Source organism: Sinohyriopsis cumingii, chromosome 12 (genome assembly GCF_028554795.1).
Source record: "Sinohyriopsis cumingii isolate HCF-2022 chromosome 12, ASM2855479v2, whole genome shotgun sequence".
In the NCBI taxonomy this organism is placed as follows: domain Eukaryota; kingdom Metazoa; phylum Mollusca; class Bivalvia; order Unionida; family Unionidae; genus Sinohyriopsis; species Sinohyriopsis cumingii.
The window spans coordinates 74,199,397-74,421,379 of NC_142972.1; the positions used below are offsets into that span (position 1 = coordinate 74,199,397).

General features: G+C 37.2%; 3 protein-coding genes across 5 annotated transcripts; 2 read left to right on the plus strand and 1 right to left on the minus strand.

Moving 5' to 3' along the window:
- Positions 1-20,209: 20,209 nt before the first annotated feature.
- Positions 20,210-74,642, minus strand: LOC149786748 (leukocyte cysteine proteinase inhibitor 1-like). 2 transcript variants are annotated; one of them, XM_089977270.1, is made up of 4 exons: positions 74,497-74,642; positions 22,824-22,915; positions 21,967-22,068; positions 20,210-20,668 (listed from the first exon to the last, which is right to left on the minus strand). In XM_089977270.1, exons 2-4 carry the CDS (start codon positions 22,893-22,895, stop codon positions 20,525-20,527), a joined length of 318 nt encoding a protein of 105 aa, XP_089833396.1. In that variant the 5' UTR covers positions 22,896-22,915; positions 74,497-74,642; the 3' UTR covers positions 20,210-20,524. The 2 variants fall into 2 exon arrangements, with proteins under 2 accessions (XP_089833396.1, XP_089833395.1); XM_089977269.1 differs by lacking the exon at positions 74,497-74,642 and adding an exon at positions 26,182-26,312.
- On the plus strand, positions 73,203-104,770 carry LOC149786749 (uncharacterized). 2 transcript variants are annotated; one of them, XM_089977267.1, is made up of 5 exons: positions 75,958-76,855; positions 77,082-77,351; positions 77,537-77,813; positions 103,304-103,435; positions 103,665-104,770. In XM_089977267.1, the coding sequence occupies exons 2-5, from the start codon at positions 77,313-77,315 to the stop codon at positions 103,784-103,786; spliced, it is 570 nt and encodes a 189-aa protein (XP_089833393.1). In that variant the 5' UTR covers positions 75,958-76,855; positions 77,082-77,312; the 3' UTR covers positions 103,787-104,770. The 2 variants fall into 2 exon arrangements, with proteins under 2 accessions (XP_089833394.1, XP_089833393.1); XM_089977268.1 differs by lacking the exons at positions 75,958-76,855; positions 77,082-77,351 and adding an exon at positions 73,203-73,266.
- A 559-nt stretch (positions 104,771-105,329) lies between these two features.
- LOC149786750 (bile acid-CoA:amino acid N-acyltransferase-like) lies at positions 105,330-172,431 on the plus strand. The gene is made up of 11 exons (XM_089977266.1): positions 105,330-105,404; positions 107,034-107,466; positions 112,403-112,657; positions 117,812-117,981; positions 120,882-120,995; positions 125,698-125,777; positions 127,129-127,213; positions 128,670-128,907; positions 134,952-135,045; positions 168,326-168,483; positions 172,298-172,431. Exons 2-10 carry the CDS (start codon positions 107,076-107,078, stop codon positions 168,369-168,371), a joined length of 1,473 nt encoding a protein of 490 aa, XP_089833392.1. The 5' UTR covers positions 105,330-105,404; positions 107,034-107,075; the 3' UTR covers positions 168,372-168,483; positions 172,298-172,431.
- Positions 172,432-221,983: the final 49,552 nt, after the last annotated feature.

The following is a 221,983-nucleotide window of genomic DNA, read 5'->3' on the forward strand; positions in this document are numbered from 1 at the left end:
ATTCGGTTCGTACGTGTTCATACGAAGTACGACTGCCGTTTTGAAAGACATGCCAAAGAACATTTGTGTGGCTTTGGCCAAGGAAAAAAGAAATTCTCTAATGCAAAGCAGAACAATGAAGGTGTCAACAAAACTGGTGAATGTGAAAAGCACCAAAGGTGCAAACTAAAACGACGGTAGGAGTATAAAAGACAACTTCAAATACACTAAAATTCGTTTCCCATGATAAAGTCTTTAGATGTTATTTTTATCTATTTCATTGGGGGTGGGTCATGTAATTTACTAAGTAAAATGACATCAAGTGATCGCTTGTTATAACTTTCACAGAAAACTTGAGCAAAAAAGAATAATTAATTTAGACTGCAAAACAAATACACGACATTGGCAATGCTTTATTCAGAGGTATTGAATATGATATAGGTTTTAGAAGGAAATACAAAATAACATAGACTGTTTTAATCCTATTCGAGGTTATTAATGACAACAGCTTAAAGGAGAATGGGATTAGATTATGTGTTGCGGAAATAGTCACGGTGTAGTTAGTCTTCTGGCTGTCACTGGACTTAGTTCAACACGGATACGATTTATCGCAAACGCTTTCAAGAAATTGATATTAAAAGTTTTAAAAATGATCCACCATAACTTAGTGAATATATGCTCCGGACATGATAAGGAACGCATTCATTCATAATGGAATCAACCAATAGTCTTACGCGAATATATATATATATATATATATATATATATATATATATATATATATATATATATATATATATATATATATATATATAGATATATTGTTTTTAACTAATAGTACATGACTTTATTTATTTTTTATAATTTTTATTCATGTTTGTAAATTGTACAGAATATCTCTAGAAAGAATTTGCCCACGTGATCTGAGTCTGTTAAGAGCGTAACAATTACACAGGATATATACATAGATGATTATTTATGTGTTAACAAGTTTTAGTAATATTCTTAACGACGACTTTGGCTTAATGTTCCATTGGCTGAATGAGGTTTAGACGATTCTAGAAGATTTCATTAACTTCACATTGGTTGGGCTAGGTCGCATGAACATTCAAGTTTGAGGCAAAATGAGTAGTAAAACCCGTCACATGGGGTATATTGTGAGATATAGTCGCAGCAGAAGGTATATATAGGGAAATAACTGAGCAATCAGATTCATTCCGATTTTGGAGTCCTCTTCATTTTTTGTGTTCCTGTTGTAGGTCTGTTGACGTGTTTTATTTTGTACTTGGATATTATTCTACGAGACGCCACCATTATCTCACTGTACAATAATAAAGGCGCTAGAGCTGAATGCAACATCTAAAGAGTAATCTCTGTGTTCTCCATTGCTAGGAAGATTCTTGCCCGTTTCATCCTGAACTGACTTGTCGCAACCATCTCAGAAGAAGTACTACCTCAATCACTGTGCGAATTCCGTCCAAGCCGCAACTCAGTCGACGTGGTCCTTGCTGTGAAGCAAATACAGGAGAAAATGATAAATGCATGGAACAGCACGTGAATCTCTATACAGTGTTCATCAACCTCACCAAGTCTTTCGACTCTGTAAATAGAAAGCCTCGTGGTTCGTCCCTGGCAAACGTGGCTGACCCAGCAATTTCACCACTCTTATCCAGTTGTTCCATGACAGAAGAGGTGCACATACAGATACAACAACAAAAAAAAAAGAATAAAACAGACCTAAATCAGGTAATAACTTGAATTGATGCAATTGTAGCTTTGGATGCTGACAAAATACAAAACTGAAAACAAAAGATTCCCGTAATTCTTACTTGAAGACGCCACCCCACCCCGCCCCACTGTACCTCAACTCAAACAGACAGCTCCCACGACAGTATGGAATATAAGTACCAAGTCGAGCGAGAAAGGCAGACATACTCGAATTCGTGAGACCCATAATTACACTAAATCCACCACCTGTTGCCACTGCTACAACAGCAACACCAACAATTACTAATAAAACAATGGTACAACAACTAAAACAATTTGCATGTGAGCATAATATCCGAATAACGAGAGGTACAAGAAAAGGTGACATACTTGTGATATTAGGTGAGTATGAAGAAAAACGCAGTCGCCGTCTTGCGTCTGTTATCGATAATGAAGCGACTGAGTACGTTCGTGTAAAGACACTACAATCACGAGTACCTAAATTCAAATTTCAAAAAAACTTAGTGTTGATTCAGACAATCATGTGGCAATTATAACAACCACATACAAGCCAGGTAAAAACTTCCAACAACTATTGACAAATATGCTTACTGGAATAGTAGCGGTGTTACGAAACTTTGGTCACATTAGTGTTCAAGCAGACAATGTCCTTAGCGAGCATCTGTTTGTGCCGTTTAGTCGTGACAGGGATGGATCTAAAACTACTACACCATGGATTCACAGTGGTGTCCGCATGTTCCTGAACTGCAGCTACACCAGTGTCAGCAGCGATGAAACTGGCAGAGGCATTGAAAAGATTGTTGAAACTTTGGAGAAATACACCAATGCAAGATCGGGATGGACTCTTGAAAAATGTACACGTCGCACAGTTTCATTGATCGATTTACATGCTTACACCAGTGTGGACTCCACCAGGGTCAGTTAAAAACGTAAAGAATTTTGACAATCATTGTTCTGAATTAAAAATTGTATCGGCGTTAATCCGTCATTTCTCGCATATACCACAAACGCACACCAACCAGCTACTATTGCTGGACAATTTACTTGATACGTAAGTACCAGCATGTTAAAGCACCAAAACAGGTGTGTAGCGTTTCAAAATAAATGTACTTCGAGATAATAGTTAAACCCAGGGTAAAATGATATTTGATAACTTAGTAGTGACTGCAGTCTTTTGCGGTTAAACGACTACCAAGAACCCATTGTAGAAATTCAGCTTAACTATGAAGACGCCTCTCCTCATATTGCACGTGCATATCACAATATGTGCTCGTACATGGACCGAAATCAAAACATCGACACAGGTTGGCAAATTTCCAAACAAGATATTCGTACCTTGTACCCAATTTATTACTTTCCACTGGAACATATGGAGTTATTCAGATAGTCTTCGGTGATATGTAATTTCATGCAAGTGTAGGTCCAGTTGGTGCTAATTATAGATGTTATACTGTGATACTTTCTGATAAAACATTGATGTTGGAGGGCGCTGGTAGTCAAATGAGGGTCAATTATGCACTTGTAAAAAATTAGTATACTTTATAATTAAATCAGCTACTTATTTTAATAATACTGTCATATCATAATATGAAGGTCGGCTTTAGTGATGGCCATTTGAAACAAATCCAAAACACAAAACATATTGTGTGGTCACACTGAACCTTTCTTCGGCAAAACTAATTGGAAATGTTAACGTGTTTCTGTTATTTATTACCTATTGTATTTCACTCTTCAATGTCGATTGTATGACAAACAAAAGCAATTTCATTTTTGCGTCAAATGGTATTGGTGGGGTTTAAACTTGATTAGAAACAGTTGTAGATAATCGAACTATAATATATTAAGACAAAATGACACAAATTGACAACAAGATGCTTACGTTCATTAATGAACATACCTAAGTGTTGTAGGCAGTCTGGAGATAATATACTACGACAGTATAACGCCAAAATGATTATTGGATGTTATCAGTATATCTCAAAAGGATAATTCCAAACTCATTACTATTTGCTAAGTTAACTTGTTATGCAATTGTGAAAAATCGAGGAATACGTGAATAATTACTAAATTAAACGAGACTGGAAATATTGAAGAAGCCCTCCTCCTACTTGATCACTTATAATATTTGCCATTATGTGCATTTTGAAGGCAACTGACTAACATTTAACACTATGGCAGGATCAGGGAGTCATCTTAAAGTACGATGACCTCAACGCGTAGTTAAACGTACAACCACAAATGTGCACTCATACATTCACTTTGATACCGACTTTGACCGAAACACGATTCCATTACTATCGTGATATCTACTTGATTCCTTCTCTTCAATCGATTAACTCCAAGGATGACAACGATACCAAAAGATTTTAGTTGCTGTAACTTGTCATGTATGTATGTATGTATGTATGTATGTATGTATGTATGTATGCATGTCTGTCTGTCTGTCTGTCTGTCTGTATGTATGTATGTATGTATGTATATGTGTGTGTGTGCACGTGTGCGTGCGTGCGTGCGTGTCTGTATGTATGTATTTATGTACGTATGTCATAATAATTACTGTTTAAATGCAAATACAAACAACTATTACGAATTTAATATGTATGTAAACAAATACGAAGAGCATCCCAAGAAGGGACGGTGAACAGACCACTTACTTGAAAGTCCATTTATGAAAAATAAAACTTCGTACGAAAAAAATGAAGAAAAAAAAAATAACGTCAAACCGAAGCCTCTAACCAAAACCGAGAGTTTCTCTAATTGGGTTACTTAATTTTTTTTCACTCTATCTTTGTCGTTCGTGTTTTTCAAAATTTGTATATGTTTGGTTTACCTTTCGGACACTCATGTATGGTCGCACCCTCCCTGCTGCTGTATTGTGTGAGTAATTAAATAATTATTATATCAGTCTCTCAACCAAATATTTTATCAAGAATTATACGATATCGCGATCGAGGATCATGTAAATTTATCGTGAAAAATCCGTGCGGAGTAGATTGTGATTTTGAAAAGAAGTTTATATGCTTAATCATATCTATATCCCCTGAACACGAGGTCTCATGAATGTTTTGCAGAGTATGTGTATTGACTCCATTAAACACAACTAAAATAGTTATCTTTGATCACTTTAGGTATTTGTGTATATCGCTGAGTAACATATATAACATAGGTGTTTTTGTGTCTGCCTCGAGAAAATATCCGAACTGGATTAGATTGTTTGTCCAGCATTACATCATAGTATACTACGAGAGTATTAATAAATCCATCGAGGTCATCTACAGATGGAGCTTCATCAATATCGGTGATAATATTAATAATATCATTGCTATCCTCGTCCAACAGTTTTGCATTTCATCAAAATCTTACAGCACATCGTAGCATCAATGAGCATCTACGGATGGTGAACTAATGTAACTTACCCACACTTGAACCATCACATTATTAAATTAAGCAGTAATTTTGTTTTACCCGATCCGGATGGACCTTTTATTACCATTCTGAGGGAATCGGTAATGCTTAACTATGTTTTACTGGCTCTTGCTTTCGTGTTGCTGAGAAATCAGTGACATGCATGTTGTACAAATATAATACATAATATACATTTTTATATTGTCTTCGATGCAGAGCATACACCCCCACAAGTGGATTAACAACACTAATAACAAAAATTAAAAGCGTCCACTTACAGGTAAATGTGTAAACTGTGGTACAAAAAAATATGAATTTATCTCTGGACACAAAGTGTTTGGTAGTGATATCGCTGCTTCGTTAGGAAAATTACCAGGAGCTCCATGGGCTAAGTATCCAGGAGAAAAACATCTTCTGGAAATAAGTGTTGTAGTCGTGGAACTCGACTTGATATCCAACTCAAGCGCTCTATGATCATCAGTTATTTCTTCATATTAATGTACGACTTTTTTTAGACATTGATGTGGAGACAATCCAAAAAAAGGTGGCGGTTGAGCATGATCGCCACAAATTATTACAGAGGTATTTTGTCAACAACCAATCAAGAAATATTTTTAATATTTCTAATGAAACGGTACATATTTCATCCCAGATAATAATCCTTGGAATATATTTTTCACCCATTCGTTCAGGAGTCCATTTACCACTCTTCCACCGAAAGAAGCTTTGATAAGTATAATATTTTACCATACGTTCTTTCATTTCCCTGGTGAGTCTTTATATAGGTGTTAATACAATCATATTAACAGAGTTTGATGAACTCTGACGAAATAATTCGATTACCCGTACTGTCTTTCCTGATCCGTTTAGTCCGTTGATATAAACTGATTTATGTCTGGCAACAGTATCATATACCGATGGTGATGAAGATATTGTTTTTCAAATATTTTCACATTAAGTATTTTTACTCTCGACATCAGCTGTTTCATCATAAACGTGTAGTTGTTCTTTTTCAATATCCATCCACCCCACGATGATTCAGTGACGATACTTAGTTGTTTTAACAAATATGCATGTTTCTTATCGATATAAAATGAATCCGTTGCTACTCTAACTAATAATTTAGGGAATCTGTTCACCATTGACAATAGACGTATTGAAACATACGCGAACATCGAAGATCGTAAATGAGTATAATGTAGTGAGTCGCCATCAATGAAACTCACAATTGTGCCTAATTTAGTTCCATTTGATAGGAAAGCTGTTTATCGTCAATAACTAACCTACACCAGCTTCGTTTATGTTTACATAAACCACCTTGCCTAAACTTTTCATTTATCTTTCCATCGAGATCTTTAGAGGCCCCTAGTGGCTGAGTGGTCTAAAGCGCTCACCGTTCCGTATCACTGCCATCTCACCTCGGTCTGAGTGGGTTCGAGTCCAAAGTTCGGCTAGCGTGGGTACGTGGGACAGCCTTCCAGTAGCTTTTTATGGGTCGGTGGTTCTTCCCTGGGTTTCCCAGGGTTCTTCCTCCACCAGTTATATTGACCACCATGCATAGCCTACCTTGTGCTGAAAACTGGCGTTAAACACTAGAACAACAAAAACAACAACAACCGAGATCTTTTATTTGTTTATTGTCCTGGTCAATCATATATGGATCCTCAAGTAAATCTAAAAAGTGTCTTTCTTCTGGTTGCCAACCTTGTTTTTGTGGACGATACGACATTAATATTTCACTCACTGTTAAAAACAATACAATTCATTAATCAAGCATGTATCGTAACAATACTGTTTGTGCCCACATTTTCTCTGAAAAAATGTTTACCAAACAAGACTTAATAAATCGGATGAAGATTTTTAGCAAACTTAAATGATGTAATTAGTAACCGTGTTTGAAGTGAGGTGATGTGGTTAGAGGAGTAACGTAGTTGTGTGTGCTACGTGGTGGTACAAATAGAGATAGGTGAAATGATATTATGATAAAAATAACACCGATAATTATGATAAGGTCATAAAAAATGTTGAAGATTATCTATCGACATTTTCAAAATAATTATTTAGACAAATGATATTATTATATAAATGAGCAAAATGAACTTCTGAAACACCCTATCATCAAGGGTTATGAAGTATCTCGAGATGGTATAACCAGGCACTGTCGACAAAAAAAAAATAAACTGGTCCTATTAATAATACTGGTTATCTAAAATTCCGTGGTGTACGGATAAAGTATATCTTTGTCACATTTGCCTACGAGTGCTTTCACGGATTAATAAAAACTGGATCTGTGATTGATCATATCAACGACAGGAAACTCGATAATTCATTTGGTAATTTACGAGCTGTTACACAAAGTCAAATCAGCAAATTTGGAGATACTGGGAGGTAGACAAAATTTGCAAGAATGGCGAATAAATCTGTGAATGAAGAGACTGGTGAAAAACTAATAATTCAATCAATAAATGCAGCTGGAAAATATTATGATATTTCAATGCAATATGTACAATATGTCGCAGATAATATTACAAGATTAGTATTTTCGAAGACATATAAACAAAAATAATATTTAACTATATCACAATTGTGTTAGATGCAAAATGATCAGGGGAAATAACTCATTGTTACGCTTGAGAATATCTGCTGGTGGGACTAATTTCTCCATGATTCAACAATTTTAAGAAAGTTTTCATTGATAAGATCGTTGACTATTTTTTTAAGTTCATCAGTGTTAAATCCTGGCAATATAAAGTTTATTAAATCTGATTCAGATGTTTTATAATGATTAGCAAATATATTCTTAAAATATATTTCTTTTCCATCGCTCATTACCAGCGCATTGTTATTATTATACTTAATAACCTAATCAGATGATCTCCAGAAATCAGCGATATTCGAAAGACTTCAATCATCAACAACGAACATGCAACACTCCAGATCGACATCGCCATAATACAGGAGACATGACTTCCAGATTACGGGTCCCTAAGAGAAAAGAACTTCACGTTCTTCTGGCAATGAAAGAGCGCCGACGAAGCCAGAGAGTGTGGTGTTTGATTCGCCACCAGGAACGCTATACTGGGGATGATATAACCCTGCCAACAAAAAGATGGAAGACTTCTAACCCTTAGCTTCCACACAATAAGCGGATATGTCAACGTGATCAGCGTTTACGCTTACACACTAAGATAAAGCATGCGATGAGTTTGGGATGACCATCAGCCTAAAGAAAACAAGCGTGATGGCTCAGGATGCAGACCCCCCCCCCCACATCGTCATAAACAACTGCGAACTTGAGTCAGTCAGTCAGTTCACGTACCTCGGCTCTACCATCACCAACTACCTCTCGCTCGATGCTGACCTCAACAAGCGTGTAGGAAAGGCATCACCAACTCTCTCCAGGTTGTCAGAGAGAGTGTTGAACAACAGCATGCATACTGTGAAAACTAAGATCTACGTGTACCTTTCCTGCGTGCTAAACACTCTCCTGTACGCCAGTGAAACCTGTACACGGCATGCCTCAGAAGAAAAAAGACTGAGCGCCTTGAACGTGCAAAAAGTCGATCGGACCGCCACATCTCCGCTTCAAAGATGTCTGCAAGTGCGATGTAAAATGCTCTTGACACATGGGAAGATCATGCTTTAGACAGGTCCAGCCGGCGACATGCTCTGATCACTGGTCTGAAAGCCGGCGCGGACAAGATACGCTCGCTGATCGTAGAGGACGATGAGCCAGCTCTATCCCACACCAGACTCAACATTCAAGTGTAGAAAATTCAGCAAGCACTTTCTTTCCCGTGTTGGGCTACATAGCCACAGCAGACGCTGCACAACCACCAACCTGGATATTTCTCATGAGTGCAAATCCATCATCTCTCGAGAGTACCGTATGCAGTCTTGTGAATTAATTTATGTCTCAGCTGATAATGTTGGTTCATGAACAGTGATAACAATTTCGGATTCTTCGTTGATTTGGGAATTCTAACAACTTGCCAATCTGGATTTCCATTCTGTTCATTTTTATCTGCAAATACCAGTTAATTATTTGCTATTATCCACCGAATCATCTTGATCTGATATTTGGCCAGCTGTAATATATTCGTAATTGTGCTCGCACGATTTCTTTCACTGGAATTGCAGTTAGAAAAATAGCACTAAATTCAGGTTTAGTTGAGCTTACTTATATCATCGCTGCTTTCTCAGAGTTAGATTAATGACAATTATTATTATTATTATTATTATTATTATTATTATTATTATTATTATAAATTATTATTATATCAGACGTGGATTCAATCAAGCTCATTATATCTTTGTAAATTCCAATCATCAGTGTAAATTCAAAATCTGACATTATTCCATCGCCGAGACTCGATGATAACAACGCAGTTAATTTATACCCCAGCGTCATTGAGTGAAGTGTTACGAAATAGTCATGTAATTTCATGTTTGTACAAGTGCCTACTTTTAAAATTAACATTAAGAAAATCAGCACTTGTTCTTGCGGCTGAAGAAAAAAAAATTGTTAAAAATGACTGCGATGTCATTGTTATTGTTGATAATGGCACAGAGTTCCAGCAAAAACGGCAGATGCGAAATAAACAATTATATCAAACAACAACTACACCTCTGCGATATTGTGTTACTTATACATGTATACATACATATATACCTACCTACATACATACATACATACATACATACATACATACATACATACATACATACATACATACATACATGCATGCATGCATGCATGCATACATACATACATACATACATACATACATACAAACCGCTCCGGTGGCCTAGTGGCTAGAGCGTCCGCCTCGGATGCGGGAGGTCGTGGGTTCGATCCCTGACCGAGTCATACCAAAGACTTACAAAAACGGTACTAACAGCTGCCTCGCTTGGCGCTCAGCATTAAGAGGTTAGTGTTAGGACTTGTCGTCCCGGTGTCAGGATAATGTGACTGGGTAGGACATCATGCTACATGTCTGCGGCATGATGCCCCAGTGCTAGGCATCACTATAAACTGCCACATTGCAGACATCGTAGCGATATGACTGAAATCATTTTAAAGCTACGTTAAAAATCAAAAATCACATCACATCACATCACATACATACATACATACATACATACATACATACATACATACATACATACATACATACATACATGACAAGTTGTAACAACTAAAATCTTATGCTATCGGGGGGAAATTCCTGAAGAAAGGAAAACAAGACAGTCATGGAATCATTTATCGGTCACAGTCGATGTAAAATTTAATTTAAGGATAAACATTGACATTTAACTTTTGAAAGTATGTTCTGAAGTAGCCGTACTTTAACAGGACTGGCTTACGTGCACTGAGACAAGCATTTACTCTGCCAAACTGTGGAATGTTGACCCGTACACCAACAGTTCGCTAGAGAATCAAATGTTTGTGTACAATGATCAAGTAATATTCCTATGGAATCTCTATAATATTACCGTGTGAAATTTTACATTTTGTATTTCTATAATTAACTTTGTCGACAAAACATAGGAGTACCAAATGTTAGTGTATGTAGCACGATATTATACGAAACATTCTTTGTAGTGTCTGTCTTTACAAACTGTTCAAATATTTTTCAGTTCACTTGTAAATGCACAGGTGTTTTATGCATGGAGCAAATTATGTATCCATAGTATAAATATGTTACGTAAGTACAATGCGAGGATTGTTGAGGGTAACACTTTTGCGTTGTGCATCTCGATGCAATCAGAATGTTTATTTCTGCGTCGAGAATGATGCATCATAAAAATCTTTAATGAATTGTTCAATAATCTTTGCAACAGTAATATAGATATATTATTAAACTATACTGAAACATACTGATCGTATGACTAATATGAACTGCAATTCACAATCATAAGAATGGAAACATCTAAACAGTGCTAAAGGCACACTTTTTTTGAACGTCTAATATTATCAAGTTTTCGAAAAGCTTAAAGAAGTTTTGTTTGTATCCCATAGGTAAAATACTCTTTTAATTTCAAGTTGTAACACTTGCAAACTTAAGCATATGCTGCATAATTCAAAATGATTTTTTGATTTGGATAGAGTCCGGGGTCCTCTAAAGGCATTATCACAATACAAATGTCTTCCTTAGATTCATATTGGCTTTTCCTTTCAAACAATTTTACAATCTTAAACTCTTTAGATTTCTCTGAGATGAAGGTAAACAATCGTTAGAGCGGATTCTATACTCTGCCATAGTCATCAGGATACAAAGAAAAATACTACTTTTAAATATACTATTGCTAAATATAGGAAACGTTGTATGTAAATCATTAAGTCTGTTAAACAAATCACTGTGCATACAGCTATAATTGCGTTTAGTACACAAAATAGCGATGCATGGAAGAAGAACAGTGAAATAGAAGTAGCGGATAATTGCTTTAAAACTTCGATTTACTGCTGTTCAACATGAATTCAACAGTAAATATATCCGGTAGACCTTTCATGTTGAGAAAATAACTGTCCTTGACTATGGATGGCTCGAGTTGTCCGTAGTTGTATGAGGACCAGAAGATGTATTTGATTAACGTAGATCGTGTGGTATTGACGAAAGTTTTTCTAATATCTACTATACGGGAGCAATGGTTTAAATTCAGGAGATATTATATAGACCATGGAATGCATACAAATCGCTTAAAGAAAGAAATGTTGTGGCTAATTTTAGTTTGATAGCCACAATTTTAACTATTGATTTGCAGCGCAATAAAACCAAATTAACGAGCGGAGATTTTTCCTGCACGATTCCACTTTCACACTTATTTGTATCCTACAGAGACATTCATAAGGCTGTTTTCTCAGTCATTTTAACTTGAAATTACAAGACCAACGTACCGTGAATCTAAAATTTCATTATTATTATTTAGTAAATAAAAATTTCCTGCCCATTCGAACTTTATGTGCCATTATATCCTGCACACACTCACCCCAGTGCTAAAAGTTCAATAGACAATAATGAACAGTTAGGAACTGGCGTTTGCTGTGCAGCTAACATTACTTCTAAAAAACATTATTTACTTAACTGTATAGGGGTTCCTTGTTAGGTTCACTTAAGACATCCTTGTGCTATAGATAACTGATACACAAACAATTGCCTCAGAATGACAACACACACACACACACACACACACACACACTATTTCATATTCTTCAGAATTCATAACTCCATAACCCTTCTTGGCAATCCAACAGCATCAGGAAATAATTATGGTTATTTCATTACTCTGTGACTGCAAGGTAAAGACAAGAAGTATATGATATTTCGCTCAGTTTTAAATCTTTGAATAAATGTAGGCAGTCATAACTCAGTATGCAGGATGAAACGATTCTTGCCACAAAATGGTCACAACAGACGAGTTGCGTGGCCACAAAAATGAATGTCACAGGAAGTCCTTGAAAAAATGTTCGTGCAGCCATAAACAGATACTCGAAGGACAACGGAAAAGCTAATAACATTTTAAAGACAAAATTTAAAAATGCTAATTCAATGTTAAATGTAAAACTGAAATTGAATTTAAAATCAGGTATTTCAAGGCTAACTCAGCACTACCAAGTAATTTCAGTGGAAGAATTAAGATCAATCAATGTGTATCTTAAATATTTTGAACCTGTTGCTCTTCGATTCAAAATATGGTGTCTGCTGACTATTCGTTTTGAGACCTGAGGCATAGAATTTCACCATCAACTGACCCCAACATCCTTACAATTTGAAAATAATGACTCTGGCATGGGGTACTTTGCTCTAAATCATGAAACACTTAAATGAAACCACCAGGGTGGTGTTGATGCGAAGCTTCAAGAAACATCAGACAACATAATGTATGCAACTGGCACAAACACTTTTCCAGTGAAATCTGCCATAATGTTCCTTCCGACATGTCACAAAGCAGCAAAGGTCGTATTTACGCAACGCAGTAAAACAAATAACTAAGATCACCTGAAGTCTCTGAATCGGTTAAACCAAAGCAATTGTCCGCATTCATGCCAGACATATGCAAGAATGCGGGAGTGCTACACTATACTGGTCACTCACTTCGTACAACAGCAATTCAAGCTAAGAGTGATGCTGGGTTTGCAACCAGAAGTATTTTGTTTATGACAGGCCATACACGTGAGGAGTCTTTAAAAACTTACATTCAAAGACCTAGCACTCCAGAACAACAGCGAACTAGTTCAGTTTTGAAAAATATGGCTAATGGAGGTCAAGCTCTGTTTGCATCAAACCCCAACACAAATCCTCCTTTCACTTCAGATCACAGTCAACAGCTATTGATAAACTCTCCAATCCGAAGTTCGAACAATAATCGCTCAGTCCTTCCAGCACTCCAACACACAATTATGCAACCAAACAAAACATATGACTGGTTGTGAGAGCAACTCTACATTTAGCAACTACACATTGAATTTCACATTAGACTAAAAGTGTCTTGTTGAGTATTTAAGCTGTTGAAAATTATATAAAATGTTATTCCTGTATGAAATTTATTTAATTACCTTTATTGTGGTAAGGAATAGCATCATCTTCTTCATATTTCCATGTTGTTTATTGATAAAATCAATAATTAATTAAAGTTTTGCTTGGAAATTTCATTTATCACACTTGTTCTATCCCACTAAGTTGTTATTATGTACGGTCATTGTCATCGGAAGTAGCAGATAGGACTAAAATTAAACAAGAATGTTGTTATTTTTATATAAAAGAAATGTGCTGACACTGAGGGGACCCGCTGCCTAATATATAAAGTATGAAGTTTAGGAGTAAACGAAACTGTGGCAGTAGTAATATTTCATTTTACATTAGATCACTGAACGGGTTTTGTTAAGTATTATTTCTGTTGAGAATGACATAAAATGTTATTCCTGTAAAAAATTTATTGCATTGTTACCTTTTATTAGTAATGGGTAGCATCATCTTGCTCATATTTCCATGTTTTTCATTGATAAAATCCACAATAATTTAAGTTTTGATTGGAAATGTACTTTAGCGCACTTTTTCATTCCGTACCATATGTTATTATGTAAGGTCATGATCATCTGATGTAGCTGATGGGACTGAATAAAATTGAACAAGAATGTTGCAAATAAACGAAATGTGTTGAAACCACCGGCATCCATTGCATAAGATGTAAAGTAAGTTTCTGAGTAAACGTAAATGTGACAGTAGTCAATATGTTCGTGTGATTTTGTACAGGTTATGTATATATGGGTCGATGTGAATAGGCGAATGAAAGGAAAATACGCGAAACTTCAATTCGACACAATTAAAGATGGATCAAGTTGATTTGATAATAGAAAGGACGAAATTGAAATTATAATGATAAAATGAACATGCCTGGATATTTATCGATGTGTAAATTTTATCTAATCACTCGCAGAGGTACCATAAAAACCTTCGTACAATATTTACTTTGTGAGTGGTTAGGTAAAAGTTAACATAAAGTCCTTTGTGAATGACTAGGTAAAATTTACACATCCATAAATACCCAACCCTGATCATTTAATCCTATATTAATCCCATAATAAAGTTTTATATGGATTTTTCCTTAGTGATAATGTGATGTGCTTGTTTTGTTATAAGAATTTGTGGAAACCTACATACAACATAATTTTGTGACATATATCATACCTAACTCAGCATACTGTTTATTATTTCTTATTTAAAAAGATTGTTGTGGTTTTTTTTATCTACCATCATAGTAATCAGAGTAAATTATCAATCAGCCTTAACGAAAATATTATTTTCATTTAAACAGTTTATTATTATTTACAAATTGATTTGACAATGGTAAGAATTAAAAAAAAAACATGAAACTAAAACAGACTCTTGTAACATTGTATATTCTGTCTCTAATTGTATGCACTTTTAGAGCCATAAGATGTGATGGATGCACACCAGTTTTAGTTTTAAAGTTTAAAATATAGTACATTTAACAATTCAGGAACTTAACATTAACAATACCAATTAAATGTTGGAAAACAGTTACGCACTAAATTTACTTTCTCTTTAATCATGAGTAAACATTTTTTACCATGATACGAACATGATATTCCCCAACTGTATTATTTTAGCTTTTGCGACAAAAGCTAATATGTTTCAAATGAAGATTATGATAACATATAAGAAACATTTGAAGGAATTATAAATAATTTCTTTTAATATTATTTTTCCTATTAACTTCAGTTTTCCATATGCTACTGATGTTGCTCTGCAATCTATTTTACCTTCATTGTATGTGTATAATAGTGTCTCTGGAAAAAAATAGACTTCTGTGATGTGCATCAAAATGGGTGACGTACTACAAGATCTTTACTACAAGGGTCATGTGATGAAAACTTGTTAAGAACAACTATATAAGTCATTTCTAACCTGTTCTTTCCTACAATAATTTACAAGTATTTTTTTATTGATCGTCTAAGTCATTTTCACCCGACGATTAAATTTACTTATACTGCATCAAAACGCATGTTTCATTTTTAGATGTAAATGGAATAAAAATTATTGATAACACTATCTCTACAAATATTCATATCAAGGGAACAAATATCCATCAATATGTGGAATATTCTTCATGTCATCCCATGTCATGTAGAAACGGTATAAAATACAGCCAGGCCAAAAGATAACGACGCATTATTTCAGATGATTGTCAATTACAAAATTCTTTGAATAAATTACATACATATTTCCAAAATAGAAATTATCATACACATATAATTGATTCTGCGCTGAACAAAGCCAATATTCCTACTCAACATAAGGATTTAAGCACAGCAGAATGTAAAATAGAGAGAGTTGTAATTCCTTTCACAATAAAATATAATCCTTCATTACCTAATGTAGGTCGTGTAAATAATAAATATTTTAGTCTCCTAAATTTATCCAATAAAACCAGCATAAAATCACATTACACAGTTAAGCCAATTCTCGCTTATAGAAGATCCAAGAATTTGCAAGATTTTTAGTTAGAACTAAACAGAAAATAATTTTTAAAAATACACTTTTCGTCATCTACATGTAACAGACACCGGTGCTCTCAATGTGCAAACATAAAAGAAAGTAGTGCAGTAGTGTTAATACAAAAGAGGAGTTGCTCTACGTGATATTACTAACTGCATATCAACTGATGTGATCTATTTAATAACCTGTAAAACATGTAGCATGCAATATCTGGGACAAACACTTCAACAAGTTTCTAAGAGAATGAATAATCATCGATTTCATATAATAAATTATAGAGATCCTCAGTTTTCCTCAAATATTTAAATAGACTTTAACACCAATAATCACTCCCTACTCGATGTTTCTTTCATGCCAACATATATTGTACATGGTGACATGAATAGAGTCATAAAAGAAACTTATTGGATTCATAAGTTAGAGTTATCCTAATGGACTTAATGCCAATGCACTATATAAAAATGCATAATTTAAACTGATATATTGTATATCCTTTATAACAATATAATTATATATATGATTGTTTGTCTCTATTTTTTTAATATGTATAACTTCCAGCATACTGATATTATTAATATGTGAAGCAATCAACCCTGCTAATAATATTATTCTTACGATTTATCCAGAATTTCAAAGATTTTTTCTTCTTACAAGTGTGTTTCTTGTCAATTACCTTTGCTGATAAATATTTGATATATCCTTTAGTACACAATAATACTCTTTCTTATTCTAAATGGTCTTATGTGTGTTCTAACTGTTTTATAGACAATTATATATTATATTCATTTTCATGTATTTTTATATTTAATATATTTATTGGTTTTAAACTAATGTTTTGTATTTATCAAAGTTATATTTATTTGGTTTATACGAATTATCTTTAAGTGGGTTTGCAATTGATTACGTTCTATGAAGAAAACAATTATTCCACTATTATCAATACAAAACGAAACCAATTTATGAATTTGTTTACCGTTTTATCCGGTGCGTTTAATCTGTTAGTCTAATCTTTCGGCAAGCAAAGGTAAATAGCTAAAAACAAATTGCGTGTATGCATCTCTTTCATAATCAAATTTTGCGTTTAGTATATCAGCAGATCTTCAACTTTACTTTTTATGTCATTATAATTTTAGTTTTTGAGTTATGGTTCCAATCTACATATCGATGACGGCTAACTAAATCTTCTCTTTCCACGAGTTGTCTCAACACATCAAGAAGACATTTACAGAAGGCAAAGTTCTAATTTTCTACATATTATTCTCCATAAGTATGGTTCAATTTCGTTATAGACAAATACATAATTTCTGTAATTATTTCATTCTTTCTGAAACACTTCTTTGAACGTTTCGATGAGAATTTATTTTTAGTCTCCTCATTTGTTTCTGTTTTTGGTAAATTTATATCAAGCAAATTCTGTGCCATTGTCATAGTACTAGTATGCTTCTATCCTGTGGGAGACAAATATAATTCATAAAAGAGGACCACGGTTCCCAGGCACAGACCAGAAATATTGGGGCACATTCTCTAATTTCGTCATCAACATAATCATTTATGACAACTTCTACTACTTAAATCCACTCTACTATGTATAGACATCTAAAAGAAACAGTTTACCAAATATGAAGAGAAAACGTTTTTTTTTTATGTAGCGCATTTTTCAAGTATCCGATTTTAAATGCTGTCTTTTTGCATACGTGATATTCTCGGTAATGCTCATCTTATACGAGCAATATTCATTTATCTTTATTGTTTGGTTCCTTTCTTTAAATGCACGAGATTTTGAACCACTTGTCATAATAATAATAATAATGAGGACTTTGTATAGCGCCTACTCTTTAGAAGTTCTAAGCGCTTTACAACATTAGACAACACCTATAAGACAAGAAACATAATATTATTACAAAAACAAACAATACGAAATTTAAAAAACATTAAAAAATAAAAAACATGCTGAGAATATTTCAGATAGGAAACATTAATAGGTCTTTAAGTTTGTTCTTGCAGTCGAAATAAGTGAGTTTTGAGAGCCCTCTTGAATGTGATCACTGTTTCTTTGTGTCTTTGTTCAGTGGGCAATTCATTCCACGTTGATGGGTCCTGGTATGCAAAAGAACGCTGTCCATATGACTTTGTTTTCATAGTGGGAATAATGAGTATAGGAGTGTCAAAAGAGGAGCGTAAGTATCTTGCTGGTGTGTGCACATGGGTGAGGTCGGATAGGTATGTTGGACTAGAGTCCGACAGTGAAATGTAGCACAGAGAACAAATTTTGTGTTTGATTGTGGATTGAATGGATAACCAGTGTAGGGTACAGAGCAGCGGGGAGGTGTGCTCAGTTCGCGGTACTCTAAGTATGATCCGAGCAGCTGTGTTTTAAACTTTTTGAAGTTTCTGGAGTAGATATTGAGATGAACCAGACAGAATTGAGTTACAGTAGTCCAGTCTTGAAAGTATTAATTAACACACAAGTGTTTTAGTGGCATGAATTGAAAGATATTTGCGAATTGAGCCGATGCGTCTCAGCTCAAGATATGCAGCCTTACATATGTTTATGACATGTTGGTGCAATGTGAGTGTACTGTCCAGAGTAACACCTAGGTTTCGTACTGATTGTGTGAATTTAATTTTGGCGTTGCTGATATTTATTGTTTGAGGTAAAGGATGTGAATGAGAAAGTCTTTGTGTTGTGATCAGAATGGCCTCAGTTTTATCATCATTCATCTGCAGCTTGTTACAAGTCATCCATGATTTCACATCAGAAATGCACCTCTCTACACCTTGGCTGTAGCATCAACTTCAATTGGGTGGCTAGATTTGTATATTTGGCAGTCATCAGCGTGCAAATGGTGAGACACTGGATGATGATCTATGACATTTGAGAGCGACTGAGTGTACAGAATGAAGAGAACGGGTCCAAGAACAGACCCCTGTGGAACACGACAACAAGATCAACTGGGCTGGAGTGTATTCCATTTGCAGATATAGTTTCTGTCCTGTTGACCAAGTAGGACTTGAACCACAGTAAGGCTATATCATGAATGCCAAATACATGCTAGAGACGGTGAAGTAATATATCATGGTCATACTTAAGCAGTCTCGCTTTTTTGTTTTTCTTTTACATAAAAGAGATTTAGAATCTCGCCCATCATATTTTAAGCGATATGGCATTTTTATATAATTTTATTCCGAAACTTTCCTTTCTGCGAAAGGGTTTTGTTTGAGTTTTGTGCAGCTCACTTCAGGAAGCAAGGAAAAGTTAGTAATATATGCAAAAGCCCTTACGTTTTAGTATAAAAGTATCACGTGTAGATCGATGCTCCCAGGTTAGTCAGGTATAAATACTATAATTTCTAGCTTATATGAGGACTGAATGCGCTCTCTGTCATACGAGATAAATATCTTTCTTCTATTAATAATATCTACTGAGAAGCCGTACACACGTCTGAAAGCATCAGTCTCGTCTCTGTTCAGTCAAAGGTTATCAATGTCTGTTTCAACAGTTTTTACGTTATCACGTAGACAAAAAAACATTGTTGATTTAATACCACGCCATTCGATATATTTACTCTCTTTATAAAATGCAGCATATACATTTCTCTGTGCTCTCGATTTATGGGAAGAATGTTTCTGTAAAGATTGTACAACAAGTTATAACAATTTCAATCGTATCCAACATTAGTAGATTTAAAGTTTAATAAAGAAAGAAACCATGAGAGTTGAAGAAAAGCAATTTAGGATACCCCTCCTATCTCCTTATTACTTGGGCCACAGGGACAGAAATTACGCGACTGACTTACACACAATTTTACTTAAACAACCCTGACAAAGGCTGCGTGTATAGTGCTCACTGTGAAGAAATTGTAATACAAATATGGCGACTGCATTGCATCATGTTACTGTTGATCAAATCGAATTTCATTTCTGAATGAACGCTTGTTTATTATTAAAAATGAAAAAAAAAGATACGGAGACAATATTGGTACATATTAGACCCACGTTGTTTTATAATGATGTTGTATATATTATCCTCGAAAATGCCATGTGGACAATGTTAATAGAAAACAATATAGGACACATTTATAAGAGCTTCAAGCTTTATTTGTTTCTCTCCTAAGTACAAATATATTTCCTGTAGGCTTTAAGGTTGTTAGATCCAATGCGAATATTCCAGTAATATCGATACAGATATCTTTTATTCATGCTTTTGTGGTTACAATTCTGAGACTGATTTTTTTAATTAAATATCTTACTTCGTGTTTTTTAGCATTACGTTTGCTTGGTAATTAATGGTCATGGAAAGCAATATTTATTTTTCATTTGTGTGTCTATATTCTTAAATCGTATTATTCAGCTGGGATATAACTCCTCACAACATGCAACCTACATGAAGGTCACTCTCGTTCTATCTCGTCTAGAACGGTCTTTCCTTGTAACACGACATGTAGCACATGGTCTCTCGAGACAGCCGGTTGATGTACTTTCACATGGATGCATTCATTCAGCATTTTGCCAAATGATACATAGTCAATCAGGATCTGAATAGTAAATTAAAAAGATTTCGTTTTTCATGCATAGGTTAATGCATTACAATAAAATCTCTGATATATTCTAATTTCTAAATTTGTGCTGCCGGTGCAGAAAAGTAACAATTCAAAATATAAATCTCAAAGAATCAAAGAAATACATACCGAATGTAGAAAATTTCCAATATCTCAGATATGTGTATCTACTTGAACCACGAGTGTATAGAGGTATACGCATTATTTGTAATATATTTGAAATAGCTTAATGATATAGCAGATGAATATAAATAGATAACCTGGAGCAAAGTCATATGTACGTTAAGTACACGCTATTTACATATTATGTTAAGAACACGTACTCTTTTACGAACAAATGTAATACATACCGAATGTAGAAAATTTCCAATATCTCAAATATGTGTATCTACTTGAACCACGAGCGTATAGAGGTATACGCATTATTTGTAATATATTTGAAATAGCTTAATGATATAGCAGATGAATATAAATAGATAACCTGGAGCAAAGTCATATGTACGTTAAGTACACGCTATTTATATGTTATGTTAAGAACACGTACTCTTTTACGAACAAATGTCTTAATTTAGTACTTAACTGTATTTGTGTTTTATTTTTCTGGTGTTTTATTTTTTAAATAATTATTTAGTTTTGTCTGATTTCACAAAGGCTCCTCTGGTATATAATGACACTAGGCTATAAAGACTTTTTTTTATAAATCAACATGATACAATAAATAATACTAGGCTTTTCTGAAGCAATTGCAATCAAAGCAGTCTATCTGCATAGTAGTAGCATCGATCAGTGTTTGAGTTTACGTTCAGTTTGCCAAGGTTCACAAAGTAATTTCCTTAAGAACATTCGCTGATAGATTTAGAATTTGTTTTCGCACAGTAGGTCTTGAAATCCATACTGATTAAAAACATTTGTAAGCGTTTGCAAAGCTGCAAATTTTCCATTTATGTAATGTCGGTTATTCTCATGTACTTTATAACCATTGAGAGGTTATCGTACTTAATTATATTCCTGAAGAATCGCCATGATAAATACCAATATTTCCAACACAGTCGCAATAACGATAATAGCCATAATATCGTACTATTACCACTACTGCTGCTACTATACATACTACTACTACTACTATCTCGGTAAATGCATTTAATAGAAACACTTGATAGTACGGTTGATAATCCCGACATGAATAAAATTGTTGAAAGCAATAATAGCATAATTTCAAAGTGTAGTCAGATATTTAAATGATTTATAATATAATATTAGCTAAATTATCTCACCTTTACCCAGTAGTTATACCCGGACACGACTTGACTTCTGTAGAGAAGAGGGATAAATGTTGTACATTTCTGGCCTATTTTGTCTTCAATCTGAGGTCGTAACTGGGAAGAAATTGAGAGCAACTTTGTGATAGTAATAAAATGTTATGCAGCAAAAATAGCCCCAACAATATTTATTTTGACAGGAGCCGAACAACACGTGTGCATTAATACAATCTGATACAGAACAGTGTTATAATATTAAAATCTTTCAGTGAGAGCAGAATAAGTTTCCTTTTATGTTTTTAATAGTCACTGTTTCTTTGAACCAAATACATAACCGTCACCCTATTGCCCATGAAGACATCTTCGAGATAAAATAGAAGCAAAATGCACGTGATCCTTTCAGAACGTTCATAAGACATACAGTTCTTAACACCGAGTTAATATTTGTTCCTAATGAATTTGTAAATATTTTTAGAATGCCATCTACTAACTTCTTTATATTTCTTAACCATCAGGAGTTTAAAATTGTTAAGTAGTTAAAGATATCCGAAGCCCTTTGGTTCCATCTAAGCAAGTGTTGCACATAAATAATCTAGCTTCATGATCGGCGATGATAGATAAATAAAACTAGAATAAGTCTAAAAGAGTAATAAGATCTTTTGTAAACATGATGCACATATCGGCTTAAGACTGGGGAAAATATATATGTACTAGAATCTTTCGTTGAAATTAACTTGTAATATTACTGAATCAGATGCAATCTGTACAATCTACATGGTATCCTTTTTACCGTGATAAGTTCTAGAGAAAAATCTACACACATAAGCATCTAAGATCCTGATAAAATGTCTACAGAAATACAGAAAAACTACCTCATTGCAAATGCCTAGCACATCTGTCGTTATGTTCTTCGGATCGGTGAAACCTCCAAGACTCAATTCCATCTTTACTAGTACACTGCAGTCTATACAAATAAAAGCGATTAGCATCTTAGTGCCTTATTTTCTTTATCTCGTACTATATTAATACAAATGAAGCCATCTCGGGTGTTTTTGAACTGCTGAAGATTAATCCCTTTTACTTACCTTTCAATTGCTGCAAAAGTTTAGTTTTTGAAGAAAAAAATGTTATCAAGACTTTCTTCGTAGGTCTCTATTAACTGAGGAAATATTAACAAGACATCAGGTTATATAAGAAGAGTGTCAATGCTAGCAAAGGTATGAAGGGTGGTGAGGTGGATATGTGGTATGCTAACCATTAGGTGTAGCGGTCAATTAATGAGTAAAATTAATTCTTAAAGTAGTTCCATTATTTATTTTATCTTTAACTTATTATTATCGATGGCTATAATTATGCTTTCAAGATAGGAAATAAAATATTCGCATATTATAGAAATGGATTATTTTAAGAGTTTAAAATGAACATAATAAACTTCAATGCATTAAATATATCTTTGCGAAACTAGATTACCTTCTCATTTTTGTGTCACTACTACTACTACGTCTGCTGTTACTAACATTATTTATTCTACTACAATACCTACTACTGTGTGAAACCTGTCATCAACAACATTCATTTGTAGAAGAAGATTCAAAAATTGATTTAATCGAAGACACAAGTGAGAGGTTTGTCATTCTTTGGTACCGGTACGGTGTCTGGTATATTGAAGGTAAAATAATAAGGTTTGTATTACAGAAGTGTTATGCTTTTGCTGCTTTCCGTTCCATTCCATTACGTTACTAATATTAAGGGCTGTGTTAAGTGACATACAAGTACACGAGGATGACAGTAATGGTGCGACTCTGCTTGAGCTATCATCACGTCATTACACCCGTTGCAGAGGTTTGTGAGTAACTGTTGTGGTGCATCACATCCGTTTTGGAGCGTTAACACCTTTTCATTCGTTGTATTGAATCGCATATCAAATCAATCTCTTGATTAAACACCTCTTCTCTACATTTGAATATTTATTTTCTATGTGCACTTTAACTATGATTCTTAAATTGCACATGTAAAATCGATCACGTTTAGACTGACGTACACGGAGAAACAACTGCCGCCTTAATTTTTGATTAAAAATATGTAGAATTAAATGAAAGCTTTACAAAACGAAAACAATTTTTCTAACCCCATATGTCTTGCACTTATTTTGAATTAATCTAACATCTTCAACTTGCATGCATAGAACTAACTTATATTCAAAGGTTTGTGCTTAAATATACTATCATTTATTAGAATGAGCTATACTTCTCACACAAACACATAAACAAACACAAACACTCACACACATACGCGCGCACACATACGCAACTACCAGTATGCTTCTCTTTACTGTAGTTTTAAAAGCAATGTCATTGGTTACTTTGTGTAGTAGCTTTCCTAGATGCATATCTAATCCCTTATCAACAATCTTCACCAAAATTAAAATGCTCGAGTATTATTTCTTTCTTCCTATTGCTCTGTTTTACTGATATCATCAAGGGAAAGAAAGAAGGAAATACATCCTGCTTAGCATTGGCGAGGATAGGGGTTTTTATATACTTTCTGCCGGTAAGACTGATGTTCAAAGTACGTGAATTATGAGTCAGACTGGCAGATTAATGCACTGATTTCTAGGGTCATTCAATCTGACACCAAGTTACTTAACTATAGGTCATGGAGTTCACAATTTTTAATTCTTCTGTTATTTCGCATAGTCCTTTGTGCGTTGTTAAGCGATGAGATCGTAAAGTAAATGATTGGCAGATTCTCGATCGTTCCTTCACCGCTTCTATGCGTTTCGGTTGCTTTGATATGCGTTGCAGTTTATATTTAACCGATGAGTAACTGTAAAACTGACGGCACTTACAGTTGTTGCTTTCACTTTCTAACATTTCTTTTAAAATTAAGCAAGTTTGTTATATTTTTGTGTTTCCATGTGCGAATTTAGTTCAACGATGAAAAGGTCTTTTCGCACAGTCATTGGAGATATGAACCAGGTTATGGGCAGAGATTCGTAGCGAAACACATTGGAAGAAGACGGCCTTGAAGTTAATTGTTTGTAATAGTATATTATATATTTTATACAGTAAAGACCTTTCGTTACAGTTGCATTCACATGGATTAGATTGAACTCTTCTATTGTTTTAATTATTAACTACTTTTTGTTAACTGTAAATTCCGTTAAGTGTCATAATTAAAGGAATTTAAGAAACATCAATCCTATATGAAAGGATAAATTCAACGATAGTCCTACAAAACCACATAAAATGTCATAATATTTTATAATTTTGTTCTGAAAATATGTTTTACGATGTCGGCATGCAATATATAGTATTATTATTATTTGCAAATTTGTGAAGTCCGAAATACGCGGTGGTTGGCTTGGTGGGGATGAACTGTCTTTAGGAAATCAAGACATCGTTGTACATAATGTCTGGATTGGTAATGATTGAGTCGAACTATGGAGAAAATATTTCGCCTTAAACCTTTCGCGAATTTTAGCTGAAATATATTCGTAAGATTATATCATTACATTTTCATTATATTCTCAAATTCCGGTATTTGAAAGAGTTACTGAAAATTTCTAGATGTTAAGTGAACATTTTAAAACTAACATTTTACACTCAAATTCTGATAATAATAAGATAATTAGGTAAAGATCTTACTAAATGTTTATAAAAAGTTTACTTAAATCACCTATCACATCCAAAATGGAAAGCATTGTCATCACTAGATTCATACTAATTTCGTAGCAAGTAGTAGGAAGTTGGTAGTAAATAGTCCTGTTAATTATTTCGATCTGTAAATTCAGCAAACAAGCAATTGTAATCACAAAAGTAAAACAGATGATTGAGAAACTCACGGGTAGGTAAAATGTTGTTCTTAAGACATGCTTCTGATTGATAAGCAAAGTCTGACTGCTCTATGTTTTGCCAACAACTATTAACGATCAAATGAGTCAAATGAAAATCTCATATTGCCAGGCCATACTGAAATTCAATGTAACTATTAGATCCAAGTTTTAAATCAGTTGAACTTCAACTGAACGTTGGAAATACCAATAATTAATAGATTTAATGTGGGGTTTTTGAAGGTGGCATATATATAAATATCGCATTTAGTAGACGCGTCACAAAGGATAGAAATTAGATAACGAAAATTAAAAATATTGTAATGTCCTTTGAACATCACGAATCAATTACGTTTTATTACCAAATCTCAAAAAAATTAAAGTAATAATCTACTTACCAATTAAGTCTCGATCTTCCCAAGGACTGTCACATCAAGGATTAGAGCGGGTATTTATACTACTTGCTATTTACGCATGTTTTCAAAATGTATATTAACGTAAGATCCGGTTACCCCATTCTTGGAATCCTTGGACCTTCTCGTGGGTGTGCATAATCAATGGAGACAAATCAGGGCAAGATATGCTACCCAAAAAATTTCGTTTCGTGGGCGTTTCAAGCACTTTATGAAGTGAACTGACAATTATTGTCTCGATTTGTAATCTAGTACATTTAGTTAATCCTATGTTGCGACTCGTCGATACCCATTTATGCAGAAATGTGGTATACCTTGAATACATCAAACCTTATCTGAAGTATGGTTTTCTTACCTCATCTCAAGAAAACCTTTTCATTATTTCAATATTACATTTTTTATAAACTAATATTAACCATTATTCATTTCCATAATTTCGTAAAATGTCAAGGCGTGTTATGTAGTCTATAATTGATCCTTGCTTCAAATTTATTCTTGCCTTTCATCAAGTATGCGCAAGTTATACTGAGGCTGTGTGGAGGCTGCATGTGATGTCCTTTTTCAGAAACTATGACTTTTATCCAGAAATGTATTTGCACGCAGTTTGTATTTTAACTTGCTTAATTTACATTATTTTGTTCTTTTAATATATTCTTGGGAGTCAATAATGTTAGCTCCCACCCAGCTCGAACATGCTGTATGCACTATACTTTATACCTGTAAATTGTGTTTTTATTACAAACATTTCTCAAGAGTCACAAGGATCGTATTTTACCAGAAAGACAATGCAATCGCTCTAATCATTCCCACAGAGAACACGTTTGCAGTGTCTTGGTTTATGTTACTCAAGTGAGACAAATAATTCAAAGCTTGAATTCATTGAGATTCGTTTTTCATGGTGGTTATATCTTGTCCGAATGAATAAATAGGACAATGCCTAATTCATCATTTATTTAATTAAGAACGTTTCCGCTATATGTTTATACCAATCAGTTCCATTGCAAACTTTAATTCATCACATGAATGTTCGCAGGTCTACAGATCTAACTGACCAGGATTGCTAGTATTTCAATGCTATAATCCTAATATTCACAGACATCTTACCTAAAACCGGAAGAGGCAGTTGTAGTCTACAATTATCACAGAGTTTCACTGCAACGGATTTTACCAGAAAAAGGAAATCCGCGATTTATGGACAATATGGACTTCTTTTGTCCATTGATTAGTTTTTCATCAAGAAATGCATTCAGTGGTGTTCCGTAAACAGCTAAGTGAACTATGCTTAAATTCGCACAGATTAGTGTATAGAGGATCTCAAAGCTGGAATGATTTCATATTAAATTTATGAAACGATTTGAATAATGTTCAGCTTTTACGAGCCTTGCGTGGTCTCTATAATAGCGCCTGAGTTGCAACCATTACTCCTGGATTTAGAAAAACTTCGATTAATATCATCTTGTCTACGTTAATCAAATACATCTTCTGACCCTCTTTCGCCGCTAGATAACAACCACGGACAATTTTTCAAGATACTCATAATTATGGACGAGTAATTTATCAACATGAAAGGTTAACCTGCAATGACTCATCTTAAACAGAAGTAAAACGAAGTCTTAAAGCACCTATTAGCTACTTCTATCGCTGGGGAGTGTGCGTGCAGGGATCCTTGTCAACGTTATCGACAATGATATGCCAGTGTTTTTAAAGTACGGTTATCTGAGTACACTTTAAAGTACAAATGTTACTGTGCACCCACATAACCACTTTAATATCGATTGTGACCGATAAACGTATCCAATAACAACTTCTTTTCATACCCTGAAACGTTATACTACAGTTATTCCATGGATAGCACAAGATTTTAAGATGTAACAACTTATCATGTATGTATCTACTTTCAGGGCAAAAGCTAACATTCCACAGCGTGGAAGGTTCAAAGCATGTATGTATGTATGTATGTATGTATGTATCTTTGTATGTTTCCGTGCATTAGTAAATATATTTATGTTACTTCGCTTGAAAAATGTGACCATTTTGTGGAAAAATTATTTTCATCGTGCATGCTGAGTTATGACTGCCTACATTTAATAAAAGATTTAAAACTGAGTACAATATCATATGCTTGTTGTCTTTACCTTGCAGTCATAGAGTCACGACGTTACCGAAATTATTTTTCAATTCTGCTGGAATGCCAAGAAGAACTTCTGGAGTTACTAATTCTAAAGAATGTGAAATAGTGTGTGTGTGTTGTCATTCTGAGGCAATTATTTTTGTGTCAGTTATCTGTAGGACAAGGATATATTAAGTTTACATAACAAAGAACCAATACACAGTTAAGGACATAATGTGTTTTAGAAGTAAAGTTAGCTCCACAGAAAACGCCAGTTCCTAACTTTTCATTTTTGTTCAAGTGACCTTTTAGCACTTGGGGAGGAGGTAAATGGTGTAATGGCACATCAAGTTTGAATAGTGAGGAAATTTATATTTAGCTTCGCTGTACGTTGGTCTTGTCCTTAAGAGTTAACGTGACTGTGAAAACAGCCTTCTGAATGTCTCTGTAGGATCAAGATAGGTGTGAAAGTGGAATCGTGCAGGAAAATTCCATTTGGTTTCATTCCGCTGGAAAGCATTAGTTGAAATTGCGGATATCAAACTAAAAATAGCCACAACATTTGCTTCCGTAAGCGGTTTGTATGCGCTCCATGGTCCATATAATAGCGCCTGAATTGAAATCGTTGCTCCCTTATACAACAAAATTATGCCTTTAACACTGTTTAGATGTTTCCTTTCCTATGAAAATGAATTGCAGTTCATATTCATCATAAGATCATTGTGTTTCAGTATATTTCAATAACATGAATATCATCGTTGCAAAGGTTATTGAACAATTCATTAAAGATATTTATAATGCATCATTCTCATCGCAAAAATAAACATTATGATTACATTGAGATGCATAACGCAAAAGTGTTACCCTCAACAGTCCTCGCATTGTACTTATGTAACTTATCTATACTTTGGATACATAATTTGCCCCATGCAAAAATACCGATGTATTTACAAGTGAACCGAAAAGTATTCCAAATATTTGAACAGTTTTTAAAGACAGAGACTATAACAAATGATTCGTATAAAATCATTCTAAAGATTTGTTACAGACTCTAACTTTTTGTACTCCTATGTTTTGTCGACAAAGTTAGTTATAGGAAGACAAAACTTAACATTTCACATGGTAATCAGGTGGAGATTCCATAGCGATATTATTTGATCATAGTAAAAAAAAAAAAAACATTTCACTCTCTAGCGTACTGTAAGTGTACCGGCCAACATTCCACAGTTTGGCAGATTAAATGCTTGTCTCAGTGCAAGTCAGCAAGTCCTATTAATGTATGACTAACTCTGCGCACGCTTTCAAAAGTATAAATGTCAATGTTCTTCTTAACATCCAATTTTATATAGACTGTGACCGATAAACGACTTTTTGACTGTCTTGTCTTCTTTTCCTCAAACATTTACTTACAAGAATTCCCCCCGATAGCATAAGATTTTAGTTGTTACAACATGTCATATATGTATGCATATATGTATGTATGTATGTACGTACGTACGTATGTATGTGTTTGTGTGTGTGTGTGTGTATATATATGTGTGTGTATATGTATATATGTGTGTGTGCGTATGTGTGTTTATATATATATATATATATATATATATATATATATATATATATATATATTGTACTGTAAGTCCATTAATATCAAGCTATGTTCCTAACTTTTCTGTATTAACGAAAAATTAACTGAATGTAATCTCTTCTGAAGAGGAAATAAAGAAAGTCAGTCATTCAGTCAGTCAGTCATACATACGTACATACATACATACAGACATACAGACAGATATACATTCACATACATACATAGATGCATACATACATACATACAATGTATACATGCACACATATATACTTACGTACATACACATATATATACATACATACATACATACAGAAATGCACGCATGCATGCATGCGTACCTACGTACGTATGTACGTACGTTCGTACATACATACATACATACATACAGACATACATACCTTGTATAAATACACACATATATACATACGTACATACATATATATATGCATACATACATACATACATACATACATACATACATACATACAGTACCTGCATGCTTGCATACATACATAACATACATTTATCCATACATCCATACATACATACATACATACATACATAGATGATTATTTGTTGCATCCTAAAATCTTGTGCTATCGGGGACATTCCTGGAGTAAAACGTTCCAGGATATGAAAAGATGTTAAAGGACTTGTTTATCGGTCACATTTTATATAACAGAGTAGGCGTGGATGCATATTGATAGTTGCACTTTAAAGTGTGGGCAGGTAACCGCACTTTAAATTGACGGGCTGATGTACACTGATTCATTACAGATTTAAAAAGCATTTATCCTGCCACGCTGTAGAATATTGGCCGGTACCCTAAAAGTACACAAGAGGGTCAAACGTTTGTATATAATGAGCAGGTAATATTCATTTGGAATCTCAATTAGATTACGATGTGAAAGTTTGAGTTGTTCCTTTTTTTAGAATAATCCTCTAGTATTTGGTGAGATGATTAAAAACGTCAACAACAAAAAAATAGAGCAATGCCAAACGTTAGTCTCTATAACAAATATTGATCTTCAGGATGATTCTATACGACGCGTTTTTTATAGTCCCTGTCTTTAATAACTGTTAAAATATTTTGCAACATTTTTGTGTTAATTTGTAAATGCATCGATGTATTATGCAATGAGCAAATTATGTATCCAAAGTATGGATATGTTACGTAAGTACAATGCGAGGACTGGTGAGGGTATCACTTTTTGCGTTATGCATCTCATTGCAATCAAATCGCCTTTTTGCGACGAAAATGATGCATTATAAATATCTTTGATGTATTGTTGAATCAGCTTTGCAACGGTAATATTCATATTATTAAACTATACTGAAACATTATGATCGTATGACTTATATGAACTGCAATTCATTATCATAAGAAAGGAAACATCTAAACAGTTCTAAAAGCACAATTTTGTTGAACGTCCAAGATTCTCAAGATTTCGAAAAGCTTAGAGAATAATTTTTTTTATATCCCGTAGGTAAAATAATCTTTTCATTACAGGTTGTGATAGTTACAAACTTAAGTATATATTGCCTAATTCAAAATTTTAGATAGAATCAGAGGTAGACTTACGATGCTGTCACAATCAAAATGTCTTGATTAGATTCACATTTACTTTTTCATTAACACAATTTGACACTCATAAACTCTTTAGATTCCTCTGAGATAAAGGTAACCATTCTTAGGGGCGAATTCTATACTTTACCATATACATCATGATGCAAAGAGAAAATACTAGTTTTAAATACATTTTTGCTGAAAGTAGGGAAAGTTGTATGTAAATCATCAATTCTGTAAAACATTTCACTCTGCATACAGGTAGAAAGGCTGTTATTACACTATACAGCGATGTATGGAACACGAACAGAGAAATTGAAGTAGCGGATAATTGATTTAAGACTTCTATTTACTGCGGATGAGGACCAGAAGATGCATTTGATTAACGTAGATCGTGCGATATTTATGTAACTTTTTCTAGCATCCTGTATGAGGGAGCAATGGTTCCAATTCAGACATTATTATAGACTACGGAACGCAGAGAAACCGATTACAGAAGGAAATGTGGCTATTTTTCGTTATATAATGAAGTAACATAAATATATTTACATTCTCTTGCACGTAAACATACATTCATACATACATGATAAGTTGTCGCATCTTAAAATCTTATGCTATCGGGGTCATTCCTGGAGTAGAACGTTTCAGGATATGAAAAGAAGAATGTAATTGACTTGTTTAACGGCCACAATCGATATAACAGAGTAGGCGTGGATGCATATTGATAGCTGCACTTTAAAGTAGGAGCAGGTAACCGTACTTTAAATTGACTGGCTGACGTACACTGATTCATTGCAGATTTAAAAAGCATTTATCCTGCCACGCTGTGAAATATTGGCCGGTACCCTAAAAGTACACAAGAGGGTCAAATGTTTGTACACAATAATCAAGTAATATTCCTATGGAATCTCCATTAGATTACCATGTGAAATTTTAAGTTTTTTTTTTTAAATCGTTGTCTCAGGTATTTGGTGTGAGATGATTAAAAATGTCGACGAAACTTAGCAATACGAAAAGATAGTCTCTATAACAAATATTGATGGTTAGAATGATTTAATAAGACGCGTTTGTGTAGTCTATGTCTTTAATAACTTAAAATATTTTTCAATATTTTTGTGTTCATTTGTACATGTTTTGATGTTGTAAGCATGGAGCAAACTATGTATCCATTTTAATATGCAAGCATGTATATGTTACATAAGTACAATGCGGTTGAGTATAACACTTTTTGCGTTATGCATTTCAGTGCAATCAGAATTATTAGTTCCGTAGCGAGAATGATGGATTATAAATATCATTAATGAATTGTTCAATAAGCTTTGCAACTGTGATATTCATATTATTGAATTATACTGAAACACAATGATCGTATGATGCATATGAACTGCAATGCATAACCGTTAGACAGGGAAAATCCGAACAGTGCAGATACAATTTCGTTTAACGTCCAAAATGATTCTCAAATTTAAGAAAAGTTCAAAGATAATTATTTTGATATCCCTAAGGTAAAATAATATTTTAATTACAGGTTGTTATAATAACAAACGTAGGTATATAATACCTAATTCAAAAGGAATATTTTTGGAAAGAGTCAGAGGTACTACTAATAATAAAAACGGGATTGATTAGATTAATAGTAACTTTTTCTTTAAAAACAATTTGACAATCGTAAACTGTTTAGATTCCTCTGAGATAAAGGTAAGAAATCGTTAGGTTGGATTCTATACTCTGCTATAAACATCATGATACAATGAGACAATATTAGTTTTAAATGTATTGCTGATAAATTTAGGAAAAGTTGCATGTAGATCATCAATTCCGTTAGACATACCATGGTGGATACAGTTGACAAGAATGCCTGCGGACTCCCCAGCGTTAGAAGTAGCTGATAGTTGCTTTAAGACTTCGTTTTACTTCTGTTTAAAATATGTCACAAAAAATTTAGATGGTGAAAATTCAGTCCTGCATTTTGTCTTCATAATGTAAAGCCTAAATAAAATTTTGTAACAATTCATGAAGTCTTTCACACATCATTGAGTAGAAATACAGACTGCTATGGATCAGACAGTACTGATGGAGGTATGACAGGATGGAGGCCATAGCCAACACATGACAGGGATATAAAAACTTAACAGAATGAGATCAGTTAGATTCAAAGATTTAAATTATTAATATTTACCATTTAGACTTGGATACAAGTCAGTTCCATGTGCAGACTGTAGAGATCAGGGATCGTCATGGGCTTCACCAATGTCGCAAATTGTGATTTTCTTTTCCTTATTGGCGACAAAATATATATTTGGTGATTTTTTGGGTGACAGTCTTTGTGGTTATTTAATTTGTACATGCAATAATGGATTTGGAATGGATAAGTTCAAAGGGACAACAAAAGGAAGCTAGAAACGTGGCTACAAAATGACTGAAAACTATCTGTCACATAAACAAATCCTTTGTTTGTATTGACAAACCAATCTTTACAGTGCACTTTTACATCATAATCCGCTTATGTTGACCTCTGGCTTGATTACTGTATTCTTTGATAAACTCAATCAAGCTACCGGACTATACCTACAATCAACCGATCTCTGAAGACGCCAACAGAAACAGCTATAATTAATTGAACGGCTAATCATTCTGTTGTCTTTTTTTTTTTAAATAAATATGCCAATCGAATAGTTTAGCTGAAACATCAGAGAAAACTGATTACCTTTGAAGTACATATTGCTGTGTATTAATACGAAGCAATGGAAACAATCTCAATCACAATTATATACTGTCGACAGTGCAAAATTATCATGGGTAGGCGTAAGTTAGACGTTGCATATGTTCATCATCTCATCCTAACTGTAAGTTAAGAAAATTAACAGCATTTGGATTTAGTGCAAATTCATCAGACAACACAGTCACTGAACCTGATATTAAACCTTGCAGTCAACCTCAATTGTCATTTCACTGTCGGACTCTAGCACAATATACCTATCCGACCTCACCCATGTGTACACACCAACAAGATACTTACGCCCATCTTCTGACAAACGTATACTCATTATTCCCACTATGAAAACAAAGTCATATGGACAGCGTTCTTTTGCATACCAGGGCCCAGCGGCGTGGAATGAATTGCCCACTGAACTTAGACACAAAGACACAGTGATCACATTCAAGACGTCTCTCAAAACTCGCTTATTTCGACTGCAAGAACAAACTTAAAGACCTAATATTGTTTCCTACATTACATATTCTCAGCATGTATTTTTATATAAATGTTTTCTAATTTCATGGTGTTTGTTTTTGTAATCATATCATTATATGTTGTTTTTTTTATCTTATAGGTGTTATATGTTGTTTTTTATCTTATAGGTGTTGTCTAATGTAAAGCGCTTAGAGCTTCTAAAGATTCGGCGCTATACAAGGTCCTTATTATTATTATCATCAGAACGAGAGAAAGACTGCCAGTAGCTTCTTATGGGTCGGTGGTTCTTCCTGGGGTTATCCATGGTTCTTCATCCACCAATTATACTGGTCGCCATGTGTAGCCTATCTTGTGCTGAAAAATGGCATTAAACCTTACAACTACAACTACAACTACACTTGATGGTGTTAAAATTTATACTTTCTATAGATAGACTGTTTGATATGTCACTTGATGGTGTTTACTTTCTATAGACAGGTTGTTTTGATGTCACTTGAGGGTCTTTACTTTCTATTGACAGAAAGTTTTGATATGTCACTTGATGGTGTTTACTTTCTATAGACAGGTTGTTTTGATATGTCACTTGATGGTGTTTACTTTCTATAGACAGGTTGTTTTGATATGTCACTTGATGGTGTTTACTTTCTATTGACATGTTGTTTTGATGTCACTTGAGGGTCTTTACTTTCTATTGACAGAAAGTTTTGATATGTCACTTGATGGTGTTTCCTTTCTATTGACAGTCTGTTTTGATATGTCACTTGATGGAGTTTACTTTCTATAGACAGACTGGTTTTGGTATATGGCACGTGGTCAGGTTATGTATTGGTTTGGAAAATAAAGCTGAAGCTAGATTGCACAACCAAGTATTAAAAATAATATCATTTAAGTTATGTTAATATTTATCGCATCTCTTTTGCAATATATGAAAGAAGAAATAAACATCTATTTTCGTGTGTTGAAAATTCGGGATGTGAAATTATAATTAATAGTGAATCGGTTTCATTTGTCTACATGTCACGTTTGCCTGCCCGCGATTACGTAAGCCAGGAACAAAGGAATGGGTTAGCGCCACATGTATGTAGACCTGCGTCTATCGTAGCGATTCGTCTTTGTACAAGAGCCTACATCGTTAGGTGTCAAAACTAACATGTAGACGTTAAAAGCTTTGTTCTAGAACAAAGGACCCTCGATGCTGTTCTAAATCTCCCCGCTTTGACAGATGGCCTGAGGCTCGTCTGTTAAACTGAACCGACTGGGGTAGAATTGATATCCAATCGGAACTGTGGAAGGGTTTGGGCCATCAATTCGAGCCAGAATTTAAAAGTCATTTGGGCTGGGGACGAATTAGTCATTGTGAAGCATCGTGCTGAGAAGTTGTAGCAATAACTCCGAGGAAGCCACTCGTGAACTGGCGGAAAAAGAAACCTTGGTACATTCAAGGACAGAAAGCTTCGTAAAGGTCAGTAAGATATTTGCTCGATAGTTGCAGAATGTTACGGCATTGTAATTGTAATTACGTGCAGTATGTATATTTACTTACTAGAATTGTTAGTACGTAGAATTACCTTTACATTGTTTAATTTACATGCGTACTTGAGAAATGAGCTATGATTATGTAGATTGCTAGCTCGTAGTCAGAATTAATATTGTAATTCGCTATTTGGTTACTTCGTGGTAAACTAGTGTATTTATTTATGTGATATTATAGATTTTGCAATTGCTGAATTAAATTGTAACTTTGGAAATGGTTGCAGGTGTAAATTTAAATAACATGGATATTTGAATATTTGTGTACACTTGTGGGAGTGTAATGTACAGAAATGCGTCTGTTTGTTGTGATATTGTTCAGAATAATGAGTTTAAGAATATTTTGATGTGACGCAATTTAGTGATGTCTGTATGATAAGTAGGATACCTCTCTTTATTGCATCGTTGTTTCTATAAGAACGTGTGTGGTTTTCAAAGTGCACGAATGCGTGACCGAAGATGTAGATAGCCTCTATCTGATTGACTGATTGTTGATTTAGTGTGAGGCGAGATGGCTAACGAAACATGCTAACGTCCTTGTGTTTTTCACAGGAAGCTTTTGGGGAAAGAACTACCGGGTAGTCAAGTCCCGAGTCTCAGAGAGACAGGGTAGAACAAGGCAATAGGCAGAGAACAAGCCTAGCTGCCAGAGAAAGAGAGAGAGAGAGAGAGAAGAGGAGGAGGAGAAAAGGAGACAAGGAGAGTACAGGAAGAATCGCAGTACGGAGAACGCCGGAAGGAGGAAAGGAATTAGCAGAGTAGAGCACAGATGAGTAGAAACCAAGTACAGAGGAAAGCCATCTCACACAATAATCATGTGATGAAAGAGGCTGTTACATGGTCGAGAGGAAGGAGATTGGTTGAGAAATTAATATTGTTTAAATTGTATTAAAATGTTATTCTTTTGAATTTCACCTTTGTGTTCTTAATAATTTAATTGTCGGTATTGCTGACTGGGGGCTCGGAGCTGTATCTCTCTCTATCACTAATTTCACTTCCTACAAAAACGAGCCAGGGTAGGAATTCTATAGTAATTCAAATAAATATTGGGAGCACCCCACCCCCAACTCATAACAGAGCGTTCGTAGAACGCCATACTACAACTGTTGCATAACTGTGAAAATGAAGTCTTTTTGAATAGAAACTTAGGAAATGTACAGTAACTTACTTGTTTTTTTCTTTTGAGGTTAAAATTATTCAGCAAATCATATGCCCAAATGAAAAGTATGTGTGGTTCTGGTTACCCAACTGAACTTATTTTTTAACTGATGACCATATTATTTTGTTTCTTAAGAAAAGAACTTGTACAAAAGACAATTTTTTTAAAAATTGAATGAAAATATTAACAAAGGGATGTAACTATAAGTTAAAGTCAGGATGCAGATGATGCATTTTTTTCTAGTTTATGCTTCATTTAAATCTGTCGAGACAAAACATAGTGAAAAAATATTTTTACCGACCTACTTGCCCTACATTTATTTTCCTTATAACCACAACCAAAAACTTTTTATTTTGCCTAATGTTAAAGAGTCATTTACAAACAAATATCCATCAGTTTTATCTGTTTTATTTGAACCATCAAACTGTTTGTTACAAAATGTGTCACACTCTCAATCGACTTCAACTCTTTCATGTGTTGGTGAAGACCACAATTAGTATGTGAGATCTGTCCTATATAATTTAGTATGTATAATCTAATGTTGCTAAGTTTTGACTGACAAAATAAAATCACAGACACTGAAACAAACATTTGTATTTTTAGGAATTCCAATTTTGAGCAATTAAAGAAATCCAAATTAATGCAGGAAAATTAAAATTATTTTACGATCATTTAAAGAACTACTGCCCAGTTTCTAATCTCCCATTCATATAAAAAAAAAATCTTAGGAAAAGTTGTTCTATCCCATATTGTATCTCATCTAAATTCAAACAGTCTTTTTAGCAACGTACAATCTGCATATCGCCCTTGCCACAGTATTGAAACTACTTTTCTATAAGTAGTAAATGACCTTCTCTCTGCGCTCGATAGCAGAAAGATTACAGTCCTCACCCTCCTTGATTTGTCTGCAGCATTTGACACAATAGATCATGATATATTACTTCACCGTCTTCAGCATGTATTTGGCATTCATGATACAGCCTTGCTGTGGTTCAAGTCCTACTTGGTCAACAGGACACAAATTTTATCTGCAAATAGAATACACTCCAGCCCAGTTGATCTATGTTGTGGTGTTCCACAGGGGTAAATTCTTGTATCTGTTCTCTTCATTCTGTAGACTCAGTCACTCAAGTGTCATAGATCATCATCCAGTGTCTCACCAATTGTACGCTGATGACACCCAAATATACAAATCTAGCCACCCAACTGAAGTTGATGCTACCATCCAAACTGTAGAGAGGTGCATTTCTGATGTGAAATCATGGATGACAAGCTGCAGATGAATGATGATAAAACTTAGGCCGTTTTGATCACAACATAAAGACTTTCTCATTCACATCCTTTACCTCATTTCGCAAATATCTTTCAGTTGATGCCACTAAAACACTTGTGTGTTCATTAGTACTTTCAAGACTGGACTAGTGTAAATCAATTCTATCTGGTTCATTTCAATATCTGCTGCAGAAACTTCAAAACGTTCAAAACACAGCTGCTCGGATCATGCTTAGAATACCACGATCAGAGCATTAAACCTCCCTCCTGTTCTGTACCCTGCAATGGCTATCCATTCGATCCAGAATCAATGTGTTCTCTGTGCTACGTTTCACTGTCGGACTCTAGTCCAACATACCTATCCGACCTCACCCATGTGTACACACCAGCAAGATACTTACGCCCCTCTTCTGACAATCGTATACTCATTATTCCCACTATGAAAACAAAGTCATATGGACAGCGTTCTTTCGCATACCAGGGCCCAGCAACGTGGAATGAATTGCCCACTGAACATAGACACAAAGACACAGTGATCACATTCAAGACGGCTCTCAAAACTCACTTATTTCGACTGCAAGAACTTAAAGACCTAATAATGTTTCCTACCTTAAATATTCTCAGCATGTTTTTTAATGTTTTCTAATTTCATGGTGTTTGTTTTTGTAATCATAATCATTATATGTTTTTTTATCTTGTAGGTGTTGTCAAATGCTTTAAAGCGCGTAGAGCTTCTAAAGATTAGGCGCTATACAAGGTCCCCATTATTATTATTATTATCAAAATCTGACAAAATTTAAATGACTTCTTCGAAGAAACTGCTCAAGAGACATTGACTAAGTATGACATAAAGGATGCACATATCCAGAGCATTCAAGTGTATGTAAATGATACCAATTATCCATAAATCATTGCCAGAATTACAGAAAATGGAAAAATCCTTTTAATAATTGATAGGGCCAGGTGAGCAATATCAGGCACTCTTGAGGTCCTTGTTGTATCATGGTATACTGAAAAAGAAATTCCTCCCTCCCTTTCTCTCTCTCTCTCTCTCTCTCTCTCTCTCTCTCTCTCATAGATAAATATACCATTGTAAAATCGTTGCTAATTCCCAGGTGCATTGGCTATATTATTGCTGTGTTTTAAATGTTCTATAAATTTTGTTTAGTTGCCATGGGATAATGGTTCTTCAGTGATGGGGATATTTGTTTTTTAAAGTGCACTAAAGTTGTAACATTTTACTACCATTCAAAAATAAAACAAATTTAGAAATAATTTACTGATATTTTGCGACCGTCTTATATGAAATTTTTGCCACTATTTAGAAATATTGCTAACCTTTCACTAATCAAATGGCAGGTTGTATTGATATTTTTGGTTTGTAGGTTTCTACTAATATAGCTTGAGCTTTTTTTGTCTTCAGATAAACTTCTCATGTGTGTTGGTGAGCCAGTGCAACATGCAAAAGCTCAGGAATTCGGATGGATAAAGTGCCTTGACTTTCTATTAAAAAAAAAGTCTTTGTGACCAAAATATATGCAGTTGTATAGAGAATTATTTGTTTGTATTCTTTAATCATCATTAGAGATTTGCATCCAGACGCAAGAATCAGCCTAGCAATGATTTTCTTAATATGGGATCATTTCAGAATACACTCTTACACAAGAATCTGCCTAGCAATGATTTAGTTAACCTGGGATCAACTCAGAATACACTCTTACACAAGAATGAGCCTAGCAATGATTTTCTTAATCTGGAATCATTTCAGGATACTCTTACACAAGAATCAAGCAATGTTTTACATAATCTGGGATCATCCCAGAATATACTCAAATGCAGGGATCCGGCTATCACAGATTCTATTTAATCTGGGATCTGCCCAGAATATAATTTAATGCTGGGATTAGCCTATCACAGATTCTACTTAATCTGTTATCATGACCAACACAATTTTATACTGTGATCAGCCTAGCAATGGTGTTCGTCATGTGAAGTGTTTCATTCAGATTCTAGCTCATGAGTATCCCACATTTCCATAGCCTAATGTTTATTAAAGTAGCGAAATTAGTGTGTCGGTGTGTGTGTGTGTGTGTGTGTATATATATATATATATATATATATATATATATATAGATATATAGATATATATATATATATATATATATATATATATATATATATATATATATATATATATATATATATATATATAGAGAGAGAGAGAGAGAGAGAGAGAGAGAGAGAGAGAGAGAGAGAGAGAGAGAGAGAGAGGGAGAGAGTGAAATAGAGTTGTGCATAGAATTGTCCAACACATTCCTTTACTTATATGGCATAGTTATTTCTGTTTCAGTTCCCAGGATTGTCCATAAGGTAATTTAACCAGATAGGGATCTTGAGGCATGAGGAAGAAAGCTGGAACTTTTATCACCATGCAAAAAACTCCTTACCTTTGTATTTCTGTCCTACCTTAATTTCATTTTTGACTGAGTATACTGCAGATTAGTTTTAGTCATTGACAATTTACATTTGAAATCTGATACATAGTCGAGGAGATTAATTTATGAATCTTTGACTGAAAAGGTTTTTCTTATAATAACTTCAGTAGTCCAACGGAGAGTGTGTCCAAAAAACTGTTTCAAAAAGACAAGTACCTGAAGATTCTTGAACCAATAAATTTGAACTCACAGCAAACAACAACAAGCACCCAATCTTTCCCTATATCAAAGCAATTTTTGAAGTTTTATGAAATATTCCCAAAGCCCTTGACATTCAAGGTTATAGGCAGAAGATTTAAACTATTGGATGTATAAGTCATGCACAGCTTGATCAGACTGGACAGATTTGGGAAGACCAAAAAGTGCTTTTAAAAAAAAAATCAAAACTTTTTACTAGTCTAAGTTTTAATATTCCTCAAAGGAATAGCCTCTGGAAATCTTGTGGACGCACACATTATGGTCAGCAAATATTTTTTGCTTGACTTGGTCTGAGGTAAGTGACCAACACAGTCTACCATTATTCTACTAAATGGTTCGTCAAATGCAGGAATAGGTTGTAGACTAGCTTTAGGTATCTTCTGATTGACTTTCCACCCATTGACAAGAGTGCAAAGATCTACAGTATTAGAAACATCAGTTTCAATTTTCAGACAATAAAAATTGTCCAAGAGCTTGTGATAATTAGTCTTACTGACTCCTAAATTACCAACCAAGAGAGTTTCAAGGGCTAGACTTAAAGAATATCCTGTCTATATGACAACTCATCATCAATGGGTACCTCAGGTTGTCTCCATTTTCTCCTAAATAACCCATTTTTTCACGTACAACAAGTTGGTTCTTGTGTGGCTTTAGTTTAATAGTGCTCTTAAACAAACAGGAGATGTCAGGATCAACTAGTGATTGTCGTTTGACACCTTGATCAGAATAGAGAGAATGAGTAGTAAAAAGAAGATAATTATGATTAATACATCTTGACTAATCAATACCAGGTCAACAAGTGACCTCATCAAAAGACTAATAAATGTTTCAGCTAAAGAAATAATTTCCTTACCTACATCATTATCAAGAGCTTTCCTTGCTATAACTATTGTAATTGCACAAGATGGGTGTAAACCAGGAAATTCAATTTCAATAGGATTCACCTTTTGATCCAAACAAGGCTTGTTAGTTACAAGTGGACTAACCACAACATTATCTCCAGCTAAGTCATTACCTACAGTTACCGGTAGTAATAAATGAATATCCTTAAATGGGAAAAGAAGTCACCTTTTCTACAGTCACTGGTCTTGAGACCAAGTCTGCAGACAGATTTACACATTGGTGATGAACAGTAGCAAAGCCACACTTGACTCTCAGAAAGACACTTACATTAGAAGAAGAGTTCAACATCAATGGTTTATAATTCTCCATAATATAATCAGATAAGGGTTTGCTAGACCTAACAAATATAATGCTTTCAATACTTGTCCTTGACCTATTAGTAAAGAGCATTTGGAATAACCTCGTGTTTATTCTGTTGTTTATTTTCAACCTGCAACAATCTTGTTCCCTTTCTTCTTATAATAAGTGCACATACGAAAAAATTAGGATTTCTGATTAGTCTTATCAGACTCTTGATTCCTAAAGTGGTGTTAGATTCAGATTTAAAAGTGTTTGATGAGACCGAAAGTTTTTTTTACCAAACACATGCTAAGAGGAAGATTTATTGACAAATTAAATTGAATAGTCATCAGCTATACTGGCACCATTTTCTAATGATTTGACCTTTACTCTTCTTTCAGTTAAGTGCATGGTCTATATACAGGTACAGTCGCACTTTGGAGAACTATGTACATATGTGAAGGAAGGCTCTTTGTACAAGTTAACAACAGGATAAAATAAAATAAGGTGTACATGCTAAGACATGGGACATGCAGCGCCGATGTGGATCATAAAGGTATCAACAGAAGGCGCTGTAATGGCTTTCACTGGCAAGCAGATTCAAAGACGAACTCCTGTGGGGAAGGAGTTCTTATAAGATTCCACGGAGCAGGACGGTACCCTATATATGTTGGCATGGCCTCTGGTTGAAGGTTTTTCCGCAGATCAATTGCTCTGCTGTTAGTATTTCAACCTGTTGGTTAATGATTCGGTACATCATGATGACTTGTTCTGTTGACGTCAGGTTTTCAGGTATTCCCACTGAAAGTCCTTCAGCATGGTTGTGATGCTACTGGTTTGTCAGCTGTTGCTGTGACAAAATCTTGCTGCCCAATTTTTGACTATTTATAGTTTGTCTGCATTGGTCTTGGATTGTGGGTCACATACTGTAGAAGTGTATTCGATCTGTGCGTGTAAGCGCATCTAGTAGCAGCAACCCTTTGTGTTTTTGGGCAGGATGATGGACTTCTTTGCAGAAAAGATGTCGTCCGTTTGGCTTTTTGGTTAAGAGTCTATGTGAGAGTTCTAAGATAGTTTGCTGTCCAAGATGACACCAAGATACTTGGCTTTATTGGTCTTGTTCAAGGGAGGTTTGGTCTGGGCTGGCTGCTTTACGTGGATTCATATTTTTAGGAGTTTCATTACACTCGTTGCTAGAATTATGAGTAGAGGAGCAGTTGTAGAAGAAGTTGATCGTATCTGAGGAAGTTTGTCACTGTAGTCTTCGTTAGTGAAGATCGAATAGAACTGACTGTTGTGGATCTCAGTTTTGTCTTTGGTGTCAGAGTAGGTCATACTATTCTTCCTCAATGAAGCCACATCAGAGCTGTCACGCCTCCTTTTTTATGTAAGTGAAGAGCTTCTTTTTCTTAGTGCCCAGTTCGCTAACCATTGTTATGGATGTAATTGTTGCGGGCATCCCTCCATGCTGACTGCATGTTCTTTTGAAGTTGCTTGTATCTCTCCCAGTCTGTTGCAGCCTGGTAGAGAGTGCTTTCTTGAAAGCTCTCTGCATCTGTTTTTTACGCGATGAATTGATCAGTTATACCATGGCTGATTAAAGCGTGTATGTGTATGTTTAGAGGGTACGAAGGTGTTGATATTTGTATTGTATCAATGTTTGAAGATGTACCATAGTGTGCTCACTGGTGTTGATGAGCTAGGCTCTAGGACAAAGCCATCTGAAAAATGGTTAAGTTCTACTGCCATGGATTGAGTGTCAAAGTTTTTCCATAGATAAATGAGTCCACGCGTTTGTTTGTGACTAGCAGGTAATTCGCCGGTTTCGACAAGGACAATATAATGATCACTGAGGCCTGGGAGTGGGACGCATTTGTCTACGAATGAAAGTATGTTGGTGCAAAATATATTAAGAGTGTTTTCTAAGCTGGTAGGAAAGTCTACTGATTGTACGCAGCCTATTTCGTTGATTTAAGTAATGAATGCTTGGTTGATGGGTATCGAGTGGTTATGACCCGTTATGGAGTCAGAAGTCCAGTTTATGTCTCGAAGGTTTGAATCACCGCCTAACCATAGGATGTGGTCTTTATACCTGGTGTGTAGGTCACTTATTGCTCTGCACGTCTCCTGACTGTACTTGTCATTGTTCTCGGTGGGACGGTAGAAACTACCAATAAGGAACACTGGCTATCGAAGTTGGCTGATGTCATTGTAATCTTTATCAACAAGCTACTCATCAAGGTATGCCTTGACGTCACTATGGACGCAATTCTTGAACTCTTCAATCAACGTGAGTTAACTGAGGTTCAACTTCGCTCATCAAGGTTCCGATATGTTAACCCTATCTACATCTTGGTGAATCGAGCAGATATTTTTTGCTTTGTCCTAGCGACATCTATAGGATTTCATGAGTTGCCTCCCTTAGTATGTAATGCCAGCTAACTAATAGCGTGTAACAGCGGTGAATTGTATATCGGCCGAAAATGGTGGAGGTATTTGAAATCAAAAGGATAATTTGATTATTTAACATCAAAAGTATGCCTACGTACCAGAAACAAGCCATTACAGGTGTATTTGCTTATGTATGATTCCATTCAAGTTATGTGTTCCCCTTGTCTCGATCATGCCGGAACAGCGTTCAAATTTGAACAACTTAAATTTGATTGGCTGAGGTGGCTTGCCGCCGCATCTAATGAAATTCACAGACACGAAGCACACAACTATCTTCTCGATCCCCCAAGGTGAACATAGTGTTCACATATCAGATCCTTAGCTAGCGACGATGTCTGAGGTTATCATGATTTTCATCTACCTTCTTGGTTGAGTACCACCTATTAAATATACGTTCTTTTTTCCATGCAAATTCGACATGGGTTTGTTCAGTTTCTTTCATACAGTTCCTAAACCTCTGTCGATGTGCATCTGTTAGCAACTCACAACCATTTAACATACATTTCTGAACCACATCATAATGAGCACTTTGTTGTACCGGGAGCGAGCTTTGCCAATAAGTACAATTTGCAATAACAAACTCCAATACACTCTTGCCCATTTCAAAAGTTTAGCAGTTTTCTCAGAAAGAGAAAACTACTGGTATGCTTCCTTTTCTTTAAAAGAGGGCACTAACCTAATATTTCTGGCAACATCAAAACCTGAACTTGTGTGTTAAGGGACAAATGTGGTTTACTTGGCAGTTCTAATTCTTTAAATTTAAATTGCATTTCTGTTTCGTCTTTTTGCATTTATATTTGCATATCTTTTCCCCTTCTCTCTCTCTCTCTCTCTCTCTCTCTCTCTCTCTCTCTCTCTCTCTCTTTGCATTTGAATTTCTTTTTCCTCATTTTTGCAGTTGCATCTGCATCACTTCCTTCTGAAGCTATTTAAAGCTGTCTTAACTCTAATTTCATCTGTTTTCTTTGTAATTATCTTAATTTCCTATCCGAACCTGATGCAGATTTATTAAACAAATCAAAAACACTTTTATCATGAATACCCTTTTCCAATAATAATGAACAAAGATATTTATCTCTTGCTTTGCTCAAGTAACCTTGCTTCAGAAAAATCATAATGTCTGGCAAACTCAAGCAAATCGTCCTTTATATGGTGCAGATGATTATAAGTCTGGGCCTATTGGCACAATGCTTCATGGATAACAGCGCCACCCAACGTACGCTTGGTTTTTCGATATATGATTTGCAGTATAATCTTAAATTGTAGTGCTGGTCCCAGTCAGACTTACTTAAACTTTTTTACTTTCCATACATTTCATTTAATGCCTCGTAATTTTGAATCTGAAGTCATCCGTCCGGTTTGTTCTTCAGATTAGTGCATGTTCTACTATATGATTTGGAAAGTGAATTCATCGTATACTACCACGTTATTTGGAATATATATTCAAGAGTCCGTTTTGTTGTTCAAATTATTCTGTGTAATACTACAGTATTTTTAAACTGAAATTATCATATAATACCGCGTCATTTGGAATCTAAATTCATTTTTTCGTTTTGTTCTTCAAACCGTCTCTTTTAATTCCACTTAATTTGGAATTTGAATTCATCATTTTATTTGTTAGTTTAGTTCGTTTTATTTCGTATTACATTTAATACCGGCTCGGCTAACGTGGGTACGTGAGAAAGCTTGGCAGTAGCTTCTCGTGTGTCGGTGGTTCTTCCCGGGGTTTTCCAGGGTTCTTCCTCCACCAGTTATACTGGCAGCCATGTATAGTCTATCTTGTGCTGAAAATGGCGTTAAACACTACAACAACAACATCAGCATTTAATACCACGTTATTTGGAATCTGAATTCATCATTCCGTTTTGTTCATTTGACCACTGAATGTAACAGTCCATTTGGTATATGAAATCATTTTCATTTGTTGAGTTGAATCGTTTCATTTTATGCTACGTCATTTAAATAATGTAATTTTGGCGGTAACCGCTGCTTATACCAACCTAAATCCAGGTACAAAAGTAAAAAAGCTTGAATGAAGCAATGTAACAGGAAAACAAAAATTAAGTTCATTGTACAAGACTGTTGAAAACTGAAAAAGCAATGAACATACATACATACATCATAAACTCAACAGTTTAATATTTACTTGATAGGGTGCATCTGGCTGACCGCTCCGGTGGCCTAGTGGTTAGAGCGTCCGGATGCGGTAGATCGTGGGGTCGATCCCCGGCCGAGTCATACCAAACACTTACAAAAATGGTACTAACAGCTGCCTCACTTGGCATTCCGCATTAAGAGGTTAGTGTTAGGACTGGTCGGCCTGGTATCAGGATAATGTGAGTGAGTGGGACATCATGCTACATATCTGCGGCATGATGTCCCAGTGCTAGACATCGCTAAAAACTGCCATACTGCAGACATCGTAGCGATATGACTGAAAAATTATTAAAGCTGCGTTAAAAATCCAAATCACACACGCGCGCGCGCGCATCTGGCTGAACTGCAGCAGGCATACATTGTAGAAGTCCTATAATAGATATGATGTCACCTGTTCATTGAAATGTTGCATGCAAATCTTTCCGGAACACGCCTGCGTATATTTTAATCGGTAACAGCCATGTCTAGCGCGAACTTTAAAATGATTCTGATACTCCTTCTTGAGAAGTAAAGTCGGTTTTGTCATCGGCAATGGCATGTACAAGGCAAAGAGGATAGAGTGGCCTTACCTACGAATCCTGGATACTAGAGGAGTACCTTACACACACATTTATTTTGTTTTCAAGGTATTGATTGTGGATTTTGATATTTTTTTATATATGTTTTTGCAAACATTTTGTTATTTTTTTTTCACGTTTCAGTGTTATGCAAAGTGCTTTGAGCAGTTTGCATATGTTTTTTTTTATATAACATACCACCATTTTCAACCTCGTTTTGCATTACTCAGTAAGCTGTGTTTTCCACTAATTCTAATTGAAATAGTACTATGAGATCAACCGTTTCAAAATCATTGTCAAAGTGATTTCTACTCTAACTTAATCTTTGATAATTACGTGAGTTGGACTCAAACGTAATAAGGAAATGGAAAACACTCTAAAGAAACAGCTCTACAAAGGAGCAAAACTTGACAATTATTTCGTGGTTAGAATAGAAAAGGGAGACGGGCCAGAAATTCTAATCGCGTCTCATCCCATAGGCTGGCAACAATTAGACTTTGGCGCAGCAAATGACTGCCCCAGGCAGTCAGACATTATCACAGCCTTAAAAGTGAAAGGGTTAGATATAAATAAGATCGAGGGGATCCAAAACGGTGGTAAGAATAAATACACCATCTACCCAAGGGACCATGAAATATCACTGATAGAAAGTAATGAATTTGAAGTCAAAGGACGTACGGCGTCGGTGTCAGACGTACTACCAATAAAGAGGGAGATAGAGCCCAAAACCAGAGACATCTTCATCTCAGGGATCCCTAACGCAATTGACAAAAGTGTCCTTATTGACAAAATACAACAGAAAATCAAGGTCAATACCAAAAGGCAATGGTTAACGACTGTTCGTGGATTTCAAACAGTTAAAACAGGAGTAAGGGTCCTGACAGTAGCAAAAGAGTATACCATAAAAGTACCTACATTTTTCTATGTACTTCTTTTCCTCTTGAAATCACGGTATAAAGATGCGAAATGGAACGTGCATGACCTAAGTACATGTTGACAGTGCTCGCACCAATGGATTGTAAAAATCAAGCTGCTCTCCCCCCCCCCCCCCCCCCGTTTTTACGCTGGCGCAGTTGCGTCAAAAACGGCAGGCAATGCAGAAGCAAACATTGACAAGGGGAGTTTTAGGAAGAAATTACAGAAAACCCAATACCCACCCAAATCATAACTGGTCAATCAATGCTAGAAATAACCCCATACACTACAGAGGTATACAGAACACAAGTGACCTAGCAGGTATATTAGGGTGGGTGTAAAGTCCTCGAATGGGAGGATTCGCCATCCCCAGGAAAACATCTTAACCTGGACTCAATGAAAATGAAGGAGACATCTTAAGGTCTAATCCATTCTACCTCCTCCATATGAAGGATGAGGAAAACCTCTCAGACGATGAGGAGATAGAGCCAAAACCAGAAGAGGGACTGATGGACCTGTTGGGGATAAAAACCCTAACATCAACACCGGCCACCCGAAAAACGACCATAATTCGGCCTGTTAAAGCTATGATCGTGGCCAAAAAACCAAAGAAAAACACAGACTGATGAAATTGAGACAGAGAAAAGGGACAAGCACAAAGGCACTGACAAAGACAGAAACAACGACTCGGATCCAGAAATGTAAATATAATCAGACGACGATACGGACATCGAAAATGAAAAAGACGAAGACAGAATATACGGAACATATTTGGACAATGACAATGACAAGGAAAGTGAAGAAATTACTGAAGAAGAAATTCAAAAGTCAAACGAGGCTCTGGAGACAGTCCAGAGCCCATTTAGCATATACATATTTAAATTATTCCTAATAACAAATAATGGAGACTACATAATAAAGAAACCGATGAAGTGATGCGAAAGAACTACCGATTAGGGGCAATAAATTAGCAACGGGATAGATACATTCAAGGCAGAGAAACTAGCCAAGGCAAGGAACTTTTTATGTACTGATGTTACAAGAGACACATAATGGACCTACACCAGAAATAAAACAGTTTTAGAAGATAAACTAAATGCAATAATAATTAGTAATGACTTTGTAAAGGAAGATATACGGGGGCGCGGGTGCGCGATGTTTTTAAAACATAAGAGAGTAAAAAAAAATAAGAGAGTAATGATGTGGGAAAGATATGATGAGGGAAACCATTTTAAGGAAAGATCAATCCACATTAAGATTAATCCTGGCATAGAATAAACGTATACATTCCAGGAAACGGGGTGGGGATCTTTTTATCGAAAACTTACATAAATATCTACAAAATTTCGCATTGGAAAACCAAATCTTAGGAGGTGATTTTACTTTGATACAGGATGAAGTAGACCGGACAACAAGACTAACACAAGAAGACATGCGATTTAGATACGAAATGACAAAATTAATAAAAGACCATAATTTGCACGTTATATATATATATATATATATATATATATATATATATATATATATATATATATATATATATATATATATATATATATATATATGAACATATTAAGAAGAGACTATACGTATGAATGCAAAACAGGGCAAGCCAGTAGAATGTTTCGTTTCCACGGAACAATTTATTATGAACAAACATATAACAGCAGATATAAATTTGTTTAAATTATCAGACCACAAAATGGTAACAATGGAATAAAAAAAAATTTGGATAGAAACAACGAGGTCCGGGATCATGGAAGCTAAATAACAAAATTTTAAATGATTTAGATTTCGTAAATAAAATAAAAGAAACACTAAAAAAATTCACAAATGAAGAAAATATAAATACTATAGAAGAATGGGACAGTTTAAAATTAAAATTAAAATACTCATAAATGAGAAGAGAAAACTAAAGAAGGAAAAAAGAACACCAAATACAAGGAGAACTAAATAAAATAATAAATGAAGAACAAAAAGAAATATTAACAAAAAGGGTGAAAGAAATAGAGAAGGAAGAAATTCAAGGCAGGATCAGTAGAGCGGGAAAACTTACATACATATATAAAAAAAAGTCCTGGGAAGAACTGAAAAAAGGGAGACCTTTTTTAGAAAAGGTTAAAATGAATAAAGTAATATATATTAAAAAGGAAGACATTTTAGATAAAAATTACACATACTACAAGGAGCTACACACTACAAAAGATATAGACAATTCTGCAATTGACAACTACTTAAAAGAAGTAAGATGCGAGATGATCTCGTCAGAACACAGAGGCCTATCAAAAATTCCACGGTGAATTAACGCAGATCCTCAACTTTTTATATAATAATATTTGTCTAGTAAAATATACATGTCTAAATCTTTGAGAGAAGGTTTAATCACGATAATTTATAAAGGGAAGGGAAAGAGATAAGATATTTAAAAGAAATTGGAGACCCATTTCTCTCCTCAATAATGATTACAAGATTTTAGTTAGAATTTTAATAAATAGGGTGAAAAATGGATTAGGGAGAATAATAAAAACAAATCAAACATGCGGGGAAAAAGGAGTGATGCACAAAGTCTTTAGGCTCAAGTAAACATTAACATAAGAAAGAGTGAAAAATACAAGGTTTGAAAAATACAATAATTTATTTCCCTGGAAAAATTCTGTAAAAATGAAAATATATGAACTTACGGTTTTAAGAATCAAATCCAAAAATAATCCAAGAATAATCCACGAATACAATTGTAGAAGTGCTAATAACAAAATGTTCTACTGATTTCAAGTTCGAGCCCCGACGAAGAATCAAAAATGGAAGACGATGACGTATGTTGTAACCTGTAGTGTTAAAGTCTAAAGTTCCTTGTAGAAACAAGAAATATCACTCCAGTTTAGGAGATCTGAATAAATTTTTTTTTTTAAAAGAGCTGTCTTTGTTCAAGAATTTCACACGAGCATGCGTATTTTCCAGAGAAAAATAAGAATTAATCCTTTTGAATCTAAGTAATTTGGAATGACTCCAAACAGCACAACATAACCTTCCAGTGTAAAGAAAAAGCACAACTGATATTATCTTTCCAAAATAAAGGTTATATTGTATTTCAGAACCTCGTCGAAATTATTTATTTGTTAAAGATACGTACAACCACTGTGGCCCTGACAAAAAACTAATCATTTTACTTTAAGAAATAAAATTTTACGAAATTGTTTACATCTTAAATCGGTAGTCCCATCATGACTTCGACAACAAGCAGTCATTTTAAAATAAAAATAGAACTTATTTACGTGGTTGTTACTAATTTTGAATCAAGGTCAGGATCTAGGTCAACACCTGATGTTTACTAAACACGAACAGTCAAGATAAGCTATTTTCTAAGGAAAAAATCATCTCTAGTGAATAACTTTACATCACAATAGCGTGTAATGAAATAAATAAACAAACAATTAAATTGAAATAAAGATATATTAAATCAGATATAATTAAATCAAATATACATAGCACAAAGTAATATTTTAAACATAAAGACTATGATTGATTATATAAATGAAACAGGAAAGAAAGGTGTACTTTTCGACCAAGAGAAAGCTTTTAATAGATTAGAACTCAACTGTATCCAAAAAGTACTAGAAAAATTTGATTTAGGAGAAAACTTCAGAAAATGGACTGAAATCTTATACATCGGAATAACATTTCGTGTTCAGGTAAATGGGAATAACACAAAAGAGTTTGAAATAAAGAAATTAGTGAGACAGGGATGTACGCTATCGATGCTATTTTACGTAATAGCAATTGAAATTATCAGCCATAAAATATTTAACAACCAAGCCATCGAAGGTATTCAAATCCGAAATCTAAAAAAAGAGAATTTAAAATGATACAACAGGCGAATGATTGCACTAACTTTATAAGGGATGCAAAATATTTTCAGCACTTAGAGAGTTTGAAAGATCTGGTAAAGCCTCGGGGTCAAAAATCAATCATGACAAAACAGAAATATTAAAACTAGGTAACCGGTGGGGTAACCACCCGGGTATATTACCGCGCCCAGTGCAAGCACTATGAATCTTTTTCGGAAAAAATGCAGATTGAGAAAATTATAAGCAACTAATCAAAAAGATTAACGAAAACACAACTATCTGGGCTGTAACGCCATTATGCATAATGGAGCTGACCCAAGTGGACAAAACATAATATAAACTCCAACAGAAACAATACACTTAAATCCACTGATACGGATAATACATTTTTTAATAAATTAGACAAAGACGTAATAAACTTCAAATGGGGCAATAAAATGCATTATATTAGAAAAGAGACTCTGCATAGAGCAAAGAAAAAGTAAGGTTTGGGATTACCTAGTCCTATACTCTTAGTTAGAATGTACAAATATAATAGATTTAAAAAAGACAAAGTCAGAACCCGATACGCCATGTGGAAAAAAAACAGCAGTACCTTGAAATTTGTTTTATTTTAAAGACATTTTACTAAAATATAGAGACTGTGATGAATTGTGGAATCTAGAAACAAAACAAAATATGAATGGGTGAGAGAGAAATCACAGAGAGACTAGGATATAGGGTAGAACAAAGACAAATTTTCTGTGAGGTGCGTCAAAATGTGTGACGTACGAGCTTTATTACAATGGTGTTAAGAAGAGTATGAGGAAATATATCATTGTCATTTTTTTGCCCATACTTTGCTAAAGTTAATAATATTTCCAAAGTGATTAGAGATATCGTTATGAAAGAAGTATATTTCAGAAAAGGTAAAAGTAAGTGCTTAAGTGCGTCAGTAGTGAATAAGGATACTATAGAGTCAATGGGACTTAGCATTAAAAACACCCCCTGGGAACATATAGCGTCAAGGGAAATTTAACATGGAGAAAAATCATGGGAACATATAGCGTCAAGGGAAATTAACATGGAGAAAAATCGTGGGACTGTTGAGCGTCAAGGGGAATTGAACATGGGAATAGGGGACTGTATAGCGTCAAAGGAATTTAAACAGGGTGGGACTGTATAGCGTCAAGGAAAATTGAACATGGGATTTTTTTTTTTTTAAATTTTAAAAAAAAAAGGGGGTAGGCAATGGAAAGTCATTCTCTTTTCGAGAAATGTGGGTGGCCCTGAAAAGGGCCTTTGGCTTTCTTCTATTTCCTCCATTTCCTCATCCAGCCCCTAATCTTTCCCCAAATTCCGTTGTTCTTCTTCTTCTTTTCATTTTCCGGTATCCAGTCCGGGTGACCCATGGCTCGGAACTTCTGTTGGATTTTTATCCAGTTATTGTTCAGTCTCTCATATTCTTCTTTTTTCTTTCTATTCTCTTGTTCTTTTCTATCTTTTGCCCACCTGTCCTTAATTTTCTGCACTTCTTCCTCTATTATCTTTTTCATCTTTTCTTCCGCTTTCTTTAGATGTTCACTGCCCATTTTCACAAACTTCCACTCTGACCATTTCTCTAGCTCTTCTAAATAACATCTCACTCCTTTTACCTTGTCCATAGACTCTTTTATTGTCCCCACTCTTACATACTCTGGTTGAATCAATCCTCTCAATCTCTTAACTTCTTCCTCTATCATCTCCTCTATCATCTTCCTGGCTAATTTTAATTCATTGACATAGTCAAGACTTTTTTTAACCTCCATTCTTTTTCTATCCTTTCAATAGTATATTCTCCATCCATCATCCAAAAGTAAACATTTCTTAAGTCATTAAACAACGCCGACACTTCCATCTCGTATCTTTTATTCCGTAGAATGGTGCGAACGACGAACGTTGTGGGTTCTTATACGAAAAGCGCGGACGTGAAGGAAAACATTCCCAAGACATAAAATTGATATTACCTAGATCATCACTTAAAACGCGCGGACGTGAAGGAAAACATCCCCTACTTTCTCATTTCATATAATAAAACCCAAACTATACTCTCCACATACGCTAAGAAACAATAAACAAACCCATAATCTACTATTCACACAAACTTACGTGAGCCGTTACAAACACAAACACACAAACACATACACTCGCACTATTAAAAAAGAGTCAGTGTTTATATTCACACTACTCTACCTACACACATTGGCAAATTGATGGTTATTTCTTTTCTAGAGTATTGGGTAGCCCTGAAAAGGGCTGTTTTTTTGGAACTTCATGGACACCTGGTTAATGATGGCACCTTCCAGGCCTGGCGCCACATACACATCTTGTTCTCCAGTTGCTTTTTACTTTTTTGGGGGAGAGAGCAGAGGGAGGATAAATAGCTTCAGAATCCCAATTTTCTGTTTCTGGGATTCTGAAATTTCTTCTCTCCTTTTCCTCCTCTTCTTTGTTTCTTCTCTCCTCTTCCTCTTCTTTGTATCTTCTCTCCGCCTCTTCTTTGTATCTTCTCTCCTCCTCTTCTTTGTTTCTTCTCTCCTCCTCCTCTCTCATCCTTCCCCCTTCCACAATGGCTTCCGCGGCCAGTTCGTTCAACAGGCGCCTGGCATATTCCAGATGCACATGAAGTTCCAACAGTTTCGCTAGTCTGGTGTTCATTCTGGTGTTGATCAATCAACAAGGGTAGCTGGACTGACGAGTGACTTTTAATTTATACGAAAAGCGCGGACGTGAAGGAAAACATCCCCTAAAAACATAAAATTGATCTTCCCTAGATCATGACCAAAACAACACGCGGACCTAAAAGAAACACTCACTCACTTTTTTATACTACCCATTCCTATTCCAATTTTTTTTTCATTAATCACTTCAATATACTATTCACATACGTAAATCAATCCAATCAAACCCCCAAATCTACTCTCCCCACACCTCAAACACCAAAAAAAAGACATTATCTTAATCTACTATCCACACCAACGTACGTGAGTACTTACAAACACACAATCCTATACACAAACACATACCCTCACACTATAAAAAAAATTATTGTTTATATTCACACTATTCTACCTACACATATTGGCAAATCGATTGTGATTTCTTTTCTAGAGCATTGGGGTAGCCATGAAAAGGGCTGTTGTTTTTTTTTGTTTTTTTTTTTTTTGTTTGCTATGGCAATCTTTTAGTTTCTAAGAATGCGTCGTCCTCTGAGGATAGACTTTCTGACGATAGGTCTGCTTCTTCGGAAAGAGAAGAAGAACTCTTTGGTGTCGATACGACAATCGACAAAGCCTCTGTCAGGTTCAGGTTCCTGCTGCTGCTGCTGCTGTTGTTGCTGTTGCTGCTGTCTCTGAAGTCTGTACTTCTCTGTCCATTCTTCTTTCTCCCTGTTCACTTCTTCTCTGAAGAGCTCTTCTATCAGGTCTTCAGTGACTTTTAACATTCTCACATTCTCTATCTCTTCAGCTTTCGGTATCACACTGTGTCTGACCCTATGCAAATTCAGGTAGGCTTCGTTTAGCTTAGCTAGTTTGGAGCACATCTTCGTAGGAGGATGAGTCGACAATGGATGGTTAGACTGGAAACTTCCCCGGTTCTTAAAGTCAAAGCGCGGACGTGAAGAAAAACATCCCTCCACGGTTTTCTAGCCGCAACGTTCAATGAGTGTCATGAGAGGGATAGTAAGAAATTAAAGAGCATCAATCAAACATTCTTATAGCCAAACAAAAGACAAAGGCAATTTTTTTCAAAACACAACATTTTTTTATTCAAAAATCACTTAACACTAACCAACAACTCTAACATTTTTTAACAATAATCCAACACTATAACATCAAACATTTGTTTTCAAATCACAAACATTTTTTTCAATTCATACTCTACTTTAAACAGGGCTGACAACGTTGTGAATGAAATTGTGATTTCCACTGTTGGAAATCATTAGGCCATTGATGGACACTACGTTTCCTAGCTTGAGACAAAAGATAAGCATAATGGTCACAAAACCATCGATCTACTTTCACATCGTTTCTAGAAGAAGAACGAGGATCAAAATGAGTCACTAAATGTTCTAAGGAATAGCCCCGGCGGCGATGATGCAGAAAATACACACAGTACTGTCCACACACCAAGGAATATGTGCAATTTCACATTATTGAATCGGGTGGTCTGAGCATTTCTTCTCATAAAGTCGATGATATCGTCTTCCAAAGGGGGCAATCCGTACGAATCGAAATATTCCACACATCCTTCTTGAGGAAAGTAAACGGTTACCCAGTGGGTTCCTGGGAGATGACTGTCGTCCGTGTTGATCACATAAGCTAGATGGTCTTGAGGTTTGCGATGAGGGAGTTCATCTTTAGCACAGACGACAGGATTCCAAGAAGCCGTGTACGAACTGTGGTTCAAAAGGTAATAAAGTTCGCAGGTATCCATTTTTGTGTGTTTTCTTCTTCACAGGTAATAACAAGTCATCAATTCGATCCTGACTTTTTGCTTGAAAATGTCTGACAAATAACCGTTTCTTCGTTTCGTCTCCTCACTTTGATTCAGGAGAGCTTCGATACGATGGATCTCTTGAGTTGTTAATGGTGGACAAGAATGTTCACGCATGTCTTTATACCACTGGTGCAACACGACTTCGTCCGAGATGAGACTCCAAGCATCGTCCAGATACTCGTCCAATTTTTCTTCTTGACTCAACATCAGGCATTTATCGTGTTGAATTTGACTGGGATGATCGTTTTGACATCCATAGCAATTTTTCTTGATCAATTCCGTCATTTTTTCGGCCAAGTGTTTGGCAAAACAGGAGACTAAATGGGTTTCTTGTTCTGGCCATCTTGACTTCATCATGACAACTTCTTCGTCTTTGTCTTGAGATTCTTCTTCCCCGGTCTCCTCACATTCCATCTTCAAAGTTTCTCCACTAGGCAAAGAGGGATAACAGTCTTCCATAGCTTCTAATAGTCTAGAATGACTTTCTCAAACTGTTGATTTCTATGGTATTGTCGAAATATGCATACAGGAGGACGTTCACTATGTGATCTGGAGGTGGATTTGCAAACTGAAGTTCCACACGAATCTGGCCGGATTTTATAGGGTGGAAATGTCCCTCGTCGCTGCCTTGGTCTGGAGTGAAATCAAAACCCCACAAAGCATAGCCTCCTGCGTAATCCTCGTACGTAATGCCGTGACTGGTGTTGGTTCCAAACTGTCCCGTGGCTTCGTACAGGGACAAGTACGATCTCAAATAATTCTTTGCGACACCAAAGTTGGGCTCAAAGGGTCGGGTACACAAGGTCTTGTCATCGCGACTGACTTCGATCTTGGACACATTGTAATGTTGAAACTCAAAAGGATTTTGATCATGGGTTCCGTTGAAGGCTGAATTCCTAACGATACCAACAATCAAACGTATGGGTAACTGTCCTTGGAACAGATGATCTTCGATCATAGATCGATGTCCAGCGGGAATGGTGAACGTTTTCACTTCTACGCGTCGTATCGGATACTTGGCGGTCGTTCTGCTCAACGTCTGACTGACGTCGTTTCCCACCTTAGGTAACACTTCCACACGACGCACGTAAAGTCGGGCTTCTTGAATGATAGTTTTGTATTCATTGGCATGGGCCATCAAATGGAAAGCGGCACTGCTACGATTCAGTCTCAGACGGATATCCACCCCGTTCAGCAAATACTTTTCTTGCAACCACATGTCCAAATGCAAACGATCCATTAGTTCTAAACTTCGCCCTTGCAGAGTTTTCTTACGACGGTCGTTAAACCCCACATTGTGAGGATTGTCATCTTCTGTCAGGACTGTGTCGCTAAACGTGCCTACACCTGCCGTGTCAGGTTTCCATACCACGCAAGCATCCAGATGAGTATTCTTGGCTTCTTTTCCGTACGTCAAGAGATCTTCCAAGTAGGCACGATATGGGTAAGTATCCATGCTGCTACTGACCAGTTTATTATTCAAGTACAAGTCCACTTCGCTGAACAAGGAATGCATGAAATTGTTGACGGGAGCTACTCTAGCATCGCCTCCTGGATTGGTGTTGTCCGTTTTGATCACTTTCACTTTCAAATACAGGTAACTGCTATTCAGATCGATGTAATCTTCGGGTTGTCCTTTGATTTCAAACTCGATGGGAGCTGATTCCGTCAAAGAGGAGACGGGATTAAATTCGACCCACTGAGCTTCTTGCATCGTCATCATGGTGGGGGGCATGGCAGAGATCCAGTTCCGACTTGGAACAAGCACAAGACTCTCGGTGCATCATTTTGTTCTGTGTCTCAATAATCGAAAACGTCTAAGTCTCGAACGGTTCTTCTTTTCTTTGCCTTTCTCGCTTTAGAAGTGTGAAGTCTGGTTAAAGGGTGTTTTCTTCGTCGTCTCTTTCTGCCTTGTCCTTGCTGAATGCCTGACTCGGTAGCGTGCAGGGCATTTATAGGTGTTTCTCGGCGGCCCAAAAGGTCTTTACCCGTTTGCAGCAAGACATTTTTGCCTCCCTCATGAAGGCTTCTTTAGGGTTTTGTTTGTCAATGATGACATTTTGGAGAAATTCTTTGCCTTGCGTCAGTGCTGCATCTTTCAAGGCGTGCAATCCTCGTGTCACCATCGGTTTCAACACCGGGGCCACCGAACGAAAGGCCGATTTTAACATATCTCCTAAACCGTGTCCTCGCTGTCGAGCAACCCCTCGGTACACTGGATACATGACTTACGAGTCGTGAGAGAACCGTTTTCGAAAATGGAGTTTCACCGTGACTTTTCCTTTGGTGAATTGAATATTTTGTCCCAGATCTCCTTTTATAGCAATGTTGACCGTGTCCAAATACGACTTGCTGACAGGCAAATAGTGAGGATGTACAAATTCGCGGTGGACGTGATAAGTGTTTCAACCTTCCTCGTCAGCGGTCGTGGCAGAATCCACTTTGAAAGGAATGACACGCAGTAACGGCACATAGGTGTGTCCCACCACGTTGTACTCCACCACATCGGAATACACGAACATCAAATTCAGTCCTTGGTTCATTTCTACCGGGGCACGAAATAACTTGCTAAAAGACTCGTTGTCGTAAACGATTGGTAATTCGTTTTTCTTGATCATGGCCATTCTCATGTCCATGTCTCCGCCCAACATGTCAAACAATTCAGAACAAAATAAAATGGACAGGATTTTACTCCCGTCAAATTTCATCAAGAAGCGACGAGCTGTTTTGTGGTATTCCATGGTGACACTTTTTTGACACTCTCCAAAGCTTTAAGAAACACGACATTAAACCTGGAGCTTATGGTGCTGACCAAATGTTGACCACTAAAATAATAGCCTGGAGGAATGAACAAGTGATAGGTGGTGTACTTTTGATTTTTTGTGCCAGGGGTTTTCTTGTCATATTTGCCATAGGTATCCAAGTACTGTTGCAATTGTTCGTCATGAACTTCCACATCAAAAACATTTTGATTGGGAATGACAGTGAGGACTTGGGTCGGGTGAATGATTTCTACTAAAGTCACTTCCCAATGGGCTTCGTGATCTAATGGGATGGCCTGAGGTAATTTGGCCGTGTAACAGCACAACGTGTTGTTGGGAAACACCTCCATGGAACTGTCACTGGGTAAGGTTAAGTAAAATTGGTTTTGGTGACTCATAATTCCAGAGTTCTGTGGCTGTCCGAGGGGTTACTGGAAGTCAGAGGAGTGTCTCCGCCCAAAATGGGGTTGCTGTGGTTGTTGTTGGAGTGGTGACTGACACTGGCACTGGACACAAGGTTCCCGTGGTTCCCGTTCGAGGAGAATTTCAGGGAGGGATTGGGAAGCAGGTAACCGATGCAACTGCTCATTAAAATGGTCCACAATTGTTTGTCTCCTTGTTGCAAACTCAAATTGGCAATGGCTGCCCCGATGACACAATACACCACGAAGATTTGGCAGAAAAAGACGATTTGCGTTTTAGGCACACGTTCTCCACACCACACCCACAAGGGTTGTTTTTGTAAATCTTGCACAGAAGAACTAGGTGAAGGAGTGGTCGACGTAGCTGCGTCTGTGTGAAAGGGCATGATGGTCACTTCTTTTTATAGTCGATGACTTGCGAAGCGTCGATCCAAGAATCAAAACTGGGTGGATATCCTTTCCAACGTACTTTGACTTCTTTGACACGTCGTTTGCCCACTTTACGGGTTCTGCGTTCGAGAATGCTTTCGATGTCGTACACGTCGTCTTCTTTTTTGGTGACACGTTGTAACTCGGGCAAATAAAACGTTCCTTTGAGCACTTCTCCGTTCATGTCTTCCAATTTATAAACGGTAGGATGACGGCCATGCACTCGTCCGGTGACGCGAAACAATTCGGTCGTCCAGTTAGGTAAGTAACCTTTGTCGAAAGTGCGTTTTTGGTTTTGCCAATGCGCACCCAATCTCCTACGGCCAACATTCCACTTTTCTTGGGGACAGCCCTCGTCGGGGACGTACCAAACAGGCGCTCAAACACCAACACTTCGTTCTCGGGAGTCACGTCTTGCGGGGCACGTCCGATGCTTCGATGGTAAGATTGGTTGTACGCTTGCACCAGGTGCGGTAAGATGTCGATGTACTTCAGAGTGTGGTGATGCGTGAAATATTTCCACATGCGTTCTTTCAAAGTGCGTTGAAAACGTTCCACGATGCTGGCTTTGGTTTCGGGATTCTCGGTGGTAAAAAAATGAATGTCACGTTTCTTTAATTCTTTTTGGAAAGCTTGGTTCAGAAATTTCGGTGCCTTTGTCCGTTTGCCATCGAAGAGGGTGACGACCGCTTTGTTTCAACACCCGTTGCAGGGCTCGCACTAACTCGCTGCTCGATTTGGAAGTCAAGGGCACGACCCAGGCAAATTTGGAAAAGACGTCGATGACACAAAACAAATATTTGTAGCCACGATTGTAGCTGGCCAAATGAGAGACATCGGCTAAATCGGCTTGCCATTGATGATCGATGCCTTCCACTCGGGTGCGACTTCTGGCAAACTTGCGTCGAATGGGTTTGTGTAAAGTGGAGATAGCTTGTTCTTGTAACCATCGTTGCACTTGAGGTAAACGGAGACTTTTCAGTCGAGTTTTGGCAGCACGATACAATTTTTGAACTCCTGCGTAACCTGCAGGATGCGAGGGATCGTAGTAAATGCTGGCTAAGACTTTTTCCAGTTTTTTGTGTTGGTTGGTGTGTTAATAAGACACCCACTCTTGGAGGATGCTACTCTTTTTCTCTTGGGGTATTTTCTTGGATTGCAATGCTTTGCGTGTGCGACCGGCAATAGGTGTTGAAGAGGAGGATGTCTGAGCGGGGGATATCGGTTCTTGTTTCACTTCTGTCTTCACTTCTGTCTTCACTTTCTTTTTCTCTTGTGATGAAGAAGGGGTGGCCATCATCTTTTTAATCCATCCAATTCTGGAGGTAGGTGGTGTTGTTACCTTGCGTACTTTTTCTGGTGGAGTTTGAAACCCTTCTTCTTCTTCTTCTTCTCCTTTTTCTATCTTGGTCACTGGTACTGGTACTGGTACTGGTGATGGTGCTGGACTTTTCATCAAGTTCTTAAAATCTTTCAGAGTGGGTAGACCTGTTTCGTCTAAAGCTTTCTGGTGAAAGAGTTGCAGTCGTTGCAAGAGTTGACCGTACTTTTGCGATTTTTCTGTTTCGGACAAATCTTGACGATCCATCAAGGACTGCAATTCGTGTTGTAACTGGGACATCTCGCTCAAATGGGGATTGGGAGGTAAATGCGGGGTGCGTTGTTCTTGCCACCGATGGTATTCCATCCATCGTTTGTAAGGCACTAAAGCTAGTTTTCGTCCTTCCATGGGGTTGTCAGGGGTCAATTCTGAGATCATGGGACTTCCGAGGACCTTTTTATCTTGCTCCCACCAGTCCTCCCAACATGGTTCCCAAGACTTCTTTCAGTAAGGGGCCTAACAAGAGGGGTAAAATGCCTCCACGTTGGACCAACATCTTCTTCTTTTGACGAATGGTAATTTTCTTTTGAACCATTTGGCGAAGAACGTGACGATGTTTGCTTAAGCATTGTTTCTGGTGTTTGGACAAAGGGATCGTGCCTTTCAAGACGTTCAAACAACATTCGCACACGGCATCGATGACCTCTTTGGAGGCCGATTGAATACGTTTTTTTCGTAGAGGTGGAGAAGCTTTGGACAGGACAGATAACATGTCCCCATGTTTGACTAAACGTGGTGGTAGTCCTTTCCTTTTCTTTCCTTGGGGTTTTCTGGAGGGTGACATCTTTGAGTCTTCAGGAGCACCAAAAAACACTGATACCCCCGACTTGGTCACAGGCCTTTTTTATACTGGAACGCGTCGCCAGTGATTGTCTTTACGTCGTATCAACTTCAGGACAGGCATGACACGTCGTGCAGGGGTACGCAACGGACTAAATTGAGCCAGTTCTTGCTTGGACAAATCCAGTAAACTTTGTAACATGCCCGATCTTTCTTGGACTTTGATTTTGGGAGAAGGTACTTTGTGAGCAGCAGCCACTGCCACTAAATTGGAGGGTCCTGCCACTGGGGAAGTTCTTTTTGGGGTCATCAACGGAGAAGTTCTTGGTGTGATCAACGTCTCCAAGTACTCTTCAGTTCTTGGTGTCATCAACGGAGAAGTGGATGAACGTGAGGCTGCCGGAGACGCAGTCACCGCCGTGGCAGGTCGTGGTTTGCGAGTGTAAGGTTGTGTCCTGGCCGAAGAAGTGCCTCTCTTGCGACTAGTTTTCTTCTGTGGACTTTTCTTTTTCTTGGGGCTTCTTTTCTTTTTTTCGGGGTGGTGTCTGGTAAGAGAAGGGTCCCGCCACTGAAAAAGTTCTTCTTCTTGGGGACCTGGTCTTTTTCTTCTTCTTGGAGCTTCGTTTGACTTTTTCTTGGGGAGAAGTTTGGGGGCATTAGGATCCCATCTTAAGAGAGAGCGAATGATGACCCCTCCTAGAGTACCGCTTCCTCCAGGTTTCAAAATGATTTGTTTTTTGGTTTGAGTGTCGATGCGGGGATCGGCCAGTTGGGTCAAAGCAACTTTGTTTCGATCTTAAAAGCGTTTGGTTTGATGAGGAATCTGAATGATTCCTTGGAGTATTTGACGTGCCGTCACCGTGAACCATCGTAAGACTTCTTTGAGACTAGCTTCTAAGACACGAGCTCGTATTTGCGGATTTTTTTCTCGACTGATGCCATACAAGGCACGAATCAATTTGACGGGAAGATGCGACTGAAGGGACGTCATGTTCACACTGTGTGAGACAGACGAAAAGGGTCTGATTTTTTTATAGATTTTTTTGTGGAGTGAAATTAAGTCGAGGACAGAGACGTGTACAGGACAGGCCCTCCGTCTTGGCACCAGTGGTGAAACAAGTGGGTACGAAATCGCAAATCCTCGGGAGTCGTAGGTTTCAAATCGACGAGTAAATAGGCGTGTGGCGTTTGAGTGGCATCGTCGTACGCCTGAGTCAGCCAAGGCGTTCCTAACTGTTTGGCTAAGACTTGCACTTGCGATTTATCTCGAGGGCTTTTAAACAAGACCACGTAATGCGCATTGAGACTGATGGTGCGATGGGCTTTACTTTGTTGAAACAAATTTTGGATGATGTAAACGACACTGGCATTACGGTGATGCCCTTTGCGCGTGAACCACAGTTTAATTTCTTCTTCGTCTTCTCCTAACATGTCGTCGAAAATGACCAAATGGGTTTGACGGGAGTCAGAGACGATGCCGTCGTCTTCTTTAGGAATGCCTTCCTCAAACACGACGGAATCGCCTTGACTTTCTTGCAAGAGGCTGTACGCCGATTACCACTCTTTGTAACACCACACGATCCGTTGAGGTGGTCGATCGATCAAATGATGTTTATGTTCGATCAAACGTTTGACGAATTCGGTTTTGCCTGAACCGCTAGGTCCAGCAATGAGCATGTTAAAGGGATGGCGAAGATACAAAGCCTCCCAACTGGCATGATCTAAGTGTTCGTCGATGACTTTGACAGTGGAGGAAGAGGGAGCAGAGACAGCAGAGGTAGCCATAGTGTGAGAAATGTCACTTGTGACACGAAAACAAACAAGACAAGAGTTTATATACTTTTTTCAGAACACGTTTATTGAATGTTTCAAACATGAATACGAAAGACAAAAATACATAAAAGCCAAAGGCTTAAGTACAAGGATAAAAGGCACATGATAACCATTAACGTGGAATAAAAACAAGTGTCTGTACAACATGTTTTGGGTAAAGTTCTGACCAGTTCTATAGTAGGGGGTAAGGTCACACAAGTGTCCTCCCGAAAGGGTCTTTCAGGCCTGTCCACGACAGTCCCGTCCTGGGTGACGGGTTCTTCTGGCACCGTCACTAACACGGGTTGAAAAGTAACTTTTTTCCTTGAACAACTCTCGTGCATACTGGGCCACTTCTTGGGTCCAAGCCTCAAAATCCCATTCTTTCCAGGCACGGACATCTGTCCAATGGGGATGTAAGTCACAAGCTACGCACACATCGTCATACACGTCTTGGGTAGCTAAAAGTTGACGAATATTTTTTTCCCGTACAGGTCGAGAAGTATCCAGATGAAACCGCAAGGCTTTGAGCAAAAGAAGTTTTTCGTGACCATTTAAGGCCATTGAGGTGGTAAGTACTGATCGTAAAGAGTCCACAAAGAATCGGCTGGTAAACGAAATCCCAGAAAACAAGTCACTAAGACACACACCACTTGTCGACCCAAATTGAATGGATACAGTTCTTGTAATAATCGATGGTAATGATCCACGGTTTGAATATGGTCACTGAGTTCCTTCCACGGAATCTGTTCAATCACTTGTGACAAGCCGTGGCATGGATTCCTGTTTTTATGCTCTCTTTTTTACGGAAGTAATACACGTACATTCTACCCAGACATCTTCGTTCTCCAGTAGGAAATCTAGAATACTGTAACCTACAGTTCAAACTTCGATTAGAAGTTTTCTCTTCTGCTAAGCAGATTCCACGTAACATATGTTGGTAATCCTTTAACTCGTCTTCCTCAATGCGTTGCTCTAGGTGAATCTCGAAGTAACCAAAATGATGAACATTTCGTTCATTCACTAACTCACTAACAAGGTCTGACCACTGAAACAATTTCTGACGAATCAGTTCTCTTATATCATTCAGGTACCAGTGGTTAAAGATCTGGTGAAGTAACGGATGCAATTGTTCCTTACGTTTGCCTTGTATTTTGACCAGCTCTCGGTAAATGTGTTCTCTCAACTCCACAGGCAAAGCACGAATGTTCTCTTGTAAAGTATCCATGAATTGGTCAGTCCGTACAATTCACAATCTTCTCCTAGAGCAAAAGTAATCCACATTGTGAGTAATTTCTGGCCAGTGCCATGCAGGGTAACGTCCAAGAATGTCACTGAACTCTTTTGATGTAAACGGTCTAGAGTAATACAATAGGACGAATGCACACTTGACCCAAAGAAATCTAACACACTGGTTGACTTTATTAACTTTCCTCTTATGAATTTCTCGGCACAAAAGTTCTACACTCACCCATTGAGATTTCACTCTGGCAAGTCCCTGCCAAACATCCTTGTAAATCTTCTCTTGCAGTTCTTTAGGTAATGATTCAATATCGTTTTTGAAATGAAGTTTAAATACTGGTCTCGTTGATGTCCAACATTTGACTCCTAGCCAAACTGGTTTCTTCTTCGTCAACGACATGGTAAGTTACTTTAATGTCTCGGTCCCACTAAGGGTAAGTAATGACAATTCGATGACCATCGAGCATGTTCTACGTAGGCCGAATCTTGCGGTTCCCAGTGGTGAAGTGACACACCGCAACTGAAGCACTTGACTTTATCTCCTTCGCCCAAGTAGAAAAATCCGGCTCTGGCTAATTATTCCGGGGTCGGGCCTCCGAGATACTTAAGCCATTTTCCTTTGAACGATTGAAGTCGATTTTCAAAGTCGCAGTATTCCGACAAACGCACAGGAAACGAATATTCGTCTTTCACAGGTTTGTTTCGATGAGGGTTGGGTGACATGAACAGGAGTTTGCTCAGGGCTGGATGACATCCGTAGGGGGGTAGACGTGAAGGTGGACATTCCCCTTTAAAACGAAACCCAGCAAAATGTCCAAGAGGACGAGCGGCATCACTTTCGCAACCCTCAGGTTTGACACGCACAGCATCACTTTCCATGATAGGGGTAGAGACACTAAAGTTCCCATGATGCTTTACGGCATCGCTAAGGACACAACGTACAGCATCGTACCCATCGCAAGGCTCACAATCGCATTCCACTTCCGAAGCCTCACACTTGAATTGTGCCTTTCTAAACAACTTGTTTTGTGTTTCTCTGAAAGAATTCATCTTGTTCGCTCGGTCTTGGTAGTCACAATGAACTATCGATCTTGCCTAGGGTTCCTTTTTATATACAGACCAATACCGACGTGTCCATGCGGTAAGGTGAAATGATTGGGAAGTCGAACTCGCTTCTGGTACACGATTTGATAGACTTTTTCCAAGGGTCGACTGACGATGTGGTGAGTGGGTAAACGTACAATCTTGTTCGGTTGATAAGTGGTCACTTTAAAGTTTGCTTCCTCTCCCGATTGCAAGGCTTCTTTCAATACCCCAAAGTTGACCACACGACTGGTACGATAATATAGAGTCAGTCCTTTCACTCTGCACGTCGTGTGCACTTCTCCTTGTGTTCGCAGCCGTAATTTTTGGGACCGCCACTGACGAAACTTAGAATCTTGTCGTCGGGATGCTCGTCTGTCCAGGCTCCTAAACGGTCTCCTTCGATGTCAGGGTGCTGTTGACTCGGGTGATGGATGTAAATGCAACTGTCCGTGTCAAAGTACAGGACGCGTTCTCCTAACAGTTCTAAAGCTTCGTACAATTTTAAGCGAGCATGAGCTGTCACGTAAGCCGCAATGATGACATTTCCAAAAGGGTCGTCTTGTACAAAGTCCAGATCTTCTTCGTAATTGACCAAGATCAAATCCTCGCGAACGACGTCCACGTGTTTCATGTATTTGGTTTTGTCGTGAATCATCTGGAAGTAGCGGGAAGGTTCTGTCAAATATTCCGTCTTGGGTAAACACGGTCGTTGTGCCATTTTACCCCACAAGCAGTTTAACATCACTTTGGCAAACGATCGCCTGCCTTCGTTTTTCTCGATGTGGTCTAAAGAGATGCCTTCTTGTTCATAGTATTTCTCTTTGAATTGTATTTGGTCTTCGGGAGTGTGACACCAGGAAGGATAGCCGCTGGCTTCTTGTTTCATTTTTAAAAAGGCATCCACGTAGTCAGCGAAAATGCCTTTCTGACTGGGATCACCCTTGTGGTATTGATGTGTCTTGGGAAAGTGGCAAATTTCGAACACTTCTAACAGTTGGTATCCCATTGTCCAGAGCTTTGAACAATTCTACGCTGACCCAGGTTCCCGTCAAGGCACGTTCTTCCTGGGTGTGCTGACAAGGCTGATCTTGGTTGCACGTTTCGGCACAAGTACGGCACAATGGAAACATCAGTTTGTCTTGACAATGGTGAGGTAAGACGGGATGGTATAGGTTCGTGGGAGGCAAAACTTTACACTTGATCAAGCCTTCGTATTGTTGAATGTTTTTCAGGTCGATGTGTTCCGTGAACAATTGCGGGTGCCCTACAGGAAAGCGACAATATTTGCACACGTAGGGATACAGCGAACACACGTTCAAGCATTTGATTTCTTCTCCTTTCTCTTCGTCGGCTTGGTACAGCAAACAGGTGGCAGTGGTCCTTCCTCCGTACAAACTATCCCTCGGGTTCAGTGGGTCCATGAACTGGTAACTTTACACGAGGCGTTTAAACTCGGGATCGGTTTTCATACGGTGATCGTACTCGTGTTCCCACATTTCCACCACTTGGTATCCTTCCTGTTCCAACTTTAGGCGTCGCTGACAAGTGTCCTGGTACAAGTCTTCCATGGTTCGTTGTAAAAACTGATTTTTAGTGCTACGATCAGGGTAACAGACGGGACATACGTGAAATAAGCAACCGTTAAACTCGTACACGATCTTGGGGTTTTCTAAGTCCCAGCCATCGACCGAATACGTTCCGATGGTCTTTTCACCCCCTCCGTTGCGGGCATGCTGAATCCACTTGTCTTCCTTGTCGCACAAGTAATGTAACCAACGTAGGGCTTTGACCGAGTATTGACGTTTGACATAGTGGGTCGTTTGAGGACTGATGACAGCTACGGTGTTTTCAGGCATGAATCGTTGCCGGTACACTAAGGAACACGCTTTGGCAATGGTGCAAGCTTCTTTCAAAGGATCGACCCCTCCGTGTTCCATGAACAGTTCTCGAAATTTTCCACAGCAACGCCATAAAATGTCCACGTCGGAACGACAATACTTTAGCATTTCTTCTTGAAAGTCGAAAGGGTCGGAGGCGTGAGCCTGGTACCAAGCGTAGAAAGCTTCTCGTTGTTCGTAATAGTGAGCCTCAGGTAAATGGGGTAGAACGGAGTGTTGATTGGCTTCCGTATTGAAAAAGTGTGGAAAGTACCCTTTAGCCATTTCTGTCATTCCAAACGTTTTAGGCATTCGACTCAAAGGCATGGCCAAATAGCTCATCGAATCTTTAAACTGTACTTGTCCCACTTGCATGAAAATGATTTTGGCTCCGTTCAAAGTCACTTTAGGACGTTCGGTGCCATGTTCCGTATAGTATCTGAGAAGAAACTGTCCATCGTATCCGGAGAAATTGTGAGCCATCACCGTGGCATGACGATGACAATCTCCGTAACGTTCGATGTCCTCTTGGCTCCACGTCTTGTCGATGGGGTCTAAGACCCATCGAGCGAAATCGGCTAGCGTGTTCGGTCCCCGAAAGATTTTTTCACGTCCTCCAGGAATCTTGCTGCAGTGAGGGCAATGACTGAAGATAGGTTCCTGAATGCACTTCTCGCACGCTCGATGAGCCACGCAGAAATTAGGAATGTGAATGCCGGTCTCTTGCATGCATTCGAAATCAAAAAAGATGAAATTGCCTTTCTTCTTGTGACCGTCCTCTTTCTCTGGTGGAGGTTGGTATTTTTGCACGTAGCATTGGTGTTCCAAGTCCACGATGTGGTGACAAATGTGACATTTTTTCTTTCCTCGACATACGTGTGCCTTGGCAGTATTGGTACATATGCCTTGTCCACACGTAGGGCACAATCTCAGGAGTTGACAAGCACACTTCTGCTGTGAACCTTGCGTCTTCAGATGTTGTTGGTAACAGGTAGGGCTGACAAACGTGCGCAGACAAGTTGAACAAGGCACTGGTTCTTCGCTCAGACAGGGTGGAGAGGCCAAACATCCTGGGCATTTCAATCCGCAATGTTTGTGTTGCTCTCGATTATTATAACCATGGTCACATTTCTCACAGTAATAACCGTATCCCAGGAATCCGGTGATACTGGTAATGGTATCGAAATGGTCATCGTGATAATAAACATGACTGTATTTTCCGTCCTTAAAGTCTTGGCCTCGAAACAACAGAGGTCCGCGCACTTCTTGAGGGTGCACTTTCAAGGTGTATCGTGGAGCTAGGGCATCTTGCAATTTTTGCATCTCAGGAATGCCACAGGGTGTGTCTTTGGACAGTCCAGCTTGTTGTAACAGGAGTTCTGCTTCGTTTCGTTGTTTGGCTCGGTCGGATTGTTGAATAGTTTTCCAGGTTCTTTTCCATTCTACCGTGTCGTTCTTGTTGGCATAGGTTTGTCCCACCACGATGGCACGGGCTAAACACATCTGGTCTTGAGAATTGTGAATTTGGACGAGGCTACGCTTAATGCTGCGAAGCTCGTTCGCCAATAACATCTTTTTGCGTCCAGTCCGTTGAGGAGGAGAGACGTGGGTCATGTCCAGTGTGGCTTTTCCATCGGTGATGTCAAACTGGTCATTAGATTGTTGCACGTGTTGAATCTTGTCCATGACTTTGGAAGCAGTCAATTCTGCAGGCGTGCTAAACTCGATCCAAACAGGGGATTTCAAACCGTCGTGTTGTATGGAAAGTCTCAAGCGATCGTCTTCTTTGGGTTGACATTGTCGCTTGAGTGCGGTGAGCAAAGAATCTCACACCCCAGTAATGAACCCTTCTGCTTTCTCTAACGGTACTTCAGCCTTGAAATCTTTAAACTTCACTGTGTATTTGTAAGCCGTGGTTCTAAATTTTCTAGAGGAGCGCTTTTCAGTATCTCGAATGGAATAGTATTTTTCAGGGTTGACTAAGGGTGGCGAACTTGGTTTAGAGGGTTCGGATTCTGATTCACTCATGTCCTCTTCAAAATCACTGGCATGAATTTGTGCCAAGACTTCAGCTCTGGTACGAGGCGATAGATCACATTTCTGCCTCTTACTTTCTTCTTCTTTCTTCTCGAATGAATAGGATCGTTTCATCTTGAGTGCAAAACGTCAAATGACTCAAGTTTAGACACCATGGACTAATTTATAGTCATGGCAGACCAGCGTATATAAAAGGGTGTGTGTGTTGTCCTTTCACTATTCATTTCACTCTCAAGCCGAGCACAACGATGGAAGAGACTAACCAGATGGAACGTTTCGTCAGAGCTTTGCGAGGGGTCATTAGAGAATTCTCTTCAGACCAGCCCACGGACTACTCTCCTTCCTTTCGAGATAAAAGTCAAGATACTTGCTATATCTGTCAGAAGAAAGGGCATTGGTCTTCAGAGTGTCCAGACCGTCAAAAAAGAAAAAAAAAGGCTAGAAAAGACAGAAGTCAAGATACCTGTTATTATTGTCAAGAAGAAGAACATTGGTCTCCAGATTGCCCAAAAAAGAAACAAGAGGAGTCAGAAGAAAAGAGGGATTCTTCAGAAGAAGAGAGGGATTCTTCGGAAGAAGAGAGGGATTTTTCAGAGGAAGAAAGCAGACAGGTGAAGAAAAAGAAACAGGAGAAGAAATGAAGAAGGGAAGAAAGCGAGGAGGAAGAAGAGGAAAAGAGTGTGACGGTGAAGAAATTTAAAAAACAGAGAGACTAAACAATGAGACAGAAGAAGTCAATGAACTTTTTAAAGTGTTCTGTTGTGAATTGTGAATTGGATTGTAACAATGGATAAAAGAATAAATTAAGTATATAAGGTAAGTATCTTTGAGTTTTGATTTTAAATAAGAAGCTACACTCACGCACTCATACACAGACACGTACTATAGGGGTAAAATGTTTTTTTTTTTAGTTTTTGGCAAATTGAAAGGCTATTTCTTTTCGAGAAATGTGGGTGGCCCTGAAAAGGGCCTTTTTTGGTGTAGGGGTTAGTTTAAGCAATCAACTTTAACTGCCTTAAGCCTTTGCCACGGCCAAGGCCTACTTCTGGACTGCGTACTGTTGATGATGATGATTGGGTTGAAATCACTAAGGGTGGTACGGTAGGCTTAGTCACAGGGTTGACGTGTTTAGCTCGGGAAGGTCGTATTCTCCTCGGTCGTAATAAAGAAGTCTGATACATTTGTTTCAGACTCCTTAACTCCGCTAAAATGTCCAACAGTACCGTGACCGTTTGATTTTCACTCTCTTGTTTCTTTGCTGCTACTTCTTCTTGCTGTTGTTTTTTTCTTACCTCTTCTTCTTGCTGGTGTTGCTGTAGGAGAAAAGCTTGTTCCGCTTCCTTTTGTCGTTGTATAAATTTCTCCAATTCTTCTTTCTGTCTCTGTCTAAAATTCTCCACTTGCGGTAATGAAGAAGGTAACGAAGGTTCCGGAACAAATTCTTGCGAGGTAAGAAAATCCACAAAATCCCAGTTCACCTCTTCTGAAAGTAAGTCCGGGTTCCCTTGGGCGGTCTCCACTGCTGGTGCACCCCAATGGATCGTTTTCTGAGTTTCCGTCATGTTGAATCACTGTCGCATAGATTGACTGCACACAGGCGCTAGCGAATCTATATAGACCACGTGACGTCACAGACTGCTCTCTTCGGATTGGATGCGGGCTGACTGAATTTTGTAACGCGTGTTCGGATTGGTGAATGAACTCAATCCGTTTCAATCCTTCCTCTACCTATAAATAAGCGCAGTTCACTGCATTGATTCACTTGTTCTCGTCGCCTCACGATGTGGACCACAGTTGAATCATCCACCCTTGTGTCTTCAATGATGTTTAGGACGGATATGCTCATGTATGTCCGGTCCAAGTGGACTGTTGTTGATAGGACAGATACTAGTCTATGGATGAGAAGAGTTTACATAGAAAGACAAGGATGTCTCAAGAGGGTACTTGTGTATGGACCTGCAGTTAGAAGGAGTTTAAGAAGAAGAAGAAGATGTGACAGATGCCATCTATGTTAATATTAATATTAACATAAACCCAAAGGCCCTTTTCAGGGCCACCCACATTTCTCGAAAAGAGAATGACTTTCCATTGCCTACCCCCTTTTTTTTTTTAAGTTTTTTTAAAAAAAAATATCCCATGTTCAATTTCCCTTGACGCTATACAGTCCCACCCTGTTTAAATTCCTTTGACGCTATACAGTCCCCTATTCCCATGTTCAATTCCCCTTGACGCTCAACAGTCCCACGATTTTTCTCCATGTTAATTTCCCTTGACGCTATATGTTCCCACGATTTTTCTCCATGTTAAATTTCCCTTGACGCTATATGTTCCCAGGGCGTGTTTTTAATGCTAAGTCCCATTGACGCTATAGTATCCCTATTCACTACTTGCGTCAAAACCGGGTTGTCATTGAACCGGGAACCAGACTACTGACGTTGTATACGATAAGTGGGTGGGTGTAACCCACTGGAAGTTAAAAATTTGTTGTTCAGAAGTTTTGGTCATGTGAGTTTTTACAATTACCGGTAGTGGGCACGTTCTTTATCTAACGCTAATATTTTTACAGTCATGACATGCGCATGCTTTTTCTCCGAGCGAATCCACGGGTGACTGACTAGTCCTATAGTCTAACGCTGTATTATCGCGGGCTCTATATTATCGCGGCAAATGGGATTTCCCGATTAAGTTTGGACTCGCGTCGTCTAGCAGTTGTTTACATATGTAAAGCTGTAGCCAGTAAGGAGGCAAATATCGTACATCACTTTTTTGTAAAGTGCATTAGTTTACGTTTATCATCATATAGAAAACTCCAGTCGAACTTGATATACCAGAATCGGCTTTGATTATGAAATATATTCAGTGTATTGTCTGATGTTTGATGAGTATAGGTCATATACTGATTGTGTCATACATGTCCTTACAAGGTTAAGGTTGCAATTTCATTGCATGGTAGCCAATATGGACCAAAATTTACAAAATGTTACTTATGATCATACTTCTCGTATATATAAAAGATTATAATAACAGTTAAACATTATTGAAATCAGTAATATTTCAATAATAATATTACTAATAGCTGTTATATATTCACAGTTCATTGCCCACATTGCATTTAAAATTCATATAAAGTTAAATAATTATTGCTTTTAATTTGTAATTTTGTTATTCATGGAATAACAGTTGAATTACATATGTGTGTTTGATTTTATTATTGGATCCTTCCGTTTATGTTGGAAATATTATGCCAGTACAAGCGGGGACATTTCTTTTCATAGCTAAGTGGTATTTTATTTTTATTATAATACCTGCGTGCTACCATACGTAAGTTAGACAAATACCGCGATAATATAGAGTTGTTCCCCCATGGTACGTTAATCTGGGTCAGTCACCATATGCTGTTATATTTACATTTACCAGCTTCGATTGACAAATATTTTTATAGGACTAGAAAGATGGAAAGTCATTGAAAATTTATAAATAATAAGTAAGCAGCAATAGAAAAACAGTTTTAATAAGTACCGATAAGAACATTAAGTACCGCGATAATACAGCTTTCCAGGCTACAATGCATAGGGGTTCGTAGACCAGCAAGTTGTTCTCCACCATTTTTTTTTTTTTTGTTTGACTGGCGGCGGAGACCAACGTTGTTCTGCACCACTCGTGCTGAGACGTCCGAGCTATGTCACCTCGGATGATCGGACCGCGCTATTAATTAATAAATTTATTTAGACTAACCTTTGTATTCAGACGGTAAGTATAATCCCTCTTCTAATGATCCACGGTGTTAAATCCTTTAGAACACACACTTTTTTAGTATAAATCCCTGTCAGAACAGAACACCTGTGTATTCATCGGCTGTTGACCTCAGATTTGAATTACCCACGCATGTGTAAAGCAGCATCACCACGAGGCAAGAGTAACGCGTGAAAACCGTCTAGCGAGGCGTAGATCGCTAGGAATTTACTGATGCTTGGGTGGGAACTGTGTCGTTACGGCAGAAATTTAGGAGAGAGAGAGAGAGAGACTTCATGTCAGAAATATGAGATAGAGTGAATGATAAATAAATTGTAAAACGACCACAAACTGTATTCAGATGTGAAAATATGCTACACAATAATAATAATAATAATAATAATAATAATAATAATAATTTATTATTATTACTAGTGGTAGTATCTTCAATCATATTTAATAACATTTACAATGGTATAAATGGATTTTATGACATACATACATATCTACATATTAATACTTTACATTACTTATAAGAAGAACATGATTATTATGATGAATATTATTAATAACATTTGCAATGGTATTTATGAATACATACATACATACATACATTACTTATAACATGATCAGCATGATGATCTTTATTAATAACATTTACAATGGTATTTATGAATACAAACATACATGCATACATACATATATACGTCTGTTATAATTTTACACCATAACTTATAACATATGGATAATGTTATATTTTAATCAAAAACAATAGTTTCTTCTTCCCTTCTGACCACTGCATTGACAAGTGTTGCAACAATTTACACAACAGTTACATTTGCCGCAAGAGCATATATTGCAACTTCCCGCGGAACATTCTTTTAGGCCAGCGGGAAGCTTATCCATTTCGGGGATCCACAATGCCTCAAGAATTTTTCTTCTTAAACAGACTTGACGATTTTTCGCAACTTCTATCATGTTTTCATCTGTTGTTGTCTTCATCATGCTTGTCATATAAGGTAGGAGACAAGCATAACCTTTTCTCCCATCTCTGGCACATCTCCCATCTCTTGCCAATAGCTCAGAATGCTCTTTGGGCATCCCCAAAGAATAACGATATCAACATCGCTGATTTGGATCCCCATTCCGAATGCCACCGTAGCAACAAGACAGCGAATTATGCTTTCGGGTCTTCGAAATTCCTTGATAATTCTGTCCCGTGTCTCTTTATCCGTGGAAGAATGATACCTTTTAATACTGACTATAAATCATAGTGCAGTGAATCACGGACATATATTAAACACAGCATTTAATTAGTTTCTTAAATTTCACACCATAAATAGGCTATACTATTTGCTGGAACAATGTTGGTTGATAGTTAAAGGCAAGGCATCATACTAGGAACCATGGCAACAAGTACATGATTTGGGCCTTAGCATATATAGCAAAGAACAGAGTGAACACCATAATGTACAAGGAGGCTTCTGATGTGAGAAGAGCTGTAGATCTACCAATGTCCACTTATTTTCCTTCTCGAGAGGAGATACAAGCGACCAGGGATAGAATGGAAGCTGTGGTGTCTCGAATCCTGACTGAAAATGTCCCATGCCTCTATCCACTGGCGGACCTTGTTTGTCATCATATTGATCACAAACATTGGTCCAAATCAAGGCGGAAAAGTGAAGTAGTATGTACTTGCCTGATATTTATACTAAATGCCATTCTCCTATCACGATAATAACAATAATCTCATTCAAACGATGTACTTGTTCGTTGTATTGATGTATGTTCAACATTGTTATGCTAGTGCCTACGATTTGTCCGTGTTTTGGATTAAAAGTTTACATGAAGCAGTTTAAACAAATGTACTTTTACGATCTGAGGAGATATGTGTGCACTTAGTTTTAGATTTGCAATTGTTTTTCTTTTCTTACTCTAATAGGTTGAAAGTAAGAGAATGTGTGTATTTATTTTGTGGCAAAAATACAACAATAGCAAGTGGAGAAAATTATTTTTTGTCTCAAACGCTTTAACTGCATACTCTGTTATAAAGGCTTGGTATAAGTACAGTAATTAAACTGTGTTCCATTTTACAGTTTAATATTGGTGTGATCACAGAAAATCCTTCAACAAACGCAGGTGTTATTGGGATACTGGAGCGGCTGCATGATTATGTTCCAAGAAGAGATGATACTCATGTGTATCCCATAGTGTGCTGGGGGGGGGGGGGGGGGATGGCCTGTCTTGTGAAAGACACATAGATGCTCAAAATGTAAGATCCAATGCTGGGAATCCTGTACAAAGATTGGAGGGCTTGGTGCCATCGCCTGGAGAATTTCACAAAAGAATACTACTGCTTCAGGTAAAATAATACACATCTATAGCTTGTTTTGTACAGCTTTATGATGGAAATTATATTGTTTCAAAATTATCCGTATTCTATTTTTTTTTGCACAAGTGATAAACATCAGTACCAATGTGCTTCACTTAGTCAAAATCAGTATCTATGTACATCATTGTTAAACTAATAACAGTTTTGGTCTTATCGAATACAAAGATATCTCCTGACAAACTCGAATTATTTCCAGATCTGGGAGAAGATGAACCAATGATACAATGCCTGAATAGATCCTGCCCTAGAGGCTCCTTTTTCCATCTATGTTGTTTTAGCCTAGAGGAAGACAATCTGCCAGATGAGTGGGTGTGCGGTGACACATGCAGGAAAACTGTAGATGAGAAGATTTATTGTGTGTGCCAGTCGGTCAAAGAAGAACCAATGATCGAATGTTCCAATCAGCAATGTGACCATCAGTGGTTTTATGTTTCATGCAAAGGGATTAAAGACCTTCCACACAGTGGTAATAACATAATGTATCTCTTCATTATTGTTCATCTCATGGAACTTTATCAACAGAAAGGATATGGCATTATCTAAAATCATACCCCAACTGTTACTTTATAATAATGGTCATATTGACGTACTTAGATTTTTTTTCTTCGTATTCTCATTTTTTATGTAAGATACATGTGTTTTCATTTCCAGACGAAGAATGGTTTTGCTCTGAAAATTGCAAAAAGATATCAAGAAGGAAATGTAAGAAAAGGAAGAGCAAAAAAGACTGTAAGTGAAAAGGCTGTTGACCGTAAATTCGAGTATACAAAGACGATTCTCATCCGAGGGATGGAAGATAAAGTAAGAAGAGATGCTGTCAGAGAAAATGATGGCCCATCAATGGTGTCCTTTTGGAAGCATGACATGGTCAAATTCCACAACAATAACCACAGAAGATACTTTATCCTGGGGCACAGTCTAATTACAAGTAAGCCATGTTATATTTGTTTCAGAGTATTAATGTATTTATATGTTAATTAGCTCAAGCTAACTCCATCTAACATCTATGAAGGAACAACGTATATTGAAGACTTTTATTACTGTAATTATTCTGTATTAGTTCATTATCCCAGCGACTATAAAGAACAAAATGGTTATCCATGATAAAACACATAAGTAGTAAATGGGGCCACATTAGGGACAATGGGACTTAGCATTAAAAACACCCCTGGGCCACTTTAGGGACAATGGAAATTTAACATGGAGAAAAACGCTGGGCCACTTTAGGGACAATGGGAATTTAGCATAGAGTTTGGGTCTGTCTAGGGACAAGGGAAATTAACATGGGAATAGAATAGAGTTTGGGTTTGTCTAGGGACAAGGGGAATTGAATATGGGATTTTTTTTTTTTAAAGTTTTTTTAAATTTAAATTTAAATTTAAATTTAAAAAAGGGTAGGCAATGGAAAGGCTATCTCTTTTCGAGAAATATGGCTGGCCCTGAAAAGGGCCTTTGGGTTTATGTTAATATTAATATTAACATAGATGGCATCTGTCACATCTTCTTTTTCTTCTTCTTAAACTCCTTCTAACTGCTGGTCCATACACAAGTACCCTCTTGAGACATCCTTATCTTTCTATGTAAGCTCTCCTCATCCATTGACTAGTATCTGTCCTATCAACAACAGTCCACTTGGACCTGACATACATGAGCATGTCCGTCCTAAACATCATGGAAGACACAAGGGTGGATGACTCAACTGTGGTCCACATCTTGAAGCGACGAGAATAGGTGAATCAATGCAGTGAACTGCGCTTATTTATAGGTACAGGAAGGATTGAAACGGATTGAATTCATTCACCAATCCGAACACGCGTTACAAAATTCAGTCAGCTCGCATCCAATCCGAAGAGAGCAGTCTGTGACGTCAGGTGGTCTATATAGATTAGTTAGCGCTTGTGTGCAGTCAATCTATGCGACAGTGATTCAACATGACGGAAACTCAGAAAACGATCCATTGGGGTGCACCAGCAGGGGAGACTGCCCAAGGGAACCCGGACTTACTTTCAGAAGAGGTACATTGGGATTTTGTGGATTTTCTTACCTCGCAAGAATTTGTTCCGGAACCTTCGTTACCTTCTTCATTACCGCAAGTGGAGAATTTTAGACAGAGACAGAAAGAAGAATTGGAGAAATTTATGCAACGACAAAAGGAAGTGGAACAAGCTTTTCTCCTACAGCAACAGCAACAGCAACAAGAAGAGGTAAGAAAAAAACAACAGCAACAACAGCAAGAAGAAGTAGCAGCAAAGAAACAAGAGGGTGAAAATCAAACGGCTACGGTACTGTTGGACATTTTAGCGGAGTTAAGAAGTCTGAAACAAATGTATCAGACTTCTTTATCACGACCGAAGAGAATACGACCTTCCCGAGCTAAACACGCCAACCCTGTGACTAAGCCTATCGTACCACCCTTAGTGATTTCAACCCAATCATCAGAAGTAGGCCTCGGCCGTGGCAAAGGCTTAAGGCAGTTAAAGTTGATTGGTTAAACTCACCCCTACACCAAAATAAAAAGGCCCTTTTCAGGGCCACCCACATTTCTCGAAAAGAAATACAATTTCAATTGCCAATAACTCAAGAAACAAAAACAAATCAACAACCCATATTTACCCTTATAGTACGTGTCTGTGTATGAGTGCGTGAGTGTAGCTTCTTATTTTAAAATCAAAACTCAAAGACACTTACCTTATATCATTCATGTATTCTTTTCTCCATTTTTTACAATCCAATTCACAATTCACCACAGAACACTTTAATTAAAAGTTCATTGACTTCTTCTTTCTCCTTGTTTAGTCTCTCTGTTTTTTGAATTTCTTCACCGTTTTTTCCTCATTTTCTTCCCTTCTTCTTTTCTTCTCCTGTTTCTTTGCTTCTTTTAAATAGAATTGTCTTCTTTCTTCCTCTGAAGAATCCCTCTCTTCTTTCGAAGAATCCCTCTCTTCTTCTGAAGAATCCTTCTTTTCCTCTGACTCCTCTTGTTTCTTTTTTGGGCAATCTGGAGACCAATGTCCTTTTTCTTGACAATAATAACAGGTATCTTGACTTTTGTCTTTTTTAGCCCCTGTTTGTTTTTCTTTTTTGACGGTCTGGACACTCTGAAGACTAAAGCCCTTTCTTCTTACAGATATAGCAAGTATCTTGACTTTTATCTCGAAAGGAAGGAGAGTAGTCCGTCGGCTGGTCTGAAGAGAATTTTCTAATGACCCCTCGCAAAGCTCTGACGAAACGTTCCATCTGGTTAGTCTCCTCCATCGTTGTGCTCGGCTTGAGAGTGAAATGAATAGTGAAAGGACAAGACACACACCCTTTTATATACGCTGGTTTGTCATGACTATAAATTAGTCTATGGTGTTTAAACTTGAGTCATTTGACGTTTTGCACTCAAGATGAAACGATCCTATTCATTCGAGAAGAAAGAAGAAGAAGAAGAAAGTAAGAGGCAGAAACGTGATCTATCGCCTCGTACCAGGGCTGAAATCTTGGCACAAATTCATGCCAGTGATTTTGAAGAGGACATGAGTGAACCAGAATCCGAACCCTCTAAACCAAGTCCACCACCCTTAGTCAACCCTGAAAAGTACTATTCCATTCGAGAGACGGAAAAGCGCTCCTCTAGAAAATTTAGAACCACGGCTTACACCTACACGGTGAAGTTTAAAGATGTCAAGGCCGACGTACCCTTGGAGAAAGCAGAAGGGTTTATCACCGAGATGTGGGATTCTTTGCTCACCTCACTCAAGCGACAATGTCAACCCAAAGAAGACGATCGCTTGACACTATCCATAGATCACGACGGTTTGAAATCCCCTGTTTGGATCGAGTTTAGCAGACCCGCAGAACTAACCCCTTCCAAAGTCATGGACAAGATTCAACACGTACAACAATCTAATGACCAGTTTGACATCACCGATGGTAAAGCCACACTGAAAATGGTTCACGTCTCTCTTCCTTAAGGGACAGGACGCAAAAAGATGTTATTGGTGGACGACCTTCGCAACACCAAAAAGAGTCTCGTCCGAATTAACAACCCTCAAGACCAGATGTGCTTAGCCCCTGCCATCGTGGTGGGACGAACCTATGCCAACAAGAACGACACGGTAGAATGGAAAAGAGCCTGGGAGAACATTCGAAAATCGAACCGAACCAAACAACGAAACGAAGCAGAACTCCTGTTGCAACAAGCTGGCCTGTCCAAAGACACACCCTGTGGCATTCCTGAGGTGCAAAAATTGCAAGATGCCCTAGCTCCACGCTACACCTTGAAAGTGCACCCTCAAGAAATGCGCGGACCTCTGTTGTTTCGAGGCCAAGACTTTAAGGACGGAAAATACATTCATGTTTATTATCACGATGACCATTTTGATACCATTACCACTATCACCGGATTCCTTGGATACAGATATTACTGTGAGAAATGTGATTATGGTTATAACAATCGAGAGCAACACAAGTATTGTGGATGGAAATGCCCAGGATGTTTGGCCTCTCCACCCTGTCTGAGCGAAGAACCAGTGCCTTGTTCGACTTGTCTGCGCACGTTTGTCAGCCCTACCTGTTACCAACAACATTTGAAAACACAAGGTTCACAGAAGAAATGTGCTTGTCAACTCCTGAGATTGTGCCCTACGTGTAGACAAGGCATACGTACCAACAGTACCAAGGCACACGTATGTCGAGGAAAGAAAAAATGTCACATTTGTCACCACATCGTGGACTTGGAACACCAATGCTACGTGCAAAAATACCAACCCCCACCAGAGAAAGAGGACGGTCACAAGAAGAAAAGCAATTTCATCTTTTTCGATTTCGAATGCATGCAAGAGACCGGCATTCACATTCCTAATTTCTGCGTGGCTCATCGAGCGTGCGAGAAGTGCATTCAGGAACCTATCTTCAGTCATTGCCCTCACTGCAGCAAGATTCCTGGAGGACGTGAAAAAATCTCTCGGGGACCGAACACGTTAGCCGATTTCGCTCGATGGGTCTTAGACCCCATCGACAAGACGTGGAGCCAAGAGGACATCGAACGTTACGGAGATTGTCATCGTCATGCCACGGTGATGGCTCACAATTTCTCCGGATACGATGGACAGTTTCTTCTCAGATACTATACGGAACAAGGCACCGAACGTCCTAAAGTCACTTTGAACGGAGCCAAAATCATTTTCATGCAAGTGGGACAAGTGCAGTTTAAAGATTCGATGAGTTACTTGGCCATGCCTTTGAGCCGAATGCCTAAAACGTTTGGAATGACAGAAATGGCTAAAGGGTACTTTCCACACTTTTTCAATACGGAAGCCAATCAACATGCCGTTCTACCCCATTTGCCTGAGGCTCACTATTACGACCCCGACAACATGCGTACCGAACAACGAGAAGCTTTCTACGCATGGTACCAGGCTCACGCCTCGGACCCCTTCGACTTTCAGGAAGAAATGCTAAAGTATTGTCGTTCCGACGTGTACATTTTACGACGTTGCTGTGGAAAATTTCGAGAACTGTTCATGGAACACGGAGGGGTCGATCCTTTGAAAGAAGCTTGCACCATTGCCAAAGCGTGTTCCTTAGTGTACCGCCAACGATTCATGCCTGAAAACACCGTGGCTGTCATCAGTCCTCAAACGACCCACTTTGTCAAACGTCAATACTCGGTCAAAGCCCTACGCTGGTTACATTACTTCTGCGACAAGGAAGACAAATGGATTCAGCATGCCCGCAACGGAGGAGGCGAAAAGACCATCGGAACGTATTCGGTCGATGGCTGGGACTTAGAAAACCCCAAGATCGTGTACGAGTTTAACGGTTGCTTATTTCATGGATGTCCCGTCTGTTACCCTGACTGTGACACTAAAAATCAGTTTTTGCAACGAACCATGGAAGACTTGTACCAGGACACTTGTCAGCGACGCCTAAAGTTAGAACAGCAAGGATACCAAGTGGTGGAAATGTGGGAACACGAGTACGATCACCGTTTGAAAACCGATCCCGAGTTTAAACGCCTCGTGGAAAGTTACCAGTTCATGGACCCGTTGAACCCGAGGGATAGTTTGTACGGAGGAAGGACCAATGCCACCTGTTTGCTGTACCAAGCCGACGAAGAGAAAGGAGAAGAAATCAAATACTTGGACGTGTGTTCGCTGTATCCCTACGTGTGCAAATATTGTCGCTTTCCCGTAGGGCACCCGCAATTGCTGACGGAACACATCGACCTGAAAAACATTCGACAATACGAAGGCTTGATCAAGTGTAAAGTTTTGCCTCCCACGAACTTATACCATCCCGTCTTACCTCACCATTGTCAAGGCAAACTGATGTTTCCCTTGTGCCGTACTTGTGCCGAAACGTGCAACCAGGACCAACCTTGCCATCACAGCCAGGAAGAACGTGCCTTGACGGGAACCTGGGTCAGCGTGGAATTGTTCAAAGCTCTGGACATGGGATACCAACTGTTAGAAGTGTACGAAATTTGCCACTTTCCCAAGACACAACAGTACCACAAGGGTGACCCTACTCAGAAAGGCATTTTCGCCGACTACGTGGATGCCTTTTTGAAACTGAAACAAGAAGCCAGCGGCTATCCTTCCTGGTGTCACACTTCCGAAGACCAAATACAATTCAAAGAGAAATACTACGAACAAGAAGGCATCTCTTTAGACCACATCGAAAAAAACGAAGGCAGGCGATCGTTTGCCAAAGTGATGTTAAATTGCTTGTGGGGTAAAATGGCACAACGACCGTGTTTACCCAAGACGGAATATTTGACAGAACCTTCCCGCTACTTCCAGATGATTCACGACAAAACCAAATACATGAAACACGTGGACGTCGTTCGAGAGGATTTGATCTTGGTCAATTACGAAGAAGATCTGGACTTTGTACAAGACGACCCTTTTGGAAATGTCATCATTGCGGCTTACGTGACAGCTCATGCTCGCTTAAAATTGTACGAAGCTTTAGAACTGTTAGAAGAACGCGTCCTGTACTTTGACACGGACAGTTGCATTTACATCCATCACCCGATTCAACATCACCCTGACATCGAAGGAGACCGTTTAAGAGCCTGGACAGACGAGCATACCGACGACAAGATTCTAAGTTTCGTCAGTGGCGGCCCCAAAAATTACGGCTACGAATACCGGGACAAACAAGGAGAAGTGCACACGACGTGCAAAGTGAAAGGACTGACTCTGAATCATCGTACCAGTCGAGTGGTCAACTTTGGGGTATTGAAAGAAGCCTTGCAATCGGGAGAGGATGGAAACTTTAAAGTGACCACCTATCAACCGAACAAGATTGTACGTTTACCCACTCACCACATCGTCAGTCGACCCTTGGAAAAAGTCTATCAAATTGTAAACCAGAAGCGAGTGCGACTTCCCAATCACTTTACGTTGCCGTACGGTCACGTCGGTATTGGTCTGTATATAAAAAGGAACCCTAGGCAAGATCGATAGTTCATTGTTCATTGAAGTAACTTACCATGTCGTTGACGAAGAAGAAACCAGATTGGTTTGGCTTGGACCCAAGAGGTGGCCCAGTATGCACGAGAGTTATTCAAGGAAAAAAGTTACTTTTCAACCCGTGTTAGTGACGGTGCCAGAAGAACCCGTCACCCAGGACGGGACTGTCGTGGACAGGCCTGAAAGACCCTTTCGGGAGGACACTTGTGTGACCTTACCCCCTACTATAGAACTGGTTAGAACTTTACCCAAAACATGTTGTACAAACACTTGTGTTTATTCCACGTTCATGGTTATCATGTGCCTTTTATTCTTGTACTTAAGCCTTTGGCTTTTATGTATTTTTGTCTTTCGTATTCATGTTTGAAAAAAAAACATTCAATAAACGTGTTCTGAAAAAAAGTATATAAACTCTTGTCTTGTTTGTTTTCGTGTCACAAGTGACATTTCTCACACTATGGCTACCTCTGCTGCCTCTGCTCCCTCTTCCTCTACTGTCAAAGTCATCGACGAACACTTAGATCGTGCCAGTTGGGAGGCTTTGTATCTTCGCCATCCCTTTAACATGCTCATTGCTGGACCTAGCGGTTCAGGCAAAACCGAATTCGTCAAACGTTTGATCGAACATAAACATCATTTGATCGATCGACCCCCTCAACGAATCGTGTGGTGTTACAAAGAGTGGCAATCGGCGTACAGCCTCTCGCGAGAAAGTCAAGGCGATTCCATCGTGTTTGTGGAAGGCATTCCTAAAGAAGACGACGGCATCGTCTCTGACTCCCGTCAAACCCATTTGGTCATTTTTGACGACATGTTAGGAGAAGACGATAAAGAAATTAAACTGTGGTTCACGCGCAAAGGGCATCACCGTAATGCCAGTGTCGTTTACATCACCCAAAATTTGTTTCAACAAAGTAAAGCCCATCGCACCATCAGTCTCAATGCGCATTACGTGGTCTTGTTTAAAAGCCCTCGAGATAAATCGCAAGTGCAAGTCTTAGCCAAACAGTTAGGAACGCCTTGGCTGACTCAGGCGTACGACGATGCCACTCAAACGCCACACGCCTATTTACTCGTCGATTTGAAACCTACGACCCCCGAGGATTTGCGATTTCGTACCCACTTGTTTCACCACTGGTGCCAAGACGGAGGGCCTGTCCTGTACACGTCTCTGTCCTCGACTTAATTTCACTCCACAAAAAAAATCTATAAAAACCTCAGACCCTTTTCGTCTGTCTCACACAGTGTGAACATGACGTCCCTTCAGTCGCATCTTCCCGTCAAATTGATTCGTGCCTTGTATGGCATCAGTCGAGAAAAAGATCCACAAACACGAGCCCGTGTCTTAGAAGCTAGTCTCAAAGAAGTCTTACGATGGTTCACGGTGACGGCACGTCAATTACTCCAAGGAATCATTCAGATTCCTCATCAAACCAAACGCTTTTTTGATCGAAACAAAGTCGCTTTGGTCCAACTGGCCGATACCCGCATCGACACTCAAACCAAAAAACAAATTATTTTGAAACCTGAAGGGAGCGGTACTCTAGGAGGGGTCATCATTCGCTCACTCTTAAGATGGGATCCTAATGCCCCCAAAGTTATACCCAAGACAAAAGTCCAACGAAGCCCCAAGAAGAAAAGGACCAGGACCTAAGGAGAACTTCTCCAGTGGCAGGACCCTCCTCTGACCAGACACCACCACCGCGGAAAAAGAAAAGAAGCCCCCAGAAAAAGAAACAGAGAAAAAGTCCCCAGAAAAAGAAAAGTCCACAGAAAACTAGTCGCAAGAGAGGCACTTCGGCCAGGACGCAACCTTACACTCGCAAACCACGACCTGCCACGGCGGTGACTGCGTCTCCGGCAGCCTCACGTTTGTCCACTTCTCCGTTAATGACACCCAGAACTGAAGAGTACTTGGAGACGTTGATCACACCAAGAACTTCTCCGTTGATGACCCCCAAAAGGACTTCCCCAGTGACAGGACCTTCCAATTTAGTGGCAGTGGCTGCTGCTCACAAAGTACCTTCTCCCAAAATCAAAGTTCAAGAAAGATCGGGCATGTTACAAAGTTTACTGGATTTGTCCAAGCAAGAACTAGCTCGATTTAGTCCGTTACGTACCCCTGCACGATGTGTCATGCCTGTCCTCAAACTAATACGACGTCAACACAATCAGTGGCGACGCGTTCCAGTATAAAAAAGGCCTGTGACCAAGTCGGGTATCAGTGTTTTTTGGTGCTCCTGAAGACTCAAAGATGTCACCCTCCAGAAAACCGCAAGGAAAGAAAAGGAAAGGAATGCCACCACGTTTAGCCAAACATGGGGACATGTTATCTGTCCTGTCCAAAGCTTCTCCACCCCTACGAAAAAAACTCATTCAAACGGCCTCCAAAGAGGTCATCGATACCGTGTGCGAATGTTGTTTGAACGTTTTGAAAGGCACGATCCCTTTGTCCAAACACCAGAAACAATGCTTAGGCAAACATCGTCACGTTCTTCGCCAAATGGTTCAAAAGAAAATTCCCATTCGTCAAAAAAAGATGTTAGTGCAACGTGGAGGTATTTTACCTCTCTTGTTAGGCCCCATACTGAAAGGAGTCTTGGGAACCATGTTGGGAGGACTGGTGGGAGCAAGATAAAAGGCCTCGGAAGTTCCAAGATCTCAGAATCGACCCCTGACAACCCCATGGAAGGACGAAAACTAGCTTTAGTGCCTTACAAACGATGGATGGAATACCATCGGTGGCAAGAACAACACACCCCGCATTTACCTCCCAATCCCCATTTGAGCGAGATGTCCCAGTTACAACACGAATTGCAGTCCTTGATGGATCGCCAAGATTTGTCCGAAACAGAAAAATCGCAAAAGTACGGTCAACTCTTGCAACGATTGCAACTCTTTCACCAGAAAGCTTTAGACGAAACAGCTCTACCCACTCTGAAAGATTTTAAGACCTTGATGAAAAGTCCAGCACCATCACCAGTACCAGTACCAGTACCAGTGACCAAGACAGAAAAAGGAAAAGAAGAAGAAGAAGAAGGGTTTCAAACTCCACCAGAAAAAGTACGCAAGTTAACAACACCACCTACCTCCAGAATTGGATGGATTAAAAAGATGATGGCCACCCCTTCTTCATCACAAGAGAAAAAGAAAGTGAAGACAGAAGTGAAGACAGAAGTGAAACAAGAACCGATATCCCCCGCTCAGACATCCTCCTCCTCTTCAACACCTATTGCCGGTCGCACACGCAAAGCATTGCAATCCAAGAAAATACCCCAAGAGAAAAAGAGTAGCATCCTCCAAGAGTGGGTGCCTTATTAACACACCAAACAACACAAAAAACTGGAAAAAGTCTTAGCCAGCATTTACTACGATCCCTCCCATCCTGCAGGTTACGCAGGAGTTCAAAAATTGTATCGTGCTGCCAAAACGCGACTGAAAAGTCTCCGTTTACCTCAAGTGCAACGATGGTTACAAGAACAAGCTATCTACACTTTACACAAACCCATTCGACGCAAGTTTGCCAGAAGTCGCACCCGAGTGGAAGGCATCGATCATCAATGGCAAGCCGATTTAGCCGATGTCTCTCATTTGGCCAGCTACAATCGTGGCTACAAATATTTGTTTTGTGTCATCGACGTCTTTTCCAAATTTGCCTGGGTCGTGCCCTTGACTTCCAAATCGAGCAGCGAGTTAGTGCGAGCCCTGCAACGAGTGATGAAACAAAGCGGTCGTCACCCTCTTCGATGGCAAACGGACAAAGGCACCGAATTTCTGAACCAAGCTTTCCAAAAAGAATTAAAGAAACATGACATTCATTTTTTTACCACCGAGAATCCCGAAACCAAAGCCAGCATCGTGGAACGTTTTCAACGCACTTTGAAAGAACGCATGTGGAAATATTTCACGCATCACCACACTCTGAAGTACATCGACATCTTACCGCACCTGGTGCAAGCGTACAACCAATCTTACCATCGAAGCATCGGACGTGCCCCGCAAGACGTGACTCCCGAGAACGAAGTGTTGGTGTTTGAGCGCCTGTTTGGTACGTCCCCGACGAGGGCTGTCCCCAAGAAAAGTGGAATGTTGGCCGTAGGAGATTGGGTGCGCATTGGCAAAACCAAAAACGCACTTTCGACAAAGGTTACTTACCTAACTGGACGACCGAATTGTTTCGCGTCACTGGACGAGTGCATGGCCGTCATCCTGCCGTCTATAAATTGGAAGACATGAACGGAGAAGTGCTCAAAGGAACGTTTTATTTGCCCGAGTTACAACGTGTCACCAAAAAAGAAGACGACGTGTACGACATCGAAAGCATTCTGGAACGCAGAACCCGTAAAGTGGGCAAACGACGTGTCAAAGAAGTCAAAGTACGTTGGAAAGGATATCCACCCAGTTTTGATTCTTGGATCGACGCTTCGCAAGTCATCGACTATAAAAAGAAGTGACCATCATGCCTTTTCACACAGACGCAGCTACGTCGACCACTCCTCCTTCACCTAGTTCTTCTGTGCAAGATTTACAAAAACAACCCTTGTGGGTGTGGTGTGGAGAACGTGTGCCTAAAACGCAAATCGTCTTTTTCTGCCAAATCTTCGTGGTGTATTGTGTCATCGGGGCAGCCATCGCCAATTTGAGTTTGCAAACAAGGAGACAAACAATTGTGGACCATTTTATTGAGCAGTTGCATCGGTTACCTGCTTCCTAATCCCTCCCTGAAATTCACCTCGAACGGGAACCCCGGGAACCTTGTGTACAGTGCCAGTGCCAGTCACCACTTCAACCACAACCAGAACCCCATTTTAGACGGAGACACGCCTCTGACGTCCACTAACCCCTCGGACAGCCACAGAACTCTGGAATTACGAGTCACCAAAGCCAATTTTACTTAACTTTACCCAGTGACAGTTCCATGGAGGTGTTTCCCAAGAACACGTTGTGATGTTACACGGCCAAATTACCTCAGGTCATCCAGTTAGATCACGAAGCCCATTGGGAAGTGGCTTTAGTAGAAATCATTCACCCGACCCAAGTCCTCAATGTCCTTCCCAATCAAAATTTTTTCGATGTGGAGGTTCATGACGAGCAAATGCAACAGTGGATGGATAGCAATGTCAAATATGACAAGAAAACCCGTACACAAAAGTACACCACCTATCACTTGTTCATTCCCCCAGGCTATTATTTTAGTGGTCAACATTTGGTCAGCACCATAGCCTCCAGGTTTAATGTCGTGTTTCTGAAAGCTTTGGAGCATGTCAACAAAAGTGTCACCATGGAGTACCACAAAGCAGCTCGTCGCTTCTTGATGAAATTTGAACGAAGTAAAATCGTGTCCATTTTATTTTGTCCTGAATTGTTTGACATGTTGGGCGGAGACATGGACATGAGAAAGGCCATGCTCAAGAAAAACGAATTACCCATCGTTTACGACAACGAGTCTTTTAGCAAGTTATTTCGTGCCCCGGTAGAAATGAACCAAGGACTGAATTTGATGTTCGTGTATTCCGATGTGGTGGAGTACAACGTGGTGGGACACACCTCCGTACCGTTACTGCGTGTCATTCCTTTCAAAGTGGATTCTGCCACGAACACTGACGAGGAAGGTGGAAACACTTATCACGTCCACCGCGAATTTGTCCATCCTCACTATTTGCCTGTCAGTAAGTCGTATTTGGACACGGTCAACATTGCTATAAAAGGAGATCTGGGACAAAATATTCCATTCACCAAAGGAAAAGTCACGGTGAAACTCCATTTTCGAAAAGGGTTCTCTCACGACTCTTAAGTCATGTATCCAGTGTACCGAGGGGTTGCTCGACAGCGAGGACACGGCTTAGGAGATATGTTAAAATCGGCCTTTCGTTCGGTGGCCCCGGTGTTGAAACCGATGGTGACACGAGGATTGCACGCCTTGAAAGATGTGGCACTGACGCAAGGCAAAGAATTTCTCCAAAATGTCATCATCGACAAACAAAACCCTAAAGAAACCAACATGAGGGCAGGCAAAAATGTCTTGCTGCAAACGGGCAAAGACATTTTAGGCCAACGAGAAACACCTATAAATGCCCTGCACGCTACCGAGTCAGGCATTCAGCAAGGACAAGGCAGAAAGAGACGACGAAGAAAACACCCTTTCACCAGACTTCAAGCGAGAAAGGCCAAGAAAAGAAGAACCGTTCGAGACTTAGACGTTTTCGATTATTGAGAAAAGAGACAAAAAAATGATGCACCGAGAATCTTGCGCTTGTTCCAAGACGGAACTGGATCTGTTTGCCATGCCCCCCACGATGATGACGATGCAAGAATCCCAGTGGGTGGAATTTCACCCCGTCTCCTCACTGACCGATTCCGCTCCCATCGAGTTTGAAATCAAAGGACAGCCCGAAGATTACATCGATCTGAATAGCAGTTACTTGTACCTGAAAGTCAAAATTCTAGATAAGACTGGAGGTGCTATAGACGATGAAGCAGTAGCTCCCGTCAACAATTTCATGCATTCCTTGTTCAGTGGAGTGGACTTGTACTTGAATAACAAACTGGTCAGTAGCAGCATGGATACTTACCCTTATCGTGCCTACCTGGAAAATCTCTTGACGTACGGAATAGATGCCAAGAACACTCATCTCAATGCCTGTGTGGTATGGGAAGCTGACGAACCTACCAAGTTTGAAATATTGGAAACTGATGAAAAGAAAGACAACAATGATGGATTTCTAGAACGAAGAAAGAGAATCACGGGAGCCGACACAAGTTTAGAACTGATGGATCGTTTGCATTTGGACATGTGGTTGCAAGAAAAGTATTTGCTGAACGGGGTGGATGTCCGCCTGAGACTGAATCGTAGCAGTGCCGCTTTCCATTTGATGGCTGATAGTGACGGTTACAAAACCAAAATCCTAGAAGCCAGACTCTACGTACGCCGTGTGGAAGCGTTACCTAAAGTGGGAAACGACATCAGTCAGACGTTGAGCAAAACGACTGCCAAGTATCCCATACGACGCGTGGAAGTGAAAACCTTCACCATTCCCAAGGGACAGCGATCCATGATCGAAGATCATCTGTTCCAAGGACAGTTACCCAAACGTTTGATCGTTGGTATCGTCGAGAATACAGACTTCAACGGAGCTGCCGAAAAAAATCCTTTCTACTTTCAACACTTTGGCGTGTCCAAAATCGAAGTCAGTCGCGATGGCAAGACCTTGTGTACCCGACCTTTCGAACCTGACTTTACCAAGAAGAATTACTTGAGATCGTACTTGTCCCTGTACGAAGCCACCGGACAGTTAGGAACCAATACCAGTCACGGTATTACGTACGAGGATTATACAGGAGGCTACGCTTTGTGGGCTTTTGATTTCACTCCAGACCAAGGCAGCGACGAGGGACATTTCCACCCTATAAAATCCGGCCAGATTCGTGTGGAAATTCAGTTTAAAGACCGAGACCCTGATGAAACGGTGAACGTCATCCTGTATGCAGAATTCGATAATACCATAGAAATCAACAGTTTGAGAGAAGTCATCCTAGATTACTAGAAACCATGGAAGACTGTTATCCCTCTTTACCTAGTCGAGAAACTTTTAGTGTTGGATTATTGTTAAAAAATGTTAGAGTTGTTGTTGTTTAGTGTTAAGTGATTTTTGAATAAAAAATGTTGTGTTTTGAAAAAATTGTTTGATGTTATATTGTTGGATTATTGTTAAAAATGTTAGAGTTGTTGTTTAGTGTTAAGTGATTTTTGAATAAAAAATGTTGTGTTTTGAAAAAAATGCCTTTGTCTTTTGTTTAGCTATAAGAATGTTGGATTGATGCTCTTTCATTTCTTACTATCCCTCTCATGACACTCACTAAACGTTGCGACTCAAAAACCGTGTAGGGGATGTTTTCCTTCACGTCCGCGCTTTGACTTTAAGAACCGGGGTTGTTTCCAGTCTAACCATCCATTGTCGACTCATCCTCCTACGAAGATGTGCTCCAAACTAGCTAAGCTCAACGAAGCCTACGTGAATTTGCATAGGGTCAGACACAGTCTGATACCGAAGCCAGAAGAAATAGAGAATGTGAGAATGTTAAAAATCACTGAAGACCTGATAGAAGAGCTCTTCAGAGAAGAAATGAACAGGGAAAAAGAAGAATGGACAGAGAAGTACAGACTTCAGAGACAGCAGCAACAGCAGCAACAACAACAACAGCAGCAGCAACCTGAAGCTGACAGAGGCTTTGTCGATTGTCGTATCGACACCAAAGAGTTCTTCTTCTCTTTTCGAAGAAGCAGACCTATCGCCAGAAAGTCTATCCTCAGAGGACATCGCATTCTTAGAAACTAAAAAAGAATGCCATAGCAAACAAAAAAACAGCCCTTTTCAGGGCTACCCAATACTCTAGAAAAGAAATAACAATCCATTTGCCAATGTGTGTAGGTAGAGTAGTGTGAAAATAAACACTAACTCTTTTTTTAAAAAATGTGAGGGTATGTGTTTGTGTGTTTGTGTTTGTAAGTGGTTAAGTAAGTTGGTATGGATAGTAGATTAAAATGATGTCTTTTTTTTGGTGTTTGAGGTGTAAATTTGGGGTTAGATTGGATTGCTTTGCGTATGTGGATAGTCTATTGAAGTGATTTATAAAAAAATTTAAAATAGTGATGGGTAGCATAAAAAGTGAGTGAGTGTTTCTTTTAGGTCCGCGCGTTGTTGTTTTTTTGTCATGATGTAGGTAAGATCAATTTTATGTTTTAGGGGATGTTGTCCTTCACGTCCGCGCTTTCACTATACATTGAAACTCGTTCGGCAGTCCAACTATCCTTGTTGATTGATCAACACCAAAAATGAACACGAGACTGGAGAAACTGTTGGAACTTCATGTGCATCTGGAATATGCCAGGCGCCTATTAAATGAACTGGCCGCGGAAGCCATTGTGGAGGAGGCAAGGATAAGAGAGGAGGAGGAAAGAAGAAACAAAGAAGAGGAGGAGAGAAGATATAAAGAAGAAGAGGAAAGAAGATACAAAGAGGAGGAGAGAAGATACAAAGAAGAGGAGGAGGAGGAGGAAAAGGAGAGAAGAAGAAGAAGAAATTTCAGAATCCCAGAAACCGAAAATTGGGATTCTGAAGCCACATATCCTGCCTCTGCTCTCTCCCCCCAAAAGGTAAAAAGTAACGGGGGGATAAGATGTGTATGCGGCGCCAGGCCTGGAAGGTGCCACCATTAACCAGGTGTCCATGAAGTTCCAAAAAAACAGCCCTTTTCAGGGCTACCCAATACTCTAGAAAAGAAATAACCATCAATTTGCCAATGTGTAGGTAGAGTAGTGTGAATATAAACACTAACTCTTTTCTAAGATAGTGTGAGGGTATGTGTTTGTGTGTTGGTGCTTGTAAGAGCTAAGGTATGTTTGTGTGAATAGTAGATTATGGGTTTCTTTATTGTTTCTTAGCGTATGTGAAGAGTATAGTTAGGGTTTTGTAACCGCTCACGTACGATTGTGTGGATAGTAGATTATGGATTTTGTTTATTGTTTCTTAGCGTATGTGGAGAGTATAGTTTGGGTTTTGTAACCGCTCACGTACGATTGTGTGGATAGTAGATTATGGATTTTGTTTATTGTTTCTTAGCGTATGTGGAGAGTATAGTTTGGGTTTTGTAACCGCTCACGTACGATTGTGTGGATAGTAGATTATGGATTTTGTTTATTGTTTCTTAGCGTATGTGGAGAGTATAGTTTGGGTTTTGTAACCGCTCACGTACGATTGTGTGGATAGTAGATTATGGATTTTGTTTATTGTTTCTTAGCGTATGTGGAGAGTATAGTTTGGGTTTTATTATATGAAATGAGAAAAGTAGGGGATGTTTTCCTTCACGTCCGCGCTTTCACTATAAGAACCCACAGTATTCGTCGTTCAAACCATAGAAATTACAGGGAAGTTAGACAAAAAAGGAAAATGGACAAAATAAATGCCAAAAAACACACTACAGATTCTACTCCTACACACATAGGAACTTTTAAAACTACACCAAACTCCAAACAAATACAAGCCACGGAATTATCCTTCACTTCCTCAACCCCGGACTTTGAATTGATTAGAGCACAGGCAGTAAAACTCAGCCCTAGTTCTCCCATCATATTCAATACTTACGATACCTTGCCGGGGGGGGGGGAGGTTTTGGAAAGTACCCTGGCCATGGAAAACAACACGATAGACCTTTCCTTTAGAACACCAACCCCATTTTCCAAACATTGGCATTATCCCCTAGAAAGCTACCTATAACTATACAAATTGAGACAAAAACAGCAGGGACAGGAAGTTATAGCGAGATAGCACAGTAGGGGATTAAGCAGACTAACAAAGGAAACTCAACAATAACGCCTACGGGCAAAACCCAAACAAAACCCTTAAATCCGACCAAAAGCTGTGCAAATAAATACCATAATTGTCAAACCCCGGGGCCATCCAAACCATTAACGGAAAAAGACTTACTCTATAGTCCAACCGATTTAGAATCCACCCCCACCCCCGTTTTTACAACAATCAAACAAAAGGGATATTTAGGAAAAGGAAAAGGACCCTTGAAACAAAAATTGGAACCAACTAACATGACTAAGACAAAACGGACTCCAGCAAACCAAATACCACAAATAGAAGAAATTACCAAATTAGAGAAAACCACCTACCCCCAAACAAACTGTACAAAACACGCAAATCAAAAACCAAAATGTAAGTACCACCCTTTAGAACTAACACTATACATTAAAAGTAGAAACCCCAGATTTACCAACATGACTACAAACAGTATCATAGGAGCCCTACAAAGAAATCACTCAGGGCAGCTCAAAATAATTAGACCTAACACAGGATACATAATAGTGCACTGCGGCACTCAAAGGCAAATGGCCAAATATTTAGAAATAAGGGACATCAACACTATACCAGTCCAAGTAGAAAAACACCACCAAACAACCACAGGAGCCACTCTCAACTCAAATATCAGAATTCCAAACAAACCTAGGTATCCAACACAGGAAAAGGCAGAGCCACCAAAAACAATTTTCAAATCAATCCTGAAGTTAACCAGGAATCTGCAAAAATTAAACAATGAACAAATCACTGCTCAAATCAAGGAAGGTGGAACCAAAATCAATAGAGCCTTCAAACTAAGGAACCACCATGGATTCGAAACTAACACAGCAGTAATAGAATCTAACCTACCCCTATCTACAATAATTAAACTAAACCCCACAGGAATCAGATATAAACTTGAAGCATATATCAATAAACCCAGACTATGTAACAATTGTCAACGCTGGGGCCACTATGGCACTAAATGCAAATACCAACACACATGTAAACAGTGCGGAGGTAACCACAGAGGGCAATGCAAAAGGGAAACCCCACTATGTACAAACTGTAAGGGAAACCACCTCCCCGACACATCAAACTGCCCCCATGCTATTAGAGAAGAACAAATTATACAACTAATGAACTCTAAAAACATGAGCTACCATCTAGCTAAACAGGAAATATTATTAAACAAGCCGAAGCAAATCGTATCTAACAGCACAACAAACTTGAAAGCTGTCACTTCAAAATCCTCAAAAACTTCTAGTAGACCTACCATCCCACACCCACCCTCCCCACAAAGGTCGCATATCATTAACACCACTCAAATCAAGGATCCAACAAATATTACAAATAACAAACTAGACGCACTAGAAAGTAGGATCAAACACCTAGAAACTATACTAAAACTCATACTGGAACAAGTAGGATATAAAAATCCACAACCCCATAGACCAATAAATGAACATAACCATCATGTATAGTACAACAAATAGGGACATAACACTATGGCAATGGAATGCGAGGGGACTGTCAGGCAATATAGATGAGCTAAGACTAAAGCTACAAAACTTACCTATAAAACCTGATATAATCTGCATTCAAGAGACAAAAATCACCAACAAAATAAGGGCCCTACCAAAAATTCAGGGTTACGCCCCAGGGTACTTTCAAAATAGACTCAAAGGGCAAGGAGGGGGGTTAGCTATCTTCATTATAAATAACATGCCCAACGTAACACCAGTGCCCATACCTCTTAAAGTAGACGAAAATCAGTCAGTGGAAATTCAATCACTAATAATAAACACTGGAATAGAGAACATCCAAATATTTAATTTATACGATCCAGGAGACAGTAGTAAAAATTCAAACATAGACTTATACCGACAAATTAATGACAATAAACAGTTGGACCGAGTAGTCATATGCGGAGATTTCAGTGCGCATAACGAGATATGGGGAAGTGATCGAACGGACAAAAGAGGCAGGTTGGTTGAAACTTGGATAGCAGAATCCAACCTGACCATACTAAACAACGGTACCAGAACTCGATTAAACCCCGAAAATGGTACCCTCACCGCCATCGATCTAACCATATGCTCCACATCAATAGCACAGGTGGCGGAATGGAGAGTGGATCAAACTGACACCATAGGCAGTGACCACTTCCCATTGATAACCACCCTGCAGATGACTACTCAGTTCAACTCACAACAAACACAACCCAAGTGGAAATACGAAAAAGCAGATTGGAAAATGTATAAAACCTTACTCAGCACAATAGACCACAAGGATATAGAAAATGATAATTTAAACACATACTATGATAACCTGATTAATACTATCAATCTAGCTGCAACATCTAGCATACCTAAAACAAATGGCCGCCCCAACAAACAACCAGTCCCGTGGTGGAGCGAACTATGCCAACAAACACATAAAGATAAGAAAAAAGCACTCAATAAATTTAGACGCACAGGAAACTCACTGGATTTCACCACTTACAAAAACAAAGAACAGGAACTCAAAAAAATCATTAAACAAGCCAAAGAAACTACTTGGCAAAAATACTGCAAAAGTATAAATATCAAAACCAGTACCAAACAAGTCTGGGACAAAATTAGAGCCATTAGAGGAAAAACATATAATAGCACACCAAAATTACCAGGGGCAATTACAAACAAAGATAAGGCTGAAACACTAGCTAAGCACTTTGCAAAAATGAGCAGTAATAAAAACCACACCAACTCATTTCAACAACATAGAAACAAGGTAGAAAGAACCCATAGTAAACTATTCACTGACCTTGGCAATAAAAATTCCTACTTAAACAAAGATATTACAACTGCTGAGTGGGATAAGGCACTAAGCACCAAAAAAGAAACTTCCCCTGGAGAGGATAAAATAGGATATATCATGTATAAAAATATTCCAATTAACATCAAAAAATCAATAATTAATTTCTTAAACAAAATCTGGAAAACAGGAATACTACCTGATAAATGGAAAACTGCTATAGTTATTCCTATACTGAAACAAAATAAGGACCCCCACCACGTCAGCTCATACAGACCTATCTCATTAACAAACAATATATGCAAGATCATGGAAACAATAATAACTAATCGCCTAAAATGCCACCTAGAGCAAAATAATTTAATATCCGAAAACCAATGCGGATTTAGAAATAAAAGATCCACTACGGATCAACTCATAAGACTAGAAACAGCGATCAAATTAGCCTTCAACTCAAAAAGGAAAGCAGATAGGAATCTAATAGCGGTATTCTTAGACTTAGAAAAAGCATTTGACCTAGTATGGACCAAAGGCTTACTAGCCAAATTAAATCACTATGGAATTACTGGTCAAATGTTCAATTTCATCGAAAACTTTTTAACAGACCGCAAAATAATAACTAGAGTCGGAGACACACACTCTGAAATACACCCCCTTGAAAATGGAACTCCACAAGGCAGTGTACTCAGTCCCACTCTTTTCAACTTAATGATCAACGACCTAGATAAAAATCTGGCAACCACACAAATTGAAATTTCGCAATTCGCGGACGACAGCGGAATATGGAAAGCTGGCAACCCCAGCAGTCAAAAAACCATACAAACTATACAAGATAGTCTAAATAACATAGGAAAATGGGCTGACAAATGGGGGTTCAAACTGTCACAGGATAAAACAGAAGTCATAATATTTTCACCCACACGTAAACTAAATAAACCACAACCGACTTTTACAATAAACAATCAAGTAATTAAATATGTTAAATTTAAGAAGTTCCTGGGTATGTACTTCGACGAACACCTAAATTGGGGAAAACACATACAGGAAGTAGTACAAAGATGCGATAAGGACATCAATCTAATAAGAAGCCTTAAAGGATCGAACTGGGGATCCAATCAGGAAACACTGTTAGCAATATATCGGGCACTAATAAGATCCAAACTTGATTATGGGTGCCAAGTTTACAACCTAGCACCAGCAAAACAACTAAAAAAATTAGAGCAAGTACAACGAAAAGCCCTAATTACAATAACTGGAGCATTACCATCAACTTCACTAGCAGAACTCCAAGTACTAACAGGTGAGCTACCGCTCCATCTCAGAAGACAGGAATTAATACTGAGATATGCAGCCCGATTACGAACACAATCAAACACTCACCCCACCTTATTAGCAATAGAGAAATGCAACATCTCCTTTAGTAACACCCAAAAGCACCACGTACCAACAGGAAAAATAGTGCACGAATTAGCAAAACTACTTCCCATAGACATAAACCAAAAAGAAAAATACAATAACTTCGACCCTGGACCTTGGTATAACGAAGATCCAAACATCAATACCTCTATCACCAAACATGGTAATAAATTAAATCAAGAACTGCAGCTGCACACTATAACATCAGAAATTTTAGCAACTAAATATGCAAACCATCTACAAATATACACAGATGGTTCAAAAACCACTAAACCCACAAAAACAGCAGCTGCATACGTAATCCCCAAACTTAAAATACAAGTTGGTCACCGACTACCGGACCACTGTTCAATCTACACAGCAGAATTCTGGGCAATACTACAAGCACTAGAATGGGTGGAGAAAAACAACCCACCCCAAACAGTAATAATAAGCGACTCACTAAGCGTCCTTACAACCATTCTAAATAACAGCACCAACAGCAGAGAAAATTTCCTAAATAAAACCAACTTAATACTAAAGAAACTAAAAAGCAATAAACAACAAGTAGAATTCCTATGGGTCCCATCCCACATAAACATACTAGGAAACAATCTAGCAGATGACTTAGCTAAACTTAAACTGAGCGAGCTAAACCACGTACCACTGGCTTACAGTGTTAGTGAAATCTACAGCCTAATCACAGTCATGATAAATCAGAAATGGCAGGAATATTGGGACAATAGCAAGACAGGCATAAAACTACATACCACACTCAAAGAAACCACTAGAAATAGAAAACCGCCTTTACTTAAAGGGAAAGATCAAAAAGTAATAAATAGAATTTATACAGGAAAAACCAAGTTGGCCAACAGCTACGGAAAACACATAGGACCAAAACCTCACAACCCAAATTGTTACTACTGTCGGAAGCCTGAAGACCTGCACCATATCTTTAACATATGTTATAAATTACGGAAAGAAAGGGAAATTTTCAAAACGGAACAGAATAAAATAGGATCGACGAGTACATATCCAGAATTCCTCAATAGCACAAACCCCAACTTAAACACCACATACAACAATATCATTACTTTCCTTAAAAAAACTGAAATTTATACAAAAATTTAAATATAATTAATTAGGAACTGGGACGGCCGGATAGGTCTGGTGGGTTCACAGCCTAACACGACCGTTCAGGGACCTGATAAACTAAAACAAACTAAGGAATTACTTTCATTAAAAAACCGAACTTTATACAAAACTTAAATACAATTAATTAGGAACTGGGACGGTCGGATAGATCTGGTGGGTTCACAGACTAACACGACCGTTCAGGGACCTGATAAACTAAAACAAACTAAGGAATTATTTTCATTAAAAAACCGAACTTAATACAAAAATTTAAATACAATTAATTAGGAACTGGGACGGTCGGATAGATCTGGTGGGTTCACAGACTAACACGACCGTTCAGGGACCTGATAAACTAAAACAAACTAAGGAATTACTTTCATTAAAAAACCGAACTTTATACAAAAATTTAAATACAATTAATTAGGAACTGGGACGGTCGGATAGATCTGGTGGGTTCACAGACTAACACGACCGTTCAGGGACCTGATAAACTAAAACAAACTAAGGAATTACTTTCATTAAAAAACCGAACTTTATACAAAAATTTAAATACAATTAATTAGGAACTGGGACGGCCGGATAGATCTGGTGGGTTCACAGACTAACACGACCGTTCAGGGACCTGATAAACTAAAACAAACTAAGGATAAATCCAAACAATTATAATCAAAACAAATCCACTGGCTGATAAAACTTTACAAATAACAAGAATAAAATAAAAAACACCAACCATAAAAAAAAAAACAACTAGTACAAAAACCAGGAAGAAATGTACAGGGGGGTAGGTGGTGAAAATAAAATCCTACTCCACTCCTCCTTACCTATCTTTCTCCTAACATCCTAACCAACAGCTACAAAAACTCTTTTCTCTATACATAGGTGACAGCCAAGATAAACCTAGATATAACTATGTAATCCCAAAAATAGAACGCATAAGGTGGTCGCAAGAATAGACCATCAGGGATACCCTTATTAAGACCCCAAAACTTACACATATGAGGTAGTCGAAAAACCCAACGACTATCAGGGCCGGCGGCACAATGCTGCAAATATAACAATAGCATAGAACAATACCCCAAAACATTACAAGCATAAGGTAGTCAAAAAACCCAATGACTATCAGGGCCAGCAGCACAAGGCTGCAACCAAAACTTATAACTAGAAAAATAGGACCCTAAATAATTACTCAATAAGATGGAAAAAACACCAATTCCATCCAGGGCCAGCAGCACAATGCTGCAAAACAAACCAATCAAATTGCTGTCACCTATTAGCTAACATCTACCTCGATAAACTCTACCTCTCTTAAAAACAGCACAGAGTTTTTTATTCAAATTCCAAAAGACGGAAATTTAGAACAAATATCCTGGATCGGAAAAACCCTGCTAACCTGTGGCAAGACAACTCCGCCCGAGCCCGACCACTTTCACCCCTTACCACGGACAGACATCAAAACCCATACGTGCAGTGCACGCATCATAAATTAAAACGCGAACTAGATCGGGTCCAATCCCACTGGTCGCTCATCAATGCAAATGAATGACAGAGTGCGTGCTGGGTCCAATCCCACTCTTACAAATACAAACAAAAATATAGGCCTTACAATCAGGTTGATATGTACACAAAAGTACTTCGACCTGACGGCCCAATCAAAAAGTGTTCTGTGAACACATAAATGCCTGGAGGAAGTGGCACCATTCCTTCCCCCAGGAGCAATCAAAAAGGTGCCTGTGGCACCACAAACCAGTGGTACATGCTCATTGCGAGCGCACACCACTATAATCCAACTCAACAACAACAACAACAACGTTCAAACCATTCTACAAAGAAGATGGCTTCTAACCAAATGGACAAAATACAAACATTGCAAGACGTTTTAGACAACTTAGGAATGATGGAACAGATGTTAATAAGACTCGTTGAAGACCATTATTCCTATAGTCCCCATCGTGTAAAGATGGAAATTAATAACTTAAAAAAGGTAAAGGACAAGATTAGTGGTGTCATGAAAGAGATAAAGGAGGAGAAGGAGGATGAAGAGGAAAGAATAAGAATAAGCAAATGGAACGAAAAAATTGAAAAAGAAGAAGAAAATGAGAAGAGGAAGAAAGAAGAGGAGGAAGAGAAGAAGAAAGAAGAGCAGGAGAAAAAAAAGAAAGAGAAGAAGAGAAAGAGTGTAGGAGATAAAATAAGAACTTGGTGGAGAAAAAGAAGAAATTAGAAGCAGAAGAAGAAGAAGAAAACCAAAAGGCCCTTTTCAGGGCCAGCCATATTTCTCGAAAAGAGATAGCCTTTCCATTGCCTACCCTTTTCTAAATTTAAATTTAAATTTAAATTTAAATTTAAAAAAACTTTTTAAAAAAAAAAAAAATCCCATATTCAATTCCCCTTGTCCCTAGACAAACCCAAACTCTATTCCCATGTTAATTTCCCTTGTCCCTAGACAGACCCAAACTCTATGGTAAATTCCCATTGTCCCTAAAGTGGCCCAGCGTTTTTCTCCATGTTAAATTTCCATTGTCCCTAAAGTGGCCCAGGGGTGTTTTTAATGCTAAGTCCCATTGTCCCTAATGTGGCCCCATTTACTACTCACATACAAGAAAAATCCACTAAATGCTTACTTGTTCATAAAGTAATTTTTAAAAAAAATCCTGCTTTATATGTTTTTGGGGTCCTTTTTTGCCGTACTTAGTGTTTGCTTTAGGGTTACTGTACAAAAAATATTAAAATGTCATGTGAAAATAAATTATAAAAGTTATGACAAGTGTTTAATTGGATGTTACAAAAGTTCCACAGTAAAGATTCTATCGGTTCATTTATTTAAAAACAAGTCACCTATATTTAATATAATTTTGGAACATCAAGGAAGTGACAGCTGAATACCCATTAGGACCAGGGCGGGCGCCAAACCTAACCAGACTATCTGGCGCCCTAGGCAAGGTTAGATTTTGGCGCCGCCCCCCCCCCCCCCCCCGAAAATATCAATTTCAACATTTATAAACAATTATAAAAAATAAAAAAAAATGCGCCCTCTGAAATCAGCGCCCTAGGCGGCTGCCTAGTTTGCCTATATGGTAGCGCCGGCCCTGATCAGGACTATATCAGAATCATCAGATGCATATATCAAATATTCTGAAGAAAATAGTTTTAATTTAGTGTGATCATTCTGCGGTAGTATATAACATCTTTATTTCATTTGTGGGTCAGTAACAGTAAATTTGTATAAGAATCAGTTAAACAATGAGAAAACAGTCCTAAGTAACAAAGCAATTAAATTCTTGCAGACTTTTCTGGGTGCATATCAGAGAGAATGCAGCAAGACTTGATGTGGAACAGAACAGTTAATCTTCGAGGAGGTGCCAGAAACAATGATGAGGTTGACCTAATCAATGAATATTTGAACAAGGAGTTCAAAGGTAAATCATTTGATAACAGAATTATAATTAATCGTTTTAAATTGGAAGAATTTTGTTTTATAAATATATGAAGTCTTAGTATATGCAGTATTTTGTAATTCGTGGAAATACGACTTTAACATGATTTCTTGGTGTCTAATATATTATGTGTTCATTAATTTGAAAACTACCACATAATGTTAATTTTGGAGGTTAAAATATTAATGCTGACTTTTTATTATCTTTATAGAAAGCTTAGGATCGGCCAGTCATCAGCTGAGTGACGCCACTTTGGACAGGCATAGCAAGTTGGCTGGTGGGGTTGGCCATGCTCTAGATAAAATATACTCTACAACAGTCTCCGAATTGTAAAGTTTCCAGACAGGAAAATCAAAGTTTTCACGAAGAAAGGAAATTGAGATTTTTGTCAGAGTACTGAAGGACGAGGAACTCTTAAGAGAAATCCCTGGAAGATATCACAGAGCTTATCAGAATTTCCGCTCATTAGCAAGAATAAAGAACCCAGACATATACATCTCGCACATAAACAAATTATCACGCAAATCTGACAAAAGAAACAAAATTATCGCTAACTCACATGTCAATTTATAATGTAAGTATGTATGTATGTATGTATGTATGTATGTATGTATGTATTAATAAAGTTCATCATACTAATCATGTTATAAATAACGATTTGTTGCACGAGGGATTAAAGTATGAAATAGAAAGTTTATATGTGCAGTCAAAACAGGAAATGGGGAAGTGAGTCGGATGTACATGGTCTGATACCAGCAGTGCGGGGGAATATTTCATATGAAAAGGATCGTTATTATTATTATTATTATTATTATTTTATTTCAGAACATACAGTGCTGTATTTAATGTTTGGTCATGGTTGGTTGAAGAAATGGGAGACCAAGTATACCGAGGCGAAAAATCAGCAAAGACACGTTTGATTGAAAAGTATCATTCCTCCACGGATCAAGAGACATAGGACAGAATTATCAAGGAATTTTGAAGACTAGTGGTCAGAAGGGAAGAAAAAACTATTGTTTTTGTTAAAATATAACATTATCCATATGTTATAAGTTATGGTGTAAAATTATAACAGACGTATATATGTATGTATGCATGTATGTTTGTATTCATAAATACCATTGTAAATGTTATTAATAAAGTTCATCATGCTAATCATGTTATAAGTAATGTATGTATGTATTCATAAATACCATTGCAAATGTTATTAATAATATTCATCATAATAATTATGTTCTTCTTATAAGTAATGTAAAGTATTAATATGTAGATATGTATGTATGTCATAAAATCCATTTATACCATTGTAAATGTTATTAAATATGATTGAAGATACTACCACTAGTAATAATAATAAATTATTATTATTATTATTATTATTATTATTATTATTATTATTATTGTGTAGCATATTTTCACATCTGAATACAGTTTGTGGTCGTTTTACAATTTATTTATCATTCACTCTATCTCACATTTCTGACATGAAGTCTCTCTCTCTCTCTCTCTCTCTCTCTCTCTCTCTCTCTCTCTCTCTCTCTCTCTCTCTCCTAAATTTCTGCCGTAACGACACAGTTCCCACCCAAGCATCAGTAAATTCCTAGCGATCTACGCCTCGCTAGACGGTTTTCACGCGTTACTCTTGCCTCGTGGTGATGCTGCTTTACACGCATGCGTGGGTAATTCAAATCTGAGGTCAACAGCCGATGAATACACAGGTGTTCTGTTCTGACAGGGATTTATACTAAAAAAGTGTGTGTTCTAAAGGATTTAACACTGTGGATCATTAGAAGAGGGATTATACTTACCGTCTGAATACAAGGGTTAGTCTAAATAAATTTATTAATTAATAGCGCGTTCCGATCATCCGAGGTGACATAGCTCGGACGTCTCAGCACGAGTGGTGCAGAACAACGTTGGTCTCCGCCGCCAGTCAAACAAAAAGAAAAAGGTGGAGAACAACTTGCTGGTCTAAGGGGTTCGTTACAAATAAAATTAGGAGTACTACCAAATTTTATTTGTAAGGCACGCTTATGCATTGTAGGACTAGTCGGTCACCTGTGGATTCGCTCGGAGAAAAAGCATATCCGTCAGTGTAGTCCTAGACTGTAAGACATAGCATATGTTGATTTTGTTTTAGTGCTTCAGAACAAAAATGTATGGTGTTGTGTCTTACGTTGTAGGACTACCGTCAATGAATCAAGGGATCGGGGTTGGGGGGTGGGGGTTAACCTTTAACAGTTATAATGTTTACAGGATACACCCCCCCCCCCCCGTTTCATTGACGGATACTCCTAATTTTATTTATAACGAGCCCCTGTGCATCAACATAAGACGTATCACATGATGTTTTTGTATTGATGCTATACTAGAATATAAATAACGTGATATGTCTTACATTGTAGGGCTAGTGACTGATGCAAGCCTAATGATGAAAATAGCAATAACCTGACACTTTGAAAGAAACAAAAATTATACTGAGTGACAAAATTACCACAGAAAACTCCAATAACCTCTCCTGATATTCTGAAGACCTTATCTATTATACTATCCAGGAGGCTCTTTGTGTGTAGCACCAGAACATAAAATATCTTACATTGTAGGAGTAAGGGTACGCTGTGAGCTTAATTCCCAGCAGGGCCTGGGATGGAACCCTGGCCGCCAATGATTTTACTGCAGTTTAGTGCCATTTGGTGGCTTTCTGCGGCATCTAAATTCTGTCAGTCATACAAGACGATCAAGCACCATTAATTTCACCTGAAACATATTACTGTTAAGCATGTACAGAAACCATCAATTTTAACAAAAGTTATAAAAAAATTGTTTCTAAAAATATTCCCCCCCCCCTTCCCATGCATCTAACTGCTTGTGATTGATGGATTCAAAGATGTATGTATATTTTAACTGGTTTGTGCCCAGGCAATAGTATTAATCGATATATGGATTCCTATCACTCACTGTGATGCGAAACGTGATTAGCGAGTTGTTGGTAGTGAAGCTGATGGATAGAATAACCGTTTGTTCATGAAACACATGCTGGCAGCAGAAATAAGTTTGAAAATTCTTGTTATATGGGTGTGTTATGTAATTTGCTGAAAGGTCGGGATTCAAGAGTAACAAATTTACAAAAAAACAGTTTGGACGATTTAAAAAAACAAACATTTCATCAGCAGTTTTGGCACCACAAGACCTCTTAGCACCTTCGTTTTACCCATCTGTCCCCCCGCACCCTGTTAGTATGCTACTGGATTCTGTCATAGGACACTTTACTATCATACCATAAAAGAGACTGTAAAAGTATGATAGACTGGGTCCTATGTCAGAATGGGTCATGTGGTTAATCTGAGGTAATTTTGTTACTGGGTGTAACTTTTTTGCTTTCAGGTTATTTTTTTTACATTAGTTCGTACATAGTGTGAATAGACACTTTCATTCTTATTTAAATAGTGTTCTTGAACAGTTAAATGTATAAATTTTCATATTTTTGAGGCAGAATTAAATGTCCATAAAGGTATAGTAATCATTATTGTCAAAGTTCTTTTAATTCTTTTCTATTATAATTCTTTTTTCTTATAAACAGGTACAGGACCAAAGGAAGAATGAAGGAAGCATTCTCTTGAGGATGTTTGTTACAACAACTTCCAGATGTTTTTACCAGAAGTTATTTCACCATGGTAGGAACTGCCTAATAAAAGCCATAAAGACAGACCAGTCACCATGTGCAGTCAGTGCTTTTTGGTCACATCTTCGATACATTTCTCATAATGCTACAAAACCATCAGAGCCACCACCAAAACTGTCTGTCACGCCCAGTTCAGGATTGGTTGATGAGAAGGTTCATATCAGAGTGTCGGGATTGCAACCTTATGAGACTGTTAAACTGAGTGCAAAACTTGAGGAGAATAAAGTTGTGTTCCAGTCATATGCTAAGTATATTGCGGATCGTAATGGCCAGATAGACCTCTTTAAGGATGCTGCACAGTCTGGAACTTACGCAGGTCATTTTGGAAAGAGTTACGAATTTAATCATAAAGAGGAAATATTGTAGTTGTTTTTATAATGTCCATAAATTAGATGTTTTTTTGTTACTAAAGCACTTATAGTCATCAGTTCAGTAATTATGACAAAAAATAGTTTCATTCACCTAGCATTACTTTAGGGAGGAAAATGAAAACATTGGCAAAGTTTGTTTACCAAGCAAAGTGTATTCTTGGATAATTCATCTTATTGAGCTGTGAAATATGTTTGCAAGTCCTTGTCATAAATGTTTGCATGTTCTTAGGTAATATGTGTGTTTTCACCCCTCAGTGGTGCAAGATAATCTGAATTGGAATGTATACAGTGCAGGGCCAGTTACAGCATACAGTCTGAATGTATACAGTGCAGGGCCAATTACAGCATACAATCTGAATGTATACAGTGCAAGGCCAGTTACAGCATACAGTCTGAATGTATACAGTGCAGGGCCAATTACAGCATACAGTCTGAATGTATACAGTACAGAGCCAATTACAACATATAATCAGAATGTATACAGTGCAGGGCCAATTACAGCATACAGTCTGAATGTATACAGTGCAGGGCCAGTTACAGCATACAATCTGAATGTATACAGTGCAGGGCTAGTTACAGCATAAAATCTGAATGTATACAGTGCAGGGCCAGTTACAGCATACAATCTGAATGTATACAGTGCAGGGCCAATTACAGCATGCAGTCTGAATGTATACAGTGCAGGGCCAGTTACAGCATACAATCTGAATGTATACAGTGCAGGGCCAATTACAGCATACAGTCTGAATGTATACAGTGCAGGGCCAGTTACAGCATAAAATCTGAATGTATACAGTGTAGGGCCAATTACAGCATACAATCTGAATGTATACAGTGCAGAACCAGTTACAGAAAATAATTGCAATGGAAGCGAAGGTCACTAAAAAATGTGTAGAATTGTTCAAGATCTGTCTTGAAGCTCTCCATTGCTTGTGTTCAAACAGCACTGTCACTAAGATGATTCCATTCCACAATAGGTTGTACAAAGAAAAAAATGTCTAAATTGTTCTGTTCTACATTGCTCAACTAAGAAACATCTACAGTTACTTGTTATTTGTTTTTCTACAATGTTTATAGTTTCAAAATTAGGAAAAAGTTTGGCTTAAATTTCACTTTTTTGTTTTAATGGTTTTAAAAATGTATTCAGTGAAAGAGCTGACACTAACCCCTCGACTTCTTTATAGAGGTATGTCAGATGGATCATTCTATGCATGCCTTGGACTGTTGGTAGCCATATGAAAAATATTCACAACTTTGAGCTACTGTATGTAAAGTCTAGTATTCCAGCAGGAATTTGCCAATCTGTTTCCAACTCATTCTATGGCTGCAGAGCAGATTGAAATTTACAAACTCCAGATGAAATGTCGTTAATGTTTTCCATAAGGGACATAAACCATTCTATACCAGTTTTCTATCCCCTGATTAACTTCTTGGGTAAGTTTTGACTAATATCACTGATATCTGGTAAACAGAGAATGACTTTATGACATAAAGTAATAACACAGATAATGTCGTGTTGTGCCATGCATAGAACCATGTAAAAATATAGTCGAGATTACTTTGTTAAATACCCTCCTATGGAACCAGTTATTTGGAGAGCAGCAGAAAACTTGTCGCACAAGCACTGACCATCCAGATTCTTTTTGTGGTATGGATTTGGACATTTATAAACATCTTTTATATCCCTATGTGATTTAAGTTAATTGTTAGGACAGATTTATATTTTATTACAAACTAAATGAGGCGAAATACAGAGGTTCTCTTTATAAATTATTGAAACAGTGACCTCTTAATATTGGTGGCTTCATTTGACGGTGAAAATAAGATAGTAACCCTGGTTCCATGGGTCACTCATTGTTTTGTCTCAGTCTAAGAGTTTCTGTTGGATACTATAAGTGAATTTCCCATTTAACGTACTTTATATATATATATATATATATATATATATATATATATATATATATATATATACACATACACACACAGACCATAACAGTCTTTCCTAAAGCAATGGATCAAAGAAGAACACCATATTGGGCAGGGTAATAAATAATATTGGTCCTCTGCTTTAGCCATTTGTGCCTTACAAGCACTACAAGGTAGAGATGTTCTGCAGTGTTCAACCTTATTTATTATTCCATTGATTATTGTCTCTGTATACATCAGCAGTGAACCGCATGTAGAGTCTGTATAGTACTTAATACATTTTTGTGTTTTGTTTGAATAATCATCGTTATGGTTTTATGCCCTTGAAATAGGAACTGGTAGATTTTAAAAGCACTTTTACTAGTTTCACACCAGTTTTGAACTGCACAGTTGTTTGTCAGTTTTCATGTCATATGTATATATGTATACTGGTATATGAGATATATATATATATATATATATATATATATATATATATATATATATATATGGAGGTTCAGTCTATAAATGGTTTAAAAACACTATGTATCTGTATGGTCTAATTATAGGTCAGCACAGTTCTGTCAGTATATTGTTGAATAAAGTTAAAAGAGATATTCCATCTTAATGGCGTATCATATCTTTTTAAAAAAAACTTTCCTATGATGTCTGCTTGGTCCTACCTTAAAATGGTGCCAATCCAACTTATAATATGGCTGCCACATTCAATGGTCATCTTGATAATCCTATTTTCACTACTTCTTGTAAATGGCTTATCATATCAACATTGTGCTTTTGCCAAAAGACTTTTTATGATGTCTAACTTGTACTAAATGCAGCCCGTCTGGAAGCCGTTATGGCCGTGGTGGTACCCATCCTGAAAATCTTGTCATCGTTAATTTTCCAACATGGAAACTCATGTCAACATGAAGTTTCCACCAGAAGACTTTTTGTGATGTTTGGCCTCGACGAAAATGTTAATTTGAAAATCTTGTATTTAATGAAGGATGTCACAGATGGTTTCAACACTCTGCAGTTAAAAGAAAATAATATCTTATCCAGTATGCACCAATTGTTGTGGAAGACCAAATTATAGTTGCATAAATTGTCTTGGCTTTTTCCTACAAGAAAGTGTATGTATGGTTATAGTGTGAATATCAGAACAGTTTCAGATTTATGCCCCAGGGGTGCCGGATTCTGGAGAGAAAGACAGTAAAGTCGTGATGCAGGGCAGCACCGGTTTAAAAAGAAAGTTATTGTCTACTTATGCAATCATCTAAAGATAAATCCAAAGATACAAATATTCATCATATTCAGTGTCTGTTGAACTGTGTCATAATTTGTAAAAATTAGAGGCAACACAAAAACTCTCAGCCTCTCTTCCCAGCAAAATGGCCACTTCCTCAACATCAGCTTGAATTATAGCAAATTACGTTAATTCTGCTGCTAGTTTTAAAGTTATTGGCTTGCACAAGAATTTCAACACCACATTTATGCCACCACCATGGCTGACATTACGATCTAAGTCTCACATTTTTCTCAAGAAAAGGTGAGACAAAATTGTACTATATTGGTCCCCACTTGAGGAGCCCCTTTAAAGAGAGGTCAACCTTTAATGAGAAGTCACCTTTCGCAGTATACCATAATAGTACATTTTTACCAATTTTGCACATTCAAGATTTTCAGAATATGGAGCATTGAATTGTATAGACTATGTACAGATAGCTAGGTATATGGTTATTGTTGAAAGGAAATTCCATCAAAACTTAACAGGAAAACAATGACATATCAAGGAATTAAAAGAACCTATGCTACATACAAAGTCACATTGATTCATTAATTTCATACACATTTCCTCTACTGTGCTTGCAGAAATGCAGACTGCTACAGAAATTTCATACACATTTCCTTTACTGTGCTTGCAGAAATGCAGACTGCTTTGGAAATTTCATACACATTTCCTTTACTGTGCTTGCAGAAATGCACACTGCTGTGGAAGTTTCATACACATTTCCTTTACTGTGCTTGCAGAAATGCAGACTGCTGTGGAAGTTTCATACACATTTCCTTTACTGTGCTTGCAGAAATGCAGACTGCTATGGAAATTTCATCCACATTTCCTTTACTATACATGCAGAAATGCAGACTGCTGTGGAAGTTTCATACACATTTCCTTTACTGTGCTTGCAGAAATGCAGACTGCTATGGAAATTTCATCCACATTTCCTTTACTATGCATGCAGAAATGCAGACTGCTATGGAAATTTCATCCACATTTCCTTTAATATGCATGCAGAAATGCAGACTGCTATGGAAATTTCATCCACATTTCCTTTAATATGCATGCAGAAATGCAGACTGCTGTGGATGAGATGCATGTTAATCATCATCTGATGACGATGAGGTAATGGATGAACATTATCATGATGGTGACAATAATGTGATGAATCATGATTTTGATTACTTTTTATTATGATTATGGTGATGATTTTTATTATTATTATTATTATTATTATTATTATCTCTTTAGAGGCGACTGCTCCGCTGGCCTAGTGGTTAGAGCATTCGCCTCAGAAGCAAATGCTCATGGGTTTGAACCCCAGCCGCGTCATATCAAAGACTTACATTAATGTTACTAACAGCTGCCTCACTTGGTGCTCAGAATTAAGAGGTTAGTGTTAGGACTGGTCAGCCTGGTGTCAGGATAATGTGACTGGGTGGGACATGATGCTATGTGTCTGCAGCATGATGCCCCAGTGCTTGATATCACTATAAACTGCCACACTGCAGACATCTTAGCGATATCACTGAAAAATTGTTAAAAGCTACATTAAAAACCCTAATCACACACACATCTCTACAGAGGCATTTGATCATTTGCAATTACCATACAGCTACTTTAAATTCAGATGTATTAAAGTGTATGCTGTCTAAATAATATTTATAAAAAAGATTATATTAAATGCTATTTGTTAATCCGTGTCTTCTTAGGAGTGGAACCCATGGGTTTATTCTGGAGCATGTCAGCACCACAGGGACAGAGACTGATCAAGAAAAATGTTGAGATTCCTTGGAAGGTGAAGATAAGTGTGTTTCCTTCACTTGAAGATGGTCCTGCTTACCTAGGAAATACACCTGGCACCTGTCTTTTGGAGACGCGTGTGGATAGATCATACATGAAGTCAGGTGTAAGACGCATACCAGTCAAAGAGGGACCAATCAGAGGGAGCATTTTTATCCCAGAGGGTAATGATTCATTTTGTACAACAATATGTACAATTTTATGCCGGCACATTTTCTTTTATGTCACTGCTTGCAGTTGGGTTATGATTTGCTCCTGTCCATCCTGCAACGATTAAAGCTTGTTCTCAAGAGTGTGTGAAAACCACTAAGCATAGGCAAATATTTGGTTATTATTTTGTATACACATGTAAATGACCTGATTTGATTTTCAGGCCTTTACTGGATTTTATAGATCTTAAAAATTTTGGGACCAAGATATTTTTTTGTGGAATAAAATTTCATTAGCAAGACTAATGAAAAACCACTTGAGACAGATAAATAAAGATTGTAGCCATATTTTTTTTTCACATGTAGACAACCTAGTTTGATTTTCATGACATTACAGCAATATTTCAGTATTTCTTACACATTTTTTAGCATGTGGACTTAACTTTTTTAATGAAGACAATGTTAGCACAGATACACACAAAACCACTTAAGGGCAAAAATTAAAATTTGGCATACATGTTTGTAAACTTATGTAGATGTCCTTCTGCAGTTAATTTTTAGCAGTGTTTTGATCTTTTTCTAAATATTTGAACTTTTTGGACTTGTCATTTAACAACACAAATCTAGATTTTTTATATATACCTAAAATACATCAGAACTTGTAATCTGTCAGCATGACCTCGATCCCACCCACCCCAACACACACACATACAGTTCAGTGGAAGGGCAAAGTTCTGAGTTAAACATAGGTCATAAAAAATTAGTTGAAAAATGGTGACTTTTGTTGTCTTCATAGTGCAAAGACTTGCATCAAAAGTCCTTCAAACATTTTTGAGAGATGCAGACTGCTACAGAACAGATGGGTTGAGATGAGAGTGGATGAGAACAGATGAGGTGGGACAAGATGGGGATATGTGCAACACGTGACAGGGACATAAAACCTTAACAGAATGAGATCAACTTGATTCAAGATTTAAATAATTAATATTCACCATATATACTTTTGCAAGTTTGGCTTCATCTGTAGGAGGTCTGTGCTTCACTGAAAACTGAATTCACTCTATTATGAATGATATTAATCAAAGAAAAATGTTCAGGCTAAGGTATAATATGTAATTAAATGATTATTTATTACATCTTTAATATTTTCGTCCAATGGATTTGAGGTTCAATGGCTTCTTCTTCAAGCTCATTGTTGATGTCACTAAATATAGATTTGGCCATTGTTTTGCAGCATAGACAGTAAAAAATTCCAAATGATAAAGATTTTCCATGTTGTTTGTTGATGTGTGTTCATATTATTATGTGCTCATATTTATTACAGCACATACATTCAATCCCCTAACCATATGCATATGGATATAAATCAGGTAGTATTTGCAGTACTGTTGTTAGAACCAAGGGGCATATTTGCAACTCGTTCTCTGGAATTAAAAGAGACAAAAACAATGATTTGTTGTTGTTGTTCTAGGGTTTAACGCCATTTTTCAGCACAAGATAGGCTATACATGGCAGCCAGTATAACTGGTGGCAGAAGAACCCAGGAAAACCCAGGGAAGAACCACCGACCCATGAGAAGCTACTGGCAGGCTTTCCAACATACCTACGCTAGCCAAGCCTTGGACTCGAACCCACGCAGACAGGGGTGAGATGGCAGTGATCTGGAACAGTGAGTGCTTTAGACCACTCAGGCACTCGGGGCCCCCAAAAACAATGAGAACTACAATAAAATATTAAATAATAGCAGATATATGGAACTAGTATACAATTTATGGAATTAACTGAGTGATCTGAAGAGATAGCCATATTGTAAGGGAGGATCCTAGAATGGTAGAGGGTAGATATCCTCAGACACTGATGAACTCTACTTCTCAAAATTTGAGTAATCTCTACTCTGGTATTGTTTTAGCACCACCAGGCATTTTTCTACCCACTAGGTGGTCAACATTATTTTGAACCAGTTTTTGCTTTTGCTGCCATTTTCTGAGATGTAATCCAGACAATCATGTTAGATTCTCAAAACTTCTCTTAAATGTAATCATCCACATTTCTTCGGTACAAAAGGTCAAAATACTGTTTTTATATGGTGTAAACATTTTTGCAAAATCTGGTGACTATTGATTTTTTTAAAACTATTGAACTGTTCAGTTTCATCACATTTGACTTCAAATGGACTACTTTCACCATTGGCAAGACAGGATATGGCTGACAGCAGGAATGCTACCAAAATTCTACACTCAGAAATAATAATTTGTACAGATGCCAGTCATACTGGGGAACACACATGCTTCCAGACTTTACAATGGATAATGGTAAGTTGACATGTCAAGAGATGACTCTTCACATCAACTGCCTAGAAAAGAAAAGCCATTCTCTGTGCCTCCAACGATTGGGTAGAACCACTTGCATGGACATATAGTTCTGATACTGTTGGACAAGTCATTAGTGGTCATATACCACTTCAAATAGGGAGGGATGAAATAACCTTGACCTTTGTATTTTGGTGTGGGATTACCTTCAGTGGTGTGACCAATACCAGATAAATATTTAGGTCTGCCACCTACCTGGATGACTAAGTGTTTTAGCCACCTTATTGTCAAGGGAAGGACAACTGCTTTAGTCAGAGTGGTCTCTCCATCCTTCGACATTCAGTCTAATCTGCACCCTATGGGGCCACCCTATGATAGTTGTTTTCATGATGAGGTGGAGCAACAAATTGCAAACCTTTGTCTCCCCTTTTTCTGGATCCAGAAGCATGTGCCATCAATGCCCCATCAGTCAGCCAGGAGGGAATGTGGGCATATGCTTTCCTTCCACAAGTCCTGATAACAAATGTAGTTCAGAAAGTGAAGGACATGAGCTGCCAGATAGTTCTGATCACCCTTATAAGGTATTACAAACTCTGAATCAATGATCGGATCTCCTTTGTGACAGACATACCCAGGAAAGTCATTCTAACCTCCACAGTGCACAAGCATCCCAGATTGCCACTGTTCCATCCATGTCCAGAGAAACTCCTTCATGCCTGGCTCTTGTCAGGGATGCCCTGCACAAAGGAGTTTGGAACCTCATTTGTGGAGAGGGTCAAACAGCTAGAAAGTGTGCCACTCTAAAGGCAAATGGAGGAAATGGAGGGTTTTTAATGACTGGTTTCACATCAACAACGTCACACCACACTCGGCCTCCATTTCTCAGCTGGTCAACATCATTCTCTTTCTTCTTGAAAAAAAGAAGTTAGCCCTCAGCACCATCAGAGGATACAAATTCAGTTTTCTCTGACACATTATAGCATAATGGACGAGATGATATTGGACATAACAACGACCTTTCTGACTAGCTGTCTAATTTTGATCTATCCAGACCATGCTCACTCAATGTTATTCCCAAAATGGAATCTCTCCTGTGTGTTGACATGGCTTAACTCTTCGAAGTTCAAGCCCCCGTTATCCACATTCATCAATCTGCAATCATATAAGACTTGCATTCTGATAGTGCTTGCCTCAGTATACAGAGTGAATGAGCTACATGCCCACTCCATGGACCCAAACTACATGCAGTTCTGTCCTGACTTATCAGTTGACCTAATGATACAAGCCAGACCAGCTTTTCTCCAGCTTTTATCATAGGACATGGGCTCACAGATGATAGGACTGAATCTTATCAGGCCAGTGGTAGCTACGAAGACAGTAACCACTCTCTGTTTATGATAACACTGCCCCATAATCAGGCAGTATTAGCCACTTCTGCTGGATTCGCATGAAAAAATTTAATAGGGACTGCCTCAGATATGTATGACTGAGGTCTTCCATTTTGCTAAACTATCATTAGGAGAATTCAATTTCATCCATTAGTAGTGGCAAGCATGCTCCTCCTGGAAGAGGCAGGATGCTCAACATTTCTTCCTCCTTTTATGTATTCTCCAACTGTAGTATTCTTAGGTAACATATTTGACTAAGAAAACAAGTAAATTATGTTTCTCTTGTAATACTTAACTGATCACATTTCATATAACCCTTCCCTGCAATGTGAGCATCCTTTTAGGTGTTCCTTAAGCGAAAGACTGGTTTAAACTGGTTATGATGATAGCCACCTAGTGAGTAGGGAGTGCTCAAGAAATATTTTGAACTGAGAGAGGGACAGCTGTAGGTGAATTTGTTTGCATTTGCATCCCTCAGTGGAGAGGATATTGGCATACCTTTACGTTACTTTTGTGTACCATGGCTGAAATTTCATTGGATATTGTACTTATGGAAATTGCAAGCACACAGCTAACAAAAATGACTGCATGATTCCATGTGCTCTAAAGATCAACCTGAATTAGTCTTCTGCAGTTGTTGAAATATGGAAAATAAACTTTGGCAGACTAGACAATACCAGCTTCTGAACGTGCTTTGAGTGAATTAACAAATATATAAAATGTAAAAAAGCTATCAGTTCTGATTTTGTTTGTACAGTTTACCTCTAAAGGCCATAAAGTGAAAAAATGCAAGCTGAGCTAGCAGTTTTTTGAAAGGTGCACATTTAAAGTAAGGCCAAGTTGTATACTCTAAAACCCAAATTACACCCATCAATCATGCACCTAAATAAAGGGGATTAAAAGTTCTTTTAACAATACCAGTGAAGAAAACTAGGGAAATTTTTTCCCTTTAAAAATCTAATCCTATGCAAAATATGAAACTGTTGAGCTCCCATAGCATGAGAGTTAATCTGTAAGAGTTGCTTCCCTTTGTGTATATACCGTATTTAGCCAACAAATATGTTTTTCCCTCTTTTTGGAAGAGCTGGATTTGTAGGTAGCAAACAAAGTTATCCTAATATAATGTGATCAGGTAAGTATTATAAGAAAAAACATAATTTCCTACAAAATTTGCTGTTAGCCATATAGCTTAGTTTTGATTGTATCAAGAGCAGATGAATGAATTTAATGGCTTTCATCAGCACTTTGTATCAAAGGAATAAGGGGCTGCTCCTCTATTTCTGTCTAGTTTGTACCACTTATTTAGCATGATTTGTTAGTCCATCTCTTTGTTTACAATTTGACCATTTTCTGTCTTGAAACACTTTCAGGCACATTGATTAAATGTGTTTATGTTCTTTAGAACTGCATTATATTATTTAATGTTTACACTTGCCTCAAAGGCCTATTTAATGTTTATTTGTGTCTTCCAGGAGATGGTCCCTTCCCTGCTGTGATAGACATGTTTGGTGGTCTGGTCAGTTTGGTGGAGACCAGGGCAGCTCTACTGGCATCCCATGGGTTTGCTGCATTCTCCCTGAGCTATATGATGATTGATCACCTTCCCAAACATTTTGCTGAGATCAAGCTTCAATATTTCTTGGTTAGAATACTTACAAACTTTCAGTAGTTATATGTAGTTGTAGCCTAGTAATATTGAACCAGATTGAAGTTTTATTACTCTGGCAGGGAAATGCTGTTGAGCCTGTGGTTCTGCACAACAAGAACTTCTGTTACATCAGCATCTTAGTTTTGAGCGTACCAGTGGGTATTTTTGTACTTCTTTTATTATGCCTAAGATTTAAATTGTTGGATTTTTCATATCCATAAAAATTAAAAATTACTCTCCACCATTTCAGATTTTACAACAATCACATTCACTTTGATGCTATATGTCTTTATGACACTGTTGAATTACTTGAATTGAGGCCTGTATCTCATTCATACTGAGATGACAAAAGTGCAGAGCTCCCACCTGTACAAAGATTGCCTAAATTATGCAGCTTTGATACATGATGTGGAAGATGCTCTTGTGTATATTATTGATATAGAAATCAGACTAAGGTTAATATGTTGGCAAGAAGAGTTCAGATTTTCACATCTTTGCTGATCATTATATGAGCTTCATCAGTTTGCTTCCCATGTTTAAATGCCATTATCCCATAATGCTGAATATTGAACAAACATCACATGTTTAAATGCCTTTATCCCTTATGCGAATATTGAACAAACATCACATGTTAGCAATATTTTTAGTTCCCTTACTTTACAATGTGATTGACTGCACCGCTCCAGTGACCTGAGTGGTTAGAGCATAAACCTTGGATGCGGGAGGTCATAGGTTCGAACCCCAGATGAGTTATACAAAAGTTTATAAAAATAGTACTAACAGGTGCCTTGCTTGGCACTTAGCATTAGGAGGTTAGTGTTAGGACTGGTTGGCCTGGTGTCAGGATAATATGACTGGGAGGGGCTTGATGCCTCAGTACTAGACATCACTATAAACAGCCACACTGCGGACATTGTAGTAATATGACTGAAACATTGGTACATCTACTTTAACAGTTCAAATCTCACACACACACACACACACACACACTTAATAATGTGACGGTCAGTCAGTTGTCAGTATACCTCTTGAGTATTGAACAAATGCAATAGCTTTATTTGTAGTCACCCTGCTGCACATTGTGAATGTCAGTAACCAGCTGAATTTCTCTGGATGAGCATTGGAGAAAGACACCTTTGAATAATGTATTTCCCTTTTAAAACCATTTCATGCAACTATTTACAGTGTACATGCCAATGCATAGTGCACTTGCAGATCTGTCCTGTTTTCTATTTTGATAATTTAAAGTGCACTGCACAGACCATCACCTTCATGTAAGGGTCTGTATCATTGGTTGTCATGTGTGTTTGATAGCGGAAATGAGGTAGTGTATTTCCCATACAAATACAATATCAACCATCAATATCGACTACTAAAAATCTGAATGTGACTGTTGTATTTGACTACTAGTGGGAGCTCTGAAATGGGGTTACATTGATCCCGATCGTGATCAAGAGATCTATAACAGTGTTGTATGTCCTGTACACTTGGAAATGTTTCTGTCCCTTTAGTAGTCTAATTTTTCTTTTCTCTAATTACATTTAGTTTTAAGTTATGAGATAAATCACATTGTTACCTTGAAATGCATTATGAAAGATATCTGTGTTCGCTTAGCTTATGTTTGATTTACTTACTATTTCACCGATAAAAATGTTTTGTGTCCTAATTAAACTAGTTCTTCAGTTATCTGTTACAAATATCTCTTGGAATTGTGTCCCCATATTTGACTGATGAAACAACAGTATAATTTCCCTCCATGTTTGTGGTATAGTATCCATTCTCATTTACTAAATAATGTTTGTATAACTAATAATAGTACCAAAGTGTATTGTCTTACAAAAATTAGTTGTTGCTGTTGTTGTTGTTGTGGGGTTTAACGCCATTTTTCAGCACGATAGGCTATACATGGCGGCCAGTATTAATGGTGGAGGAAGAACCCGGAAAACCCCGGAAAGAACCACCGACCCACGAGAAGCTACTGGCAAGCTTTCTCACATGCCCACATTGGCTGAATCTTAGACTCGAACCGCCGCAGACAGAGGTGAGATGGCAGTGATTCGTAACGAAGAGCGCTTTAGACCACTCGGCCACTCGGGGCCCCCAAAAATTAGTAATGAAATACGTGCATTGTTTCACTTTCAAGTAAAAATCTGACCATGGAGGCAACTCATTTAGGAAAATGTTTTGATCTTATCATTGTTATATTCCTTGGTTATCATTCCATTCATTGTAGTACTTGAAACAATATTTGACAATTCTTTTAGAAGAAAACTACTGTTATATCAAGAAAAGACCTTTCAGAATATTATAAATATTATGTGGACCATAACCAGCAGTATCTCTGAAGTTATATTTTTCTATTGGATTTTATGGAAATCAGTAATTAATTCAATCCCAGAAGCCAGCCGACTTGAATTCGTTACTGCAGATTATGAAAGTAAAGTTCTTGAGTTTAACTGGCCCTCTCAAGCATCCAGCTGTCATTGTTCATATGTATTTATTGGGATGCATCAGGCTAAAGGTCAGGTGAACTTTTGATTTGACCCTTTATGCTGAGTATTGATTTATTTATGGTTCCTCTGTTGCAAGTGTTTTCTGATGATTGAGCGTTATGTTTACCACTCTGCGTATATTGGTTGTTCTTTAAGGATCCTGACTTGCATAGATTTGAGTGCCTCTCTTCTATATCAAGAAACATTTTAATGTTTACAGCCATGATAAGCACTCCATAATCCACAAATCTATAGTGTAGTCAAAATGTATGGCTTTTGATGCCTTTGTTAGTTTTGGTTTTTAAGAAAGTACTTGATTTTTTTACTCCTTAAATATCCTGTTATGTTTGTTTATGCTTACTATTTAAATATAACATAATGTTCTCTCATTCATTCATTCAGGATGCATTTGATTGGTACAGCCAGCAGCCCTATGTGGCCAGTGACAGAATGGGATTGGTGGGCTTGTGTTTAGGTGGATGTTTGGCTGTCTGGACTGCAGCTCATGAAACCAGGGTAAACATCAACTGCAATATCTGTTCTGTGTATTTCAAAGATCATATTGTTGGTTCATAAAGTCGTACATTGGTGCAGGTGTTCAAAACATTTCTCAACTTTTAGAGTTTGACTATTGGAAACAGAGACATCAGACTCAGAGAAGAGATTGGGGAGGATACACCCACATATACTCATATCAGAGTTGAAACGATATACCCATGTCACATATCAATATGATTCACGATATTCAGCCTGTGATACAGTACATATAGATATACATATAACTTGGTGGTCTTTTCATCTTTAGAAGGTAGGTAATGCCCTTTCATGTATATTGACATTCTGGTCTTATTTCCACTATGCAGACATATAGTTATCATATATTTATATGCAATTCTCATTGATGAGAAGATAACAACAGTACTTTCAAACAGACTACCTGCTGGTTGCAGTGAGTTTTATTCAACATTTTAGGCCATTTAATGGTGGATCTATTTAACTCCCCTTGTTTTGTACAACATGAATGATTTGAAAACATCTTATTATCAATTCCATGTCTCATTTACACATGGAAGACATTACGATGTTATCTATAGAAGAGAAGAAATGATACACTTTCCTCGTGCAAAGAAAATCTCATCTAGAACAAATTTGGGCATGGGAATAAGCTTGAATACCAACAAAGTTTATCAATTTTACTTCCTGTAGATGCAAAAGACTCCTGCAGCCACAGGTATTTGTATTTGTTAGTGAAGAAGGAAAAGCGTTGACTACACCCAGTCCCATTCTACAATTCTTTTTACATACACAAGGTGATAAACTTGAGCAGTTTGAAATCTGCCCCATATCTAATTCTATACTAATTTCATTTATTCCATCAGCACCTTCATTCACTGGTTAAATAACACTGCATGAAAAAGAGAAATTCAATATTTGTTCCCCATGTACAGTTTAAGGAGAGATGAAGACAGGATTTTATCTTGAGGGAGACCTCCCTCTTTATCAAAGGAGGTGGAGGAAGAAATGGTCATAGGTCATACTAACCTCTTAATGCTGAGTGCCAAGCGAGGCAGCTGTTAGTACCATTTTTGTAAGTTTTTGGTATGACTCGGCTGGGGATCAAACCCATGACCTCCCACATCCGAGGCAGACGCTCTAACCAACAGGCCACCGGAGCGGTTGAATGCTGAACATAATTTTGGATTAAGATAATTAGCATCTAATGGGGGGGGGGGCCAGATTACAAACCATAATACTTTCTGTTAACTTCTAGATGGTGAATGGGTATTCTCAAGTAATCTTTTTCGTTTTTACTAATAAACATGAGTGCCTGTGACTGCAAATGCTGTTTCAGATGGATTATAATTTTACAGAATAGTAAGGCAACTAATAATAATTATTCATGACTGCTGAATACTAAAATAACATGCATACAGTATCGGTTCTCTGTATTTTGTATCGATATGTGTATCATTTCAGCAAAAGTATCGATGAATCATTTCACCCATAACTCATATATGCTAATTTATAACTTGACTCGGATGTCAGCTTTTTCATAAAAATGATAATTTCCTGCTGATCCTTTAATACAGGCATGTCCAACCTACAGACTTTTTGCCGAATCAGGACAATGACTTGGTTTTATCTGTTTATTTAAATCATCTTTCTAAAAGATGGTTGGCTATACCAGAATTACATTTCTGTATGCTTTTTCATTTGGTCAGTAGACATATAAACTGGCTTAGAAGTTGTATATGCCCACTCTAAGGCAGAGTACATCACATTGTGATGTATCTGTTCCATTTCTGCACAATAGCTCATGTTCTCCAATATTTACCAGATTTGCCCGTCTATAAGTCGATACCTTTCTTTACCAGAAAATTTCTGCATCATTTTATACTTATGAGAGAGAGCGGTTTCAGGATGATTGTAATATGTGTTGTTTAGTTACCTAATGATTGTGATCTTATTTATTTATGTACACGGTCATGCCCATATTCCATTATCATTAACCACTAAGTAAACAATTCCTTCTAGGTTTTGCCATTAGCTTCTCGTGGGTCGGTGGTTCTTTCCGGGTTTTTTCCGGGTTCTTCCTCCACCATTAATACTGGCCACCATGTATAGCCTATCTTGTGCTGAAAAATGGCCTTAAACCCTACAACAACAACAACCTTCTAGGTTTATTTGGGGTATCCACTCTTCCTAGAACCACATGGTTTTGCAGTGCTATTACATGCTAATACAATATGCTATAGCTGTGGGCAGGTTATTTCCTGTAATGCAACTTCCCTATTGCTGGTAATCTGAAATAGCATGCAGTAATAACATTAATATTCATGAAACTGGAAGTTAATATAGTTTCATTCAGCAAATTTTATCCTATCTGTTACAGAGTAAATTATCAGATCAGCATCATTAAATGTAGCTAAAAGTACATAAGTCATTTAAAATACAACATTTAAAATGAATTGTATATTTTTAGCTACATTAAAAGATGCTCACCTGAAAATTTACCGAGTTGCAGATAAAATTTGCAATGCAATGTAGAAAGATTTATAGTGAAAAGAGGAAGCCAAAGTATTGATCTGTCCTCATCTTGTACTCAGCATCGACTTATATATGAATGAATGATGGAAAATTTACAAATTCAGCTTATACTTTGCATCAACTTATTGGCTGGCAAATACGGCACTGTTATTGAACTTAAATGGCATATATTGGGGATCAAGAGGAAGCATGTTGATTTAGGGATCAAAGGGACAGGGCAAAGTGAAAATGAATGAAATGAGAAAAATGGTTTCCACTAATAAGTACTTCTACATTACAAACCGGGACTAAAGTCTGTTGATAATTGAGTTAAATGGTTGATGACCTAATAAAAATGCTAACACTGTTTTAATTTTTATTTTAACTAAGTTTTCTTGACTGTTTAAACTGGACATTGTCAGTGCAAATCTATTGTTAACAGTTATCCAACAAATAGCTTGACTTGCAAAAAATACAATTTGATGGGTATGTATATGCCCTTATGTACATCACCTAATTGGATTTTCTTGCTACAGTGAAACTACTCAAACTACTCAAAACTGAAACCTCAGCATACCAGAATCCCCACAAGACCAAATTATTTGAGTTAAAAAATTTCCTTTTTTAATATCAGTTTTTTTCCAGTAAACCCCTTAATTATGAATTCCTAATCGAATTTTGATGCCAAACTTAAAAAGAAACTTAAAACTGAAGCTCAGTTCAAACTTAGAAATATATTTTAGCTGCTAAATCCCTGACTCATGCTGGAGCAGATTGATTACATTTCGCAAGAACTATCATAGGGTGATCTGTGATACAGAGACTTGAAATATGTCCCAAGGGCATAGGAGGTTAAAACAATACTCGACATGAGTGTGAATGCAGATTAGGTTCAACAGTAGGCTCATCTGAAGTATTTGCACCACACAAAAGATCCAGCTTTGTAAGGTGAATTATTAATTAAATTGTTGCAGGTAAGCCATTTAAAAAAGACTAAAATTTGCCTGCTCATTATCTCATTGTGATTGATGCTATTCATGTGTATACATGTGCAATAGAACATCGTTTGCTTGCTTTTTAAAAAACATTTATCAAGGTTTTATTAACTATGCACGTGGCCTCACTTTTGGATGCTTTGATGATGGAAACTGACAAAACATTATTCTAAAGTCAGATTCGCCCACTGACATACCATGAAGTTTTAGATCCTAAACATTATTTATTTCTGTAGCAGGATATAACATATTGCTCAGCTAATTCTTCATTGATTATGCATTGAAACGAAGATGAAAAGAAACAGTTTTCTTAATTTTATGCACTATTACACACACAGACACTGACACTCTAATAAATACAATAATTTCTCTCTCTCTCTCTTTCACGACATAAATGCTTAGAAAAAGAATTTTTTTTGCATCTGCAAAAACTCCAGTAAACCTAAAATGTCTGAAAACAGAACGCTTGGGGGGTTCTAAGGGTTTTTGGCTTAGAAGGGTGTGAATGTGTTTGAATTTTTTAAAGTTTCTTCAAAAAGTTTTTCTGAAATTTTTATTTAAATATTGTTTGCCTGGTTAAATGCACACCATTAAATCTAGAATGTTGAGGTTTGGATGGTATGTTTATATGCATGTAGAGATTTTATGTATCTGAATTTTTTAAAGTATTATTTTAAATGATCTTTTGGCAAAGCTTTCTACATATGGAATTTGGAGTTTTTGTCTGCAGTAGAGATATACTTGTTTTCCACAGAACTCCACTCTATTTTTACAAAGTCACCAGCCACATATCATCAATTAAAATGTTGGCTAATTTTAATTAATATGCAGCCTTCTTAGATGGTTGCTTGATTGACATAATATATCATGTTTTATCAAGGTCGTATTATTCTATACCAAACAATAACCTTGTGCATGCATGCATGAACACACATATGCACACGTACACTGACAGACACATTACAATAAAAATAACTATATGTCTGTGATATATAACTAAGATATATATGTTTGTAATCCTCTTGCTGACAGAAATCCTACGTGCATATTCATGCTTATTATATCTAAATGTTGCCTGACTTTGATCTTTTGTTTATATATATGAAAATAAAAAAATTATTAATCTGGAAGACATTTGTATGAAATGGATCTGTTTTAAGCTGTATTCAAAATCTATCGTTCATATACATTTGCAGGTGAAAGCTGTTGTTAACGTTAATGGAATGCCAAATGAAGGAATGATACAAAATGGGAAAATTAATCCAAATAGTAACAGGTATGGTTGTTACATATTCTAGTTTCATAAGAAATATGTCATTGAGGATTCTGTACTTTGTGACAAGATGTATAGATGCAGTTTTTATGTATTTCATGCAGTTTTTATGTATTTCATGCAGTTTTTATGTATTTCATGCAGTTTTTATGTATTTCATGCAGTTTTCCCTAAAAGTACTTTTGTGTAAGTGCTCTGCAACCTGTAAATGTCTTGTGTTTTTCAGAAATTAACTTGTTGCAAAGAATTATAATGAATCACATTCATTATTTAGGACAGTAAATGCATTTAATTTAAGGGTGGCAAAATTAATTATTGCGTAAATTTTGTAGGCTTAAAACATTGGTTTAGCTTCAGTTATAAGCCACCAGTTTATAGCTAAGGAGGTTCAAAGTTTTAGCTGCAATCTGATGATGTATTTGTTTCCACCATGAAAACGTGTAGCTGTCACACCGGGGTAATTTTAGCATTTAGGCCATTTTAGGTACAATTGTCGTGCATCCATGTTCCATCAAAAAAAAAGACATTTTCACAGTGATGTACAGTACAGTCTGTACCCTAAGTCTTCAGACAACCATATTTATCTGTGATGTACAGTACAATCTGTACCCTAAGTCTTCAGACAACCAGATTTATTAACATCATAAAGTTTTTCCTCAGAAGACTTTTTAATGTGCCTCCTAAATCCATAGTCATGTTCAGAATTTGTAGTCATAACCACAGTTTGCTGTCAAACTAAAGAGCATGAACATGATAGAATGTACCTGGAATAACATTTAGGACCGTAATGGCATTTAGTTCAAAGGTGGCAAGAATAATAATGCGTAGGTCTTGTAGGGTTCTAACATTTGCTCCAAATAGGTTCCAAGTTTTAGCTGCAATCTGATCATGTATGTTTTTTGTTCCACCATGACAACATCTATCTAGCTGTCACACCTGGGTTAAATTTAGCATTTAGGTCATCATAGGTGAAATTGTTGTGCATCCATGTTCCATAAAAAACATTTTCACTGTGATGTACAGTACAATCTGTACCTAAGTCTTCAAACAACCAGATTTATCTGTGATGTACAGTACAGTCTGTACCCTAAGTCTTCAGACAACCAGATTTATCTGTGATGTACAGTACAATCTGTACCCTAAGTCTTCAGACAACCAGATTTATTAACACAATAAGGCTTTTCCTCAGAAGACTTTTTAATGTGCCTCCTAAATCCATAGTCATGTTCAATATTTGTATACATACCGTAGCTACAGTTTAGTCTCAACCGAAATAGCATATCTGGAATAACATTTTCAAATGAACATATTTTTTAACCTGATGCCTAATCTTGATATGATAATTCATTTCCAGACTTCGACCAGACTTGATATACGTCACAGAAGAAGGTATTGTAATGAGAGACTGTTTTCAAGTAGATAGCAACAACATCATACCAGTAAGATTTTTGTCTTCTTAAGGTTCTGGGTCGAGATGTGGGAATCACCTTTTCATCTGTTCATCTATTTACACTTTTGTGACAATGATACCTCTGTAGCCCTTTCACAGAACTGAATGTCATTTGTTTTGGAATTACCAATTCACATATAAACATACCTTTTATAAAGTTTTCATCTTTTGAAGTCCAGTTTTGATGTTATCATTGTCCTTTTTCTATCACTACAGCAGATGGTTGTAACCAGCATGGCTTAGTTACCATTCAACATTCAATTTTGCTGGAAATGAATGTACATTTTCTCATAAACTGCATCTTTTATGGTCAGTGTTTATCAGTTTCATTTTTGACAGTAATGGTCCACAACAATTAACCTCGTATATTCTATTGGGATATTGATTGTAACCAGCATAGCTGAAGAGCATTTTGTTTAATTTTGATGCAGTTTAATTGTTTTGAAGACCTTGGTGTTCATTTTATGGACTTTATCTTATCAACTTCATTTTGGATGGAGTGATGACCCTTGTCGATTTGGTAGTTGCTTACACCCTTAGGTTATGACCCTTGTTGATCAACTTCATATCTTTTTATATGGGATGCTATTGGAATGAGCATGGGTCCAGAATCATTCCACATAATTTGATGGAATTGGTAAGATATTTGGCTCTTAAACATTGCTGTGCATTTTATGGGTTTTGTCTCATTTACTCCACTGTAGGCAGAGTCTTGTAATGTTGTTGATCAATTTCTTATCTTTAGATTGGATGTTTCTTGCATTCAGCTTAGCTTAGAAACCATTCTGATGCAGTTGATGCAAAGATTGTTTTAATTGACCTAAATGTACCTCTCATCAGCTAGCAGCCCTTTCTTATTAGATTTGATTTCATTGTGTATTCTTATGATGACTGGGCATCTGTTATTAATTAGGATTCCAAACTTTATGTGTCCATCATCTACAGTTGTCAGACTTTGTGGATGGGTTGCATTTATGGTGAGGAAGATCCCTATAAACTTCAGGGTCAGAAGCTCAAAGTGCAAAGTCACTGTGAAAGACAAGTGGCTTTTTCAGAATAACTGGAGCTTTCCACCATCAACCTTTACATAGCTTTGTGGGTGGCTTGCAATTGGGGTAAAGAAGAAACCCTATCGTGTTTGGTTTGAAAAAGTCAAAGGTCACCATCACTGACTAAAATAAGTAAAATGGTTTCCCTGCAAATAACTTGGTGTTTCCTCCATCTGCAGTTACCAAATTTGTGAGAATCTCTTAGAACCTATCACAATATTGATTAATATGAATAATGACTCATTCTAATTTTCTTTTCTTCTTGAACCTTCAAATTAGTGATCTGGACAAAAGGTCCTGAAATAACTCGTATTGCCTGATGTCAAGGAAAAGTGCTTACAAGTAACTGGCATGTAATAACATCCAATTTTGTAATAAGAACTATTATATTTCCAGGCCTGGCAGCATGGAGCTAAAATTCTGATCCTTACAGCTGGAGATGACTTGATGACTAATCAAGAGTTTAACTTTAAATTCATGGAAGTCTGCCCTGACAAATATAAAAAGAACATAGAGCATGTGCATTTTCCAGGGGCTGGTCATCTTATAGAACCACCCTACACTCCACACTGCAGGGCTGTTGACACAAAGGACAGATTACCGAGCATGGGATTGATTCCTGACAAATTTTGGGGTGAGTTGTCACAGGATAGGAGCCTAAGATTTTTTTTTTAAGATTTGCTTCAGATTAAAGGAGCAATTTATACAAGGGAAGACTTTGGTAAATACTATTACTGTATAATGTAATTAAGAGGGCCTTTACATTCCTTAATTTTTATACCTTCCAAGTCTAAAACCTTAAATGGAGTGTATGCTCATATAATGATGACCTTAGTTAAAAGGACTTCATAATGTAGTGGTCTTCCATGAATTACATAGAGACCCTAATTCTGCAGTTTGGACTTCAAAAAAAAGCACTTGATTAAAACTTTACTCTCTATTATTTACAACAATATGGAATTTAAAGTACATTTCATACTGTCAAAACATTAGTGACATGCTCTTTGTAGATACAGTAGTCCCCCTCTTGAACGGCCCCCTGACCAGCGGCCACCCGCTCCTTACGGCCAGAATCCATTGGCACCGACGAGTTTGTGTTCAAAAGTACCCCTCGCGAAAGGCCACCCCGCTATCACGACCAGCAGCCAGTATATTAGTGCAATAATATAAAATTTACCCCTCACAAGTGGCCTCATTTTATTTTGATATGTATCCAGAACCAGTATTTTATTCGTAATGTGTGTTAAGTAATCCTATTTCTGTTTCCCGATGACAGGTTTTCATTCCTCTAAGAAATGTTGACTGAAGTACATGTACCTCCAAGGTTAATATTATATAATTTACGCCTCACGAGAAGCCACATTTATTCCATAAAGCCGATAAAGCCTCAGATTTTAATCCATACAAAAGGGTGAAGTACATGTAATCCAATTAGCCTTACTGCTGTGTTATCATAAGATGTCCGGTTTAGTCACTTCAACAATTGTTAAGATTGCAATTATTGAACAGGAGTAACAGCTGAGAAGTGGCAGCATCGATGTACTACACAAGTCAGCAGGAAAATGGTTTGATAACCTTTATGGCTTCCCTTAGTAAGATGTTCACTTTGATAATTAGTAGCTATCACTACTGACAATAATTGTTAAAATTACAAATCCTAACGGCTGCGAGGTCAAATCTGCATGATGTTAAATGGTATATATCGCAGCCGTTTAGGCTTCACTCACTTAGTGTAAAGAAATGTATAAAAACAATAGGGTACCAGACTGCGACTAATGAATCACATGACAAGATCACTTCCTTTAAAAACACAGCAATTTGTTTAGATGCATAAAAATTGTTTTATCAGTATTGTAGTTGGCAACACGAATAACTTACTAAAAATATCAACATGTCATCAAGAAAAAGAAAAATTCTTAGTTTAGAAGAGAAAGTGAAAGTAATTCAACTGATCGATAGGTTCGGGGGGTGGGGGTGTTTGAGGATCCTTGCAGAAAACTAACATCGGAAAGACTCAGATAAACAATATCGTGAAAGATAAGGAAACAATTCTGCAGAAGTGGGAAGGTGAAATGGACGGAGAAAGGAAGATTGTTTGAGCCAGGAGATGTTTGTATCCTGATTTGAATGACAAATTAAAAGGCAACAATTTTGTCAGTTGAATTGGGATATGACGACTTAGCGGATGGTTGCACAGATTTCAAGTGCAACACAATATTAAGTGTTCTGTCCTTAGTGGAGAATCAGCTGATGTTAATAATGAAGTTTTCGAAGATTGGAACAAAAGACTAAACGATATATGCAGAGGATATGACAGCAAGGATATTTTTCATTGTGATAAGACTGGTTTGTTTTTTAGACTGTTACCAACAGAGTGACAGATGATGTGATCTGTAACAGAATTATAAAGACAGTTTTAAAACTATATTAATGGTTATTCATAACATTCTTTTGAAAATGATGAAACAGTTTGTTTTTCATTTATTTCACAACATGCATGTTATTTTTTAATGAAAATATTAAATGTTTTAGAAATAAATGTTCTTGTGACTTTCTTCATATGTATTTACTATTAGCATTTGTCATCCCCCTCTAGAAAGGCCACCCTCATTTTAAGGCCACTTCCCTGCTGCAGTAGGGGTGGCCTTATAAGAGGGGGACTACTGTACTGTACACTCGTACACCAAAGGCCTTAATTAGTCATTTATCTCCCAAATGACAAGTTGCCATATCATTTGGATTATTCTAGTCCTATCTCAGTGTAATTTTGAAATACCAATCACCAGATCGAGGTTTGAAGGTCCAACCTTTCAAAATAAGTTAATGGTGTATATTTTGACAATGTGATATTGTAAACCAATACTGACTAACATTGCCATGTCAGTCATGGTCTTGTACTTTCACAGATTTATGTATTTTCTTCTGTACATATGATGCTAATCCACCATTGAGTAATGCTCCCATTTCGCAAAGAAAGAAAAATCTAAAAATTACTTCAAAACTACTTAGCATAATTTGACCAGATTTCACAGAAAGCATCCTGGCATAAAGGGCTTTAAATGTTTTTTTTCAGTGATGCAAATGGGCAGTCAGTTATGGCTTCCATTACTAAAATTGGACAAAACTTTAAATGACTTTGGAGAAGAAACTGCTCAGCATATTGACTAAATTTTACATAAATGGTTCACACATTCAGAGCATTTGGATTTATCTAAATGATGCCACTTTGCCTTAAATATCTGACAAAATTACTGAAAATGGAAAAATCCTTTAAATGCCTTTTCAAAAACTACTCCCTAGAATTTGACCAGATTTTACAAAAAGCGTTCTGGAATTTAGGGCATTTAATTGTATGCAGATGATGCCAGTCCTCCCTCAAATATGGCTGCTGTTAATAAAAATTGAAATAAAACTTCAACTGCTCATTCTGAATCACAACATGAAGAATTTCTCAGACATGATTTTTCTTCATTTTAAAGTGGAATTCCGCTTTTCTCCTGACTTTAATCCAATTTTCCTTGATATAGAAAGTCTTTATATCATCTCCAATCCAGTTTTTTAAAAACGGTCTGTTCGGTCTCTTTCTGCAACAAACCTTGTAATGTTCCATATATTAGTTAGCCCATGACTCTTGTAAAGAGTATTCTGATTGTGCAAAAGTTTAAAGTCATCCAATAAATCTGCATGTAATGGAAACTGATGGCAATGAAAAGAAGCGTGCTTGCAAAAAATGGCATCCTGAGTTGTTGAGAGAGACCATGTCGAGAGAAGTTTAGATAAAAGTTTAAAAAACATATGGAAATGAGAATGCTGGAGCGAAAAGTTGACAGAAATTTAGCTTATAAGAAAACTGAACGCTAGAGGACTGGCATTTTGTGACCTCTGCTCTACAGTAATCGCAGTTGGAAGAATTTGGAACAGCACCTATAAAGAAGCTGCATATGGAAAAATTGAAGCTCAGAAGGCATCTGGAAAAAGTGCATTTAATTACTATAAGAAGAAACATTCCTTGCATGAGAGAACAGATGTAGCTCTTTGTCAGAATGTCAGAATATGCACACTGCATGTCGCCAATACAAGCACAGCTTAAAAGGGAAAAGGCTCTCATTGAGAAGGAAAAGAAATAATTGCACATTAAGCCAAAAAACCACACTGAGCCAAAAAAAGTTAATCAAAAAAGAAGGTTAAAGAAATCTTTGCCAAAGCCACAAAAAGAGCTAGACTGGCATATCAACAGGTTGTGTCCATTGGAGAAAAAGAAAAAGTGAATGTATGGGATTATTTGTATATAGTTGATGTACTTGGGTGTTTATTTTACAAATTTGTTATGAAAAGAGAGAAGTATAATATATTTGCTGCAAAAATTGAGAACATATTGTGACTTAATTATGATGTGAACATGAAATAACTTAAGGACCAGTAGTATTGGAGAACAGATTCAGGTGACAATAAATATGGTGAAATCATTCAAGTCAAATTAAAAAATTTTGGTAAGTTTGTTAGATTTTCAGATGATTATTTTGTTATATATTATGATCATAAGTTGCACCAGGAGCAGTATTTTTTATTGTAAAATGCATTTTTGGCAAAGGGGAACTTCGGCCCCCTGACCCCCCGCATCGGGGATGCTGTGCCTCAAGACCCCGTTGGGGGGGACCCCCAAACCCCCCTTTCAGATTTTTTATTTTTCGGGTGGAAAACTAAATTCATGTCTGAAAATAGGCTATGAAATAGGTCCAAGTGAGCACTGTCAGGAACTCTTTGAACTCTTGCTGTATTATGGTATACTTTCATGGAATTCATCTCCTTTTCTCATTTTGTTTACAGAAATATTCCATTGTAAAATTATTTTGTAAATTCTCAGTTGTTGTGGTTGTTTTATTGATGTTTGTTTTAAGTGCTTAACAAATTTTGCACTGCTGCCATAGGATTGTTCATCAGTGATGGGGATGTCTTTTTGAAAAGGTATATTGAAGCAATAATTTTACTACTATTAAAACAGGATATCATTGCCCAAATTTAGAAATAGTTTACTGAATTTAATATTACACCTCTCCCTCGATAACTCGCACACAATGGGGTCCACAAACATAGACCGCACTATAAGCGAGGCACAAATTACACGAGGGACCTACAAAAATTGAAAAAAAATCGCTTTGACATCGAGAAAAACGGGTGGGGTGGGGGTGGAGTGGTGTTAAGGAACTGGGCTCTTTATTGACTGAATCCTCATTTTACAATCACATCGATAATAAATTTTAATAACGCATTTTCCTTATTCTGTTTAAATAACATTTATTTTCAAAATGTCCAACACATGAAAGATCAACAACCATCATACGTATGTGAAAAAATATGTGTATCACATCACTACTTTTTGTTTTCTTTATGAGTCTGGTACCCGTAGTGGTGTTTAATATTATCCTGCCTAATCAGGAGACTAACTGTTGATACACCACCAAACAAGTTTCTTTTTTTTTTTAAAACACGCAACATTTATTTTGTGAGACAATCGTTAATATTGAAACTCAATTTTTGTATTGCTCAGTTAGTACAATACTGATGTCGTGATTTCGTTGGAATTAATAATGAAATTTCTTATCATCCTTGAGGATATCTCTAAGTGACAGTTCAAGAATTCTCTGAAACTCACATGCCCATAATGGTCTGTATCTGTGAAATCAAGGTCTTTATCTTATGAAGTACTCAATTCGCTTGGCTGCCTTGTTATCTTTGATCACAGTTATGAAAGAGTCGGTTAATTTAAGGTAGTTTATGATGCATACACAATAACATTAATAAGTGTTCAATTGATCAAATGATGTTAGTTCACCTGACATATGACCAGGGCCGCTATATTGTAAGTTTGTAGGATTTTCATGCCTTTTAATTTTTCTTTTATTCCTCCTCCATTATTTGATTCAAAAGACATAATTAACATGATAATACAAAGGAGGCTAACTTTTAATTCAGTGCAACAATACAACAATTACTTCCAGAAGTTTGTTTTCAAAACACATTCGGTACTTAATTAGGTTCTTAGAGAAACACTCGTGGACATAGCTGTTACGGTGGATTGATGCATTTTTCGTTTAATTACAAGAGGACACATTGCATTTATGATGATTACACTTAAAAGGATCTAAATGATAGAACCAGAACACAAATTTCAGTTGATAAAAAAAAAATTTTAATTTGTATTTATTTATTAAAGTTCTGCCTCCGCTCGGCATGAGTGACATTTTCATTGATCAAAATTTCCTTACATATCGTTAATTGCGGTGTACTAGGAATGTAAAAAATAGCATGACCTATTTTTAAATTTGATAGTTCCTAGTATCGATTAAAATTTCCAGTTCCTATCTACCGTTTTCGACAATAAAACGAAATATACTACAAAGTTTCTGTTACCAGTTTTGATCGTGATTTTCTTCAACTTCAATGAATAGGAATCAATTTTTTGGGTATTTTCTGGTTAAAAAATTAGATCCACACCTGACCCCACATTATAAGCGGGTTCTCAAGTTATTGGGGCTCGAGTTATTGAGGGAGTGTTGTATTTAGAAATGTCAATCTTTCCCCAATCAAATGACAGGTTGTATTCATACATTTGATGTGTAGACTTGGCAATATTTGTTGGTCAACAATATTATAAACTTGATCTGTTTTGTTTTTCAGATAAATTTCTGATGTGTGGTGGTGAACCAGTGCAACATGCAAAAGCTCAGGAATTCGGATGGATAAAGTGTCTTGATTTTCTAAAAAAGTCTCTGTGAGCAAAATATATTCAGTTGTATATGGATTTTTTTATATATTTCTTTAATCATCATTAGAGTTGCATTCAGATGGACCAAACCATTTCTGTCCATCTATTCATCTACCTGTCCATTTACATTTTTTTTAACCACTGTAGCACTGCAACAATTACACTGCACATGAGATTTGGATGTGCCTTCTAAAGGTTTCATAATTTTGGGTACAATTTTGGTAGAGACATTGCCACTTTTTATGAATTTTAAAAATCTCCACTGAAGCAGATCATTGTTTGTTAACCATTGAACATATTTTGATATAATTTGGTGTGGACATTGTCTCATCAACCTGTGTCATCTATGGGGTTTTGGCATATAAATCCATTTTGGACAGAGTTATAGCTCTTGGTAATTAACTTTCTGACTTCTCATGAGATATTGCTTTTAACTTGCATAGCTCAAGAACCATTCAGCATATGCTAACGTAGATTGGTACAAACATTGCCCACTAGACTCCCATTTCCTGTCCATGATTGAGCCAGTAATGCATTAAATGAGTCATTAAAACCAACAAAAACAAAACGCTAGTGATTGTGGGCTTTTCAGTCTCTATGGTCTTTTACAATGGTGGCCATATACTAAAGTTAAGTCAAGTAAAAAGCATGTTGAGTGGAATCATCTCAATATAGGGTAGCATGCATTTATTTATCAGTATGCATAATTTTGATTGTGGCATCACAGAGGGCGACATGCAACCTGGATTGTATTGGATCACACCTTTGGGTTCATTCATCCAAAAATGTATACGTATTTTAAAATTGAATTTGCTATAGACACTTCTGGGGGCATCTAAAGAGTGACATTCCAAAGGAGTGTTGATGTATATGAATCCAAATGAAGTGAATACTTGCCACTTAATGGTATGTAGAACCAAATTCTAAAATTGTCACCCATGACTGAAATAGTTGATGTTGAATGCATACGTGACCTGTGTGACTTCTACTATAGTTGTAAGCAAACACTTGTATCTTGTGACTTGAGATTGGGAGGTAAACAATGGCTCATGCAAGAAGATACTTCTAACCCCTTAGCCTGCTGTCTACATGGGCTTTTTGTAAGATCACAACTTTATTATTTATTTATTTATTTATTTATCATATGTAGTACATGCTCAGTCATTTAACAGCATCATCATCAGCAAGGTTCAGAGCCTGCAGTCCACCAGGGAACTTTGTCAGTGACAGTTATTCACAATGTGTGACATGGTCTGTAGAGCTCCGCAGCTACAGGAAGAGTCATTGGCCTGGACAAGGTTGACTGCACACCAATCCTGTCCTGTCCAGAAGCAGTTCAGTGTGGTCCACAGTTGACATAGAAGGTTGAAGCCAGGAGGGCAGACAGAAGGCTTAGCTACAAAGGAGTGATTTACAACATCTGTTGAAGACCTCTCATGCCAAATTAGCTGTCATATCCTCTGGCAACAAACCTAGCAAGATTGGACACCTCGAAGTCAAGCAGACTGCTGAATGTGAGGTGATGTCCATGTATAGTGGAAGTTTCTCACTGGCATAGACCTTAGCCAACACTTTTGTGGTTGCTTCCAGGTGATGCAGATATGGTGTAGGAATGTTGCAGAGTACCAAAAGTCATGGTAAAGGAGTAGGACATAGTGTTCCAGAGATTATTCACATTGTTGTGTTGAGCTGGACATCAAATAACTTAGTATGGGATGATCGAGCCCAGACATGAACTCAGTACTCGGCTGTCAAATAACAGAGGGCCACGATCAATGTGTACGTTCAGAACCTTTCTTATTGGCCATCACTGGCATCAGTATTCAAAGATACAGAGTACATAATATGTATGTAGTATCTTACAGTATCAAGATCAGCCACTTATCTTGCCTTTTAAAGTTATAGACAAGTTTGTAGTCTCAGCATCCAACTATTTTTTCTGGATTTGTGCTGACCCACTGCCAACCCCAAAATTACCAGTTGGTGCCAGGGCCAATGCCGCACACACCACATGGAAAACAAAATACAGCAAACTTGGGAAAATAGTGCCCAACACCCTTGGGTTTGGACACCTTAGGCAGTTGACCATATTGCCCACCCCACACAACTGCCTCGGTTAGTGCCTCCATAGAGGGGTATGCCCTAGTACTCTCAATGCATCTGTTTTAATAGGTTTGTCATGGGGCTGCAATGGGGCAGGAAATCTACCTCAATAGGATACTCATTCTATAGTATATAAATGCCATGCCTTATTAATACATTTCTTATATGGTTGTTAAATAAGGGATAATTTGCCCCACCCACTCCATTTATTGGGACTCTTCCAATTGGATATTCATATTCTGTGCTAATAATATAAATGCCATGTCTGTTTAATACATTTCTTATATGGTTCTTAAATAGGGGATCATCCACTTCCCTTTCATATATTGGGAGATAGTGAGCCAGGTGCTTTGTTTTTGTTAGTATACATGCAATTTAAAATCAGTATATTGTCTTCATTTTGGGATCAGTCTAGCACTTTTCATCTTGATCTGGAATCAACCTGGACTACACTTAGCGAGAATCAGCATATCATGGATATACTTAAGCTGTGATCAGCCCAGAATACACTCTAATGCAAGGATTAGCCTAGCAGAGATTCTACTTAGGCTGGGATTTGTCCAAAATACAATCTGTGGCTGGGATCAGCCTAGCAAAGTTTCTGACGAATCTGGGATCATACGCATTACACACTCTTGTGCAGTGATCAGCCTAGCACAGGAATCATCATAGTCATATGCAGTGTTGTATTCAGATTCTAGCCCATGAGATTTAGAGAGCCTAATTTTTATTTAAGTAGTGAAGTTATTGTGTGTGTGTGTGTTTGAAAGAGATTTGCATTGTAAAAAGAGAATACTGTATACTCATGTAACCATTATTTTCTTAAAACCCATGTATTAAACATTTTTGTGTGCAAGTTTGTATTTGTTGTGTATAAATCTGCCATTATTACACCATTTGAAGAGGACACTTTTTGCATGCTCAGTTTGACAGTCTCCTTTGAATTTGCTATTTACATGGCCATAGCCTTCTTTTATTAAGAATGGTGGTCATTGTCTTTAGACTCTTCATTATTGTATGCAAATTTTACATTCTCTGATTGGATGGTATCAGTTGAGTTAGCTACCAAACTTGCTGCAATATCAGGTTATGTATGACACATTTTTCAGTGAAGAATAGAAATGATAGGTGAAGTCTGATGCACTTTTTCTGTGGCAGATATTCAAATCCCTTGTGAATTTATTTTCTTGTTATGGATGAATTTGTCCTTACCTTTGAAGACAATTGTACATGGACATTATTTGATTTGCATCAGGCATGTTTTTGATCAATATTTTTTTTTTTTTAAATTAGCCCAGTTTATGCAGCCAGTTCCATATTGAATGTTTCCCATCATCGAGACTGGTACTTTGCTCATTTTGCAACAAGTCAATTTAGGCCCTATTTCACAAGGACAGATAGCTAACCATATGGAAAATTTCTCCTTGGAGAGCTCAAGCCATTTTACAACAATTGTTCTTGAATGTTTGATGGTTGGTTCAATTTAGGTGATGATAATTTAATTGCATTTTTAGTCTTATCATTAAAATTGCTAACCTTGTTGTTTATTTTGGTTTCTTCCTCAAATATGTTTCCAGATCATCTTGCCTTAGGGAGAGTTAATACTATTTTGCAAATCCAGCTCTTCAGGCTAAATATTTTTGGCTAAAAAACTAAAGGGGGGCCCCGAGTGGCCGAGTGGTCTAAAGCGCTCTTCGTTACGGATCACTGCCATCTCACCTCTGTCTGCGGCAGTTCAAGTCTAGGATTCAGCCAATGTTGGTATGTGAGAAAGCTTGCCAGTAGCTTCTCATGGGTCGGTGGTTCTTTCCGGTGTTTTCCCGGGTTCTTCCTCCACCATTAATACTGGCCACCGTGTATAGCCTATCGAGTGCTGAAAAATGGCGTTAAACCCCACAATAACATAACAATAAAAAACTAAAGGTTAACAACCCATTTGGCAATTAGAGTGGTCTCCCCTTGATACATGGATTGAAGCCAAATCTGATGAAGGACTTATGGTACTAATGGTGCTGAAAAATGAGAACCAGTCTCAAAAATGGGTGAACGTAAATAAGAGTATATATGGGTTTCACTGGCTAGGATTGATTAATAATGAAAATTAGATTTTAGTAAAAAAGAATCTGTTGAAAACTTAAGAACAAAAAGACTTTCTCATTCACATCCTTTACCTCAAACAATAAATATCAGCAACGCCAACATTAAATTCATACAATCAATATGAAACCTAGGTGTTACTCTGGACAGTACTCTCACATTGCACCAACATGTCATGAACATATACAAGGCTGTATATCTTGAGCTGAGACGCATCAGCTCAATTCGCAAATATCTTTCAGTTCATGCCACTAAAACACTTGTGTTCATTAGTACTTTCAAGACTGGACTATTGTAACTCAATTCTGTCTAGTTCATCCCAATATCTACTCCAGAAACTTCAAAAAGTTCAAAACACAGCTGCTCGGATCATACTTTGAATACCACGATCAGAGCACACCTCCCCGCTGCTCTGTACCCGACACTGGCTATCCATTCAATCCACCAGAATCAAACACAAAATTTGTTCTCTGTGCTACTTTCACTGTCGGACTCTAGTCCAACATACCTATCCGACCTACCCATGTGTACACACCAGCAAGATACTTACGCTCCTCTTCTGACAATCATATACTCATTATTCCCACTGTGAAAACAAAGTCATATGGAGAGCTTTCTTTTGCTTACCAGGGCCCAGCAATGTGGGATGAATTGCCCACTGAACTTAGACACAAAGACACAGTGATCACATTCAAGAGGGCTCTCAAAACTCACTTATTTCGATTGCAAGAACAAACTTAAAGACCTAATAATGTTTCCTACCTGAAATATTCTCAGCATGTTTTTTAGTTTTTAAAGTTTTTCTAATTTCATGGTGTTTATTTTTGTAATAATATTATTATATGTTTTTTTATCTTATAGGTGTTGTCTAATGTTGTAAAGTGCTTAGAGCTTCTAAAGATTAGGCGCTATACAAAGTCCTCATTATTAAGTTATAACTCAAAAGATAGAAATATTGTTTAATTGATGGAATATCAGTCCTTCAACAGACTTGAGTTTGGAACACTCATTACTGAAATTAGCACCTTACTTTTTGGTGCGGTATTGAAAGCATGTGTTTCAAACACAACGTTGATCTAGAAAATGTAGCGGTTTATATGGTTTTCTCTGCACATAAGCTGTCATCCAGGATGGCTCATATGGTTTTATCTGCACAGAAGCCGTCATCCTGGATGCATCAATACTGATAAAAAAATGTTTGATAATGAGCAATCAGAAATATAAAGTTATTTAATTTTTAATATCAGTGAGTTTTACTATGAGAACTGAATTAGCACTGTGAGTCTTGAATTCTTCAGTTTGTTTCTAGTATCATGCTCTCTACAGAAATAGAGAGGGCTCCCAATCCACATAAAAGCATTTTACAAGATTTATACCTGAAAACAAGTTGGAGGAATGTTTTCTTCAAAGTGAAATATATTTCATCTTTAAATTTACAACTTTTTCTGTTCTTTCTATCTCTGACGAATTTCTAGCTTTTCATTATCACCACTTTACCATCTTCACACTTGGTATATACCTGCATGGGTCATGATTGCACCCACACACATTGCTATAGCTGTATTTAAATAGGTGTATGTTTGATGTGTGATATAAGTAGTTAAAGGGGGCTGTTTACGGACAATGGGAAAATACATTACAGACCCCCCCCCCTTGGGCATGTTTATGAACAAGCCTTTTCAGCACACCCTGGGCATGTTTACGGACAGTGGAAATTTGACATGAGGAATATTGAGCATATTTCAGACAAGGGAAAGTTGGATTGAATAGGAATGGAACAGGTGAGGTGATGTCATGGTACTGGAGATTGGTAACAATGTGGCAAGGGTCTGACCTGAATTCGGGCTACTCTAGGGAAAGAGAGACAAATACAGTAGATAAAGACATAGACATATGGAACACATACATAGATTGATGAACATACCTTAACTATAAAATTGACTAAAAGAATTTTTAGGCAAGAAAGCAAAAGTTATATGAGTGGCCCTGACAAGGGCCTTTAGTTTTTTGTTAACACCATTTTATTAACATAGAGGGCATCGCATAGGTCTTCTTCTTTTCCTCAAACTTCTTCTGACTTCTGGACCGTAGATGAAGACCAGCTTCAGACATCCTTGTCTCTCCACATAAATTATTTTTTACCAAACGCTCATATCGGTGATCCAGATGATTGTCCATGATGATCTGACATGCATGGTTAAGTCCGTACGGAACAGCATCGATAATATAAGGGTAGATGAGTTTACGTTAGTCCACATCTTGTTGTGAGAACAGGTGAAGGGAATGAAGTGAACTGCTGTTATTTGCAATGGAAGAGCGGATCGAAACCGATTGAGTTTCTTCCCCAATCCTAGCACGCATTATGAAATTCAGTTGCAGAATAGAATCCTCCAATTTGAAGAGAGTGGTCTGTGACGTCATGCAGTGAATCAATGCGACAAGAGTTCTCAGACATGATATACAGTGAGTTGGGGTGCACCGGCCGTGGAGACAAGAAGAGATGACTTAGCAGCGGCTACCAAAGTCAACACAGGCCTACTTCCAGAAGAAACCGATTTTAATAAAATGTAGAGGATTTTCTCTCTTCTTTGCAAGCATTTGTTCCAATACCAGCACCTTCGCCACCTTCTCCTTCCTTACCATATGTTGAGCATTTTAAACAGAGACAGAAAGAAGAAATGGAGAAATTTTTAAAGGAGCAGAAAGAAGCAGAACAAGCTTTTCTCTTTCAACAACAACAGCAACAGTGAGAATTAGAGGTAAGAAGAAGGAAACAACAGGAAGAAGAAGAAGCAGCATAGAAGAAACAAGGTCTAGGAGAGAAGGAGGACAGTGAAAGTCAAATGGTGACGGTACTTAAAGACATTTTGGCAGAGTTAAGGAGGCTGAAACAAATGTATCAGACTTCTTTAGTACTACCCAAGAGAAAAAGACCTTCCCAAACCAGCAGCCCAACCCTGTTACTACGCCTGAGATACCTACCCTAGTGATTTCTACCAAATCATCAACAGGAGCATGTCCAGAAGTAGGCCTTGACCGTGGCAAAGGGATAAGGCAGTTAAAGCTGATTATGTCCCATTCCTGAGTTTGTTTTTTTTAAAAACACCCAACGGTCCTTTTCAGTGGCACCCACCTCTCGAAAAGAGATGGTAGTTCCATTGCCAAAATCAATTACAACTTAAAATCCCTTTTTTCCCAATGATGTGCGTGAGTGTAAGTCCTTATTCTAAAACACAAAAACTAAGATACACGTTTTCTGTCTTGACTCTTTTGGTACAACTTTCACAATGCAATATCACAACACTTTAAAATGTTCATAGACTTCTGTGTCTTTGTTCACTCTCTCATTGTTTGAATTTCTTCACTTTCACAGGTTTTTCCTCCTCCTCTTCCTCAGTTTCGTCTCGTCTTCGTTTCTTCTCTTTTTTCTCTTTCTGGACGTTTTCGGGGGTTCTTCCTTTTTGGGGGTTACCTATTCTTCCTGTTCGGAACCCCTCTCTTCCTCTTGCTCCTGTTGATTCTTAGGGCAGTCTGAAGACCAATGTCCTTTCTCTTGACAGTGATAACAGATCTTGACTTTTGTCTCTTCTGACACCTGTCTTGCCTTTTTTGACGGTCTGGATATTGTGTAGCCCAATGGTCTTTCTTCTTACAGATATAGCAAGTATCTTGATTTTATCTCGAAAAGAGGGGGAGTAGTCCGTCGGCTTGTCTGAAGAAAACTTTCTTACGATGGAAGACGATCGTTTGCCAAAGTGATGTTGAATTGCTTGTTGGACAAAATGGCACAACGATCGTGTTTACCCAAGACGGAATATTTGTCCGATCCTTTCCGCTACTTCCAGATGATTCACGACAAAACCAAATACATGAAACATGTAGACGTCCTTCATGAGGACTTAATCTTAGTCAATTACGAAGAAGAACTTCGTGAGGACTTAATCTTAGTCAATTACGAAGAAGAACTGGACTTTTGTAGAAGCCGACGAATTTGGAAATGTGATCATTGCTGCTTATGTGACAGCCCATGCTCGCTTAAAATTGTACAAAGCTTTAGAACTGTTAGGAGATCGTGTGCTGTATTTTGACAGTTGCATCTACATCGATCGCCTAAGTCACTGTTACCCTAAAATCGAAGGAGACCGTTTAGGAGCCTGGACGGACGAGCACCCCAGCGACAAGATTCTAAGTTTTGCAAGTGGCAGCCCTAAAAATTACGGCTACGAATACCGGGACCAACAAGGAAAAGTGCACACGGAGTGTACAGTGAAAGGATTGACTCTCAATTATCGCACCAGTCAAGTGGTGAACTTCGGCGTGCTGAAAGAAGCTTTGCAGTTTGGACAGGATGGAAACTTGAATGTGACCACCTACCAGTCGCACAAGATTGTACGCTTACCCACACACCAAATTGTCAGTCGGCCTTTATAAAAAGTCTATCAAGTTGTGTGCCAGATCCGAGTGTGGCGTCCCAATCATTTCACTTTACCGTACGGTCACGTCGATATTTTCAGCATATAAATAAGGACAACGTCCAAGACCGATAGTTCATTGTAACTACAAAGACCAAGCGAGAAAGATAAATACTTTTAAACAGACATCATTCAAGTTCGGGGATTTTCAAGTGGAGTGCGATGTTCTGCCTTGCGATTGCAGGGATGCCGTACGCTGTGACCTTAGGGATTCAGTATCACATCATAGGATCTTTGCTATGACTACTACCACTACAACTACCATTGAAAGTGATGTTGTGCGTATCAAACCTGTCGGATGCGAAAGCGATGCCACTCGTTATCGTGGACTCTTTACTGGTTTTCATTGTCAGTATCATCCTCCATGTGAAACCATGCAGCTACCACCCTACGGATGTCATCCATCTCTAAGTAAATTCCTGCAGATTTCACCGTACCTTCATCGAATAGAGCCCGTGAAAGATTAATATTCGTTCCCTGTGCGTTTGCCTGAATAATGCAACTTTGGTAGTCGATTCGAAACCTTCAAAGGAATATGGCCTAAATATCTGGGTGGACCTACCCCCTAAGAATTAGTCAAAACCGGACTTATATACTTGGGCGAAAGGGATAATGCCAAGTGCTTCAGTTGCGGTGTGTCACTTCGCGAGTGGGAGCAGAAAGATTCGGCCTACCAGGAACATGCTCGATGGTCTCCGAATTGTCACTATCTACCTTTAGTGGGACGATATCAGTAATCTCTGGATGGATACTTTACAGGAGAACATTCGTGGTTTGCCTGTGGAGTTGAGATAACGCATTTACTGAGAGCTGGTCAAAATACAAGTCAAATGCAAACTCAAAATCATTTCTCCATTTTTTAACTCTGCTCTCTTCCAAATTAAACGAAGACTGGTTATGGGAGGACACTACTTAAATAACAAATATAAACGAGGCTATTGGTTACGACCCAGCGATTCCTGATTCATGGAGGCCACTGAATGGATACTTTACAAGAGAACATTCGTGGTTTGCCTGTGGAGTTGGGAGAACGCGTTTACCGAGAGCTGGTATAAATACAAGTGAAACGCAAAGAACAATTGCATCCGTTACGTCACCGATGTTTAAACCGCTTGTACCTGAATGCTATTAGAGGACTGATTCAGATGAAAGTGTTCCAGTGGTCAGACATTGTTAAACTGGACGTAGGTGAGAAGGATTGGTTTGTTCTGACTCATTCTTTTTACTACAAGGTAGACATACTGCAACGAATTCCAGAAGAAATCTTAGAGGACTTCCAAAATCTTTTACACGATGTAAACTTAGTTCAAGTGGAAACCTTTGAACGGAGTGTGATGTGCAAGTTAGTGACTAAACTCTAAGTACTAACTGTGGCCTGATTGCGTTTGCCAGTTCTAATTCTTTTAATTTGTATCACAATTCCAAAAATATAGAGTATTCCCAAATGAATTCTAGTGGTATTCCGAATGAATTCTAATCTTGAATGTACTGAAATACCGATAACATGGAAGTGTTGAATTGATAACAGTCTTGATGTGTCACAATTATATGATCCAAAACGTCTCTAAATGAAATCATAATACTCACAAAATAGTAATTTAATCCGAAAGTGTTACTGAGCACAGCAGCCCATCATATAAATATAAACCGATTTATCATCTAGAGACGTTTACTGACGGCTATATAGCAGTTTACTCGCTGTGATCTGGTTACTTCATGTGCTAACCTACAAAAAGTAGTAGCAGCAGAGGGGGCGAATCGGACATTTTGTCCAATCGTTATTTTGCTTAATTATTACTTTCTGCAACTCAACGATCTAGTGTCGTCAGCGCCTGGTAAAAAAAAAACGACGACGTCGTTGGGGGATCGTCGCGTCGTCATTTGGTTTAATTAACACCTTCTGCGCGCCGATCCCCAGCGTCGTCAGCGTCCGGTAAGCACATCGACGACCGCGTCGATGTCATCGCCCCCTCTGCTGCTATGATCTTACAAACAGAGTGATTACTAACTCCTCCTCTTGTAGGTCAATTAGGTTATTTGACTGATCGGTAATTCTAAAATTAATTCTCGTTAAAAACCGATCATGGCATCGCATATAGACCGGATTAATCGGACTCTCAATGATCAAAAATCCCGGGGGAGCTGTTGGTGAAAACGAATAAAGGATATACCCCTGTTGAGCTTGATTTGATTGCTTGGTATCCACCTGGTAACTCCCTTCGATAACATCACACACCAGATTGATTGCTATCACCGATGCAATATTTACGTTGTATGGAGCAATATGCCTACCACCATCTCCGTTATCGTATCTGAGGATAGTTGATGGGGGGGCGTCCGCGGGTGGATTCTTAGGCCATCCTAGTATGGTTCTTATTGAACTGTTATAAATATCAACCATATACCCCGGTGTGCTTATTTCAATCGTCGACGATAACGTCGGTTCATGAACCGTAATAGCGATTTTTGATTCCTTTCCTGTGATCGATTTTATCCTGCGTTGAAATTCCTTATTGATTTGTTCTATTTGGTATGACCCAGTTGGTATTGTAACCTCATTCCAGTCTGGGGTCCCATCGGGCTTATTTGTCCATGCAAAAACCAGCGAGTTATTAGGTTGTTGTCCGTTAAATGCGTCCGCTCGGATATTAGGCCAACTGTGATATACTCGCAATTTTGCCAGCGCTATTTCCTTCACTGGAACCGGCGACGGGAAGTTCACACTGAATTCGGGTTTCGTTGATGTTATCGATATCATACTTGTTTGTACCGGAGTGGTGTTCTCCGCGATCCGCTGAAGTAATTGAGACCCTTCGGGGTTCAGCGACATTATTATTATTCGTTGTTTTTAGTGTCTAATTTTAACAACCAGGTGGTTTCGGCTTCCAGTTGAAAATCCTCGATTTTTGACATCGCGGAGCTATATAACTGGACCATCGTGGAGAATTCAACATCGGATACGAACAAATTATCAATCGATAACGAGATCAACCCGGATAATTTCGAGTATGCGTCGGATACTATTTGATGTTTTACTGTATACTCGTTGAGTTTTTTCTGAAAACACGATGATATCTTCCTAGTGATTGCGTTGGCAACTCCAGCAACTGTTGTCATTGCGGAGACAGCGATTGGAACAGCGATCGGGGTTATCGTGGTCACCGTGGATAAAATAACACCGGCGCCAGCTACTATACCCGACACCGAGTACACGACCGCGTCGATGGCGGTTATTTTTCGGCGGTATTTTTTTATTTTTGCACGGTATTGTTCGGAAAGCGTTTTTAAGTTCGCGGAGAATTCTTTTGCGGTATCGAATCGATATTGATGTGACGTCGGTGATACCTCTGATTCAATTTCCTTGGTGGTCATTTTTATTTTAAAAGAGCTAGTGTTTTTAATTACTTAGATTCGCTACAAATTCCACATACCATGTAATGTTTGCCCCGGCTAGATTTCTATCAACGGCATAAATTGTGAACGGTTCAGTTGCGTCCTTGTCTATAATTGTTGATATTGTATTGTTAAACCCGGATGAACTCGACGATAATATATTAAACTGCATCATTGAAACCAGTGTCAATCGATAAATGCCCTTAACAGTTGCGGTGATATTTACTGTATTCTGTGTAGGAGTCCAAGCGAATGATCCATGCCGAATCGTGTATACTGTGTTGACGGTGTTCTCGTGAGGGATTTTTATTTTTTCGAGTTGCTTTGTCATTTTAGGTAGTCTGTCTTTAATCGCCGCAACATCAGTTTTAATCGTTCCTATTTCCTGTATATGCGTGTCCACATCTTTTTTGTTCGCTGCAACCCTAGTAATGAGTGTATTTATTTCCTGTATATGCGTGTCTATACTTTTTTTGTTCGCTATAACATTAATTTTGAGTACTTCTATTTCCCCTTCATGCACGTCTATACTTTTTTTGCTCGCTATAGCATTAACGTTGATTGTTTCTATTCTCTGTCCATGCGCGTCCACATTATTTATGATCGTTGTAACATTAGTAATGAGTGTATTTATTTCCCGTTCATGCACGTCTATACTCCTTTTGTTCGTTGCAACATTAGTGTTGATTGTTTTTATTTCCTGTCCATACGCAGTGATATCATTTATAGTTATTGTAATCTCATCCGGTTTGACATTTTTTTTACCAAAGAATTTATCAACGGCGTTATCGATCCTGTTAACATTTTTTCGTAACGAGGTAAATTGGCCCGACAGCGTCGTAAACTCCAAAATAGTATTTTTTATTGTTGCAAGATTCGGTTCGGTTACCGTCGGGGTTCCAAAAAAACTAGCGGTAGTGAGTTGTATATCGGTCACCGATCTATCTAACCTTGTAAAACCGTCTTGGACTAATGTTACCCTATCCGTCACCGTCGACAGATGTTCACCCGGTTTGAGTCGTCCGTCGACGGTATACAACGCGATAGTGCCCTCGCCGGCATCACGCTGTCGTGTTAAAACATCATTCAGTGACACATTACCGGATTTCAATTTACCCTGGCGGTCTTGAAATACAACTATTTCGCCCGGGTCAACACTTGTTAGATTCAACATATCAGCGATTTCATCCTCAATTAGTTTTTTTATGTCGGCGGCGGTCGTTTCCGTGGATTCTTTCAGCGCCGAAACCGGTCGCCCCCAGATATCAATCATTATTATTGTAAATGTTATTCTCTAAAATCCGTTGAGCTTCTACGACCCCACTAGTGTATTCGTTTACAACCACATGAGGTGGTTTTCGCGATGATGAAATCGCCGCAAGTACGTTCAATACCTCACGGCCACATATCGGTGGGTCACTTAATCGCTGTGTTGGCAGCGTGGAATAAAAAACCCGGGCTGAACACGCCCGGATATACCGCATGAACTCTTTCGGCGGGGCTAACCCGTATGAATCAAAATAGACGATCGCACGCGGATCAATCGCGTATGCAACCCAATGAGTTCCCGCTCCGGAGGACCCATCGAGGTTAATTATGCCGGTTTCAATATTCCTTGGGGCCGCCGGTAATTGATCCCTCATAAAAACACCTCTGAAGTTTTTTATCGCTAACGCGTTTGCGGCATCTATTAAATCAAAATTAGACATTGGAGTCATAGACTCAGGAGTCATTGACTCCCGAGTTAATAAACGGTTCCCGGTAGTCTTAGACCCTTTCCCGAGTACCATGAATACGGGGTTCCCGGTAGTCTTAGACCCTTTCCGGCCACGGGTCGTTTTTTTTTGTAGCCTTTCCCGGTTGCCTTCTTCAATGCCATCCCCGCCGCGGTACCAACGGCTCCTAACGCCGCCGCCTTAGCCACTGCTGGTGCGGCCGCGGCAATCAACGCTGGAATCGCAGCTAACAGCGGAAATATCCCACCGGTCTTTTCCATGTTTTTAATTGCTGCGGCTGAAAAATCTATTTGAACACCCTTTTTATTCTTCATCGCATCATTGAAATGTTTTATTTGACGCGCCGTCAACGATATCTTATGATTACCACCTGCCATCTGCGACGGCTTCAGCGTTATTGTGGTCCCGCATTGTTTAGCCGACTTTGATCGTAATTTCTTGACTTGACCATCAGTCAACTCTACACTGACGACACTATACGACATTTTATTGTAAACGCGTTTTGTGCTTTCAATTACATGTTTTCCACTGGCGCATCAACGATTCTCATTCGTCCACCAACACCTTCTAGCAGCATTGATTTATCGCTGAGAATGACAGCAACCGCTCTATAATTAACACCACCCGGGGCTATACGAGCTCTGAAGTGTATATCAACGACGGATTGTCTCGTTAAATCAAGATGTTCCAGCGAAAAATAATAAATCGGATACAGGTTTTTAAAATCAAGTTGTGATATTTGCAAACCAGTGTCGACGTTTTGATCACGACCCATATACGACAGCAATCGATGATACACACGTGCGATATGGTTGTCGCCGTAATTAAGCTGTATATCCTCGGATGGTTCCTGTTGTCCGTTTATTCTCAGCGAAACATCCCTGACTCCTAATTGATCAAATATCATATGGCTGCGTTCTTGATTACCCAATCGTTCCCTATTCTGCAGCGCTATGAATATATGACGCGGGGCTGAAACACCCTGTTTTGACGCCAGGTGCCATGTAAACGTATCGGCGACGTTATCCTCTTTAGCATCAGTTGTTACCGCTAGCCAACTCAACAACGATTTCCCTCCCTGTTCCATAAATGCTAACAATCGTGCTTCCGTGGTAACTGATGGAGTCAGCACCGGCATCCACAATGCCATTTTAGTTAAAACGACTTTACCGGCAGCGACGCCAGCAGCACGCCATATTGCATTGTTATCATCGCCCCTTCGCGTCAGCGCGATTGTATGCTTAGCCCCATAGACAACTTTTCTGACATTTCTGCAGAATCCAAATATGTGATGGAGTGGAATCGCGCATGAAAACTGTCGGCGTGGTCCTTGCAACATTCCTACTCGTGCTGCGAATCCTAGATTGTAATCATTGTTGGTGCTTTTTATAATATTGAAATTAGCGCCTGGTCTTGCTCTGCGGTCTGGATTGGCTGCTTCAGCCTGTGGGTCAGCTGCGGTATCTCTTTCCGCCAGCACGTTAACGTACTGAAGATGGTCAGCGTTATTGGTGGTGTCCTTCGAAAACATCATAGATGGGCCCGCCGATCTTGTATAATCATCCGAGTATCTCGCCAACCCAATTATCGTTGTTGCAACATCAACCTCGCGTTCTATTGATTCAATTTCTCGCCCGTCAATAAGATATCTGGCGCTCTCAAATAACGCCATGATACCGTTGTTAACGAAGCCAACTCGAACACGATGGTCATCTGCGTATGGTGCATTATCGGCGGCATTTGTCACGAGTTCTCCCTCGATTTCGATAAACACTTCACACGGCAAAAAATATTTACTGGTATCTTGGACTTGAAGTTCAATTCGCGATCGTAGGTCGGGTTGCGCTGCATAATAAGAATAATATTGATAATCACGGACAGAATCATCCCTGCGCACTGGGGCGTCCATATCAAACGCGGGGTCAGCGGTTCGCGCAAACATTTTATTATTTATCATGTTGATGTTTTCAATTGAAATCCATCAACGTCGTTTTCGTCGTAAATTCTTTGAATTTAAACCACTCCCCGCTATCGCGTTCATGAGCGCGTTGGTTGCCGCATCGGCGGATGGCGAAGTCGCCAACGACTGAGTCGCCGCCAACGACTCTAGTTTTTCTTCCACGGCGTTATTTATTACTTTACTGACATTTGCAGGCATCACTGTCGTTGATGGCATTACCGGTGGTTTCTGTTTTTTTCTCCTGGATTTCACCAACGACATTAGTTTGTCTCGCGCGGCTGAAAGCGCCTTTCCGGCAACATCTCCAATAGCACTAATTCCCTTATCACGAATAACATCAATAGCCTTCATCCCTAATTGTTTGGCTAACGGCGCTACTTTTGGAGCCATTCTTGTAAATAACCCCGCAATGGTGCTACCCAGACCATCTCCATAGTACGCGCGGTAAACAGGCAATCGCGAGTTTACCACGTAGACGAGTACTGGTTTATCATGGTTGTAGTGTATGATCATCCTTATTAAAAACACCAGTTTTCCAATTAATCATCCACGAGTTCGTCTATGAGCGTTCGATATGCATTAATGTCCATAATACCGCCTGCAAATAAACGCTTGCAAATATCAGCGGCCTCATTGATTATTTCCGGAGAGTTATTTCCGGCTCGTTTTCCTCCGATTAGTACTTCCAGCCGTGATATATCACTGAGAACACTACCAGGACAGGTAACGCCGTAGGATTCTTTACCAACAGAGTATCCTTTTCCTTTTTTTGGTGTTATACTCTTAACTTCCTTGTGGAATGCGTCGTAATCGGATTTACTACGATGTGGTAATGCATCTTTATGTTTACTTGCTAAATACACTATTCTTGCCCAGTCCTTTAACGACTTTATATTTTTCTCGTAACCGCTATTGATATGCTTCTTATCTCGTATGCTCTTAGCAAAATTGTTGGCAGCAAAATTAATTAATTCTTCCCTGTTGCTGAAGCCTCTAATTTCATCTATTGTGCTCTTCTTGAGTACAATACGGGGTATATTTCCCTCTTTTTCTTCCGGTATTTCTTCTTCCGGTGTTTCTTCGGGTATTTCTTCTTCTGGTTCTTTCGCAGCAGCGCCTAGTTCTTCCTCGTCGGCCATTGTAACATAAGGTTCTTGTGGTTCGGTTATAGCGAGTGGTGGTGGCCTCCGTGTTGTAGCAGCCGCTATTTTTGCAGGAAGTGTTTCTAAAGACCTTTTTGTTTGTTCGGTCTGAGCCGCTATCTTTTCAAGCGCACCAAGAACGGGTACAGTTGCCGCCGTAACATCTTTGGTCGCTTTAGTTACCGGGGCAAAGAGTTGTTCGCTTCCAACAGTAAAATCGGTTTGTAGTTGCTGCCGCGTTTGAAGTTGTTCTCGGACCCTGTCTCGTAACGGTATAAACTTTTTAAGCGCTGCTAGCCGCTCTCTGGCTAGCCGAGTAGTAAGTGATTCGCCTACCATTATTGCAATTGCGAAGCAATTTCTAATTTCTCGCCGGAGTTTTCGTCTATAATCCTTCTAATGTTTTTGATCTTACTAGAAATCTCCCGGCGTCGTTCATAAACACGTCCGAGTTTTTTTCGTATTATTTCAACGGCAGTAAATAGTCCAATGAATGCATTTGCGTCATTGTGGTACAAGTTTTCATTAATCGTATGTTGTAATCGTTTTATAAAAAAGTACTCGCGGGCCAGGGTAAAACGCCCCCGTTTCGACTGTTCGTTAATAATCTCATAATCGGATAATATTTTTTCACTGTCGAGACCATCAGATAATTCAATTCCTTGATTTTTTAATTTTGAAATCTCAGTTAATATATTATTGATGTCTTCGATATTCATTATTCTTATAAAACATCTTGTTTTTAAATAAAAAAAAATGAAAACCCCGTGTATCAATTCCGAGGTGTTCATACTTTGTTTTCTTCCGGAACGGACAATTTATTGTCAGCGCCGGTGGCCTTGTCAGCGCCATAGGCGCCGGTGACTTCGTCACTCGCTGATATTTACATATGAAAATCGAATTCTGTGTCCGGTCCTTTTTGAGATCGCTGTTTGATATACTCGTTCTGCAACAAATCGTACTGAGGCCCTACAAATGTCGAAATATTTTCCTGCCGCATGCATGGAGTGAAATGTTTTTTCCTCGTGCGTTGATGTATTAAACGATTTGACACCTCTTGCTTGATTTGAACACTTACCAGTTTGGCCTTTTTTAATATTTTCGCTCTGAGAGATAGCTTGCAGATTACACAGTCTGTTATCTTGACAATTAGAATTAATGTGATCAATAACGAGGCCATCCTTGATCAATCCGTTAAACGCTTCATATATCACCCTGTGAACAAAATACGTCTTCTTTCCAGCACTAAATTGCAAATACCCCCGATTATTCACGGTACCAACCGGCTTCTTCAGTTTGCGGTTTCTAACAATGCCGTCGCGAGATGCCTCGTAACTGACGAGCACAGGATGCGGCTGAAATTCTTGGTCCATTTGTATAATAATACTATTTGTCTAATTTATTATTTGGTTTAATTATAAATCTTTCAACGTAGTCTTGGGGGGTTTTGATGACGAAGTCTGCGGTAGGGTCAATGACGGCGTTTTTAATTCGCTTGTCATAATAGCGTTTTAGTTCCCTGTATCGCTTTCCGCCACAATTAATACATAACTGTGATTTTCCTCTTACACCGACGTGGCAAACCAAGCACGGGAGAGGGCCAAGAGAACCATTACGAACGCTTTGTAAATGGTATCCGCAGAATTCACCTCTACATGATTTATTGCACGAGGTTGTCGACCCAATCATCAACCATTTGCAGTGATTCATTATACTATATTCTTTCATTTAAATACTTGTTTTAATTATATGGATGAGTTTGAGAGATTGGCAGCAATTAAGCCCGGGAAAAATATTAAATTCAATCTCGATAGAGTCCTCAAGGACACACCAAAAGCGTTAATAAACGATAAAACCCTGTTGAATAAAATACGCGATTGTATCAATGAATTCAAGCGTGATGGCGCATCTCACAGTTGGTCAACATTTCGAATTGATGGCATTGTTGATGCTACCATGAACGACAACCGCGCAGCAACGATAATATCACAACTTGACGGTAAAAGATATTTCTTCAGAGTAAAATTCATTGTCCGGGTGAAATCAGGCGATTGGATCATACGTGATAAATTTGAACCGGTTCTCAGCGACAAGAAAACAGTCATTGTCAGCCGCGACTCCAAGCCGGGGTTGTTAACCGGAATTGACAGACCATACTATGAACGAGCGTATCCTGAAACAGCAGTTGTTTATGGAATATACCCGTTAAATAAGAAACCTGATATCGGAAAACTGAAACCGATGAAACAGTCAACGGGGATAAATTGTGTAGCAGAACGAATAATAGAGCATTTTACAAATGCGTGTCGAGGAAACAAATTGACTGATTTACGACGTAGCAAAATCAACCAGTGGGAACTAACCGTAAAAGAGCGTGGAGCAACCATCAGCGACATAGCGAGATTAGAAACGTCGTTGAGATTTCCAATAACCGTTACAACGATAACCGGTGAAGTATTATACGAATCAAAGTATAAATCGAAGGGAGCCCCAATCAAAATTATTGATCATAACGAACACGCATGGACGCCCGCGATCACAATATTTCCACGGGATAGAACAGTAAAGTATATACCCGAAGAATTCCTGGGAGAACAATTCTCCCGGGATGGTTTTCTCGCGGAGAGGAAACTATTTGATGCTATTGCCTACTTGTGTAAAAACGACCCTGTATCAGTGTGGTTACTTCGCAGCGCTGAAAACGATGCGGATACCTTTGATCAGTTTGTAAGACCAAACGGCGAATTATATCGCACTGAAGCATTTCACAACAGGATGAAAAAAACCGCCATAGAATTTGAGGAGCATGATGAACAACTGCTAACAAATTGTTTTACGATTCCATCGGTTGTAGCTCATGTTGCAGCAAGGAAAAATGCGTGGAGACCAACGCGCAAGGAATTTTTACCAGATGTACAATCCAGTTGTTTGGAATACTATCACGGTGGACTATGGAACACTGAATACAACCGCGACGCTATGATCTCGGTTGATACGGTTGCCTGTTATCCAGCGAGTTTTCTCGGGTATGGATCCGCCGCTGAGTACTTTAGACGATTTGGACACCCCAGTCATGAAATGACTCGTGTTGCTATTAATGGACCACTGCCTGATTTTGATTTAACCGGATTCGCTCGCATAGTATCATTTGAATTCGCGGCAGGACTCCATCGCTGTTGCTATATTTGGATCGGTAGACACATGTCTGAAAAGAAGTGGCTGCCAATAGCGCTGCTACGGTATATGATTGATTGTAGCATGCTAGTTTCGTTGATTGTCAGTGACGCGATTATATCATACCGGGCGCAGACTGAAGTCTGGTTACCAGAACCGGAGCGTCTAGATAGCATAATTGACGAGTCCAGAAAAAACATTGATGCCGACGAGGAATATATCATCGAATGGTCCAGGAGGATATTCAACCAACGAAACCACGAGGCAAAAGATCTCGGTAGACGAATAATTGGTAAGTTCACACAAGGTGGAAAAAACTGCGACTACAAACGATATTGCTCACGGCTGATTATAGATGACGCAGAATATGATTTCGTAATCAAGGACGCAGTGGCGAAAAATAGATACGTGAACTGCAAAACAGCTTTCTTGTCCAATGGAACAAAGTTGGGTACAGTTGTTTCCTACAGCGATGGAGACAGCCCCGCGTATCCACATTTGAGGGCGTCTATGCTGGGTTACGCCGCTATCAATTTATTCTCGATGATAAATAGATTCCCCAATACCGCGGTTAGAGTAGCCGTTGATTCATTTTATATTGACGTAAAGTATAAGAAAAACGTAACCGAGTTTACTAGTCCGGACGAGAGTTGGGGTACATGGAGAATTAAAGAAGAAATACGACGCGATTATTCCCCGTCAGCAAATGTCATCGTTGAGAACAATTACCTACGCGGTAATAATTTATCAGAATGGTCTAATGCACCATCGTGTTCTGATCCAATTTGTAGACACAAAACAGTTTATTTAAGCGGCTGTGGCGGGTCAGGAAAGACGACTCGGGCAATTGAATTATTTCGAACGCGGGCAAGTATAATCGTGCTTACACCGACCCATAGACTAACGCGAGAGATAAAACAACGAAATGTTGACGCCGTTACTTATCACAGCTTTTTTCGATACAGCGGCGGTGAGTGGACTCCTGATCGAATGGGTGAAAAATTTATTCCCGACATTATCATCTGGGATGAGATATGTACTGTTTCGTTAGATACTTTACAAATGTTTCTTGAGTGGTTGCTGCGCGCGAATACAGCAGTAATCATGTGTGGGGACCATGGCCAACCACCACCATTTGTCGGCGAGGGTCCACATGATTGGTTAAAGGGTTTTGTGGACTATTATGAAGAAACCGATACTGATTACCGAGCACTTGATGAACAACTGCGTGAGGTTAAAAAACTAATCAGATTACAGCCGGATAGAGTTCAGTGTGAAATAATCCGCGAGGTGATTCCGGAAACGCCGTTAAATGAATTCTGGGAAACATGGAGACCAAACGATTTAATTGTAGCGAGCAGAAAGATAGTCAGAGACACACTTCAGCGGAGGTTGTTTGCGTTGCATAAGGAAAAGTTTCCAACGCGCCCAGTGCCGTTATGTTATAGACCCGCGGATACACGGCGGCAGAACATTGAAGTTGAAATTCCAGCCCCGACAGCGTCGGGGGCAAAAAAACAAATTCTCGTGCTGAATGATATTGTGCTCGTTGATATCAGCGTCGTTGAGGACGCGCTACGTGCTGATAAATCCCCGTGGACGCTAGGATACGCAACAACAATACATTCCTCGCAGGGACTGACTATCACGGATACAATTGTTTGGATGGTTGATAATCGCATCGAATGGTCCAATCTAGTCTATCTTGCGGTGTCCCGAGTACGGAGAATGAATCAGCTTCGAAGAATTGTTGTTGACGGAGTCACCGACGAAGTCACCAACGACATCATCGATGCAAGCGTCATTGATAGAAAACTCTCGGGTTACCGCCAACAGGATAAAAAAAAACAGCGGCGTTTTGATATTGATGCCGAATTAATAATCTCGCTACGACAACAACAGAATAATCACTGCGCGAGTTGCAATTGTATAATGAGTTGGCGTTATTCGGATAAAGACACTCGCCAATTTACCGTGGATAGGATCGATAACAGTCTCGGTCATGTCAAAAACAATGTGAGGTTGACCTGTCTTGAGTGCAATAGACGCAACGGCGCTAGTTAAGACCACGTGGGGGTAATTGAGTATCGTTAGGTATCACTTGTAGTTGCTCGCGTGTAAATCCGCGCTGAGGAGCAGTTGAATCCAGTCTGTAGATCGGTGGTCTACCAGTTGATCGTGTTATCGTTGATATGTTATGTGTGGTAACACTCCAAATAGGATCGGTAGCCCTTTTTTTACCGCCTTCAAGCTCTCCTGGTTCATATAGATATCTAACAGTGACATCGCCAAGAATCGGCTTGGAAACGCTATTTATTTTTGATTTTCCGGGTATATACTCGTATTTAATCGCGTCGCTGGGCTTCATGTTGATTGCTCGGGTAATCTCGTTATTTAACGCTGCAATTACACCTGGCAACCTTTTAACCCATTCACGAGATCGTTTTTCTTGGATGAATTCCTTCGCGTATTGATATCCAAATAACCGTTCAGCGAGAGTCCGATTGAATCGTTCAACAATTGCCTGATCACGATGTAGCGCAGTATGACCTCGTCGTATCGCGACGCTCTGATGTTTCAGCGTTGATAAAACAGCGCCGCGAAATTCACTACCGGGATCAACTTGTAATAGATTTGGCCAGCGCAGAGGGCCTCTTCGATAAATTCTTTCAAACGCAGCGGCTACTTCAGTTGCCGACTTTGTTTTTAACGGCTCCGCTTGTTTGTATCGACTCGCAACATCAACTACGGTTAGCGCGTATTTGTAACCGTTGTCATGCGGCAAAAATAGTATATCAGCCTGATGAACTTCATTAGGTACGCTGACATCAAAGCGCGAGAAGTTGATTTGTTTAGGCGGTGGTAGATAGATTTGCCATATAGCCTGTTTGGATAACCAATTAGCCGCAGTGGTCTTTGTTACCTTTGCAGCGCTTGCAAGCTTACCAATTGCGGCCTTCCCCTTCCAGTATCCTCTCGGAGAATAATAGATGGATTCCATGTTGTTATTATAAACGCTATCGTTTTCAATTACCAGCGCCAGAAGCTCCGCTTCCAATCATTAATTTACCTTTCATAGCCGATTTTACCAACCATGAGGCCAATTTTTCTTTGACGGATTTATCAGGAATAGCATTTAACGCGTGAATTAATTTTACGTCCGCGATATGACGCTGTTGCAGATCGCTACTTTTGTAAGCAACATCATGAGCATGACACGCCTTATCGATAGCGTTTATTGGATACTCACCGGGTTTGGGCTGATTTTGATCATCGAGTCTGATATCTAATCGTGTTCCGGGACCACAGTAGCTATATCCTGGGAGGTGCTTTTCTCCTGGATACTTTGCCCACGGTGTTCCGGGGAGTTTTGCCAATTTGGCTGCGATGTCACCTCCTCGCTTTTTTTTAAAACATCTCCGGGTCTAATAGAAATAAATCTAAATTTCTTTGTACCGCATTGTACACACTTGCCAGTAAGGGCCGATCTGTTATTTCTTGTTGTAGCGGTTGTCATATCATTTGTGCCAGTACGTACTCTACACTTCACACAATATAGATCCATAATTTATGTATAGAGATATGAATATAATTGATTTTTCGGCGACTAAAACAAGAGAACCAGTTAAGCATGTTGCAGCGTTACCAAACTCGATCCGGATGATTATCATCGGACCATCTGGATCCGGCAAGACGCAATTGTTACTCAATTTAATAATGAGATGGATGAAGTGGGATAAGTTGTATTTGGTTGCTCCTAGCGTAGATGATCAACGATGCTACGAGGTGTTGAAAGATTTCAACGAGAATGCATCAGCGATCGCTAAAAAAAATGTTATTGAGTTTATTACGGATATCAATGATGCACCGGGTATTGATGATATTGATGGCGACGTTAACAATCTAGTCGTGTACGATGATGTTATGTTAGACAATCAAAAAAACCCAGCTAGGATATTTTCCAGAGGCAGGCATAAAAACACTGACGTGATATATGTCACTCAACGATACACTCAGATTCCAAAAGTAATTAGAGACAACTGTAATATTCTTGCTGTGTTCAACGGCGTTGATACACACACGCTACGAAATATTTGGCAGACATGGTGCGGCGGTGACATGGACTTTAATGTTTTTCGAAACTTTTTTAGTCATGCTCAGTCGACCCCACATGGATTCGTAACGATAAATTTACATGATCCTCGGACACGATATCGTATCGGACTTGACCAAATATTCGGTTAGTTGTAAATAATTTTCATTGTAAATAACCACTTAGCAGCAGAGGGGGCGATGACATCGACGCGGTCGTCGATGTGCTTACCGGACGCTGACGACGCTGGGGATCGGCGCGCAGAAGGTGTTAATTAAACCAAATGACGACGCGACGATCCCCCAACGACGTCGTCGTTTTTTTTTTACCAGGCGCTGACGACACTAGATCGTTGAGTTGCAGAAAGTAATAATTAAGCAAAATAACGATTGGACAAAATGTCCGATTCGCCCCCTCTGCTGCTGTAGTTTCCTTTTGTTACCCGAGGGCAACATTCCTGTATCGTTAAATGTTCATCAGAAATTAGAACAATATGGAAAATGTACTTACGGGCAAAACCATACCAATATATGCCTCAGCGATATGTCGGGTATATAAAAAAAAGTCAAATGAGGTTAGTCGAAACTGGACGATTCATAGTAGATCTATACATATTTTGTCAGACAATTATACTACTGCAATGACTTTACGGTCGATACCTGTAATATTTGTGAACGAGCCATTAAGTGGTTAGTTCTTTATACGTTTTATCTGTAGGTATCTGGGGGAAAACACCCACTTAAAGCCAACTGCAGATACGATGTCGTCCCTATCGTTTTACAGATATAGGAAAGGTGGGGGTACCAGAAACATTTGCTTCCTTCTTGTCCGTCATTATTATTGGTGGAAATCTTCTGTCCACATTCAATATAAAGAACGATTCAAATTTGAATGTTATGTAACACGTACATGTATGATTGCAAGCCGGATTATATCGTTTGCCTTTATGAACTAGAGTCAATAAATAAAATCTCTTAATAACTTGCGTGTGTGTTTGTTTTTCAAAAATTAAAACACAAGGCTATTGTTTGAACTTTCCTTCGGATTTCTTTTAAAACTAATCAGGACTCTTAAACAACATGAACCACTTAGTCTGGTTATTAAAATTTGGACTAATAACCATTCTTTCAATCCATTTTGAATCTTCGGACTACCAAACTATCGGACCAATTAGCCTTTCTTTCACACTAATGAACCTTTGGTATAATCAGTGTGTGCTTGTTTATCTGCCTTGTGCGTGCGTGTGTGTGTGTGTGTGTGTGTGTGTGAGAGAGAGAGAGAGAGAGATAATAATTATATATTGATCTTGGTGGGCACTTCCCATGCTTTGGGCTAAGAAGTGCCTGGTACTTTTTCAATGTTATGCTCTTTATCTCTAACTTTATTTTCTTCAGGAATAGGATGAATCCATATGCTTGATAATCGAGAGTAAGACAATAAATCCAAAATCTGGACTTTTCGTATTCTACTAGTTGGTTCAACCAATACAGCGTTACAAACTAAGTATCACACACACACGCACACACAGACACGAAGGCCTATGTATGTATGTATGTACGTACGTACGTACGCACGCCCGCCCGCACGTTATGTATGTATGTATATATGTATGTATTCGTCTGTACTTCTCTAAAGCTATGCTTTTTAGAGTTATGGTGAGAATATATGAAAATACATACATCTGGCAACGAGGTAAAATGTGTGTCTCATGTTCAGAAAAGTGCAAATCACATATTAAACTGTCGAATACTGAGGGTCTGTTTTGTCATTCAGTAAGAAACATGCTGCGTTTTACAATAGCCATCAACCGATTCTGATCTGACGAACGGGAACGTGGAATTGCTAGTGAATGTATGCTGACATCCATTGATGATTTGCTCACGTTTTCTCGCCCCTGGCATTAACTTTGGAAAAGTGGATTGGTTAATCTGGGTCACGCGAATTGTGTTCATACGCGCAGTGGAAACCTCACATAATTCCTCTGTTTGTAAAGAACAGATCAACTAAAAACATGTGTTTAAAAGTTTCGAGAGAGAGAAGAATTGAAACCAACAAAGGCATTTTATTGGGGATTTTTCGTCCTGATTTATTAAGGTAAACAATTGTAAATTTATGTCACTCAGGATGTCATAGCTAGCAAACGTTTAAAATTTGAGTACTTTGTATCCAATTTTAAACTGAAATAGAGTATTCTCATTGATGCTTAAAAGTGACTAGACCCATCATGGATATAAAAAGAATGTCATCGATGCTTTTTATAGTCACCTGTCGGTAGCATTTGATATATACAGGGAACGTGGTGTTTTTGGAAATTGTTTGGTAAAGAAATTAGTTTTATCTCCAAATTACTATTACACATAATATTTTAACGTGGCATAGTGCGCAAAACACACACACACACACACACACACACACACACACACACAGGGAACTAATACTGGAATTTTCAAATATAACTGGGAACACAACCGCAGACGAACACGAGATTGCTTAATTATAATTATTATTATGGGTTTTTTAAAAAAAAGAAATTTGATTTCCGTCCAAAAGTTGCATTTTTCAAATGTTGTATTATATGAAGAAGGCATGTTACGTCTGATACAGTGTTAGCTGTTGCAGCTGTTACTGATTATTGTTGCTGTTATTCATGATTAAAATTTGTGTCTGAAACATGTCTCTGGATTAAAGCATTGTTAAAGTTAGGAGCCGATGCATTAGGAGATGTATCGAGCGCCGCATATGAGAAGTAACTACATTCAACGGCTTAGTCGTAGATTATAATAATGTCTCCTTCCCATACTCTATCAGATATATGCCCTTCTTTCCATTGTCCGCTGTTACATGTTTTTTTAATAAAAAAAATTATTATTATTATTGGAAAGGATCGCTGTACAAAATTATGGCAGACTATTGTTTTGGATGCATTAATGTAGTTTTCTCGTACGAGTTTTGTCCCTTTACAGAATTGTAAGAGTAATATCCCTTAGTCCATCTCATGGCGAAAACCGAACGTGGATGCAGGATATCATAGTGTAAACCTTATAAAATTGTTTTATTATTAATGAAAGTAAGGTATAATGTTACGAAATTTGATCATTTGCAATTAGTAATAAACAGTCACTTGTTTTCAAATTTAAAGTGATGTGGATAGTATGTTCCACTCTACTGAGTATTGTTATTAAACACATCTGAAAAAAAGATGTTAACTTAAGGTGAAGTCGGTTTTTATAGCAATCACATTGGAGAGACTGTTGGCATATTTTATTGCATCTATTCTCTTTTCATGTACTGCGAATTAAAATTAAAGATCTATGAACGTGGTTTTAGCGAAACAACGTGCTGCCTAAAGCAGACAACTAACGAAAACGTCTGCTCCCGTGTGCTCGATAAATGACCTTGGAACTAGTTAAAGTACACAAACAGTTAAAAAAGGGGAAAAGCTTTGCCAAAGTAGACAGTACAAACTTCTAAAAGTGCAATAAAAATGAATTGTAGAATTTTTACTTTAAAATTTTTTTAGAAGTTATCGTCTTGTTTTTCTTGACTTAAAATATTTCCTTGTAAGACAAGTTAGTGAAAAGTACCAAGTGGAGCTAGCAATCTTTTGAGAGATGCGCATCTGAAGCAAGGCCAAGTTGTATACTGTATTATCCAAATTTCTCGTCAATCGTAAACTAGAATAAAGGGAATTGAAAATTATTTAAATAATGCCTAAGCTGTACATGGATTCTTTTAAATAACGAGTGAGGAAATCATGGTTTTTTTATAGTAGAAATGAAACCTGTGTAAAGTATACAGTTGTAGAGAGGTTTCTAAAGGACTCACAGTTTAAGGTCTCACTGGACAGTTTATCTGGTGAATTTTTATCCGACAATGACCTATTGCAGAAAAATGGGAATAACTTTACACTGAAGATACAAATATACAAACTACTGATTTTGTAGAAAGCATACATGTGAGATTTTGACTGTGGCAATCAGGTTAATTCCTTATACAACTGGTGGCTTTTATGCCCAACACTGCCACTAAGCCTTCTTTTTCACATTCATTTTTGACAGCAAAGAGCTATTTTGAATATATTCCTATGATAAGGCAGCTAAAAGAATCGGTATGTGCCTTTAAGTTATGCATGAATAAAGTTCACTAGTACTATAACAAATTTGCATACTTTTCATCACCCCTCAACCATCTCGATGTTTAGATATTTACATCTGTAGCAGACAGATGTAAATACGTAAGCCAAGTCGGCTGTTCATTTGCAGCCCAAGTTACGCATTTGATCTCCAGTGCTAGTCTAACTGTGACAGGCAGCCACCAAACAAGCCAACCCATTTTCAAGCCTAACTCAAAGTAAATCTAAACCACATTAATCTCGTTAGAAATCACAGCAAACACATATTTATACACGTAGAAATAAAAAAAATAGTAGTCTTCGTTTTGATCTATAGTCCATTGTCCACAAACACGTTTAATGAAACAATTCATAGGTAAATGAGATCATGCTAACAAATTAAAAAGTTTAAGAAACATTCTTGCGAGATGCCCCATCTTCATTTAACTTGAGGGCCTGATATTTGTTGTTTCAAAATAGAGACAGAGACATTTAAATTAGATTTTACGCTGCCATTGGTAGTGATCATAAGCATGAACTTTTTTTGTTGAAAAATGGAAACTTTCACGGCACAATAAATATGTTCCAAGTACTATGAAAAATAAAACAATGGTTTTATTTAAGTTTGTTGCTGACTTTCTTTGATCAAACATCTTACACTTGCTTTGATGAAGGTGCATGTGTTATCGAAGGTGCTGCTAAAGTCCCTCTTTGAAGGAACAAACAAATGCCCATTTGTTATTGCTGCAACAACATCATGTAATTGTGGAACATTGAGACACAATTTGTTAAAGCTTTTTTATTATTTAATACAGAACAATTGGTGCTTCAGAGGTTCGCAGTTTTCTTTGAAGCTTCAGCTAAACTATTTTTTATGGTACATTATTTTTTTTAAAAAATCTATTGCCGTTGTCTGGTCTATTGTAATCATTCCTAACCTGTCTTCAGAGGTGGAGGTGGTCGATTGTACCTAGTCAAATAGAATGACTATTTGGGTTATATTACAGCACACAGTACTAAAGCCAGACATCAGCATAAGCGGGTTATAATATAAAAATGCGCTGTTTGGGTGGTATGTCAGTATGAATGAAGGATTTGTTTATGTAACAATAGATTCCTGTGCATTTTATATCCAAGTTTTCCGCTTCCTCTTATGGTGTTGTTGAATTTCTCCACTCCAAACTCAAGACTGCATATACAATTTTTAACTGCCAAAAATGTTGTCGCCAAACAAAATCGCCAGATGGTATATTTCGTGCCAATAAGGCAAAAAATTGCAATTTTTGACATTGGCAAAGACCAGCATAATCTCTGATCAAGAAAGGGTCTTTACTGAGAAGTATGGATTCAGTCATGAGTGTTTAGAAATTTAAATTCATTTAGGGGCCATGGGTTGTTGAGTAGTCTTAAGTTCATGCCTTTTCTGATCACTGCCATATCACTCCTGTCTGTATGGGTTCAAGTCTTGAACTTAGCCACTGTGGGTATTTGAGAAAGTTTGCCAATCATTTTCCATTGGTCAGTGGTTCTTACCAGGAATTTTATCAGGTTCTTCCTCCACCAATTATACTGGCTGCCCAGCATAGCCTATCATGTGCTGAAAATGGTATTAAACCCAAAGCAACAACAACAGCAACAACAACGAAGTCAGCTAATGTTTAATATCTTATTTCCATGGGTATACTATGGGAGTTGAATTAGTATCATGACTTTAATAGCAAGCAACAGCCTTACAGGGTCCTGCATATGCATGTACAGTTCAGTTACTATAGATGCATAGTTCTGGTTCTATTTGTGGATAAAAATTACAAGTAGAATGATAACATTTTGTCTACCTCAGAATGATTTAATAATTTACATCTTTTTCAGTGCTTGAAAATTCAGGTGACATGTAACACCTTTAGCAACCATCAGCCAATGTCTGTACCCCCATTACTCAGTCTATATACCCCCTTTCAGTACTTTATACCTGCCACCACTGTCTGCTGTTTTGTCCATGCTTTGTACGACTCACTGTAATCATCAACTTGACCATTAAATTGTGAAACTCTAGGCACATGTAGACTGATTAGCAAGTTATGGATCAGCAAAGTGTAGAAAAGTGAAAAACTCTCCCAGGAATGACAAAAATATGTAAAAAAAAAAAAGAATTATGATGTAAAATGTAAATAACACCAGTTCACATTTGTATGCAGGTCTAGAAAGTTAATTTATACATTTTTTGCTCAGTAATGTTCACATCATTTTTTGGAGACATGCACAAACATCTATCTCTTTCTCTTTTGAAGAAAACCCCAAGAATGGTGCATTATCTATGCTTGACATGAATGTGTGCTTTTTGGCACTTTCTCATCTAAGTTAATTTTTGTGTGGCAATGAACTAGATAAATATATGAGATAAACAAAATAACTACACTGCATGAATGATTACTATCAGCTTTACATCTCTGTAAGCAAACAAACAAAACTACATGTTTTTATTTGTATTTAATTCACAAAACAAATGTAGCTCACAATTAATTTTATATATTTCAGATTTTACCTCTTTCCTATTATCCTTTATTGTGTAAATTGTACGTAATAAACACGATATTCCAAAAGCTCATATTATATATGCACCTTACCTCTAGTGCTGAATACACCGCTCCCTCGATAACTCGTGCCCGGATAACTCGCAATCCCGCTTATAATGCGGTGTCCGTCTTGGCTCCCGATTTTTTCCAGAGAAAATGTATTTAAAATATCTTTAAAATATGCTGAACATGAAAAAATTACGATAAGAATTGATAAATTAAACCTTGATACATTGCTAGTTTTATCATCGAAAATGGTGATTAATGCCCATAAAAATATAATCCATATTTTGAAATTTGCAAGTTCTAAAGAAGAATTAATTTCAGAGATCTCAAAAACGCTTAATTACGCGTATTTGGACGCCAATTTTTGATCTGGGAGGCAGAAAATCACCGAGGCGGGAGTCCTCTGTACACATGTAATAGGTGCGCGGGAAAATTCAAAGATTTGCCGGTCCTGTTTCAGCCACCTGCTTTGTGGGAAAATGTGTTGAGCAGTTAACTGTGCTGATATTTACAATGGCAGAATTCAGTGACTGAAAGACTCTTTGATGTACTGTTGCCATTTTATAAGAGTACATTAAAAAAAAAAAAGAACATGATGCAACAGCTAGGTGGCTAGTTCAAAGGCTTTGACTAGCGGCTGAGTGAGAAAATGTACTGATATTTAGTGATTGAATTCAGAGGCAGAAAGACCCAGTTTTGAAATCCTAGCGAGACCTCTGTTTAAAGATATCATATATTATGTAAGTTTTTATGATAAATAGTTGTCAGTATACTGTAAATAAACAGTCAGGTGAAATAGCGATCAATGAAAACTTCTGGTAAATGCTAACAGGTGGCAACAGAAAATGAAATAAACACCAACTAAACGTCTTCCTGTGTGAAAGTCACCTTCTAATCCTTTAATTCCGTTTCAATGTAAACATTATAATCACAACATATTCTGTTCATTGAAAACATGAAAAGAGTCAATCGACCGTCACATCGAAACCCATGAGTACTTCTGTGAGAACCTAATTACATGTACATGCCGGCTTTATTTTGATCAACAACTTGGGGAAGTGTTTGTTGCATTAAAAAAAAATCGATTACAAGAGACCTCAGGTGCTGGATTAAGGGTCTTGGAGCTGCCTTTGACGTAAAGCAAAACAGTAACAGAGACAACGACGATGATAGTGACTTCGAATGTTTCAGTGAAGCTGATGTCATTAATGCCGAGGCTGTTTGGGAGAAATTCGTACAGACTAATGGTCCTGAGATGGGCGTTTCTCTTATGGAGGAGTGGATTTGTGCCGACAATGATTGCCCCACAGCCGAATACATGTCAGATGAAACTATAATTATTTCTATAGCGAACAAATTTGCAGCAGCAGACGATTCTAACTGGAGTAACACAAGTGCTGAAAGTGATGCAGACGCAGATTTTGCACCCCCCACCCCACTGCACAGGAAGCAATCAAATATTTTGATATTGCCATAAGGTGGCTGGAGACCCAAAATGTTGACTACGTAAAGCTCATGCAGTTGAGAAAAGTGAGGGATTTTGCTCGGCGGCAGAGAAACCAAGGAGTAACACACACAAAAAAAAAATAACTGATTTTTTCAAAAAGTGAATTGATATTTGTCAAGCTTGGCACAAACGGCAAGTATTAACTTGTTCTAATTTACGTTGTTTTAAATTTGTAGACCAATTAAATATGTTAGTTCTGATTAACCCTTGTTTTTTTTTTTGTTTTCATTTTACTTCTATCACATTCAAAAATATTTATCTATCTATCGTTCGATCGACAGTTTCTCGAAAAGAGTCGATCTTTTGTATATAAAAAACGTCTAATTTGGATCAAAGAATAAAACTAGAATGTATCCAATTCAACATAAAAATTAGTGACGTAGTACACAATGTGTGAAGTGGTACACATGTTAAGCGAACGGAAACCACGTGGAATAATATTTTCTCAATATACTGTAATTTATCCTGAAATTAATGTTGTCCTATGAGGAAATAATAAAGTACACCATTATGAAGAGATATTTATTAACATTTAATTTCAGAACGATTATAAAGTGAGTATTCAACAGTATAATCTGTCTACCCCCCCCCACACACACACACACACTTATTTCTCTGTTATGTCGTCAGTCACTTTATTGGTTTTGGGCTTATTTTATAGGTCCCTCGATAACTCGCGCCTCACTTATAGTGCGGTCGATGTTTCTGGACCCCGATGTGCGCGAGTTATCAAGGGAGTGGTGTATAAGCAGCTTCACAAACATGAATTTGATAACTTTTCATAAGCACTTATCTGGCATATATACTTGCTACCTTTAAAAACGAATACACAAATTGGACCTCATTTGATAATTTCTGTTTTATAGTACCCATGAACATGACCTGGATTTGTTTAGAATTGACTTGTTATCTTTTGCAGCCTAGTCCATGGACCATCCCTTTTTCAGGTGGACCACTCACCTTAGAACCAACAGACTTTGAATCTTAGACTCTTTTACAACCACACTATGGCTACAGCAGGAGCAAATCACCTGGATTGTGAATTGGTTGATGCTGTTGCTCAGGAACTGGAAAATGGTATGCAATACCTAACTCATATGTCAATGTCAACTTCTTTTATTACCACATCAATCTGTACTTATAAATGATATTTCCTGATGGTACTAGATATGTTGGGCAAGATAAACAGTCCTACCATTCAATAAAGTTGAAATAAGATGTTTTAGCTTCATGTATTTCATGCTTGAAGTCCAACTAGTGAAATTGAATATTTCATAGAATATTGTTATGCTGTATGTATAGATGCATTTTAATTATTACTTTCTGTTGAAGATCACAGAACCTTAGTCTTTTGTGGGAAAAGTTATTCAGTTGTAAAAATATGTTGTGGTGCACACATGCTTTTGAAAATATATGCCGTGTGTATTCAAGAATTTTAATCGCATTCTGTGTTTCAGCAAAACATTCCTCAGTATGCCACAATAATTTACATCTATTTAAATGAAGATCAGACCTGGAAAGAGTGCAATAACAGTTTTTGAAATTTGGTTGGTATTTAATAAAAACAATTGCTGTTCTTTCAGGAATGGTATCCAAAGCATTATCAGAAAATGAGGAATATATTAATAAAATCATTTTAGGCATCAATAAATAAACATATCTTAATAATTGCATAGAACATTTCATAACATGATTTGCCCATCAGAAAAAGATGCTTGATGGACATAATTTGCCATTCATAATAACTGTGGAATGAAGACTGCTCAGGTTATTTGTATTGGCATTTATTTCCCCATATAGTTTTATGAGAGTAAATAATGTTGGCCCATAACTGTGGTAAACATAACATTTAAGGAGCCTAACATTGAAACTATATTTCATGAGGTTTTTGTTTTTTGTTTTGAAGAAACAGAGTAAGTCTGAATTACAAATAAATATGGATATCCTTTTTTATTAATGTATTTCAGGCACAGTTGATAGAAAGGATTACCCATTTGTTAATTAACAAAGGGCATTCCAACTTAGGAAAGAACCTATAACAGTACACTTTACAGGCCTGTACTACCTTTTAGAAATTTGAAGTACAGCTTAATGAAGAAATCATATATGTAATTAAACTGAATTCTTGCACAAGCCAGGAACAGCCTGTGGGAATATTTGTAAATGTCGCAATGAATAATCACTGGTAAGAGACCACTTTTAAATTCATACCTCCCACTCTCTACACTTCTTATGGTATCATGTATTGTTTAACAGAGAAAGGGATTACTTCTGTGAATTCAGTTAAACGAATGAGTCAAATAAATAAATTAAATGTTTCAGTGAAGAATAATGTTTTATGAGTAAATAAATGAAACATTAGTGAAAAAAACACTTGGCAGAAAAGAGAATGAAGTTTGGGTGATTTGAACTTATTTGAACTTAAATTATAAGATGATTTAAAATCATTGTCACCTTCACCTTCGTTATAACACCTGACTTTTAAACGAAGCATAAACTACTCACTTACAAATTACTCACTTTAGCAGTGTCAATAATCTTGTGACAGAATTATTTTTTTTCACTTTTCTAACCTGGGTAGGTATTTGCTTATTCTTATCCTTGCAGATTTGATCTGGGCCTTAATTTTAGTTGTGTTTTGTTTTTTAATACCGATATGAATCATCAGTATTCAAAATTCCATTTAATCTGACTTTCAGTGTTTTATGCATTTTTTGGATAAACAGCTAACACACATCAAATAGTTTCCCATGAGTATGTGTTAACTATTTGGATTATTATCTTGGCCTGAGTCAAGGACATAGTGTTCACCACATTTTATTTTCTAATTATAACTGGAATGTTATTTTCCATTAGGTAATAGTTTGCCTTTTTTAAATAGAAAATGCTAATTGTGACAATAGGTCAAGTACAGGACTATATATTCTTGTTTTTCTAGACGTTATTCATTTGTGCTTTAAGATCTGAGCAGAAATACTTGTATTGTTGTGTCCAGTAATTGTTTTGGGCAGGAATTTTATTTATTCAAATTATTTATTCACTGGAAATACAAAGTGCTTATCAAAAATACATTCTTGGAAATAGAGACATGAATTTATAGTGAAATTTCAAATAGGTATATATTCTTGGATTGTATTATTATGATCTACTTAAAGGCTATTTAACTTCATCAGTACATGGGCCACCACAGGCACATCAACTTTTCCAGCACTGGATTTAATTTGGATTTTCACTAAGTTGATTAGTACTTTAATCATTAAGACTCGTGTCTGTAATTATAGGACTATTTGGGATTTAATTCTCAGTGTAAGTTCCATTTTTTAAAATATTTTTACTTTATATTCTAGGGAAATAAATTATTTGTTAAATTTTACAGAGCTTGTTGCTTCTCACTTTTTTCCTGTTACTTATTTTAAGACCATAAATACTTTCACTTTAATATGTGTTTTCAGTGAATAAACACCTTTTATTCTTTAAAGTCATTATATGATAGTATTCCTTTTTATTATTATTTAATTATTAACATCTTATAATTGTCTTGGTGCTGAGTTTCGTCTCTGAGTAATATGATGTATTGATGACATCATTGTCATTAAAATATCAGTGTTGTGGCTGTTTTAGTTCTTTTAATCCAGTACTCTTGTAAGCACTGGTGACTTAAAGAACAGTGTTTTGGTTATTTTAATTTATTTTTATACAAGACAACACCTGCATTGGTAAGAACTTGCTGTTTAAATTGTGTTTACATAGTTCCACACAAATACTCTAGCCCACGGATACTTCATCTTTTTGCCAGCAAAATTGTGTCCCAAGCCTTCAGGCTCTGAAGACATTAAACTGCTCCCTAATTTGGAGAGGCTGTCTTGGGGCTACCTCCCAATGGGATCACTTGTTGTTCCCTTATATGGCTATGGTTAAGGAGCTTTACCAGGGGTTAAGTAGAGCCAGAAGTTTGCTATACATCATAAGGCTTAATCTGCCTCCCCCCACCCCCCGATGTTGAGACCTTTGTTCTCTGCAGCTAATTATAGGGTTCATATGAGTTCTTGGCTCCTTAAAGCCCACACTTTTAATGCTGTGACAGCAATGGTAGGTATTTCCATGGATACTTGGAGTTGCCTTCCAGTTAATGTAGTGGAGGTCTTAGAACTGAAGGCTTGGTCTCCAGTTACCATACTGTTATGTGTTGACCTTTCTTGGCAGCCAATTTTCAGCCTGATGAAGGAGGAATCTCTTTTGCCAGCTACCTTTCAATGTTTGTTGGAAGCAGTGGCCAAAACATCAAGGCATGTTTAATTTAGATATGTGTGATGATGATAATAATAATAATAATATTTTATAATTTGCTATATTATTGTTTTCTTTTTATGTTATTAATATTGTATAAAGAATCATTGTACATCATCTGTAATAGGGTCCTCAAGTGGCTGAGTGGTCTAAAGTGCTCTCCGTTATGGATCACTGCCATCTCACCTCTGTCTGCGTGGGTTCGAGTCTCAGATTCAGCCAATGTGGGTATGTGAGAAAGATTGCCAGTAGCTTCTCGTGGGTCGGTGATTCTTTCCGGGGTTTTCACGGGTTCTTCCTCCACCATTAATACTGGCCACCATGTATAGCCTATCGTGTGCTGAAAAATGGCATTAAAACCCTACAACAACAATGTCGTCTGTAATAAAAACAATTAGAGCAGCATGATCATGATGATGATGATTGTGATCATTGTGGATAAAGCTGTGATATTAAACTATTGGTTAAGGTCAGAAAAAGATTAAAATTCAGCATATTTAGATGTATGTTATTTTGTAATATTTTTAAATAACGATTAATATAAGTATTTTGTTCATTTTCCAGACTATTTATTTATACTGATGTTTATCACTGTTTTCCACAGCTGACTTTAACAACCCTTGGTACACCAGTCTTGTGGTTTTATCAGAAGACATGGTGTTGGTCTCAGACTACAGTAAGAGGAATCTTCAGTTACACAGACTCCATGATGAGAAGTTGATAGCTGTGTCAAAAACACTGAAGTCACGTCCTCATGACATATGTATCTGTGTTGCAGAAACTGATGTCATCACCGTGGCGGTGTGTTTATTGAATGGACAAATAGAAATCATGGATGTTAAGTATGCTGATAATACAGCGGCTATAACACAAGTGAGAACGTTAGCTGTAAAAAGAGGGTTTGATTGGTGTTGTGCAGGGAAAACTTTAAATGTTAAGGATAAGATTGTGGTCAGTGGTCACAAAGTGGACAAGATGTGTTGGGGCATTGTGTCACTTGCAGATGGACACATAGGTACAATTCGAAATATCTGTAGATACACTGGTTGGGGTTGGAGTCACTTGGCCACAAGTTCAGATGATACTAAGCTTTATATCTCATGTGAAGCTTCCAACCATGACACTGGCTTATATTGTTTTGATATTAAAACAACTAAACAGGAATTTTTATACAAACATTGTGATCTGAAGAGACCCAGTGGTGTATCTGTGGATGACAGGGGATTTATATATGTGTGTAACTTTAAACCTCCATGCATTCATCAGCTGACTAAACAAGGTGAACCACTGACAGTACACAGGGAGGAAATACCATCAAATATACTGGCTATATTCTGGGATAAACAGCAAGGACATCTGTACACCACAAGCATGTTTAGTAATGTGGTTACAAGATACACACCACAGTACATAGATCAACAAGGTAATCCATGTCACTTATTTTAATGACATAAACTTTAACATGACAACGTGAGAGGACAAATGGAATTGCCAAAATTGTAAAGTGAAAATAACGATATTTTCGAGCTGTATATTGTACACATTCTAATAGAAAATTTTCACCTGTTTCGTTATGACCTCATATACACGGGCTGTTGTTGGAAACATGATTTAAGAATAAACCACCATTTACACTACTCTGTTTGGTTCCAAATGACATTTGCTTGGCTTGGCCTACCTGATCATCATTGTTAGAATATATCGGAGTAATAGTTGTATCCAAGTTCAAACAAGTTTTGGAATTTTTTGTTGGTAACTAATTCCACAGTCGAATTGTAGAAAGCAGGAATAAATTTTGATATAAAGTAATTATACTGAAAGGGAGCTGAATATTATTCTAGTCAAGTGGTGTCATTGTTAATAACAAAAGATCGAATTAAATCTTTGAAAGTTATTTGAAGCAAAACCATGATAAAGATTAAACAGCCAGTTTTATTTCCAGGCGTCTCCCTCTGTTCATTAACAAAAAAAGTTTATTTAGTTGGTTTGAATGACCCAAGGAAATGGAAGATAATAAATAAACACAGATATATGATACTAACTGTATTGATTAGTTCCTAAGTTTTTCTTTCTGTCAGTGATTTTTTACGTTATTGTTGGTGTAATGGCAAAGAAAACAACCAGCAGGAGAGCTGCTGTTTTGCTTTTAGGTTGTCAGTTCACATGTGAAATTAATACATCATTGGCAAAGAAAGCAAACTGTATTGAAGGCTGCTGTTCTACTAGATCATTAGTTTGGGCAGTGAACCTTCACATATCTAGAATGACCTTTTGTTCCAACCATTTGTGATTTTAAAAGAGGAACAACCACTACTTTGATAATTAATACAGTATGTTGCAGTTTAAATCAAAGGAAAGGTACAAATCATAATAATGCTCTCTCTCTCTTGCACATGCAAAGATATACCTGAGATAAAACATTCTCAGTGATATTTTTCATCATCATCATCATCATCATCATTGTCATCATCATCATTTGGCTGGCAATGAATGACTACTAAATACATACACTGAATAGGAATGAATAAACAAAAATATATAATATAATGAAAACCATATGTTCGGTATAAACAAGTAAGGATTAAATACGTGGCTGTATTGTGGATATAAAACAACAGTTTAAATATTTCAGTGAATGATAGACCTCCACAAATACAACCGTAACAGGTCCTTTATCCCAGCATTTTGTAATGTAATTTACATAGGGTTAATATACATTTATTGTTTTATTTATTATATTTATTATTATTGTATACATCACAGTTTCATTGATATATGGTAAAGCTTTTCTATGCTGTACTGGGAATGCGAAATTTAGCATTTATTACATGAAGAGTTACTTTTCTACACAAGTTTTATATGAAATGGTAATAAGTTGCAATTATAAATTGATCCGTTAATTGAAGAGTTTTGTATCAAAACTAGTGTTCTCTTTGTAGAAAAAGGACACAGGTAATATTTAATTTGATATTGCTATTTGATTTTTTGAATTAATTGATCTATCCACTTGGTGAACTCAGCAACACTAATGGAGATTTTTCGATATTTTATGTACCAAAGGATATAATTTGACTTATTTTCTTTTGTTTTTCTTTTACAAAATATAAAATATAAACAAAAATATACAAGAATTTATATAGTTATTAAATATCTGTCAAGATATTTGAAAATATGCATTAGAAAACTTAATCTAATGGGACATCTGAGTATAGTGTATTGCAGTTTTCTTGAAATTCAAGATGTGCCACTTAAAATATTTTTAGCACTGTAAATACTGTTTTTTTTTATTTTTAATCTAATAAATATAATACAAGTACTACAAAATAATATAGAAAGAATTCTATTTAGGTATTGTTAAAATATACATAGTTAAAGCTTTGTCCCAAAAGACCAGTCATTGTTTAAACACTTTATCCATCATTTTAATTTATTCAGGTTATAGCAATTTTGTTTTTCTATAATTTAAACTGATCAGAATATAGGCCCTTATGTACAAATAAAGAATCATAAAACTGTAAGGGAGTTTAAACATACTTTACAGTGAAAATACACAGCAACCATTGATGAAATCCAAAAAATCAGCAGTGCACCACTTGGTGTACATGTATCTTTATAAACGGAAATACATTTTCCATGTTTTTAAGCAATGTTAAAATATAAATCAAGAAATAAGACATAAAACATGAAATTCTATTTGGGCATTCAAAAACTATTATTCTCTTCAAAATTAACAGAATTGACAATTTGTATAGTTACAAGTTGCTTGTATTTAAGTTTTATACTTACAATACAAAACTATCATTACATACTCATATTTCAAGTGTTTTCTTGATATCAGAGGATTAGAGATACAATTTCAAGTTGTACAAACACGAATATTGAAAATGACTTCGATTTCCGCTACAAATCCACTGGTATAGAAGTTAAATCATTTTGTAACAAATAATGTTTTCATATCCAAAGACACTCGTTTTGTAAAAAAAATATTTTATTCTGAATAAATATATATACACATAATACAGCAATATATAATCCAAACACAGTGCTAGTTAATGAAAGGAAGAGCAAATATTTCAGGGTGAAAAAAATAACATAAAACTTATCTATTGAATAGAACATTCAATATTATCCTTTATATTTAAAATAATATAATATCCTACTAAATCATAATGTCAATACAGTGTATTACCATTCAGTTTGACTCAAAATATTCAGAATTTTATTATGGCTTTTCCAACTAATGGAAAGCTATTTTGACATGGGTTTTACCATAAGACTAATACAGTGGGTCCTGAGTGAGAATAGTGCTCAGATATGGCTGTCATGACAGTCATCTTGAAAATCTTCTTGTCACTGCTGCTTCTAAATGAAAAGACTTGTTGACAAGGGGTTTGTTTCCAGCAGAATAATCTTATCGTGTCTGGTTGGTCCTCAATAAAAATGGTGTCAATCTGACAGCCAGGGTAGCGACCATGGCAGCTGTGTTGAAAATCTTGTTATTGTTACTCCTCCAGTATTGATGGTCGTATTGACAATTTTCATCAAAGAACCTGTTTCAATATCTAGTTGGTTCTATATGAAATATGGTGCCACACAGACATCCAATATGGCTGCCACGATGAATATATTTTAAATCTTGTAAGCAATTCTCCCAACTGAATGGTGATTCTGGCATGAGGTTTGTTACAAATGTATTGTAATGGTGTCTGGTTTGCTCTAAAAGAGAATGGTTCCAGTCTTACAGCTCATCCAGCACAGCTGCCATGAAGAAAATTTTAAAATCTCAGCAGTTAGAAAGATGTAGTGACCTTGTCTTGAATCAGAAAACTCTTTGAACATCAGAGTATCAGCACCTTTGAGGGAGTATTTTTTATATAGCTCTTCTGGCAGAAAGGCCAAACAAGAATTGAGTGTGTCAATCAATACAGTTATCACACAATCACAACATCACTTAGAAATTTTCAGTGATACTGCTATAATTGTAGGACAAATATTCCATTAGTGTCTTTTGTTTTGCAGAACCTGATTTTGTTTAGCAAAATATTTACATGGAACTGTCTTCATTCATGTGAAATAAATTGCTGTATATCACATGTTTTTAAAATTATCGGTAAGTAACATGGACAGATTCTAATCACTCTGAACATTTTAGAAAAGTTAGAGATGTAATACAAATTTTATGACATCAGATGGCCAAGATACATGAGTACATAAACCTTAAAAACTGACAGCCAACATTTTCTTGTAGGATAAGGAAAATTAATGCAAGTATATAAAAACTGACAGCCAACATTTTCTTGTAGGATAAGGAAAATTAATGCAAGAATGGATTTTTAAACCACAGACACATTGTCTAAAGCACTAGTCATTGTGACCATAATGTTGGTTTTTAAAGTTAAATTGTATCTCTGATATTTTATAAAGATGTATTTTTGATATAAATTTTGAATGAATATTGTTTGGAAAAGAAACAGGGATAATATGGTTAGGTGCATGTATAAATATAGTGAGTTTCTAGAAGATTTCTCTTTATAAATTAATGGGAAGTACCATAAATAATATGATATACGTACAGTTGAAAAGGAATGTAGATATTATGATTATGTGTGCATATTAATATATGATTGTGTACACATATTAATATATGATTTTGTATGCATATTAATATGATTATTTACACATATTACTATAATATGATTATGTAGACATATTAATCTAATTTGACTTTTTATGTATGTTAACATAATATGATTATGTATGCATATTAGTATGATTTTGAACACATTAAAATAATATGATTTGGTATGCATATTAATATAGTATGATTATATACACATATTAATATAATATGATTGTGTACACATATTAATATGATTATGTATGCATATTAATATGGTGGGCCACCAGTAGATACCTACATATATAAGAATGGGAAAGGAACATGGACAGTATAATCATTTACATGTTTAGATACATTGAGCTTCCAGCCGATTCTCCATAAAAGGACATTTTGTCCAAAAAATTATAATCCTCAGCCTAAATTTCACAGAAATATTTCAATCTTTTGCTTGTGATGATATTAAGTAATACCTTACGATTTTGAATTCAGTGCCTTGATGGTATTGTTTTCTGTGTAGGAGATAATAATGTTCCAGAAGTCCAAGCAAGTGATGAAAGAGAACAGCCTATCATTGAAGAAATATCTACACAGTTAGAACAAGGGATTGTAAGTACAGTGCTTCATATCTGATTCATGTATTACATACAGTTTACCACACGGGGGGAGGGGAAGAGCACTGGTCTAAAGTGTTCTTCTTTATCGAGCCCTCACACATCTCACCTCTGTCCATGTGAGTTGGAGTGTTTGAATTTTGGCTCAACCAACATGGATATGTCTGAATGTTTGCCAGTAGCTTACCATGGGTCAGTGGTTGTTACTTGGATCTTTCTGGATTCTTGTTCATCAAAAATGTTCTTGCCACCATGTGCTAAAAAATGCAGTCAAACACCACCAAATTAAACCAAACCTTACCACCTAGGGTACCTTCAGCTCATATCCTGTCATTGGGGAGATGTGTATATAACAGGTGGATGTATATACATGTACTCAATATCTGGTTCACGTAATGCATGTAATTTGCCATCCTGGATAATGATAGATCATTTCATGTCAAGGAAGATACATGTACTTGGATAGAACAGTGAGTTTTTGGTTGCATGGTTATTTTGGGATTTAATACCATTTTTCAGCATGAGTGGCTGTACATGGTATCAAGTATAACTGATGGAGGAAGAATTATGGAAAATTCCGCTAAGAACAAATGAACCACATTTCATTTTGTGTGTGATTCACAGATTCATACAGAAAATGGCTGTTGTATAGACATACAGTGTAACCCCGTTATAACACGGTAGTTGGGAGCCATAAAACCCGACCGCGTTATATACTGAACCATATTATATGCAACCAAGTCAGTTAGCTAAAGAAAATGACCCCCCCCCCCCCGACCAAAAAAATTGTGGGGTGGGTGTGTGGGTAATAAATGCAGGCGGTAAAATACATGCTTTGTCTGCACAGTTACCATCTTGAATTGATGCATATTAAATGAGAAATATACCTGTAGTGAAAATAGAAGACATAATATAATAGTTTATTTTATTTAGAGAACCATGAATTGGTACATATACGTGAATCCTGTTTATATATAAATGTCTAATGTATAGCATGAATAGTGTATCAACACCGTGTACTCACCTGTGAACCTCATCATATGCATTGAATCCACAATACAAGTGATTCCATCGAAAATATGCATACACAGCTTTAAAATATTCATTAATTTTGTAACAGGTCATATTGGTCGGAATTCAGTGGAAAAAACATAGCACAATCACGTAACGAATGACGAAGCACATTTACTTTAAAGTATGTTCCAAGTTGGTAAAATTTAGTTTGTGTTTTAAGCCACCATTGGCATAAACGTTTTCCTTACAAAAAGGAAACTTTCACAGCACAGTTAACGTGTTCCAGTCACATTGGAAAATGCAAAAATCCATCAGATTCCATCACTTTTATGTAAGTTTTGGTACTGACTTCCTTTGAAGAAATGTTCATTGCTGTTATTGAAAGAGTGTAATTGGCTTTCTTTGATGAAGGGAGCATGCACTATTGAAGTCACCGCTAAAAGACAGCTTTGGAGAACCAAACGAATGCCAATTTCTTATTGTGGTGGCAACATCAAATAATTGTATTGCATGATTGAGACTGGTATTTTTTCCATTTGCTGAGTACCTTTTCATAACAGTTGGTGCTTCAAAGGTAATCTATTTCCTTTGAAATGTCAGCAAACTATTTTATATGGGTACATTTTTAAAAAGGAATTGGCTGTCGTTCAGACTGTCCTTCCATGCCTTCTGAATAACCAATAAGTAAGATGTATTTTATTTTATTTTTTACATTTGTGGTAGCAGTGTGATGTTGCCTTCCACGCATGCATCTGAAAATTAACAAAGGTCAACGGATGAGAGAGATGCAGGTGTTTTGATGACAGGGATTATTACAGAAAACGTGAGCGTTCTGAAGGATTTATTTCTGAGTGAAATGAAGAGGAATTTTACTTACCATCCACATACAAATGTCAGTCTTTGTAAATATATTAATTACTAACGAACAGCCGAAAATCCGATGAAGGATAGATTACGAGACAGTGCCTCATCTGGTTGATCTCTGTCACCAGAAATGTCAACAACAAAAAAGTGGATATTTCACAACATACAGAACTCATGCTAGATGTCAGGATAAGCGGATTATGATATAAAAATGCACTGTTTAGATGGTTTGTCAGTATGAACAAAGAATTTGTTTATGTAACAATAAATAAATTTCAGTGCATTTTATATCCAGTTTGTGGCTTACTTTCATGGGACCTCTGAATTTCTGCACTCTAAACCAGTGGTTGTGTATAAAAGTTTAAAGAGCCAACAATGTTGCCAACAAATAAAAAAAGCCACATGGTATGTTTTGCAGCCAATAAGGAAAAACAATCCAAGTTTGCGACATTGGCGAAGACCTACACGATCCCAGAATAAACGTTTTATGCATTTTTTCTCCTTCTTACTTTTAAATTCATGTATGAGAAAAATACATATACAATTTCAGGAGCCAAGCCACGATCGTCTTATATTATTCATATGCGATCTCTTCCCCAAAATGATAAGCACCTTTTTACTCTTTTTTTTGGTGTACTTTTTAAGAATTTTTTTTTTGTGCTCAAGAAAAATTCATATATATGAAATTTTGGGAGCCGTGCCACGCCAGCTCCGGTGGCCTAGTGGTTAGAGCATCCGCCTCAGATGCGGGAGGTCATGGTTTCGATCCCCGGCCTAGTCATGCCAAAGACTTATAAAAATGGTACTAACAACTGCCTCACTTGGCATTCAGCATTAAGAGGTTAGTGTCAGGACTGGTTGGCCTGGTGTCAGGATAATGTGACTGGGTAGGATTATCATGCTACATGTCTGCGGCATGATGCCCCAGTGCTAGACATCACTATAAACTGTCACACTGCAGACATTGTAGCGATATGACTGAAAAATTGTTAAAGCTACATTAAAAATCCAACACACACACACACCAGTTTAGCATGCACAGAGTGTGCATGTATGTACAGGGTTCCCATGCTACCGGGAAGTCGAGAGAAATGATAATTTTTTTTCCCGACTGAAAAGTCCCAGAATTTTGCAAATATTGATGAAAGTCAAGAAAAACCCGGGAATTTTCCACCACCACTTGATGCCTGAAACAATCACATAATTGAGTTGTAATTTAACTAATCGTGAGTTAAATTTATCGAGTTCTGACAAAATATTTGGAGGGTGCAGTATGGATCATTTGGTTGCTTGCAGTAAACATAGATGCTTAGTCAGTCCAAACGCCCAGTGGATTAGATTAGTCTAATAGACTTTTATTTTCAAAGTCAGCTCGATATCTATATCTTTCCTTACATATAAGGTGTGAAAACCAGTCTAGCATCACAAGAGGCCAACATGGTGGTGGCAAAGCGTAGCCACTTACGGAATGGCCTAGCAAACTTTAAACATCGTTAGATCGAGTGATACATGCATGAAATCAATATGAAGATTACTTATTTTCTCAGAAATTTGTGAGTATTAAAATTGTTATATCTTTAATCTGCTGAAAGACAAGATAAAACTACTTTGTTGATGAAATGTGATCTGGTACTCGCAATTTGCATTGCTAGTCGCATGAGTATACAAATCTAACAACTCACATTTTCAAATGTTGTAGAGAAAAAAATAAAAATATATTAAATGAAAGTCGTATACTGGTTATAATAAAAATACAAAAACAATAGAACACAAAATTCTCCATATTTATATATTCTGGAGTTTTGTTGTGTCACGTGACTACCACGTTGACATAAACTCTCTGCTTGATAAATCAGACTGGCCAGATTGCCAGTTTTTACAAAAGGTATCGGACTTTCATTTAAAATAATTTAATTTCTGTACAACAACATTGTAAAGGAGTTTGTTTTTGGTATCATATGACTATTGGACTTATGTCATCATTTGAGATTTGTGAAGTCATGTGACTAGTAATGCAAATGGCTAGTACTGGGTCAGGTTTCATCTATGCTGTAGTTTAGTCTTGTCTGTCATCCGATTAATGACATAACGATTATAATACTTGCCATTTCTGAGAAAATAAACCATTTTCCTATCGATTTCTTGCAGGTATGAGTCAATATAACATAAGTTTAAATTTTCTAGGCCTGCTGATAAGCGACTACCATATGTCGCTACCGCACAGTGTCGGCAAATTCCAAATTTTCGATATTCAGTTACAATGACCCTACACCCCAACTTAAATGTCCAAATATGAAAAATGGGATGGGATATTCAGATAAAACTCTGATTAGAAAATGGCCTGCTATTCGTTTTAAGCCAGATTTGTAGTCCAAATTGTTGAATCTTAGAACTGAAATGAGAAATTGTCATCCATTATATTATATATTAAAAAAACATACATGCCCCTGTATCAGTACCGGTTTCAGCATTGGTTTAATGAATTACAAGAAGACAAGTTGATTTTACAGAAAATTCAGTCCTTGTTTATACAACAGTATATAATTTTTAAGGTCTTTTGTCAATTTAAATCAACCCTTTTGAAAATGTTTTTTAAATGATGGATTTTTAACCAGATCATCAATAAGGAGATCAGGTTCTTTGAAATTTTTTATTGGCACAGATAAATTCAGGGTTAAACTCTTTTCATTACAAGACAAGATTCTAATTATTTGCGTTTATTGTTTTGGTTTTTATACCGTAAGAGGAATTGTTACTTTCAATGAGATGCAAAAAAATATTGCTAATGAATTCTCTAGAATTAAAGGTTTGAAAGAAAACAAAACATAATTTATTTTCATTATGTTGTTCCCACTTAGCAACATAATGCAACAAAATACATGATCATCTTTTCTGACTTAGATGTTTTTGGAGAGTCTTGAAAGAGAAACATCTTTAGATTTAGAAAATGCATGTTTTATAATCTAAAATTTTCTTTAATTCCATTCAGTAATGGTCATATGTGAACCTTGAGAAAAGTAATTTCATCCTGGAAAAACCATGGAAATGACCTGGAAATTTATCTTTAGAAAAGCGTGGGAACCATGTATGTACTGTTATCTGTTGTGTTGTCTTCAGTTGTATGAGATGTGGAACTTGGCTGAAAGTCAACACAAATGTTGGGAAAGTAAGAAAGGCTCTTCCCTGATATCATTGGATGGTCATCTTTGTTCCCAGTTTTTAGGAAGAGTAATGCCACTATGGGGCAAGAACATTCGGTGACCTCCGTGGTTCATAAATTACCTAAGACACAAGGATCCATAATGATTATTGCACATGTAAGTGAAGGAAGAGAAGCTCTTTTCCTCATTTTCATTTGACAGACCCCTCCATTCCCAGGAGGAGTCTGAATCTTTTCATCTTTTGGGGGAGAATAATGCCCCAGTGGGCCAAGAACATTTGGTGACCTTTATGGCTCAGAGATTAACTGAGGCCCAAGGATCCCTGATGCTAATGAAGATGTCTTCATTGTTGCTGAAGATGAAGGATCAATCCTAGGCACCACTCAAGGAAAATAAATCACATGAGATCAAGTCACACCATCTGGCAATAGATGAACATGATCCTCATAAAGTGTAGTGTGTCAGTGTGTGTTGTGATCTGATGAATGTCATTGGTGAGTCATGCCTTCCCGCATAGAAGAACAGTGGTTTGAAGTTCTGATATCTGATGTTGGCTCATCCATTAGAGATCTTCGTCACCAGTTAAATCTTTGTCTTGTGGTTTGTCCCCGGGCACCAGTTGTTCACTGGCCACAGGTCAGTGAGCTCTGATTATCAGTCTGGGAACAGGAATTTGATTCAACTAGACAGGTTCAGATCAACATCCTTTTTTTCCTATATTATCTTTTAATCCCTATGTGATGATGGGGCCTCACATTTTTAATAAGTGAGTTCCCCCACCACATTGCAACATGGATGTCCGTCCCTTGTCATCAGTGTCAGGCAGTCTAAAAGTGAGAAACTGCCTTGACTTCAGAGGTGCAATGGAGCTGTTACTGAGTGATGAGAAACTGCCTTGACTTCAGAGGTGCATTGGAGCTGTCACTGAGTGATGAGAAATTGCCTTGACTTCAGAGGTGCAATGGAGCTGTTACTGAGTGATGAGAAACTGCCTTGACTTCAGAGGTGTAGTGGAGCTGTTACTGAATGATGAGAAACTACCTTGACTTCAGAGGTGCAATGGAGCTGTTACTGAGTGATGAGAAACTATCTTGACTTCAGAGGTGCAATGGAGCTGTTACTGAGTGATGAGAAATTGCCTTGACTTCAGAGGTGCAGTGGAGCTGTTACTGAGTGATGAGACACTGCCTTGACTTCAGAGGTGCAGTGGAGCTGTTACTGAGTGATGAGACACTGCCTTGACTTCAGAGGTGCAATGGAGCTGTTACCGAGTGATGAGAAACTGTTTTGACTTCAGAGATGCAATGGAGCTGTTACTGAGTGATGAGAAACTGCTTTGACTTCAGAGATGCAATGGAGCCATTACAATCACAACACTGAAAATTTGCACTCAGGACGTGCTAATATAACAGGGCGTCATTCCTGCAAAATATCCTCATTGCCCTCTAATGGACTCTGCTGCTGTTTTTTGGCAGGGCACTTGTTAATGCTTTGAAATATTTAAAATGAAGGTAATTGATCACCATGAGAACTCTCATTAAACCTGAGTCATGTACTAAAGCACACACTGAACTAGCCTTTTACAAAAATTAATATATTGATGGCTAAGACTTGGTTGCATGGCCTAAGTTTTGTGTCTTGCTTCGTATACAAAATACTCCAGTGAATTTGTTCAAAATGCAGTTTGTACCTAACAATGGAGTAAAATACCCAGTTTGTTAAAATCTTATATAGAGCTGTGTTCTTGGTAATTAAAGTACTTTTTTGTACAAAACTTTATCAGCTATTAAACAAAAATCATTTCCCTCTTGCATTTTCCATTGCTCTCTACTGATGGCTGTATTACTATCACAGATATTTTGATCCAGATTCAAATTTCACATTTTCCCCATTGCCCTGTCAGTTTCCAAATAAATTAAAGTTGCTGATTATTACAAATTCTGAACATGCTCAGTTTTATATTTCAGTTGTAGACAAATTTGAAAAATCTTCTGCTTGCATATTAGGGTGACCATTTGTATTTAATTCTTTTGATACGTATGCATGGTAGTACCATTTTGTGGCATCTCAGAACAAATGTGGCTCTGTAATGATAACCATAGGAACCCTTCTGAATAACTTGTAAACACTGAGTTTAACAAGATAGAGTATTAAACAGAGCAATGTTTAAATTCTGTAAAATTTATATTCAATAGCAGATACACGTAAAATCCATTCCATATTCAGGGTAGCCTCATTCTTGTCAACTACATGATCGCAAAGAACTTGTTAAACTTTTTATTTGTAAGTTAGCTCAATAATTGGAAAGGCAAATACATCTGATGTGTAAATGACTAAAAAGGTGAATCCATTTCTTTTATCTGTTGCTCATCATGCAGATTAGAATTTAACAAAATACAAACCCATCCTTAATGAACTTTTCCTGCCATAATATATGTTGCTGAGACATTATTTCTTAATGGAAGAAGTTTACACCAGTGTCATGCTATTACTTGTTTTTCTTTTCTTTTTAGGGAAAGATTAATAGTGATGAAGAAGATGATTTGCATTCACAGACATCAGATTTAACAGGACATGAGCAACACCATGTATCTTTAAAGAGAAGGCCTTTGCCACCAGGAAAGAAATACCACGTCTTTTTCAGTTTCTCCAGCTCAGATATACATTGGGTCAAGAAAACTGTTGAAACACTAGAAAAAGACCATGGATTTCTTTGCTGTGAGTATGACCGAGACAATACACCGGGCACATCATTACTACAATTTGCTGGTGATAGCATCAGAAATGCATACAAAACTGTTGTAGTTATGACCAGTGAGGCCTTTCAGAGTGGTTTTGTTTCACACGAAATTGAAATGGCCATTATTCAAGGTTTTAATGAAAGGAGAAAGTGTGTTGTCCCACTGTTATTGGAGGACTGTGAGATTCCAAGTCACCTCAGTGTCCTGAATTATGTTGATGCCCGGGATCCCATGAGGAGAGACATCTGGTGGCCCAGATTACTGACTGAGCTGGAGACTTGAGGTCAGGAAGTATTTCACTGTTTATGGTCAGTTTCTTTTTTCTCACATGAACAGTTTAGCATCCTGCATTTTCTAAACAATACATTGAACTCATGGTCACTTAAAAGAATTTTTCAAGTACTTGTTGAATCATTCAGATTGAAGGAAATACTGCATATAATTGTCAGCTAATAAATCAGATTGATATAATGATAGGTCTCTTTGGCTCATAAACAAATGACTTCACTCCATCACCTCACTCTGTGAGCGCATGATGTACGGCTGGAATAACTGTGCTACACATTTTCACAATTATCATACTTCCTTCAAAAATGCCATGAAATGTTTTATGGTACAGTGTATTTAATGGATGAAACTAGAGAAAGGTTATGTTTCTTGTAAGAAATGAAAATTTTATGACGTAGCCTTCTAGATAGTCTGTAAAGCAGGAGAAATTATTTTCAAACTGGCCCTACTACTTCCGAATTGAATGACGTGTAATTTGTTATCCCTGCATTAGTCAAGCATCACGAGTCTTGCCTCATGTTCATGCCCTCTGACATGAAGTGTTTTGTACACTTTATTAATTTTTTATGGCTAATTAATTATGACCCAATTTTTAAATGGTACCAGCCACCATTATGACCTTTCAGTTTTGTGCAGTTGATGCTAATCTCTTATCAGTAATGGCTGCATTACAAATAATAACTAGTAGAAAATTGCTGTCCCCATTTTTGACTAAATAAGAATCAGTGTGGCATCAAAGTCTTTCAACTTTATGCAGTTGAAGCTGTTGTGTCATGAAAAGCAAATGCCACCAAATTTTGGAACACACATCTATAATATCTTCAAGTTTAGGGTGTGGACCTGCTTTCAGTGTGCAGTGTTTCCCTTTACCCTCATTTGTGCATCAGAGACCCACAAATTTTTAATTGGACCAACAGTGATGACACCCAAGATTTATTTTCTACTCAATCTGATCCCCAGTTCTGACACCGAGGGGATTTTTGATTCTTGATCTTGCATCCCTAGTTGATATATTCAGCTTCTTATCAAAATCCACACGACCAACTTAACCATATTTGGCTGAAAGTATCAGGTCTTGAGGGAATTTCTGATTTACACGTATGATTTACAATGAAGAAAATCACTATTACTACAAAGAGCAAAATAAGGTCTATGTAATAGCCACTGAAAACAAATGGAACAAGTTTGACAGACTGAAATGATCTCTGCATAAAGGATATTCACATTTCTATAAAGGATGATTTGCTATAAAATTTGGCTTCTGTTATTAATAACATAAAGACAACTTTTCAGCAATGCTTTTTTTTTTCAAAAGCTGTTTAGCAGAATATGATACATTTTTTGCAAAAAAAGCAGTTAGCCTTTCAGATTTGTACAAATGATGCTGATTTACCATGAAATATGGCAGCCATGATTACTTAATATAGTATCAAATTAATAACTTCTTATGAAATACCAACTAAGCAGAGTTTGAGTGAATTTAATGGAAAGCATTTTGGCATGCAATCGTTTCATTTTGATTAAAGATACCTCTCTGCTGTGAATTGTGCAAATGATGTTAAACCACTATCAAATAGTACTGTCTTTCACTAATAACTGAAAAACATTTAAATAACTTTTTAATCAAAACTCTTTGCAGATTTTTGCACAAATTAGAAAGCAGAATAAGATGATGATCTCCTTAGGGAGTCGGCATTTACTGAGCAGCTTGAAATGTCTTGGTCATCACAGCATGATGTTACATTTTAGCTTGCTATATTGTAGTGCTGTACACACTGGGAGAGAATGAATCTAAAATGATTTGGTTGCTACTTATCTCTTATCTGAAAAAGATCAGTTCTTATACATGTACAGTATTATTAATTGGAATAAGAATACTGTCAAAAAAACAATAAAGTCAACAAAAAGTATGCAAGACCATGGAAAATATTTTGAATGTTATGACCTACCATAAATTGGGCAGACAAGCTTTCTTGTGCAGAAAAGCTGTCATCTCCAGTTCTCAGCTTTGGTCAGAAAAATGGAAGAAGTATTATAAAATTGAAGTAAATATGTAAATTTGATTTGTGTGTGTACATATTCTGGGATTCTGCTTTGCCTATTTTGGGGCTCAATTGTGACTCCATTGTCAGTCCCCAAAATGTGTATATATTTTAATGACAGCTAGAGTTTGCATTTAGGGTGACCCTGAACTCAAAATTTGACCCTAATTGTACACCACAAAGTTAACATTTGTGTAAAGATTGCATGTTAATTATAGAAGTGCCTTTTTAACTAACGAAAATACGCACAGATTCTTTCTCACTCCAGTACAGTTCCATAAGCCAGTTTCATATTCAGAGTTATGTCCAGGTTGCAACTTGATTGCTATGTACAGTTCCATAGTTACTTCTACTCGCACAGCTCCTTAGACAGTTGTACCAGGGGTGACTGTTCATTTCATGTTGCTGCATTCTCTAGCTCCCAATAATACATGTACTTTACCACTTTACTCTGGTGTATTTCTGTGGTCAATCTGTATTTTTTATTTTTGTTGTATGTTTACACTCTATTCAGATGTATCACACTTGGTGATTGCATGCCATAGAGTTGCTCCAAATATATGTAAAAGTTGTAAATAAGATGTATAAAACATGTATATATCTGAGAAATAAATTTTGTAACTATCATTTCTTTTAATTATTGTGTGCAACTGATGTTTTCACCTGGTGATGAATAAGAAATGGTGGAGAAGTAACAAAATGTTTTTAGGATCAGTTTTTAATAAATAGAAACTGTATTGCAATTTAACAAAACTTGTAAAGAAAGATATGGAAAACCTTTATTTCTTTTATATTTGTGGGGGGACCCAAAAAGATGACCCCCGCTTTCTAAAACAATAACAAGTAATTAATGTTTGTGTGTTTCCCCCTCAGATGTGTTGTATGTTTTATTTAAAACAAAATTTTATATAAAAAATGTAGTTTTTAGAAATTTTGATGGGGTATTTATGTTTCCTTAGTGTTATCTAAAGGGTTGTTCGTCTGAACCTGGTTTCCCTCACCTTGCTCGAAGTTCCTTCCCTTGAAATTTTTGTGACCTTTGCTAGAGGTCGCCTAGGTCTCAGTGTTTGCTATATGTAGTATGCTTTATTTTCTGTATGTTTGAGACAGCAAGTATAGATCAAATATTTTCCCAGTTGTATTTCTTCCTAATTTGGATTTAAGATCCGTTGTGATATGTTATATTTTATCTTTTAATTTGTTTTATGGTTTTTGAGTTTTGACGATTTAATGGTGTACTACTTAGATTGTGTTAAAAAAAAATTCCTATTGTATTATTCGAGTGATATTATGTGTCATTCCTCGTAATAGTTTTTAAAGATGTTGAGAGGTAGGTTACGCTCGAACCAAGGTCCACACTCCTTTATTCTCAATGTGTTTCTCCTGGGTCAAGTTATGCCTCCTTTATTTAGTTTATCTAATTATTCTTTATTGAAAGATCCAAAATTGTTTATGAGACCACATTATTGTGTAGTGGTCAAACATACAGTGCGGGAGCTGTATGGTTTTTAAGATATAGAAGTTAGTAGAGCTTTAAACTAAGTGTTATTCAGTATGTATTTGTGTCTCTGTTTTGTCTGTTTATGTTCTACATGAGGTGTTTTCAAAGACTTTCATGGGCCTGTCCTGTTCGCGTAGCGCCATGTGACTTAGCCCCATGATGTCATTGCCTTTTACTTCCCCATTTAGTTTCCCTGTATCCCTTAAAACATATGTTGTTTTTTTATGTAAAAAGTTATATGTTTTTTTAAAAAGAAATATTTGAAATATAATTTAAAATTTGAAATATGGCTGTTGTGGGGTGAGCGGTGGGGGTATGGGTATGGCATCGGCTCGCAGTTGCACTACTCGACCCTTTCGGTCTGTAAAATCGATTCCTCCCTTCCCCACTCTCCCCAATTCAACATAAATTGCATTATATCAGCCTGACGGTAAGTATCTGTTTGTTGTAAGATGTATTGAGTTTGTATTGTGGTTAATATTCTGATCTGTACCAGGTATCTTATTTAAAAATCTTTATGACCTATCCACAGGATATCATCGTAGTTACTATATAGTCCATAATTTTTAGAACGATTTTGTTTTCGTAGTCTACATCTATGAATAAAATGTTATTTTTGTTATACATGTACTTATATTTTTTGCAAATTTCCATTATTACCATTATCCTATTATGTTTAGTTTTATCACATTGGGCAATTTATTGTAGTTTGGTGAAGTTTGCTGTTTTACATAAAGGGCATTGCGGCTTTATCCTAGTAATACGATGTTTGATTGCTTCTTTGCCTGTTAGTCAGGCATTGTGCAGGTATTTAAAAATTATACTTTATGTTTTGACATCTTATTTTTTCCCAATTTTTCCAAGTTTTTGTCCAATTTACCCCACCCACCCCAATTGTCCTGCTGTACTCTACATTTTATATTTTTGGTTACCTCCTCCCTAATCCAAGCATGACTTTTACTTATTTCTATTTTCCATAAATCTGTTTTGTCAATATATATTTTAAAATTAGTTCTCTTATATGTTTAAATTTGCATGGTACTTCAAATTTTTATATTAATTTATTATTTTTGTATATCTCTGGTCGGTTTCTCAAGGTGAAGCCGAACCAGTAGATGTACAGTGCTTCCCACGCTGTAGCCGGGTCTGATTGTAATTTTGTTAATCTATTGATTATGTTAGTTAATTTTAGTAGTAGGGGGCTCAGCAACCATAACCCCCCCCCCCACTTTTGACCCTATATAATGTCTCTTGTTTTACATAATGCATTTTATGATTATCCATATCTATGGATTTAATTATATAGTTAATATTTGAGTATAAATAAGTCTTGGCCACTTGGGCCCGCTTCATGATACATAATGGCACCATGGCCCAGATTTTCACATTTTCTCTTATTTTGTTGATAATATTTGTATAGTTTTCTACAGCTTCTTTTTTACCAAAGTAAACACCTAGAGCCTTTACTGTGTCTCTCAGTAGTTGGGGGGGTAATCCAGGGTGGTTGATCTTCCAGTTACCTATTTTTAAGAGTTCGGTCTTATCGTGATTTATTTTTGAACCAAACGCTCTAGCAATTTTTCAGATTCTTCTACTAGATGCTTATAGCATTTCCCCTCTCTTATAAAGTTGTTGCAATCACCTGCATGTTGGAGCATTTTTAATTCATTTTTTTAGGTTTGGTATTTGTATGCCCTGTATTTCTGGGTTGTTTCTTATCTTGTGACTTAGGATTTCTATTGCCATTTACGGATAATAGCATTGATAGTGGACATCCTTGTCTCACTGATCGTTGTATTTCAAATTCTTTCGTGCATTTCCCGTTTACCTGTACACATGAAGTTATCCCAGTGTATAGGATTTCGGTCCATTTCCAGAAGTTGGGTCTGAAACCAATTTTTTTAAATACATTCTGCATATAGTTTTGTTCTAATTGGTCAAAAGCTTTCTCCTAGTCGAAGTGTACCATAGCACCCATCATACCAGTTTCATTTATGTAGTCAAGTATAGTTTTAATGTTTAAAATATTGTTTTCTGTATCCCTCCGTTTTCCCCCACAAGTTTGATTTACATTAATTATTTTATTTATCCCACCCTTTACTCTATTTGTTAAAATCCTACTTAAAATCATATAGTCCATGTTTAAAAGTGATATGGGCATCCAGTTTTTAATCTTGTCTCTGTCCCCTTTCCCTTTGTATATATTTGTGATAACCCCCTCCCTCACAGATTTAGTAATTTTAAAAATATATTATACAAAGCTTTTAAGATCTGCGTTAGTTCACCATGGAATGTTTGGTAGAATTCCACGGTGAATCCATCTTTCCCTGGTGATTTCTTTTTAGTGCGTGTAGCTATACTCTTTTTGATTTCTTCATCTGAGATGACGTCATCACATTGGTCTCTATGTAGTTGATGTCATCTCACAGTTGACATTTTTTACGTAGCTGTCGATTGTGCTGAAGTCTTATGTTCTGTGTGGTGTATAGTTCTTTATAATATTGGGAAATACTATTTAGGATATCTTCTTTTACAGTATGGGTTACATTGTTTATTTTGAATTTGTTTAACATTTTATCACCCTCTTTTCTAAATTCTTCTCGTTTATATAAGTTTTTTGCCTTGTTGTAGATCTCTGTAAATTTTCCCGCCCTTATTTTTCTCCCTTGATTTTTGTCTTCTTCAAGGATTTTAATTCTGTCTGTCAGTTGTTTTTTTCATCATCATTTGTTGTTTTGCTTAGTTCTAATTTGAGTTCGTGTTTGTCTTTTTTCTGTTTTTCTGCCCTTCTATTTGAGTACTGAATAGATATTCTTTTTATTATGTTTTTTAAAACATCCCAATCATTTATTATATTAATATTTTCTTCATTTTTGAAGGTTTCAATTTCTTTTTTTAAATTATTTTTACATATTCTTTGTCATTTAAAATCATATTATTTAATTTCCATAGTCCTGGCCCCCATTTTCTCTTTTTTTTTCATTTTTAGGTCCATAGTGACCATGAAATGGTCTGATTGTTTTTGGCTGGTTATTGTAGTATTAATATATATTAATGGATCATAAAAATTCCCATAAAATTTATCAATCCTGTTCGACTGGGTTGTTTATAGTTAAAAGTAAATTCTCTTCGTAATATGTTCAGTTTTCTCAAAATGTCATGTAAATTGTGTTTATTTAATAAATTTATCATTTCAGTTCAGTATATTTTGTCACTCATTGTAAGTTCAGTCGTTCTTTCAATTTTGTCCCCTACCCAATTGAAATCTCCCCCTATGATGAGATTTTCCATTGAATATTGTTGTAGGTAATTAGATAAGTTTCTATAAAATTTAGTTTCTTATTTCTGTTAGCTGGCATGTACACATTTATTATATGCCAATTTAACATCTTAACATGTAGCAACCGTCTCTTAAAACATTCCCCCTCAAACCTTTCCCAGCTTACTCCCTGTTTATTTTTTATTATTGTTGCTACCCGCCCTCATCATTATTTGTGAAATTGATGCATATCCCAATTGTGTTAAGTTTGTCTTCTAATAAAAATTTGAATTCTGGCATAATTCCATTGTGTTGTTGTTGTTGTTGTAGGGGTTAACGCCATTTTTCAGCACACGATAGGCTATACATGGTGGCCAGTATTAATGGTGGAGGAAGAACCCGGGAAAACCCCGGAAAGAACCACCGACCCATGAGAAGCTACTGGCAAGCTTTCTCACATACCCACATTGGCCGAATTCGAGACTCTAACCTTCGCAGACAGGGTGAAATGGCAGTGATCCGTAATGGAGAGCGCTTTAGACCACCCGGCCACTCGGGGCCCCTAATTCCATTGTGTGTTTCTTGTATCATTATTACATCAAAGTTTGTTTCTTTGGCTATTTTGTCTGCTTTCGCTTTGTCTATCCATTGCTGTTGATAGTAGTGATCCGGAAGTTTGTTTCTTCCATTTTGCTTCACTCCCAGGTGGCGCATCACTTTTATATAGAATTTAACTGTATGTATTTCAGTTAAAGTTGTTGTATTCAATTTTTTTTTGTATTTATATTGTGTTTGCATTCCTGTGAGGCTCTGAATTGGTCCCAGAGCCTCGTTTGATTGGTTGCTGTTTTCTGTAAGCTGTGAGTCGTTTATGGTTTCCATGTCTGATTCATATTTGCTTTCGTTTTCCGTGTCAGTTCCGTTGTCGTTTTTTTGTTGTTGTTCTGTCATGATCTCAAGGTCCTTGTCTTTGTCTTTGTCTTTTGTTTTTTTTTCATGATTTTAGCCCTTATGGGTGGGATTACTGTTTCTTAGGTTTTGTTTAGTATTTGGTACACATAGATCAACTCCCCTTCAGGGGATGAGCCATGCGATGACGTGGCGTGTTTGTGCTTCTGCGCCGGTGTTGATGTTGATGTCATGGGTTTGGTTCCCAATATGTCAACAGGTAGCTCTCCTGGTTTCCCCTCACTCTCTTCGATAATCTCATCCTCAAGTTGTTTTAGAAAATACGGGTTTTTTCCCAATATTTCATCCTCATATTTGTGGGTTCCTGGACAGCAGGTCTTTTTTTGGGTTACAAAGTCTTCCCACTCTAGATCTTTGCCGGTCATATTTATTGTGGGTGTCTGAGTGTTTCCATAAGGTGTGGTTGTTGTGTCATTTACTTGTGAGGTTGTCTGATCAATTATGTCCATATTTGCGAAATCAATCAAATTTTCGCCATTTATTTCCTCATCAACAGTTTTTGTTGTATTTGTAGCCACCACACTCGCATGTGTGCTTGGGGCTAATGGATTTGTACAATCTCTGGGTGCATGCCCAATTTTCCTGCAGTGTGTACAGGGACACTCGTACTTGCACCACGTTTTTAGCAGGAAACCCATAACATAGAAAAATGTTGGGAGCTTGGCTGCATCCTCTTTGGCAACTGTAATGATTCTTACCCCGATTTTTATTTTCTGGTACCCCCTACACAGTTGCCATTTTTCGATTTTTAATGTTGATCTGGAATTTGTTTTATTTTGTCTATCGGAGCTTCATTATCAACTTCCATGCGGAGCCCAGAGACCATTATGTCTCTTGTTCTAGGCTTTAACCCTCTGGTGATTTGAGGGGCTTCTGACACCTTTGCTGTCATTCCCTTAATGTCTATTTGCCCCATGTCTAATGGGGGGGGGGGTGTCTTAATCTTTGGGGTAGATAATAAATCTGTTTCTCCCTCCATTTTGTATTCCCTCAATCTCATCTATGGGTAATCCTTTCACTTTGAAAGTGGTGATTATGTCTGATAGTCAAGGGCAATATGCAACGTCCCCGAAATATAGCAGTTGGCATCCTTGGGGTGAGAGGCTATTAAAATATCTCTCCCATCCCCTTTCTCTATTTTAACTGCAAAGTACTGATCAAGTCTTGCCCCTTTATACATTGTTTTATGTCTCTGGGCCATAATACTATTTGGAGGAAAAATTCCCAAAATGTTTCCAAATCTAACACACTGTAGTAGAAAAGGCACAAATCTCTATACTTCACAATTACAAATATTGCAAAATTATGTAATACAAATGGAACAATTGGTATAATAGATCACGACTGTGGTCCAAATTATTTATCAGCTAATCCTAAGAGCAATGTGAATTTCGCTCATATGGTATCACGCTGTTGCGTAAAACTATGTCATGTACTCAAAAAAGCACTCTGTGTCACAAATACAGATTGCTACAAACAAAATTTAAATTATTAAGCAACAAACTTATGAAATCGATGTAATAATAAATGTAATAAATGAAAGAAAAAACATTTGCACGAAAGATCACAAAATGTGAACAACAAAATTGAAAAAAGCAAATGTGAAATAAAGAAAAATAAGTGTACCACTGATATACCCTTTTCTTTCTATTGTAGTGTGCTCTTACGAGCTACCTTGGTTGTCAATTGCTTCCTTGGTGCTTTTCCACCGATGGACTTGAAAATCTCATATTCAAGCATTCGTAATTAGGAACAGTAGAAATCATGCCCTTCTTAAGAGCAACAAAATCCATGTGTTGACTGTTTGGCATCTGACTTCACTTTTATGAGCTATTTGTGAATCCATACATGAAGATTTAACTTGGTAAGAAAAATACAAGGGTGTCAGTCCAGTGGGGAACTTGAATATGAGTTACTTAAAAGTTCCCCATGTGTATGTAAGTTTTATGTGATACCCCTTCTTACTCCCTCAATCATTCACTGTATGTATGGTACATAACCAGATGCAACTTCAATACTCTAATAACGTCTCTTTTATTATGTTTGAATGATTTAATTAGCACCCCTATTCACTGACTCATATCTGTCAACATTAGCACCCCTATTAACTCAAGTCTGCTACCAAGTTGTCAACTATTTACTAACTCACTTCTGCCATCAGTTTGTCAGAGTAATATATTGTCTAAGCCTACGGTACATTCATTTATCATGAGAAAAGAACAAACCTTTGCACATTTTCAGACGTAAAATTTGTCCAAGATTTTAGATTTTGGAGGATTTTGTTTAAAACTGATAAGGCTCAAAAGTAGGTATATATTCAAAAAACTGTCAATGTAAAGGATGTATCCTATGATCCAAATATAATCAAAGAGTTTGTATAGCAACTATGTTATCTCTGTGATAGATAGATGGATGTTTGGATGTCTGGATTGATTGATGAATGGATGTATGCAGCAGTTTCCATTAAATGTTTGGAATGCCTGTGATTGAAATTATTTTTTCTCCGAGCTCTTTAACTTTACACACCAATTATGCCACACAGGTATACAACTCTGTTGGGGTCTGCATAGTGCTGTGGTATGGCACTTGCTTTGCACTTCTGAACTTTTATGTTCAGTGCCCAGTTCTGATTCATTTAAGGGTAAGTAGTTGGTTGTCCAAGGTTGTTGGCTTCCTTTGTGTCTCCTGCTTCCTCTGTGTCATAGAAATCATAAGACAGAGTCAAGTTGTCGGTTTAGTTTGTTCCTAAAACTTTGTCATATTGAAGTAATGCATACATGTATATTAAGAGCTGGCCTCATCCCATTCTTATTTGTTATCAGGGGCAAACACTAGTAAATAGGTACATTAGATTGGCTCAAACACACTTTGTTAGTTTTAGCTTTTTACATGGGCATCAGTAGGGTATGCAAATGGTCATGTGTCAGTGCAATGCCAGCAACATTTGTTATGAAATACAGTAATAATTACTGTATTGTTGTTGTTGTTATTATTATTATTACAACTTAAAGCATCTCACATCTGATTCATCAAGGAGAAGCATAAATTGTACAATTAAGTATACTTAGCACATGGCCATCATATATTTTGCGATGATAAGACAGTGGTCAGTAATTGTATGTACATGTACTATTTTATTATGCCCTTGATCAATATTTCCTGAAGAATAATGCTATCTTTAATTTTAGTCCACATTCACAATGACCCTAAAGTCTTGTGAATTATTATTATTAGTAGTAGTATTATTATTATTATTTTTGAATTTAGTGTGACCTATTATTATTATTTTTGAATTTAGTGTGACCCTATACTATTTCAAGGTCATTAAGACTATTTTAGCATCAGTTAGTATCATTTTCATATTTACTGTGTTGACAGATGAAATATACAGCTGTATTCAGTTTTAGTCTTAAACTCAAACTATATATTTTTTTTTTCAAGGCACCCAAAAATCCCCATAAATTATTTCAGGGTCACTTCAAAATTGAATTAGACACCCTAAGTTTTTGAATGAGACAGATGTAATGTCTCTTTTGGATGGATGAAATGATGTTGTTGTAATTAATATGTAATCCTTACATTCATTTTTTTATGTCATGCTTATTTTGTTAAATTGAAGTTTTGTAAACCCTTCATCAGTATTAAAATAAAATCCTTACTGAATATCTTAGTCATATATTTGGGCTTTCTTGCTCTGTGTGCCTCAAAATGTCAAATACAATCCAGACTGACCACACAGGTTTTTTCATTATTTTATATACTTTTATGTGACCAAAAGTTAACTTTTATATTAGGTAGGAGTGGGTTATTATTGTTGTTAAAAGCACAAATTTAAAGTACTTTGAATCAAGATATGCTGATCAGATGGCTATTGCTGCTTTAAAATTTAACTTCATTTGTAGAAAAACATTAAAATGGGTAGCTACATAGTTTTTAGCTCACCTTGCTCTAAGATCCTAAGAAATACAAAATAAATGAAATCCTAAGAAATAAAAAAACGAAAAATGACCCCAAACATTACGCTTTGTATGAAAATGTTCTTGTTTTCATATTGGCCATGCTTGCAATGTTTGCTATAATCTACAACATATAGACAGTTGTCCGTGTTTGATTTGGGGTGAAGTACTGTGCCCCACATTACATGTGGATTGTTTAGAAAGTATGATGCCAGTGTCAAAATTCAATCTTCCTGAACTGGAGTGCCTTTCTATGGGTGACCATCTGTTTGTGTTAAGTAAAATCAGAGAGTTCTGGATTGATTTAAAGTTAAAGCAAGTAATCTTATTTGGTACCAGTACAGCAAAAGAGGAAAGAACACCATTAGCAAAATATAAATTCCAATCTTATATCCAACATAGCCACCACAGCAGCCCACTTGAAAATGTTATATTGTTTAACAGTATCACAGTTGGTTTTAGTGCACAGCATTTAAAAGAAGAAATGGCCATATTATGAATTCCATGAATGTTTTTTTTGGTGGGGGGGGGCCAATAGAGGATCAGTCCATTCAAAGGACTTCTACTTTTAATCTGATACATTTAAGTCAGCTTGTTGTATATTTATTTCTTCTTTCTTTAGCTTATTACCTTATATACAAATCATCAATTATGACTAGAATCTGAAATGAACTGGTTGTGTGCTGTGTTAAGATCAAATGTTCTTCATACTAGTTTTACAATACATAAAACAGAAAAATGTGTATCATGTCACATGCTTACAGCAATATTTACTCACAGAGCTATCTGAATATGTAATCATTGTAATGCATATGAATACACATTTTTCATATCAATCAAGGACAGATATCAGTGATGATACACCCATTTGATTTATTTCTTAAGATATTCTTACATAATTTTAGGATAACCAGTGAACAGATGAAAGACATAACTTGTAAGTATTATAAAGTTTACGGTGACCTTTCTGCTTTACCAAAATTATTATGGCGCATTTCTCTTTTGTGTCTCATGATTGCACAATATTTTCAAACAAGCGTATGTCATATTCTCCAACCAAATTACATAGTTATCTATACTTCATTGTGTAAAGATCATGAGAAAAGGGAGCTATAAATTTGGAATGTTGAAGGACAAAACACATTCCTGACAACTGGAGAATTGAATCTTTTTGACCAAAAGTAAATTTTGTGAGTGTATGGGATTAATATTATTGTTGTTGTTGTTATAGGCTTTAACGCCAATTTTCAGCACAAGATAGGCTATACATGGTGGCCAGTATTAATGATGGAGGAAGAACCCGAGAAAACCCCGGAAAGAACCACCAACCCACGAGAAGCTACCAGCAAGCTTTCTCACATATCCACATTGGCCAAGCCTGAGACTCGAACCTATGCAGACAGAGGTGAGATGGCAGTAATCTGTGACAGAGAGCGCTTTAGACCACTTGGCCACTTGGGCCCCAATTAATATTGTAAGGGATCATTGTAATCATGAAAGGCATCATGTCTTACCGTTAGATTCTTTACAGGTGTCTTCACTCTTGTTTGAAACAGATGACCAGTTAAGAAAGATAATAAAGTACCAGATCTTGTAATAGGGATACAATCTTGATTATAAGGAGTGTCAGAATGCCTACCAGTATTTCATCAAAAATAATTACTCTACTTTTGAAGAGAAAAAAATAATGCTAAATGTCTACCTTTTCCTTGTAAACATAGGTACCTTTAATCAATTTTGTCAAAAGGCTGCCATGGTTACAAGGTTAAATTTACTATATCCTTTCCAATCATATATTCCAGTTTCTCCCCTGTAGCCTAATCTGATAGATGAGAAACTGCCTGGGAGACAAGGATGACTGTCATTGAAAGAATGATGGAGTTCTTCAATCTAAGTTTAGAGCTAGAACTCGCTGAGGCCAGTATCTAACATACAAGATGACTATTTACTGGGAATAGTTGGGTTTTGTTTTAATTTGGCATTCAGTTTAGAGCTAGAACTCGCTGAGACCAGTATCTAACATACAAGATGACTGTATTTACTGGGAATAGTTGGGTTTTGTATTAATTGGGCATTCAGTTTAGAGCTAGAACTCTCCAAGGCCAGTATCAAACATACAAGATGACTGTATTTACTGGGAATAGTTGGGTTTTGTATTAATTTGGCATTCAGCTTTATATTAATAAGACATCAATGAAATTTGAATTCAGATGTAACATGACGTCTTTTAAATGATTTATGGCTCCATGATTTGGTTTCTGCAGTATGACCTTCGGAAGGATTCTTTGGATTTAAACTAAATTTGGTATGCATCTTTATATTACTAGGACCATACACAATTTTGATTTCAAAACATAATTAAGGGGAATTAACTCTGAAACAATTTTGTGTGAATTATTTGATTTTCTGCTTTCCACAACATTTTTTTTACAGGAGTTAAGACCCCCAGATTGCCCAGCCTCCAAAAATTAAGATAGTGTAGTGTTTGTATTCTTGGTTTATGTTATTCTAAATACAAATTTAAATAAAAAAATTGTGCCAAAGTTATGTATTTAGAGTGTGGGTGTGTAATATTTAAGTAAAGATAATATGAATGTGTAATTTATCTTGTTAAAAATATGTAACTATATGTATTATGCAATATGAGTAAAATAATAAATAGCATCTTTCTCATGTGTATATATGCATTATGTTTGTGATGTTAACAACATTAAATTAAATGAATACTAATAATTTTAACGCTTAATGGGGTTTTAATAAAGTTATTCAGTTACATTTGCTTAGTAACTAGATGCTTGTCACATTTTTTTTTGTTTGTTTTATGATTGGATTGATCATTGCATGCAACTAATTGCAAAATGGTGAATTTGTTGGTCTATAAATTAATGTTATTTATTATATACTTATGTGTGAAATATAGATACATATTGGTGAAATAACTTTCATATTTTTTCATTTCACATGTAAACAATATATCCTGCTTGTGAAATTATAAGAATTCCCATCATGCCATGTGACTTTTTATAGTGTGTGCATACAAAAGTTGTACCTGCAGAAATAAAATCGTTTACTTTCTGAGCTAGAACAGACAAATAGAAGCTGCCTTACATCGCAGACATGGATATTAATTATTGATAAAGAAATTTGACCAGATGCCATTTGTGTCTTTCTGAAGCTATTAAGTCACATATATCTTTCTATGATCAGCCTAAGAAAGTGAGGTGAATTTACTACAAGATGGTGGTGGTGTGCTTCTTGTGCCAAAGAGTGAGTTTAATAAGACTCTTCAGTTCAAAGTTGAAAGTTCTAGAATTTCTAGCTATAAAAGAGGTTCGTCGTTTAATTATAGTCATGATTAAGTGGTTCCAGCTATTATCTAGTCATGTATCTATTATCCAGTCATTACATCATTTGCATGACAAGTTATTTTACCGGTTCACCTCTTCTTACGTTCTTATCATAAACAAATAAACACAATTTGATAATTTTTCTTTTTATTAACCTGTTCTTGTTATAAATAAATGAGCACAGTTTTGATAATTTATTTTATTTAAAGAAATGTAAGAAACAACAATCCTAAATAATTAAATCCTAATACAAAAATTTGATTATACCATTTTGACCCTAGATAGAGTTTATGCACTACTTTGATCATTTCTGTCATGCGGGTGGCAGGTATATTTAATCAATTATTACTTGATCTTCAGTTGGTTGGTTTAACCAATGATCGATCATGAAATTTCAACAAATTCCCAACAATATTAAAAATGATCAAGACTGGGGTAAAAATGTTTTGTTCTTAGTTGTTCATGTTTTCAATTACTGATCTTTTACCTGAACATCACTCTCTATCTCTCTCTCTTTCATGGAAATTTAGCTATTTCTAATATTATTTTCTACCTATTTTTATCAATATATTTGTATTTATGTCATTACTCTTCTAACTTTATCTACACTGAAACCCTTTTTGTCTCATCCTCATGTACTATCTATCTATATATATATATATATATATATATATATATATATATATATATATATATTGATTTGATAACTTTAATTTATAGGCATACAATTTTTAAATGTTCATCAAAGAAAACAAAACTGTTTCATATATAAAATAAATAGAATGTGATTTGCATTATTGACAAATCTCTTCTACAAATTCAGTGAATGATCAGTTGTGTGAATTTCCTTCCACACAATGTTTCATTCATAAAAGTTTTTGAGAGAAAACTATCATGCTGCATATTAAGAAATTTTACCTAATAGAATATGGGACAGATACAGTACATAAGAAAAATAAGGGGACAAACAGAATATGGGAGGAATTCAGCAAATCTGCAAAAAATGTGAGCTGCTTCAGAAGGCATCAGGATGTATGGGAACATGTAGCTTATTTAACCAGGGACAATTTTCAATATCTACTGGTATTTTATTAAATAAGAGATATCCATGGTTTGATTTCATAACAAACAAGAATTACACTTCTGCATAGTGTATGCTGGGCAGGTACATGTTTACTTGATCCCATTACACAACTTACACAACAAATGCTCTGTGGATTGCTCTGAACATAGCAGGATTTATAAGAAATACATGCAAAATGCAATGCTTTAAATTGCAGATGTACTCAACACTCATTTCTTCAACAATTCTGATGTAACACACAACAATTATTGATTACTGAGAAAGCGGGATGATATTTTGTCTTCACCATGACAACCCACACTTCAAAATTGTATGTTTGAAAAAAGAAGACAGGTCACAGTGGCTAAGTGGTCAAGACCTTGGACTCGGGACCAAAAGAGCTTGATTCCCAACAATGGATCCACCTGGATTTGCCACTCTGTTGTGTCCTTGGGCAAGTTATTTTCATTGAGATTAAAACTTTCAAATTTATGCAAAATAATGTAAGTGATATCAAGGATGTAATGAAAGGATTAGTGAAATATAAAAGTCACTCAAGCATGAAAATTGTCACAGTGACCTCATTTTGGTTTGGTTACTAACACAGTTACTATCTTGAGATTCATCCACATACTAATTTTATGTGTATAGGTTAAACAGGGTTCAACATTATGAGGAGCGGAATAACCAGAGTTTAAAATTCAAGTTATTCAAGCAGGAAAATTGCTTACAGTGACCTAGTTATAGTTGAGTAAATGTCCTTTAAGTAAATCCATGCACCAATTTTCATGTGTAGGTGAAACAGGAGACAAGAAATTATGGGTGTACAATGACGAAAATACCGAAGTCACATAAATGTTAAAATTAGATGACAGTGAAATATTTTTAATATTGCAAGATTACTTACCATAGGATGTATCCATATATTAATTTTCATGTTGGTAAAATAGTGTTCAAGTTGTTGAGGATGTAACCAACAGAAAGCATGAAAATTGGGTTACATTGACCTAGATGTGGTATTAATGTGGTACTCCCATCAAGATGCATTGAGTGGACATATTATTTTCCATTAGTTTAAATAGGATCAAAAATACTGTAGGTGTAACAAACGGGCAATTGAAAATGCAACCATTCTAGTATGAAAATTAGGTTATAATGACCTACTTTAGTACTGTTAAGTTATTCTGATACGGCTAAAAATACATACCATTTTTAAGGAATGTAGGTGTAATAAGGTCCATAGTATTGACAGTGCAACAAACGAACATGTAAAACTACAAAAGTGTGAAAATTAAGTCAAATTATGTTAGTGTATTTGGTTATGATACATTCACACGCCAGGGTCCACATTATTATCTGCATTAACCTCCCAAATCAATAAGATTATCACTAAAAATCACGCATGAAGCTTGATGGAGTGAAATTCCAGTTTTTATGTTGATTGCTTGTAAATATAAGCAAGTTGTGTTCATGCTGTAAAAGATGGCTGAAAGACGTACAACAAAATTGTCATTCATTTTCAATAGTAACCTATTTTCAAGGTTGCATTCTCTTTCAGTTTCAAAATCATACAACAATTTAACAAAATCAAACTTAGAAAAGTCTAAACTTTTTCATGAAGTGTAAGGTTCATTTGTTTTGGTTTTTATATAACTTGACTCAAAGGTTCTGTAAAATGACTTTTAATTAACTGTTTGTAAACATTACACATTTTCTCTACATTCACTTTTCTCTATTTTCCCACCACTGCACTTAATTCTGCTTGAGGCAAAAAGTCATGTTGACCGAAAGTTTAATTCCAACATGGACCCTGAAATTTAAATTTTCATGTGTAGTTGAAATTTGGTACCAGTTACTGAGGGCAAAACGGGTAGCTGAAGCAAAAAATTCAATCCATTCTGAAATTCCATCACACTGACCTAGTTTTGTTATGGTTATGTTTTTTAAAGATGCATCCACATACCAATTTTTATGTTTAATTGAAATTGTGTCCAAGATACTTTGTTGTAATGAATGGATAGCTTAAAAACTGTAACCTAGTTTTATGATGTTTAAGTTATTTTCTCTGAGATACATTCACATAATATCTTTATGAGTGCTGGTGAAAAGGGGTCAAAGACATATAGCAGATGCAATTAACGGCTAAAAATACAAAAGTCCCTCAAACAATAAAGTTTGGTGAGTGGCTTAGGTTTATAAGACTGAGCTTCTTTCTCTGAGATTTATCCAAATAGCAGTTTCCAGATTGTAGTGAAATAGGGTCCAAGATGGTGAGGACATATACCAACAAGTATGGAAACATACACAACAAAAACAGCCCATCCAGCAAAATGCACTTTCCCACCAAACACATGGCATGTGGAGAATGAATGGAATATATATATATATATATATTAATACTTTACAGTATAAACAGTAGTCAAGATGCATAGCTGTCAAAACATGATATGTTGTGTGGAAAACAAGATTTTTGACGGCCAAACACATCAAAATAGTCATGTTAAATGCAGAGCTTTCAGTAAGCAATAAAAGATTCACCGTTCTGGACAATACAATATTTGTAGTCTATATAAACCAGACAGTTGTGCTTGATGTCCATTAGAAACTACAACCATTGTGCCGTTTAATACAGGTGCTTGTTGTATAGGCGAGTAAAAGGTGCAACTTTAGGTTTAATGCCAGTTTTCAGCACATGATAGGCTACATATGGCAGCTAGTATATCTTGTGAAGGAAGATCCCAGAAAAATCTGCTAAGAATTGTCAATTCAGTTGAAGCTACTGGCAAGCTCTTTCACATACCCACGCTGGCCGAGCCAGAGACTTTAACCCATGCAGACATAGGCGAGATATCGATGATCTATAAACGCAAGTGCCTTAGACCATTTGGACACCAGGGACTCCATTAAAAGGTACAGGCAGTCTGAGATAAACATCTACTGTTTTACAGATCACTTAAAAGACAAAATATCAAGAGTTTTTGTTATGATTCATTTAAGCACTGCTGTGGGAGAGCCTGTTAGCCTATTTGATAGGTAAAGCAAATAACATGGAACAACCAATTTCTTTAAAGTTAGGCAAATCAAACAGCTACATGTTGAAGACACTCATGTTATTACACTTTGTCATAGCTGCCAACCTTCCAGGCTCACAATTAGTGAAAATAGGGATAAAAAGTCGTGAATTTGGACATGAATTTGTGAAAAATACCAGGACAATAACTCCATCCACTCTGACCGTCAATACTACACTATATCAAGTTTGCAAAATGAAAATAAAACACTACATATATACAGAAATATTTATTTATCAAGACATGATACTGTGGCAGACATGAACCTCCTCAACTGCTTGATCGTAAATTTGTTTTCTAAACAGTTCCGACTTCTTGCCTGCTGGTTGATTTGGGGAACAAAATTGCTGACAAATTTTCTGCAGCTAAGGAGGCCCTAAAGTCTGTCTTATTTTTCCTCACTAAAGAAAATACTTTTTCGCTGTCGCTGTTGCTGTGAGGAATGCACAGGAGCTGCAGCATTTTTGGTTCTTCCACAGGAAAATTTGGAAGCGATTTTCGAGTCCGGGAACATTTGTCAGAACAAATGTTTAGCATGGTATCCAGCTGATAAAGGTATATTGTGTTCGACAAGAAAACTCACAAATAATGCTTCAGCATTGGTAGCCTGCAGGTCTTCCGCCAGTGGTTTAAATTATTCCAGAGCTGAAATCTGTGAATTCTTAATTTTCCCAACTTCTACGTGTTTTTTGCAACCGACATTCTTCCTCACGTTGTCTCTGCGATGGCACACTGAGTGCAAAAAGCATGAATGAATATCAATGTTTAATGGCAGAATGCACTGCCAATTTTTGATATATTCCAAATTAAACTTCACTTTCTGAGTAATACATTTCTTTTTCCTTGGTGGTGAAGACATTTTCAAGATCTTGCATGCGATGCTGAACGGTAACTCAAATCAGTGTTTTGACGCATGCGTGGAGCAAATTTCCAGTTAGGCACCAGTTTCTCTCAAAAGCATTTGTAAAACTACATTTATACGTATAGATTAAAATAGGCTAAAATGCTTGCTACCAGACCAACTGTACTAATCGGCTGTAGATCTACTAATATCGTGACCAGCAGTACCGGACTGTTTCGGCAACTGTGAATATCACGACTAGCGCTTAACGGGAAATCGGTTATTTTATTAAAGATTTAAAATAATTGAGGATTGGAAAATTTGTGAATTTTTGGCTTATGGCGTGAATTCGTGAATCACTGAAAAAGTCTTGAAATTCATACCAAATTCGTGAGGGTTGGCAGCTATGCTTTGTTACCTTGAATGGAAAATATATGAGCCATCTTTATTACAGATTATTGGCTTGTTCATGATTAGTGACAGCCTTTCATTGAAATCATATTGTACTTGAGAGTATTTTTTTTTTTTGGGTTCAGTGCATTTTTCAGCAAAGAATATGCTATACATGGTGGTCATTATATCTGGTGGAGTAAGAACCACAGACCCACAGGAAGCTGCTGGCGAGCTTTCTCACATACCCATGTTGATTGAGCCCGAGACTTGAACCCACATGGACAAAGGTGAGATGTTGGTGATCTGCAAAGGCCCCCAGCAATGCTTCTCCATAATATAAAATACAAAACATGATTATTTCAGTAGCTGAAATATTGTGGAAGTGAGATCAAAATAGAAGGTAAAACGTTGAAATACAGGTGTGATTCATGAAAAGATATGTCATCTAGGACATAAGAAAGGCCCAGTAAAACGAAATTCCAGAAATCCTGTCAGAATTGCACAGTAGCAGGCTGGGATAATTTAATACTTTTCACATACTGCAAATTGTCATATACTGCACATACCATATCAACATTAGTCATTATGGAATAATGTATGTGGCATCTATCAACACAGAAACGCCAACATGCATCAGGGCAGCTTCAGATACATTGCTCAGAAAAATTCTAAAAGATCTTCACTGACTGTCAAACACTTTCTGAATCAAAATCCCTGCCCTCCACTACCTCCAGGTATGTAAATGGCATATTCATGCATAGACAAAAAATCTTGTTAAAAAATAATGTTCCTACAAATGTTGCTGTAGAAAAAGATGGAAAGTTCAAAGGACTGGTTTAGTTACAGTGGACTGACCATTTTCTTTTAAAACTTGTACACAGTAAGTTTAAATATCAGAGCATGCTAAATATACGAGTACTATCAAACTTTAACTTATTATTATTGTTTCTCTTTTGTTGTCAGGAATGTGGAAGGCTTAAACAAATGTAAATATGACGCATCCTATGTTTCATGGCACATTTTTGACAATATACTCTTTGCATATTATCTTCTTTTACTTCTCCAAATACTCAAACATATGGCACCATCATGTCTCTGAACTTTTCATTTACTGTCTTTTATTTTTTTTTAAACAGTTACCTGAATTTGATCAAAGATGCCTTGAATTATTGCACTTCTAATGATGTGTTTATGTGTGATTTGGATTTTTAACATAGCTTTAACAATTTTTCAGTAATATCGCTATGATGTCTGCAGTGTGGCAGTTTATAGTGATGTCTAGCATTGAGGCATCATGCCGCAAACATGTAGCATGATGTCCCACCCAGTCACATTATCCTGACACCAGACCAACCAGTCCTAACACTAACCTCTTAATGCTGTGTGCTAGCGAGGCAGCTGTTAGTACCATTTTTGTAAGTCTTTGGTATGACTTGACCGGGGATCGAACCCACATCCTCCTGCATCCGAGGCAGATGCTCCAACCACTAGGCCACTGATGCAGTTGCACTTCTAATGAATGATTTGTTTGAATTTTCATATAAGAATCTCTAAACCGGCATTTCTTTTTGGATATGTGATTTCAGATTACTGGTATATGATTTTTCAGCACACATCAGGATATAGTCTAGGACATGTGACTGCAGTGTGTATATATATATATATATATATATATATATATATATATATATATATATATATATATATCTCCAGATCCAGCATCTCTAGAACATGTGACTGCAGGATATATGAATCTCCATACCTAGCATCTATTTTTGGACATGAGATTGCAGGATATATGAATCTCCATACCCAGCATCTATTTTTGGACATGAGATTGCAGAATATATGAATCTCCTATCAGCATTGACACTAGAACATGTAATTGCAGGATATATGAAACACCATACACAGTAGTGTGCTGCAACTCAAGGTCTTAAATTAGTTAATAGAAAAAAAGTGAAACAAACAATTTCAAGCAAAATCGACACTTTATTTCTCTAAGTTAAGAAACGCTTATAATATTGTAAATTAAAGTCCAAATAATTATAAATGTCCAATCAAAAGTCCAAAACTATAGAATTTTCTGAATGGATTCCAATTCTTGAATGTCCTGATGTAGAAGAATGATGCAAAAAAGTTGAGACTGTCTTTGAATGAGTTTTTAATAATTCAAAATTAATGTGTTAATCCAAGGTCAATGAGCACTTAGAAATTCCAACAAATAACTTAAATAAAGTAAATAATTGCTCTTGAATTACAGCTAACACAACTACAAACTTTGATTATGGATTCCCACTAATATAAAACAGGAATCAATTATTTAACAAATTTCTATTTATACAGATTTTCACTTGACAAATGTGAAGGTTTCCCATGGAAAAGCGTAGTCTGATGGTAATTAAGACTGACCTTGAACTTTTATTACATAAACAAGTATATTTCTAGAATGTTCTGAACTAAAAAGTTATGTCAGCATGTTATTTACATTCGATAGTTATGGACCAAAGTTAGTAATGTAAACATCCTGTACAAAAATGACCATTACCTTAATGTACAATCTACAATCATAGCCAAACATTAAGCATACTAAATAGATAAACATAACAAGAATATATTCTATGATATTGGAATGCAAGATATTATTCTCAGTGAGTGCTCAAAGAAAATAAAAAAAATTCAACATTTCTAAAATAGTAACAGTGTAATACATTTTATGTTGGGGAAAAAAACCCAGCAATTTTGTTGAAACTATTGAATCTGCAGTATTTCAAAACCAATCTTCTGTACATTGCCATAGGAGTTATAACTGTTATGAATCAGACTGGATTATATGCATCTTGAATATTTACATGATAAATCAAAAACAAGTAACTAATTCTGACTGAATGAAAACAGAAAATTGGAGGAAAAACCGATTATGAAAGAAGATATAACTTAATTGCAAGGTATAATGTAGTGCTGTCATTAAAACTTAACAAACTTTCTTTGTGTATGATCCAGTGCCTTCTTTCCAATTAATACAATTAACACAACAGCTATATACATGTGTATATACATACATGTATGTATATATACATATACATATACATGAATGATATAAACATAAGTCTCATGAATACAAGCAAGAAAATTACTTTATGATCGAAAAGACTTTAAAACTTTGTTTACTTTCAATTCTTCTATGTATGTTTTTTCTTCTTCTTCAAATATAACAACAAAAAATCCACAAACTTTAAAGGTGCGATGCAGCAATAGAGAATCATACAAAAATATCAATTCCCAATAAAAAAATTTGAAATGGGTAATATAATTCTGCCAGCCTTGACATGTATAATATGGAAAAGAAATACACATACAATACACTGTACATAATTAGATATATGCTACAATACACTGTACGTAATTAGATATATGTAATACTAGGTCTTATGATCATGACAAGTGAGTGAAAAAAGCAAAATAACTATGCCTCAGACACTAAAACATCTGCTCCCCTTTTTAAGTTGACTAAAATCAGATGATATTCTGAAACTTTGTTTGCATGGTCCGTTTGCCACTGATTTTCTGGTAAAATTATTAATTTTAATAACTATGAAAAGATAGACATTAAACTTAACGAAATTGTATAAAATGTTATACTTGCCTGTTGTTAGTGACGACAGTAATATATAAAATGATGTATTGTTTACATTAATAATACACAAAAACAAGCCAGTCAATCAGTACAAAACCTTTCAGGATTAATTTAACTCGGGTGTTTTAATATGTAGCACAGATCAATAGAGGTCTATCAGCTAGGGTAAAAGAGGCATACTGTACATGAAATAGGAGACAAATAGTTGTGGTTGATGGCCATTAGCTGACAACAGATTGATGAATTTAATAACAGTTATTCCATTAAATCAACTTGCAGAGGGGGAACACCACTTTTTGTTATAGGTACCAGCATTAGAAGAAAAAAATGGTTTAGACCAAACCTCTTGCAAAAAAAAGAAAATTTCTTTAAAATAAATGTGCAGACATCACTTCCCCAGGTGCATTTAAATGGAATAACCCTATATTTTACCTCAGTTGTTTTGTTACTTGATCATGCATGACAATAACGTATGTATGCATGATAGTAAACTATTATTCAGAAACAAATATTTACAAATTTAGGTCTGTTCCAATCAAACATACATGGTACCCAAGGAAGGCTATTTTTAACAAACCTACACATTGGTACTCTGATTATGGAAGAGTTCATATGAAAATAATACAACCTGCTAAGTGCTGTTTCATTAAAACATACATGGGACCCAGGGAAGGCACTTTTAATGTGGTGTACTCACCCATATATACAATTTAGAAATTTCTTATCATTTTTATATGAACTCTGAAATCAAAATAACCTGCAATATATTTTTTTAAAACTGCCTTCCCTGGGAACCATGTATGTTTAAATGGAACAGCCCTAAACTGCTTCTATGGGTGAATGCACCTCATCAAAAGTACATTCCCTGGGTCCCAAGTGTATTTAATTGGAACATTCCTTACATATTCAATGTGTAAACACATCAGGCATGCATGTATTTAGAAATGTTCACAAACAAAAACTATTATGAAGAAAGCAGAAGACACAATCACTATTAGCAAAAGCACATCATCATGACTATCTAAAACAAAGTTTTTAGTTGTGTCCAAGTAAAGAAACAGCAATTTCTCTCACTCACTTTTGTTATTCTCCATTTTGTTTATATAACGAAAGGTTAGACACCTGTATCAATGAAATGAAACCACAAAAGATCCAACTTTATACATATATGAAAACTTAAAAAGCAACATACAGAACTGAAGAAAAAAGGTTCAGAGCAAACCTCCAACACAAAAGTATAAAAAAGGAAGTGCACTGACCTAAGTGATTTGTTACTTGATCAAACATAACAGTAAGATGTGTATGCATGATAGTGAACTAAATGTCATAAATCAAGCTCTGCAATTTTATACATATCCAATGTGTAGATAGAACATTCCCGTTTAGAAAACTTTAAAAAAATTATCAAGATGAGAGCAGAAGGCACAATCACTATTAAAAGCATATTATTATGACCATCTTAAAGTCCTTTGGCATATCTTAATTAAGTTGTTCATAATTACAAAAACATTTTCTCTCACTCTTTCTCCATTTCTTCAATACAAATAATAGGTTCCACACATGCATGAACAAAATGAGCAAACATCCAACTTTATACAATTTCAGAATTTCAAAAAGCAAACAAATAACTTGGTTGCTTGGTTGACTATTTGCAAAGACAGGTCATGGTCAACATGTCTCAGAAATGATGATAAGCTAAGAAAGGTAAGGAACACTAAAACACACAATGCAAATTATAACAAATACCATATATGCTTGATACATGTCATGGAAAAGAGAAGTCAGCTTGTAACAAATAAGCGTCTGGACTTAAAAGGATAAGAATTTTCAATGAAAATCCATTGTGAAACAAGTTTTAGACTTTTTTTTTTATCCCAATGAGGATCCAAAGCTTGGGTCACTCTGTGAGTAGATTTTGTCCGTTGTATGTGAACTTTTGTGCAATTTCCGTGTCAGGGAACATTCTTTTGACTAGATCTAAAAAAATTATTTGCTAGCTGGATATTGTGTCTGGCTGTGAAGTAGGCCAACAGTGTCTTGGCACGTACATCTTTTTTTCACATTTGATGCAGATTAAGCAAACATGCATTTCAGTGAAGGCATATTTGTTTTCACATGTAACATGCATTTCAGTGAAGGCATATTTGTTTTCACATGTAACGTGCTTTAATGGGCTGCATGATGAGCAATGTCATTTTGCCACTGTAGCAGATTTAAAATCAGTTTTACAGGAAGGGCAGAATACATGAACTTGATTCCAACCAATAAAATTCTTGTCTCCATCTAGCATTGATATTCATGTGATTTTTTGTTTTGTTTGCTTAGATTTTGGCATTTTACCATTAGGAGATAATGCATGCTTAGACATCTCAACAAACTCTAAATACCAAAGGCAAACCAACCCGGTTTTAAGATAATTTAGCTCTTTAGTAATACAACTACAGACATTTAATCTCTTTAGTAATACGACCATAGACAATTATTCTCTTAACCCTTTACCTCATACAGCATAGTGACAAAGTACAGCACGCTATAAATAGAACACATGTTACCTAGCCGACCGCATACGCATAGGCCTGCCTGTGAATTGTTAAGCAATGTAATTGTGTTACGTTTAACAGCAGTTTTAAGCATTTTACGTTTTAGGTACACATATAATATATGTGGAAAAATTTAAGAGTAAAGTCCGATTGTTATAGCTGTGTAATTATTTTTCACAGAAGAATTTTTTTATGTGCTTCAAAATCGAGAGAGAACTCGTTCACCGTCATGTCAGTGAGGCCGTGTGACCAACCGTAGCTGCCATTTCCAATACTCGAAATTTACAAGGTTTTTGTGTGCATCTACATCACTAAGTCATCTGAATTTGATAATTTTTAAAAACTAATTGCTGCCTACATCAATATCAGAGACTTTACCTAATTTATTGAATATTTCATGGTTGTTATTGTAATCGTGAAGACTTCATACGTACTGAATGAAATCCGCGGCTGCCATTTTGGAGAGTGGAGATTACGACCCAGTTACTTTAAATAGCAGATATTGACCAGTGCATGAATAGCGACCATGTGATCTGACGTAATTGTCATTTGCAGAAATGAATGTAGTATCTAATAGGGGGGTTTTCCCCGAAGGTGGCGCTACGAAAACTAGCTCAAAATGGCTGATGTTTACAGCAGGCGTCAAAAGGCGCTTCCATACGAATCTTGTAGAGGCGTCAAAAGGCGCCTCCATGCGAATGGAGTAGAGGCGTCCAAAGACGTTTATATGAGGTAATGGGTTAAACCCTTTTGGAATAACTTCTGACCATACGCAGTATAATCCATGTTGACAAACTTTGAAAATTGAATAAAAACATACGCATGTTTATATATACTGTATATGTACAAGTGGACAAAACACCACAATAATAAACAAAAACTGCTATGAGCGACCACCTGTCACAATCGTAATGCACAGATTGATTTTATTATATATGTATGCATTTATTATTTATGTATTTTGACACTGCTATGAACAACTGCAAAGCAAAAACAAGGATAAATTCCACTGACCTTTATTTAATCCCCATAAAAATGACCATTCATACCATTCTAAATTTTTTTAAAAATTAAAAAAATAGGCTGGCTACTGATGTCGGAATTATTTTAGCTGTGCCTATAGTGTTTGATAGTTTCAGTTGTAAACCAGACTAAAGTATATGTAGATTATTTCCAAGTCTGGTTCCCTGCTTTGTACGCTTCATGCATTGTTCTCCGCTATTCGTATAGGGGTGAGCAATGCAGGGAGCATAAAAAGCAGGGAACCAGACTAATTATTTCCACACTTGGCCAGCTTCCAGGCATTATCGTAGGACCCGGCATCCCTATCAACGACCATATCACGAGAACAGACAGACACCACTGACCTATATGTAATTAGTTGTTACAACGACCGCTTGATTAGTAATGATTGTTCTGATCAAACACAAACATAAAAGGAATATTAAAAAAGGATTGTTGCTACTGGTGATAGATGGTACAGTCTGTAAACCAGGATGATGTACATGTCACAAATTGCCGTTGCAGTGCCAAAGTTGACGTAGTGGTTGCATATATTGTTTGTCTATAGAGCTAATCTGTATTGCCGGGGGTGAATAAGGTCATTGGCTATTAAACCAGCAAGAGAGAATCGTTTGCGGGATTTGATTGATAGTGTTCAAGACTTGTGATCTTTGTTGTATTCCCCCCCCGCGATGTTAAGTGATTACATCCTAATCACAAAGCTGTCGTCTATTCAAGTTGGTGTGACCGGGTTACACACTTTGCTTATAGAGTTAATCCCTGTATGTCATCTTTGAATGAAGCTGTTAACCTTTGTCTCTGAGCCAATGGTTCTGTTTCTGGATGAGATTTTTGTTTCTTTTTATTTCATTAATTGTTAGATATGCAATGCACATGTATAGATTTTTCATATTTTCCCATGGCCCAGTCTAAACCCTCTTTATGTTTAATATTACAATTGAGCACTAATAAATTTTAACACCTAGAACCATAATAACAATGGACAAACCTCCAGCTAAGAAGATACATATTTTAAGGCTGTAGAAAATCATTATTGTAACTGAAAGAAGTGAAAAAGAGCAGACCACTCACAAGAAGCAGTTTAAACGTCGGTAAAACAAATTTAGGTTGTTATAAAGGAAAACAAGTAATTCAAAAATGATTTCATATGCTAAAATATGTGATCTTCAAATGTAAATGTGATTTCATGTTTAATGAGAGAAGTATATCTTTACTGCTATATAATTTTGGTTTTAGATGAATGCATACAATATATTATTAAGAACTATTGATAAAGAATAGAATATATGTACAGTGATCATTGTTATTTTTCTTGAAATTTTTCTGAAACTGGACATTGGAATCTGGTCTTTTTACACGAATCTGCTATGAGAGACTGCTTTTTTCTGGCAGAAGGGGCAGTCTCTCATAACAGGTTTTACTATATATATATATATATATATATATATATATATATATATATATATATATATATATATATATAATAAGCACATGCATGTACTTATATATATATGTACAAGTGGACAAAACTAACCACAATGATAAACATGTATATGTGTATAAAAACTGAAAAAACTAATCAAATCTTAATTCCTGGATTAAAAGAGAATCTCTGTAATTTGAATACTCCTTAAGCCTTAATTTTCAGGTTTTACTGCAAATAGCAAATATGGACAAACCAAACGTGAATGACAATGTGCCATGAAATTAATGCAAGCATAAAAACATGTATGTATATTTATACACATGTGGACAAAACTCACCCCAATCATAAACATTTATATGTACTTGTGTATACTATATACAAGTGGACAACACCAGCAAAATTAATGAATGAGTATTTGTATATACAAGTGGACAAATACTAATCAAAACGTGCAAATCTACATAAATCAAAAGACTTTCATCTCCTTCTTTACACATCAACTCCATTTTTACATAATTTTGTTTAGACCCAAATTTAGACATTTTTTTCAATCTTTTGACATTTAGTTCCTTCTTCTGACATTAAAGATGGAGTTGAATGTCTAAAAATAGAAATGAATGTCTAAGGATGGAGCTGAATGTCTAAAAATAGAAATGAATGTCTGAAGATGTAGCTGAATGTCTAAAGATAGAACTGAATGTCTAAATATTGAGTTGAATGATATAGAAATGAATGTCTAAAGATAGAAATGAATGTCTAAAGATGGAGTTGAGACATTCAACTCCATCTTGAGACCCAATCTTTAAACACTCAACTCCATCTTAAAGCTTCCAATTCCATCTTTATTCCATTTAACTCTTTCTTTACATATTAAACTCAATCGGTACACATTCAACTCCATCCATACAAGTTAATTGGCCTCACTAAAAAAAATTAGACCATAAACTACTATGCATATTTTTAAGCATTCATGAGCACACATCTTTGTCTAAACATCCCTCTATAAAAGGTTTACATATAACATGAGTCACATTAGTGGTTCCCATGGAAACAGTTTTAAGAGTTGGTTGATTTTAATGGGCACTATAACACATTTCTGTCTATACTATGTTGAAGAAATGAAAGCTGCGTGCTTTTTCCAAAGATACACAAAGGCAACCAATGCTGACTGGCAAGGGTAGGTATCAAACCCATGACTATTGGATTATTAGTCTCTTGCTCTACCAACTGACCTACCAGTGATGATGTAGCACTGTACCTGTCGAGAATGTAAATTATTTATTTATTTATTAACACCTCATAATGTTCTATGTGCCTATTTACATTATTAGAGAAAACAAAGTAAATTATTAATCATTAAACAATATATTTTCTTTCTTTTAAATTTATAATTTTGTTTCTCACTGAATATAGTAAAATATGAATTTTCAATAATAAGTTACCCTGATCATATTACCTTCTACACTTTGGCTAAAAGTTATCTGCCCTCCTAGGTGGCAGTTAAAGTGATCTCCTTGATACAGGGATTTGTGCTCTGAATTCTTCAATTACTAATGGAACAGAAGGCATGTTCTGTATATGGTCATAACTGCAGGGAGGCTGTATGTGTATTATGCTTGCATATTATTGAAGAAAGATGTTTTACAGGAAAAAAGTTTATTCTTCAAATATTTTATCCAAACAATACCTTAGGAGAATAACCCAGAGGTGGAGGGAGATACATCCCCTTACTCCAGAGAGACCATCTCTGGTCCTCTATGTGTCCGAGAGCAACTTCTACAGGAAAAACTTTCCCTTATGCAAATCCAGAAGAAGTCATGAAGCCATGTCTTTATGAAGCTGTTGAACCACCAGGGAAGGTAACCTGTTGTATAATGGCTATATGTCCCACCTGATCAAGCTCAGCCCTTTAGGATAAAAGATCTCTGAGATAAAAGATTTAAAAATGGACTTAGATCTCCATCCCTGGGCATGGAAAATAACAGAACAGTTTTGCTCAAATGCAATGTTTGTTGAGACTGCCCTAACTTTGTGAGCCAGGATGTGAAGCAAATTCATTTAATGGGGGCATATTTTCCTATATGCTGAGCCAATAACCCACTTTATTCAGGATGAAATATTTGTGCTGATGGATCACAATTTGATAGGACCTATCCTTTCATGCCATCGTGGAAGAGCCGGATGATCTTGATGAATCTGAATGGATAAACATACTTTGCTAGTACAGACATAAGGACCTCTCTATTGTCTGTTTGAACACTTTTGTGAGGTTGATGAAGACGTAGTATAGCTCCAAGTTTTGCTCAATGCATTTCTCCTGGACCTGCCTAACAGAGATGATCATGTAAACTGTACTGCATCCTAGATGGAAACCACACTATGCCTCAGGTCGGTTAGCTTCTGACACAGTATTCAGTAAGTTCAAGATGACTTGGGCAAAGAACTTGCCAGCATTGGAGAAAAGGAAAAAAAGGGAGATGACCCTGAAGTTGCCATAGTCAGCTTTGTTGCCTTTATTCGTAAAGAGGGCAACAATCAAGGCATCACAGAAGTCTTCTGGCATGGTTTCTTGTTCCCAGCTGCTCTGGAGTTTATCATGGAACACTGCTATTGTTCTGGATCCTGCTGCTTTGCAAACTTCAAATGGGATTTCATCCTTTCCCAGAGCCCTGTCCAAGTTCATCTGGTGGGTGGCCTTCTTGATTTCTTCAGCCGAAGGGGTGGTGGATCGATTTCCTCCTGAACTAGCTGTTGGAGGATCTGTTCAACAGCTGTGGGGCTGACTGAAGATGGCATGTTTAAAAGCCCACTGAAGTGCTCAGCCTAGTGATCTGGCAGCAGTTCCTGGTGTTTGATGAGCATCGATCTATGAGGTGAGACGAAGAGGTGGATGGTATGAATGTTTCAGTCTAGCTGTGTTAAATGATACCCTCCTGATGGTCTTCAGAAACTTGCACTGCATGGAAACAATGCTTACATCAAAAATTGATCTGTCCAGTCTGTGGTTGGTCCAACATTCAACACCTCGCATAATGCAGATGATTCTTATGTCCTGCAGGTCGCTCTGTCTGACAATGCCCCGAGTATGAAGATGAGCGGCCGCTAGTCCATGGGTTGTCTGCATGCAGGATTGTGACCATGACTGCCAGTGGTGATTTCCACTTATTACTTTGTCATGTCCCCATTGCCACAGGGCTTGAGACGTTAAGAGAGATGGCACAGAAAACCTGTGCATGAAAAGATTTTAAAGTGGAAACGTTGTTGCATGGTGGCAGTCCCACTTCCTCAGCCTCAGAGGCCTGGGTTCAGTGGTATGATGAATCATCATAACTGGACACCTCCTTGGCTACAGTGGACAGTCATAATATATTCTGTGCCTTTTCATGCCCTGTGATCTCCATGAAACATTGCAAAGTCGGCTTTCCAACCACTAGATCTTCCTGGTGATCTCATCCACCCAGTTCTCCAGAACTGTCTCTGCATGCTTGGTAGGCATGTCCTTAACTCACCGAGGGTTTGAGTCCCATCGGCTACTCTCACCTGGTTTAGCCCGCCTGTCGAAGCAGTGTGCCGGGGTGTGGCCGCTGATATATCCATCAGCTTCTTGGAGCCACAGGTGAGAGCTGGGTGTCAGGTGGGGACCAAAGCTGGCAAACTACTCCAAGGAGCACGACATGTTCCCCAGTCAGAGGTGTTACCCCCTTCCTGACACCCCATACACCTCAAGAATATTAGTATGTAAATGACGATCCTGGAGCCATTTCCCTAAAGGGATCTGTGATAAGGGTGGTATGAAGATGATGTCAATTTGAAATAAGCCGGTTCATGTGGAGAGAAACACTAATGAAAACCAATACCCTCTCTCTGCCTCTTGTCCATTTTATATTGGAAGAACTGTGGTTTTCAATGGTTTTAAGTTTGGTAGGATTGCTTCCCAGTGTCCTTAAAGAGGAAATTAGATGATAACGGCTGCATGCATAGCTTGGCCTTATGATGGTCTTTAAGAAAGGTGGAGGTAGACAGCACTGCATTTCATTCCACCAGGATAGCGAGCTGTTAATTTTAAGACACAGGACATTCTAGAAACAGATTCCCCTGCATGTCCTTTGGGATTTTGGGTGGGATTATGTGTGTGTGATCAGGATTTTTAACGTAGCTTTAAAAACATTTCAGTCATGTCGCTATGATGTCTGCAGTGTGGCAGTTTATAGTAACGTCTAGTACTGGGGCATTGTGCTGCAGACATGTAGCATGATGTCCCCAGGGCTGGCGCTACCATATAGGCATACTAGGCATCCGCCTAGGGTGCTGATTTCAGGGGGGCGCATTTTTTATTTTTTTTTTATTGTTTATAAATTTGGAAATTGATATTTTCCGGGGGGGGAGGGGGGCGCCAGAATCTAACCTTGCCTAGGGCACCAGATAGTCTGGCTGGGTCTGGTGCCAGCCCTGGATATCCCACCTAGTCATATTATCCTGACACCAGGCCAACCAGTCCTAACACTAACTTCTTAATGCTGAGTGCCTAGCGAGGCAGCTGTTAGTACCATTTTTGCAAGTCTTTGGTATGACTCGGCCAAGTTCGAACCCACAATCTCCCACTACCGAGGCAGACGCTCTAACCACTAGGCCACCAGAGCAGTCATTGGGGGTGGGAGAAGATAAACTGTGTTACACCTGCTGAAAGATCACCTCAGATACTAGAACCAATATACAACCCACAACCATGACATAGTACATCAACTGTTGTGTGTTGTCAGAGGGCTTTCAATCAATGCAAACAAAGTGGTATATCTCAGTTGATTGCTGGATATCCAAATGGAAACTGGTGTGTGAAACTTACATAACCACCAACAAAAGCTTGGACAAAGGTGTCTTTGAGAAAAAGCATCAGTTGATTCTTGAGGCATGTAATTGACAATGTAAGCAGCCAAAAATGTCATGATTAGACTAGATTAATATAGAAAACTTACCTGTATGTATGCAAATGTATTGGAAATTATACATCAATATTATACAAGTTTTCTGTATCACATACTAGAACTGCACCTACTAAATACAGCTATAAAAATATACGTGGATGCCTTAGTGACCCATGCAGGTGACTACCATGGGTTCCTAAGTGTGCAAGGATAGCAAAGTGATAACACTGTTATGACTCTGTGGTCTTAAACTAAGTGACAGAAAGAGTCGAAACCAACAAGTTTAGTAAACTAAACAAATAATTTTTTTCCTAAGATGAGAAAGTGAAAATTCATAGACAGTATTGTGAATTAAATTCCCAAAAATTATAAATGTCCTGTGATAAGTTCAATAGCATAGAACATTCCAAATGAATTCCAATTGTCCTGAATATCCTGTTGTGCCACAATGATTTAATCCAGAATGTCTTGAATAAGTCCTTAATAACCCCAAAGTAGTGTTTTAGTCCAAATACTCATTGACCATTTTTCTAATTCCAGTGAATAATTTCAATAAATAATTCTTTTCAAATTTTACATCTGAACACAACTACAACTCTGATGATAGATTCCCAATGACTGATATGAAACAGGAATGAATAATTATTTACCTAACCGCTATTTATATATAAACTGTCACCTGATCAATGAAGCAACAGACTGTTCTAGAAAACTAATCATTTCTAATGGAAAAATTCACCAATTCATAAATGAAACCATCAATTTTCATCATGTATGCCCAGCAAATTGAAATCAAATACATAAATAAAAAATTAATATTTCTACTTTCTTCATTAAATGAATTACATTTTCTTAGCAAATATAGCTTTATTTCAGAATATGTGAATGCATGGTGTAGTAAATGTGGACTACCAAACCCTTCAATGACTGATATGAATGATGCTGTGACTGAAACTGTCAGCTATTCGAGAAGAAAATGAAGACAAAACTGAGTACAGAATCACAATAAAATATAACTTTGTTTAGCAGACAAAGATGTTAACATAATTATATTGAAATGAATGATTCTGCCAACAATTGTATTTGTGTTATGTGGTTATTAAAATTAATTACATTATTCATCTATTTTGTCTGTGTTCATTGCTTCATGAGTAAATTAGCTGCATGCACATTTTTAAAATAACATGCCTCTTGCATAATGCACTTGTGTTTGAAATGTGCCATTATGCCTGTTTTCAGGGTTTGATTTATGCCAATGTCTTACACCTGCAATTTTGGGTTTGCTTTATGCATGTAATACATGCCTATACCTTGCAATGATTTATGCCTGTCATATATGCCTGTACTCTGGTTTGGTTTACGCCTGTGAGTTATGTCTGTAATGTATGCCTGTACTTTGACATGTTTTACGCCTGTGATTTATGCCTGCAATACAACATATTATTTAAATAATTTGCTTCTGTGTACGCCTAAAGAACGCCAATTACACCTGAGAAACGCTAGTATTGCAATTGTTTCTCATATTCCTGAAAAAACAAAGAGCACCAATGTTTTAGGTGTACAATACACCTGTAATATTCCTATGATAGAGGCGTATGCTTTTGTATGGATGTTTACAAATGACTATTATATTAAATTACAATCTAAAATCATGCCCAAAAAATAAGCACACAGTATAGATAAACATAAAACCAAAGTCAAAAACTTTGTTTTCAGAAAAAGAAAGAACATAAATTTAGAAATGTATAGATTGTGTATACTCTCCTTGGAAGAGAACACTCTAACTTACTTCAAAGCAGAATGCTTCAAAAATGCTTGTGTGTGAATTAAGAGGCATCTGTCTGTAGAGAGCATGCTTCACAGAAGGAGGAAAACAGTAACTGAAGAATTAAGGGGATATTGCACCATTCCTGTATCAAGGGGGGACCACTCTAATATATATATATATATATATATATATATATATATATATATATATATATATATATATATATATATATA

Coding starts and splice junctions, on each gene's coding strand:
- LOC149786748 (XM_089977270.1), bottom strand. CDS start 22,895: ATGGAATTGAGTCTTGGAGGTTTCACCGATCCGAAGAACATAACGACA. Junction 22,069..22,823: donor TGCTAGGCATTTGCAATGAG/GTAGTTTTTCTG, acceptor ATTTCTTCCCAG/TTACGACCTCAGATTGAAGA. Junction 20,669..21,966: donor GGTATAACTACTGGGTAAAG/GTGAGATAATTT, acceptor TTTACTATTCAG/ATCCTGATTGACTATGTATC.
- LOC149786749 (XM_089977267.1), top strand. CDS start 77,313: ATGTTTCATGCAAAGGGATTAAAGACCTTCCACACAGTG. Junction 77,814..103,303: donor GGGGCACAGTCTAATTACAA/GTAAGCCATGTT, acceptor AAATTCTTGCAG/ACTTTTCTGGGTGCATATCA. Junction 103,436..103,664: donor TTTGAACAAGGAGTTCAAAG/GTAAATCATTTG, acceptor TTATCTTTATAG/AAAGCTTAGGATCGGCCAGT.
- LOC149786750 (XM_089977266.1), top strand. CDS start 107,076: ATGTTTGTTACAACAACTTCCAGATGTTTTTACCAGAAGTTATTTCAC. Junction 127,214..128,669: donor ATAGCAACAACATCATACCA/GTAAGATTTTTG, acceptor TTATATTTCCAG/GCCTGGCAGCATGGAGCTAA. Junction 135,046..168,325: donor GATTTTCTAAAAAAGTCTCT/GTGAGCAAAATA, acceptor TATCTTTTGCAG/CCTAGTCCATGGACCATCCC.